Genomic DNA, 288,358 nt, shown 5'->3' on the forward strand with positions numbered 1-288,358 from the left:
TCTGAGAGTAAGGGTTCATTCTTTAAATAAGTAAATGAATATAATTTTTGAAAAATCCATTTATCAAACAACAACTTATTTTTACTATGTTGAAATTTACTATTCTCTTTAAAAAGTATTTTCCAAAATATTTGGATGAAAAAATATATATACTGTGTATTTATACATATATACACAAAATAGAACATAACAAACATCAAAATGAATTGATTACCTCAATGTTTAAAATAAGTAAAATGTTGTTCTAATTATCATTCTTATTATTAAAAATAGGTTCAATGAGACTGACATTCCTAAGATGGCAGAGTAAAAGTTTCCAATCCTCATGTACCCACAAAAATAGCAATTTTAACAAAGACCTGTGGACAAGAATACCTTTGTAGAAGGCTCAGATTCTGGCTAATAGGTTCCAGTAGCCCAGTAATACAAAATACCTGAAAGTGAACTCATTGCAGGGAGTGAGAATAGCAGTTTCACTTTTCCTGCATCACCCCTACCCCAAAGTAGCACAACTTGGTACCAAGAGAGGTCAGCTAGTCCCTCCACTCTGCCAGTCTACAATTTTCTCCCACAGAGGAAACTGAAAGCAAAGTCAATGCCCAAATTCCCGAACCTTTTAGGATGCTGCCCAGAGGGCCCACCTCTGTCTCACTCCACTCAGAACACTGATGGCACTGACATGACTGAATTATCTGGGGGTATCTTGTAGCAAGGAAAAGAAGTGAGAGCACATAGCCACTGGCTCTTGGTTATCAACAGCCAGCCATTGATCTGCTAATCAGCTCATGAACTCCACAAAGGAGCCTAACAATAAACCCCAACTTGTCTGCAGAATCCCTGCCAAGCAACATGCACCCCACACTTCCCTACTCATGGATGAGACTTTGCATGTCTCTGTGCATTGATGTCATGGACTCCCGCAGATAGCACATAAGCACAACAGCAGGTGTGGATTATAGCAGCAAGTTTGATTTTGCTAGTGTAGAAGAAAGCGCCCCTGGAGAAAACATATGGGAGATGTCAGCACAAGGACTTGTTTTCCATGATCTATAGAAAACACTCAATTCTGAGACATTCTGCATAAGAGGGAACAAAAGGAGGAGAGTATTAACATCCCTAAAAATGACTGGAAAAACCCTCGGTATCTTTAGCTAGTTTCACTGGGGAAAGTCTTCTTTCCCAAAGCTGCTTAGTAAAAATAGGAGAAATTGGCTCTTCTTCATAAGTGAAAACAGCATAACAAGGCATCAAAAACACACAGAGTCAAAGAAATATGATAATTCCAATGGAACAAAATAAAGCTCCCATGGCTTACCCCCTCAAAAATAGATATCTATGAGATGTCTGAAAAAAATCCAAAATAATCAAAGAATAATCAAGGAAACTCAATGAGCTATAAGAGCACACAGACAACTAAATAAAATAATAATAGTAAAAAAAACGTAGCCAGGAGTGGTGGTGCACACTTGTAGTCCCAGCTATTCGGGAGGCTGAGACAGGAGAATCACTTGAACCCACGAGGCAGAGGTTGCCAGAGGATTGCACCACTGTACTCCAGCCTGGGTGATAGCATGAGACTCCATCTCAAAAAAAAAAAAAAGATATAGAAACCATGAAAAATGAAGCAAAAATAAATCCTGGAGCTATTGAGTATGATGGGTGAAGTAAAGAAAAAAAATTACAATAGAGAGCTTTAATAGCAGACTTAATCAATGAGATAAAGAATCAGTAAACTTAGAGACAGATAATTTGATTGCCCATTTAGAGGAACAAAAGAAAAAATGTATAAAAAAAAAGAGAGGAAATACTTCAGGATGTATGGGACACTATCAAACAAGCCAATATACATATTATGGGAATCTCAGAAGGAACAGAGAGAGAGAGAGATAAAAGTATAAAGATCATTTGAAGAAGTAACACAAAACTTTCCAAAACCAAAGAAATGAACATACAGATCTATATAGCTCAAAAATCTCCAAATAGATTGAGGGCATGACGAAAAAATTATAGGTCAATATTCCTGTTGAACATAGTTGTGAAATCCTCAACAAAATACTAACAAACTGATTCAATAGCAAACTGAAAGGTTTATAAACCTTGATCAAGTGGGATTTATCCCTGAGATGCAAGGATGGTTTAACATAAACAAATCTATCAATGTAATACACCATATTAACAGAATGACTGAGAAAAATCATATAGTAAACACAATAATTGTAAAAATATATTTAACAAAATTCAATGCCTTTTTGTAATAAAAGCTGTCAACAAATTAGATATAAAAGGAATATATCTTACCATTATAAAGGTCATATGTAATAAGCCCACAACAAACATTATACAATAATGAAAACTTGTAAGGTTTTCCTCTATCATGAGGAGCAAGATAAGGATACCTACTCTCACCACTTCTATTCAACATAGTATTGGACGTCCTAGCCAGAATAATTAGAAAATAAAAAAAGAAATAAAAGGCATTCAAATTCAAGAAAGAAAATAAATTTTTATCCACCCTTGACATAATCTTATATATTGAAAACACTAAAGACTCTACCAAAATCTTAAAACTAATAAATACAGTAAAGTTGTAAGATACAAAATCGACCTACAAAAATTGGTAGCATCTTTCTACATGAAAACAAATTACCCTAAAAAGAAATCAAGAAAGCAATCCCACTTACAATAGCCTCAAAAAGAATAAAATACTTAGGTATATATTTGACCAAGGAGATGAAAAATATGTGCACTTAAAATTACAAAATATTGATTAAAAAATATACTAGACCCCCAAAGATGGAAAGATATCGATGTGGTGGAAGAATTGACAATAGCTAAATTGTACATTATAAAATATTGATTAAAATATTGATTTTAATTTTATAAAATATTGATTATTTTAAAATGATAAAATATTGATTAAAAAATATACTAGACCCCCAAAATGGAAAGATATCTGATGTGGTGGAAGAATTGATAATAGCTAAATTGTACATACTACTCAAAGTGACTTACAGATTCAATGCAATCTCCATCATAATTCAAATAGCATTTTTTACAGAAATAAAAAAATCATAAAATTAATTTGAAACCCTCTACTCTCTCTCAAACAAAAGCGAATAGTCAAAGCAATATTGAGCAAGAGCAAAGCTGGAGGTATCACACATCCTTATCTCAGGAATTTTAGGATTTTTAAAAAATTTCTGTGTTAAATACTGTTGGAATTACGATAGGGATTGCATTGAATCTGTAGATCACTTGGGTATTGTGGACATTTTAACAATTGTCAATTCTTCCAATACACTGGATAGCTTCCTATTTATTTGGGGCTTTTTTCTTTTGTTCCTCTGAATGGGTAATCAAAACAGTATAGTTCTGGCACAGAAGTATACACATAGACCAATGGAACAGAATAAAGTGATCAGAACTAAACCTACACATATATAGCCAACTATTTTTCAACAATGGTTTGACGCACACACAACTTGGAAAGGATAGCGTTTTCAATATGTGGTCCTGGGAAAACTGTATATCCACATGCAAAATGATAAAAATCAACCCTTATATTTAATCATGCACAAATAAACTCAAAATGGATTAAAGACATAAATATAGGTTTTAAATGATTAAAACTCATAGAAGAAAACATAGGGAAAATGCTCCTTTATATTTGTCTTTGCAGTAATATTTTGTAAATGACACCAAAAGCAAGCACAAACAACAAAAGCAAAAATAAACAAGTGGGATTACAGCAAACCAAAAACTTTCTTCCCAGCAAAGGAAACAATCAACATAGTAAAATGCAACAAGTGGAATGTGAAACAATATTTTCAAACATTTTATTCATTAAGGAGCATATGTCCAAAATATACACGGATTTTGTACAAGAAAATAGCAAAAATACAAATAACCTAATTTTTTAAATGGGCAAAAAAACTTGAATAAACGTTTATCAAAAGAAAACATAGAAAAGGCTACTTGATATACGAAAAGGTACTCTACATCACTAATCATCAGATAAATGCATATCAAAACCATAATGAATATTACCTCACATCTGTTAGGTTGGCTATTAAAAAACAGTTTTGGTGGCGATGATGTGAAGAAAAGGTAATCCTCTGACATACTGTGTGGGAAAGTAAATTGGTATAGCCATCATGGAAAACAGTATGGAGATTAATAGAACTACAATTTGATCCAGCAATCCCATTTTGGGTTATATATCCAAGGGAATTGAATCAGGATCTTGAAGAGATATGTGCACTTTTATGTTCATTGCAGCATTATTCACACAAGACATGGAAAAACACAAATGCTTATCAATTGAGAAATGAACAAAGAGGAGAAATGAACAAAGAATCTTATTTTCTTTCAGCCTTGAAAGAAAATAAGATTCTTCCATTTACAACAAGATGAATGGACCTGAAGGAGAGTATGCTAAGACACAAAAAGAGAAATACTATATAATCTCACTTATATGAAGAATCTAAAATAGTCAAACTCATAGAAGCAGAGAGTAGAATGGTAATTGTCAGGGTTTGTTGGAGAGGGTGGTGGACAGAAGAGTGATCATTAAATATATTATACAAATGTTCATGTATTCAAGATTAAGTAAATTTAGTAGATTTACTATACAATATAGTGCCTATAGCTAACGATGGGGTACTGTATACTTAACCTACACCTTAAAAAGAGGATAGATCTTACCTTAAAGGTTCTTACCACAAATAAGTTCTAAAATATAATAATGATACTAATAAAGGGGTTTGAGGAAATGTTGGGAGGTGATGGCCTTGATGGAAGTGATGGTTTCTTGGGCGTATGCTTATCTTGAAACTCATCATGATGTATATATTAAATATGTATATATTTTATATATGTCAACCATACCTCCAAATATGGGTTTAAAATATGGTTATTACTTCTCCATTCTTATTATTTTTAATATTTCTCCTCTAGTACTGAATCACAAGAATTTTTCTCAAGAATATTTTTCAGTTTCTATTAGTTAATTTTTTAATTTGCTTCAAAATATTACAGTTTACAGTTAACAAATTTGAAGTGCTTGACACTTTGAATTGCCTCTTCTTTTTGGAAAATAATATTTTGACTTGAAGCAATACTTTATCCTCAGATACTGTGGTTTTTGCTATACTCATAACCAAAATGCGAATATAGAATGTATTTATTCCATTTTATTTTCATTGTAGATATACACACGTATTATACACACACATATATGATTATATATGATTATATATGTATACACATATATAGTGGTAAATGCCTTCAACTACCACTATTATGTGAATTGGAATAAATTGTAGCATCCAGTTACAATATTATTTTGGCTTGGCTTACTGATAAGTTCTACTGATGAAACAGAAGCAGAAGGTTGTGTGTGTGTGTGTGTGTGTGTGGGGGGGTGGGTGTACATCTGTGTGTGTATGATTTCCAGTATTTCTTAAAAAGGGAGATGTCAAGATTCTTCATCCCTTTATTCTTCTCGTCTGTATTGTATTTTATTTTCAGTCAAGTATTGAAGTATCAGTTCAAAAGCTATATTTAACCATGAGGTGGCTTCCAGGCTAGCAGTTCATGATAGTAAAAAGAAATGTACTCATTGATATTGTTGAGCTATTATACCAACCCTTGATTGTCTATTACCTATGAGAAAGAAATGAAATTTTGTTTTGTTTATTTTGGAGTTTCCTAATACAAATAGTCAAACAATTTTCATTTACATATGGGTACACATTCACTCAATAAATACATAAATTTCTTTCTTAAATAAAATAATGTTAAATTAACAAAGCATGCATACACAAAGGAATAAAATGCTATCAAAGAGAAGGGAAGTAGATCTTTTGTTTCAAACTTTCATAAAAATTTTAATATTGGAAAGAACAGCAGTAGCAGAATGGAACAGAGACATTGATGTCAGATTGGCAAATAATAATCAGTCTTATTCCAATAGCTGGACATATTTGAAAAAGCCAAGTACAATCTCAGCTGCCAGATCTACCAGGTTCAGTCTACTGCACAGAATGGTAACTATAATAAATATATTTAAAATGAAGAAAAATAAATAAAAACAGGAAAAATTAAAATAAATCTATTTAAAAGTAAAAGAACAGTTTTACAGGAGCAAGAATGATAATTACAACAAATTTCTTACCTGAAAATATGCCAGCAAAAAGACAGTGGAGTAAAATGTTTAATGTTGAAGAAAAAATTACAATATGAATTTGTAATTCTATGTTCAATGAAATTATCCTTTAAAGTAAAAGAGAATAAACTTATTATCAGACTAAGACTAAAGGGAGTTATTGGTAGCTGACCTCATATGCCGAAATGTTAAAAGATTTTCTTCAGAAAAAAGGAAAGGAAAGTTATATAGGTCAAAACCTGTATCTACATAAAGAAAGGAAGCCTGTTAAAGAGACAAAATACTATCTTTTAATTTTCTTATTTTCTTTAACTGCTATAAAATGTAACTGTTTTCTTAAAGCGATAATTATAGTAACAATGTATTTGGTGCTTACAGCATATGGAGAAATGAAAAAGAAATGTCACAGAGATTGGAGAGAGGAATTATAAATCCTCTCTCTAAGTAGCCTCTCTCTGAAAGCTACCTACACTACGTGGGAAATAGAATACTATTAATGGTGGTGAACTTAGAGTAATTAAAAACGCATATTGTAAACTTAAGGCAATTACCAATAAAAAGAGAAGACAATAATTATGTTGATATAATAAGAAATAAAAATGAAATCATGTAAAATGCTCAAATAAAAATAGTGAATGCAGATAACGGAGCCTCTGACAAACATGCAAACGTGGGTGATATCAATTCAAATATTTCAATAATTATTTTATATATGAATGATCTAAATACACTAATTAAAAGACAGAAATTGACAAAGTGGATAAAAAACAAATTTCCACGTACTATCTACAACTCGACATATTGTCTACAGGAAACCCAATTACATATGAGGCCACTGAGAGGTTAAAGTTAAAAGGATAAAGACAAGTATGCTGCACTAACATTAATCAAAAGAAAGTTGTAGTAGCTATAATAATTCCAGACAAAGTGGATTTCAGAAGAAAAAATATTAGGACCAAAGAGGAGTACCATATCATGCTAAACGGAATAATTCCCCAAGAAGAAAGAATATTAAATGTCTATGTACCTTACTACAGAATGTCAAAACATATATGGCAAAAACTGATAGAACAAAAAGGAAACATTCGTGTGAACTCATGTGAGCTTAATATAGATACATATGTTACACATAGAAATATGTATAGCTATGTGGATACATACAGGTTATTGTATACACATAGATCTCCTTGCTCTGTAACTGAGAAGGCCTAGGAGGAACAAGCACACCCAACATATACACACACACACACAGAATTATTTTAATTTATAATGAATTCTCAGGTGGTAAATAGGCCGATTTTTACATGGATATATAGCATGATGCTAAGGTTTGGAATAGGCATCCTATCACCCAGGTAGTGAGCATAGTACCCAATAGGTACTTTTTAAACCATTTCCCTCTCCCTACCTTCCTTCTCTAGTAGTCCTTATTGTCTACTGTCCCCATCTTTATTTTCATTTGTACTCAAATGTTTAGCTCCCACTTACAAGTGAGAACAAGTGATGTTTGGTTTTCTCTTCCTGTGTTAATTTGCGAGGAATAATGGTCTCTAACTGCATCTATATTGCTGCAAAGGACATTATTTTCTTCTTTTTCATGGCTGCATAGCATTCCATGCTATATATATACCATGGTTTATTTATCCAGTCCACCATTGACGGGCAATTTGATTGATTCCCTGCCATTGCTATTGTGAATAGTATTGCAATGAACACAGACGTGCATGTGTCTTTTTGGTAAAACAATTTATTTTCCTTTGGGTATATACTGAGTAATGGGATTGCTGTGTTGAATGATAGCTCTGTTTTAATTATTTGAAAAACCCCAAAACTGCTTTGCATAGTGGTTGAAACAACTTACATTTCCAGCAGCAGTGCATAAGTGTTCTCTTTTTTTCCCCAAAGCCTCACCAGCATCTGTTATTAATTTATTTATTTTTACCTTCTACTATTAGCCATTTAACTGGTGTGAGATGTTATCTCATTGTGGTTTTGATTTGCATTTCTCTGATAATTAATTATTATGACCACTTTTTATATGTTTTTGGCCAATTGTATGTCTTTTTTGAAAAGTGTCTTTGCCCATTTTTTAAATGGGGTTATTTACTTTTTGCTTGTTAATTTAAGTTCCTTATAGATTCTGAATATCAGACCACTTTTGTATGCATAGATTGCAAATATTTTCTCCCATTCTGTAGATTGTCTGTTTACTTCTTCTTTGATAGTTTCTCTTGCTGTCAGAGGCTCTTTAATTTAATTAGGTCCTACTTATCAATTTTTGTAGTTGTTGCAATTGTTTTGGGGACTTGGCCAAAAATTCTTTGCCAAGGCCAGTATTGAAAATAATATTTCCTAGGTTTTTTCTAGGATTGTTACAATTTGAAGTATTACATTTACATCTTTAATCCATACTGAGTTAAATTTAATGTATGGTAAAAGATATAGGTCTAGTTTCATTCTTCTGCATATAGATAGTTAGTTATCCCAGCATCATTACTGAATAAGAAGTCATTTCCTCATTGCTTGTTTTTGTTGGCTTTGTCAAAGATCAGATGGCTGTAGGTGTTAGACATTATTTCTGGATTCTCTATTCTGGTATATTGGTTTAAGTATCTGTTTTTGTACCTGTACCATGCAGTTTTGCTTATTGTGGCCAAACAGTATAGTTTGAAATCAGGCAGTGTTATGCCTCCAGCTTTGTTCTTTTTGTTTAGGATGGCTTTGGCTATTCAAGCTGTTGTTTTGTTTCCTATAAATTTTAGAATAGTTTTTTTCTCATTCTGTGAAAAATGATATTGGTAGTTTAATAGGAATAGCATTGAATCTGTAAAGTGCTTTGGGCAGTATGGCCATTTTAAGGATATTAATTCTTCCAATTCAAGAGCCTGAAATTTTTTTTCATTTATTTGTATTATCTCTGATTTTTTAAGCAGTGTGTTTTAGTTCTTCTTGTAGAGATCTTTCACCTCCCTGGTTAGCTGTATTTCTAAAATATTTCATTTTTGTGGCTATTATAAATGGGATTGTGCTTTAATTTTGACTCAGTTTGAATGTTATTGCTATATAGAAATACTACTGATTTTTGTACATTATTTTGTATTCTTAATACTTTGCTTGGATGTTTGCATTTCAGTTTTGTTCAATTCTTTTCTAATTGTACTTATTTATATTTCTTTTCTTCTATTAGCCTTGCAGTGGTTTGTTTTCTTTTTCTAGTTTCTCTGGGTGCAATTTCTTAATTGGAGATCTTTCTAATTTCTTGATGAAGGTGTTTAACACTATACACTTTTCTTTTAATACTGCTTTACCTACAACCCAAAGATTTTGTTAAGTTGTGTTTGTATTTTCATTCATTTAAAACAGTTTTTGATTTTTGTCCTAATTTCAATGTTCAATCAGGATTTATTCAGAAGCCAGTTCTTTCATTTCCATGTATTCATGTAGTTTTGAGAGATTTTCTTGATATTGATTTATATTTTTAATTAGAGTTTGCCTGGTATGATTTCAATTCTTTTAATGTATTGAGATTTGCTTTGTAACTGGGCATGTGGTCAATCTTAGAATATGTTCCATGTACACATGAGAATATATATTCTGTGATTGTTGGGTATTCTGTAGATGTCTATTAGGTCCACTTAGTTAAGTGTTGAGTTTATGTCTAGCATTTCTTTGTTAGTGTTCTGCCTCAATAATCTGTCTAACACTGTCAGTGGGTATTGAAACCTCTCCCTAATATTGTGGAACTGTTTGTTTTTGTAAGCCATGAGGGACTTGTTTAATGAATATGAGTGCTCCAGTGTTGGGTGTATATTTATTCAGGATAGTTAAATCTTCTTGTTGAGTTGAACTCTTTTTCATTATGTAGTGCCCTTCTTTTTCCTTCTTAATTGTTGGTGGTTTAAAGTCTGTTTTATCTGATATAATATTGAACCCTCCTCTTTTTTTGTTTTTGTTTACATGGTAAATCTTTCCCCATCCATTAACTTTGATCCTGTGGGTCTCGTTAAATATGAGATGGGTCTCTTGAAAACAGAAGATGGTTGGGTCTTACTTGTTTTTTACTCAGTTTGCCACTCTATTCCTTTTAGGTGGGGTGTTTAGACCATTTACATTTAGGATTAGTATTAATAAGTGAGAATTTGATTTTGTTATCATGTTGTTAGCTGGTGGTTTAGTAGACCTAATTGTGTATTTTCATAGTATCTTTGGGTTATGTGTTTATGCTTTTGTGATAGCAGGTGTTGTTCTTTTGTTTCTATGTTTAGCACTCCCTTAAGGACCTCTTGTAAGGCTGGTCTAGTTGTAACAAATTTCCTCAGCATTTGCTTGTCCAAAAACGATTTTATTTCTTCTTTTCTTATGAAGCCTAATTTAACAGGATATGTAATTCTTAGTTAGATTTTCTTTTCTTTATAGACACTGAAAATACCTTCCCAGCCTCTTCTGGCTTGGAAGCTTTCTCCTGGGAGGTCCACTGCAATCCTGATGGCATTACCTTCTTAAGTGAGCTGACTTTTTCTCTAGCTGCTTTATGATTTGATTCTTTCACATTGACTTTAGTGAATCTGATAACTGCATAGTTATTCATCTCCTTGGGGAGATATAGTACATGTATGTATATATATGTGTGTGTGTATATATATATATAGCGTGTGTGTGTATATATATATATATAGTGTGTGTGTATATATATATAGTGTGTGTGTGTATATATATATACATGCGGTGTGTATATATATATATATACACGTGGTGTGTATATATATATTGTGTGTGTGTGTGTGTGTGTGTGTGTGTGTGTATATATATAGTATCTTGCCAGGGTTCCCTTTATTTCTTGAATTGCATGTTAACCTCTCTAGCAAGATTGGAGAATTTTTTATGGACTATATACTCAAATATGTTTCCAAGTTGCTTACTCTCTCCTCTCTCAGAAATGCCAGTGAGTCATACGTTTGGTCTCTTTACTTAATCCCATATTTAGCTGAAGTTTTGCTAATTTTATACAACTATTTTTTTCTTTATTTTTATCTGAGCTGATTTTTCTTTATTTTTGTCTGAGTTGATTTAAAGAACCCAATTTTTAAGCTTGAAGATTTTTTTCCTTAGCTTATCTATTCTGCTGTTAATACTTTCAATTGTATTATAAAATTATTGCAATGAATTTTTCAGTTCCAGAAGTTTAGTTTGATTATTTCTTAAAATGTGCATTTCATCTTTCAGCTCTTGGATCATTTTACTGAATTCCTTGGATATCTTGGACTGGATTTCAACATTTTTTGGAATCAATGAGCTTTCTTGCCATCCAGATTCTGACTTCTATATCTGTCATTTCAGTTTGGTTAAGATCCATTGCTGGAGAGTTAGTGGGCTTGTTTGGAGGTAATGGGTTGCAATGGCTTTTTGCATTGCCAGAGATCTTTCACAAATTCTTTCTCATTGGAGAGGATTAGCGTTCCTTTAACTGTGTTGTAACTTGACTATCATAATTTGGCTTCATTTTTTGGTTGCTTTTGGAGGGCCAAGGCTCTGTACAGAATCTTTATTTGTGGCAGGACAGCAGGATTCTTCCCAATGGTTTCATCAGGTTTTTTTGTTTTTGTTTGTTTGTTTGTTTTTTTGTTTTTTGTTTTTTTTTTTTTGGACAGAGTTTCACTCTTGTTGCCCAGGCTGTAGTGCAATGGCATGATCTTGGCTCACTGCAACTTCCGCCTCCCAGGTTCAAGCGATTCTCCTGCCTCAGCCTCCCAAGTAACTGGGATTACAGGTACCTGCCACCATGCCTGGGTAATTTTTTGTATTTTTTTTCGTAGTCATGGGGTTTCATCTTGTTGGCCAGGGTGGTCTCAAACTTCTGACCTCAGGTGATCCACCCACCTCGGCCTCCCAAAATGTTGAGATTACAGGCATGAGCCACGGCACCCAGCCTCATTGGTATTTAATTGGCAGAATGTTTTTGGTGTTGCAATTATCCACTGCAATCCAGTGGACAGTGCTTAAGAGTAATCGCTGACACATAGGTTTGTACTCAACCATGCTGTACTCAATCATTTTGTACTTCCACACATTCACAGCTGTAATCTGTGGGTGTGAATTAAGAGTTAGTCTCTCACTAGTTTGCTCCTGGGCCTTGGGGGAGCTTCTCTGATCACTGGCGCTATGACTGTATTTCTTTTTCATGTGTTCCTGGCTGCAGGGCCCCTTTGAGCACAGGACTTGGTTGGGAGATAGGTCACACTCTTCCCGGGCCAGCCCTGTGAAGGGAGGTATGCCACACTCCAACACCAGCCCACAAATTTATGCATCTCACCATTCTCAGTATTCTAAGAATGGAGGTTTCTCTTCAACTTGAGTGCCAGCTGAAGAACTCTGCTCAGTACTCCCAAGACACACATTGCAGCCCTGGGGTGCCAGGTCCAGCCTGCAGCTCTGTCCTCTGGAACCTCAGGACCACTCACTGGCTGTGCTAGAGGATCTGAAGTACTTCCAGGCCACTGAGAAAATATTCAGCTGGAGGTGATGGCAAAGTACCCAGGCTGGACAGCAGAGGCTGCACTATGTGCATGCTCCTATGGGGCAGCTAGGCAAGAGCCCTGGGAAGGGTTGGAGGGAAGGAAGACCTATAGAACAGACATATCCTAGTCCCAGGAGAAGCCAAACCTGCCCTCACTTGGCCCAGTGGCCAGCTGAGGCTAGAGATACTCAGAGAGAGATAGACAGCCTTGGAAGATGTGCACTTATGGCTACATTCCACCACAGCTGCCCTCTGTGCAAAGACCCTGGGTTTCATGCATGCTGGAACCTTATCTATGTCTACTCTCTGGACAGATCCCTCTGCCACTCCAAAGGTCTGAGGGAGTGTGGAATCTCTTGTTACTTGGATCCCAAAGGTCTGCAGTGAGAGTAGGCTGTCCCTCTGTCCCCTCATTCACTCTTTCCCTAGGAACCACTCCAGGCCTAGAACTAGCTCTAGTATTTGGCAATCCCATGCAGGTTTCCCAGCTTCTTCCCACTTCAGCTTCATTGTCTATGTCACCTATCAATTCTTGGTATTTTCTCACCAGAGAGCTGCTCAAAGTATGTTGGTCTCTCTTGGTGAGGGTGGCACTTCCTGGCTGTGTCTAGTCAGTCTTCTTGTCCCCTTCAGAACTTGGTTTTTAATACTGTCCTCTAAAAAAATCATGAAGGATTCTTACAGAAATGACAGATTCTAGGGCTAGAGCAGAAAATCTACAGGTAAGCTTGGAGCTTGTTGTAGTGTGAGAAAATAAGGTCTTAAAAAAATAAAAAAGCAATACCTTCACATCGATTAGGGTATGTTAAATGCACACCAGAGCCAACAGAAAGGGCTCCTGATGGCCACTGTCAGCAAGACAATACATTAAATTCTGTGGTATTTAAACCCAAAATATAAAATAAATGTCAATGAGTTTTGTACTAACATCATTAATTAAATGAATAAATATATAGGGAAGAACACACAAATCTCCTGTTCAGAATTCCAAATAATTTATGCACATATCCTTACTCCAAGGATATAGGATATACCTGTTCACTCCTTAAGTGTGGGCTATGCCTTGTGCCTTCCTTTCTAAGAGTACAGTATGGAAATGAGGGAAAAGGAGAAATATCTTTTCAGTAGAGAATCCTCTCCAGGCAAGGGATTTCAATTAATAGCAACAGAGATAAGTCATATTAACAGTACGTATCATTGAATTAATGTCAGGAGAATAGCACTTTATCTCTGTGGTCTAACTTCCAGGAACACATTAGCCCAATCAAATCATGAGGAAAATATCAGTCAACTCCCAATTGATGGACATTTTACAAAATACCTAATTTCTCAAAACCGTTCAAACAAGGAAATTGTATAAAACTATCTCAATAAAGAGGAACCTAAGGAGATATGACAACTAAATGTAATGTGGCATTCTTTATGGAATGCTGAATTAGAATATATATGCATATATGTGCACATATATAATAATTCCAATTTTAATGTGTATTATATATACATACGTACATATATGTACATATGTATATATACACGTACATACATACATACATAAATGAGGAAAACTGAAAATCTAAATAAAGTGTAGAGTTTAGTTAATAATGCCCCAATATTGGCTCACTAGTTGTGACAAACATGCCATATTAATATGTCATTAATAATAGTGAAAACTGGATGTACCAGAATGGTTAAAATTAGAAAGAATTACAAAGCCAACAGTTGGTGAGGATATATATCAAAAACCAACCAAACAAAAAATAAAAATAAAACTCTCATTCATTGCTGCATGTACAGTAAAGGGTTACATTCACTTATATTAAGGGCGAACACAAAGCAATTTTTACAGGACTAGGAAGCAGTACTATGTTTTCTTTAGCAAGAAGAGAGGATTGACTTATTAGAAGGTCATATGGTATGGATCTGTGTCTGCACCCAAGTTTCATGCCAAATTGTAATCCCCAATGTGGGAGGAGAAGCCTCGTGGGAGGTGATTGGATAATGAGGTTGGAGTTCTCATAAATGGTTTAGCGTCATCCCTACTGGGTAATGTTACTGGGTAATGTATAGTGAGTGAGTTCTCATGAGGTATGGTTGTTTAAAAACGTGTAGCATCTCTCCCCTCCCTTCCTCCTGCTCCTACCATGTAAGACGTTGCCTTCTGCTTTGCCTTCCGCCCTGAGTAAAAGCTCCCTGAGGTCTCCACAGAAGCAGATGCTGACATGTTTTCGTATATCCTGAAGAACTATGAATCAATTAAACCTTTTCTTTATAAATTACCCAGTCTCAGGTATTTCTTTATAGCAATGCGAGAACGAACAAATACAGGAGGACATACAAGGCCTACTTCTAGAGTGCTAGTAATTATGTTCTATTTCTTGACTTGGGTGGTAGTTGTATGGCTGTATTCATTTTGTAGTGATGTATAGAGATGTATAATTGTTATATTTTCTTGAATGCACAATGTATCACCACAGAAAAGTATACCAAGATATTTTCTTATCATCACTATATCCTTATTTACAAATATGTAGAATGACATTTCTTAACTTTGTATTTGGAAATAATTTTAGATTTGACAGAATCTTATAGATGATTATGAAATTATATAGACAATCCTTATATATAATTCTCTGAGCATTTGTAATGTGTGTGTGTTCAAGTGTGTGTATATATAACCATAATGCAGTTATTAAAACATACATTAATAAAATCAGTATTTTCACAATAGTATTAATTAAATTATAGCTTCTATTCACATTATACTAGGCTTTTCTACTTAGGCATTTTATGTTTTCAGAATTTATTTCCAGTTCCTACCTTGCATTTAATTGTCATTTCCTTTGTTTTCTATAATCTATGATGGATTCTCAATTTGTTCACTACCTTCACACTTTTAAATATTGCTCATCAAGTATTTTGTAGAATATGGGTTTTTCTGATTTCTTCACGGTTATGTTGAATATCATAGAAGTAATACGCCCTTCTAGTGCATCATATCCTGGAGTACCTAATCTCTGCATATCTTACTATTGCTGATGCACATGATAATCAATTAATTAAAGTGGTGATTGTTGGCTTTCTTTATGGCACGGTTGTCATTTTTATTTGTCTAATATGTATCTTGAAGGAGATACTATGAGCGTATGCAAGTACTATGTTTCTCTGGGAACTTTCACCCACTGATTTGAGCTTCTATTAATCAATCAATCTTGCCTGCAACAATTATTACCATAGTGTTTGTCTAATGGTGTTTTGAATTTCCCTTATTATGATAGGGCAAAGAATATATATTGGGGGAAGGACACATTTTTCAATAAATTATCCTGGAAAAAATGAATATCAATTGGCTGAGGAATGAAATTGGATCCCTCTCACCATATACAAAAATCAACTCAAGATGAACTAAAGACTTAAATATCAGATCTCAAACTATAAAACTAGTAGAAGAAAACATACAAAAACACTTTAGAACATTGGTCTACACAAAGATTTTATGACTAAGACCTCAAAAGCACAGAAAATAAAAACAAAAAAGGACAAATAGGACTTAGTCAAATTTAAAATCCTCTGCATAACAAAGGAAGCAATCAACAGATTGGATAGACAACCTTAAATGGAGAAAATATTTTCAAACTATTACTCCAATAAAGGAGTAATATTCAAAATATACAAGGAGCTCAACAACTCAACAGTAAAAAAAAAAAAAAAACTCATTAAAAAGTGGGCAAAGCACATGAGTACACATTTCTCAAATGAAGACATACAAATGGCCAATACATATGTAAGAAAAAATCCTCAACATCACTAGTCACCAGGGAAATGTAAATCAACATCACTAGTCACCAAGGAAATGTAAATCAAAACCAGTGACATCTCATCTTCCCTTAGTTAGAATGAATACTATTAAAAAGACAAAAAAAAAAAAAAAAACAGATGTTGGCAAGGATACAGAGAAGAGAGAATGTAAATTAATGCAGACACTATGGAAAACAATAGCAAAGATGTGGAATCAACCTGAGTGCCCATCAACAGGTGAATGAATAAAGAAAATAAGTACACACACACACACACACACACACACACACAATAGGATACTATTCAGCTATTAAAAAAATTATGTCATTTGCAGCAACATGAATGAAATTAAAGTTATTATGTTAAGACGCAGAAAGATAAATTTCCCATATTCTCACAACTCATTATATGGGAGCTTAAAAAGTTGATATCATGGAGGTAGAGAGTAGAATGATAAATACCAGTGTCTGAGTAATTTACATGGGTGGGAGGAAGGGAAGGATGAAGAGAAGCTGATTAATTAGTACAAACACGCAGTTAGATAGGAAGTATGAGTTCTAATGTTTCACAGCAGCATGCAGTGGCAATACTTAATAATCATGTATTGCGTATTTCAAAATAGCTGGAAGACCTGAAATGTTCCCAACACATAGAAACAATTAATATTCAAGGTGATGAACACTCCAAATACCCTGACTTGATCATTACATATTCTATGCATGCAACAAAATATTATACATACTCCACAGATATGTAAAACACTATATATCAATAAAAATAAATGAATAAAAATAAAAAAATATGGGTTAGTTTTTTCTTGAAAATATACAATTCATATAGTCCTGACTTTACTAACCTATGAATTCAGAATATAGTGTTTATTTTCAGACCTTCTGTCCTTTTTTATGCTATGGACTCTACTGGACTAATCATTGGAAACAAATTACCTCAAAGGGATTCATTAATATTTCACAGGATTCCAAGGCATGTTACTAAATGTGTGCCAAAGGACAAGCCATATATTCTTTGTTCTAGTGTCTATATCTTTATATCTTGCTACCCAGCTGTCTCAATTGATCATGAGCCTCATGAAGTTTTCTTTCATTTGAACACATCTGTTTTTAGATTTGGATGTCCACTGATAAATTCATTCCAGAATTGGACTACGCCTTCAAAAATATGGGAAAGGAATTTCAACTTCCATTAGATACTGAAATCAAAGAAAGTGAACAGACTGTCATGATTGTATCTTAAGTAGTTTTGTGGCCAAAGAGCCACAAAACGCCTAAATGCCTGTAAGATGCAAAGCAATTTATTTTGATTTTGAAACACCTTGGGATATAAAGAGATGAGATAATTTTTGTGGTAAGAAAATGCAGTAAAATGCTTGGTTTACTGTATGTTGGTCTTACTTGGTGGCAGGCTTTCCCCTTGAATATCTGTGGGGCTTTGTGGTGGGTCTTTAAAGGAGTGAGAAAAGAAAGTGAAAGGGTGAATAAAGGACTAACTCAAGGTTATTTCTGTTCTGAACCCTCTCAATTCTTATCAGCATGCAATATTTTCTAACAAGAGTTTCAATCTGTTGATAAATGTAAGACAATGGATAGAGGGCAGTGCAAACCTACTGTCATATAAATTCTAATGTATCTCTTAAAACTATAAGTAGATTCCTTGTTTTCAAATCCAATACAGGAACTTCTAGACTCAGTCGTTTTTAATAATAAGTTTATTTAAGTGGAATTTAAAGTATTTGTAAGAAATAAAAACTCCTATCATGCCTTAATCTTATATATATTTAGTCAGAGTAACAAATGATGTAAACATGTATGTGACTAAATTCTTCTTTAACAAAAGGAGAAACCTCAGGTGCTGAGGCCACTACTAGTTAGAATTTGCCCTGCTGGAAACCTCAGTCAGGCAGGGACTTAGGATATTACTAGTCCATGAGTTGCAAAGCAAAAAATAAAGATATAAAGAGGGCAATCATCCAAATTACATGTCAGTAAAAATAGCCTGAACAAGAATGCTCCTTGAGAGTAGAGAATAAAATAAAATAAAATAAATAAAATAAAATGAAATAAATGAAATAGTTAAAAACGTTTGCCTCTGAGGAACAAAACTGCATGAAGTGAATATAGAGACTGGTGTTTGTTAAGACTTTTTAGTGTATTTTGATATTTTTAACCTTGACTTTAAATATTTTGCTATTTTCACAATTAACTTGTTGAAAAAATATCAATATGTGTTTGTTCACATGGACACAAGTACTACTAACCAATAAAGACTTAAGTGTGGTATTTTATGTGAATTATCAGAAGAGAGTTCCCTCTTGGAATAAATAAATGAAATAGAATACAATAGTATGAGCTCTGAACTCAAAGGACTCAGGTTCAAGTTCAAATCCTGTCATTGACCACTCTAGATAAATATTTTTCTTCTAAAAATGGTGATAATAAAAGGCTGCTAACCAGTCACTGGAAAACATTATCGTTGTGTGGATCAAATGTGATATTGCAGATTTTCCTTTGGGAATTGTAAAATCTACTATGAATTATTATTCTTACCAAAACCATAAAAATTTAAGATATGCAAATGTTATATTATGATGGCAACCATTGTTGGATGTCATTACCTGGACTATATCTTGCTAAGCTCATACATGTTGTGTACATAATTGATTTCCAGATTGTCCTTTCTTTGAATAAGACTATTATTTCTATGCTACCTAATACTTAAGGCTCTTTTTGTCTCAGAATAATACCATACTATCTTGCAATATATTGTTTACCATCGGTTTTCTTCAGATATTTATGACTATATATATGCTAATACATTTTGGTCAGTCTCTTTTAATTTGCAAATGACTCCTGTTATCTTTGGTCTCTGGAAAACTTTTCTAAGATGGTGACCCAAAACAGTCTTTTTTTCATTACATGTTTAAAATTCCCATAAAGTACTTATAATGATGGGCTACAGTTTACCTTCCAAAAAATTCTCCTCTCTGTCTTTGAAGTGGTCCACTGCCTTCATAGAAAATGTGATTTGCTAATCCATGATTTGGTGTGCACATCCAGGTTTGCAGACTTAGCTCATATCCCTCACCTATCAAAACTTACATCAAAGTAGCATATTGATAAGTGTGAAATCTCAATCTTACACATTACTAACTATAGCTCACATAAAATTTTCACAGAGTGGAATAGCACACCCTGGATACTATGAAGAAAAATTAGCAGGAAATAAATTTCCATAAATATATGGTTCATTTACTGACTTTGTCATGATTTATAGGCATTTGACAAAAATAAGAGGAAGCTGCCCAATAACTCAGTAAGTTAAAAATCAACACACCGCAAGGCAGTATACTTTAAATGTTCTTAGTAACTCTAGTCCTGAATAGTTAAGTCAATGGGTCAAAACTATAATGAACATTCTTATGATTCTTTCTTTTTTCTAATTCCCATAGTTTTCTGGAAAAGGACAAGAAGGCAGTCCTTTGAAATGAGTCTTTGAAATGAGAAAGGAAAAGATAATTTATTGCAGAAAAGTATGACTGACCTGTCTTGAGAATTAAAAAACAAAGTAAAATAACCTTAAAGAACTAATCTTTCATATTTACATTGATAGCTATCTAGATCAATGCTACCAAATTCTGCTAACTTATATTTCCTTTGGATTTGAGAATATGCTTTAATTATCATCATATAAAATTTAAACCTTTGGTTAGACAGACCCTCCGGCACTAGAGTAAGTTATTATTTATAAGATAATAGCACAAGTATGTGGAGTTAATTAAAACCTATTAGTTGGGCTTTATATCTGCTCATAGCTAGTTGTATATTTTGCACAAATCAATTTACTTGCCATTTTCCTCCTGTCTAAAATAAGGAAGTTGGTCAGGCCCAGTCGGGCTTTATATCTGCTCATAACTAGTTGTATATCTTTGCACAAGTCAATTTGCTTGCCATTTTCAACCTGTCTAAAATGAGGAAGTTGGCCAGGCCCAGTGGCTCATGCTTATAATCCAGGCACTTTGAAAGGGCAAGGAAGGTGTATTGTTGAGCCCAGGAGTTTGAGACCAGGCTGGGCAACGTAGTGAGACCTCATCTCTACCAAAAACACAAAAATTAGCCAAACGTGGTGGCATGTGCCTGTAGTCTCAGCTACTTGGAGGGAAGATCGCTTGAGCCTAGGAGGCAGAAGTTGCAGTGAGCTGATATCGTGCTACTGCACTCCAGCCTTGGCAACAGAGCAAGACCCTGTCTCAAAATAAAATAAAATGAGGAAGTTGAATGAGATGGTGTTTAAGATAACTGCCAGCATCAATAGCTGCTGTAGCTTGGGCAAAAAATATGTTTAGTTTATTATGATTATGGCATAAGCAATAAATATCTTAACCTTACCCTACCAATCTTTGAAACTAAGTAGTATCTCCTTAGCAACTGAGAACGATAAAGGAAGTCACATGAAAGGCACATTGATTGACAAAATAGATGTCTCAAAAATTCTACTACAAACTACATGCTGTGGGCATATATATGAATAATTAAATTCAGAATTTATGTAACATGATAGAGACAATAATTTTAAGATTGATAATCTGCTTTGTATGTGAAAACCAGATGAAAAGAAACAATTGATCATGTAGAGAAAAAAACTAAAATAGGCAGGTGCATTCATTAAGCAGACAGAAGTAATAGCATGTAATGAAAGAAAAGGCAAGAAAAAACAAAAAGTAGACACAAGGAATCAGAACACAGTGAACACAGAGATATTCAGCATATTAAGAGAAAAAGGGCTTCACAAAAGACTGGAAAATAAAATAAGGGTATTAATTAAGTTCAAAGTACTCTAAGAAAACAGGAAAATGATTAATATCTGTTAGCAATTTTATACAAAGTGGTTGAACTTTTAAAATTTATGCTAACTGATTTGAAATCACAGAATTAAGTAGTTTCTAAATGTATAAAATGGATGCAGAATTTTCCACTATAATTATGAAGATACTTAGGCTGAAAAAGATTATATATATTTCCAAAGTTCACAGAAGCAGTAAGCAGAAGTAGGGTTTGTACTTGTTTCTCTCTCATTTTAAAATATGGGTATTCAGAAAAGTAACCAATCATGATTCAAAAAGCAGAGAACATGCAGATTATTTAAAAAAATTTGCAGAAAAAAAAACTCCCCTAAATTTTGACAGCTGAAATTACGTAAACATTTAAATATTTACAACAGTGTAATACTATAGAATGGAAAACTCATTAATATGTCTCTCCAAGTTTAAATATGAAATCATGCCTATGGTTTATGAATCTTACATGATCCCAGCCATTTTCTTATTATGGACTGAATTGTGCTGCTCTTTCCTCCTCAATTCCTATGCTGAAGTCCTAACCCCCAATGTAACTGTGTTTGGAATAGGGTCTTTAAGGTGGTAATTAAGGTTAAATGAGATCATAAATGTGGGGCCCTAATCATGTATTACTGGTGTTCTTATAAGAAGAGGAAAAGATCACAGATATCTCTCTCTCTCTCTCTCTGTCTCTCGCTCCCTCTCTTTCTCTCTCTCTTGCTCCACACACACAGACAAAAAGCCATGTGAAGACATAGCTAGAATGAGTCTTTCTGCAAGCCAGGAGGAGTGCCCTTACCAGAGACCAAACCTACTCGACCTTCATCTTGAACTTCAGTCATTTACAATTGCAAAAATAGAAATTTCTGTTGTTCAAGCCACCCACTCTGTGGTATTTTGTTGTGGAAGCCCAAACAGATGAATATATTCCCAATTTCAAGTTGTGTGATACTTCCCTTTGACCCTGGTGCACTAGCCACAGTGGGTTCCTTTCAATTCTTCAAAAACATTAAATTTTTCCCACTTCACTTGTGCATCCTTATTCCTCTACCTACCTGTAAAGCTATGACTCCCCCAGTCTTTAATTTATCCCTATCTTCCTTCATGTTTTATTTTAATGGCACTGTTTCAGAGACATTGTCCCTAACCCACAAATTAACTATAATTTTACATGTCCTCTTTCATAACACAAGTCTTTCCAAACCAGCATGTATCACAACTTGTAATTATGAACTTACACCTATACACTTCATTGTGTGTTTCTCTCCCCTCTTACATATTATAAGCTACACTAGAGCCAATTTGTTCCGCTCTGTCTTCCTGTATTCTCACATTATTTATTACAATGTTAGTGCTTAACAATATGTGTTGAATAAAACAATAAATGACAACAGATGTGAATAAATGATTGAATAAAATAGTCAGAAAATTAAGAATTGTAAATGTTTATTAGAGAAAAAAAAAGAAATCTAACACTAAAAAGCTCTTCGTAACAGAGAATCTTCCAGGTATATTCTGAGAGAAAAGAGTAACAGTTAAAATGCTTATTGAGGTTAGGGTCTGCCCAAAAGCTGAGAGAGAATGATGTCTGTTGGAAAATTCCCTCTCACATTTGTTGGGAGCTTTCACAGCTGAGCAGACAGAAACACAGGCTGAACCCTGGCCTTACAAATCAACACCACTCAGCTTACAAGGAGTTTGTTAGCATCTGACCAAGAAATTACAATTTTGAGTCAGAGTACAAGAACCTTATATTTGGTAAAGAATGGAGAGATGGCATATATTCAGTAATTTAAGATTTTTAAAGAATTTGAACATAGCAAGGAGTATGTCTTGGATATGGTTTAACATGGTTTCAATCTGTGTTCCCACACAAATTTCAAGTTGAATTATTATCCCCAGTGTTGGAGGTGGGGCCTGGTGGGAGGTGCCTGAATCATGAGTGGATTTCTTATGAATGGCTTAGCACCATTCCTCTTGGTACTGTCCTTGAGTGAGTTTTCATAAGATCTGGTCATTTAAAAGTGAGTAGCACCTTCTCACCTGCCCTCTTGCTCCTGCTCTTGCCATGTAAGACACCTGCTCCCCCTTTGACTTCCACCATGATTGGAAACTTCCTAAGGCTACCCCAGAAGCAGAAGCTGCTATGCTTCCTGTACAACCTGCAGAACCATGTGCCAATTAAACCTCTTTTCTCTATAAATTACACAGTTTCAGGTACTTACAGAAATGCAAAAATGGACTAATACATGGTTCTTACTCATCATCAGCCCCAATCAGGCTGCAGAGAGAGCTAGTCCTGCCCAATAGACTTTCCAAAAAATAGAGTAAAGGAAGGGAGTAAACCAGAAATAAATGGGACATGAGACATTTATTAAAATAAAAGTGCTGTAAAGAAAACGTGTGAGTATATTCAGACCAGTCACAGAGCAAAGTGCATAGTTAGTAGAGATCTTACAATAAATGACTTATTGAATTAAACTATCATTTTGTTCCACTTATCTCCCTATGTAATCTCAGTAATGCTTTTAACAGTCCTGTTATATAACTATCTTTTAGCTCTTTTCTTCAGAAAAATTATCAGGATAGAAAATTTTAATAATTTTCACAAAAATTACTCCTTGCTGGATTTTGATAAAATATTAATATATGTTTTAATCCAAAATTCATTCTTTTTCCTTAATAATCACTGATTATTAAAATGAAGCTATGCTCACACCAATAGAACAGTGATTCCTATGTCACAGATATGTGGCTTTCATGTATGTGCATTTCATATGTTTTCATGTAATAACATAAAAGCATGATTTGACATAATAAGATTTTAATATAGTATGAATTATGGACAATAGATTAGAGGACCATATGTGATGCCCTTTTACATATGATTAAGTTTATAACCCTCACACATAACTCTGTAGATTAAGTATTATTATCATCCTCATTCCACAAGTGAGGTAACTGAAGAACAGAGACATTAAGCAATTTGCATGAGGTCACACAGCTAGTAATTGGCAGAGACAGTATTCAAATACAGGCACAGCAGTTCCAGAGTCTCTGCTCTTAAGTACTAGGTGATACTGACTCATATGTAAGCAGCATGATATCAACCATGCATAATGTTAAGTAATATGTTTCCTCATACTTATTATTATGTAGGTTCCCTTTAGGTGTTAACCCTAAACCTTTATTGAGTGAACCATGTGGTACTGGATTAAAATGGAGGCATCATTATAACTTGTGTTTAGCTTAATAGATCCTGATGAAAATACATAGAAAATATACAGGTATAATTATTTGTGCAAATACATATTTCCTAGCTCTGCCTGCTGAGATATCATTCATTTAACATTGGGTACATCTAGCACACAGATCTTGGTTTCAGATAGGATTCTTCAATAAAGGAGCCAGGGCTCTTTAGAGAAATAGCTGATTCTAGGGTTGGGGAGAATAATATGCAAGATGAGACCAGAGTATCTTATAGTTCCAGAAAATAAAGAAGTGCTCAATATGATGGAGATATAACAAAGGGACACAGAAGCCAACTAAATGAACTCCAAATGGTCAACTATAGAATGTCTTGAGCAATAAAATAATGTAGCATTAAATGATAATTTATGGTATAAAATAAATATGCATCAGTCCATATTGATAGAAATGAATGATTGAATTAATAAATTAATTGAGGGTAGGATGAGACAAATCTTCCATGCATGCAGAAAAATTCCAAATAACTAATATAGATTCTGTTATCAGGGATGTGGGGCATAACTTTCAACCCTTTAAGTGTGAGCTATACATAATGACTTTCTTCCAAAATGTATGGTATGGAAAGGGAAAAAATAAGCAACTTTACAATAGAGAAAACTGACAAAAACTGCCTTTTACTAGGTGATTAAAGTTAACATCATTAGTGATAAGTCAAACTGATAAAGGGAACTTTTGCTTTGTTGGTCTGAAAATGGCACTGAACCTCCATGGTCATCTTTCTAGAAACACATAACCCCAGTGAAATTATGAGAAAAGCACTAGACAAATCTCAAATAATAAACATTCTACAAAATACCTAACAAGTTTTTTTCCACAATTGTCAAGGTTATCACAATCAAGAACATATCTGATAAATTATCAAAGTCAAAAATAACCTAAGGAGACATGATGACTAAAAAGTAATGTGGTATCCTGGAGCAAAAACAACAAAAAAGTTAGGAAAAAACTAAGAAAAACTGAATAAAGTATATGGTTTAGTTTATTATAACCTGCCAATATTACTTTACTAGTTGTGACAGAGGCACTATAGTGATGTAACATGATAACAAGAGTGGATACTAGGCATGGGGTAAATGTGAAACCACTGTACTATATTTTCAGATTGTCTAAAATTAAAAGTTTATAGAAAAATTATTCAGTAGCTTAGAGGGGCCACCCAAATGACACTGCTGGGAAAACAACCATCTTACAGCAAATTAACGTGTTTTCATCACAAATGGAAATATTCAGTTGAATATGTACAGCAAATAAAAATTAGTGCACATATGGGCAAAAATAAAAACACACAAAAAAACAAAAGCAAAAACTCAGTTTTCATGTATCTCTTGCTCTTACTCCTCAAACAGTTGCTTTTGTAGAAAACCCGATAAATGATTTTGGGGTTGCAAAACTTTACATTCTAATATAATTCGGGTTTAAAAACCAGATTTGGAACGTATATGAATTGCCAGACTATGCCAGCCTCAGGTTCAGTTATAATCTCAGTGGGTGAAGAAGTGTTAGTGAGGGAATTAAAAACAGTTCAGAGGCTGATGGTTTACCAGGGTCTACTCTCTATGAATCCCTAGGGATGGTGGTGAGAAGAAACCAATAATAGGTTTGGGGATCTGAGGGCAGAGGAGATGTGGGTCAGCACCGAATTACATAATAGATTGTGAAAAAGCCACATGATCCCAGAGTAGACAGGGCTATCTAGTGAACATTTTAGGGGGTATTTTTGGGAGTGTTGCAACAGATAATATTCATCAGTGGGAGACCCATCTTTGTCACCCAATCAGTGGAACTTAAGTGGCATTTAAGTAATTGGTGACAGGTAAGGAGCAGAAGCATTCAGGAGAAGTCTAAACCAACCAATTAGTGAAGGCAAGATATAACAAGAATGTCTCAGCCAATGACAATTTTTCTCTTCCTAAAACCCATCACACCTTCACCCTCACACTTCTACTCCTGTTCTACCCAGTATCACTGAGTAAGCCATTGTAACCTGTTTGTGATTCAGGAAATGAATAGAAAAGGTCAATTGACCAAGACTGAATTTTACATAACTCTTAGAATTGGGACTCATAACAAATAATAAAAATTACAAAAAATTAACACAAGATGGATTAAAGACTTAAATGTAAGAACTGAAACTATAGAAATCCTAGAAGAAAACCTAGGAAAAACTCTTCCGGACTTTGGCCTAGGCAAATCATTTACGACTAAGACCTCAACGGCAAATGCAACAAAACCAAAAATAGACAAATGTGACTTAATTAAACTAAAATGCTTCTGCATAACAAAAGAAATAATCAACAAATAGACAACCTAAAGAATGGGATAAAATATTTGCAAACTACACACCCAACAAAGGACTAATATCCAATATCTACAAGGAACTCAAACAACTCAGTAAGAAAAAAACAAGCAACTCCATCAAAAAGTGGGCAAAAGATATGAACATATACTTTTCAAAAGAAGACATACAAGTGGCCAAGAAACATAGGAAAAAAATGCTCAACATCACTAATCATCAGAGAAACACAGATTAAAACCACAATAAGATAGAATATCACACCAGTTAGAGCGGCTATTACATAAAAAAAATTAGAAAACAAGAGATGTTGGCAAGCATGTGAAGAAAATGAAGGCTTATACGCAGTGGGAATGTAAATTAGCACAACCCCTATCAAAAGCAATATGGAGATTTCTCAAAGAGCTAAAAATAGAACTACCATTTGATCCAGCAATCCCACTACTTGGTATCTACCAAAAGGAAAAGAAATCATTAAGAAAAAAAGACACCTGAGCTCATATGTTTATTGCAGCACTTTGCACAATAGCAATGTTATGAAATCAACCTAAGTGTCCATCAACAGATGACTGGATAAAGAAAATGTGATATATACATACCCAGAATACTACCCAGCCATAAAAAGAATGAAATTATGTCATTTTCCGCAATATGGATGCAACTGAAGGCCATTATCCTAAGTGAAATAAATCACAAACAGAAAGTCAAATACTACATGCTCTCACTTGCAAATGTGAGCTCAGCAATGGATACACATGAACATACATAATGGAATAATAGACATTAGAGATGTAAAGGTGGGAGGCTAGGAAGGGGGTAAGGGATGAAAATTACTCATTAGGTACAATGTTTAATTTTTTTATTATTATACTTTAAGTTCTAGGGTACATGTGCACAACATGCAAGTTTGTTACATATTTATACACGTGCCATGTTGGTTTGCTGCTCTCATTAATTCATCATTTACATTAGGTATTTCTCCTAATGCTATCCCTCCCCCATCCCCCTACCCCACAACAGGCCCTGGTGTGTAATGTTCCCTGCCCTGTGTCCAAGTTTTCTCATTGTTCAATTCCCACTTATGAGTGAGAACATGCAGTGTTTGGTTTTCTGTCCTTGCAATAGTTTGCTCAGAATGATGCTTTCCAGCTTCATCCATGTCCCTACAAAGGACATGAACTCATCCTTTTTTATGGCTGCATAGTGTTCCATGGTGTATATGTGCCACATTTTCTTAATCCAGTCTATCATTGGTGGACATTTGGGTTGGTTCCAAGTCTTTGCCATTGTGAATAATGCTGCAATAAACAGATGTGTGCATGTGTCTTTAGAGTAGCGTGATTTATACTCCCTTGGGTATATACCCAGTAATGGGATGGCTGGGTCAAATGGTATTTCTAGTTCTAGATCCTTGAGGAATTACCACACTGTCTTCCACAATTGTTGAACTAGTTTACAGTCCCACCAACAGTGTAAAAGCGTTCCTATTTCTCCACATCCTCTCTAGCACCTGTTGTTTCCTGACTTTTTAATGATTGCCATTCTAACTGGTGTGAGATGGTATCTCATTGTGGTTTTGATTCGCATTTCTCTGATGACCAGTGATGATGAGCATTTTTTCATGTGTCTATTGACTGCATAAACATCTTCTTTTGAAAAGTGTCTGTTAATATCCTTTGCTCATTTTTTGATGGGGTTGTTTGATTTTTTTCTTGTAAATTTGTTTAAGTTCTTTGTAGATTCTGAATATTAGTCCTTTGTCAGATGGGTAGATTGCAAAAATTTTCTCCTATTCTATAGGTTGCCTGTTCACTCTGATGGCAGTCTCTTTTGCTGTGTGCAAGCTCTTTAGTTTAATTGGATCCCATTCGTCTATTTTGGCTTTTGTTGCCATTGCTTTTGGTGTTTTAGTCATGAAGTCCTTGCACATGCTTATGTCCTGAATGGTATTGCCTAGGTTTTCTTGTAGGGTTTTTATGATTTTAGGTCTAACAATTAAGTCTTTAATCCATCTTGAATTAATTTTTGTGTAAGGTGTAAGGAAGGGATCCAGTTTCAGCTTTCTACATATGGCTAGCCACCACCATTTATTAAATAGGGAATCCTTTCTCCATTTCTTATTTTTATCAGGTTTGTCAAAGAACAGATGGTTGTAGATAAGTAGTGTTATTTCTGAGGGCTCTGTTCTGTTCCATTGGTCTATATCTCTGTTTTGGTACCAGTACCATGCTGTTTTGGTTACTGTAGCCTTGTAGTATAGTTTGAAGTCAGGCAGCATGATGCCTCCAGCTTTGTTCTTTTGGCTTAGGATTGTCGTGGCAATGTGGGCTCTTTTTTGGTCCCATATGAACTTTAAAGTAGTTTTTTCCAATTCTGTGAAGAAAGTCATTGGTAGCTTGATGGGGATGGCATTGGATCTATAAATTACCTTGGGCAGTATGGCCATTTTCATGATATTGATTCTTCCTATCCACGAGCATGGAATGTTCTTCCATTTGTTTGTGTCGTCTTTTATTTCATTGAGCTGTGGTTTGTAGTTCTCCCTGAAGAGGTCCTTCACATCCCTTGTCACTTGGATTCCTAGGTATTTTATTCCCTTTGTAGCAATTATGAATGGGAGTTCACTCATGATCTAGCTCTCTGTTTGTCTGTTATTGGTGTATAGGAATGCTTGTGATTTTTGCACATTGATTTTGTATCCTGAGACTTTGCTGAAGTTCCTTATCAGCTTAAGGATTTTTTGGGCTGAGACGATGGGGTTTTCTAAATATACAATCATGTCATCTGCAAACAGGGACAATTTGACTTCCTCTTTTCCTAATTGAATACCCTTTATTTCTTTTTCCTGCCTGATTGCCCTGGACAGAACTTCCAACACTATGTTGAATAGGAGTGGTGAGAGAGGGCATCCCTGTCTTGTGCCAGTTTTCAAAGGGAATGCTTCCAGTTTTTGCCATTCAGTATGATATTTTCTGTGGGTTTGTCATAAATAGCTCTTATTATTTTGAAATATGGTCCATCAATACCTAGTTTATTGAGAGTTTTTAGCATGAAGGGCTGTTCAATTTTGTTGAAGGCCTTTTCTGCATCTATTGAGATAATCATGTGGTTTTTGTCTTTGGTTCTGTTTATGTGATGGATTACCTTTATTGATTTGTGTATATTGAACCAGGCTTGCATCCCAGGGATGAAGCCAACTTGATCTTGATGGATAAGCTTTTTGATGTGCTGCTGGATTCGGTTTGCCAGTATTTTATTGAGGATTTTTGCATTGATGTTCATCAGGGAAATTGGTCTAAACTTCTCTTTTTTGGTTGTGTCTCTGCCAGGCTTTGGTATCAGGATGATGCTGGCCTCATAAAATGAGTTAGGGAGGATTCTCTCTTTTTCTACTGATTGGAATAGTTTCAGAAGGAATGGTACCAGCTCCTTTTTGTACCTCTGGTAGAATTCGGCTGTGAATCCATCTGGTCCCAGACTTTTTTGGTTGGTAGGCTCTTAATTATTGCCTCAAATTCAGAACCTCTTATTGGTCTATTCAGGGATTCAACTTCTTCCTGGTTTAGTCTTGGGAGGGTGTATGTGTCCAGGAATTTATCAATTTCTTCTAGATGTTCTAGTTTATTTGCGTAGAGGTGTTTATAGTATTCTCTGATGGTAGTTTGTATTTCTGTGGGATCGGTGGTGATATCCCTTTATCATTTTTTATTGCATCTATTTGATTCTTCTCTCTTTCCTTCTTTATTAGTCTTGCTAGTGGTCTATTTTGTTGATCTTTTCAAAAAACCAGCTCCTGGATTCACTGATTTTTTAAAACTTTTTTTGTGTTTCTATCTCCTTCAGTTCTGCTCTAATCTTAGTGATTTCTTGCCTTCTGCCAGCTTTTGAATTTGTTTGCTCTTGCTTCTCTAGTTCTTTTAATTGTGGTGTTAGGGTGTCCATTTTAGATCTTTCCTGCTTTCTCTTGTGAGTATTTATTGCTATAAATTTCCCTCTACATAACTGCTTTAAATGTGTCCCAGAGATTCTGGTACATTGTGTCTTTGTTCTCATTGGTTTCAAAGAACATCTTTATTTCCGCCTTCATTTTGTTATGTACCCAGTAGTCATTCAGGAGCAGGTTGTTCAGTTTCCATGTAGTTGTGTGGTTTTGAGTGAGTTTCTTAATCCTGAGTTCTTATTTGATTGCACTGTGGTTTGAGAGACTGTTGTGATTTCTGTTTTTTACATTTGCTGAGGAGTGCTTTACTTCCAACTATGTGGTCAGTTTTGGAATAAGTGCGATGTGGTGTTGAGAACTAATGTATATTCAGTGTTTACTATTTGGATGATGGGTATACTAAAAGCCCAGACTTGAGCACTGTGCAATATATCCATGTAACAAAACTGCACTCGTACCTCTAAATCTATAAGAATAAAACATAAATAAAATTTCAAAGGAATTTAAAAAATAAATACAATCAATTATAGAAAAAATGTAATCCTTGCACATCTGATTTCTGTACTGTGATTTTATCCAAAGTTGCTCCTAATATCTGCAATTTTAAAAATCTTAGGGCCATGTGTGAAGTGGAGATGATTGATTTTTTGCTTCTCTAAACCCTATATTCTTAACCTCAGACTTACAGTGTCAAAGAAGAAGTTACTCAAAACCTAGGAGGAATGACATCTAGTGCATTTGAAGAAAGTAAAACTGCATTTGGATTTGCCTCTTTCCCTAAGATGATCCTGTATTCTTAAACTCTGAAGAGACCTCCCATAGACTTTAAGATATATTTTACTTTATAGAAAGTATTATAGCTCCAATTAAGCAGCTATTTTGCCAAAAGCCGAACAGACTCAGTAGGAACTCATTGATGCACTAGCTAGTCATCAGATACTTATGTGTGCTGGGTCAAATTAGGTTGTATGATACTGTGGTCCCAATCCGAAAATTTGAGTTCTAGTCCCACATTTGCCACTAATGAGCTATGTGACCTTGAGAAATCAACTTAACCTTTGAGAACTTCAATTTCTTTTTCTGTAAAATTGAGACTGGATGGAGAGTAAAGCTCTTTTTATCTGTGAAAACACCCTGATTCTATTTTTTCCCCAAACACAACTACCATATTCAGTCAAAATCTGTTATAACACATTGATCTCCTAAAAAGGCTGGCTTCTTCTACTTATCTGGCTGGAACATCCTTACCTCAAGCACCAGCATTATAAAGGGATTTATATACAGTATTATTCCTGAGAAGTGTGTCTTTGGCAGAGGCAAATAGAAATTGCAAAGCAAAATTAGGTTTGTGCATATTTTGCTGGAGAAAAAAAAAATAAAAAAAAAACCTCTCTTCCTCTGTGGCCTAGCTTTTAACATTTCAATTTTTGCCTCCACTAGCCAAAAGAAACTGAACATTGTGCAGTTATTCAGTGAAAATGCAAGTGTTGAATAGAAAAATGTGGGCAGCTCCAAGATTTCATAAACTATGAAGGTTTTTTTTTCTCAAAGAAATATGGTTTTAAACTTAGGATGCTGTCTATAGTATTTCAACAGCAATAAAAGACAAACAGCTAAATTAAAGAGTCTATATATGGAGAGAGTCTACACACACACACACAATTCTCTGTAATATGTACCTGGATAAATCAAAAAGGGATAGGATTTAAACTGTTTTCAAGCACTTAACATTGAGTTGCTCAGAATACAATCATGTGCTTTTTTTCTTTTTCTCCTTCTTCTCAAGGGAATCTCTTTCATTCTAGAGATAAATAACCTTTTTAGCTGATGCTACTCTATTAACTTACATCTGAATAACAAAAATATGCATCAGTGCTTGACTATTTTAGATGATTCTGAGTTATCTCAAACTTAATTTAACTATAAAATGACTTCGATTTCCACTGCCTCTGCTTTAAGCGTTCCTACCATAGAAAACGAAGCCACCACATTACAAATACTCATACCTGAAATCTAGACGTCAATGCCAACTACATGCTTTTCCTCATTTCTACATCTCATCCATCAGCATATTTTATCAGTTCAGTTTGCAAATCAGGTCTCGAATGGGTCCTGCTCTCCACACCCATTCCACACTGTTCTATCATTATCCAGGCCAGTATTTTCTCACTCTTGAATACTCTCAGCCAGCGCCCATTGTAATCCATTTATAATTAAATAGTAAGAATTAGTTCCTTTAAAATCTAAAGGTAAGTCTGTTGCTTCCTATTTAAATATTTCAATGGTCAGCCAATGCATACAAATAAGCCTGGAACTTCACTCCTAAACCTTCAATAAGCCAGCTCTTTATTATATGACTCACTGTTTATTCACGTCTATGTTGCATAACTTCCATCTTTACTCATAGACTGTCACCTTTTTGATCTTATTTTTTTTTAGATTTTGAAGCATACTTAGCTCTTTGCAGCTCAGAGATTGTTGACCTGATGTTACTTCTGTTTGAAAGATTCCCCTCCTCCTCTCCCGTTTGCTTGTTTTATTTCTTAATGTTTTAGACTAAATGTTATGTTTAACAGAACTTTGGTGACACCCTTCCTAAAATAAATCTCGCCCACCTCATACTATTAACTTTTTCTACACCAGCACTTTGTTTTCTTCTTTATAATATTGTTATAACATTGTTATAAGTGATTATATAAGATATGTAAACACTATATCAATAGTTTATTCACTTGTCATTTATTTTTGCATCTAGAATGCAAACTCCATATGGTTAGATTATACCTGTACTAAACTCATTTCCTAGCTGGAAGTAGCTGCAAATAAGCATTTTCTTTTTTTGAATATTGAATAAAAGAATTATCTTGCAAAGAGTGTGGAGTTTTCATCCTGAAGTGAAGCAACTGTGATGTTTGTATCTGACTATGTGGGATTCAGTGTTGGATGTGTAACCTAAGGGCTGCTGTTTGCCACCCCAGAAGACAAGGGATAGATGGTAACTTAAAATACCATCAAGCTTTTTTCAGGCCCAGTGTCTATAGGCTACTTAAAACATAAACTTGGCCAGACACGGTGGCTCACGCCTATAATCCCAGCACTTTGGGAGGCCGAGGTGCGCAGATCACAAGGTCAAGAGATTGAGACCATCCTGGCCAACAAGGTGAAACCCTGTCTCTACTAAAAGTACAAAAATTAGCTGGGTGTGGTGGCATGCACATGTAATCCCAGCTACTCGGGAGGCTGAAGCAGAGGAATTGCTTGAACCCAGAAGGCGGAGGTTGCAGTGAGCTGAGATCACGCCACTGCACTCCAGCAGCCTGGGCGACAGAGTGAGATTATCTCAAAAAAAAAAAACAAAAACAACAACAACAACAATAACAAATTAGCCCTGTGCTCTGGCAGGCGCCTGTAATCCCAGCTACTCAGGGGGCTGAGGCAGGAGAATCGCTTGAACCTGGCGGGGGTGGAGGTTGCAGTGAGCCAAGATCGCACCACTGAACTCCAGCTTGAGGGACAAAGTGAGACTCCGTCAAAAGAAAAGAAAAGAAAAGAAAAAAACCATGAACTTGATCATTACACATACTACACATGTAACAAGTACTCATATGTACCACATATATATAAAATATTTTTTATTAATAAAGCAAGAAAAATAAACTGACTTCTCCTATAAAACATTCCAACAACCACTATTATTTTTCACACTGTGCTTTCAAAATTAGATGCCCGTAATAACAACAGAGGGAAGGAAATAACAAAACAGACACATCAGTTTCCTCATCAGAATAAACAGACTAAAATTATTTACTGTTTGTAGTGTCAGAACAAATTTCCTCATAAGTTTCCATTTGCACATTTCAACTGACAGCAGAACAATATCAACATTATTTCCACTAGGAGTGGAAAATGAAAGTGGATATTAGACACACAAGGCATTTGAAATTGAGAAAATAAACTGGTTTGTGGAATCGATGGCTATCAACAGTTCACATGCCCTTTGGAGAGGATTCAGTCTATGAAAAGAGGTTTATCTAGAATGCAGAATCTTTTATACTATTCCCAGGAAATGAAAGTGTTTGACCACTCCCTGTGTAGATCTTTACCTCTTTCTTCCAGACATTCTCAGTGCTCACCCCTGTGAATAAAAGAATGTCATGACATTTACAGAGTCTAGAACTGAGATGTTTTACATTTTGAGAGTGTCTACCATACAACCTACCTATACAGTGGATTGAGGGTTTTTAGTCTAGCTACAAACCAATTAGAATTTAGCTAATTTATCTCCACTCCTGATAAAGGCTGCACTTTTTCCCCTAGCTTGACTTGGAAAGCTGTAAATAGAAGCTCAGATTCCTGTGTGTATGTGTGGGCCTGTGTGTTTCAATATACAGAGGAGCTGTAAAAGAAAACAAAACTGATCAAGTACATTTTATATGCATTATTTCCCTTTTACCCATTAAGTGACCCTAAGAAGTAGGTATCATCTTTTTAGGAAATGAAGGATAAAGAAGGACGTTATATAACTCATTTACACAATAAAACATTTTTACTCTTACTTGACATTTTATATAGATTGTATATATGTTTTAAAGAAAGCAGTGTTCACTATAACCAACTTTTATTTCAAGTTTGACTGTTTCATCTTCTAGAACACCATGCATATTGGTTTCTTTAATTATGTAGGTGGGATTTAAGATATTTGCCAATCTCTTAAAATCAAAGTGATTTTTTACAATCTTCGCTCTGTAGGGGAAGAATGAATGACAATATTCATTTTTCCATGACCTAATAAACAATATCTCAGTTGATTCCATTTTGGAGCAATTATGAATAAAACTGCTATTAACTTTTGTACACAGGATTTTGTGTAGATGTAAGTTTTCACTTCCTCTGGGTAAATATCAAGCAATGTTATTATTGGATCATTTAGTCAGAAAAAATATGTTCAGGTTTTTAAGAAACTGACGAACTACCTTCCAATGTGACTGAGCCATTCAGCATTTCTACCAGCAATAAATAAGTATTGTCAGTGTTGAATTTCAGCAATTATAACAAGGGTGTAATGATCTCTCATTGCTGTTTTTATTTGAAATTTTTTAATGATATATGATGTTAAATATATTTACATATACTTATTTGCCATCTGTATTTTCTCTAGTGAAGTGTCTGTTAAGGTCTTCCGCCCCCTCACTTTTTTTTTTTTTTTTTTTTTTTTTTTTTTGACAGTCTCGCTCAGTTGCCGAGGCCAGAATGCAGTGGCTGGATCACAGTTTACTGCAGCCTCAAACTCCCAGGCTCAAGCGATCCTCCCACTTCAGCCTCCTGCGTTAGCTGTTTGGCCCATTTTTTAATTGGGTTGTTTTCTTAGCGTTGAATTTTAAGAGTACTTTTTATATTCTGAATACCAGTACTTTATCAGACATGTGTTTTGCAAATATTTTATGTGGTTTCCTTGTCCTCTCTTAATTGTGACTCTCACAGACGATGCATCTCTAATTATAATGAAGTTCAACTTAGCAATTTTTTTTCATGGCTTACATTCTTGATATATCTAAACACTTTCTGTCCAACCAAAGTTCAGTCAGATTTTCTCCTATTTTATCTTCTAGAAGTTTTATCTTTTTGTGTTTGGCACTTAGATCTGTGTTCTATCTTGAGTAAATTTTTGTAAAAGGCGTAAGTTCAGGGTACAGATTCACTTCCTTTGCATGTGAACGTTCATTTGCTCCAACACCATTTGTTGAGAAGACTATCTTTGCTGTATTGCACTGCTTTTGCTCCTTTGTCAAAGATCAATTGACTATATTTGTGTGAGCTATTTCTAGGCTATTTTGTTCTATTGATTTATTTGTCAAATCTTACACCGATATCACACTGGCATTATTACTGTAGCTTTACAGTAAGTCTTGAAATCGAATAGTATCAGTCTTGTGACCTTGTTCTGATTCTTCAATATTGTGTTGACAATCCTGGATCCTTTGCCTCTTCACATAAATTTTAAAATCCATTTGTTGATACCCACACAGTAATTTGCTGCATTTTTTAATTTAAACAATATGAATGTATAGATCAAGTTGAGAAAAACTGACGTTTTAAGAATATTATTTTCCTATCAATCAATATGAACTATCTCTTAATTGAATTAGTTATTTGATTCCTTTAACCATAGTTACAGTTTTTCTCATATAGATCTTATACATATTTTGTTATATTTTTATCTAAATATTTCGATTTTGAGAGTGTTAAGGTAAACAGAATGTATTTTTTCCTTTAATTTCAAATTTCAATTGTCCATTGTTGGCATATAGGAAAGTAATTGACTTTTGTATACCAACCGTATATCCTGCAATCTTGCAATTATTGCTTATTAATTTTAGGAGTATATATGTATGTGTGCGTGTATATACATATATATAGTCATATACTCAAGAGTTATCTAAAGATGTAGATACATTCTGAGAAACGTGTTGTTAGGTGATTTTGTTTGTTATGTGAACATCATAGTATGTACTTACACAAACTTTGATGGTATAGCCTACTACACACCTAGGTTATATAGAAATGTTCCGGGATTCAGGAGGATGAGAGAGACCTCAGATTGAAACAGGAGAATCTTTATTGAGCGCAGTCAGGCCCAGCTGACTTACGTCCAAAAAATTGGGCCCGGAATAAAGACAGCATCTGGCTTTTATACACACTTCACAAAAGTGGGTGGGCTAGCTTGAAGCAAGCTTACCGTGGCGTGAAAGCGGGGATGCAGAGGCAGGACAAAGGCAGGATTGCATATGACCATTGCCAAGCAACCCAGATGTTCGTTATCTAGGTTTGGATATGGGCTTATCCTATAACTTTCACTATGGTGCCCAGGCAGCTGTAGGTCAGGCTTCTCATGACCTTCGTTGTACTTCTTAGATGAAACAGAATATTTGAAGTCACTAGTTACAGAAAACAAGAATCTATAAACTCATTCCATAAAACAAAGGAAAATTTGTTTTTCTTCTCCCTATGTTGAGGGAGTGCTGGGAGAGTCTCCAGAGTACATTAGATAATATTATCAAGACTTTTCCTGGGTCTGGGCTGTGCCTGTTGCTGCCTCTGGGACAAGTCAGCCTAATACAGGAAAACTTATTTCTCTTTCTTTTTAATTTTATTTTTCTTTAATTTCCTGCCTCATTATGGCCTATGGCTTCTAGGCCACAAACCTGTACAGCTCGTTACCATGCTGAATAATGCAGGCAATTATAATACAATGATATGTGTTTGTGTACCTAAACATGACTAAACATAGAGAAGGTACAGTGAAAACATGGCATAAAAGATTAAAAAATGGAACACCTATTTAGGGCAGCTGCATTATAAACTTATGGGACCACTGTCATATAGGCAGGCCATCATTGACCTAAATGTCATTATGTGACACATGACTGTGTGTGTGTGTATGTGTATATATACATAAATACACATACATATACAAACATATATGTTTATTTATATATAAACATATATATGAATATATATTCCTTTGTATATAAAGGTATATTCACATATATAAACATATTATATATTCATATATAAACATATATATATTCCTTTGAATATTTTATATAGACAAAACAAGACAGTTTTATTTCTTCTTTTCTGTATGTACACCTTTTCTTTTCTTCCCTTATTTTATTGTTTTAGCTAGGATTTCTAGTACAATGTTGACTAGGAGTGGTGAGAAGACCAATTCCACCTTGCTCCCAACCTTGGGGGAAAATCATCTATTTTCTCACCATTAAGTATCATGGTAGCATGGACTTTTTTGTAGACCTTTTTTATAAATTTGAGGAAGTTCCCCTTTATTCCTATTTTACTGAGCATTTCTGTCATAAACATGTGTTGAACCTTGTTAAATGTTTCCTTCTGCATATACATATAAATGATTTTTCTTCTTGAGTCTGTTGATGTGATATTATTTTTTAAATAATGAAGAAGACTTGCATATCTGGAATAAATCCCACCTGGTCACAGAGTATAATGATTTTTAAGCCTTGTTGGATACAATTTACAAATATTTTGAAGATATTTGCATCCACCTTCATGAGAGATATTGGTCTGTACTTTTCATTTCTTTTAATGTTTTGCCTTTTTTAGGTATTAGATAACTTTAATGATTTAGAAAGGATTTCCTCTGCTTCTATGCTCTAGAAAATATTGCAGAAAATTAGTATTATATTTCTTAAATGTTTGGTAAAATTTACCTATGAAGTTATCTGAACCTGGTGCTTTTGTTTTTGAAGGTTATTATATATAGATTCATATTATATTTTCATATTTTAAAAACACAGTTTGATATCTCACTTTCTATAACTTTTCCAACATAAAAGCAATTATACTGAAGTTTCAAAATGTAAACAGAAACTGAAATAATCATTATTCATGAAGTTGTAAGGAAAAAATACATCCTTGCTACTGAAACAGAAATATCCTTTGCAAAAGGCAAATATTATGGACTCATACAAACACATACACATATCAATCACTACAGACTCTCTGTTTAAAACTTCTCAATGTTTTCTCCTTCCTTATAGGATAAGCACAAGATCCTTACTGTGGTCTATGAATTCCTACATGATTTGCTGCCTACTACCTTCTTAAATTGCATTATAGGTAGTCTTTTCCCTAAGCCTTAAGCACCATGCTAGTTATATCTTTCTCTCAAACCTGCCTAGACCCTTCCACAGGGCTTTTGAAAATACAAGTCTACAGGATGTTTGCACATGGAATGTATTCCCCCTATTCCTCTGTCTAGTATCCATTTCTTTCTTTGCTATTCTTTATTTTCCTTTGGTAAACTTTGTTATGCCATGTTCAGGCTCCATCATTAAATACTCCTATTAAACTGATTACTTTTCCTTCACAGAATTTTTACCACCTGTACATATATATTTCTGCAATTATTAGATAGTATTTGTTTAATTTATAAAAGAGTAAGACCAAGGAGAATAAGAATAATATTTTTCTTTATTGCTTATTATCTATATCCAGGATATTGTGTAGTGTCCAGCATATAGTATCCACTTAAGAGCTGTTAAGTAAACAAACAAATGAATAAACAAGGAGATATTCTATTAGGACATTCAGGTAGATCTGATGATAATCTAAATTAGTAATAACTATCATATGTGTATCATAATAATGACAGAGACAGGAGGCAGAGAAACTCTAGGCAGACAGAAGCGGGTTCCTGGTGAAGCCCCACCTTCAAGCCAAAAAGCCTGAAACCTGTGGCTGAAAGTGAGAACTTCTATCCCTGTGTGCCCACCCTCTCCTGATAGGTTCTTTCTAAATAATATCTTTTTACCCATCCAATGTTGCATTTTCCAAAACTACCTTCAGCCCACCATGCCCATAACCTCTACCTATAAAGACCCCGGACATAGCTGGCAGAGAGGAGAAGCTGCTGAACATTGGGAAGAAGGGCTGGATGTCAGGAAGAGGTGACTTTGACTTCAGAGACAGCAGCTGGATGAAACAACTTGACTTCAGAAGAGAGAGAGGCAGCTTGACTTCCAGGGAGAGCGACCTGCACTTCCTATCTTCTTTCCAGCTCCCCTCTCCACTGAGAGCCTCTTACATCAAGCAGTAAAATTCTCCACATTCACCATCTTTCAATTCATCCATGTGACCTCATTGCTCTTGGGCAATGGACAAGAATTCAAGAGGCACCAAGTACAGGTACCCTGAAAGGCTGTCACATTGGCCCTTTGCCCTGCTGGGAGAGGTCAACCACCCCACATGATGATGCAAAGGGCCCACTAAGCTGATAATACACTACTAACTGTGGATGGTGGGGCTAATAGAGTATTGTAAAACGCCCTCTTGGGCCTTGGGGTCGCAAGCACCACAATTGGATGCCGCGGCGGGGACTGCATGGACATTGCTCCTGCCAGTGTTGAAGTAGCTGGCCAGTTCGTGCACTTGTTCCACTTGCATGGTCCCTCCTACACGGGGTGGAGCCCTGCAGATCTGAGTGAAGGGGAGTTTGCTCCTGCCAGGCCACCTGCCAGTTCTTGCACTTGCTCGCTCCCTTCCCCTCCCTCACTGGTGTGCTCCCTCCCCCGAGGGGTTGAGCAGGGTGGGCTGAGCGAACAGGGCACCCCTGTCACGAGTCACTGGAAGAGGTCAAGAAAATATCCTACATCAATAATATCACCTTCTTAATACCATAATTTGCATAAAACAGTGAAGCTTTTAAACTCCATACTTTCTTTTTCTATAGAAAATGTAACACATAAATATGTTGAGAAGTAGGGCTTGTTAATAAAGCAAACAATTGTGTTTTGTTTTGTCTGAGGATACATCTAACCTCAGTTATTATTACCCTTTTAAAAATTTCCCACTGCTTCCTATGACGGTCTCAATTCTTTTGAGTGAATATTTTGAAACACTTGCAAGAAGAACAGAGCGAGAAAAATGCAGGTGTACCTGAAAGGGGTAAGAAATCAAAACCCCTTTTTGTTAAATGCCAATGAAATGAAATAAAACTTATGAGACATGCATTGGTAGAAAAGTATATTGTTATAGACACAAAGAATCCAATACTACCTCATTCAATATTAAGTTGTAGTGTTTTTCCCATTATGTCAAGGTTTAAGCATATACCACAGTGTATTAAACGTGATCCATAGGTATTTTTGGCAGAAGCCGGAATGAAACAGACAGTAAAAGCATTTTCAGAATTGCAATAATGTTTGTTAAGCATTCTCAGATCTATCATAAGGTATTTTTCTTTTCTAAATCATACAGTGCAGTTGGCTGAATCAGTAAATTTAAAATGAGAAATAGATACTGGTTTACTACAGTTGCTATCATCAACCTGATCTGTTCACTATGGGTGTAATATTAGTAGACTAGTTCAATAAGAAATATAACGGGGATGTGAATTTCTTAACGTTTATGCAAAAAATAGACAAACTAAAAAAAACTGTGAAAAGATAGGTGTGTCCTTATGTCATATGTGAAAAGACTGCATAACTTTCTAATCAATTAGGTGGTTTTTTTTTGGCCATGTTTTATCAGTCTTCTTTATTTTTATTTTTTGAGACGGAGTCTCTCTCTGTCACCCAGGCTGGAGTGCAGCGGTGTAGTCTCGGCTCACTCCAAGCTCCGCTTCCCAGGCTCACGCCATTCTCCTGCCTCAGCCTCCGGAGTAGCTGGGACTACAGGCGCCCGCCACCACACCCGGCTAAGTTTTTTGTATGTTTGTAGAGAGGGGATTTCACCGTGTTAGCCAGGATGGTCTCGATCTCCTGACTTCGTGATCCACCCGCCTCGGCCTCCCAAAGTGCTGGGATTACAGGCATGAGCCACCGTGCCCGGCCCCAGTTTTATCAGTCTTATGCTATCTGCATTATTTTAATGTAAAGGCTTTAGAAATCTTAGTGCCATACTGAGTGAATATTTTGAATAAACAGTCTTCTGTTTGTTGAAGAGGAAACTTTAACAAAAGCTAAATCAGACTGGATCTACAAAGTTACCTGGAGAATCTAACAAGCTGAAACACACACACACACACACACACACACACACACACAAACACATTGCACAGCTACAAGATACAACCTGCTAAATGATGTACAGCGCTGATACTGTCCTTTTTACTTCTTAGTATACCTTATTTGCTAAAATCACCAATTACTCATGTTGTAAATCCAGTAATTCACAGAAAGTCTTTTCACATTAAATAATGCTATTGGAAAGTTACAGTTCATTGGTTCTAAGGTGGAGCTGGTGGTGGTCCATCAAGTTTAAATAAGTCTTCCAAACTCTCACGACTAGTTAGGAACAGTCCTTTTAGTGAAAATCAGTTCCTCTATCTCCCAAAAAATAATATTTAATTTGTGATATAACACTACCTCCTCCCTAGATTTATGAGACATAATAAAGTTATTTGAAATCTTTCTCCTCCCGATGACAGTTTCACACTTTTGTTTTGAATCCTCATAATTTACTCAAATATTGTGGAGATAAAAGTTCAATTTATGAGTAAAACAGTACGTACTTGCAATAAAAATTCCAAAATGTAGGGATGTCTACATTCCTTAGCAAAAAGGTATTGATGAAATAATTCCATTCTAAAGAGTCAGAGATAAATTAATATAAATAGCCAATTTTATTGTTCCAAGTGTACAGAAGCTACTGTAGACAGTAGGTTGAAAACTAAAGTTTGAAAATTATTTTCTTTCAGTAACCAGTTTTATAGAATTAGATTTCTAACTACATGGGGCTATGTTAAAACTACATTAGAACAAAAGTTTTATAAATGCTTCCTTTGCAGAACAATGTATCTCCAAATCAATAAAGACTATGAGCAATCCCTGATGACTGTGGTTTTCCCACTTAACTTTTTTGTTTATTTTAGCTCTATCATCTCTTCTTGTTTATAAATTTAAAAAAATTTAAACAAAGTTCATAAAATGTTGTGTAGTTGTTTACGTTTTTCTATATCATGTTTCTCCCATTTGGTTTCTACAATTTTCCAAAATGCATAGAGACAGAGGAACCTGTGGCAGCATAGCATGATGGGAAGACCATGGCTTTGACATTGGATGGCCTGAGTTTAAACTCTGCTTTCATCACTTCACAGATGATCATTTGAAGCCAGTCATGAAATAGCTCCATTATGTTACTTTATATTTAAAAAAAAAGAGTGAGGTTGCCTAGTCATATATTGTGAGGATGATATGAATAGATATTTATTTATGGCACTTGACAGAGTGCTTTGCCCATAAAAGTATTCAGTAAATTATCTATGGTCAGCAAAAATTAGAGAAAGTTCTCCCACCTTCCATTTCCAAATTTACTAAGTCACATAATATATCTTCTGAAAAAAGGCCAGGATGCAGTAATACTGATGATTATGACAGTAATGACAACCACAACAAGGAGAATAAAAAGAAGAAAAGGAGTAAGATGGGGAAGAAAATATGGGTAAGGGAGGGAAGAGTTGAAATTTTTTTTTAACAGCTGACTCTCACAGAGTTAAGAATAATTACATTATCTCTTTTATGTGCATTGCCATTTTACAAATAAGGACATAAGAAGCTTAGAGAGTGTGGTGGTTTTAAAGTATGCCCCAAAATTTAGTGATACTCTTTCCTTCCACAGGTGAAATTTAATTTTCTTTCCCTTTAATTTGAGGTGGACTTAGTGATTCTTTTGTAATAAACAGAATATGGTGGAAGAGGTGTCATGCCACTTCCAAGACCAGGCTATAACAGAAATAGTGGCTACTTCCTTGCTCTCTTTAGGATCACTCACTGTGGGGAAGTCAACAGCCATATCATGAGGACACTCAAACAACCTTATGGACAGAAACATATGGCAAAGAATGGAGACCTCTGGCCAACAGAGACTGAGACTTCCTGCCATCTTGACTGCATTTTGTATGAATCCTTATGAGAGACTTGAGTGAAAACCTCCTTGCTAAGCCACTCTCAAATTTATGACAGACAGAAAAGGTAATAAGTATTTTAATCCATCAAATTTTTTGTTGTTGTTTCTGTGGATTGTTTTTTTTTTCTGTATTTGTCATTCAGCAATAGATAACTAATACAGAGTTTATAAAATTTGCCTGTTACTGAGCTACTGAGTTGTCAAAGAACGATTGTAAACCAGATACATTTGAAACCAAATCAGTAACTTTTCCAACACAATAGGAAGGCCTCTTGCAAAAAGTTTTGGTGAAAGGAAACTCCCTAGAGCTAGCCATCTCTGGGAGAGGCCACCCTGCACGTTGCTTTGAAAGATGGCATTCAAAATTTCAAAAGTTGGGTTACGGGACCCCCCCAATTAAAATCTGAATGTAGGTTATTTTTCATCCTCACCAACAAGAAAATAATTAAAAAGAAACTTCAATATATTTCCCCATTGTTTTTGTCATTTATTCCCAATCTTTTATATTATTATTATTATTGTTTGTTTTATTGTTATTTTGATTTACTTATTTTTTCCTGAGTAAAAAATATCTACACACTTCCTGTCTCCATGGGCCCCAGCCCATATAACTCTGTTATAAAGTATCTTTTTGCTCTCCCAGGCATACTTAATATATCTTCTCAATACATCTTCTGTTTTTCCATCATAGCTTGTTCATGATGTTGAGGTAGCCTATTGTCACCCTGTGTTGCAATTATTTCTGTTTCTGTCGGCTTCCTTCTTAAGAATTTGACATACTCATTCTTAGCTTCTTGTGATGTCTAGCCTGTAGCCTGACACAGAGCATTTTTTAAGATGAATAAACTCCCCTCCCAACTTGGCTCACTACATTATTTTGCCAATTGGCTTTCACACATTAAAGAAAACCCACTGTAAACACTGGCAATGATCCAGGCTTAAATTAACCTAAGGCCAAAGTAATAGATATTTTTCACAAGGCCAAAAGAAAAAAAATGATCTGTTAGAACATCATCTTTCTTAGTGTGTCATAAGATGGGTTAAATTGTGTTAGTGTTTAGGTAATATCACCCAGATCTAGAGAGTATCTGTGTGCAGGTGTGTGCGTGTGTGTGTGCGTGTGTCACAAAAGCTTCTTATGTGTTTTGAAATGGCAGGAGGCAATAAACAGGTCTCTGTAAGACAAATCATACGAACTACTGCAAATCTGGAAGAATGCATCTAGATTCAGCTGCAAGAATGAATGTTAGAGAAGATGGTTAGCAATTACAGTGCAGGGTTGTATTTGACCAACCTTTGAGCCAAATTGCCTCTGTACTTAGGAATAAAAGGGCCATGGCAAACAGAAAATACCTGGTTACAAGACTGAAATACAGTTGTGTAACCAGAACGAAAACATATTTATGCATCAAAGTTACTTGCATATACTATAGAAACTACCTCTGAAATGCAGAAAATATTGTTACCTTTACTGATAGTAATTTGGGCCCCATTTGACTGCTGACTCAACTCAAACTCAACCCTTTCTTCCCAGTCATCTTCATCTAGATATGGTCACTGGGACACCATGCTTGGAGGTGCAGCAGCAAAAGAGAAAATATGAAATCCACACAGCAGGAAGAAAAAGACAGAAAGATCCTGGATCACTATCCAGATTTTTGAGCCATGGCTCCAAACTGCCTATTTTTAGACTTCTTGTGATGTAGACCAAAAAAAAAAAAAAAAAAAAAAAAAAACCCTATTGTCCAAGGGTGCAGGGCCAAAGTTCTCTAAACCAGGGAGGTTCTGATTAATAACTGATTTTAGATAAGAACTTAGAAAAACATCACATGCACTCTGGGTTCTATGAAACTTTGCTGGATTCTATGAGACTTTGCTTTACTCTAGTCCCAAAGCACTTTTTTTTTTTTTGAGGTAAAAATGTACTTTCATCTCAGTAAGGGAATTCAGCAACCATGCAGAATGGAAAAGGTGGGTCAGATGGTTGCCTTTCATAAAGCAATATCACCTCCAAGGCTTCCAAATGTTTGCTTTATAAACTACCCTCAGCCTGTCACTTACAATTTCCATTTTCATTATAAATCAGCAGCAAAATGTGCCGACTGTCTGTGTTGCAATAAAACACAGCTGTTTCCATTTGCTCTCCTATCAGTTTCATTCTCACATCATTCTGCATTGGAATTGAATTGAATTATTCATCCCTAGTACAAGAAATGTTCTGCAGTTTAGTAGCAGGCAAATCTTACTCTTTAATTTCACTTTCTTTTGGGTTTCCCAATAGCCTAGAATTGGGACTTCAGTTTTCCACTCTGGCATTTGTAATATGGAATGTGTTAGTCTTTAGTACAAATAAAACAAACATCTGACTGCATCTTACTCTCACATGAAATTAAAAGAAGTTTTGCTAAGCCCTGTGTTTCAAAATGTAGTAAGCTTCTTCAATTCCAGGTAACTGCATAAAGAAATATGAGTTTCTAAGACAGGAAAAAATGTGGTTTGTATGTGTATTGTAAGAGGTAAGGGATAAAAGATTAAATGTGAATTATGATTATGTTACTTCCAATCAAAGAAAGCTTGCAATTTCTAGCCTGTAGCCTGACACAGAGCATTTTCTTAGATGAATAAACTCTCCCTCCCAACTTGGCTTACTACATTATTTTGGATATTATTTAATAACCATTTTGTTCATAGTGTTGTAGATTTTTCAGATATTGACAACATATTAGCTCAGATTTTTAAAATATATTCAAGTAGACAATTATTATCAACACCTACTTATACATAGTATGAATTAGAAAGAATATTAATATTAGCTCAACATCATATAATCCAGTGTCTGGAACATCAAAAATGCTTTTTTGAATGAATGAATAAAGATATCAATTAATTAGTTTTGGAGCTGGAATTCTAATTCATGCCAGTGCTGCTTTTCCAGAGTACAGTTTCTTACCCGTGTTTGCATCACTAGTTTTTGGAGTTAGGCTCTGCTTGATACAAAGCTGGTTATACTCTCATTTATGTCCTGTGTTATTTCTTTGCCTGCGATTTGTTCTCACGCTGAAAATGTGAAGTATTCTAGCATTCTCAGGTAAATTCCGACCCATAGGCATGGGGCCTGTCGCTTATTGTTCATGGATACCTTTTTTGTTTTGTTTTGAGACAGTCTCGCTCTGTCTCCCAGGCTGAAGTCCAGTGGCATTGCATCCACCACCTCCTGGGTTCAAGAGAGCATATCTGGCTAATTTTTATATTTTTAGTAGAGAAAGCGTTTCACCATGTTGGCCAGGTTGGTCTCAAACTCCTGACCTCAAGTGGTATGCCTGCCTCGGCCTCCCAAAGTGCTGGGATTACAGGTGTGAGCCACCACACCGGACCCTGTTCATGGATGCTTTTAATGTTATATTTGCCATGAGGATATTAAAGGATATAGTAGTCTCTCAAAGTTTGGCAGATAGTTACGGGTTAAGAATATGTGGCATGAGCCAGGCATCAAGTCCACTCCCAGAGGCCTAAAATTGTGTGACAGCTCTGAGCACAGTCAGCTTCCCTTGGAATACAAACTGAATAGATGGCTGGAGAGGACTTTGTTTTACTGCTTCTTGAAGTTAGTGCTTTTTACAGAAAATTTTATCATTCTAACTCAGCCCCAAATATTCTTTCTCAGAGATTCATTTTTTTTCTGTTCTCTCCACTTTTGTCTCCCCGTTCTGTCTTTGTTTCTTATCCACATTGTTCCTCGTTATGAAGATCAATTGCACTCCCCTCATTTTTTGTCAAAATAATACTTAAAAACACATCAACAAGAGGCCAATTGCTCATAAAAACCAGGGTAAAATAATAATCAACAGAAAGTTCTGAAACTCTTTTTGAGAATAAAAAACACAAAGCATTCCTTAACTTGGAAAGAAGAACAGTATTTTTGGTCTTTCTTAGAGAAAATCAAAATTTTTACTTTTCTACCAATAACTGGGCCTCTAATATAGCAAATTAAAATAAAAAGATTTTTTTAAAAATTTTTAACATTTTTATTTTACTATCCAGGATTATAAAAAATAGACTTTTTAAAAGAGCAGTTTTAAGATCACAGAAAAATTGAACAGAAAGTTCAGCATTCCTATATATCCCCTGGCCCCATACATACATAGCTTCTTCTGTTATCAACATCCTGCACTGGAGTGGTATATTCATTACAACTGATGGACCTACATTGAGACATCATTATCACTCAAAGTCCATTGTTCATATTAAGGGTCTCTCTTGGTGCTTTAGATTAAATGGATTCTGACAGTTGTACAATAACATGTATCCACCTGTGAATCATACAGGATAGTCTCACTGCCCTAATAATCCTCTGTATTCCTCTAATTCTTCCTTCCTCCCTTTCTTCTAACTACTGGCAACCACTGATCTTTTTACTGTCTTCATAGTTTTGCCCTTTCTAAAAATATTACATGGTTGGAATCATACAGTATGTAGCCTTTTCAAATTGGCTTCTTTCACTTAGTAGTGTACGTTTAAGTTTCATCCATGTGTTTTTATGGCTTGAATCCTCATTTCTTTTTATCACTGAATAGATTCCAGTGCCTGAATGTATCTCAGTTTATTTATCCATTCACCTACTGGAGGGCATCTTGGTTGCTTCCAAGTTTTGGCAATCATGACTAAATCTGCTATTAACATTCATGTGCAGGTTTTTGTGTGGACACAAAGCCTTTGTTTTTCAAGTCCTTTTCGGTAAATACCAAGGAACACAGTTGCTGAATAGTATGCCAAGAGTATGTTTACTTTTCTAATAAACTGCCAAACTGTCTTTCAAAGTGGCTGTACCATTTTACATTGCTTCTAACAATGAAAGAGAGTTCCTGTTGCTCCACATCCTTACCATCATTTGGTGTTATTGGTAGTCTTCATTCATTTTGTGCTGCTAAAACAAAATACCTGAGACTGTAATGTATAAAGAACAGAAATTATTGTCTCATAGTCTCGGAGCTGGAAAGTCCAAACTCAAGGTGCTGGCAGGTTCAGTTGTCTAGTGAGAGCTTCTCTCAGAAAGGATGGCTTTTTTGCTACATCCTTGGAAGAAGTGGAATGCTGTTTCCTCCTATTGTGATAGGCAGATGGGCAAGCTAATTGAATGCTTCATAAAGTCTCTTTTAAAACTGTCTTAATCTCATTCACAAGAAAGGAGCCCTTATGGCCTAATTAGCTCTTAAAGGCCCCACCTCTTAATACTATCATATTGGCAACACCTGAATTTTGAAGGTGACACATTTAAACCATAGCATCAGTATTTGGAATTTTGGCCATGTTAATAGGTGTACTGGGTATCACTGTTGTTTTAATTTGCAATTCTCTAATGATATATCATCTGGGGCATCTTTCCATATGTTTATTTTTCATCTGTATATCTTTTTTGGTGAACTTTTCAGATATTTTAACCACTTATTTTCTTATTGTTGGGTTTTAAGAATTCTTTGTATATTTTGGATAACAGTTCTTCATCAGACATGTCTTTTGCAAATATTTTTTCCAAGTCAGTTGCTTATCTTATTTTCTTGACAATGTCTTTTGCAGAGCAGAGATTTTTAATTTTAACGGAGCCAAGTTTAGCAATTATTTCTTTCACGAATCATAGTGTTGTACCAAAAAATTCATCATCATACTTAAAGTCATCTATATTTTCCCTTGTTGTCTTCTAGCAGTTTTATGGTTTTGTGCTTTACACCTTGATCTATTATCCATATTGAGATAGCTTTATAAAGGGTATAAGTTCAGTATCTTAGATGTCCAATTGTTTTAGTACCATTTGTTGAGGACTATCTCTCCTCTAGCATATTACATTTGCTCCTTCGTCACAGATCAGTTGACTGTGTGGGTCTATTTCTGGACCCTATTCTGTTTTATTTCACTGATCTTTTTCCAGGAATTTTTATGCTTATCTTGTGCAATGCTAACAGCAAATGGATAAGATAGCTATTATTACATTTATTTTGTAGATGAGAAAATTTAAGTCTTTAGGGGAAAATTACTTTGCCCAGTACCTGACCAAACTATGTTCAAATTCAGCTCTGTGTTGCTCCAAGGCTTTTCCTCATTCTACTAAACCAAATTCAACACTTATACAAGGAATTGGGGTGGAGTACACAATAAAACGATGATTAGAATGAGTTCAACATTATTTTATCCCACATGCAGTGGTTCCTTTCCTTTTTGTTATATCGTTCTTTATTCCACTCACATATTCTCAATCTTTAGCTGTGTTTGGATCAATGAAAAATGAGGTTAAGAATTATAATGGCTATCATAAGTGTCTGAATTATAAAAGTGGCAACATCTGAAATTGCTCCATATTTAGAGCAAATATAGTATGAATACCGTGACATATTTGCATATGGGCACATTATTCCACTTATTTCCTGAGCATAGGACCAAATAAGATACTAATTCTATTAAGAAATCTCAGCCGGGCACAGTGACTCACTCACACCTGTAATTCCAGCACTTTGGGAGGCCAAGGCAGGCAGATCACGAGGTCAGGAGTTCAAGACCAGCCTGGCCAATATGGTGAAACCCTTTCTCTACTAAAAATGCAAAAATTAACCGGGCATGGTGGCGTCTGCCTGTAATCACAGCTACTGAGGGGGCTGAGGCAGAGGAACCGTTTGAACCCGGGAAGCGGAGGTTGCAGTGAGCCAAGATCGTGCCACTGTACTCCAGCCTGGGCAGCAGAGTGAGACTCTGTCTCAAAAAAAAAAAAAAAGTAGCCTCAAAAAGAACAAGATCAATTACTTGCTTTTATAAAGTTCTTTATAATTCATAATATCATGGGAGGAAAAAAAGTTAGTTAAATGCGACCCAGTTTGCAAAAATAAGGTATCGCATGTGCTTTTACTGCTGGCCTATTTTTGTACACACCCTCATTGGGGATACTGCTTGACAGATGAATCTGTCACTGAGAAAAAAGATAATCATGTTATTAAAAAGTATCCTAAGAGAAACCAGAAAACTTATTGCAATAATGCAGATTTATCTGAAATAAGATCTACAAGAGACACATTAATATTTTTTGAGATAAAGTGCTTTATTTCCTTATCCTAAACTGTACACCAATAGAAGTTTAAAGAACATGTTATTTATTCGGAAATGGTATTTTCTCAATGTAAATGAAGTATTTTGAACAGGAACAAAACGGTGTTAATGGCTTAAAAAAAGTCAAATGGTAAGCCAGCTTTATTATTCATACTCTATATTATGTCAACTACAGACTATAATGATTTCAGGGAAATTAAAGCATTTAATAATCATTTAATTCCACATTTTTCGATTTTCTACTTCCAGCAGATATTGATGTTAGCTTTTTTTTTCTGTGTTATTTACTGGCCTATTTCAGCATATTCAGAAACATGAGAAGTGAATCAAGGACTAGATACATCAAAATAAAAGTGATTGTTGACTATTGAACTTGAATAGACTGTTAATGAATCTTAATTGAAGTACTTTCTCAAATTTTAGTCTGCATAAATGTGATTATAGTTTGAAAAGCGATTATAAAATTGTGTACTAGAATTTTGAAGTGATTTCTCAAGTGTTTCCCACATTATATTCACCCCTCTCTGAAGTAAATTGACACTTTTCCCTTATTCTCAGTTTTGAACATTACATTTGGACTTTAAAACCATTTTAATGAACTTCTTACAAAATATAGTTATTCTTTTTTTAAATGCTTATTTCTTTTCTTTCTCACTTTCTTCTTGTCAAATTAAAGAGGAAAATTCTCAATTCATTTTATCTGTCAAAATACAGTCAGTTTTCTTCATTAAAATATCCTAATTAAGCATAATAATAACAACAATTTTAGGGGTAATTATTTTGTTTTAGGAATTTTGCTAAGCCCCTTTATATGAATTATTTCCTCCATTGCTTAGTTCTACAATTTTCGAAGTCATCCTTTCAAGAATATATTAAAGACAGTGGCTATATAAGGAAATAATATTGACCAAATATTTGATAAGAATTCATCCTAATTAAATGCATACTTGATTTTTGAAAAAAAATGCACTTCTTTTAAACAGTCTTAAATAAATACAGGTAAAAATTGCATAAGGTTGATTAAACAGAGAATAATTGTAGGTAAATAATAAACTTCCAATAGGATATAATCCAGGCAACATGGAGCTAGCTTGGACTGGCTAATGCAGATGGCAACAACTGGCTGGAATCTGAATAATATTTTTATATAATGTCCATAGTAGTATTTAAAGGATGATGAGGCTACTAGATATCTAAAATAAAAAGACAAAGCTGATTTTATTGTTCACTATAACAAGAGAGAGCTATGCTTGTCTGTCATAGTCTCTGTGAGCAGAGCAGAGCAGAGCAGACTACTGATTTTATATAGGGATTCAGGGAAAAATGGAGTTCAGGGATTGGTAGATTTTCCTTCTAGAAGTTTCAGTAGATGACATCATTTGTAGAATTGCAGTCACTAGAATGAGACTGTTGTTGCCTGGTTGGTATTCAGAGGCACACTACTTAGAGCTAGTATGTTCACTGTTGACCGGGTGACTTTTTCAGAAGCAAGAGACTCACTCAGCTCTGCTGGATGGAAATGTGTTTATTTAACAGAGTTGCCACTGATTATTGAATAGGTTGTATTAGTCAAGCTCAAACACAGAAGCAGAATATGTGTAGGCATATATGCAAGTCCAGCGTCACATATAATAGGTAGTTAGAAAGGAAGAATCATGCGTGGGCTGGAATTTCATGAGTATGGGCCAAGCTATTGCCAAAGTGAGTCTCTTTCTCTCTCCCCAGGGAAGTAATAAGCCTTTTTCTATGGGGTCCCAACTGAGTAAGTAATGCCCACCCAGGATAATCTCTCTTAATTAATGACCATTTTTTACGGATTTTTGTTACATTATCTCTTCACTACAACAACCTATATTAGTGTATAATTGGATAAGGAAAAAAATGGATGTGCATGATACAAAATGGTTATTTCTCCCTTCCTTCTTCCAACTTTTGTAAGACAATAACTCTTGTAGTTCACCCCCCAAATAACATATGAGCAAGGAAATTCCAGAGAAGAAAGTTTAGTCTACCCAAGGTGAAAACACAAAATCATCACACATGTTTTCTATGGGCACAGAACAATCAATCTTTTTGTATGCTTGTAGAAACTTTTGAACTGATTTTTTCCACTCTTTCCTCCTTTCTCTAATTTTCCTTTTCTCTTTTTTCCTCATAGTTTTTGTCATCTTTCACTTACTACGTCAGGGAATGTATGTGCCATAACAGAATATGAGAGCAAAATACTTTGTTTTTGCCATTTTTTTTTTGGCCCAAAAGCAAAGGCCCTTGAAGAACCAAAAGCATTACAGCAGACATAAATAACTTCGAAGAAGATATCATGAGGAATATCAAGCCTTTATTATTCCCAATTTCTGTCTTTTAATTTGAAAATAAATATTTTGTGGAGAATAGGCATAGAAGGAAATATGGTCTAAATGGAAATCATGAGTGTATAAACAAAGCTGATTCTAGTATAGAAAAGAGGTAGAGCACTGGAGAGCTGGCATAACCCTATATAAGTTTATGGGATTCAAGATGAGACGGAAGTTTTATATTCAATTTAGGATAATGTTATACAGATGAATTGAGACATCTGGGATGGGAAAATCACTATATCACATATCTTGTTAGGTAAGTTGCTTAGATTAAAAGACATTTTCTATGCCCAGTCGAAAGAAAGTAGATGTCTCCTATGCTTCTGAATAGCACAGAAACAGCAGAGAACATTTCTGAGCCTCAAGGAATATTTAAGAGTATGGCCTGTGTGAACTTAGGACTGAGGGTCAGACGAGTTAAAGGCACCTTGTTGAAAGCTTGAGTGGATCTTTGGCTTTGATAAATACATCCAACCTCCACTCCCAAGTAAAGTTAAAAAGAATTAAAAACTCAGACATAATCTGATGGAAAGTGTGGGAATCACTTTCAAAATAATACCAAATTTGTGTCATTCTGCTGGGAAAATGACTTAAAATAGAAATTAGAACTTATAGCAATAAAATTCTATTTATTAAAATTCAAATACATAAAATTGTCATATACTTAACAATTATCAAATTCTAAATTGCAATACAACTTACCATCCTAATGTTTTAAATCATTTATATATAAATCACAAAAATGATTTTCATATATTGCTTATATATGTAAATTACATAAATGATTCATATATACATAGCTTATATACAAATGACATTAAAAATTGATATATTCCTACAATAATATAAATTATATATAACTGAATGGTGACTTTGGCCCTGATCTTTCACTTTTTTGCTCTAATATAGTTGGTAGTGTCTAAGAATGCTGCCTGAAATAAGATCCTTCCCATTTTTTTTTTAAGAATTTCACTCTTGTGAAGCATAAAAAGAATAGAAGAATATAAGATTTTAAATCCGTCCACATTCTGCTGGTCAAAGAATACGTACTATTGTATGTAATAATACCTAAGTCATTCTTCCACTCTGAACTCAGTCCAATTCTATTATTTGATTTTGGAAATGGATTTTGAACATGGGCCTGTTTGTCTAATCAGATTATTATTTTCCTATTCTTTTCTATTTAAATGCTGAGTGGCAGAGCTATATTTGGGAAGGCAATGATTTCATTACACCAATAGAGGGAACTGCCTTTCCAACAAAATAGCAAAAGCCAAGTTGGCTAAGCAAGAATATTTCCCATTAAACTGAAGAAGCCACAAGAGAAATGCTGACAAAATGTCACCTCAAACACAATGACAACAGGATTACAGAAATCTAATTAGCCATTTAATTAACTGAATCCTGTCTGTGGAGATGGCAAACAATGGCGACTCAGAAACATCCATTCATTAGAAATATATGGAACTGTCAAGAAGATTATTCCATAATTTGTTTCTTGTTATTTTTTTTTCAGATGGTGCAGATGGAGTTAGGGTGGCGGAGTGACTTATTAAAAGGTCATATTTCAGAAGGTTGTAAAAATTGAGGACACTTTCAGGGAGCTAAATTTACTATTGTAGATATATTGACAATGACACCTTTGAAATCTTATTTCTTTTTTTCATCCCACATAAGCTAATTAGGTACATTTATAGACACGATGTATAAGAGTCATATCTTGACAAAAATCATTAATAAGATGCTATTGAGGGAGGAGCCAAGATGGCCGAATAGGAACAGCTCCGGTCTACAGCTCCCAGTGTGAGTGACACAGAAGACGGGTGATTTCTACATTTCCATCTGAGGTACCGGGTCCATCTCACTAGGGAGTACCAGACAGTGGGCGCAGGAGAGTGGGTGCAGTGCACCGTGCGTGAGCTGAAGCAGGGCGAGGCATTGCCTCACTCGGGAAGCTCAAGGGGTCAGCGAGTTCCCTTTCCCAGTCAAAGAAAGGGGTGACAGATGGCACCTGGAAAATCGGGTCACTCCCACCCTAATACTGTGCTTTTCCAACAGGCTTAAAAAACGGCGCACCAGGAGATTATATCCCACAACTGGCTCGAAGGGTCCTACGCCCACGGAGTCTCACGGATTGCTAGCACAGCAGTCTGAGATCAAACTGCAAGGTGGCAGCAAGGCTGGGGGAGGGGCGCCCGCCATTGCCCAGGCTTGCTTAGGTAAACAAAGCAGCCAGGAAGCTCCAACTGGGTGGAGTCCACCACAGCTGAAGGAGGCCTGCCTGCCTATCTAGGCTCCACCTATGGGGGCAGGGCACAGACAAAACAAAAAGACAGCAGTAACCTCTGCAGACTTAAATGTCCCTGTCTGACAGCTTTGAAGAGAGCAGTGCTTCTCCCAGCATGCAGCTGGAGATCTGAGAAGGGGCAGACTGCCTCCTCAAGTGGGTCCCTGACCCCTGACCCCCAAGCAGCCTAACTGGGAGGCACTCCCCAGCAGTGGCAGACTGATACCTCACACGGCCGGGTACTCCTCTGAGACAAAACTTCCAGGGGAACGATGAGACAGCAGCATTCGCGGTTCACGAAAATCCGCTGTTCTGCAGCCACTGCTGCTGGTACCCAGGCAAACAGGGTCTGGATTGGACCTCTAGCAAACTCCAACAGACCTGCAGCTGAGGGTCCTGGCTGTTAGAAGGAAAACTAACAAACAGAAAGGACATCCACACCAAAAACCCATCTGTACATCACCATCATCAAAGACCAAAAGTAGATAAAACCACAAAGATGGGGGAAAAACAGAGCAGAAAAACTGGAAACTCTAAAAAGCAGAGTGCCTCTCCTCCTCCAAAGGAACGCAGCTCCTCACCAGCAACAGAACAAAGCTGGACGGAGAATGACTTTGACGAGTTGAGAGAAGAAGGCTTCAGACGATCAAACTACTCCGAGCTACAGGAGGAAATTCTAACCAAAGGCAAAGAAGCTGAAAACTTTGAAAAAAATTTAGACGAACGTATAACTAGAATAACCAATACAGAGAAGTGCTTAAAGGAGCTGATGGAGCTGAAAGCCAAGGCTCGAGAAGTACCTGAAGAATGCAGAAGCCTCAGGAGCTGATGCGATCAACTGGAAGAAAGGGTATCAGTGATGGAAGATGAAATGAATGAAATGAAGCAAGAAGGGCAGTTTAGAGAAAAAAGAATAAAAAGGAATGAACAAAGCCTCCATGAAATATGGGACTACGTGAAAAGACCAAATCTACGTCTGATTGGTGTACCTGAAAGTGATGGGGAGAATGGAACCAAGTTGGAAAACACTCTGCAGGATATTATCCAGGAGAACTTCCCCAGCCTAGCAAGGCAGGCCCACATTCAAATTCAGGAAATACAGAGAACGCCACAAAGATACTCTTCGAGAAGAGCAACTCCAAGACACATAATTGTCAGATTCACCAAAGTTGAAATGGAGGAAAAAATGTTAAGAGCAGCTGGAGAGAAAGGTTGGGTTACCCACAAAGGGAAGCCCATCAGACTAACAGCTGATCTCTCGGCAGAAACTCTACAAGCCAGAAGAGAGTGGGGGCCAATATTCAACATTCTTAAAGAAAAGAATTTTCAACCCAGAATTTCATATCCAGCCAAACTAAGCTTCATAAGTCAAGGAGAAATAAAATACTTTACAGACAAGCAAATGCTGAGAGATTTTGTCACCACCAGGCCTGCCCTAAAAGAGCTCCTGAAGGAAGCACTAAACATGGAAAGGAACAACCGGTACCAGCCACTGCAAAATCATGCCAAATTGTAAAGACCATCGAGGCTAGGAAGAAACTGCATCAACTAACGAGCAAAATAACCAGCTAACATCATAATGACAGGATCAAATTCACACATAACAATAATAACTTTAAATGTAAATGGACTAAATGCTCCAATTAAAAGACACAGACTGGCAAATTGCATAAAGAGTCAAGACCCATCAGTGTGCTGTATTCAGGAAACCCATCTCACGTGCAGAGACACACATAGGCTCAAAATAAAAGGATGGAGGAAGATCTACCAAGCAAATGGAAAACAAAAAAAGGCAGGGGTTGCAATCCTAGTCTCTGATAAAACAGACTTTAAACCAACAAAAATCAAAAGAGACAAGGCCATTACATAAGGGTAAAGGGATCAATTAACAAGAAGAGCTAACCCAATATATATATATCCTAACATATATGCACCCAATACAGGAGCACCCAGATTCCTAAAGCAAGTCCTGAGTGACCAAAAAGAGACTGAGACTCCTACACAATTATAATGGGAGACTTTAACACCCCACTGTCAACATTAGACAGATCAACGAGACAGAAAGTTAACAAGGATACCCAGGAATTGAACTCAGCTCTGCACCAAGCGGACCTAATAGACATCTACAGAACTCTCCACCCCAAATCAACAGAACATACTTTTTTTTCAGCACCACACCACACCTATTCCAAAATTGACCACATAGTTGGAAGTAAAGCTCTCCTCAGCAAATGTAAAAGAACAGAAATTATAACAAACTGTCTCTCAGACCACAGTGCAATCAAACTAGAACTCAGGATTAAGAAACTCACCCAAAACCACTCAACTACATGGAAACTGAACAACCTGCACCTGAATGACTACTAGGTACATAATGAAATGAAGGCAGAAATAAAGATGTTCTTTGAAACCAACGAGAACAAAGACACAACATACCAGAATCTCTGGGACACATTCAAAGCAGTGTGTAGAGGGAAATTTATAGCACTAAATGCCCACAAGAGAAAGCAGGAAAGATCCAAAATTGATACCGTAACATCACAATTAAAAGAACTAGAAAACAAGAGCAAACACATTCAAAAGCTAGCAGAAGGCAAGAAATAACTAAAATCAGAGCAGAACTGAAGGAAATAGAGACACGAAAAACCCTTCAAAAAATTAATGAATCCAGGAGCTGGTTTTTTGAAAGGATCAACAAAATTGATAGACCGCTAGCAAGAAAAATAAAGAAGAAAAGAGAGAAGAATCAAATAGAAACAATAAAAAATGATAAAGGGGATATCACCACCAATCCTACAGAAATACAAACTACCATCAGAGAATACTATAAACACCTCTACGCAAATAAACTAGAAAATCTAGAAGAAATGGATAAATTCCTCGATACATACACTCTCCCAAGACTAAACCAGGCAGAAGTTGAACCTCTGAATAGACCAATTACAGGCTCTGAAATTGTGGCAATAATCAACAGCTTACCAACCAAAAAGAATCCAGGACCAGATAGATTCACAGCCAAATTCTACCAGAGGTACAAGGAGGAACTGGTACCATTCCTTCTGAAACTATTCCAATCGATAGAAAAAGAGGGAATCCTCCCTAACTCATTTTATGAGGCCAGCATCATCTTGATACCAAAGCCGGGCAGACACAACCAAAAAAGAGAATTTTAGACCAATATCCTTGATGAACATTGATGCAAAAATCCTCAATAAAATACTGGCAAACCGAATCCAGCAGCACATCAAAAAGCTTATTCACCATGATCAAGTGGGCTTCATCCCTGGGATGCAAGGCTGGTTCAATATATGCAAATCAATAAATGTAATCCAGCATATAAACAGAACCAAAGACAAAAACCACATGATTATCTCAATAGATGCAGAAAAGGCCTTTGACAAAATTCAACAACTCTTCATGCTAAAAACTCTCAATAAATTAGGTATTGATGGGACATATCTCAATAAGAGCTATCTATGACAAACCCACAGCCAATATCATACTGAATGGGCAAAAACTGGAAGCATTCCCTCTGAAAACTGGCACAAGACAGGGATGCCCTCTCTCACCACTCCTATTCAACATAGTCTTGGAAGTTCTGGCCAGGGCAATTAGGCAGGAGAAGGAAATAAAGGGTATTCAATTAGGAAAAGAGGAAGTCAAATTATCCTTGTTTGCAGATGACATGATTGTATATCTAGAAAACCCCATCGTCTCAGCCCAAAATCTCCTTAAGCTGATAAGCAACTTCAGCAAAGTCTCAGGATACAAAATCAATGTACAAAAATCACAAGCATTCTTATACACCAATAACAGACAAACAGAGAGCCAAATCATGAGTGAACTCCCATTCACAATTGCTTCAAAGAGAATAAAATACCTAGGAATCCAAATTACAAGGGACGTGAAGGACCTCTTCAAGGAGAACTACAAACCACTGCTCAAGGAAATAAAAGAGGATACAAACAAATGGAAGAACATTCCATGCTCATGGGTAGGAAGAATCAATATCATGAAAATGGCCATACTGCCCAAGGTAATTTATAGATTCAAAGCCATCCCCATCAAGCTACCAGTGACTTTCTTCACAGAATGGGAAAAAACTACTTTAAAGTTCATATGGAACCAAAAAAGAGCCTGCATTGCCAAGTCAATCCTAAGCCAAAAGAACAAAGCTGGAGGCATCACGCTGCCTGACTTCAAACTATACTACAAGGCTACAGTAACCAAATCAGCATGGCACTGGTACCAAAACAGAGATATAGATCAATGGAACAGAACAAAGCCCTCAGAAATAACACCGCATATGTATAACTATCTGATCTTTGACAAACCTGAGAAAAACAAGCAATGGGGAAAGGATTCCCTATTTAATAAATGGTGCTGGGAAAACTGGCTACCCATATGTAGAAAGCTGAAACTGGATCCCTTCCTTACACCTTATACAAAAATCAATTCAAGATGGATTAAAGACTTAAACGTTACACCTAAAACCATAAAAACCCTAGAAGAAAACCTAGGCATTACCATTCAGGACATAGGCATGGGCAAGGACTTCATCTCTAAGACACCAAAAGCAATGGCAACAAAAGCCAAAATTGACAAACGGGATCTAATTAAATTAAAGAGCTTCTGCACAGCAAAAGAAACTACCATCAGAGTGAACAGGCATCCTACAAAATGGGAGAAAATTTTCACAACCTGCTCATCTGACAAAGGGCTAATATCCAGAATCTACAATGAACTCAAACAAATTTACAAGAAAAAAACAAACAACCCCATCAAAAAGTGGGCGAAGGACATGAACAGACACTTCTCAAAAGAAGACATTTATGCAGCCAAAAAACACATGAAAAAATGCTCACCATCACTGGCCATCAGAGAAATGCAAATCAAAACCACAATGAGATACCATCTCACACCAGTTAGAATGGCAATCATTAAAAAGACAGGAAACAACAGGTGCTGGAGAGGATGTGGAGAAATAGGAACACTTTTACACTGTTGGTGGGACTGTAAACTAGTTCAACCATTGTGGAAGTCAGTGTGGCGATTCTTCAGGGATCTAGAACTAGAAATACCATTTGATCCAGCCATCCCATTACTCGGTGTATACCCAAAGGACTATAAATCATGCTGTAAGACACATGCACACATATGTTTACTGCGGCACTATTCACAATAGCAAAGACTTGGGTTCAACCCAGATGTCCAACAATGATAGACTGGATTAAGAAAATGTGGCACATATACACCATGGAATACTATGCAGCCATAAAAAATGATGAGTTCATGTCCTTTGTAGGGACATGGATGAAATTGGAAATCATCATTCTCAGTAAACTATTGCAAGAACAAAAAACCAAACACCGCATGTTCTCACTCATAGGTGGGAATTGAACAATGAGAACACATGGACACAGGAAGGGGAACATCACACTTAGGGGACTGTTGTGGGGTGGGGAGAGCGGGGAGGGATAGCTTTAGGAGATAATACCTAATGCTAAGTGACGAGTTAATGGGTGCAGCACACCAGCATGGCACCTGTATACATATGTAACTAACCTGCACATTGTGCACATGTACCCTAAAACTTGAAGTATAATAATAATACAATAAAATAAAATAAAATTCAAATGTCGTTTCTTCTGAGAAAAAAAAAGATGCTATTTATCTCAATTGCAACTTTACATAGCACTTACACTGTCAATGGATTGTCTGATTAAATGTAAACTCTTTGAAGACAGGTGTCTCATTTTTCTTGTTTTTATAGCCACAAGTTTTAGTGTCTGAGAAATTTTTAAGGTAACAGATAAATGAATGAAACAATTTTTTTAAATAAACAGAAAAATTTAACCTCAAGAAGAACAAAGTGGTATGAATCCAAGGGAAGTGAAAAGAAATTGACGGCAGAATTACAATTTCTGATTGATTGAAAAATTCACCTGTTCATTAATGTAATTTCCTGGTAAAATATTAAGAATCATCACTGAATTTTGATGAAGATGTTATTGCAGATTAAAAGCATTGCAATAGATGGCAGTCAAGTTTCTGCAGGTTTTACCTTTTTATTTTGGACCTGGTCAGTGTATCTTCAATGGCTACTGTACATTATCAATGCACACAGTGTATTATCAAGCCAAATTCCTTGTGGAATTTGTGGCTGCTATTTTGTGACTTGGTTTCTCTCACTTGAAGGACAGGATTTTCCTCTGGGTCCGTGGTGAAATCTTAGCCCATCTGCCTGTAGGGTGTGGTTTTCAATGCCTCAATGAAGGGTATAGTTGTATTGTTTAACAGAAAGATGAACAGACAGAGGTGAAGGTACATTCTTTGTCCTCAAAAACAAACAACCTTCACCCCCTCAGCAAAAAACAGATTGTTATGTAAAAGTCTAAAAGACAGAGGTAAGAAAAGGCCTAGACAGACTTGAAAGATGTTAAGAATGGCCCTTCAGATAACCAAGACTATCAACTGAAAACACTTTTAAGCTATCTGGCTTTATTTACACAATTGAAGATATATTACTTTCAGCATAGTAAAGAAAAATTTGCTGACACTAAAGTTGTGGGGAGTTATTTGATTTTAGGGACACAGGTTCACAGGATTACCAGGATGCCGAATACACTTTCATTCAAGGGTGGCTCCATATACAAAGTATGGGAGCTGCTGCTGTGTATTGCCAAGACACAATTACAACCTGAGATGGTCAGATGAGCAGGTTGGCCGTTTTGGTAATAGGACTGATTAATTAGTTGATTGATTTAGGGGGTGGTAATTGTTTAGGCATCCTGAGGATAATGCAAAGGTTTTTCTCTTTAAGAACAAAACTTCAGCATCCCATCCTACATTGTATCACAGAATATACCACCAGACATAACAAAAAGCCAAAATTCTAACTAATTAAGGAACACATATCTCTATGAAGTAACACTTTCGAGAAGAAGAGGCTGTAATTCAACTCCATAAGCTTAAGATACTGAAAACTTTAAAAGTTTGCCCATAGAAAAATAAAATTCTGTGAGAACAACACAATGGTTATTCAGGACATTTAATTTTTTTCCACATATATTGAATTTGTTCAAAAACTAATTTTCTACCCAGACCAGAAGCCACAGCAAACAAACAAACCTAATAAAAGAATATTGGTTTAGAATACTAAACAATGAGATTAATGAAGTAATGTATTGCATTGGAGAAAACAACATTAAAATACTTTAAATAACAGAATTGGTTATTTTAAATATAAAACTAAAGAAAAATATTTTTTAAAAGTTTTCTTCTTTAGTGTTTACATATTGTCAGAAGAAAATGCCATTTTAAAGACTGAACTTGAGCTGGTATCTTTAAAAAGGGATTATCTATTAGTTACTTTATTGACTAGGATTAACAGTGACCTTCTTCAGTTAAATACAGTTACTTGTTTGTTTGAACTGAGGTCTCAGATATTCTCCTGTAATTGATGTTGATCAGTATGAGATTATGAGCTTAAAAATAAAAACATATTTCTCAGTGAAAATCGACCTAAGACAATATTTTTGTTAAATTCCAATTCCCATATGAGACTAAATCTTTTTAAACAAAACACGTCTTATGAAAAAAAGCCTATTATTATGTTAAAAAAATAAGAGTCTCAATTTATTAATCTATAAAATGGGGCTAATAATATACACCTTTTTAAAATGTTATACAAATGCTACAGAAAACTAATAAAAAGAATTTGGAAACAAAATTATATAATTTTCTATGTCACTAATTTAAATGACCGAGGTCTTTTTAATCAAACTATCCAGCTAGCTGGAAAAATAAGAGCTCCCCTCTGTGAAAAGAAACTGACTGGCCGGGCCCACTGGTTTAGGCCTGTAATCCCAGCACTTTGGGAGGCTGAGGCAGGCGGATTATCTGAGGTCAGGAGTTCGAGACCAGCCTGGTTAAAATGGCAAAACTCTGTCGCTACCAAAAATACAAAAATTAGCCAGGTGTGGTGGTGGGCATCTATAATCCCAGCTACTCAGGAGGCTGAGGCCGAAGAATCGCTTGAACCCAGGAGGTAGAGGTTACAGTGAGCCAAGATGGTGCCATTGCACTCCAGCCTGGGGGACGGGGGGAGACTCCATCTCAAAAAAAAAAAAAAAAAAAAGAAAGAAAGAAAGAAAAGAAACTGACTAATGCTTGTAGCATACTGCACACTCATGGCAAGTTATGCAAGGGCTACACTTTACTGCAATGCTTCTCAAATTGTAGTCCAGGAAGCTTTGGATACTCTTATTAATATATTATTAAAATGTATGCTTTTAGAGTATCTACAAGGTCAAACTATTGTTTTAGTAATGATAAAACATTAATTGACTTTGTTCATTCTGTTGAAATTTACACTGATTTTGCAAAAGCAAATGTGGTAAAATTGTTGGTGTCATAGAAAGTATCATAGCAGAGGAGACTTTCAGTTCCAAAATGGCAGCTGGCTTCCCTCCTACCCACAGAAAACCAAAAAAATATAAGGCACTGAGATTGTCACCGGCAATATTCCAGAACTCAAAGATGAGGATAAGTCATTTCCCAGGGCCACAGAAAGCTTAAAAACTCTGAGCAGACAGTAAGATAATTTAATTTCTTATATGCAACAACTATCCCCCCAATCTGTCTAGCACCAAGAGTGCAAAAAATTTCCCCCAACTTACCATTTCTACACTGGAAAAAGTGAGATCGAGGTGGACGATCAGCTTCTCCACCAACTTGAGTCCTTCATCAGGAGACCTTTTCATGCCTCAATTCATGAGAAGTATTGTGAGTACCTGAAGGGAGACAAATCTTTTTGTTTGTTTGTTTGTTTGTTTGTTTTGAGACGGAGTCTTGCTCTGTCGCCCAGGCTGGAGTACAGTGGCCCAGTCTCGGCTCACTGCAAGCTCCGCCTCCCAGGTTCACGTCATTCTCCTGCCTCAGCCTCCCGAGTAGCTGGGACTACAGGCTCCCGCCACCACGCCCAGCTAATTTTTTGTATTTTTAGTAGAGACGGGGTTTCACCTTGTTAGCCAGGATGGTCTCGATCTCCTGACCTCGTGATCTGCCCGCCTCGGCCCCCCAAAATGCTGGGATTACAGGCGTGAGCCACCACGCCCGGCCAGGGAGACAAATCTTTGAGGACAGCCAGAGAGAAAGGGGAAAGGTGGTAACATCATCCCCATCTCTGGAAACCCTGCTCTGTAACTTGGCCAAAGGAGATGACAAATCAGAATAGGATTTCTATTCATATTCAGCAGCATCATGCTGTAGGAGGTACATTCTGTAAGTGTCCTGGGCTCAAACCCCTAGCTGGCCTTTTTATGCTCCCAGGATATCCCATTTGTGACCTCCCCTATTCTTGCCAGGAAGCACTTATGATTTGCTAGAGCTGAGGCAATCCTGAGCTTTAGGTAACATCTGGTGCCAAACAGTAGGCAGTGACCTAGGAAAAAATTAAGAAATTTCACAGGTAAATTATAAAGAATCTCTAAGCAAATATAACCAACAAAAACCAAAACAAGCCAGATAGAGAATACTGGAATAAATAAATAAACCTTCAAAGCAAAGACGTTGATGTACAATACATTTAAAAGAAACAACAGCTATCAGGGAACTATGACCACCAGAAACAGACAAAGCAAGGTACCTGTAACTGACCTCAATGAGATGGCAATATGTGAGATCTCTGACCAATAATTCCAAATAAAAGTTTTAGGGAAAATCAGTGATCTCCAAGGATAACACAGAAAAACAATTCAGAAATTTATCAGAGAAATTTAACAAAATGATTAAAGAAAACAAAACCCCAGAAATTTAAAACTGAGAAATACATTTGCTACACTGAAAAATTCACTGGAAGTTTAAAACAGCAGATGGGCCAAGCAGAGAAAAATAAAAAATCAGTGAGTTCAGAGATAAGCTATTTGAAATTATACAATCAGAAGAGAAAAAAGGAAAAAAAGAATAAAAAGAAATGGAGATACCTAATAAAAATACCTCAAAAGACCAAATCTAAGAATTATTGATGTTAAAGGGGGAATTGAGCAAGAGCAAGGAGTAGAGAGCTTATTAAAAGAAATAATAACAGACTACTTTCCAAAACTCGAGAATAACATGAATGTCTAGGTACAAGAAGGTAAGAGAACGCCAAACAGGTTTGCTAAATATAGAACTTTAAGACATTTGGTAATCCAACTCTCAAAGGTCAAAGGCAAAGAGAGGATCCTAAAACAGCAAGATTAAAAAAAAAAAACGCAAATAACATATAAAGGAACTCCAACTCATCTGGTAACAGACTTCTCAATGGAAACCATACAGACCAGAAAGGAGTGGGACCAAATTTTCTAAATGCTGAAAAAAAAAAAAGAAACTGATATTTAAGAATACTTTATTCAACCAAGTTAGTCTTTTATTATGAATGAGAGGTAAAGTCTTCCTGAAAGAAACAAACCTAAGAGAACTTATAACCACCAGATCTGTCTTACCAAAAATGCTAAAGTGAATTATTCAATCAGAAAAGAAATCACTAATGTGCAGGGAAAAAAAATGAAGATATAAAACCCACTGGTAAAATTAAGTACAAAGACAACTCCAGAATATTCACGTATTGTAACTGTGGTGTACAATCCACTTAAACTCTACCATGAAGCCCAAACAAGTCTATCAATTATGACAATAGCTATAGCACTCTGTTAACAGACAGGCAACATAAAACATGTAAATTGAGACAAACAAACATCAAAATGGGGAGACTAAAGATAAAGTATAGACATTGTTTGTTTGTTTTTGTTTACTCTTCTTTCTGTGATCTAAGTTTTTATCTATTTAAAGTTAGCGTTATGTCTATGTTTTTTGTAAACCTTGTAGTAACCACAATTCAAAACCTGAAATAGATACACTAAAAATAAAAACCAACAAATTAAAGCATAGTACTAGAAAAAAATCACTTAACCACCAAGGATGACTAAAGAAAAAAAAAAAAAGAAGAATAGAGGGGATACAAAACAATGAGAAAGCCAGCAACAAAATGACAGTAATAACTCCTTACTTATCAATAATAATACTGAATGTAAATAAGCTAAATTCTCTAATTAAAAGACACAGAGTGGTTGAATGGATGCGGGGGGGGGGGGCGGGGGTGGGAGGCTGGGGGAGGGAAAGCATTAGGAGAAATACCTAATGTAAATGATGAGTTGGTGGGTGCAGCAAACCAACATGGCACATGTATACCTATGTCAAACCTGCATGTTGTTCACATGTACCCTAGAACTTAAAGTATAATAAAAAAAAAGACCCAACTATATGCTCCCTATGAAAATCCCATCTTACCTATAAAGATAGACATAGACTGAAAGTGAAGAGATGAAAAAATGTATTTCATACAAATGAAAACAGAAAAAAACAAGAGTAGCTACACATATATCAGATAAAATAGACTACTTGTCAGAGACTATAAAAAGAGACAAAGATCATTATATAATGCTAAAATGATTACATAGCAAAAGATGTAAGAATTATAAAAATCTATGCACTACACACTAGAGCACCCACATATATAAAACAAAATAATAAATCTAAAGGGAGAGATAGACTGAAACAATAATAGCAGGAGCGTTCATCACCTCACACTCAGGAATGGACAGATCGGGTAGACAAAAAAATCAAGAAAGAAACATTGAATTAAATTATACACTAGACCAAATAGGCCTAACTGACATCTACAGAATATTTAATCCAACCGATACACAAAACACATTGTTTTCATCAGCACATGAAACATTCTCCTGAATAGATCATATCTTAGGTCACGAGGCAAGCCTCAACAAATTCAAAGAGTAGAAATCATTTAAAATATTTTTCAGATCATAATGGAATAAAGCTAGAAACCAATAGCAAGAGAACCTTAGAAACGACACAAACACGTAGAAATTAACATACTTTTGAATGACAAATTGGTCAATGAATTAATTAAAAAGAAAATTTAAAAATTTCTTGAAACAAATGGAAATGAAAATAAAAGATACAAAAATCTATCAGATACAGAAAAGCAGTACTTGCAAGGAAGTTTAGAGCAATAAACACCTACATCAAAAAAGCTGAAAGATTTAAACACACAACCTAGTGATATACCTCAATGAACTAGAAAGACAAGAATAAATCAAACTCAAAGTTAGTGGAAGGAAAAAATAACAATAATCAGAGCAAAAATAAAAAATTTAGGACTAAAAAAGCAATATAAAAACTATCATCAGAGTGGACAGGCAACCTACAGAATGAGAGAAAATTTTGCAATATATCCATCTGACAAAGGGCTAATATCCAGAATCTACAAGGGACATTAACAAATGTACAAGAAAAAAAACCCATCAATAAGTGGGCTAAATATATGAACAGACACTTCTCAAAAGAAGACATTTATGTAGTCAACAAATGTATGAAAAAAAGCTCATCATCACTGGTCATTAGATAAATGCAAATCCAAACTACAATGAGGTACCATCTCATGTCAGTCAGGATGGCGATTATTAAAAAGTCAATAAACAATAGATGCTGGTGAGGCTGTGGAGAAATGGGAACACTTTTACATTGTTGGTAAGAATGTAAATGAGTTCAACCATTCCGTAAGTCTGTGTGGCAATTCCTCAAGGAACTAGAACAAGATATACCAGTTGACCCAGCAATCCCATTACTGGGTATATACCCAAAGGAATATAAATTGTTCTACTATAAAGATGCATGTACACATATGTTTATTGCAGCAGTATTTACAGTAGCAAAGACAGGGAACCAACCTAAATGCCCATCAATGATTGACTGGATAAAGAAAATGTGGTACCTATACACCATAAAACACTATGCTGCCAGAAAAAGGAATAAGATCATGTCATTTTCAGGGACATGGATGGAGCTGGAAGCCATCATCCTCAGCAAACTAACAGAGGAACAGAAAAGCAAACACCACATGTTCTCACACATAAGTGGGAGTTGAACAATGAGAACACATGGACACATAGAAGGTAATACACTCAGGGGCCAGTCGGGTTTGGGGGGCGAGGGGAGGGAGAGCAACCAACAAATTAAAGCATAGTACCAGAAAAAACTCACTTAACCACCAAGGATGACAAAAGGAAAAAAAAAAGAAGAATAGAAGGGACACAAAACAACAAGAAAGCCAGCAGCAAAATGATAGTAATAACTCCTTACTTATCAATAATAATACTGAATGTAAATAGGCTAAATTCTCTAATTAAAAGACACAGAGTGGTTGAATGGATGTGGGGGTTGGGAGGCTGGGGGAGGGATAGCATTAAGAGAAATACCTAATGTAAATGATGAGTTGATGGTTGCAGCAAGCCAACGTGGCACATGTATACCTATGTATCAAACCTGCATGCTGTGCACACGTACCCTAGAACTTAAAGTATAATAATAAAAAAAGACCTAACTATAGGACAAAAAGCTAATGTATCCGGGTTTAAAACCTAGATGATGGGTTGATAAGCGCAGCAAAACACCATGGCACATGTATAATACCTATATAACAAATCTGCACGTTGTGTACTTGTATACCAGAACTTAAAGTAAAATAAGAAAAATAAAAAATAAAAAAGATAATAAGTTTGTTTTTTGAAAAGATGAACAAAATCAAAAACTCTTTAGTTAGACTATGTAAGAAAAATAGAAAGAAGACAAAAATAAAATCAGAATCAGAAAAAAAACAAGACCACAGAAATGCCAAAAAAAAATCATTAGAGAATTTTATGAACAACTATATGCCAACGAATTGGACAAGCAAGAAGAAATGGGTAAATTCTTGGATTCTTGGACACATACAAGCTATGAGGGGGGAAAAAAACTGAAAACAAACAAAAAAACACCCAATAATGGATAATGAAGGCCAGGTGTGGTGGCTCATGCCTGTAATCCCAACACTTTGGGAAGCCAAGGCAGGCAGATCACTTGAGGTCAGGAGTTTTCAAGAACAGCCTGGCTAACATGGTGAAACTCTATCTCTACTAAAAATACAAAAATTAGCCAGCATGGTGGCATGTGCCTATAATCCCAGCTAATCAGGAAGCTGAGGTGGGAGAATTGCTTAAACCTGGGAGGTGGAGGTTGCAGTGAGCCGAGATCATGCCACTGCACTCCAGCCTGGGCAATAGAGCAAGAATCCATCTAAAAAAAAAAATGAGTAATGAAAAATAAGCCATAATAAGAAGTCTTTCATCAAGCAATAGCTCAGGGTCTAATGGCTTCACCGCTGAATTATAGCAAATATTTAAAGAACTAATACCAGTTCTACTCAAACTCCTCAAAAATAATTTTAAAAAGGAGTACTTCCAAACTCATTCAAGGCTAGCATTAGCCTGATGCCCAAACAAGACAAGGACACAACAAATAAAGAAAAGTATAAGCCAGTATCATGGACATGCTCTCAGATTCAACATTGAAACTAACCTTTAGTAACCTACTCCTTTGTGTGCTTCTTTATAGAATCATAAATAAATATCCAACGTTATATGAACAGGAATTTAAAATACCACTCCCATTTCCAACTATATATATGTATGTGACACTTTTAAAAATATATCTCAACTAAGTAGCACATCACAACAGATTGCATGCATCAGCAAATATAAAAATCCAGTCTTCTGTTATAACAAATACATTGTTAAAGAGATTTGTCAAAAAAAGTCTCTTTTCTCACTTGTTCTTTAGAAAAATATAGCTTTTACATAATATGTTACTTATGTTGACCATTAAATCGTTTATTATTTAAATAAATAAGTACCTTAAGTTTTTTAGTTTTAATTTCTAATAAGGATAAGTGGTAGATACAAACAAATGCAAAAAGATGTTTGGGATCTTCAGTAAGACTATGGACTGTAACCGGTCTTGAGACCACAATGTGTGAAAACTGGTTTAAGCTTGTTTATGTACGTTTGTTCCCTCCAAAAAGTATCTTTACTATTTTCTAAACCAGTTAATGTCAATTTTTCTCGTTATTATAATGAAGTAATTAATAAAACATAATTCATATTGTAGAATTAATGGAGAGAATGTTCATTTCTGAGTTTATATGAAAATTAAGTTAAAATTAAAGAGCATTTTAAAAAATTTATAAATTAGATATGAGTGAAATAAATGTAAATTACTAGAGGGAAATATTGCAAACATCTGAAAAAATCTGTCCTCATTTTTTAATATCTTTAAGTTCTTACTACCACTTGAAAAAAATTCAAACTAATTATCTCATGACACATTAAAATATATATCATGTGACAAAAGTGATGCAAAACTCTAATTAGCAGAACCACGTGCAGTGGAAATCAAAAAGACTTGCCTTCAATAAAAAAAGACTGGTTAATGACAGATTCTTTATAAATTTCAACTAAAAAGATATTTGAAGTATACATGTGAATTGTTTTTAACGATACTTAACTATTTCTTTTTGAAATTGATTGGCAAAACGCTAATCATGCTAGTACTAGTATTGAGATTTAAGTGTTAATACAGTTCACAGAATTCACAATCCTCCAGCATGGGTCTTGTAATTACTATACAACTATTTTTTTTACACAGAAGTGCTATGTTTCACTATTGAAATCAACTTAAGGGATTATCTACATAAAATAAAATGCACTCATTTTAAGTATATAGTTTAATACAGTTTTGATAATTATTACCAGAAGTAATCATCCCACGAATCAAGAAATAGAACGTAGCCATTGCCTCAGAATAAGCCTGCATGTGTAAATTCCCTTAGTCTCTACCAGATAGAAAACCAGTGTTTTAATTTCTATTGACGTAGATTCGTTTTGCCTTATACCACATTTCACACAAATACAATTATATTCTATTTGGGTCTCACTTCTCTTAAGCAAATTCTTGTCTGTATTATTAGTTTATTCTTTTTATTGACAAGTCGTATTTCTTTGTACAAATGTACAATGATTTGTTTATCCATTCTGTTTCTGATAATGATTAGGTATTTCCAGTTCAGATCTATTAAGAATAATGTCACTTCGAACATTTGTAAGCAAGTCCTTTTGTAGATATATTTTTTTCTTTTCTCTTGGGCATATACACAGGAGTAAAATTGCTGAATCCCATAATAAATATACATTACACTTAAATGAAACCAGTAAACTTTGAATCAACATGATTCTACAATTTTATATTCCCACTAGCATTGGATAAAAATTCTAGCTGCTCAACATTGTTGCCTAAAGTTAATATTGACAACTTTTTATCTTTAATTTTATGTTGGTCATCTTATTTCTTGGAGATTTAATTATCATTTACCTGATGATTAATGTAGAGCATCTTTTTATGACCTCTTAAAATATTAATATATTTTCAAATGCTATGACTTTTTATTGTTATTATTATTTAGTTATTTTTATATATTATAGATACATCTGTCATATGTTTATCGCATGGCATATGAATGTGATTTGAATTTTATAACAGCATTTTATTAATAACATTTTATTTTAATAACATTTTATTCATCACATCTTGTAAAGACCAGGGCTTTATTTTAATGAAGTACAAATTATTATTTCAATTATTTTTATGCTTGTTGTTTTATCTAAGCCAGTTTTGCCTATATCAAAGTTATAAATGGAGAAATAGTTTTGCTTTACCTTTTATGTTTAGATGTATGGTCCATTTTGTATTATTTCCCAAGTGTATAGTGACATAAAAGGGAACTTTTTTAAGTGTTGTCTTGGCACCATTTTTGAAAATATTATTTTTAGTTGAAATACTTTGGCATCATGATTCACTGTAATTTACCATGAGACATTTCAAGGCTATAATATTAATGATAGCCATAGGAGCCCCTCAGTAGTCTCCTAGGGCCTACACTTCAAATCGTTTAGCAGTATGATGCAATTTTGCCTGGAGATTTCCAACCCTGACCTGGGAATTTCTAGGAGAAAAGGCCACCTTAGTTTCTCATTCACTCTGTTAAATTACTTGCTAGAATTATTCGAACAACTTTTGTCTTACTAACTAAATTTGTATTAGATTTGCTGCTAGGAATGATTTCAGGAAATAAAAATGATTAAAGTCTGACATTAGTTTTATGATCAGTAGGTATATGTGATATTAGTAGTCAGTGATACCATAGATATGCAATAACTTATAACATACAGTTGTATAGAATGGTATAACTATTAAGCACCAAGGTTTGGGAGACCAAGATGTTGAAATGTGGCTAAATGATAGTAGCCTGAATGGTTGTCTTTAATTTCACTGAGATAGTAAAGATATAAAATAACAACAAATTCAAAGCTTAAAATCTTGATTCAATGTCCGTTAGAGAAACAACAAGCATAAAATACTGCTCTTAAAAAATCTTTTATATATTATGAAACAATGCTAATTTATCTGTAAACCAGAAACAAAGACTTCTTTTGATGTCAGAATTAAAATATAAGTTGAAATCACTACTTTATTAAGCATGACCTGTGGAATTTAGGGTATTAAATGGTAAGAGTGGAATCCAGGACATTGTAGTGAGGATATTTGAGTGAATGTAGTTAAATGAATAATTATAAATCACAAATTCTCTGAGACTCGCTTGCTAGCTTCTCAGCCTTTTCATATATCTTTGAGCTATATGTTTACTTTTTTTTTTTTTTTTTGAGATGGAATCTCTCACTCTGTCATCCAGGCTGGAGTGCAGTGGTGTGACGTTGGCTCACTGCAACTTCTGCCTCCCAGGTTCAAGCTATTCCCCTGCCTCAGCCTCCCAAGTAGCTGGGATTACAAGTGCCTGCCACCACACCCAGCTAACTTTTGTATTTTTAGTAGAGACAAGGTTTCACCTTGTTGGCCAGGCTGTTCTCAAACTCCTGACTTCAGGTGCTCTGCCTGCATTGACCTCCAAAGTCCTGGGATTACAGGCTTGAGCCACAGCACTCAGCCTAAGCTATATGTTTAAGGAGACCATAATGTTTTTATTAGAGCCAGAATGTTTTCAAGAGGCTACTGTTCTGTGGAAGATCCACTTACAACTCGAGACTCAGCTAGAGTCAGACATCAGCTTTCCTCATTGCCCTCAAGATGAAAATTTTGTTTATATATAGAAAGAAATGCACACACACATACAATTATTCTATGAGGAAGCACTGATCTTCTAACTAAACTCTACTAAATAAAATGAAGTTTGAGAATATTTACTTAAATATGTATGAAGGGAACTATTATGTGAATTAAAAATAAATTAGCATAAAAAAGACAGATATAGTGACTTATCAAACCTTATGTTTAGTTTTGTGTGGACAGGGTGAACACATCCAAGTACAAGACACAGCTACACATGGTTAGATGAAAGCATAATATTGTTCTTGTTGTGTTCAAAAGTTAACTGCGGCTATAAGGACCACTATAGATTATTATGGGAGGAGATAACTCTGCTCTTTTGTTCTCCATAAACCCTGGTTCCTTTTCTGCACTCATAAGAATCACAGTTGCTGGAAACATAGAAATTACATTTCTTAAACTCTTCTGTCAGCAGTAGATTCAAGTTTAGGTTATAGTAAAAAGAGGTACTCCCAGAATGAAAGAAAAATAGAAGAAAGATAAAAATGATTATTGCACAGGTGCATGCATGTCATGGGATGACTTAAAATTACATTTTAATAGAGACTTTGTGTGTGCTGTTTCTTATAGGTACCCCATGTGCTCACTTTGAGTGTTACAGAAAGTTAGTGGTGGCAAGTCTTCAACAATTGAGGTTTGTGATGGTTAAAAAAGGAAGATTCGGCCAGGCACAGTGGCTCAAGCCTGTAATCCCAGCACTTTAGGAGGCCGAGGTGAGCGGATCACGAGGTCAGGAGTTTGAGACCAGCCTGGCCAACATGGTGAAACCCTGTCTCTACTAAAAAAATACAAAATTAGCTGGGCGTGGTGGTGAGTGCCTGTAATCCCAGCTACTGGGGAGGCTGAGGCAGGAGAATGGCTTGAACCCACGAGTCAGAGGTTGCAGTGAGCTGAGATCGTACTACTGCACTCCAGCCTGGGTGACAGAGCAAGACTTCATCTCAAAAAAAAGAAAGAAAAGAAAAGAAAAGAAAAGAAAAGAAAAGAAAAGAAAGAAAGAAAGAAAGAAAGGGAAAGAGAAAGAGAGAAAGGAAAATTCAGGAATTGCAGAAATATCTAATAATTGGACAAAAAAAGTTTATTGTCTCAAATCAAAGACAAAAAATGATTTAAATAAAACTTCAAGAATAATATAAAAACAAAGACAAGAAGAAAAGAGGTGACTCATGTTTTGACAGGCATTGGTAGACAGATTTTGTTGCTACTATCCCAGCTTCTGTAGAGAGCAAAGACCACCAGACATTAGAAGCATGAGAAGAACACAACCACAATAAATTAGATGTAAACATAGAAAACCTGAAATTCTGGTAGAAGCCTTCTGAGTTTATTCCTAAATTCATATTGGAAACTCTTAGATATATGAGTTGGTAAAAATGATATGGTAAAATGATTGAAAGATCCAGAAAAATTAAGTGATATAAACAAGTGTTAAAGCTGTCAAAATCAAAATGGAGTCACTTGTGTTAGAGAAACACAAAAGCAAAACTCTGACAAATAAAGCTGGGGAAAGCTATAAAGAGAGGATTACTCATGCATTAATGTCTGACAATGAAAAGTATCACAAAAGATTCTCCAAAAACCACACTCTTGAAAAAGGCTATCACCACCTTACACAAAAACTATTTCTGCAAGGACATTTTTGCAATAGTTGCCTGCCCAGTGTCAGGCAACTGACACCCTTGTTACTGTTACCCTTGTTATTGATTCTTGTAATCAAGAATAATTATTTCAGAACAATTATGTAATCCTCCTCATTTTCTCTATAAAATCCTTTGTCTTTTATTACCTCCATGAATACTTAGTAAACTAATAGTTTACTAAGGCACACATATTTCAATGCAATGCCTTGTTCCCAAAGAAATACCATTTTCTTCTTGAGAGCCTTGCTGTGTTTTTTATTAAGGTTAACAGAAGAAAGAGAAAACACTCAGAACTTTGATCATTGAAAGTGGAAAAGCTCCTAAAATAAATGAACCTTACCGTGACTTCCATGTGATGAGTGATGAAAAATAGAGAAATGATCCTATACTTTGCTTTCTATAGGTATATGGATATCTTTTTAATTGGTATCAATGTGCAGCCAGCGTATGTTTGAGAAACAAAGAAAAGTCGTTTCAGATTGTACTTCCCTCAGAAGTAAAACTTGACAGTATCTATGGTAGATAATCTCAGACAATGGGGTAATCTGCATGCCCAAGATAGGAGAAGTAATTATAGATGGAAGAAAAGCATCCATGTCTGTGAAAATTACCTTGGATATTAACAGAGAGCAAACAAACAAAAAAGGATGCATAATGAGATTCTAGCAAATGTGCATTTCCTGATGTAGCTAATTTAATTCAAAAGGAAAAATACACACCCAGAAGAGTTGGATCTAAGTCAAACTTATACCAAGTTAGGAAGTTACACACTTTGCAGATAATGTGTGAAGGACTCCATTGATTTGAAATATCAGGCTGCATTATTGTTGCATTTGTCTTGTGAGACTCAGTTTCACTTAGTGCAAGGAATGTATGCAGAGCACTAGTTTTAAAACTGTTTCAAAATTAAAATATGTACCTTCATTCGCTATGGCTGATTATTGGTCCTTGCAAGGTGCTAGCTAGTGAAAATGCTCAAAAATGACTATCAAAACTTTGTAGAATCTTTTGGAATTATCTTCTGTTTTTGAACATATACGTAACTTATAATGCAATAATTTGACTTTTTATTATGTACCTGAGAGAAAAGCATAACTCAAAAGAGACTTGTAGAAGAATTTCAGAGGAAAATAGTATTTCTAAAGGACAAATATATATACATATTTTATATATATAGATAAAGAAAGCATAAATGTCCATGATACAATCATAAAAATGAATGAACCTTAGATATATGCAAAAACATGGAGTAATTTCATATTACATTATATTACTAAGCACAGGAAGTCAAGAATTACATATAATCATGTATATAGCTATTAAAAATGTAAGAATCTGGAAAAAATAAAAGAAAATAAATCAACATCTACAACATCAACAAAAAAAATCCTTTTTTATGAAGGTTTTTAAAAACTGGCAAATTAACCTTCACTGTTAAATTTTAGGGTATTGGGGGATTTTTTGGATAGAAAGCAAGAATAGTAATTGAGGGAAGACCAGGGGTGTCTGAGGCCCTCAAAATGTTTTATGCATTAACCTCTTTTGAGGTTTCACAACTGTGCATGTTTGGATAATTTATGAATACATATAGTTATGTGTTGTGTCCTTTTTATGTGTGAAAAAAAGAAAATTTACTTAAAGTGAAAAATTTGGCATTAATGTATAATGTCATAAAATGTCAAGAAATACATATAAGTAGTGATTAGTCTTTAAGTTGTCACTGTTACTTAGAGAATAATTGCAGAAATTCTCAAAAGCCAAATGGCCTGAATTCTAATAGACTCAAGTTTCTCTTAGTTTTGTGCTTAATATTTCACTCTAAGTTAAGAGCAAGAACATTGCTTAATATTTTTAAAAGTTATTCTACTTAATGCACAAAGCAGCTTTATAATGGATTCCCTCAGCAATTTATGCTAAACCAATCCCTAATTATTCTTAAGAAAGGAATTATTCTAATGTTTATCTGATGCATTTTCAAACAATTCGTTAATTTTATTAGTGTCTTTGCTAAAGATTCAAAAATCTATAAATACGTGGATTTTTCCCTATTGAGTATATATCTTGTATATTTATGTATTGCACTTACCCCTCCATATTCTCATTCATCTAGTACCTGACTGTAGAATGAGCTCCTACATGCCCAGAAGTAAGCCTAATTTGACTGTGTCGATCCAGTATCCAATATTTGTGACACACACATACACAAACCTTATATTTTGAAAGATTCAATGTTGAATGGTATCTAATTGGTTTGGACTCAGGTTGATAATAATATTTCTAATAAACTCAAATTTATTCTTTGATACTAAAGATTTTAAAACTCTGTCTACTACTTAAAAGCCAAAGCAAAAATATCCCATGTTTCAGAGTCACTTAGTAGTGCAGCTCACACCTAGCATAGAATGGAGCTATCATTTTCTTCTTTATTAAAAATGCATTCTAGAAGTGCCATTTGAAGAAAAGCAAGAAAACTAGCTTATATATAAGCCTGATGTTTAATGTCTACTTATGAAAAACAATAAGTAACATGAATTATTAATTGTCTTTGTAGTTAATATTTTTAGAGTATATTACAAACTGAAAGCTGTAAAAACTTTAATAAAGGACTTTTACATAAATTGTGGGTATACATTACACATGCATAAATACAAAAACACTATACATCATGGGGAACTTTCACATAATACATTATGACAAGTACTCCTCATTTCAACATAGCAAAGCATGTATTAGTCCCTCTCCAAAGATAATAAGTTTAAGACTCAGATGGGTAATATTTTTTTAATCAGGGGGAAGCCAGGGGGGAATGCTTACTTTGTGCCTGACCCTTCACCATGGGCTTTTATACAATTTTTTGTCTAAATATACATTCACTAACTTCACATACATTCACAGATCTATGAGTCTTACTACTATTCCAGTTTTGCTAGTAAGAGAAATGATACTATAAGACTGATTTATAATCAGACAGAGCAGGGTTCAAATTTCTATCTTCATTGCTATTACTAGATACTTAAGCTCTTATAAGTTTATTACTTTATAGATGTGATAATGTATTTGATCAGTTCATTAGATTCTTGTGATAATTAAAGGAAATAATGAAAAAATTGGGGTAGCAGGGTACATGACACATAGTGTTTAATAAATGCTATTTTGCAAATCATAATAATAATTTGTACTTTCCATTTGAACAAAACACTATTACTAAGGTATCTTTGAGATATAGATTTTTGGAGTACTTTTTAAAATTCAATTTGTGTAAACAAAACCCAATTAATTTTCTATTTTCCTTAGCTAAATTACACATACTAATGCAGGCTTACTTTTTAAAAATTTCTATACTGAAGACCAAGACACATTTTTAATTTATACTTTAAGCTCCATTAAAAAGAATATAACAATGGCTAATGTAGTTTTAATTCATTTATCTGGTCAAGAATTACTTATATTATAATTTTGAAAAAATTAATTGCACTAGCAAAAATCATAAAATCTTAAAAATATTAAGACAGATAATAAAAAAAAACAAAATACTCTCTGAGTAAGAGACTCAATTTTTTACTTAAATATGTTCACAATATACACATATATTTGTAGAGAACCAAGTTTTTGCTTAAATATCTTCACACTATATACATTAGAGTAAATGTTTACATTTAAAGGAGATTGTTTCTTCTTTCTTAAAATATTTCTGTTGGTATTTGTGAGAATTGTTATAGTGTTTTTAGTGGCCTGCAATTGTTTATTATCATTTATATTCCTTAACACTTCTAAAGCTACCTATGATTGTGACAGAGACAGTTTAAGAAATATATCTTCATTCCATCCCTGGTTTACCTGATACAGCAAAATATTTTTCATTTTTATGGAAAACCAACCATCAGAGCTTGGGTCAAAAATGGAAGAAATTATTATGGTGTGGATAGTTGTGTCTTGATTATTCCTGATACTACCAGATAATTCTGTGAAATTAACAGCTTTTAATCACTAATGAACTTTGGGCTTTAATAAAATTAGAAAGCTAGAATTAAGACACATTCTGACATTGTTTTGTTCCCTAAGTCAGCCAGATTCCTTCAAATACTTTTGAAAATGAATGTTCAAGCCTTTGGAAATGGTGATGTTGAGATATTAAGTCTCATTTCATTCCTTAAAAACGTAAAAAGGTTTAAAGTGTCTCTTTTCTCTAAAGACAAATAATCTCAAGATAAATTTTAGCCCTTTATCTCAAAGTATTTTCAGAATGAAAATGGAGGAAGTTAAAGATAAAAGTAGGGGTTTGGGAATTAATTTTTTGGCACATTTGTTTTTATTCATTAGTTAAATTATTTAAAGATCGTGAAAAAGTAAAAGCAACCTATAATTTTTTGAGCATCTACTAGCCAAAATTCGAACTCCATGTTCCACATATTACCTAATGTAATCTTAGGTATAGCTAACCTGTACTGAAAGCTTACTCTGTGTAAGGAACAAGACTAAGCACTTTACACACCTAATGGTACGTAATCCTTACAACAACCCTGTGGAATACTCTATTTTACTACTATTTTATATATGAGTAAAATAAGTCTTATAAATATCAAATAATTTCCTGAAGGTGTCAGATGTCTGAACTCTTGTGTATTTCACTACATTGCCTATTTGGGAAGTAGGTATTTGGTTCCTTTCTTTTAAAAGCACAGAAACTGAGTCTTTAGAAAAACAAGAACTAAAATCTAAGGTTATGTAGCCCTCTATAATGGTGCAGCCAAGGTAAAATTTATTTTCCATTTGATTCCCAAATCTCTCCATACCACCCTACTGTCAAAAAAACAATAACAATGAAATAGCCTGGGTAAGGAGATATTTTACTCACTCATTCATAGCATCTATGTTTCCAAAAGAAACAAGATGTGAGGCACATGGCATACTAAGGCACTTCGAAATTGTGTGTGATAAAAAAAATTGTCAGTTATATTCACAGACTTTACCAAGATAGATGATAAGCATATACATTTGAAGATTTTTATTAGCAGGGTTAAAATAAAACACATTTTAGGAAAAGGAAAAGTAAACTAAAAAAAATAATTTAGTAGATCTACCTTAATCAATATTCATCTATTCAGGTGATTTACATTCCTTTTCCCTGGATTTTTCATGAAATTGTCTGTCAGATTGATAGATGAATTCCAATTAGGACCAAGATTGCAGAAAAAGTATAGAAGACAAAAGAGAAGCTGACTTGTAATTCCACCACAGTCTCTCTCTCTCTTTTTTTTTTTTTTTTTTTTTTTTTTTTGAGATGGAGTCTTGCTTTATCACCCAGGCTGGAGTGCAGCAGTGCAATCTTGGCTCACTGCAACTTCCACCTCCCAGGTTTAAGCCATTCTCCTGCCTCAGCCTCCCAAATAGCTGGGATTACAGGTGCCTGCCACCATACCTGGCTAATTTTTTAATTTTTAGTAGGGACGTGGTTTCACTATATTGGCCAGGCTGGTCTCAAACTCCTGACCTCAAGTGATCCACATGCCTCAGCCTCCCAAAGTGCTGGGATTACAAGCTTGGGTCACTGTGCCTGGACCATAGTCTCATTTTTATTACACTTAAGTGATGGTGCTTGACTAGATATACTTAGTATTTGTTTAGGTTTTACCATTTCAGAATTGAAGTATTTAATTTAAGCAACAGAAAAGCAGAAAGAAAAAAAACAGTGTATGTGAAATGGATTTTGGCTGTGATGTTTATTTTTGTGTGTCAACTTGACTTAGCCATTTGGTGCCCAGATACTTGGTCAAATATTATTCTGGGTCTGTCTGTGAGGGTGTTTATGAATGAGATTAACACTTGAATTTGTAAACTGAGTAAGAGGTTGCCCTCCCGAATATGGATGGGCCTCAAATAATCAAGGAAAGGCCTGAATAGAACCACAAGGCTGACCTTCCCTTTCATAAGAGGAAACTCTTCCTCCTGACTCCCTTGAGCTGGGACATTAATTTATTTCTTTTTTTTGATTCAAACTGAAGCATCAGCTCACCAGTCCTCAGCTTGCTGTCTTTCAGACTGAAATGATACCATTGTCTTTCCTGGTTCTCAGGCTTTCAGGCTTGTTGTATCAGTCCTCCTTGGTCCCCAACTTGCTGACTGCAGATCTGACCCCTCAGCCTCCATAATCACTTGAGCCAGTTCTTATAAGTGAGCCAGTCATATGTAAATATGTATCTGCAAATATGTACATCCACACACATATATCCTATCAGTTCTTTTTCTCTGGAGAGCCCTGACTAACATGTGGCTATGTAAAAATTTCCTTTGTTTTTCCAATTATGTATGATAATCTTCTATGGTGCTTTATTAAACATATTCTCTCTTTAGATATACTTTATAAAAATGTACATGTTCTCTAGATAAATTATATGCTTATGTGTACATATGAGCAGGTGTTAATATATGTATTTATAAGGGTGTAAAACAGCCTCGTATAAAGTAGATAGTCAATTTTTTTTTAAGTATTCACTTATTTTTCTTTTCAAACCAACTTTAATCAGGCATAGTTTATATATAAATAAATACATTTATTTTAAGTGTACTTAATGAGCTTAAGCTATTGTATACCCTCATGCAACCACCACCACAGTCAGGTTCAAGAACATTCCCATTATTGCAGAAAGTTTCTTCCTATCCCTTTGGTCAGAATCAAACCACACAATTAAACACATTTATATTTCTACACTGATGTATATGGATATTGACATTAAATGGTATAAAAGAAAATTAATACCTATCTTAATATTGTATGCCATATTGGGCCAGATTTTTCTGCCATAAGCTTCCAGAAAACTTTTTAAAACATTTTGGATTTTGAAATTATTGATAAGAAAGTGTGGACCTGTTTTAAAACGAGTTATATGATAATGAAAAGGATATAAACATGATAATTATTCTTACATATACATGTTATTTGCTTGTATTAGAGACATCCTGGACTTACGACAAATGAACTTATGAACAAAGAACTTTTTGAATAATCTTTGAAAGCTAACTTATTTTAAGAAAATTTATGAACTATTGTATACTTTGTACCTAATAGTATACTTGGCACATAATAGGTACTCAGTAATACATTTTGTTTTGCTTTCTGATAATTCTTTCCAACTTACCCCTGTATACTCCTCTTTGTTAATTTAAGAAGCTCTAATTTTTTCTACTTGTTTAAAGTCTGGCCAATAATCTAGGACTGTGCTGTTCAATAAGGTAGTCATTAGTCACATATGATTATTTAAATTTAAATTAATGGCAATTAAAATGAAAAAGCCATTTCCTTAGCCACATTAGCCACACTGAGTTGCTTGATAGCCACATGTGGCTCATGGCTACTCTATCAGATGCGAATATTCTTATGTAAATCCTACACACAAACTTTTTCCTAAAATTATCATTGCTTATATCTGTTTGTTTTTAAAAAACAAAAAGAAAGAAAAAGAAAATGAACTTATTTTGGAAGTGATCTCAGCTAGTTCCCAGAGAATAGCTGGAAGGATCTAACTTCATTTTAGAGATAAAGAAAGAGATGATAATTAAATGTCTTGCCCAAGGTCACAAACCTACAGTGGGGTGGAGTTGAGATCAGTCTCCAGATGGCCTAAGGTAACTCCATACTCCCTTGGATTACACCATGCTGTCTCTCAATTTTTACAAGTTCAGGCTCTTAGAGGGTTTCTATTTGCTTGTTTGTTTTGTTTCTTTTTTAGTCACTTTGTAAGATTTTGGGCTATAGCAACACCTGCTACAGTGATGCTCCTTGCTTGCCAGTTCTCTGGGATGGCTGGCCACGTAAATGATAGTTGATTATCCTGTTGGCACAGTTTTGTGCTTCTAGCATCTCTGCCATATGGTCGTGTTTTCCCATTGGAAAATCTGACCAGTTTGTAAACTTCTTTCCTCAAGAGCAGAGACCATGACTCCTGCTTCTCTGACATTTATTTTGGGCTGAGGAGAGTGCACCCAAGAGCAAGAGCTTGATTAACATAATGGGGATTCAGGCCCCTCCACTCATCCTTCTGTCTAGCTAGCAATAATGTTCCTGTATTAGCTTCTACTGCTACTGTACCACAAATTTAGTAGCTTGGAACAATGCAAATACAGTATCTTCCAGTTCTGGAGGTCAGGAGTCTGAAATGGCTCTTACTGAGCTAAAAGCAAGGGGTCATCAGGCCTGCATTTTTTCTAGTGGCTCTGTGGAAGAATTTGTGTTCTTGCCTTTCCCATCTTTTGGGGGCACACCACAGTCCTTGCATTTCCATCTTCCAAGCCATAAATGGAAAAGTGAGTCTTTCTCACATCACATCACTCTGACACTCTGCTTCCTTCTGTCACCTTCTCTGACTCTGACTCATCCTCCTCTCTCAAACTACACAGTGATTACATTGAATTTACCAGATAACCCAGGACAATCTTATAATAAGATCTACTAATTAGAAACCTTAATTCCATCTATAGCCTTAATTCGCCCTTGCTATATAACATATTCACAGATCTGAGGATATGGGTGTGAACATGTTGGGGATCTATTCTGCTTACCACAGTTCCTTTTATCATTTTGTAGTTTTTTCCCTTATGTATATGTCTCCACCATCCAAGTGTGACCTTTTTGAGCATAATGTTGTATTCTATCTGTTTTATACACATCCATCCTCACATGGTTCCCACAACATAGAATATATAAAATAAATGTTTGATGTAAAAGTGGAAGCATAGGCCAGGCGCAGAGGCTCATGCCTATAATCCTAGCACTCTGGGAGGCTGAGATGGCAGATCACCTGAAGTCGAGTTTGAGACCAGCCTGACCAACAGGGAGAAACTCTTTCTCTACTAAAAATACAAAATTAGCTGGGTGTGGTGGTGCATGTCCGTAATCCCAGCTACTTGGGAGGTTGAGGCAGGAGAATCACTTAAACCCAGGAGGCAAAGGTTACAGTGAGCCAAGATTGCATCACTGCACTCCAGCCTGGCCAACAAGAGCAAAACTCTGTCTCAAAAAGAAAAAGAAAAAAAAAGTGAAAGCATAAAGAAATATGCTGCTTAAAATACATCTTATCTGGAAACAGAAATATACTTTAAATGTAAACATCATTTTATTTATTCAACAAATGTCTTGAGTTCTTACCATATACCAAGATCTGTTCTAGGCTTTTGGAGAAAACAACAGAAATCCTTGAATTTAGGTTCCAGTGGTTGGTGTCGGAAGTAAAGTTCAGAGTCACAAAGAAAAAGAGCACTTAAACAAAGAACTTCTCAGCAAGGCAAATTTACTTCTGCAGAAGGGTGCTTCTCACAGGTCTGGTTTCCCCAAGAGCACACCAAACATAAGAGGGAAGGGGTTTTTATTTCTAATGCAGCTTGTCCCTGCTACTGTGTCCTGCCTCCATTGGCTGGAATTGGACCGCACAAGTTAAGCTGAATCCAGTTGGCTAACTTGAAAAGTGCAGGAATGAGGTAACACTGGCGGGAAGGACAGTTTTGGCAGGAAGGGCCGTTGTGACAGGAGGGGTAATTTACAGAGTGAGTAATAGACTTGGGCTCTGTAGATAAGGACCAGTGGGAGAGTTGTTTACTGAAAGCAAGACAAGGGGGCACAGAGAGCAAGGAAGTTTGGCCTTGAAAGTAGAGAGCAAAGAACAAGGAAACTAAACAACTTAAACCTTTGAAGAGATACTTTTTCTTGTATCTAAAAATTCCCCCCTTTTTAATTTTTATAAGTATTCCTCTTCAAACCTTTTTAACATATCTTGACTTTGTTGTTTTGCTTGGCCTTTTAAAAGAAAAAGTCCATTTGAATAGGGAGGGGGGAATTGAGGGAGTTTTTGGTGAGAGCTGTTTCAATAAGCTTTTGTATTAATCCCCAGGCGCAGGGTATGATACAGCATCCTATGAGAATAAGTACAACTATGACAATTGCAAAAGAGGTTAGTGTTGAAGACATGAGCCCTTTCCATTTACTGAACCACCTTTTCATAAAACTTGTGAAGGGGTCATTTTTCCCAGAATTTTTGGCCAGTTTATTTGATAATGAGCTGAGATTTTGTTAAGTTTTGGTAATTGTTCCATCAGGGGCTGTGTTCTTGGGGATAAATGTACAACATTGGATTTTGGTCATAACACAGACTCCACCTTTTTTTTTGCTAGTATCATGTTTAACGCTATTTTATTTCCCCAAGCCATTTGACTGTTGGATTTTAATGTTTCAGCTATTCCTTTAATGGCATCCCTGGCATAATTAACAAATCATTGTTGATTATGACATATGTAATTTATCCAATCTACATTTTTATTTATTGTTGACCACCAGAACAACATGGACTTAAACCCTGTAGCTATTTGATTTTGAACTTTAAATTCATTTGGTACCTCTCGTGGGACTCCAAAAGCATTTGTGTAAACGTGAGGGTTAAAATATCTGGGTGGAGTGCTTCTTCTAACTCAGTCTTGATTTTTTTGCTTACTGTGTTGGAGGAATTCCAGGGTGAAAGGGATGGCCAATTGGACTACAGCGTAAGTGCTGCTCCAGTTATTTGACAGAGAACTCAATAGTAATTTCCCGTAATACCACCATACGTCTGTTTGGGAGTGAACAAGGACAGATTGACTGGTAAGCTCTCGGAAAGGCTTAGTTTCATTGAATCCTTTTAGGTCTCCAAGAGACGTCAATTTCTCCCCCTACCGTGAGAGACACGAGGTAAAATTAACATCTGAGGCCGGAGGCTGGATGGCTCTTGGGGGCTGACCCATAGAGCCTTTGACTTCAGGGAATAGTAGTAAGAGAGTCTTGCTCACCTTACTGCTCCAGGCTGTGAGGTTTTGAAAGAGACTTACCATGCAGCTGATGCCCAATCGGTCAGAGGACCATCCAAGTGGGAAAGGGGCTATTTGAGCTTCTGGCCTGCCTGCTGCACAAGTGTAACAGTAACTTTTATTTATATGTGCAAATAGAATATTTAATCCATTTCAACCAGGCATTTGTACCTTGGTATCCTGTTATCACTGTCAAAGTTTGTTCTAAATTTGTAATTTCTACAATGTTGACTATGGCTTTGTTATTGGAAAGAATACCAGTTTGATTGAGAGAAAGTTTTGGGGAAGAAGAAAGAGAAAGGGGTGGAGGATCAATGAAGCACACTTCAAAAGATCCTATTGGGTCTGTCGCTGAATGAAAATTAGCTGTTAGGCCATAGAAGCAACTTAGAGTGGGGTTAGTTTTGGTGGAGGTGGGGACAGAGATGGAGACTTGCAGAGGGTTACACCGCTGAAACTGACAACTAGAGGGAGTTACTCTTGGTAAACTGGATTTAGGGTTTTAGATCAATGCAGCCTCCTCTTGCAGAGGTCCAGCCCTGATATTTGGTGGTCCAGATTACGTCTCCCCAATCATAACAGAACCTCCACCCAGTGCTTCATGTACTTCTGATACAAGCGTCACTATTAAGGCAGTCCTATTTATTCTAGAGGGGCAGACATACTTGTCAACAGAGGCTAGCTTTCTTTGGTTTTGGATATCCCCATAGGGTAGAACGAGACAAGCATCAAAAGTGATAACTTGAGATAGGCTTGATCTAGTTACATTACATTAATAATAAAGTGACTAGCTGTAAAGCGAGGAAAGGTGACAGAATAATATACTAGATATAGGAAGGTTAGGTTTTGCTTAGCTTTAGTTTGGTGGGGCTTTCTCCTGGAAGGATGGCCCATGATTCTGGAGGTGGTGATGTTTTCTTGACTCAGGTATGATGAGTCCATCCTTTTTCTGCTGTTCGGACTGCGGTTTCAGTAGTCAGGAGCACTAGGCAAGGTCCTTCCCAATCCGGTTTGAGTTTTTCTTTTTTCTACCCTTTAATGAGGACATGATCTCCAGGGGTGGCGCCTATGCTAGGAGACCTTTGGTCTTGAGGGAAGAGAAAGTGGAAGATAATAGACCAAGTATATAGTTTTTGAGAAACTGATCTTTCGTTTCAAATGTAGAAATGTCAGTGGTGGAATGTAAATAAGGCAGCCCATATAGCATTTCATAAGGAGACAAGCCGACATCTTTCTGAGGGGTGGTTTTGATTCTTAACAAGGCAATGTGGAGACATTTAGTCCAGGGTAACTAGGTCTCTAGGACTAATTTGGTTAGGTGGCTTTTTAGAGTCTGTTTATTTTTTCTACTTTTCCTGAGGAAGATGGATGTCAAGGGATATGCTATTCCCATTTTATGTCTAGCACCTGGACTAAGTTTTTAATGACATGAGCCATGAAGTGGGTTTCATTTTCTGAATCAATGTTTTCTATTAGTCCAAACCTGGGTACGAAGCTTTTAATTAATGCCTTAATTACATTACTGGTGGTTGCGTTTGAGAAGGGGATAGCTTTTACCTAGTGAGTAAAGTGGTCTACTATTACCAATAAGTACTTCAGGCGACAGATTGGAGGCACTTTAGTGTAGTCAGTTTGAACACTTTGGAATTGCCTTAGGCCTGTATCCCTTTCCCCAAGGGGTGACTTTTTTTTAATTTGCTTACTAGTTTTCTTACATATCAATCAACTGTCGGTAACCTGTTTGGCTAGGGTATAAATTCCTATACACCTACAAACTCTGAGAACTGCATCACACATAGCTGGGGTCCCCAGTGGGCTTTTGATGTAGTTGAGACAAGACCTCCCTATTCTTCTTCAAAGGCCATAAGTGGAATGATTTCCTTCTTTTTCTCCCATTCAGGATATTCTCTCTTAAAATGACTTACTCATCCACTTGTGAAACATTTATTTTGTCCTTCCACCCTTCCTATGTTCAGGTTCCCTGACCCCACCTCCTTATGCTCTTTGTATGCCCTGGCAAGTGGGGGCTTAAATTTCTTATGAGTCCTGGGTCCTTGGATACTTTGTTTAGATGTGCATGGGCCTCTGGGTGACAGAGAGTGGTATCGGTGGACCCTATTTTCTGGGACCCCCTGTTGGAAAGTAGAGAGCATAATTTTTGCTTTTTTTTTTTTTTTTTTTTGCTTTTTCTCATCTCTTCTTATATATACTTTTTGGGCTTCCCTTAGAAGTTCTCCTGTGGGTTTATTTTTTTTAATTTTCTATCTTTGGCAATTTTTTTAGAGATGTCTGGCCAACTATTAGTAGTAAAATAGCTTTAACATTCTTTGCCCTACGGGATCTTCTAAATCTAGACCCGCATATTTTCTCATTTTTTTTTCAGTCTATCTAAGAATTGTATAGGTCCTTCATCTTTCCCTTTTTGTATATCAAATACTCGGGAAAGATTTTGGGTCTGAATCCCTTTAATTATCATTTCCCTAAGGTCTTTCATGTTTTTCTGGTGAGCTGCATTGTTATTGTCCCACTGGGGGTCTTGGGCTGGGAATTTTCAATCTGTTGCAGGAATGTTTTGACCAGGAGGATGTTCACATTTCCAGACTACCATAGTGGCCCTGCAGATCATGCTTCTTCCTTTCCCTGAAAAGAGGATGCCCAGGATGGACATCAACTCAGCCGAAGTATAGAGTTGTGGCACCAAAAATTGATTAATTTGATCTGCTACCCTATAAGTGTTATCTAATAATGGCTTGAGTTGCTTATTTAAATTTTGGACCTCTGAGCTGGTTGAAGGGGTATTTACAAAGCCAATGCCTCCTCCACTAAGGGGTACTTCCCTTAAGGGTAAGAGAGTTGGGGTTGATTCCTTAGAGGTGGAGGGGAAAGGGAAGTTTTGGATATCTTTTTTGCATTGTTCTATCTCACGCTGGAGCTTTTGTAGGGGAGGCACATGCTCAAGCGTGTGGCTAGGGAGAGCATGGGGCATTGATTCAGGATTATATGAGGAAGAAACTGAGTGAGGGAATTCCTGTGTGCCCACTTGGGCTGGGGGATTTGGAGGAGGCAGGTGGCCTAGTGGGTTCTAGATGTTAGTGGGATGTTTGGGGGTAGAGACCTCACTCCTTTCAGAGGAGTTGGTTTCTGGCTTGCCCCCTATAGCCTTTAGGGGGTAAAGGAGGACAAGTCCCTGCCACCAACACAGGGCATAATCTACTTCCTGCTAGAAGATGGGACTCTTGTCATTAACATATTCTATTAGAAGTTAACAAATTCAATTTTCATTTGACCCAAACTTTGGCCAGAAAACTGAGGGTGTGAGGATGGGTTCTTTGGTCCAAATGAAACAATATTTTATCATTTGCTGTTTTTTTTTTCTTGTGTTTAGGCCTTTCATTATCCCTCCAATATTTTAGCATGAGGCCTAGGGGACTGTCAGGGGGAATTTTACTACCCCTTTGGCCCTTTTGTCTCCTACTTTACCTGGGGTATTTCCTATTTTGAAGGCTGCTGAGGCTCAATCCCTCATATTAGGGATTTCTTGCCCTCTCCTCTCTAGAGACTGGCTGAGGGTCAATCCCTTGTATTAGGGATTTCTTGTTTTCCCTTCTCTTAAAGGGTTAACCCCCTCTACCAGAGGTCTCTTGATGTCCCACCCAAGGAATACTTTAACACCCCTGTGGCTTTTCTTGCCTTGGTATGTCCTACGGAATACTTCACCAACCCTGCAGCTTTTCTTACCTCAGTCCCAACCAAGAAATACTTCACTGCCCCCGTGCTTTTCTTACCTTGGTCTGTGCACAGAGTTACCTGGTCTCTGAAGTATCTATTTGTAGGCCTTTTATTCCGACATTGCTGAGAGTCCGGGTTTATTCATCATGCCGGATGGGTCTCAATCTCTTACCCCTGAGGCCACTGCAACAAGGCAGCAGGACACGTCTCCTCACAAGAGATGATCAGAGACCCCTCCCCAGAGGAGAATGGGATCCTGGGTGGGCCCCCAAAATTGTTGAAAGTAAAGCTCAGAGTGGCAAAGAAAATGAGCATTTAAACAAAGAATTTCTCAGCAAGGCAAATTTGCTTCTGCAGAAGGGTGCTTCTCACAGGTCTGGTCATCCCAAGAGCACACCAAACAAAAGAGGGAAGGGGTTTTTAATTTCTAACACAGCTTGTCCCTGCTACTGTGTACTGCCTACATTGGCTGGAGTTGGACCACACAATTTAAGCTGAACCCGAACCCAGTTGGCTAACTTGAAAAGTGCAGGAATGCGGTTACACTGGTGGGAAGGAAAGTTTCAGCAGGAAGGGTCGTTGCACCAGGAGGGTAATTTACAGAGTGAGTAACAGATTTGGGTTCTGTAGATAAGGACAGGCAGGAGAGTTGTTTACTGAAACCAAGACAGGGAGGCACAGGGAGAAAGGAAGTTTGGCCTTGAAAGTAGAGAACAAAGAACAAGGAAACTAAACAAGCTAAACTTTTGAAGAGAAACTTTTTCTTGTATCTGACAGTTGGTGAAAGGCAACAAGTAATTAGCAGAATAAATAGCATATTTATGGTTATGTAAGAAGGTGATATATGCTGTAAAAATGGGGTATAGAAAAAATGAGCACATGTCCACACAAAAACTTGCAAATGAAAGGTCATAGCTTTATTGTTCATAATGTCCAGAAAGTGGAAACAACCCAAATGTCCATCAACTAGTGAATGAGTAAACCAAATTGATGTATATCCATCTAATGCAATACTCTTCAGCAATAAAAGGAAAATAATACTGATACATTCTATAATGTGAATGAAAGACAAAAACATCATGCTAAGGAAAAGAAACCACACAAAATAATTGGCATTTTAACACTGGATTTATATTAAATGTCCCAAAAAGCAAATCTATACAGATGGAAAATAAATTTGTAATTGCCTAGAGATGGATTTCGGACAGGAAAATAACTGTAAAGGGGCATAAGATTTCTTTGTAATGTTATTTAAATGTTTTAAAATTAGTGTTCATGTTGTACAACTCTGTAAATATACTAAAAATCATTGAATTGGGCACTTAGATAAATTTTTGCCGTTTAATTATACTGCAAACACCTTGTTAACTAAAAACGTTTGAGGAAAGAAAATGTGGTAAGGGAAGGGTGATCGGGAGTGTTGCCTGGGTGCAGGTGTAACTTCATTAAGGTAGTCAGATTTAACCTCACTAAGAAGGAGATAGTGATCCAAGTGTTGCTATCTGAGGAGTATGGATTCCAGCTTGAAAAAAAAAAAAAAAACCCATGAAATGTTTCTGAGGCTGGAGGGTATGTGGGGAGTTGCAAGAATACCGAGAAAGCAAATGTGACCTAAGCAGATAAGTTGAGTAGATGAAGATCTGTTAGAGAGAGAAAGGATGGGGCACAGAGTGGGCAGGGCCTTGTAAGTCACTGTAAGGGATTTGACATCAATTTGAATGAAATGAGAAAATGCGAGATTTTGAGATTAGGAGTGATCTGGATTCACTTACACTTTTATGGTATCTTCGTGACTTCTCTGTTAATTAATCATTGGAGGAAAATAAGGGTGAACATAGGAGAAGCAAAGAGATAAGATATGAGTAATTCAGTAATCCTATAAGAGAATTTGGGGTTTGGAACCAGGGAAGTAGCAGTGCATATAGTTAGAGGTCATCTGAATTTCTGTTTGTGAGCATGTGCATTTTATTGCTAAGGAAGAATATTTTTAGCTTTATAGAAAGAACATGATGACATCAATATCTTTTCACCTAAGAAGTTGGAATTGATTTTGCCATCCTACTCTAGACCTTCAGACCATGAGTTGTCTGGCGCTGGGTGATTTCCTTACCTTGGAAATCACTTGGTTCTATAAAACAGCAATGATGCATACTTAGAAGCCATTGTAGTGATGAAAAATGAAATAGGTATAAAAACATGAAATACTTTCAACTTTGATCAAATGTAACATATTTTAGATAGTTGATTAATCTGTTAGGTTCATGGGACAATCTGAAGAAAAACAAAACAAGGCAAAACTTTCAGATTTTAAATAGTAATTACCTGAATTCTTATATAAGCATATATATTATAATTTAGTTTTCACTTAAAATAGCTGTACATATTTATATTCTAAAATTTTTGTAAATTTTAGGAAATGACATCTACTGCATAATTTCCTATCAAGAAAACCTTTAGAAAGGTTAATGAATGGTTTCATATTTAGGCAAAATTCAAATTGTTTTAGAATTATTTGAAAAATAAAATTGGTCCTGCTGAAATTTTTCAAACTTTAAATACCAATATTATGTTTAATTAAAAAATGCATTCTGGAAAGTGTGTAAAAATTTCCCATTTGAGACACCCTGCTGGTAATATCCTGATGCTATAATGTGAATGTTTGTGTCTTCACAAAATTCATATATTGAAATCTCAACTGTTAAAATTGTGATATTAGGAAGTGGGACCTTTTAGGAGGTGAGTAGGTAATGAGTTGTAAGACCTCATGAACAGAACTAGTGCCCTTCTAAAATAGGCCCAAGGGAGTTTATCCATTCATTCTGCCCTTTGAGGAAACTGCAAGAAGGTGCTGTTTTATGAGCCAGAAAAGAGGCTCTTCCCAGCGACCAAATCTGCTACTGTCTCGGTCTTAACTTCTCAGCCTCTAAAACTATGAGAAATACATTTTGTTTTTTATAAACTACTCAGTCTATGGTATTTTGTTATAGCAGCCTGAACAAACTAAGATGACTGAAAAAACATGAGGACTTTTTTCTTCCTTACATGAGAGATTTGCATGAGGATATGTATGTATACATGTACCACCAAATGGAACTATTCAAGCTTTATTATTTTGAACTAAATTCTGACACACACACACTACATTTTATATTTAACAATAGAAAATCATTGTTAAAGAGAACCAGGGTATATCAATTATTAATAATCTATATATTAATATTATCTTTGATCTCTTTACCATAGCCATTTGTTTGCTACGATTTATAGGTTATAAATACTCAACATTAAAGAGAATTAAAATTATATATATAATTAAAGCTGTAATCATGTATTTAAAGTTTGTTTTTTTGTATAAGAAATAAATCATGGTTGATAAAAGTACACTATAATAAAATATAATTTAATTTTTCTTTTAAAGTAAATTATATTTTAATTTAACTATTTAAAATTAATTATAAATAGTTAAATTTATTTTGAACATTTTTCATAAACCCTCTTGGCCAGGCATGGTGGCTGACACCTGTAATCTTAGGAGGCCACGGCAGGCAGATTGCTTGAGTCCAGAAGTTTGAGGCCAGTCTGGGTGACATGGCAAAACTCTGACTCTACAAATAATACAAAAATTAGCTGGGCATGGTGGTGCATGCCTGTAGTCCCAGCTACTCAGGAGGCTGAAGCGGGAGAATCACTTGAGCCCAGGAAGCAGAGGTGGCAGTGAGCTGAAATCTTGCCACTGCACTCCAGCCTGGGCAACAGAGTGAGACCTTGTTTTAAAAAAAAAAAAAAAAGACAAAACAAACAAAAAACACTTCATGATAAAAAAAAAATTTTTTTGTCAGAGTTTATTTGATTAACACATTTATTTTCAAATCTTACAGTACTATTTTAATGTAAGCATAATTATTTTGTGATGCCATTTTAAAATTTAGAGTTAAAATTAATCCAGTAGGTCTGTATGATACTTTCCAGTTTACATTGAGGATTTAAATCTGAAAAATATTTCAAGTAAAATTTCTAATTATACTGGAGCTTTTCAACATTGTATGTTACAAATATTACCTTTCATGGAAGTGACAGCTTTTGAGATGAATGTATTATAATGAATCTAGCCCATGTTAAAGAACATCATAAAAGAGTTTTAGTGGGTGAGTTAATAAAAAATATATATATTTTATCTTTCCTCTTATGACTGAATACACAGTATTAATTGTATAACCAGCTAAACTAGTAATATATTCAAAAATGAGTTAATATAAAATTGTAAAATGATTCATAAGTCCACTGCTCTTTCCCAATTAGTAGAGGATTCTTGGTTATGGTAGCAGGTGGTTTCAGTTGTCTGATTTTTCATTTCTAGCTTACTGTTAAGCAAAGTTATGAAAAACTCTGCAATGTTTTCCCCAATACATCATAAAACCAATGTACTCAGGAGTAGAAACAAGTTTAACAATCTGGTGTTAGAAAAACAATACAGGGATCTGAATTACTATCATAGAAAGCCAATTTATTTGGACGTGTTCCACATAAGACAGTAAGGCACTGTGCACTCAGAATAGAGTGAAATATGTCACTTAACTTTAGGTTCTTTTATTGAGCAGCTAGGTGGAAAAGTGCAACAAATGTGCCAAAATTTCAATGTTATAACCCAATAGAAAGTGCTTCTCACTTGCAGGACCAAACAATACGGTGTGCCTGTTCAGTTGGATCTCCTTGGAATTCCCACTTAAGTGATGACTCAGGAAGCCTAAATCTTCCTGTACCTTGGTTTTATTATTTCCTTAAATATTGGAGTCCTCTGCTAGATTATATGCATTTAGGCAGTTCATGAGAAGGAGAGAAAGTATGAAGCATTTCAGGAAAATTTTAATTGCCAAGTCTGAAAATAAAATACATCACTCTGCTCACAATTAATTTATGAGAACTCAGTTCACCAGAATTTTCTAATTGCAAGGAAGGCTAGAAAATTTGTTCTAACTCTGTGTCCAGTGTCAGAAACTGAGGAGCTTCTGGATGTCTCTGCTACAGGGTCTACAGTGTCTCTAGGATCATAATAATAATTTTAAAAAGAGGCTGCATACAAGATGTGAATACAGGAAAAAAGAGGAAAATAATGTTTGGGAATACTGTCATCTCAATAAATGACTCCCAAGTTCACTATGCTTACAATAGGGTTTAGTTTTTGTGTGCTGTTACTAGTTTTGCCTAACACAACGTCACTAAATTTTCCTACAAGGTTTTCTCCTACTCATTTTTATTTTAACTTTTACATTTAGATTGATAATTCATTTTAAACAATTAAAATATACCATTCACGACATAGACATGGACAAAGAGTTCATAACTAAAACACCAACAGCAATGGCAACAAAAGCCAAAACTGACAAATGGGAAGAGGTTCTGCACAGCAAAAGAAACTACCATCAGAGTGAAAAGGCAACCTACACAATGGGAGAAAATGTTTGCAATCTAGCCATCTGACAAAGGGCTAATATCCAGAATCTACAAAGAACATAAAAAATTTACAAGAAAATGCATGGCTGGTTCAATATATGCAAATCAATAAATGTAATCCAGCATATAAACAGAACCAAAGACAAAAACCACATGATTATCTCAATAGATGCAGAAAAGGCCTTTGACAAAATTCAACAACTCTTCATGCTAAAAACTCTCAATAAATTAGGTATTGATGGGACGTATTTCAAAATAATAAGAGCTATCTATGACAAACCTCAGTCAATATCATACTGAATGGGCAAAAACTGGAAGCATTCCCTCTGAAAACTGGCACAAGACAGAGATGTCTTCTCTCACCACTCCTATTCAACATAGTGTTGGAAGTTCTGGCCAGGGCAATTAGGCAGGAGAAGGAAATAAAGGGTATTCAATTAGGAAAAGAGGAAGTCAAATCGTCCCTGTTTGCAGACCACATGATTGTATATCTAGAAAACCCCAACGTCTCAGCCCAAAATCTCCTTAAGCTGATAAGCAACTTCAGCAAAGTCTCAGGATACAAAATCAATGTACAAAAATCACAAGCATTCTTATACATCAACAACAGAGAACAGAGAGCCAAATCATGAGTGAACTCCCATTCACAATTGCTTCAAAGAGAATAAAATACCTAGGAATCCAACTTACAAGGGATGTGAAGGACCTCTTCAAGGAGAACTACAAACCACTGCTCAAGGAAATAAAAGAGGATACAAACAAATGGAAGAACATTCCATGCTCATGGGTAGGAAGAATCAATGTCATGAAAATGGCCATACTGCCCAAGGTAATTTACAGATTCAATGCCATCCCCATCAAGCTACCAATGACTTTCTTCACAGAATTGGAAAAAACTACTTTAAAGTTCATATGGAACCAAAAAGAGCCCGCATTGCCAAGTCAATCCTAAGCCAAAAGAACAAAGCTGGAGGCATCACGCTACCTGACTTCAAACTATACTACAAGGCTACAGTAACCAAAACAGCATGGTACTGGTACCAAAACAGAGATATAGATCAATGGAACAGAACAGAGCCCTCAGAAATAACGCCGCATATCTACAACTATCTGATCTTTGACAAACCTGACAAAAACAAGCAATGGGGAAAGGATTCCCTATTTAATAAATGGTGCTGGGAAAACTGGCTAGCCATATGTAGAAAGCTGAAACTGGATCCCTTCCTTACACCTTATACAAAAATCAATTCAAGATGGATTAAAGACTTTAATGTTAGACCTAAAACCATAAAAACCCTAGAAGAAAACCTAGGCTTTACCATTCAGGACATAGGCATGGGCAAGGACTTCCTGTCTAAAACACCAAAAGCAATGGCAACAAAAGCCAACATTGACAAATGGGATCTAATTAAACTAAAGAGCTTCTGCACAGCAAAAGAAACTACCATCAGAGTGAACAGGCAACCTACAAAATGGGAGAAAATTTTTGCAACCTACTCATCTGACAAAGGGCTAATATCCAGAATCTACAATGAACTCAAACAAATTTACAAGAAAAAAACAAACAACCCCATCCAAAAGTGGGCAAAGGACATGAACAGACACTTCTCAAAAGAAGACATTTATGAAGCCAAAAAACACATGAAAATATGCTCACCATCACTGGCCGTCAGAGAAATGCAAATCAAAACCACAATGAGATACCATCTCACACCAGTTAGAATGGCAATCATTAAAAAGACAGGAAACAACAGGTGCTGGAGAGGATGTGGAGAAATAGGAACACTTTTACACTGTTGGTGGGACTGTAAACTAGTTCAACCATTGTGGAAGTCAGTGTGGCAATTCCTCAGGGATCTAGAACTAGAAATACCATTTGACCCAGCCATCCCATTACTGGGTATATACCCAAAGGACTATAAATCATGCTTCTATAAAGACACAGGCACACGCATGTTTATTGCGGCATTATTCACAACAGCAAAGACTTGGAACCAACCCAAATGTCCAACAATGATAGACTGGATTAAGAAAATGTGGCACATATACACCATGGAATGCTATGCAGCCATAAAAAATGATGAGTTCATGTCCTTTGTAGGGACATGGATGAAATTGGAAATCATCATTCTCAGTAAACTATCACAAGAACAAAAAACCAAACACCGCATGTTCTCACTCATAGGTGGGAATTGAACAATGAGAACACATGGACACAGGAAGGGGAACATCACACTTTGGGGCCTGTTGTGGGGTGGGGGAAGGGGGGAGGGATAGCATTGGGAGATATACTTAATGTTAGATGAAGAGTTAGTGGGTGCAGCACACCAGCATGGCACAGGTATACATATGTAACTAACCTGCACATTGTGCACATGTACCCTAAAACTTAAAGTATAATAATAAAAAAAAATAAAAAATAAAAAATAAATGTCAGAGCCAAAAAAAAGAAAGAAAGAAAAAAAACTTTACAAGGAAAAATCAAACAACCCCATCAAAAAGTGGGCAAAGAATATGAACAGACACTTCTCAAAAGAAGACATTTATGCAGCCAAGAAACATATGAAAAAAAGCTCATCATCACTGGTCATTAGAGAAATGCAAATCAAAACCACAATGAGATACTATCTCATGCCAGTTATAATGATGATCATTAAAAAGTCAGGAAACAGATGCTGGAGAGAATGTGGAGAAATAGGAACACTTTACACTGTTGGTGGGAGTGTAAATTAGTTCAACCATTGTGGAAGACAGCGTGGCAATTCCTCAAGGATCTAGAACCAGAAATACCATTTGACCCAGCAATCCCATTACTAGGTATATACCCAAAGGATTATAAATCATTCTACTATAAAGACACATGCACATGTATGTTTATTGCAGCACTGTTCACAATAGCAAAGACATGGAACCAACTCAAATGCCCATCAGTGATAGACTGGATAAAGAAAATGTGGCACATATACACTATGGAATACTATGCAGCCTCAATAAGTGACGAGTTCAGCCAGGTGCGGTGGCTCACACCTGTAATCCCAGCACTTTGGGAGGCTGAGGCAGGTGGATCACCTGAGGACAGGAGTTTGAGACCAGCCTGGCCAACATGGTGAAACCTCGCCTCTACTAAAAATACAAAAATTAGCTGTGTGTGGTGGCACACACCTGTAATTCCAGCTACTCCAGAGCCTGAGGCAGGAGAATCACTTGAACTTGGGAGGCGGAGGTTGCAGTGAGCTGAGATGGCACTATTGCACTCCAGCCTGGGCAACAGAGCAAGACTCCATCTCAAAAAAAAAAAAAAGGATGATTTCATGTCTTTTGCAGGGACATGGATGAAGCTGGAAACCATCATTCTCAGCAAACTAACACAAGAACAGAAAACCAAACACCGCATATTCTCACCCATAAGTGGGAGTTGAACAATAAGAACACATGGACACAGGGAGGGGAATATCACACACTGGGGCCTGTCGGGGAGTGGGAGGATAGGGGAAGGATAGCATTAGGAGAAATACCTAATATTGATGACAGGTTGATGAGTGCAGCAAACCAGCAAGGCATGTGTATACCTATGTAACAAACCTGCATGCTCTGCACATGTATCCCAGAACTTAAAGTATAATAATTTTAAAAAAATTATTAAAACAAATTTTTCTTTTTTTTCTGTGAGGTTGATATGGCTTGGCTGTGTGTCTCCACCCAAATCTCATGTTGAATTGTAACTCCCAATGTTGGTGGAAGGACCTGGTTGGGGGAGATAGGATCATGGGCACAGATTTTCCCCTGCCTGTTCTTGTGATAGTGAGTGAGTTCTCATGAGGTCTAATAGTTTAAAAGTGTATGGCACTTCCCCCTTCACTCTCTCTCTCTCCTGTCACCATGTGGAGATGTGCTTGCTTCCCCTTCACCTTCTGCCATAATTGTAAGTTTCCTCCTGAGGCCTCCCCAGCTATGCTTCCTGTGAGTAAATTAAACTTCTTTGAACAATGAGAATACTTGGACACAGGGTGGAGAACATCACACACCGCGGACTGTTGTGGGCTGGGGGGAGTGGGGAGCGATAGCATTAGGAGATAAACCTAATGTAAATGACGAGTTAATGGGTGCAGCACACCAACGTGGCACATGTATACATATGTAACAAACCTGCACGTTGTGCACATGTACCCTAGAACTTAAAGTATAATAAAAAAAATAAATAAACTTCTTTTGTGTATAAACTACCCAGTCTCAAGCAGTTCTTTATAGCAATGTGAGAATGGACTAACACAGAGATAGATAGACCACTGCCCATGCAACATTATTTGCAAAGACTATTTGCACTTGCTAAGTAAGTTATCTTAAAGATGTGTGTATATAATCATGTGTACCTTTTTATGGACTCCCTTGTCTTCCATTAATGTGCTTGTCTATCTTCACATCAATACCATAAGTATTTTATGAATTTAATGCCATTGAAGATGGTGTTTGATGCTATTGTAAATAGCATCATCTCTTTTTTTCTCTATTTCTGCTTCTTCATGATACTTCTTACCGTCTAGAAAAAACTGTTTTTTAAAGAAGTATGGGACTTATATTTTGAAGCCTTGTTAAGTACATATTTTAGTTCTGATAGGAGTTTTATAGTTACCTTAATATTTTCTGCATAAACAATTCTGTCATCTACAAACTTTCGGAAAATGTTTACTTTTTCTCCAATCTCTGTATGCATTTTACTTATTTTTGCAATGGCTGGAACATCTAGTAAAATTTTGAAGAGATGTGGTTGATAGTGGTGTACAAGTACTCTATATTCTTCCTCTATTTGTCATAGCAATTAATAAAAACACTTATTAAATTTAAAATTATTTTGTCAAATTTTTATTTTAAGTTCAAGGGTATATGTGCAGGTTTGAAACATAGGTAAACTTGTGTCATGGGGGTTTGTTGTACAGATTATTTCATCACTCAGTTATTAAGCTTAGTACTCATTAGTTAGTTTTCCTGATCTTCTCCTTCCTCACCCCTCCACTATCTGATAGGCCCCAGTGTCTGTTGTTTCCCTCTATGTGTCCACGTGTTCTCACAATTTAACGCCCACTTATAAGTGAGAATATATGTGGTATTTGGTTTTCTGTTCCTGTGTTAGTTTTCAAAGGACAATGGCATTCATTTCCCTCCATGTTCCATTCCATGTTCCTGCAAAGAACATGACTTTGTTCTTTTTATGGCTGTATAGTATTCTGTGGTGTATATGTACTACATTTTCTTTACTGAGTCTGCAATTGATGATCATTTAGGTTGATTACATGTCTTTGCTATTTTGAGTAGTGCTGCAATGAACATATGTGTACATGTGTCTTTATGATAGAATTATCTATATTTTGGGGGTATATATCCAGTAATGAGATTGCTGGGTTGAATGGTAGTTTTTTTCTAGTTCTTTGAAAAATCACAACACTATCTTCCAAAATGGCTGAACTAATTTACCCTCCACAAACAGTGTATAAGCATTCCTTTTCTTCTGCAACCTCCCCAGTAACTGTTATTTTCTGATTTTTAATAATAGCTATTCTGACTGGTGTGAGATGGTATCTTACTGTGGTTTTTAATTGCATTTCTCGAATAATCAGTGACACTGAGCTTTTTAAAAAAATATGTTTGTTGGCTGCATGTATGTTTTCTTTTAAAAAGTTTCTGTTCATATTATTTGCTCACTTTTTAATGGGATTTTTTAAATTGTAAATTTGTTTAAGTCCTCTATAGATGCTGGATATTAGACCTTTGTCAGATGCATGGTTTGCAAAAAATTTCCTCCCGTTCCATAGGTTATCTGTTAGTCTGTACATAGTTTCTTTTGCTGTGCAGAAGCTCTTTCGTTTAATTAAATCCCATTGGTCAATTTTTGCTTTTGTTGCATTTGCTTTTGATGGTTTCATCATAAGATCTTTGCCTTTTCCTCTTTCCAGAATGGTATTGCCTAGGTGGTCTTCCAGAGTTGTTATAGTTTTGGGTTTAACATTTAAGTATTTAATGCATTTTGAGTTGATTTTTGTATATGGTGTAAGGAAGGGGTCCTGTGTTAATCTTCTGCATATGGTTAGCCAGCACCATTTATTGAACATGGAGTTCTTTCTCCATTGCTGGTTTTTGTCGGCTTCATTGAAGATCATAGAGTTATAGTTGTGAAGCCTTATTTCTGGGCTTTCTATTCTGTTCCATTGGTCTATGTGTCTGTTTTTGTACAGTATCATGCTGTTTTGCTTACTGTAGCCCTGTAGTATAGTTTGAAGTTTGGTAAGGTGATGCTTCTAGCTTTGTTCTTTTTGCTAAGAATTGTCTTGGCTATTCAGGCTTTTTTTGTTTCATATCAATTTAAAAATAGATTTTTCTAGTTCTGTGAAGAATTTCATTGGTGGGTTAATAGAAATAACATTGAACCTATCAATTGCTTTGAGAATAATGACCATTTTAGCAATATTAATTCTTTCTATCCATGAGCATGGAATGTTTTTCCATTTGTTTGTGTCATCTCTGATTTCTTTGTGTCATCTCTGATTTCTTTGAGCAGTGTTTCGTAGCTCTCCTTGTAGGAATCTTTTACTTCCCTGGTTAGCTGTATTCCCAGGTATTTTATTCTTTTTATAAGTATTGTGAATAAGACTGCATTCTTGATTTGGCTCTCAGCTTTGCTATTGCTGGTTTATAGGAAAGCCAGTGATTTTTGTACATTCCTTTTGTATCTTAAGCCTTTGCTGAACTTGTTTACCAGCTGAAGGAGCTTTTGGGCTGAGAGTAAGGTTATGTTGTCTGCTAACAGGGATAGTTTGAGTTCCTATATTCCTATTTGGATGCCCTTTATTTCTTCTGCCTGATTGGTCTGGCCAGGACTTCCAATACTATGTTGAATAGGAGTGGTGAGAGACGGCATCCTTGTCTTGTGCCAGTTCTCAAGGGGAATGTTTCCAGCTTTTGCCCATTCAGTATGATGTTGGCAGTGGGTTTGTCATAGATGTCTCTTGTCATTTTGAGGTATGTACCTTCAATATCTGGTTTGTTGAGAGTGTTTAACCTGAAGAGATGTTAAATTGCATTGAAAGCCTTTTCTGCATCTATTGAGAAAATAATGTGGCTTTTGTCTTTAGTTCTGTTTAAGTGATGAATCACATTTATTGATTTGCATATGTTGAACCAACCTTGCATCCCAGGGATAAAGCCTCCTTGACTGTGGTAGATAAATTTTTGATGTGCTCCTAGATTTGGTTTGCCATATTTCGTTGATGATTTTTGCATCAATATTCATCAAGGATATTGGCCTGCAGTTCTCTTTCTTTCTTTTCTTTTCTTTTTTCTTTTTTTTTTTTTTTTTGTTGCATCTGCCAGGTTTTAGTATCAGGATTATGCTGACCCTATAGAATGAGTTAGGGAAAAGTCACTCCTCTTTGATTTTTTGGAAAAATTTCAGTAGGAATGGTACATGCTCTTCTTTGTACATCTGGTAGAATTGAGCTGTGAATCTGTGTGGTTCTGGGCTTTGTGGAGTTGGTAGGCTGTTCATTACTGATTCCATTTTGGACCTCATTATTGGTCTGTTCCCGGACTCAATTTTTTCCTGGTTCAGTATTGGGAGAGTGTGTGTATCCACTAATTTCTTCATTTCTTCTAGATGTCCTATTTCATGTGTGTAGAGGTGCTCATATTCTCTGATAATTATTAGTATTTCTATCTGGTCAGTGGTATTATTCCCTTTGTCATTTCTAATTGTGTTTATTTGTATCTTCTCTCCTTTCTCCTTTATTAATCTAGTTAGCAGTCTATCTATTTTATTAGTTAAAAAATCCTGCATTTGTTAATGTTTTGAATGGTTTTTCATGCTGCACTCTATTTCAGTATACCTCTGATTTTCATTATTTCTTCTCTTTTGCTAGCTTTTTTTTTTTCAGATGTGATGTTCCATTGTCAAATTGAGATCTTTCCAACTTTTTGATGCAGGTACTTAGTGCTATCAATTTTCCTTTTAACACTGTCTTAGCTGTTTCCCAGAGATTCTGGTACGTTTTATCTTTGTTCTCATTTGTTTCAAAGAACTTCTTGATTTCTGCCTTAATTTCATTATTTGTCCAAAAGTTATGGGGGAGCAGATTTTTAAATTTCCATGTCATTGTATGGTTTAGAGCAAATTTCTTAGCCTTGATTTCTAATTTGACTGTTCTGTGGTCTGAGTTGTTGTTATTATTTCAGTTGACTGCATTTGCTAAGGAGTGTTTTATGTTCAACATTGTGATTGATTTTAGAGTATGTGCCACTGGCAATGACAGAAATGTGTATTCTGTTTTGGGGGGGTGGAGAGTTCTGAAGATGACTATCAGGTCCATTTGATCAAGTGCTGAGAACCAGTCTTGAATATCTTTGTTAATTTTTTGTCTTGATGATCTGTTTAATACTATCAGTGGGATGTTTAAGTCTCCCACTATTATTGTGTGGGAATCTAAGTCTGTTTGAAAGTCTCTAAGGACTTGCTTTATAAATTTGGATGTTCCTGTGTTAGTTGTATATATATATTATATATATTATATAATATATATAATATATATAATATATAATATATATATAATATATAATATATAATATATATATATTGCATAGTTAGGTCTTCTTCTTGATGTAAACCCTTTACCATTATGTAATGCTGTTCTTCTTTTTTTTTTTTTTTAGTCTTCTTTTGTTTAATCTTTTTTTGTTGCAATCCCTGATTTCTGTTTTGCATTTGTGTGGTAGATTTTTCTTCATCTCTTTATCTTGAGCCTTTGGTTGTCATTGCATATGACATAGGTCTCTTCAATATAGCATACCAATGGGTCCTGGTTTTTTATCCAGCTTGCCACTCTGTGCCTTTTAACTGGGGCTTTTAGCCCGTTTACATTCATGGTTAGTAGTAACATGAAAGGATTTGATGCAGTCATCATGATGTTAGCTAGTTATTATGCAGACTTGTTTATGTAGTTGCTTTATAGTGCCAATGGCCTGTGTACTTCAGTGTGTTTTGTAGTGGCTGGTAGTGGTCTTTCCTTTACATATTTAGTGCTTCCTTCAGGAGCTCTTTTAAGGTATGTCTACTGGTAATTAATTCTTTAGCATTTGCTTGTGTGACAAGAATCTTACTTCTACTTTGCTTATGAAGCTAGTTTGGTGATACAAAATTCTGGGTTGGAATTTCTTTTCTTTAAGAATGCTGAATATTGACCCCCAATCTCTTTTAGCTTGTAAGGTTCTGCTGGAAATCCCAAAATATTACCAAAGGTTTTTCTCATTTCTCTCTTTAGTTTCCTCTTTATTTTTTTGTATCTTGAATTTCCTTTATTAGATACATACATACTTATTTTTCTAATGTGCTTTGATGAACTTATTTTTTCTATCATTAGGAAATGTTCATTATTCTGAAGTCTATTTCAATATTACAGCCCAGGTTTTTAGAAAATTAATGTTCAAATGGCTTTTCTACTAACTTTACTTTTATTTTTCTCAGTATTTTCCTTAAATGTTTCTTGTAGATAGCATATTGGTGGGTCTTGCTTTCCTCTCAATATGCTTGTATTTAAATTTACCTCCTTTTTATTTGATTATATATGTATACTATATGCTGTTTCTTTTTTTCATTCCTTTCTTTGTTTTAAACATTGTTTTACATTTTTATTTCTTCCCCATTATTTTATCTGTTTTTCCTTCTAATTTCTTCTGCAACTCTAATGATGTATATATGTAGCCTCATTGATATTGGCTCACAAAGTTCAGGGTTTTCAGCCATTTTTTTGTATTGTATTTTAGGTCATTTCTTTTGCTATGTGGTCAAGTTCACCAATCTTTTCTGCTATGTCTAATCAGCTGTTAATTTCAGTAGACTTTTTAAAATTTTAGATATTATATTTTTTATCTCTAGATATTCTAATTCTATTTACATAAATTACTTTTTGAATTAGTCAATTTTCATGGCAATAAAGACATACCTGAGACTGGGTAATTTAAAAGACAGGGGGTGTAATTGACTCAAAGTTCTGCATGGCTGGGGAAACCTCTGGAAACTTACAATCATGGAGGAAGAGGAAGAGGCACAACTTACATAATGGCAGGTGAGAGAGAGTGAGCAAGAACAGGAAAACCTGATTTATAAAACCATCAGATCTTGTGAGAACTCACTCACTAAAATGAGAACCGCATGTAGGAATCTGCCCCCATGATTCAATCACCTCCTACCAGGCTCCTCCCTCAACACATGGGGATATGGTAATTACAGTTCAATATAAGGCTTGGGTGAAGACACAGCCAAACCTTATTATTCCACTTCTACCACCTTCCAAATCTTATCTCCTCACACTTCAAAACACAGTCATGCCTTCCCAAAGGTCCTTCAAAATTTCAACTCATTTCAGCATTAACCCTAAAGTCCAAGTCCAAAGTCTCATCTGAGACAACACAATTCCCTTCTGCCAACGAGCCTGTAAAATCAAAAGCAAGTTATTTACTTTCACGATACAATGGGGGTACAGGCATTGGATAAACGCTACAATTCTAAATGGAATAAATTGGCCACAACAAAGGGGCTACAGGGCTCATGCAAGTCCAAAATCCAGCAGGGGAGACATCAAAATTAAAACTCCAAAGTAATCTCTTTTAACCCCATGTCTCACATCCAGGACATGCTGATGCAAGAGGAGAACTTTAGTTGTTTTCAGCTATTCACATCTGTAGCCATTGGCTACTGCAACATAATCTAGCCTGCCCTAACTGGTACATTCAGATTTATCCATGACAAATTTAAAATACTGTCTATGCATACCTTACACAAATCTATAACATAAAATATAATTTGACAATTTAGTTCATGCATGGATTCAAGAACAATTGTTAATTGTGGACACTAAAGAAATATGAATACAACTTAAGCCATATTTAGTTCTTCATTTTAGAATTTTAATCTATGCTGTTAAACTTATCAGCTTATAAGTTTTATTTTAAAAGATCTTGCAACTTAATAAACTATAATTTCTACCTAGTAGGCACTTTAAATTTTTAAAGTAACTATTTTCTTCTAAAAATCCTTCCTTCAAATACCTATCATTATTCAACTATAAAATGTACAGAATGATAACATATTCATTGTACACTTTTTGTTTACTTACCTTATTTATATAAATTTTCTGTGTCTCTTCAAAAACTATAAATTCTATTTTAAAAAAGATTGTTCCATTCACTGATGTTTTGCTCTCTAGCTACAGAGATTTGACAATCTTACATTGCAAAATAAATTCATATTTAGTTATTCTCTTAAAAGATATAAAATTTAATTCACTTTAGCCCTTCAGCACATTTTGTAACTTACAACAAAATATTTTGTCTGTTTTTTAAGAAAATACTTTTAATATACATTTAATTTCAATCTCTCTTTTGATAGACAAGGATGGTTCTTCTAGCTGTTACTTTATTCCAGAAGTCACATAGGCTAGCTATAACGAACAGACCTCCTAAAAAAATGTTAAACACTAACCTGGCTGCCTGAGAAGACAGATTAGTGCAAAGTGGTGGTAAGGCATTTATTTTTGTCTTCTCAGTTTCTTATTTCTATCTCCATCATCTTTTATCATGTATTAATTAGTTCCTGACTCATTCTTGTATCTATCTTAAAGAGATAAAAGAGATTTCTTCTATATTCAAATCTACTGATTATTTAAGTATTCTTTTGTGTTCTATCTAATTATACTGTTTTTATAAAAGGAGCTTGTGTTGGAATTGTGCTATGGACACACCATACAAAAGCATTAGGAGATATACCTAATGTAAATGATGAGTTAATGGGTGCAGCACACAAACATGGCACATGTATACATATGTAACAAACCTGCACGTTGTGCACATGTGCCCTAGAACTTAAAGTATAATAAAAAAATTAAAAAAATAAAAATAAAAAACATCTAATTTCAAAAAAAATTTTTTTCCTAAAAACTATGTTCTTCGGATAATATCTTATACAAGCAGTTTAGATATACTTACTATAAGATATTTTAGAGTACAGTAAATGTTCTACGTCCAAATGTGACTTTTTACTTGGGGGTACAGTGTCCAATGTTTTCTGCAATCATTTGAACTTAGGGTCTTTCATTTATAGAAATCTTGCATAATGTTCACTCTTTAGATCTTCTTTAACAAATAGAATTAAATTAATGGCATTGTATTTCTAAAAGGAGAAAGTACTTTTTTATCATTGAATAAATTATTTGTCACCCAGAAGGAACATCCTCTTTAACACAAATAGCTCCCTCAGGAGTGAGGTGTGACTGTACCTCCTACTTGAAGGATTGGTAAGATTTATATATCAGTCTGAACTCTAAAACCACTGAAAACTATATTGTAACAGCTTGCCCTAAAATAAAACTAATTATTTTATCCACACTTGTTATGCAATGTAATGAGAATTGTTCCCACTAACTTCAAAAATTATTTACCTCCAATAGTCAGGTTTATTTAATTTCACAGAAAATAGTAGTTCTTTTAAAAATTTTTGTTTTAAAATCCTGCCACTATCCATCTTGTTAACAGACAATTGTAGTTTGCTGTCTCTATGCAAACTGGCATCTAGTATTTTCCTTTTATTATTCACATCAGATAAACAAAAATCCCATGAGTTTATAACTTCTGCCTAAAATATCTCTGGCTTATCAAACAATTGAGATAAATGAGTTTCGTTTTCTTTATTCTGAGCTGGGTGGGTAGACATTTATAATACTGTTCCTCTTTTCAGGCACAATTCATTAAGGAGACATACCCAACTCAGAACACCAAAAAAAAAAAATACCCAAGTTTTTCTGACTATATTTTTATATCTTTTCCTTGGCTTATGTTATAAGCCAGTGTAATATGGGTTTTGACTTTGATAATTGAAGGTGTTTGATATATAATATTTATTTGTTCTCTTTTCTGCCTCAACAAAGCCAATAAGTATTGTGAGCGCAACATCAAAGTTCATCTGCATTTCCCTAATTTATTTTTGTTCTGGCCACTGTTATTCATTTCGTAGATTTCCTTCCACCAACCACAAATGCAATTTTCTTTTTGTAGTTACATCATTTTCTTCTCCACAATTCCCAAAATGTTGTGATTTGGAGTCTTTATCACGTCAAAAAATATTAGCAAGGGAAAGATAATGAACTTCCATAGGAAGTGGAAATCTAAAGGTCTGGCTGTATTAGATAATATTATCTTGACCACTTGCCATCAACATTAATCCTTTCTGTACTTTTCTGTACATTAAGAAAGAAAAAGGAAAATCTAGAAGAAACTGATCCTGGTTTAAACTAGGCATAAGCTAGTAAAAGTGAGAATTTGGGGAATGAATATGGAGCAGTTGTTCTTCCCTTAGTTCATGGTTTAATGGGTACAATATTGTCTGTTCTAGAATTATTCAAAAAAATCCAAGATAAGCATTTCATTTTAAATATGTTTTTTTATTTCTTTCCTTCTGGAAATTTCTTTGCATCATGCAATAGAATATTTATTTCAGAAAATACCTTTTCTGTTATATTTCAAGCATGGAGCCAGTGCTTCTATCCCATCATTGATATTCTTAGCGTGCAATTTTACAGAATGGCAATTAGGACTGAGAAAGGTCATATAATTTTTCCAACCTCACCAAATAAATCAGTATCAGAATTTTCACACTGAAGATTGTGTTTTTCCACTTAGTATTGATATTCCAACCCTAGTTCTTTATGAGTAATCTGCTAAGGAAAGGACTATATCTGCATTGAAAATTATTCTTATCATCTAAAATTGCTGGGCTATATATATGGCCCATTTGACTGTTCTCCTGAGACTGCTAATCATTTGATTCCTTGTGTGTAAAACCCAACCTAAATGAAGACTGAAATATTTAATCTGTGAAAGAAACACTATAAGAAAGCAGTGCAATATCATGGATCTGGAAACTGGAATAATATCCCAAATCATTGGGTTATATTTTTGTTTTGATGTAGCTTTATTAAATCTTATAAAGAACAGTTGAAGGAATCAGAAAAATAAGAAAGATATCAGAAAATAATAAAGGCTAAGGCAGGCTACATATATCATATAGTCTAACCTTTTATTTTACACACAAGGAAACTACTTCAGAGAGATTGTGCAACTGTCACAAGGTTTAAAAGAGAGTTTGGAAACTTTTGATTTACAACTCAAAGGTATTTAGCAGATATGTAATATGTTGTTTGTTTCATTGTCTTGGGCATTTTTCTGGTGAGTCAAAGAGTCAAACAATAATTTTAAGTATCTAATATGAATCTAGCACTGTTCTAGATGTCATAGATCAAGTTTATATAAATATATAGAGATCTTTAAACAATATACATATATATTTATATCTATATATCACTATAGATAAGGATATAAATCAGACATGGATCAGTCACAAATACAATACCTATTCCAAATATTTCAAACAGAAAATTATTTATTATAAGAATTCACTTGTTTTCAGGACAGTGAAAGACAGAAGACATAAATGTAAAAACTGCTATTACATCTCTGATTTACAGGTACATTTTAGGGGATGATAAGTGATGATCTCAGCAGATTCAATCACTAAGTCAGGTAATTTACAAAAATAAATTGTTTATGCAAAATCTCACATCTGCTGAAACCCATTCATTTGCTTTCAGTAGCCAGAATACAAATATGGGTTTTGCTTCCCATCTTCTTTCCAAATTTTTTAAGCCCAGAGAGCAAACATTAGGTGGTTGAGAAAAGACATCGACTGATGCCAACTAAATTAGTCATACATATCTGCTAGATAACTGAGTTTCCTCTGCAGTGGGTCCCTTTACATTTTGTCAATTCCAAGGGATACATCCATATTCTTTAGGAAGATTTACTTGTCAACAATTCACCAGTCCTAGTCTCGGTGAATGTTTTCCTATTTAGATTTTACTACCTTTCTTGTACTTTACCTTATCCTCTTCTATATAAATGTCTGTGTGTGTGTGTGTGTGAGTACCTTACCCTCTACTATATATATGTGTGTGGCTATGTGTATACACAAACACGTATGTGTATGTATACACATATACATTTTGCTAATGTATAATTACATGTTGCTAATTCCAAGAGATATATCTGTATTTCTTAGGCAGATTTACTTGTCAACCATTCTCCAGTCCTAGTCTAGGTATATATTTCCTGTTTAGATTTTATTACCTTTCTCTTGCTTTAACTACCATATGTATGTATATGTGTATATATACACATTCATGTATGTATATGTGTATTGTGTATGCATACACACATATATATATGGGTACATGTAGATATATCTGTATGTATGTATATATATATATACACACACACACACGTAAATATAGATAGATATATACACACACATATATCTATACGCACACACAGAGAGAGAGAAGGAGAGACAGATTTATTTGTAGGAATAGGTTTATGTGATTGTAGGGTTTGGCAAGTTCAAAATCTGCAGAGTAGGCTGGCATGCTGGAGATATATGGAAAAGCTGATTTTTGCAGATTGAGTCTGAAGACTGACTTCACATAGAATTCCTTCTTTCTAGAGAAACTTCAGTTTGTATGTGTGAGTGCTTTCATTAAGGCCTTTAACAGATTGGATGAGGCTTACCCACCACCCACATTATAGAGGGTAATCTACTTAGAGTCTACCAGTTGAAATGTCAATCTTCTTTTAAATAATAATCACAGCAGTGTCTTGACTAGTGTTTGGCAAAATATCGTGATATCAAGGCCTGGACAGTTAACACATAACTAACCATCACAGTTCCACTAAGTCAAGAAAAAGGCAAAGAGTTGACTGTTTACTGCAATTGAATACTGCATTGTATATTAGCTAGTGTGATTATTAAGAAGAAAAACTTGAGGCATAATAATTGGAAAATGGATAAAACTATCTCTACTTGCATTCCATATTATGTGCATCTGAAAAACACAAAAAATGCTAACACACAAAATACAGACATTAAATAACATAGAAGGAAACAAAATTATTTTACAAAGATAAATATTTTTATTTTTACAAACAATAGTTGTACAATGTTGTAGAAGAAAAAAATTAAAATAGTAAAAAGTATAAAAATATTTAGTGATAATCTCAATATAAAACATGCAAAAGCTATAGGATAAACTTGAAAATGCAGCATAACGTAGGCTTATCCTTACCAAATGAGACCCAGAATAGTACACAGTAGAAAATATGTCAGTAATGTTATTTATACCTTAATTTAAGAAAAATTATCTGAGTAAAAAATCAAACAGACTTTTGGCAAAATAAGTAAAGTACCTATACTAATCATATTATGTTTCATCTAATTGAGAAAGTTTTGACAATAATATTGCATGTTATTCATAATTATGATGAACATCAGTCATAAAGCAGGCTACATGGTGGCTTGCCTTTCAGGGATTAAAAAATCTGACTAGTCTCAGACATCCTCACAGTGCTGAAACATGAGAAAGATGAACAACAAAGACTGTGTGAGCCAGGGAAATTAAACAAAATTAACCTTCAAACAAAATTAGCCTTCAAGTGATAAAGCTACTGACAAACCACTTTTAAAATAGAAGAGCTTGAACAATATAATTCTCATGAGTTATTGTTAAAAAAACTTATTAGAGACCAAACTGTAATTAATCAAAGTATGACAAGAAAAACTTTGGTAAAATACTGGTAATAAGCAATGGGTGTATTTAAATGTAGATCTAAAAGTAAGAAAAACAACAATAGTAACCATAAGATTGGTAGGATAGAACAAAAATATTACATAGTCTTAAATAGATGAATAATGTAACTTACAAAGTATGAAAGAGGGAGAGATGATATTAAGTACAATAGCTCACAAATTGCCCGATGTATAATGGCTAAAAATAAAAGATATTTTAAGTTGAAAGAAAAAAAACTACTGGGAAATTTTTTGAATATTGAATTAGCACAAAGGTAAAAACTAAGATAAATAATAACATTTTAAAAGATTGGGTGATGGAGGAAATGGAGAGGAAAAGGAGAAAATATAAGAGTAATAATATTTATGTTCATGGTAAGGAAAATATAGAATGTCTAAAGAGAGGAAACTGAAGAAAGCAGAACATTTTAATATAATAAGTGTAAAATTACACAACTTTGGTAAAGCAGAAAGTATCGAAGAAAATATAGGTCTGTTTGTTACTTGAAGACTTCTTCACTTTAAGAGGTGAAGAGTAAGCAACAATCATAGTGAGCAGAGAAGGCAGAGTGCCATAAAAGCTTGAAGATTCTCTGGGGATGCAGGCTAGGGAACAGTAGTACTTGGCACCTGCAAAGTCATTTCTGAGGACAAGAGAGACTTCCTCTAGGGCCCTCAGATATTTTGGGGAAAGAGAACTATAGTCATGTAGTAATGCAGATGAAGGCTTCTAAGCCATTCAAAATTGGATATTTTTCCAAATGTGTTGTTATTTGTGTCAATGAGTTTAATAATGATAGCTTAAGAGACCTAGGAGAATTTGAGTTAAAGTAAAATCCTGTGACATTAATACCCTCATATACATGTATGTGATGAAAACCACCACACTTCCACAAGATCCTCAGGGTGTCACTTTTCCAGCTGGAAACCTCTGTGGCCAGTGAAGCCTTTGCTCGAGTTTTGCTCAGGCCCACTGGGCTTGTTCCATCCACTCAGCCTAGTAGGCTGTGCTTGGCTTGCACTACTGGCTTGGATCCCATGCCTGCCAAGGGCAAGACAGGTGTGGAGCAGTGAGGGGTGTGTGAGCAAATGAGCACGGGGTCTGGCCACTGTGGACAACCAGGCACACTGGCTGCTGTGGAGGGGCAGGCAGCTCCAGGCACTGGCACAGGTGCCAGCTCCATGCAAGCCTGCAGCTGGATCAGATGCACCACAAGTGGCTTCTGCTATGGGCACCTGCATCAGGGTGAAGGGAACGCGGTGGTACCCAGAAGCTTTGAGATGGCAGAAACTGCAGACCCCTAAAGAGGGTTTCATAGTCTTAGCTCAGAGACTCTCTAAATCTGGGCTCCCCAAAGGGCCACAGCTCTTCTCTTCTTCTTGTCGCCCACAGCGCGGCAAGTGGGGGTGGGGGTAGCATGTTTCAGCCCTGTTTGTGTTACAACTCTACCAGTCCCCCATTTGGCAGGTCCTGAGTTCCTGTCCCATGTCTAGAAATAATCAGGTATGTGGACAACTGGAGGATGAGCAAGGCAGAGAGGAGCTTTATTGACAGAACAGCTCTCCAGAGACTCAAATTGAGTAGCTCCTTTCTGCAGACAGGTTGTGCCGATAAGTGTCCAACTTTTGGTAGAGAGGAGACCCATAGTGGGTAGCTCCTTTCTGCAGGCAGGTCATCCTGACATGTCCAGGAGACCCAAAGTGGGAAGCTCTTTCCCACAACTGTTAGTCCCAATGTCTGCGTGAATCTGGCTGTGTCTGGGGTTTTTATGGGCTCAGAAGGGAGGACGTGTGCTGATTGATTCATGGGCAGCCATGCGCAGGCCAGGAAGAAGTACCATAAATTCTCACTCTGGGCTGCAGACTCCACCCAGAACTGGCAGCCTGTCCCCTAGACTTCAGGTCATACTTACCTTGAAGATGGGGCTTCACTGGGCACCCTCTCTTTTCCACCCAGGAACCTGTCTGTCTCCCGTCACCATCAACATGCTGTACACAGCACCCAGGCTATTCATGCCAAGGAGCGCCTGCAGGCCCATGCCAAGCCACCCTCAGCACCCTGAGCATCCCTCCCATGATTGTCAGCACCCAAAGTCTGGAGAGGGTCAAGTCAGCAGGGGTCTAGCATGTCAGTGATACTCCAAGTGTGCACACACCTGGCTGGGTCATGACAGTGCCTGGGCTCAGCTTCCACTTTGCTCCAAAATCATAGCAGGTGCCAGGAGCAGGGAGAGGCCAGAGAGCAGGAGCAGAGCCCCTTCTCAGTGGCCCAGGAAGCCTGCCTTTCCCCACTTCTGAGCCTGCAGGAGCTTCCTGAGCCCCTAAGAGTGCAGGGATGCCCAAGTCTGGAACTGCAGCTAGCTGGCTTCAGCTGTACCCGGGAGCATGGGGCTCCCATCCCACCAACTCAATAGGCGGCAGGGTTCCCACATGTTTCCAGACCCTGACTGCTCCATGGAGCACTCAGTCCTGGCTACACCTTCCTGCTGCATCTGGTGTCTTCATTACTGCTGCTCCAACTTGCTGCCACTGCCATCATTAATTTACAAATGCATATACACATTTAAGTTATACATATCTATGTAAATGGCCTTCATCCGTTTGTGCTGCTATTACAAAATACTTAATATGAGACTTGGTTATTTATAAAAAACAGGCATTTACATCTCACTGTTCTGGGGGCTGGGAAGTCCAAGATCAATGTGCCTGCAGGAGATTTGCTTATCTTGTAAAGGCTGCATTATTCTGAGGGGAGAAATGCTGTGCCTTCAAGAGGCAGGTGGAAGAACAAACTAAACTGAATGCTGCATGAAGCCTCATTTATAAGGGCTTTAATCTCATTCGCAATGTAGGAGTGCTGTTGGCCTAATCATGTCTTAAAAGCCCCACCTCAGCTGGGCGCAGGGCTCACACACTTTGGAAGGCCGAGGCAGGTGGATCACAAGGCCAAGAGATCGAGACCATCCTGGCCAACATGGTGAAATCCCATCTACTAAAAATACAACAACAAAAAAAAATTATCTGGGCATGGTGGCATGCACCTGTAGTCCCAGCTACTTGGGAGGCTGAGGCAGGAAAATCACTTGAACCTGGGAGGCAGAGGTTGCAGTGAGCTGAGATCGAGCCACTGCACTCCAGCCTGGTGACAGAAGTGAGACTCTGTCTCAAAAAAAAAAAAAAAAAAAAAAAACAAAAAGCCCCATCTCTTAATACTATCAATTTGGCACCACCTGAATTTTGAAGGGGACACATTCATATAATTAATATAATTATACATACATACATATGGGAAAAGTTCAAGGACAGCCACATACCAAAATGTGGAACAGCTTCGGTCTACATCTACAGAGTTGTATTTCTATATATTTTTATTAGTGATACACAATAAAATTGTTATTGGTTTCTAATTTAAAAGCTACTGATCCAAGACGCAATCCTGAACTTACATCATCTGTGTGACTGTGGTGACTATGCACTTTAGGGCCTCAGTTTCTTTCCTTGCACATAGACACTAATAATAGTGATAAGAGTAATTACCCAATTGTGTAGATTGAATTAAGACACACACAGAAAACCTCTGGGCAAAAATGCTGGACACATGGGCGTTCAGTATTTTGTCATTGAATTAAAGTAATTACAATTTAATGTTAATGAAACTAAGGATAAAGAGTTACTTTAATATTATTTCAGCTGCTTTTACCTAGAACTGTGCTCATTTCCCTGATCCGTATTCTGCAACCTAAAGCTTCCTGTAATATACTGGCAACTAACCAAATGTGAAGTATAATTCATGAGAAAAATAACTGTCCTCTGCAAATTCAACCCTATCTTGTAGTTAAAATGTCACATTATGTCTTCTTTTTTGCACACTTTCTATCAAAAGCATTGCTTCCATTTTACTGTGTTTAACCAGGTGTGGAAATATGAGTAACTATTTTAGCAGCTTTGGTCTTGCTTCATCACTCTGTCACTTTTTTGTTCCAATCATATGACCTAATGGCAGCTATCAGGTTAGAAGTGCTGAATGATTTCCCACCATAAAATGCCTTCTTAGAATCCCAAGCTGAAATGCTGTCAGCTGGGCTGATTATGAAAATTTTACAATTTTGACAAGATAAAAACTACATGATTTTTCCAACACAAATATATGAATGAAATAACTGGTTTGGCCAATCAGTTTTTACTATCTCAGAAAACCTACTAGCCAAATGACAATCCATAGAAAATGAAGGCTAGTGCAGCCTCACGTTATTAATAATAAAATAAATAAAATTGAACATCAAACCAATTTTTATATACAATGATAATTTAATCTACCATCTCTGAAAAGAGTAATGTAATGACAATATTTAATGTAATGAGCATGTGGTGAAACTGTCATTATGCCGCTATTGAATAATGTAAATTCATAAATTCTTGCTACAAAAAAATTTAGCAACATTTAATGATAGGAATATATACATAGAGAGAGAGAGAGAAGAGAGAGAGAGAGAAAGAATAAACTTCACAACTTATTATAAGGAGTTGTTTCACACAATTATGGGGGTTGAGAATTTCTGCTATCTATCATCTGCAAATTGGAGTCCCAGGAAAGCCAGTGGTTTAAATTCCAGTCTGAGTCTGAATGCTTGTGAAGCAGGATCACTGATAGTGTAAGTCTTAGTCCAAGGGCAGAAGGAGACTGATGTCTCAGGTTATGCATTCCAGCAGAGAGACAGAATTCTGCCTTCTTCCACTTTTTTGTTCTATCCCTGGCCTTCAAAAGATTAAAAGATGCCCACTTACCTTAGGGAGGGCAATCTATTTTACTTACTCCATCAATTAAAATGTTGATATCTCCTAAAAACACCCTCACAGGCACATTCAGAAATAATATTTAAAACAGATATCTGGGCATCTGTAGCCCAATGAAGATGGGCTTAACCATCACATTCCCCTATAAAATGGGCCAACATTTTCCTATAAGATTTATTTATATCAGTTAAATGCAATAAATTAATATTCCATAATTTGGTAGAAATTAAATACATTCGTCCCCAACCTTGTAGTTTCCAAAAGAACCTTACATCAGATTTACCCTTCTGCCTCTAACAAGTATAAACTTTGGAAAAGAATCAAATGCACTAACAACTCTTTGAAGACACTGGGAAGCAAAGAAAGCAGGCAGAAACTGGAGGTGAAATGGCTCTTGAAACCAGGGGAACACAGAAATATACATTTATCTTACTTTTCCCTTAAAGGAACTCCACAGTCCACAAAGCTAATGGAGGGTAAGAGCTCAAGTAGGAGGACGCTAATTTAATGGGCTGAGGACTAAGAGGTCAGAGTTTCCACATGGTGGAAAATGTCAGGAGAATAATGAAAACTGTCAAAAAAATGTATAAAATTAAAATTCTAAACCTGAAAATATGCAATACCTGAAACCAACATTTTAATGAATGGGTTTAATAGGAAATTAGACAATAGTAAAATATTACTATTAGACATAGTAAAATATCTGTGTACTGAAAGACAAGGCAATAGAAATTATGCAAATGGATTTACAAATAGATTGAAAATGTGAAAGCAAGCTTTAACAGCATGTGGGAAAGGATTGAGCCATTTGACATATATCTAAATCAAATACTAGATGAACAGCAGAAAATGTCTGAGACAGGACAATATTTAAGAAATACTGGCTAATAATTTTGTAAATTCATGAAAGTATTAAATCCATGAAGCCAAGAACCTCAGCAAACACCAACAGAATTAATACAGAGATAACTGCAGATAGACACTTGATAGCCAAAATGCTGAAATACAAAGATAAAGATAAAATCTTACAATCAGTCATAGTAAAATGACACTCTTCATGTAAGAGAAAAATGAAAAAATGTTAACAAAATTTTAATCAGAAAATTAATAAAAATAGTATTTGTAGATTATGAAATTGCATATATTGTAAAAATGCAAATGAATTATTTCTTTCTTTATATATCCCATTTAATAATTCCCTCGTATACTGAGTGCCTTATTATTTGCCTTGACCAAGTTTGTATAAGCAAATGTCACACATACAGAAGCTTGTAAAAGCACTTGCACATAGGGACTTAAATTCTTGCTATTCTTGGAACACGGCTGCCATGTGTCAAAGCTCAGTGTAGTCTACTGGATGATGTGCTATACGTATGAAGAGATAGATGGCCCAATTGCCCTTGTCATTGCAAGTGAAAAAATATCAACCACCAGATGTGAATAATGCCATCACAGACTATGGAGCCACTAGCTTACCTGTCACAGATCCAAAGATCTAATCAGTCAATATATAGAATCATAAGCCAAATATAGAACATATAGAATCATAAGCTAAATATAGAACATACAGGAATCATAAGCTAAATTGGGACTGATCAGCATGGAGTGTCTGTAAAAGCAATGAAAAATACTGTTGCCAAAGACTGGAAAAAAGGCAAGCACAGCATTAGCAGAGGGTGGAAAACTCAGAAAGAAACTGATACAGTATGCTGGAAACGTAACCTGTGTCATATAATAGTGTAAATATATTGGCAAAATTCTTGCCTTCATGAATTTTGAAGACAGAATATGTATTTAATGTACTTATATATCTTGCTAAGATGATTTTCAGGTAGAATGTTGAAAGTGCCAGAGACAGTACTTGCTAGGTTAGAAAATAAAATGGTTTCTTTTCCCAGGTCTTCCCAATGAGACTGCTTCCTGCCTTAGAAATTTGGAAGCCCAATAGCATTTTGAAAATTTAAAAAGTCTCAGGTTCTTTGCATCAACTGCTAGTGGTGCTCTGCTGATATGTCCCCCTTAAAATACAGGGCTTCTATTTATAAAAAAATAGTTAAGTCCATTTGACAAAAGTTTACCCTATGATTCTCTTTGAGACAAGTATCTCTATGTTAGTCAACATGACAGGCTATTGTGAGAATGCTCTTAATATTCTTAGATGTGTTTTTTGGGTCACTGAGTTTCTACCATGCATAGCCTTAAATATTTAGAGTTCTTAAGAAAGAATCTTATCTCTACATCCTTCATGTGATCTTTGGGATTAGATTTCTTTCCATTTTGAAATTCTTAAATACCAGTGTTCATTTTCAACACTTGTTAATTTAGGACCTTTTATTGCTTGGAAGCTTTGTTCCTTTGGAGGAGGAGGGTATTCAGAAACCAGTACCTACATGCTGTATATGCTCATTGCAGCTAGTGTGTCATTTCTTCAGAGCTTTTTCAGTAGTAGAACAATTCAATTTGTATTTCAGAAACATTACACTAGCAGTACCGTCCTGGGCATACAGAATGCACAGAGTATGTCAATTACATAAAAATAATTATGACCAAAAGTCTTCTTGTACTAAGTTCCACATATCTGCCATGTGTACCTGTGAATTGGACATAGTTTATACATATTTAAATTTCCTCAGTATGAATAAATGTTTAAAAATAATATGGTATTGAAGTAGGTGGAGGATAATGATAGAAAAATAGAAATAAAAGTAAGGCAGAATGACCCTGGGGTCTACTCAAATGTCTTTACAGAAATCAAATTATCAAGGAGGAAATTCTACAAAAGCAGCTGTAGGATTTAAACGACTAATTGAAAATAAAGGGGCCATTTCAACAGCAAAACTGTAACCAAAAGTGTTTGTGCTATCTTTGAAAATAGAGGCATCATGTAAATCACACACACACACACACACACACACACACACACACAGAAACACACACACACTCTACTTTTTATGAATTGGAGGAGTTATGAATAGCTCTACATGCAAAACAACAAGGTGGATAGCTAGGTCAAAGCTGATAATCCCCTGTGGAATGCTAAGAAAATAGTTTTCAGGTAACATTCTGCCTATTGAGTTGGTTGCTAATGCAAATTTGCCCTGCAGAATCAGTTGTTGAATGTCAAAAAACTAACATGGTAAAACACAGCTGCTTTTTTTACCTTTTGTAATTGAGATTGTTTGTAGACTTCCCTAAATTATATGGCAGACAATAAAAATTGATTCTAAGTAAAGTCATTATCCTTTTAAATGAGATACATAGCTCAGACATTAAGATATTTGCGAGACAAAGTGATTTCCAAAAAGTATTGATTTTTAACTAAATAAAGCTAAAGGAGAATCAGCATATAACTTCAAAATTGCAATATGCTAACATCTCTGTAGAAATGAGTAAGTTCAAAATGTATATAAAATTTTCTTCTTTATAATTATTTTTGCTAATTATTGAGCACTTTAAAAAATTGCCATAATATAAAATAACGTATAGTTACTAATCCATGCTAAGAAATGTAACCATGTAACGTATTTACCTACAGATAAAGTCATCTTGATTTGTGTATATATTATACATAAATAATAAATGTTATACAAATGAGCACAACTAGACTTTCAAGGAACACGTAATTCCATTGACGCATATGCTATTTCTTAGTGGGTTGCCTCCTTTCTAATCCCTTTGTTGAGCTGCAAACAAACCTTCCCACCACCTGTGCAAACTTTTCCATGGAGAGAAGATAGATAATAGAAAGATAGACAAACAGATAGTTAGATAGATAGATGATAGGTAGATGATTGATTAGATAGATAGATAGATAGATAGATAGACAGACAGACAGACAGACAGACAGACAGACAGACAGATAGATAGATAGATAGATGATAGGTAGGATTGATTGACCTCTGCTTCAGAGACACTATTTTCATCTTCCAAGGCAAATATCCTTGCAAAGATAGTCCAGAACAAACAACTGTCAGTACCTCTGATTGCTAGAAATACAGAAATGAAAGCTATCCATGAGAATTGCCTCCCAACATGTTAGGAAGGACTTTCAAAGTGGTGATGACTGGTTTCACTATAATATCAAACAAGAGGTTCTTTTACAGAAATTCTCTTCATCTAAAATAAAAAATTTGCTCAAATATTATTTTTCCTTTCTAGAATTATTTTTTAATGTTGAGGCCATTAATCTTATTTGAAATATAGCCTAATGCTATATCAGATTAATACAAAATTAAATTAACTTAAAAATAATACAATTTTTTCTGAGAATTCTTCTTAAAATTATTTCTGTATTTATTTTAAATAATGCATAATTGTACATATTTATAGCATACAGTGTGATGTTTCAATATATGGATACATTGTGTAATAATCAAATCAGGATGTTTAGTATATCCATCACCTCAAACATTTATTATTTCTTTGTGGTGAGAACACTCAAATTCTCTCTCCTGGCTACTTTGAAATATATAATATAATATTGTTAACTATAGTCACCCCACTGTGTAGTAGAACACTAAAATATATTCCTCCTAATTTTAATTTTGTACCCGTTGACCAATCTCTCCCTATGTGTGCCTCTTTTCTTCCCTTTCCAGGCTCTGCTAATCACTATTCTAACTCTACTCTATGAGATTAATTTCTTTAGATTCCACAGAAGAATGAGATCATGCGTTTTTGGTTTTGCTGTGCCTGGCTTATTTATTTAACATAACATCCTCCAGGTTCATTCATGTTGCAAATATGACGAGATTTCATTTTTTATGGCTAAACAGTACTCCCTTGTGTATATTCACCATATTTTTGTTATCCATTTATCTGTTGATGGACACTTAGGTTTAGTCCATATCTTGGCTATTGCAAATACAACCGCAAGAAACATGGGGTGGAAGACATCTCTTTTACATACTAATTGTATTTCCTTTGGATATATACCCAGTAATGGAATTGCTAGATCATATGTTAGTTCTATTATTAGTTTTTTGAGCAACTACTGTTTTTCAAAATGATGGTAGTAACTTACAGTCCTGCCAAGAGTATTGTAGTGTTCCTCTTTCTCCACATTCATGCCAGCATTTGTTTTTGTGTATATTTTTCTATCCTTTTAACAATAGTTATTCTAATTAGGGTGAGGTGCTATCACACTGTGGTTTTAATTAGCATTTTCCCAATGACTAGTGATGTCAAGCATTTTTTCATGTACCTGTTTGTTGGCCATTTGTATTTCTTCTTTTGAGAAATGTCTATTCAGTTCTTTGGAACATTTTTAAATTGGATTCTTTGTTTTTGCTATTGAGTTATTTCAGTTCCTTATATATTTGGGGTTAATAAGCATAGCTTGCAAATATTTTCTTCTATTCTACAGTTTGTATCTTCATTCTACTGACTGTTTCCTTTGCTGTACAGAAGCTTTCTTAGTTTGATGTAATCTCATTTGTCTAATTTTGTTTTTGTTGTCTGTGGTTTTGAAATCTTATCTGAAAAAGTCATTGCACAGAGCAATGCCATTAAGCATTTCCCCTATGATTTCTTCAAGAGGTTTTATTATTTTGGATCTTACATTTAAGTCTTTAATCTGCTTTGAGTTTTATTTTTGTATATGGCTAGAGATGGGGTCTAGCTTAATCACACAGCATGTGAATATACAGTTCTTCTAGCATCCTTTAATGAAGAGACTGACAATTTCCCAATGTGTATTATTAACACCTTTGTTGAGAATCAGGTGACTTTAAGTGTATGGATTTATTTCTGTGACACAATGTTTCATTGGCCCATGTGTCTGTATGCCAGTATCATGCTCTTTGGTTACTATGGCTTTGTAGTATATTTTGAAGTCAGTTAGAGTGACACCACCAGTTCTGTTCTTTCTGCTCAAAATGTATTTGGCTATTTGGAGTCTTTTGTGGAGCCACACAAATTTTAAGGTGTTTTTTTTTCCTATATCTTTGAAGAATATCCCTGATATTTTGGTAGGGATTACATTGAATTTGTAGCCTTATTGGGTAGTATGAACATTTTAATAATGATAATTCTTCCAATCAATGAACATGAGCTATCTTTCCATTTATTTGTGTTTTCTTCAATGTCTTTCACTATGTTTTATAGGTTTCATTGTAGACATCTCTTACTCTCTTGGTTAAATTTATTCTTAGGCATCTTACCTTTTTTTCTATTGTAAATAAGATTGCTTTCTTGATTTCTTTTTCTGATAGTTTGTTTTTGGTATGTAGAAATGCTACTGATTTTTGTATGTTAGTTTCATACCCCATAAGTTTACTAGATATACTCAGTTATAGAAGTTACTTTGTGGAGTTTTTAATGTTTTCAGATATAAGATTATGTCATCTAAAATAGAGATAACTTGACTTCCTCCTTTTAAATTTAGATGGCATTTATTTACTTTTTTGCCTAATTTTTCTGGCTAGGATTTCCAGTACTATCTTGAATTAAAGTGGTAGAAGTGGACATTCTTGTCTTGTTCCAGACCTTAAAAAAAATGTTTTTAACTTTTCCCCATTCAGCGCTGGGTTTGTCATATATGGCTTTCCATGTATTGAGGTTCATTCCTTCTATACCTTGTTTGATGAAAGTTTTTATCATGAATGGATGCTGAAATTTATTAATTGATTTTTCTGTATCTATTGATTATATGATTTTTGCCCTTAATTAGATTAATGTGATGTGTTACATGTATTGATTTGCATATATGAACTATTCTTATATCCCTGGGATGAATTTCACATAATCATGGTAAATGATCTTTTTAATGTGCTATTGAATGTGGTTTGCTAGTGTACTGTGGAGGATTTCGGCAAATAATTCATTGGAAATATTGAGCTGAAGTTTTGTTGTTGTTGTTGTTGTTGTTGTTGTGGTCTTCTCTGGTTTTGATATCAAGATAATTTTGGCTCCATAAATGAGTTTGGAAGAATTCTCTTCTCTTCAATTTTTTATAACAGTTTGATAAATACAGATATTCATTATTCTCTAAGTGTCTGGTACAATTCAGAAGTAAAGCCCTCAGGTCCTGAGCTTTTCTTTGGTGAAAGACTTTTTATTATTGATTTAATTTAATTACTTATTACTGGTCTGTTCAGCATTTCTAATTCTTCATGATTCAATTTAGTGGGTTGTATACGTCTGGGAATTTATCCATTTCTTCTAGGTTCTCAATTTGTTGGCATATAGTTGTTCATAATAGTGTCCTACAATCCTTTGTAATTCTGTGATACCAGATGTAATATAACCGTTTTCATTCTTATTTTTTAAATTTTTTTAGATGGAGTTTCGCTCTTGTTGCCCAGGGTGGAGTGCAATGGCACAATATTGGTTCACTACAACTTCCGCCTCCCAGCTTCAAGCGATTCTCCTCCCTCAGCCTCCCAAGTAGCTGGGAATACAGGCCACCACATGTGCCGCCATGCCCGGCTAATTTTGTATTTTTAGTAGAAACTGGGTTTCTCCATGTTGGTCAGGCTGGTATTGAACTCCCGATCTGAAGTGATCTGCCTGCCTTGGCATCCCAAAGTGCTAGAATTACAGGCGTGAGCCACCGTGTCCAGCCTTCATTCTGATTTTATTTGTGTCTTCTTTTTTTCCAGTAGTCTAGTTAAAGGTTTGTCAATTTTATCTTTTCAAAAAGTAGCTCTTTGTTTTGTTGATTTCTTAGTTTTGTTTCTTTAGTTTATGTTTTTTTATGCTCTGGTATTATTTCTTCTGTTTGTGTTTAGTTTGTTCTTTTTTGTTAGTTCCTTGAGGTGCAATATTAGGTATTTTATTTGAGATCCTTCTTCTTTTGTAGACATTTATTGCTTGATATTATTTGGATCTTTGTCCCTTCCAAAATTTGATCCCCAATGTTGAAGATGGGACCCAGCAAGAGATGATGTGTCTTGGGGACAGGTCTCTCATGAAAAGGTTGGTGCTATTCTCCTAAGATTGAGTGAGTGTTTACTCTTAGTTCCCTTGAGATTTAGCTGTTAAAAAGGGTCTGGCACTTTCATATTCTCTCTCTTCCTGCCTTGCCATGTGATATGCAGCTCCTTATGCATTTCCTTTTCATTTTTCACCATTAGTGGAAGTGCCCTGAATTCCTCACCATAAGCAGATGCTGATGCCATGGTTTTTGTACATCCCACAGAACAATGAGTTAAATGAATCTTTTTTCTTTATAAATAATTCACCCTACAGTATTCCTTTATAGCAAAGCAAATGGACTAAGGCATTGCCGTAAACTTTCCTCTAAGAACTGCTTTTGCTGTATCTCATAGGTTTTGTTGTGTTGTATTACCATTTTTATTTGTCTCAAAAAACTGTATTTTTATGCCCATTAATCATTGCCTCTTCCCCTTTTTATCACCTACCTCCCCACTACCCTTTCTAATCATTATTCTACTTTCTAACTTCATGAGTTAAATTTTTTTGTTTGCACATATGAGTGAGAATATGTGATACTTGTCTTTCAGTGCCTGGCTTATTTCACTTAAATAATGTCCTCTAATTCCATCTATTCTGTTGCAAATGACAGGATCTCATTGTTTTTTATAGCAGTATAATATTTTATTAGGTATATGTACCACATTTTCTTAATTCATTTATTCATTAACATACACTTAAGTTGATTCCATATCTTGTTAATGGCGCTGAAATAAACATGAGTACTGATATCTCTTTGATATATTGATTTCCTTTCTTTTGGATATATACCCAGCATTGATATTTCTAGATCATATGGTAGTTTGATTTTTTTGTTTTTGAAAACCTACATGCCCTTCTCCATAGTGGCTGTACTAGTTTACATTCCTACCTACAGTGTATGAGGGGTCCCTTTTCTTCGCATCCTCATCAGCCTCTGTTATTCCCTGTCTTTTGGACAAAAGCCATTTTAATTTGGACAAGATGATATCTCACTGTGGTTTTAATTTTCATTTCTCTAATAATTAGTGATGTTGAGCATTTGTATATATCTGTTTGCTATTTGCATGTTTTCTTTTGAAAAATGTGTTTTTAGAGCTTTTGTCCATTTTTAATTAACTTATTTTTTCTATTGAGTTGTTCAAACTTCTTATATATTGTGGTTCTTAATCCCTTTTCAGATAGGTAGTTTGGAAATATTTTCTCTCATTTGGAGGTTTGTCTCTTCTCCTTATTGATTGTGTCCTTTGCTGTGCATTTTTCTAGCTTGATATGATCCCATTTGTTCATTTTTGCTTTGGTTGCATGTGTTTTTGAGTTCTTATTAAATAAATCTTTGCCCAGACCAATGTCCTGGAATGTTTCTCAAACTCCATGTCTTTTAATTGGAGAATTTAATCCAATTATATTTAGGGTAATTATTAGTAGGTAAGGACTTACTACTGCCATTTTGTTTATTCTTTTCTAGTTGTTTTACAGATTCTTTCTTCTTTACTTTGCTCTTACTATCTACCTTTGAGATTAAATGATTTTCTCTAGTAGTATGCTTTAATTTGTTTCTTTTCAAGTGCATCTTTTATAGCCTTTTTTTGGTGGGTTACCATAAGGTTTTCAAAAAGTAAGTTACAGTTATAGCAGGTTATTTTAACTGACAAGAACTTAACTTTGATTACAAAAAATAAGAAAAAAATGATTGGGAAAAAAGTCTACTCTATCTTTTCTTCCTGTCTACATTTTGCATTTTTAATGTCACAATTTATATCTTTTTATATTGTATATTTCCTAACAAATTATTGTAATTATTTTAATGGTTTTGTATTTTAAACTGAAAAGTCTTCATTTCTCCATTTCTGAAGAACAGATTTGCTGGATATAGTAATATTCTTTATTGGTAGTTTTGTGCTTTTTTATTTTCTAGACTGAATATGTTTTCCTACTCTCTCCTTATCTGTAGAATTTCTGCTGAGAATTCTGATGTTAGATGTATTGGTACCATCTTATATGTTATTTGTTTGTTTTCTCTTGCTGTTTTCAGGATTGACTTTTCATCTTTCATCTTTAACAGTTTAATTATAATACATCAAGGGGAAGTTTTATTTGATTGGAATCTAATTAGAGACATAGGCTTCCTGTATCTGGATATTTATATCTTCCTCTAGGTTTGGGAATTTTTTCCTTTATTATTTCTTGAAATAAATTTTCTATCCTTTTTCCTTTTTCAAAACACTCTTGAACATCAATTACTTATTCATTTGCACTTTTGACTTTGTCTCATAAATCTCGTAAGTTTTTTTCATTACTTTGTATTCATTTTTCTTTTTTCTCCTTTGAGTGTATATTTTCAATTAACCTACCTTCAAGTTCACAGATTGTTTCCTCTACTTGATCAATTCTGTTGTTTATGCTCTCTTTTGAAATTTATTTTATTGTATTTTTTAGTTCCAGGATTTGTTTAATTTTTTTTTTAAATATGTCAATCTTTCTGTTAAATTTATCTGATAAATATCTCAAATATTTCCTTGTATTTTGAATGAAATTTGCTGGGCCTCCTTAAAGCTGCTATTTTGAATTATTCATCAAGGTGCTCTCTCATTGCCCATTCAGGGTCAGTCACTGACAACTTCTTTTGTCTACTTAGTGACATCATGTTTTTAAAATTAATCTGGATCATTGTGGCAGTGTGTCAATGTCTGCACATTGACATAGGTACCTAATCCAGTCTTCCTACTCTGGCTTTGTTGGGATCTTTCTTCAGCAGTAAACCTGTTCAGACATTTCATGCAAGTTGGTTGATTAGGCATTCAAGCCTGCAAATTGCTTCAGCCATTGCAGCAGTAGGGGATGTCCTAAGCTGAGGACTACTGCGCTGGAATCCTTTGGCCACTGAGGCTGACAAAGCACTGGGTTAGACACAAAGTTTATGACTACAGAGAACAACGTAGCACTGTGGCACACCTAAGGCCTGCAGCTGCTGCAGCCTGTTCTCTACCATGGCTTATGCAAGGCTTTAGGTTGCTGTAGTTAACCAGCAGTGATGTGTGATAGATCTCCAGTCCATCTAGCCAGGGCCATGGATTCCTGTTTGGTATTAGGCCAGGTCAAGATCCCCCAAATGTGGATACCTTCTGGTGTCAGGGGCCATGGAATCTGCTCATTGCTGGGTTTCAGTGGGGTGGGTACAGTACTTAGTTGCAAGGCAAAGTCCTATACTTACTTTATTTTGCTTCCTTTAAGCAAATGGTATCTTCCTTTGTGCTATGCTGCCTATGGTTGTGGAAGAAGTGATATGGTTAATGTAAAACTCTTCTTTAGACCCTCTTTAATGAATCTTTTCTTATTATGCTAACTCCAGGAAATGGGATCTCTCACTGGGTTTTTTGGAGCTCTTGTGAAGGTATTTTATGAATGGTTATTCAAATTGATGTTATTTGTTTGTTTTATCTTGTTGTTTTCAGGACTGACTTTTTGTTTTGATCTTTAACAGTTTATTTATAATATATCAAGAGGTAGTTTTATTTGGTTTGAACCTAGGCCTTCTTTGGGGGAGCAATCTTTGGAGTGTTCTCCTCTAACATATTGCCCCTCCTCTTCATCTTCTTCTTTTTTTTTAAGTATGTACTTTTGCTGGCAAATAAGCAATTTAACCCAAAGCATGGCTTAACTCTGAAGACCTCTGAGCATAATCTAGAAATGAAAGAATTAAGGGACTAGAGGCACACACTGGGTAAGAAGATATGGAGACTAATGCCAAACTGCAAAGATGCATGACAACAACCTTACTTTATTCAGATAAAATTATGAAATGTTTAGCCTAAGTTGCTATACATATTATTTTCCATCAGGTTGTTAAGGAGCATTAGGCAAAGTTACCTATGTCAAATTTAGCTTGGTTAAAACAGCCTTAGCCATTCAATTCAAATGCTCAGAGTTGGAGCCAAAATAAAATCAGACAATTTCTTCTTGACCTAAGTTTTAATTATATAAAACTATAAAAAAAAAAAAAATTTAAGCCTAGTTCAAGTAGAAAATAACAAAATACTTAATAGGAGCAGACATCAATAAAATTGAATTCAAAAAAAATCATAAAGAACATTAACAAAACCTAAAATGGTTATTGAAAAAGATGAATAAAATTGGTATATCTATACAGAAATTAATCAATTTGACAAAAAGAAGAGAGAAGAAACAAATTGTCTACATCAAAACAAAGAAGGGACATCACTATTGATCCTGTGGACTTTAAAAGGTTAAGAAAGGAATGATTTCCACAAATATATGCCCATATATTTGTAATGTAGATGAAATAAAAATTCTTGAAGGACACAAACTATAAAAACTCACACAAGGAAACATCAATAACCAGGAAGATCTATATGTATTATAGCAATTGAATGAATAATTATAACTTTCCAATAAATAAAACAACAACTCCAAATTTCAGTGGTAAATTCTACAAAATATTTAAATAAGAAATGATACCTATTCTCCAAATTAACTCCCAAAACACACAAGCAGAAATAGCACTTTCTACTTATTCTTATAAGGCCAGCATTATCCTATCCAAAACTAGATAAAGGTATTACAAAAGAGGAAATCTATAGAGCAATGGCTCTAATAAATATATATGCAAAAATGTTCATCCAATATTAACATATCAATCATAATATATCATATCAAAAAATCTATAGAAAATTTGTATACCACAAACAAGTTGGATTTATTTCATTTATGTAAGGTAGGTTTCATATTCAAAAATTAATTGATGTAGCCTACCATTTCAAAGGGATAAAGAAAAAAAATTATATGATTATATAAATTCATGCAGAAAAAGCACTTAAAAATATCATCCATAGTTGATTAAAACCCTCGGCAAATTAGGGATAGAAACAAGCTTTTTCTACTTGATAAAGAACCTCTTAAGAAAAAAAAGCAAGAAGCCAACAGCTAACATAATAATTAATTTTGAGACATTGTATGCTTTTCTCCTATTCAATATCATACTTGAAGTCCTAGATCAGCAGTCCTTAACCTTTTGGCACCAAGGACTGATCTTGTGGAAGACAGTTTTTCCACAGACAGTGCTGGGGGAAATGCTTTGGGGATGAAACTGTTCCACCTCAGATCATCAGGTGTTAGATTCTCATAAGGAGTGCAAAACCTCATGATATGGTTTAGCACTGTGTTGCCACCCAAATCTCAATTCAAATTGTAATCCCCACATGTTAAGGGAGAGACCTGGTAGGAGGTGATTGGATCATGGGGGTAGATTTCCTCATGCTATTCTCCTAATAGTGAGGGAGTTCTCACAAGATCTCATGGTTTAAAAGTAGCAGTTTCCCCTGCATCCTCTCTCTCTCCTGCTGCCTTGTAAGACGTGCCTTGCTTCTGCTTTGCCTTTTGCCATGATTGTAAATTTCCTGAGGCCTCCCCAGCAATGCAGAACTGTGAATTACTTAAACCTTTTTGTTTATAAACTACCCAGTCTCAGGTAGTATCTTTATAACAGTGTGAGAGCGGACTAAAACAGCTCACATGTGCAGTTCACAATAGGGTTTGTGCTTCTGTGAGAATCTAATGCCACCACTGATCTGACAGGAGGCAGAGATCAAGCAGTAATGCTCGCTCACCCACAACTCACCTCCTGCTGTGTGGTCATGTTCCTAACAGGCCACAGATCATTACCATCTTGGGAACCCCTGTCCTTGATTATGCAAGAAGACCAAAAAAGCAAATATATGCATATTGGGATGGAAGAAATAAAACAATCTTTGTTCACAGATGACATGACTGTCTATGAAGGGAATGCAAAATGTTACTGCCATTTTAGAAGAAAGTTTTGCAGTTTCTTACAAAGCTAAACACAGTCCTACCATACAATCCAGCAGTACTATAGGCATTACCCAATTTATTTGAAAACTTATGTTCATGCAAAAACCTACATATGAATATATACCAGCTTTATTCATAGTTGCACCAAACTGGAAGCAACTATATGTCCTTCAATAGGTTAATAAATCAATAAATACCCTTTTAAAACCCTGGTAGCTCTATAGCATGGCAAGTCCTGAATGTAGAATTATTTTCTCATAAATCATTGTCTCCTCAGTTTACTTTTTCATTGAGAGATCTATAAAAGAACAATATATAACCCACCAGAGTATGTTGAAATTTAATATGACATACAAAGGTCTCTGTTTTGTTTATATGCATGCCTATATAGATTATCTCTCTAGAAAGGATATATCTCTGGTTTCTCATACCTGGAGATCCCCCCTGACACACACACACGTATACATTTATGACAAGGCTCACTGAACAGAACAAAAACAGAAATCTCAGCAAGCATTGGAGCCATGGTATTTCTTATGTTTTCACTTAGTGTTTCTCTCTTTTTATTTATTTAATTTAATTTAATTTAATTTATCTCTTTGAGATGGAGTCTTGCTCTGTCACCCAGGCTGGAGTGCAGTGGCGCTACCTTGGCTCACTGCAAGCTCCGCCTCCCAGGTTCACACCAGTCTCCTGCCTCAGCCTCCTGAGTAGCTGGGACTACAGATGCCCACCACCACACCCAGCTATTTTTTTGTGTGTGTATTTTTAGTGGAGACGGGGTTTCACCGTGTGTTAGCCAAGATGGTCTCAATCTGACCTTGTGATCCACCCACCTTGGCCTCCCAAAGTGCTGGGATTACAGGCCTCTCTTTTTATTTTTGAAACTAATATAACAAGATAGCTTGCAACAGAGAGAATTCAGAAGCCCAATACCATCTCAATAGGATTCTGAAAAATAGCTCAAAAACCTTGAATACTTATGTTAAATTCATTTTACATCTAAATCATAAGAAGACTGAAACAGATCACATCTAAGTACCAGTCTTTTATATGTCACTGGTTCCAATAAATATTTAGTGTAGACAGCCCAAAAAGAAAAGAAACGGCTTTTCCAAAACAACAATATTTTCTATTATTGTTTCTTAAATTGCATGACGCATTAGTTTATAAATGACTCCAATTTGAAGGCATTACTGAGTATGTAACAGTTTGGAGTATTGTATTGTGAGGTAAGTTATCAGTGGTCCACAGAGATTCCAGGGTAACATGGAAAGCAAAGTCCTCTTCATATTTATTTAGATTATGGGACATCCCCTTTTCTTCAGGCATAGAAGAGCAGAAACATTTGCTGTCTAATTGCATTAGTTCATTCTCACACACTAAAAAGAACTGAGACTGGCTAATTTTGAAGAAAAGAGGTTTAATTGACTCACAGTTCCATAGGCTGTACAGGAAGCATGGCTGGACAGACCTCAGGAAATTTAGGATTAAGGTAGAAGGTGAAGTGAGAGCAAGTACATCTTATCATGGTGAAGTAGGAGACAGAGAGAAAAAGGGAAAGTGCGACACACTTGTAAAGGATCAGATATCATGAGAACTCACTCACTATAATGAGAACAGCAAGGGGAAAATCTTCCCCCATGATCCAATCACCTCCCACCATGCCCTTCCTCCAACTCTGATGATCATAGTTCAACATGAGATTTGGCTGGGGCCACAGAGCCAAACAATACCACTCTGCCACTGACCCCTTCCAAATCTCACATCCTTTGCAAATTTCAAAACACAATCATGTCTTTCCAACAATCCCCCAAACTCTTATCTCATTCCAGCATTAGCTCAAAAGTCCAAATCTACAGTCTCATCTGAGACAAGGCTAGTTGCTTCCGCCTATGAGCCTGTAAAATCAAAAAACAAGTTAGTTACTTCCAAGATACAATGGGGGTACAGGCATTGGATAAATGCTCCTATTCCAAAACGGAGAAAATGGCCAAAACAAAGGGGATATAGGCCTCATGTAAGTCTGAAATCCAGCAGGGCAGTCATTAAATCTTAAAGCTCCAAAATGATTTCTTTTGACTCCATGTTTTACATCCAGGGCACACTGATGCAAGGGGTGGGCACCTAAGACCTTAGGCAGATCTGCCTCTATGGCTTTGCAGGTTACAGCCCCCATGGCTGCACTCATGGGCTGGCATTGAGTGCCGGGGACTTTTCCAGGGACATGGTACAAACCGCTGGTGGATTTACTATTCTGGGATCTGGAGGATGGTGGCCCTGATCTCAATGCTCCACTAGGCCGTGCCCCAGTGGGGACTCTGTGGGGCTCCAACCCCACATTTCTACTCTGCACTGCCCTAGTAGATGTTCTCAATGTGGGCTCCACTCCTGCAGCAGAGTTTTGCTTAGACATCCAGGGATTTCCTGCATCCTCTGAATTGTAGGTGGAGGCTCCCAGACCTCAACGTTTGCCTTCTATGTACCTTCAGGCCAAACACCATGTGGAAGCCACCAAGGCTTGGGGCTTGTACCCTCTGAAGCAATGGCCAGAGCTGGGCCTTGGCCACTTACACGTGGCTTAAGCTGGAGTGGCTGGGATGCAGGGTACCATGTCCCAAGGCTGCACAGAGCAGCAGGGCCCTGGGCCTAGCCCAGAGAATGATTTTTTTCTCCTAGCTCTCCAGGCCTGTCATGGGAGGGACTGCCACAGCGAAGGTCTCAGAAATGCCCTGGAGGCAGTTTTTTCTATTATCATGGCTATTAATATTTGGCTCTTTTTTACTGGAGTGTTGAATTCCTCCCCAGAATTTTTTTTTCTTTTCTACCTCATGGTCAGACTGCAAATTTACCAGACTTTAATGTTTTGCTTCACTTTACACATAAATTCTGGTTTCAGGTCATTTATTTCTTTATGCAAGTGAACATAGGCTTTTAGAAGCAGCCAGGCAACCTCTCAAATGCTTTGCTGCTTAGAAATTTTTTCTGCCAGATACTCTAAATCATCTATCTCAAGTTCAAATTCCACAGATCTCTACAGCTGAGGCATATGCTTCCAGTCTCTTTGCTAAAGCATAACAAGAGTGACCTTTACTCCTGATCCCAATAAGTTTCTCATCTCCATCTGAGGCCACCTCAGCCTGGACTTCACTGTCAATATGATTATCAGCATTTTCATCAGAACCATTCGACAAGTCTCTAAGCAGTTCCAAACTTTCCCACATCTTCCTGTCGTCTTCTGATCCCTCCAAACTGTTTTAACCTCTGCCCATTATCAAGTTTAAAAGTAGTTTTAAGGTATTCTTGCAGCAATGCCCCCACTTCTGTGGTGCCAATTTTATCTATTAGTCTGTTCTCATACTGCTATAAAGAACTACCTGAGACTGGGTAATTTATGAAGAAACACGGCTTAGTTGATTCACAGTTCCACAAGCTGCACAGGAAGCATGGCTGGGAGGCCTCAGGAAACTTACAATCATGGTGGAAGGTGAAGGGGGAGCAAGCATGTCTTAGCATGATGTAGTAGGAGAGAGAGAGCAAAGAGGAAAGTGCCACAAACTTTTCAACCATCAGATCTTCTGAGAATTTATTCACTATCATGAGAACAGCAAGGGGAAAATCCACTCCCATGATTCAATCACCTCTCACAGTGTCCCTCCTCCAACACTGAAGATCATAGTTCAACATGAGATTTGGATGGGGACACAGAGCCAATCCATATCACCATGTTTTTCTGACATGTAATATTCTTTGTGACATGCTTAGTGTCCATTCTAGTGCTGCTATAAAGAACTATCTAAGCCTAGGTAATTTATAAAGAAAAGAGGTTTAATTGACTCACATTTCCACATAGCTTGGGAGGCCTCAGGAAACTTACAATCATGGTGTAAGGGGAAGCAAACACATCCTTCTTCACATGGCATCAGGAGAGAGAAGGAGTGCCACCAGGGGAAATGCCAGATACTTATAAAACCATCAGAATTCATGAGAACTAATTTACTATCAGAGAACCGCATGGGGGAAACTGCCCCCATGATTCAATTACCTCCACCTAGTCCTTCCCTTGACACATGGAAATTCTTACAATTCAAGGTGAGATTTGGGTGGGAAAACAGAGCCAAAAAATATCATTTAGCAAGAAGAACTTGAGGTTCTGACTATCTTAAGCTTTCCGAAGCTCAAATCAACAACTTACAATTGATGGTCTCAGATTGCCTAAAATTATACTATCAGAAGGAAATTTAGACCAGTATTAATTTTATAAAAGATCAAGCATGAGAGATATGAGTAATAAATACAAGTAACTAAGATAAGAATTTAATTTAGTTAGAAGGAAACATGTAAATTCTATAGGCAGGTACATGTAATGAGACACAACATACTCCTCAGGTAATACTTAGGTCACTAGTTGTAAATGTTAAAAGTGTGTTAAAATATTTTATTGTTTGCACTTAGTTTAGTGTTTGATCATCTCTTATCATTATGTATCAATATACCTTACTGCTTGGAACAAACAGAATCATAGAATATACATGGTTTTAGGATATAGATTGTGAAACTTGCCGAAAGTAATGTAGAAGACCCACAAATGGAATTAACGTGACCTTATATACACTGAAGCCCAACAATCAAAACCTTTTCTCTTTACAATATCTCTGGATATCCACTCTTTCCCAAAATATTTCTCAAGGGTGGGTATTCTTTAAAACTCCTTGAAATTATTTGAGTCTTTCCCCCTAAATTCTCTTAAGGCAGAGAGAAAACCAAGGTCTAATTTATAAATCTGAAGACCAGGACCTAATTTATATCCTGAAGTTAAGTGGAAATTTTAAGATACAGCAGTCTCAGGTCACTGGTGACTGAATGAAAGTTCCTCCCTTATATTTTAGAAACAAACATTATATTACAGTCATATTTAGCCCAGCTGGGGAAGCCTAATGTAGCTTGAAATAAGTTTTGTTATGATGAAGTAGTGATTTTGAGTTGAAATGCCTGATCTTGTGGGCCATGGCTGTTTATAGAGCCTAGCACCATCATGGGAAAAGAAATTTGAAATAAAGGCATGCGTTGTAAGGGATTATAAATACTGCTTCAGCTGCAACCACAAGGTTTTGGTTTAATTTGTTTCGGGCTCTGTTCTTGTCCAGCACTTTCTCTTTCTCCTTTACTACTAACTTGAGCCTCCTTGGTTTCCATAGTGATGTGCCCAGGGACACTCTCTCTGACTTTTCTATTTGGCTTACTATTGTTGATTTCTGGTCTTACGGTGCATCATAAACCCATTTTCTGCTGCATATCACTGAAAGGTATTAGAGAATCAATTGGAAGAATCAGTTTGTCAGTCTTCTCTATTTCCCAAACCGGATAAGGCTTGAGCTTCTAAAATATACCAATTCTTCTAAAAGCATCAGGATAAATCCTTAAGAGCAGGCTGTTTCACATATTTTCCAATAAATGCTAAAAAAAAAAGACATTTATTTATCCAGACATTGTTCAAATACCTCAAAAGCAAAACCAATCAATCTGTAGTGATTAGCTAAACTTTTTGATTAGTGATTACTGAGCCCACTATATAATTTAAAATACTAATTTTCTTTCATTAAATAATAGAATTAATACATTTTAGAGGAAAAAAGACATCACAAAAACCATCGTGTTAGGCACTGTGGGGAATGGCATGGGGTGGAATGCAAGTTTAACAGTCACGGCTCTAGTCCCCTGATTTAGTCAGAAGTGATGTGATCTAGGGCAAATTACTTAATCCCTTTGAGTAAATACATTCGCAAAACCATTTAAATGAGTGTTCTAAGTACATTGCAAGCATTAAACAGATATCATTTTCCCTATTTTTAAATAAGGAAGCTGAGTCACAGAGTCTAAGTGACATATCCAGGATCAGACAATTGATGGAAAGCTTAATTCTAATAATGAAATGAGCTTTTAAACAAGTTCAACCTCACAGTCACCCTCTTAACCATTACAGTATATGTTATTTGAATGGAATAACCAAGGCGTATAGAAAAGAGACTGAGTTTAAATAAGTAACTCTGAGGGACACATAGTAGTTGGTAATTTTTTTTTTTTTTTTTTGACAGAGTCTCGCTCTGTCCCCCAGGCTGGAATGCAGGGACGCAATCTCGGCTCACTGCAAGCTCCGCCTCCCGGGTTCACACAATTCTCCTGCCTCAGCCTCCGGAGTAGGAGTAGCTAGGACTAAAGGCACCCACCACCAGGCCCGGCTAATTTTTCGTGTTTTTGGTAGACACAGGGTTTCACCGTGTTAGCTGGGGTTTCACCGTGTTAGCCAGGATGGTCTAGATCTCCTGACCTCGTGATCCACCCACCTAGGCCTCCCAAAGTGCTAGGATTACAGGCATGAGCCACAGCGCCCGGCCAGTAGTTGGTGATATTTTTCAGATCTATACCTTGTATTAATTTCTCAAATACACAGTACTATAAGAATATTTACATTTTAATATTCAATTATACTTTGTTCTTTAAGAAAGTGAAAAGAGAAACTTCACAATTAAATTCTTACAAAAAATTGATGCAAATTTTGTAAATGTACACAAGATTTTTTTCTAACAACTTAAAAGTATTTAAAGAGGAAATTTAATCTTATTCTCAGGGATTATTTTCAAGAATGTATGATTGTTCATTTAGGGTAAAGACTTTTTTTAAAATAAATTTTACTTGAAAGAGTTGGCGTGAATTACTAAGTGGTAATTTACATATTTATGGGATGTGTCACATAGTTCTTGCTCACTCCGTGCCAATTTCACAGCTTGTCTTTTACTTTGTTTATTTTTGTTGTAGCTAGTTTCACCCAGCTGTGACCTAGCATCTTGGTTTGGCTGAACCTCCTTTATCTGCCCCAGGTTATTTCTGATGCTTCACTTTGGGTAGGCTAGACATCTGCTGGAAACTGCCAACATTCACAAAGTCATGATGTTTGGAAAGGAGGTACTGGACCAGTGGGGAAACACTGCTCAGCGTTGCTGGAAATTACTTTACCAAATAAGTTACATGCATGCAATCTCTTGACTTCATCTCTGGTTTCTATAGAAACCCAAGCAAACCTGAGGTTAGAAGGTTCCAATATTATATTTTTGTATTCATTCTTATTTCTTCCTATGTCAAGAAGGTACATAGTCTATATTTTCAAAATGTATACAGACATTTTTATCCTTGAATGGGTTAATTATGAAGTTCTTTTCAAGTAATCATCTGAAAGGTACTATTAATCAAAATCTTCATAATTTTTTGATGCTATGCTTTGGACAAATTTTTTTATTTATATAGAAATATTCTCCAAAATATAATTTTAAATTTTAAAATGAATGTATCTGTGTACATATTATATATAGTATATAACACATTATATATATATAGTATATACTGTAATACATTATATACATGGTAAATAATGTTTTAGTGTTTGTCAAACCTGAACTTTTTGGATTATATTAAATCTGAAATTAAAAGACACCATGAAATAAACAGTAGTCAATAGATTTCAAAAATACTTCTACCTTATTCAATACAGGGTCTAGCAGTATCTGGTCTATGGTATTTTGTTATGGTAGCCCAAAAAGACTCAGACAGGCATACAGTTTGATCTTTTTGCACTTTGTTTTTTTCATATTTAACATGTTGGTAATATCCCTAACTCACAGTGTGTGAGCACTCATAAGAAATTCAACATTGGGAACACGTACAGTATTTAACACAGGGATAATAGCTATATAAATACATATCTATATCTATGTATACACAAAGACATAGTCCATTTACACATTTACATATAATTTAATTGCTTCAATTACTGATGTAGTTAGGTTAACATACACGATATTATTATTCATTTTGTATAGATACATATTTTACATTTCTTTGATTTTGATTTCTTGCCTTCCTTTAAACATTTTTACTTTCTTCTATTTGTTATAGATTGTTTTATTATCTCTTTAATAGCAACTCTAACAATTAGCATATGCACTGCTGATTTAGTACTGTCTGATACAAAATTTTCTTCGGCACATCCATGTCATTATTTAAATTTTTCCATTTTGTATTGCATGGCTGCTGACAATAAAACCCCTCAGTCTTTGTCTATCCAAAAACATATTTATTTATCCCTTTTTGAAGGATACAGGCTTTAGTTTTTCAATGCTGGGTTAGCAGTTACATTCTTTCAGAAATTTAAAGATGTTAATACACTGCCTTCCATCTTTCCTTATTTCTGTTGAAATTCCAGCTGTCAATTCTATTTTTGCTTCATTAAAAGTAGTGCCTTGTTTTCTACTGGGGCTTTTTGTCTTTCTTCCCCCAGTCTTAGGTCTTCAGCATTTACTATATGTGCTTTAAAAAGTTATTTTCGAATCTATCCTGCTTGCGGTATTCTATGTTCGCTGAGTCTGTGGATTGATACTTTCTTTTCTTCTGTACGCAAGATACACGTTTATTTAACTCTGACCTAGTCTTGCCTTTTCATTTCTATTCTCTCTCTCTTTCCTTTTCCTATCTTATGTTTCCTTTTGTGTTATTCCATTATCTTGTTTTTGTGTTTAGTTTCATTAATTCAGCATTCTTCTGTGTCCAAACTGCTGTTAAATGTACACATTATGATATTAATTTCAGGTATTGCATTTTTTCAATTCTAGAAAGCCCATTTTAATAGTTTAAAAAGTTTAAACTTTCTAGTAGCATTTTCTATATTTCCATCTATTTTTCTTCTGTTTCTATATCATATTTAAAACGTTCATTGTAAAATCCTTTTCTCTAATATATGAATTTTTTATTGTTCACTTTTTCTATTGATTCTAAATCTCTGTCTCTACTCTTTACCTGTATGTTTTATTGTATATTTGACATTGGGTACAAAAGAGCTGTAGAGTCACAAAACAAGGTTATCTTCTATTTTAGATAAATCGGAAGATTTTAATAACTCTAATTTAGCAGAAGCTGAATTAAAATAGCATTAAATTGGAAACTTATAATTCTCCTCTGACATAAGGTAATACGTTATCTAGGGTTTTGGTTGTGAATTTAATTAGTCATAAATGTTTTAGCCCTGAAAATTTTTTTAAAACCCAGGCCAGAGTTTCCTGCCCATACTGTTATTACAAAGAGCTTAAAGATCTGAAAATTTTTTTCAGTGGGTATCCATTTTGTGGTTGACGTGGCTTACTGGAAATTACTGCTAAAACCATATGTTATTTTTAACGGGAAACATACTGTCTGTGCTATTAATGCAGGACATTTTAAGCACTGATTAGATTTTGCCAACAGGCTAATATTTTCAATGCTACTTCCTTTCACATGGAAATATGTAAATATTTCAGCCCAAATGTTTTCATGGATACTGAATTTTGCCTTCATGTAAAATTCCTTTTACATAGATTTTCATAAGACAAAACTCATCAAATAAGTACTATTTATGACTTTCAATATTCTACCAAACTTTATTACTGCAAAATTAGTTTCCCAACTCTATATAATTCTGGGGGAAAAACCCTAAATCAGTTTAATTTTAAATAGTAGCTCCATTAAAAGATTATTCCTACAAGTATTTATATTTTAAATTTTCAAAATAAAAAGTATACTCATTTGATTTTTCTATATTTTTCACATCCTACATTCATTTAGTAAGTATAAATTTTAATGACATATTTTTAAATTCTCTTTAATTAAATCTTCAAAGCCAAAATTTTTGGTACTCTTTTTGTTGAATATTTGAGCTTAAGATTTCCAACAATTTTTAAATTAAAAGGCGAAGAAATTTAGAGCGTTCTTTATAAGCAAGACCTCTTTCAAAGCTATCACAATAGGAGAGAAAGGCCACAGTGAGTCCAAACTGAACAATACTAAAACAAAGTGCTGGAGAGATTTTACAACCTTAAGTAAGGAAAATCATAGGCCATCTATGTTTGTTACTTGCCCTTAACCAAAGGAAACAAATATTTCATATTATAATTTCATGACCGAAGGTGGTTATACAACTTGGAGTAGGGAACATACATAAGTTAGTTCTTCTTTCCTACAGACACTGAGAGAAAGAGAGGCATTACTTTCTTTGACAATTATATTTCAAAAGGATGTTTCCTTATTCCTTGAGAAATATGGCAAGGGCTTTTAAAAAGATTTATATCTCAAAGTTTCAGAGAAGGAATTTGCAATTAGAACTGTCCTAAAGTGAACGCTTTGCTTTAAAAGTAACAAAGTGAAATCAGGGCTCAGAGGCAGAAAGACGTCTGTCTAAAATTTGGTCAAGCGGAGAAAAATATGGTTTTCTAGGTTATTATCCTTGGCAACCTGGGATATCAGATCATTGTAGCCAAAAATAATTTTCTATGTTTCTTCACAGTATTTATAATTGGTATTGCTAATGTGTCCAGAATTGGTGGGTTCTTGGGCTCACTGACTTCAAGAATGAAGCCGCAGACCCTCACTGTTAGTGTTACAGTTCTTAAAGATGGTGTGTCCGGAGTTTTTTCCTTCTGATGTTTGGACATGTTTGGAGTTTCTTCCTTCTGGTGGGTTCATGGTCTCGCTGGCTTCAGGAGTGAAGCTGCAGACCTTTGCGATGAGTGTTACAGCTCTTAAGGCAGCACATCTGGAGTTCGTTCGTTCCTCCCCTCTGGAGTTGTTCATTCCTCCTGGTGGGTTCGTGGTCTGGCTGGCCTCAGGAGTGAAGCTGCAAACCTTTGCAGTGAGTGTTGCAGCTCATAAAGGCAGTGCAGACCCAAAAACTGAGCAGCAGCAACATTTATTGCAAAGAGCAAAACAACAAAGCTGCCACAGTGTTGAAGGAGACCCAAGCAGGTAGCCACTGTTGGCAAGGGCAGCCTGCTTTTATTCCCTTATCTGGCCCCCACCCACATCCTGCTGATTGGTCCATTTTACAGAGAACTGATTGGCCCATTTTACAGAGAGCTGATTGGCCCATTTTACAGAGAGCTGATGGGTCCGTTTTGATAGGGTGCTGATTGGTGTGTTTACAAACCTTGGGCTAGACACAGAGCACTGATTGATGCATTTACAATCCTTTAGCTAGACATAAAAGTTCTCCAAGTCCCCACCAGATTAGCTAGATACAGAGTGCTGATTGGTACATATATAATCCTTCAGCTAGACATAAAAGCTCTCCAAGTCCCCAATCAACTCAAGAGCACAGCTGGCTTCCCCTAGTGGATCCGGTGCTAGGGCCACGGGTGGAGCTGCCCGCCAGTCCCCCGCCATGCGCCCGCACTCCTCAGCCATTGGGCGGTAGATGGGACTGGGTGCTGCAGAGCAAGGGGCAGCGCTGTCTGGGAGGCTCCGGCCAGGCCGGAGCCCACTGGTAGTGGGGGGCTCGGGCATGACGGGCTGCATGTCCTGAGCCCTGCCCCGTGGGGAAGCAGCTGAGGCCTGGGGAGCATTGGAGCGTGGTGAGGGTGGGCCGGCAGTGCTAAGGGATCCGGCGCACCCTCCGCAGCTGCTGGCCCGGGTGCTAAGCCCCTCACTGCCCAGGGCCAGTGGCGCCGGCCGGCTGCTACAAGTGCGGGGCCTGCCGAGCCCGCGCCCACCCAGAGCTCGCGCTGGTCCGCGAGCACTGCGCGCAGCCCCCGGCGCCCGCCCATGCTTCTCCCTCCACACCTCTCCATGAGCAGAGGGAGCTGGCTCAGGCCTCGGCCAGCACAGAGAGGGTCTGCCACAGTGCAGCAGCAGGCTGAAGGGCTCCTCAAGCGCGGCTAGAGTGGACACCGAGGCCTGAGGAGGCGCCTAGAGTGAGCGAGGATTGCTAGCACGTTGTCACCTCTCACTAGTAAAGATTTTTCTATTATATATTTGTAGCATTCTTTGTTTAATATTTCTTTATTGCCAGATTACTTGTTTCTATTACTTTGTTGTTTAAATATGGCCTAAATGTGCATTGAACTTTCTATGTTGCTCACACGCACTTCTTAGAGAATGCACCTCTATAAATTAGTGCTTGTGTTTGATGTACACCTCCATAACTGAATCCATACAAAATGATTCTACATCTTAATTTATGCTCAATGGGATAGAGTGGAATCAAGTTGAAAAAAATTTCATCCAGAGCCTGTCAGAAAACTATTATTCCTTAATCCAGAATAAAGTGATTAACTGTTACATATGAATTCCTCTCGAGTTAGAACTTGTGCAATAAAAGAATATTGACAATTAATTGCGGTAAACCTTCCTAGACTCAAAAGTTAAGCAAACCATTTTAAACTCTATGATAAATTTTAAAAGATTTATTAAGAGCAAAATAAAATGGGAGAAATACCAGAAGAATTAAAAACACACACACACAGAAAGCAGAAAAGAATAGTTTGTTAATTTGCAATTCTTCCTGAAGCTCATTGGGTTGTTTTTATATGTTTGTTTGATTTTATTTGTTTTATTTTACTGCTGGCACATTCTATTCAATGAAACAACCTATTTCTCAGCCCCTCATTATGGCATAACTTAAGTACTATTCTGCCTTCTACAAACGTTAAGGGTCATATTTAGAATATCATGTAAAACAGCTCATTTCCTCTATGTTTTGCATTATTTGAACATAAAAAAATATACTTAGAAGTGTGTTTCAAATAGAAGGAGGTATTTTCCTACAAAAATATTTCCTAGTTTTATTTAGAGAGAGGATTAAAACTAATGGATGGACTGTTTGACTAAAAGTGATTTGCAGTTTCCCTTTATTATTTTAGTAATATATAAATAAAACTTCTCACTGTCCACAATTTATATTTAGTGAGAGACCTGCTTAAATGTGAAAGTATATTTTAAGTTTGCTATTTAAAAAAATAATAAATTTTCTTTACATACTTATATAGCTGCAAATCTTAATAATTAGATTTGACCTAGAGCAGAAAAGTATATTCAATTTGACATAACTTTGGAGTGCATCAAATGGTGATGAATATCTCATGTTATCTAATTCTATTTGACTTGTGAAAATTTCATTTATGTAAGAAGTTGAAAGCAACATCTAAACTTATTGGAAAAATAGAAACAGCCCATTTCTAGGTTGATCAGCAAGAAGGTAATGTAAAATATATGCTCCCAGGGATATAAGCCCATATGTAGTTCTCAGATGCTTTTATTGCAATTGAAAATAAAACATCGAGGTGTTCGTAGTAGTTTCTGATGGTTATTTTTATTTCTGTGGGGTCAGTAATAACATTTTCTTCATCATTTCTAATTGTGTTTATTTATGTCTTCTCTCTTTTCTTCTTTATTAGTCTAGCTAGCCAACCTATCTTATTAATTTTTTAAAAAAATGAATTCATAGATTTTAGTGATCTTTTGAATGTTTCTTTGTGTGTGTGTCTAGATTTCCTTCAGTTCATCCCTGATTTTGGTTATATATTAACTTCTGCTAGCTTTGGGGTTGACTTGCTCTAGCAAGTCTTGCTCTTTCAGTTATGATGTTAGGTTGTTAATTTGTGATCTTTCTAAGTTTTTGACGTGAGCATTTAGTGTTGTAAGTTTCCCTGTTAACAGTGCCTTAGCTGTTTCCAGAGATACTGCTTTTATTTTTGTTCTCATGGGTTCCAAAACACTTCTTGATTTCTGCTTTAACTTCTAGACTTTTCAAAAGAAGACATACATGTGGCCAACAAATATATGAAAAAAAGTTCAATATCACTGATAATTAGAGAAATACAAATCAGAATCATAATGTGATAGCATCTCACACCAGTAAGAGCTATTATTAAAAAGTAAAAACAAACAAAAAAACAAATAAAAACAAACAAGAAACAACAACAACAAAAACAGATGGGCCGGGTGCGGTGGCTCAAGCCTGTAATCCCAGCACTTTGGGAGGCTGGGGCCGGCGGATCATGAGGTCAGGAGATTGAGACCATCCTGGCCAACATGGTGAAATCCCGTCTTTACTAAAAATACAGAAATTAGCCAGGCGTGGTGGCACGCGGTTGTAACCCCAGCTACTCGGGAGGCTGAGGCAGGAGAATCTCTTGAACCAGGAGGCGGAGTTTGCAGTGAGCAGAGATGGCACCACTGCACTCCAGTATGGGCGACAGAGTGAGACTCCGTCTCAAAAAAAAAAAAAAAAAAAAAAAAAAACAGACAAGGTTGCAGAGGAACGGGAACACTTACACACTGTTGGAGGCAGTGTATATTAGTTCAACCATTATGGAAAGCAGTAATGCTAATTTCTCAAATCTCAAAGAGCTGAAAGCAGAACTACCATGCAACCCAGCAATCCCATTACTAGGTGTATACCCAGAAGAATATAAACCACTGTACCATAAAGACGTGAACACTAAGGTTAATTGCAGCACCATTAACAACAGCACAGACATGGAATAAACCTAAGTATCTATAAATGGTGGTCTAGATAAAGAAAATATGGTGTATCTATACCATGGGATACCATACAGCCATAAAAAAGAACAAAATTATGTCTTCTGTGGGAACATGAATGGAGCTGGGGGCTATTATCCTTAGCAAACTAACCCAAGAACAGAAAACCAAATACCACATATTTTCACTAAAGGATGAGAACTGATGCACACAAAGAAGGGAGCAATAGGCACTGGAATCTACTTGAGGGTGGAGGCTTTCAGAGGAGGGAGAGAACAGAATAGATAACCATTGCATACTGGGCTTAATATCTGGGTGATTAAATAATCTGTACAACAAACCCACATGACACGAATTCACCTATGTAATGAACCTTCACATGTACCTCCGAGCCTAAAATAAAAGTTAAAAAAAACCCATATTATTCATAAAGTTAAATGGTCCGTAACTCTTATCCTTGAAGATAACGGTTTCTCTTTGTTCTTTTGTTTGGGGAATAAGAATATCCCTCTTAAAAGTTCTTTGTCAAATTCACAGTGATGGACTCTGGCAGCGGTCGTGTTTAGTTGTACTTCACTACTCTACTTCCGCTAAATTAATGGTAGGTTTGAAGTAAAGTACACTTTCAAATTGGCAGCTGTCAGGCGGGTCCCAATAACTCCTATTAGCTGCAGACCGCTTGAGCTGGTCACCAGGTGTTGTAATCAGCATCCCATGATTTTCCCATGTGTATTCGACTATAGTTGGGAGATGGGGCTAATCATAACTTAACATTGCAAATTTGGGCGTCTCATTTTAAAACACTTAATTTAAAGGGGTCTGGAAGATCATAGCCACAAATATGCTCTTGCTGATAATTTCCTCACAATATACTCATTAGTGTTTTAGGAATACAAATTCTATCAGATCATGTTTGCTTTGCCACCAAATACTGGAAATGACAGTCGATATCTGTTTAGAAAATCACATTTGGATTACAAAAGCTGTGTGAACTATTGACAGTTTCACCATCAATATCACATATGAATATATGAGAAATATATTTAAAAAATCAAGGACAGTTTCACTATCAATATCCCATATAAATATATGAGAAGTATATTTTAAAAATCAAGGTCAGAACTGAAGTCAAGTACACGAGACAGGTTATTTATCTTAAAGAGTTTTCTAGTTTTTCTACTGAATTTTTGTGTGACATAGCAATTAATACAAATGCACCAAATGAACAAATTTGGCATTTTGCCAAATGCCTTTATTTATTTTTTATAATAAATTTTCTTTATTGAAATCTCTAGAGTATCGATTTGTTAGCAATAGAAACAAGGCTGATTTTGTTTGTTTGCTTGTATTTGTGTGTGTACACCAGAAGTTATTTCCATGTCTGAAAAAAAGCCAATTTTTACATCATTTTATTTATTCCTCTCCTACTGAATAATAATAATTAGAATTTTTGGCCTTTTTTTTTTTTGGAGATGGAGTCTTGCTCTGTTGCCCATGCTGGAGTGCAATGACACGATCTCGGCTCACTGAAACCTCTGCCACCTGGATTCAAACGATTCTCCTGCCTCAGCCTCCTGAGTAGCTGGGATTACAGGCATGTGCCACCGCACTCAGCTAATTTTTGTATTTTTAGTAGAGACGGGGTTTCACCATGTTGGCAAGGCTGGCCTCAAACTCCTGACCATGATCCACCCGACTTGGCCTCCCAAAGTGCTGGGATTACAGGCGTGAGCCACCACGCCCTATTTTTAAACAAACTAAAACATTGTTATTAGAAATAGATCTTGTTTCAAGTGTCTTTACTGAGGTAAAATGTTAAACTCAAGGCTGTAAAGGATCAAAATTGATATAAATTATTAAGTCTCTGCTATATGGTTGCAAATGTACTAAAAGTTTATATACATAATCTAATTATATAATTATAATATATATGAGTATTAATTATCAACATATAGATAGAAAAGTATTATTAGAAATATAAAATAATTTGTCAAAGCCATAAAATTGATAAAAGCTATAATTTCATTCTAATCTGTATTTATTTAACTTCAAAACTCAGAATCTTAATCATTGTTTTATACTATGTGTGTCCAGGTATAATGAGAAATTAAACAGATATATTAGAATGATGGCCAATACTGGTATTGGATTTTAAAAAAACTTTGGAATAATTAAATAGCATATTCTCCCATTTCCAATTCTCTCTTAAATATAACATTATTTTTATATATAAAATTTAATACTGTTTTATTTTATATTTAAAATATTTTTATATTTTTATAATTAATTAAATATATTTTATATTTAAAATAAAACAGTATTAAATTTTATATTTAAAATAAAGCAGTATTGAATTTTAAATATAACATTGTCCTTAGGTATCAATCATAGCAAATGCCCTTTCACAAGTAAGGTAATAATGTGAGAGTTGTGACCAATATTACATTTCAAGTTATGTTACTTAAATCATAACTAGATACGTGGAAAATTTTTGCTTAGAATTAAGATATGAGAAAGCCAATTTTTTCAATACTAATTGGCTAGGTTTCCTTAGGGAGGTGAGGTGGGATTATATCTACCAGCAAATATAAACGTAGCCTTGTATGGGGAAACAGGACCTAAAAAAATAAATTATTAAAGTTTTAAAAAGTGGTATCTACTCTTGAATCAGCTATCCCACATTAACTAACTCTAAGTTTGGATGGAACACATCAAAAAGCTTTTTTCTGATATTGGAAATAGAATGTCAATTAATTTAACAAAAAAATGAGGGGGAGAAAAAGCAATAGGGCACATTAACTCAAGACAGACCATAGATTCTTATAAACTAAAATTAAGTTGACTTAAACAAAGAGTATTAGAATATCTTTGTCACTTTATGGTAGTCACAGATTTCTGAGAGCACAGAAAGGCTAAAACTTAAACATAAAAGAACAAAGTGAAAATAATCTCAGAAGTTCTTCCCTATAGAATACACTGAAAACACAAAATATGGACCTGTAACTAATATTCCAGAAGTAGATATACAATACATAAAATAGTATATAATACACAATTAATTTAAAGATAGTAGAATGAAGAAACAAAAAAGCAATGGGGCACATTAACTGAAGATCATAGATTGAGTTAGACCATAGATTCTAACATGGAAACTAAAATTACAAGTTGTCTTAAAGAAAGAGTAGGATAATATCTTCATTACTTTAAGGTAGTCACAGATTTCTAAATGTGCATAAAAGCCAAAACTTAAAAGAAACATAAAAGGAAAAATTGATAAATTTGACTTCAAATTGTAAAAAAAAAAAAAAAAAAAAAAAAAAATTCTCGAAAGTACTGAAAAACAGGATGACATTAGTAGAAATGGTAAAGGAGAAAATTCCGAAAGTCCATCTTTCCACAAAAGCAATGAACAGACGTAAAAACTGTCAGAATCACCTTTTTTTAGAAATCTGGAGTCTAATCAAAAGCTTACAATAATGAGAAAAACTCTAAATCAAGGAAAATAGCTGACTGTTGATAAGAGAGGTTTGTGGTGATTTGACTTACTCTTGTATCATTCTCCACTTCCAGTTTTGTGGCAGCTTGAGGACAGCCTTCATTTCTGATATGTACCTAACACATGAGAGATCAGGTGATTTAGTTTGACCTGGCCAATGGCTCCCTGAAGGACCAGATAAAGCGCTTGCCTTTATTTCATCTGACTTGGAACTTATCAGTTATTACCATAGGTTAAGCCACAAAATATGTCTCAATCACTTTTAATAGATTAAAATCATAGCATATACCTTCTTCAACCAAAAGAAATGAATCTTAAAATCAATAACAGAAAGAAATCTGGAAAATACACAAGTATGTGGAAATTAAAGAACACTTAATTTAAACAAATAATAGATCAAAGAAGAAATCACAAGGGAAATTTAAATTATATTGAGGTTAATGAAAGCACAGCATACTAAAACGTAATGCAATGCAGTGAAAATCGTGTTCTTAGTGAAATTTACAGCTGTTAATGCCTCCAAAGAGCAGAAGGATTACAAATCAATAATCTAAACAAATACTTTATGAAGATAGAAAACGAAGAGGAAACTAAACCTAAATCAAAAGAAAAAAAGAAGTAAAAGATATGAGATAATACATAAATGAGACAGAACATACACAACAAACAACAGAATCAATGAAACCAAAAGTTGGGCCTTTGAAGAGATCAAAAAAATTGACAAATCTTTAGCTAGACTGACCAAGAAAAGTAGAGCGAGGACTCAAATTATTAAAAACAGGAATACAATTTGGGATATTACTATCAACCCTTAAAAATAATGAAAGTGTTATAAGACAATATTATAAGCAATTGTGTGCCACTAAATTAAATAACCTAGAAAAATAGACAAATTTCTAGAAACACACAAGCTGACACAAGTGAAGATAGTCGATATCTGAATTAACTTTACAGGAAGTAAAATGACTGAATCAGGAATCAAAAACAAAACAAAACAATTCAACAAAGAAAAGTACAGTGCAAGTTTGTTTCACAGGTAAATTCTATGAAATGTTTAAAGAGAATTAGTAAAGTCTTTCTAATACTGTTTCAAAATAAAATAAAACAAAAAGGAAGAAAGAAAATAAAGGAAAGGATTAGGGAGCTCTCTACTTTATTCTAGCATTACTTTAATACCAAAATGAAACAAAGATGCCACAAGAAAACAAACACTGTAGACCAATATCTTTTATAAATGTAGGTGCAAACATCATCAAAAATGCTATAAACAAATCCAGCAATATATTAAAAAGCGTATACATCACGACAAAGTAAAATTTATTTCAGGAAAAAAAATTGGTTCAACATATGGAAACCCATCAATTTAGTATACCATATACAGAGTATAAAGGGGATAAAACATGTGTTCTCAGTGGATGTAAAACAAAAGCATTTCATATAATCCAGTTCCCTTTCTTAATTTAAAAAATGAAAACTTTTTTTGAAAGAAGGGAATTTTCTTAACTTGTTAAAGGTCATCCATGGTAAAAGACCAAAATATTTTGTCCAAATATCAGGAATAAGACAAGATTTCCATTCTCTCCCTAAGACCAAGACAAAATGTTTATTCTTGGCATTTCTATTTAACATTATCCTGGAATTCTAATCAGAACAATTAGATAAGGAAAAAAAAGCATCCAAATTAAAAAAAGAGCAATAAAACAATCTCTATTCACAGATAACATCATCGTATATACTGAAAATCCTAAATAATCTACACACACACACACACACAACAATTTTATTTTTAAATTCATCAGTATGAAAATTTAGCCAATGAACTGTTAAGACTTGTACGCTAAAAGCTATCAGACACTGTTAAAATAAATCAAAGAGCATCTAAACAACTTGAAAGACATCCCATGCTCATGGATTAAAAGACTTAATATTGTTAAGATGACAATACTACTCAGATTATCTATACATTCAATGCAACCACTATTAAATTCCTAACTGCCTTTTTTTTTGTTTTGCAGATAAGTAAAGCTGTTTTTCAAGTTGATTATGAAATTATGAGGTTCCCCAAATGGCCAAAACCATCTTGAAATGCAAGAACAATTTTGGAAGACTCACACTTTACAATTTCAAACATACCACAAAGTTGCAGTAATTAAAAAGTATGCTACTTGCATAAGGGCATAGATACAGATGAAAAGAATCCTGAAATAAACCCATACTTCAATAGTAAGTTGATTTTCAACCATGGTGTTAGACCCAATTAATGGGAAAAAATAGTGTATTTCACAAATGCATGCCACATGCCACAATATGAATTTGGAACTCTATCTACCCCATGTGCAAACAATTAATTGAAAATGAATAAAAATACCTAAATATAGGGGCTAAATTATAAAACTGTTAACATGAAGGGTACAAATTTTTACGATCTTGAATTGGGCAACAGTTTTTGAAGTGGAACACCAAAAGCACAAGAAACAAAATTTTAAAAAGATTTTGATTAAGTAGACTTCACCTAAATTAAAAACTTTTTAAGGAGTCTGTCAAGAAAGTGAAAAGGCAATAAAATGGGAGAAAATATTTGCAAATTATATACCCGATAATTATCTAGTATTAAGATATAAAATACTCTTACAACTCAATAACAGAAAGACCAACAACCTCATTTAAAACTGGGCAAATGACTTGAATAGACATTTCTTTCAAGAAGATATAGATATTTCTAACAGGCATATGAACAAATGCCTGTATCATTTGTCTTGAGAGAAACACAAACCAAAATCTCAATGAGATACACCTTCACACCCATGAGGATAAATACTCAAAGAAACTGAGAATAACAGGTGTTAACTAGAATACAAAAATTAATAATCCTCATCTAATACTAGTGGGGATGTAAAATGGTATAGCCACTATGGAAAACAGAAGTATATCAAAGAGAAATAAAAATAGTTGTTAAAAAAAATAAAGAAAAATATAACTAGTGCATTGGTGTTAGTTCATTCATTGCAATATTGTTAGTAGTAGCTTACACTGAAAACACTCCAAAAGCCCATCAACTGATGTACTGATAAACAAAATGTAGTATACACATATCAAAATATTATTGATCATAAAAAAGAATAAATTTCTTATTTGCTACAACATAGATGAACCAAATTTCTGAAACAGACACTTCATAGGGTCAATAAGCATATAAACGTACTCAAAATTGTCTTCAGCCTAAGTAAGTCATCACATTATTCTGAACAATGTAAATTTTGCCATATTTGTTCTGTTTTGTTCTTTTCATTATACACTCAGAGGCAATCATATGTTTCTAATAATGTTTCTTAGATCTTGGGGCAATTTTGTGGCCAACAAATATATACCTGTATCTCTCTTTTCTTTTCCTGTTTTTTTTTTTTTTTTCTCTTTCACTAAACTTCACCTTTTAAAAGTTGTTAACATCATTTACAAAAAATAAATAGTTTACTCTTTTCGGGTGTATTTGCTCTAACAGTATAACCTCTTAGGGCATACTTAACTTTGTAATTCACTTAATATCTTTACTTATAAAAATATATAAACACAGATAACATATGATGACAGTTACTACAAATACATTCAAGACAGATACTATTCAAAGCTTTCAATTTTTGTGTCGGGGGCGTGGGGCTGTAGAGACAGGCCATAAATTACCGTAATTCACCAAATGAGGTTAATGGACCCATCATGTGGCATGTGAGACACTCTGTGAGTGAAAATACCCATTATATTTGTTTCTTAAACATGTTATTTTCTTCCTTTCCTTTCTTAAATGCTTTACTTTAAACAAATCTTGTCCAACCCGTGCCCCGTGGGCCGCAAGTGCCCCAGAATGGCTTTAAATGTAGCCCAACACAAATTTGTAAACTTTCTTAAAACATTATGTTTTTTTTTGTGATTTTTTTAGCTCATCAGCTATCGTTAGTGTATTTTAGGTGTGGTCCAAGACAATTCCTCTTCCAATGTGGCCCAGGGAAGCCAAAAGATTGGATAGCCCTGCAAACTATTAGAATAGCTGGTATAAGACATGAAATAATGGTCCAGGTACCCTGATTCTTATATTAAATTATTTTAATTGTATAATGATTAATTAAATTGTTATTTATTTCTTCTCATACTAAGAATACCATATCATACTTTTTGGTGATGAGATTGAGCAGTTAGTTGTATTATAGAAAAATCCACATAATAATATTTGATCGAATACACCTTAGATTTAATTAAATATTTGTACATGGAAATAGCTCAGTTTTTTTCACCAAAAATTAGTTTGGAAAGAAAACATGCTCTATTAAAAAGTAATTCAGTTGTGTGACTCATAAAATATTTTTAAAAACACAAAGAAGAATTGGTTAAATATTCTCAAAACTCCTTTACAGTTGACTAAAGAAGACAAAATATTCTTATGAGAAATTTTGCTACCAGTTTCTAATAACATTAACACTCACTGCATCATGAGCCTAAAATTCATGATTCTGCCTATAAACTAGAGCCAATACTTTGCTTATCTTCTTTTATTTTTCTGTGTAAACACTGTCCTGATTTCCTTCATATATTTAATCAATGCTTAAGCACTCCAGGTTTCTGTAGCACTTTTCATACAACTACATTAGCTTTTCTTATTGTGATAATTATTTAAATATGTGTCATCATTTTGTTGCCTGGCATAGTGCTTTCTACATAGCTTGCTAACACCCAATTGCATTTGGACAGAATCAATCGTATATTTGATGATTCTAAGAACACAGGATAGAAGAATCCTGAATTAAGGAGACAATATGGAATGGACTTTAAGGAAGCTACATGCAGGGTATAAGTGTAGTTTTAGCGCCTCATTTGTAGCTCCCCTCTTCTTCACTCTAAATTGTCCCATTCATGCACAAGATTTTGTTAATAACCAGTCCCCCTGTCTCTTTTCTAGATACTAAAATATTCTTTGTAATGCAGCCATAGCAGCCTTTTGAATTTCAAATCTTAGTAAGTGACATTCCCACCTTCATTTGAAAATCTTTAATAGCTTCCATTTGGCTCTTCATGAAGATAAAGATAGTAATAATTATTGTAATAGTCTCACATAATCTATCTCTTAAGCTACATTTAATTTCACTCCCTATCCCCTGCCTTGTCAACACTTTCTATCCTGTTGCCATACTATGTCTTTTATCATGTAAGTCTTTGTAATTTTCCTTGATACAATGTATCACAGTTGATATTTTTAAAAAGGATAGGAATTTAGTTTAAAAAATCTTCTTTTGGATAGGAGATTACAATTGTACGTATGGTGATATGCATGCAATTTGTATCTTCCAGAAAGAAATAAATTACACAATGTTTTTAAGGAAAATATTTTAGGAAATTCAAAATGGATTAAAATGACCAACGTAACTCTAAAATATTGTGCCTTTGACTGAAACTCAGTTTGAAGCTTAAAGAAAAACTCTAGTGCTTTTCTTACTTTCTTTCCAATCTGCTCAATACCATGCCATGATGTGAACCAGATATTATGATGCAAAAGCTGAAAAAGGTTCCTTTCTCTCCTCTCCTCCTGGAAGCAATGACTCCCTCTTCCTGACCCTTCCCACCAAGTGCATCTCACTTTTAAGCTGCTCAGAAACCCACTGCTTTTTTCTTAATTAAATTATTCTTCAACCGGAACATTTTTGAGGAACACATGAGGTCTCTATGTGAGTCACAGGAGGGCTTTTAATTGGCTTTCAAGAATGCCGATAAACAGCCTTTAATATATTTTAAATACCAAGGGAGAATGCTAAAGAGTTTTAGTAAGAGCTTTGAATTTACAGTCAGACTTGAATTTCTTACTAAATGAAATCACTCATAAGCGTCGTTACAAATAAAGTACCCACATGATCTAGATATAAAACACTGCCTTTTCTTTCCAGATGTAGTTGGGCAATTCTTAAGTAATGCTATGAAAGCAAAACCTAGCATAGACAGTAAGTGATTAATTTATGTTTGAATAAATATAACACAGACATTCTTACTTCCATTTTTCTTGCACTTTTTCCATTCATGGACAACTGATGTTTTACTTGATTTTAACATTTCAAACATATTGGATTCACAAGGAGGATGCTATTGTTTCCCCCTAGGCACAAATGTCCTTAAAAATGGCACTGCTAATGCTCCCAACAGACAGAAATCCTCTTCAGATTTTAAATGACACAATGTCCTTGTATTAGTCCGTTCTCATGCTACTATAAAGAACTTCCAAGACTGGGTGATTTATAAAGAAGAGAGGTTTAATTGATTCACAGTTCCACATGGCTGTGGAGGCCTCAGGAAACTTACAATCATGGTGGAAAGAGAAGCAAACACATCCTTCTTCATATGATGGCAGGAAGGAGAAGTGCCAAGAAAAGAAGGAAAAAACCCTTACAAAATCATTAGATCTTGTGAGAACTTGCTCACTATCATGAAAACAGCAGCATGGGGGTAGCTTCCCCCATGATTCAATTGCCTCCCACCAGGTCCCTCCCACGACACGTGGGAATTATGGGAACTACAATACAAGATAAGATTTGGGTTGGGACATAGCCAAACCACATCAGTTCTTATTGTTCCTTTCCCCCGATCCCAGGAGTAAAACTTATTCTTAGATGTTTTGTATACTGCAGTCTGTGTGTGTGTGTATGTGTATACAACCAGCTTATTACATTACTACTTTAGATGCACTAATTGTACAACATGAATACTTGAGCAGTTCCCTCTAGTCTTAAAAGGGCTGATTTTTATAAACTCATTGTGGAGGCCTACAAGTCAATGTCCCTGCTGCTTACTTATCAGAAAACTCCAACACCCTTTCCAGCTTTGGTGATTTTCACGTAAACTTCTCCCCATTCTCTAAACATGGCCTATCTTTCCAGAACTTTATCAGACCTTCTTAAAACTAAATGTAGAAACCTCTGTCTTCATTCAGGTTGCAATTTTTATCTCCTGACTAGGAACATGACAACAACTTGACAGGCAATGGGAGGGCTATAAAGATATTCTTTCTTTAGCCTAAGGATTGGAAAACTATGGCCTTTCAGCCAAATCTAATCTTCATGTTTTTGTACAGCTATGAACTTAGATAATTTGTTCTTTTCAAATTATTTTAAATAATCAAAGAATATTTTGTAAAATGTAAAATTATATAAAATTCAAATTTCCGCATCCAAAAATACATTAGAAAATAGTCATGCATATTTACATATTGTCTGTAGTACAAAATATAAAGCTGAATAGTTACAACAAAGATTATATCCCTGTGAAACTAAAATACTATCTGACCCTATAAAACAAAGGTTGCTGATACCTTCTTTAAAAAATAAAATTGACTCTTACAGATAAAGGTGAAGATAACCTTAAGTGATAAGGAGAAATACCATTTTATAGTGTTCCAGTATTAAAATTATCAAAAGAAAAACAAAGGGACTTTTGGTTTACGATACTTACAGCCAGGGTAACAGAGTGCTGAAAGATCAGGGACTCCAACGAGAAAAGATGCGACCAGAGGTACTATTAAGCAACAAGAGCAATATGCATGGTATTACTTAGGTAGCTACTGGACAAAATGTCTAAAGACCATTCAGATAGCAAATGTAGATACCTTTATCTTGTGTTTGGAAAAGCCCCTTAATGGCTTGAATTTAAAAACAAATATGATATTGGAGGGAGAAAACATTAAATCTGTAGCATCAGAATATGCTCATTATTTGTCTTGACTTTGTAAGCATAGAATCAGTGTCAACCTGAGAAGTGGAAGATTTTTCATAGGAAGAAAAAGCAAAAACTACGTTGCATTTACCTTTCTGTCATGTCTGGAGGGACAGATGAAATCTTATTTCATTTTCAAAATCAAAGGAAATCCTCAAAACATTCATTAAAGATCAAAAACAAAAAATCATGTATGAATTATGTGTTACTATGGCTCAATATATCATCTTAATGAGAAAAGTGATAAATCCAGGCTATCACTAGTTTTGTAGCACCTGGAAGCATCAGCATTGCACATGTTAAAATGTATTGTTTTGGATCTAAGACCAGTAAGTAAAAGAAGAGTGGTATGATGAAATTAACACTATCTTGATAACAGACAAGCTTGAAAAAACTCACTGAGCTTTGAAACATTGCATATTATAGATGGAGAGAGGGGGACAAATTGCTTCAACTGCAAACAATGAAGAGTAAATTTTCTGCAGAAAATATAGGAACAGTAATAAAAGCCATAACAGTTAGACTGCTTTTTATTATCTCCAAGTACCAATACATCTTTAAAAAGTCATTGATAAAATACTTCTCCAAAAATATCTTTCCTGGTACTACGTTTTAATCATTTGCTCTTGTTACGGTTAAAATTATATAGAGAGATGTGCTTCAAATTAGCATATCTTATTACTATCCTCTAGTAAACATTTTATTCTAAATAGAAGTTAATATAGGCAAGTTCCACTTATACCGACAACACCTAACCCAATATCTGGACTCATGTACGTGAATTCACTTTACGAGTGAATTAGCTGGCTAGAGACAGTTTGTGACTCTAACCTCTGTAGCCTTATATACTTCTGCTTATATGTATATACATACAGTATACATGTGTATACATAAACAGTATGCATAACAATAGGCTACAGTGCAAAGTAAGTAATGTTAATGGTTGTAAAGACAAGAAATATAACTAGAATTATTCAATTTACTCAGTGTGACCACTTAGAAATTTGCTTTTAAAATTTGAACCAGAGAAACGTAGTGAGAACTACCCATGAGATATTATGAATTTGTAATCACTACGTACACATTTGAGCTTACATATTAAATGCTTCGGTGAATTTGAATATCTTTAAAATTAAAATTGTTTCTACTTTTTATTTGTTTTTGGCAATTATGCTAAATGATATAAAGCACTTCCAGGATGGCAAAGTGAGAGCCTTTTTAAACCCATTCCTCTATTAAAGTAACAAGAACACTGTCAAAAATTATCAAAATCAACTTTTACTAAACTCTAGAAGTTATACAAAGGCTTGGTAAATTCTGAGAGGTGTTTACTAAAGAAAGATTGCATGGCCACTAAGTACAGATAACTTCATGGCCTTTTAACTTGACTTAGTCACATCTTCCTCTCCCCATCTCCATACAAACCTTGAAAAGAAGCAACCTCACAATCATAGTGGCTGTGAAAACCAGACTTGCAGCAATTGACAGGGAAGATTGGTTTGGAGTTCTTCAAAGATTTTTATCCACAGAGCATGACATGATTTCATCTTTCTTATAACTGCTTAGAACATCCTCATTTATAGAACATTGCCATTATTTGACTTGACGCAAAGTTCCCTCCAATATCGGGAAAGCCCTATCTCCAGGAAGTTTGTTGAGAATAATCAGTGGAAGTTGTCTAATATTACCGCTTCCTGAAGCTGTAAAACCACTTGGAGCAAACTAGATTCTGAAAAAAACAAAACTTAAGTAAAATATTTGGCAAATAAGATGTCTATATGAGAATTTAAAAAATTATATAATACTCCTGAAGACATTGAAGGTGGTTCACATGCCCAGGAAAGATCTTAGAGGGGCCCAGTCTTCCAACTCTGGCTTAGCCTGAGGTCCTGAAAAGAAGTGTAGGGTAAGGCAGAGATGCATATTGCCTGATTGGTGAATGTGTCCCAACATACATGGAGGTCTCGGCAAATAATTAAATAATTATCGATTCAAGATATTCAAGGATATCCCTCATTGATCATTAGCTACTGTTAACCCAACAACGTGGAGTTGTCAGTAGCTGCACACTACAAGAAATGCAAAGTTCAGGAAGGTTAGGAAACAAAGACAAACAAAAAGGATAACAAACCAAGTCCTGCAGAGAGAGAGCAGAGAATCCTGCTTTCCAGAGTTTCCACATTATATTATCTAAATTGTTTTATTTTCAACCAAAAATTACAAGCCAAGTAAAGAAACAGGAAAAATTGGCCAATATAGAAACAAAGTAGTCAATAGAAAACTGTCCCTCAGGTGGTCTAGATATTTGACTTACTAGACAAGAAGACTTTAAATCAGCTATTTTACACATTTTCAAATCCCTAAGTAAACCATGTCTAAAAATTGAATAAAAGTATAGAAACAATGCCTAACTAGTAAATAGTATCAATATAGGCATAGACATTATAAAATATAACAAAATATAAATTTTGGAGTTGAAAAGAACAATACCTGAAATGAAAAAATTACTAAAGGATCTTAATAGCAAGAGTTGTACTGGCAAAAGACAGAATCAGTGAACTTAAATACAGGTCAATTGAGATTATCCAGTATTGTGTCCGGAATTGGTGGGTTCTTGGTCTTGCTGACTTCAAGAATGAAGCCGCAGACCTTCACGATGAGTGTTACAGTTCTTAAAGATGGTGTGTCCGGAGTTTGTTCCTTCAGATATTCAGATGTGTCTGGAGTTTCTTCCTTCTGGTGGGTTCGTGGTCTCTCTGGCTTCAGGAGTGAAGCTGCAGACCTTCGCGGTGAGTGTTACAGCTCTTAAAGGTAGCGCGTCTGGAGTTGTTCGTTCATTCCGGTGGGTTCGTGGTCTCGCTGGCTTCAGGAGTGAAGCTGCAGACCTTTACGGTGAGTGTTACAGCTCATAAAGGCAGTGCAGACCCAAAGAGTGAGCAGCAGCAAGATTTATTGCAAAGAGCGAAAGAACAAAGATTCCACAGTGTGGAAGGGGACCCCAGCAGGTTGCCTCTGCTGGCTCAGGCATCCTGCTTTTAGTCCCTTATCCGACCCTACCTACATCCTGCTGATTGGCCCATTTTACAGAGAGCTGATTGGTCCGTTTTACAGAGAGCTGATTGGTCCATTTTGACAGGGTGCTGATTGGTGCATTTACAATCCCTGAGCTAGACACAGAGTGCTAATTGGTGTATATACAATCCTCTGGCTAGACCTAAAAGTTCTCCAAGTCCCCACCAGACTCAGGACCCCAGGTGGCTTCCCTAGTGGATCCCTCACGTGCTGCGTGCCTGCACTCCTCAGCCCTTGGGTGATCGATGGGACTAGGCACCTCGGAACATGGGCAGCGCCTGTGGTCAGGGGAGGCTCGGGCAGCGTGGGAGGCCACAGGAGGGGGGACGCGTGGGGGAGGGGGCGTGGGGGGGATGGGCATGGGGTGGTGGGGGAGGCTCGGTATGGCGGGCTGCAGGTCCCAAGCCCTGCCCAGCAGGGAGGCGGCTGAGGCCCGGGGAGAATTCAAGCTCGGTGCGGGCAGGCTGGCAGTGCTGGGGGACCCAGCTGCACCCTCCGCAGCTGCTGGCCTGGTTGCTAAGCCCCTCACTGCCCTGGGCCTGTGGCTCTGGCCAGCCACTCCCAGTGCAGGGCGCTCTGAGTCCATGCCCACCCGGAACTCGCGCTGGCCTGTGAGCGCCTGCGAGTGCCGCACGCCGCCCCAGTTCCTGCCTGCGCCTCTCCCTCCACACCTCCCCGCAAGCAGAGGGAGCTGGCCGATGAGGCACCCCGAGCGAGGGCTGCCAGCACGCTGTCACCTCTCAGTATGAAAAACAAAAGGAAGAAAAACAATGAGGAAAATTGAACGGGTCCTTAGAGACCTGAGGGACATCATCAAGTGTACCAACATCTATAGGACTGAAGTTCTGGAAGGAAGAGAGAGAGAGAGAGCCAGTGCAAAATTATTATTTGAAGATATAATGGCCTAAAACATTCCACATTTGATTTTAAAAATTAATGTGCCCTTCCAAGTTGCTCAATAAACTCTACATGGAATAAACCCAAAGAGATGATACTAGATACATCACAATCAAACTACTAAAAGAAAAAGACAATAAAACATCATGAAAAGTACAAGAGAAATATGATTTATTACATAAAGGTATCCTCAAAAAGATTAATAGCTGATATTTCATTAGAAATCAAGAAGACTTTAAGTCAGTGAAATGACATAGTCAAAGCATTGAAAGGAAAAGACTGTTAACCTAGAGTTTGACATTCAGCAAAACTATCTTTTAAAAGTGAAGAAACTTCAGTCTACCGAGATATAATAATACCATTTCTCCCACGTTTTTCTCTTTACAATTAAAAATGCCCTGGACATAACACAGTAAATAAACATTAAATGTCAGAAGTCTGCCTAAGTACCTAATTATTACCTGAGTACTCACTGCAAGAAACAAAATTACAGTGAGTTTCCTGTTTTGTTTTATTTCTTCCCATACATCCTTGAGAGGGCACTGCAGAAGACACCAACACAGAAGTGGTAACAGGAATTGGGAAATAAACAGCAGCAGCAATAACAACAACGAAACTACAAGAAAAACTCATTCCCTTTGTGAAAAACATGACCTAACAACAGAACACATATTTTTGACAATACTCATTTATATCTTTAGCCAAATCCTGGTTGAAAACAAATTTCATAACCTACTCTACACAGTCTCACTAGGCCTAACAACAAATTGATCTTCCACCCCACACCCTTCACTTCCTATGGAAGCAAGTAGTGCAATCAATTCCTCTGCTGGATGGTGTTTGTAAGGTTAAAAGGGAGCTAATCATTCATCCCCTGGTGGGAGGAAGCAAACAGTCCTCCTCTCCCCCCACTTGAGCAGTATTAGCACTTTGAGCAGGGAGCTGCACCACCTGGGTGAAGCAGGCAGTGCTCTGATTCCTTTAGCAGGTAGTGTCAGTGTGGTCCATTGACAAACTGAGACCCACTCCCACACACTAGCAGTAAGACTTAATGAGGTAATGAGAGATGGAACTAGTCACCATTAGGCTTCACTCCCACTCCATGTCAATGAGGTTCAGTGAGACAGTGGAAGTTTCCCTTCCAAACCTCTCTGTCATCAACAAGGCTGAAAAAAGAGGAGCAAGACACGACTAAAAATCACTTCACATTCCCCTTATCCCTAGTGTTATCAAGGCCCAGTGGGAGAAATAAAGACCCACATCAAATTGGTGGCAATGAGACTGAAACAGGACTAATTGGACCCCCTATTTTCCCTTCCCCTGTTAGCAGGGCCAGTGGGGAGTACTGGCTCCACTTCCGCCTGACATCAGTGAATAAAAATAGAGTGGTGTGATTAGCATTCTTCTCTTCCTCCCTCTGCTATCAGCAATGTTCAGTAGGAACTTGAGACTTCACACTCACCTAGCACCAATAAGGAAAAATGAGATGGTGGTGAGAGGCAGGGTATGGGATAGTACAAGGTACATTTTTTCGCACATTTGTAATATATGTGGCTTCTTTTGCCACAGTCCACATTTTTTTTCCTGAAAAATACCTGATGATATATAGAAGTGTGTGTATTTTGCACATATATTTATATATACACACATGCACATTCATTGAGGTCATTCTACGCTGTAAGATGTAAAGGTCTATGGGTTTTGATAAGTGAATATTGTCATGTATCTACCATGAATTACCATATAGCATAGTTCCACCTCTCTGCTCTGTGCTTTACCCATTAAAGCCCATCCCTTGCTCCATTAACAACTCATTTGTTTACTGTCTTTAGGTTTGTCTTTCCCAGAATTTTATATAGAGAGTTATACAGCATGTAGCCTTTCAGATTGAGTTCTTTCATTTAGCAATATGCATTTAAGGTTTATTCATGCTTTTGAGTGACTTCAACAGTTATTATTTTTTATCACTGGATACTATTTCATTGTATGGATGCACCACATATTTTAATCCATTCACACATTGAGGAATATCTCAGTTGTTTACAGTCTTTGGTTATTATGAATTAAATTCTTATAAACCTGTACATATATATTTTTGTGCAGATCTAAGTTTTTCTACTCAATTGTGTAAATACCTAGGAGTGCAAGTGCTGGATTATATGGTAAAAGTAAGTTTAATTTTGTACAAAACTTCCAAACTGTATTCATGGTGGCTGTACCATTTTGCATTCCCACCAAAAGTGAATAAGAGGTTCGGTTGTTGGCCGGGTGTGGTGGCTCATGCCTGTAATCCCAGCACTTTGGAAGGTCGAGGCAGGCAGATCACGAGGTCAGGAGATTGAGACCATCCTGGCCAACATGGTGAAACCCTGTCTCTACTAAAAATACAAAAAAATTAGCCAGGCATGGTGGCGGGCGCCTGGAGTCCCAGCTACTCGGGAGGCTGAGGCAGGATAATGGCTGAACCCGGGAGGCAGAGCTTGCAGTGAGCTAAGATCGCACCACTGCACTCCAGCCTGGGCGATAGAGACTCCATCTCAACAACAACAACAAAAAAAAAAAAAAAAAAAAAGAGGTTCGGTTGTTCTGTTTTCTCCCAAGCAATTAGAATTGCCAGGTTGTTTTGTGTGTCTGTGTTGATTTTTGTTTTGTGTTATGGCTGTGTGTTTGGCCATTCTAATAGGTGTTTAGAGGTATCTCATTATTGTTTTAATTTGCATCGCCCTATGACATGATATTGAGCATATTTTCATATTATGATTGAAATTTGTGTATCTTATTTGTTGTGGTGTCTGTTCAGATCTCTTTCCAATTTTTTAATTTGGTTGTTTGCTTTCTTGGTTGGGTCTCACAGTTATTTGAATTTTTTAATGCAAGCTCATTATCATAAAAGTGTTTTACAATTATTTTATCCCTGTTCATGTCTTATTTTACTTTTTTATAGTATCTTTCACAGAGCAGACATTTTTACTTTAAAGAACATCCAACTTATCTATTTTTTTAATATAATGGATCACACTTTTGATGTTGTATTTTAAAATCATCATCAAACCCAAGGTCACCTGGATTTTCCCCTTTGTTTTCTTCTAGATGTTTCACAGTTTTGCATATTACATTTAGGTCTATGATCCATGTTGAGTTGAATTTGTAAAAGGTCTAAAGTCTATGTCTAGGTCCTTTTTTTTGCATATTGATATCAAATTCTAGCACCATTTGCTGAAAATATTTTTTCTGTTGTACTATCTTAGTGACTGTGAATAATAAGCTGACTGTATTTCTGCAGGTCTATTTCTGTGCTCTCTATTTGGTTTTATTAATATTTATGTCTTTGTTTTGACAATATAACACTGACTAGATTCATATGCCTTTATACCACATCTTCAAATTGCTAGTGTGTGTACTCTAACATTGTACTTCTTTGTTATTGTGTTATTTTAGGTTCTTTCCTTTTCAAATAAAGTTTGAAATGAGCTTATAAATATCAACAAAACATCTTGTTGATATTTTGAATTAGATTTTATTAAAACTGTAGATCAATTTTGGAAGCATGGGCATTTTGACAATATTGAGTCTTCCAATACATGACCTCAAATATCTCTTTTCTAATTTAGATCTTTAATGATATACATCCATGTTTTATAGTTTTCTGCATACAAACTCCACACATATTTTGTTAGATTTATACCCCAAAATTTCAATATTTGTTGTTGCAAATTGTATTGTTGGACAATTAAATTGCTTCTACATAGACAGTAATGTTATCCGTAAAGAAATACTTTTTTTCTCATGTTACCAATGTATATACCTTTTATTTTCTTCTCTTTCAGACAAAATAGATCTTCCAATACAATGCTGAATAAGAGTGGTGAGAGAAGATATTTTTAGAATTGAAGGAGCGCCAAATATCCAGTCTGCTACCAGTGTTATGTAAGCTGTTTTTTTAATAACCTTGAGGAATTTATCTTTGTTCCTAGTTGTTTTACCTTGAATTGAAATTGTCAGTTCTTTTCTGCATTAATCAATATGATCATGTGATTTTTTTTTCTTTTTAGGCCTTTGCTATGGTGAATTACATAATTAATTTTCAAATATTGAGCCAGATTTGCATACCTGGAATAAATTAATTTATTTTAAAGAACTGAAAACTAACTGCACATTCTCATATTCATACCTATTAAGATTAATCTTACTGAAAGCCTAAGTCTTTAAAATATTATTATTATTCATATATTTCTTATTATCCAGTGCATGTCATGTTTTATACAGCTTCAGCTTCATGCGTATGCCTTCTATATTCTTTTAAGTTATATTGAGTACGATAGAGGCTAAGGAAATCTTGAATTAACAGAATTCTTTTTTTGGTGCATTTTCTGTCACTTATCATGTGTATGAAATTAGAGAAGAATGTTATTCCACTAAACTTCAATATATGGAAAAATGTATTTGGTAAATATGAAGGATTCTATTAATTGTAACTGCTAGTCCTAATTATTTTTATAAATCACTTTTTAATTTTCTAATAATGCCTGAACATAACCTCCTACCTCATTTTTATCACCTTATTAACAATGATATCTGAATAAGACTTTACAATGCTTTGAAGTCACAATGCACTTGCTATGCAATTCCTTTGATCTCTCAATGAAGGATATAAAATGAATTTTACAAGATATATTCCTTATGAATTCTTACAAACCTTCGATCTCTCGTTTTCTGGTTAATGTTTTGGATTGTTGTTGTTGTTGTTGTCACAAACCATCTCTTTAGCAATTTATGCCTACAATTAAAGTTAATAACTCATCCACCTAAAAAGTTCAACATTTTCTTTTATAGTGGGAAGTTTTATATATTTATAATATCTTTTGAGTTCTCCTGCATTGCTTGTTTACATTTTGCTGAATCTGTTATAATGAATCAAGGATACAATTTCTGTAAAGATATTTTTGTTGTCAATGACATAGTAGTATATAAGAAGAGCTTTGTCAGAAGCTGAGCCAGAAATTTGTAGAATATTTCTCTCTTTCGAATGTTTCAATCCTTCTTCCAGAAGTTTCATTGTTTTTTTCACTAACATAATTTCCAAGTGATCATTAAAATTACCTGACAAGGGTACTAGGGTTTCTCACATTTTGCCTTTATTACTTTTCCAATTTTCTGTCCCTTGAGAAATCATATTAAGTAGTTTAATCAGTGCTGTTTTACTACTGGTTATAATCACCACAATAAAATTGCTCTTTATTTCAGATTCACTCCAAAAACTAACTAGATTTTTATTTTCCTTACTTCTTATTTTTACATCTTATAGAGGATGCTAGGTCTTTTGTTTCAATGCATGTAATTATTTATATCAAGAAACTTATTCAGATAACAATGGACTAGAACGGAATATGCTATTATCCCCACATATTACCGTTTAAGATATTTTGAAGAAAATATGCACACTCTCACAGACATTTACATTATCCATTGAAAGAGAGAGAGAGAGAGATTCTACCTTCTTATTCATTCCCTGCTGAAAGAATATCACTATTTTGATTTACTTTTTTGAGAGAAGAAACGTAATACTCTACGAATAGGAAAAAAAAGTGTTTCTACCTCCAGTATGATTTCACTGTTACTAGGTTTTTCTAGAGACGTACTGTGTGAAATATTTAAGATTTGAAGTTTAAAATTTTATTTATTCTGTGACTGTTTTAAGCATAGACAAAGGATTGAAGCCATTTGAATGAAATTGTCTGTGTCTAATGCACTATATCTTTACTATAAAAGTCCCATTTTTGTTCACTTAATATGCCTAGCCTGTCACTAGGATGCACTTGGTATCTGTGAAATGCCATTTCTTGTCAATTTTGGCTTCACTGCCAGAGGAGAAATTACTATTTTCTTGTCTACAAGCCAGATGCTGTTTTGACATATTTTTAATGCAAATGCCCTTTATCTACTCCTATATATTTAAAAATAAGAATTTACAAAAAGAAATGTTCTCCATACATCCCACTCCATCAAACTTCCATTCCTAAGCTACCTAGTGTTCTCTCCTCTGCCAAAAGTTAGCCTTTAAAACTGAATTCCTGTTTCAACCAACCCACTCATACTGCATTCTCTCATTGTATGTTTGGCTTATTAATTCTTGTAAATTGGTGAAACCTGAAATTGTACCATAATTGCTCCACACTTTTTTCAATCCACTCCACTAACCTTTTCCTTATCTTACTTATCCTATCTGTCATCCTGGAGATAAACTCAGCACTTGAACATTTTCAGAATTTTCCCAGTCTCTTCTCCCTATTTTTCTCTGAAGGATGGCTACAACCTCTGAATTTCACCAGTAACTATAAGCTCATATGTCTAAAGTCTCATGTTCAGATCTTAGATTACCTCTCTCTTTGTAAATTGTAGGGAAGAGTGCTGAGAGATTTGGGATAGTTGAGCATACTGAAATCCATTTTCATGGTCAGGAATATGAAGAGGTAAGAGAAGACTGGAAAACAACTAATATGGCCACATGTCTAGACAAATGGTAGGGATAAGGAGACTCTTATAAGACCCATAAAATTTTCTGTAGTGTCATTCTTCAACATTTTAAATTTCTTTATGTGTAAATTATACTAATCACAATCCTTTATTTTGACATAGTCCCATCAGTTTCTTCTTGGGCATGTTTTATTGTTGATTTTTATCCTTTCCTTTATTGTTTTTTGACATCGTGTTGAGAGTGCCCAGGACCATCCCCATGTTTGATGATTTATTAGGAAGGTTCACAGGACTTAGCATACAGAGGTCCTCTTGAATAGGATTTGTAAAAGGATGAAAAACACAATCAGCAAAGAAGAAAGTCACATGGAGCAAACTCCAGAAGAAACCAATTGCAAGCTTCCAAGGGTTGTCTCCTGTGGCGTCGTGTAGGACATGCTTCATTCATCCAAATTCCAATTGTGACAATATGTGTGAAGTGTTGTCTACCACAGAAGCTCTATTTAGAGACTCAGTGCCTGGGGAACTTTTTGGGGGCTTGTCAAGTAGGCACCCTCCACCTCACAGGTTTCAAAATCCAGATTCCCAGATGGAAGGCAGGTGTTCAGCAAAAACCACATTGAGGAGTCTAGACATAGTGTGCCACTCTCATCGCTTAGGGAAAGTATTATATCCGTGTTGGAAATTATTTAGAATTCATGTTCCCAAAATTCGGCAGAGGAAATTTTATGAGATTTTTTTGCCTGTTTGTTTTTCCAAACAAACAAAAATCTACCAAAGTTTATTTCAGAAAAGGAGAGTATGTTATTTTGAAACAAGCAAGGGCTTTGATGTCAGAATGACTTGATCTTGACTCCAAGGTTCTTCACTCCTTGTTTTGTGAAAATGAACAAGTTATTTCACTACCTTAACCCTGCTTTGAGCCCCAGTTTCATCATGTAAAATATATAATAAAATTCACACGTTATTATTTTGTGCAAGCATTAAATAAAAATAAATGCGAGCAGTACAAAAGGAAAAGTTAAGTTTCCCTTTCTTTAATCTTCTACTTTGTTTCACTTCATTGTACTATTCTGGACGTTTTTGTACCTAATTCTATTTCATAGTGAGAAAATGGGAAATAAAGAAAATCAAACAGAAAATTAAAAGAAACAGAATCAAATATCATTACCTTATAAAATGAATAATAGTAAAGCATATTTTAAAGACAGTATCTGATATGCAATTTTACAGAATATTAAAAATCATTATCACATTTACCCTGTCAGGACTGACACATCAGAAATAAAACCTTTGCCATTTATATCATTATTGAAGAATTTCAAGATAGTAATTAAACTTGAATTTCTAAATTTCTTAAAAAATAGTAAAGCCAGCTATTTAATACAATCACAATTTATTGAATACTTCACCAAAGAATATGTTTGGAGATCAGGAAATGAATAGAAAGATATTATAGGAAAACCTCAATAGTTAATAATTCACTCTTGCTCATTTTAAAGGCAACAAATCATGTGTTATTATGATAGCACTATTATAATTAAATCTAGAATTTTTATTTTATTTGAACAGGCCAAGTCCACTGTAGCTTTACTTTTCAGATGGTTGCTGTACATGAACTAAAGAGAAGCAAAACATGCAAAATTGCCATTGCCAAAAGGCAGTCCTTTGAGGGACCCATTTTGTTATTTAAGTCTTGCTTAGTTTGCATCAATCTGATGAATTCACAGCCTGAGATATTTGGCTGGAGGCCACGTTAGATAATATTTCAAAATTCTTCCGTCCAAGTTCTTTCTTTAACCTATTTAGCAGCAAGAAACCCAAAATTGTCTGCCCTACATATAATTAGAGGTTTGATCTCTGCATGAGCTTTCTATTTTAATTTTTCTTCTATTGTAGATGTTTTATTTGATAAGTTTGTTTGAAAATTGCCATTATGTGGGTACCTGGAATCTTTATTAAATTTGGAGAATTCATGAGGTTGCTGGGACTGTGCTTAATATTCTAGGGCAAATCAGCCCATAAATAAATCAAAAGAGAACTAATTATTAAGAATGTATATTACAAGAATGTATATTACTTCTGCTGGGTATGAAAAGAAGAAAAATAATTCAAAAACAAATGTGTGTGTGTGTGTGTGTGTGTGTGTGTCCTGACCTTGGCCCTGCTCGTCTGTAATTTCCTTTCCTTATAAGTGAGTTATTGGGAATGATGTCGTAGTAGTCAGTTGCTAGGATAGCGCCCAATGGTCTCTCCTTCCTGGTATTCATACCTTCTGTATTCGCCTTCCGCATTGCGCTGACAAAATAAGCCTGAGTTAGGCCATCATTTACAAGATTAGCGCAATCTTAAGGTGCAGTTTTCATTACAAGCACGTGCTCACTTTCTCTCTCTTTTGGTCTTGCTATGGAATCACTTGCTCTGTGAGAGATTCATGTGGGAGGAATTGAAACCTCCTGCCAAAACCACATGCATGAACTTGGAAAAAGAACTTCAGGCCCCCCGTCATGTCTTTAAAGACTACTGTCCCTGTCAACAGCTTTTCTACAACCTAATGAAAAACGCTAAGCTAAAAAAACAGCTAAGCTGTCCCTAGGTACCAGAAAAATGTGGAAAACAAAAAAAAAAGAAAAAAAGAAAAAAAAAACAAAGAAAGCTGATAATGAAACGCTCAAGGGTTTCTATTATGTATTTTTTACACAAGTGATCACAATGACAGATATGCATAAACATGTATTCTTGAGAGCCTGAGTGGTAGAAATATGTCCCCTGACACAAATAGGGAATTCTCTTTGGTTGTATATTTTACTCTTTATAGCACATGGGAAACTTTTATTGAACTTAATGATCTATAATGATTGGATTTAACAAATGCGAATTATTTTGTCGTTAAATTACATGCTTTTTCTCCTTCCAAAATATAATTTAAATGTACATTTCCGAAGCTAGAACAAATGTTTATCCTTTTGCTTAGAACTGATGGATGCTGTACCTCAGATAGAAATTTTATGGTATAAAAGATTATAAGATGAAATATTTGCCAGTATCCTAATACCCAAGATTCACATTTCTGATCATTGCAGAGTATTCATTCTGACTCACAGCAACTCTGTAAAACTTTGTTTCCCCTTCAGTGTAATTCAAAAAAATATGGCCTTATAGCTCTTTCTTTCTTTCTTTCCCTTTCTTTCCCTTCCTTCCTTCCTCTCTCTCTTTTTTCTTCTTTCTTTCTTTCTCTCTTTTTTTCTCTTTCGCACATACATATACATTCCCAAGTGTCAATGTTACATATTAAATATTTTTTACAAGCTTAAAATGTTACCATTATAAATACAGAACAATGATTTTATTGATGGCAATTAAAAAAAACCTAGCTAAGAAAATGACAGCTGAGGATTTTCTTAGGACTTTGTCTGTCCTGCTCAGAATTACTAATAAAACTTATTGTAGCACAAAGAAAGACTTATCAGGCCTCAAAAATAGCAATTTGTGTTTAATGGGACCTTTAGAATTCTAATACCAGGATTAGATTAAATTAATAGGGAAAGCTGTTCCAGGCACTTCAGTGACTATTAAATAGTTGGCAAATTTTGTTATGGATACCTTCAGGGAAACAGACAGGAATTTAAGGCCTGATTATAGAAAACATGCACAATCAAACAACTCTTGAATATTTGCTTGTAGCTCAAGAAAGACAATGGGCGATAATCAATCAAAGTAGCTCTGTCTTCGTAGTTCAAGATGAGGGCATTAAAACTAATATAAATGCAACCCAGGCTGCAATAAACCTCTTGAGGGTTATCATAATCATCAACTGGGTGTCTTTTAGGCCCGTCATAGATCCAGCAAAGGCACCAAACCTTAGAGATCAGTAAGGTATAGCCTGGTAGTTTTATGACCAGAATTCTGCTTTCTGGCAATAAAGTGCTAATATAAAACTGTCTTCCAGATGTGCAGATTAAACCCTACCAGAGAGTATTACAAATTAATGTTACTAAACATAATATTGTGAATATACCATATATACAGCTATAATTGGCAGTGATACCTGTGGATAATGGTGTTGGGGTGAGGAATTCCCCTCACAACAATGGCCAGAGAATCAAAATTCCAAAGTACTAGTTACCTTGAATAATTACTCTTTCCTAAATTAAACTGACACTGATTATATACTTTAACACACTTTTAGGATTCCATCAACTCATAAAACACATGAACTGTTTGTTTGGCTGATTAAGTCATGTATTACACAATCAATCAGTGTAACAACTGACACTATCCTGTCCTGTTGCAATACAGACATAAAGCCTTTGCTATTAAAATACTTTCCAAAATGGATAGAACTTTTTCTTTCCAGTGTATTTTTCAGTATGTTTTGCTAATTGATTTCATTGCTCTACATCTGAATTTCTTACTTCCTTCTTCTGCTATGTTTCCTTCTGTGTCAGTGAATATTCTAGTAATGGTTTCAGAGGAGATTGTTAAGTTAATAATTTTCTTGGGCCTTACACAATTGAAAAAATCAATTTTTTTAGTTTCTCACATGTAGTTTATGATTTTACATAATTCTCTTGTTGAAACCATATGGAAAATGAACATATCATAAAAATACAATGCTATACATTTTTGTATAGAACCACTATACAGATAAAGAAAAAGAATATTTTCAGCATCCTATACCTGCCTCATGCTTCCTTTGAGTTACAACAATACCTTGGGCAATCATTTTCTTGATATGTAATATAATACCATATGTTAGTTTTTAAAGTTTATACAAATAAAATGACAAATGGACTATTTTGTGTTTGGCTTTTCTAATTCAGTGGTATTGTTTCAGAAGTACCTGTAATTTTTCATTCTCAATGGTGAATAACATTTTATTATGTGAATATATTACAATTACTTTATCCATTCTGATCTTGATGGATATTTGGTTACATTGCCATTTTGAAGCTTTCACAGTACTATAAGCATTTTTATAGATATTTTATGTACACATTTTATTGAGAATATAGCTGGGAATAAAATTGTTCATGATGGTATGTGCATTTTTTCAGCTTTAGTAGACATTAGTAAACAGATTTCCAAGGCAAGTGTATCATTTTATGTTTCTATTTTTAACAAAAGGAAGTTCTCATTGCACCACATGTTTATCAGACTTGGGATAGTTGGTATTTTTTTAAATATATATTTTCATCTTAGATTTGAGGGGTACATGCGCTTGTTTGTTGGGTATTATATACATAATGATGGGGATTGGGCTTCTAGGGTATCCATCACCCAAATATTGGACTTCGCACCCAGAATGTAATTTTTTTTCAACCCTACCCCTAGGGTAGTCAGTCTTCTTAAATGTAGCTATTCTTCTGGATGTGAGGTGGTATTGCATTATGGCATTGATTTGCCTTTATTGATAACAAATACTATTGAAAACCTTTTCATATGTTTATTGGCTATCTTGATAAACTCTATTGTGAAGTGTCTTTTAAATAATTTTGTCCTTTGAAAATAGGTTGTATGTCTTTTTCTTTTTTATTTGTAGGAATTCTTTATATTCTAAAAATCCTACAATATTCTAAATATTCTAAATTTTGACCTTCATTATATTCTAAATATCAGTCCTTTGTTGCTTATGTGTAATACAGATATCAGCTCCCACTGTGCGGTTTCCCTTTACACTATTTTAATGGTGTTTATTCTTAACTATAAATAAGTTTAATTTATCAAGGTTTCATTGGTCCTAATCAAGAAGGCTTTGACTACATTATCATGAAGACAATTTTCTTCTGTAAATTTTACTGTTTTACTTTACCTTATTATTTAGATCTGCTATACATCTATAATTGTTTTTAGCATGATGATAAGTATTAATATTATACATGTAGCTATAGATATAGCTCTTATATATCGCATCATGTATATTATATATAACTATATATGTACATGTGTGCATGCATAGATACATAGATGGCCAGCAAACCCAGTACTTTTTATTAAATAAACCATCCTTTCAATTGTACAATAATAAAACTTTTGCCCTACATTAGGTAATCATACATTTTTGTGTCTCTCTCCTAACTATTCTCATCTATTGGTCTACTTGTCCCCCCATGTGCCATTACCATATATTTATATTCATAGAGGAGGTATGCGATGCTGGCAGCTAATCTGATAGTCATATTTTTACTTTCTACTAAGGTGTTTCAGGACCTTCTGGGGCCTTCTCCACCCGAGGTAATAAATAGGACAGTATAAGTGCAATCTGGGCAATTATAACCTCTCTTCCAGAGAAAATGACCAAGGGACTCTAACATGTTTTAGTCACCATAGAAACCTTTCTTCTGAAGTTCCTGTTATAAGAGATAAAATATCTTATTGTTTAAGGCTTTTAAAGTCATGTATTTAGTTATTTATAGATTTAAATATTTTAATTGATACTTATTATAAAAATAATTCATGTCTAATTCTCTCAGGATTTTGCAGAAATTGCTTTATTTTCTTCTTTAATTTGGTGAGGTAAATTTAAAAAATATCAAGTCAATTTAATGCTTATTTATTTTAAGAAATGCTGTTTTAGTGTGGGTGTGAGTGTGGGTATAGGTCTCTTTTCTACTTCTGAATGGTTTGAATACTTCTTCTTATCTTTGATGTTGTAAAACTTAGCACTTAAGGGTCCATCTGATTTGGAAACTCCTAGCAGTTTTTCATTCTGGACAGTGTTCCTCCATTGTGGTCCCTTGTTAATAATTCTACTGTACCTCACATAGTAATAGCAAGCTTGGTAAACTTAGGTTGTATAGACAGCTGAATAATGGCCACCCAAAGACAACGCGGCCTACCTCCCGGAACCTGCAAATGTTACCTTACAAGGCCAAAAGGTCTTTGCAGATGCGACTAAATTAAGACTCTTGATAGAGCACTATTATTCTGAATGATCTGGTGGGCTCTAAGTGCAATCACATGTAAGGGAGAGGCAGGGAAAGATTTGCTATCGACAGAAATAAAGAAGACAGATACTCAGAGGAGAAAAGTGATGTGAGGGTGGAGCAGAAAGAGATTTCAAAATGCAGGTCTTGATCACAAGCCAAGGATGTTGGCAGTCACCAGAAGCTAGAAGAGGCAAAAAACAATTTTTTCATTTTCCTAGAGCCTCAGAAGAGCGTGGCCTGACAACACCGTGATTTGGGCCTAGCAATGCTGATTTCAGACTTCTGCGCCCCAGAACAGTGAAATCATAAATATCTGTTGCCTTAAACAATGAAGTTTGTAGCAAGTTGTTATAGCAGCCACTGGACACTAATATATGTTCCTATTTGCTTTTTGAATCTACACCTTGAGCTATTAAGCACTTTTGTGCTTTTACTTTCCTGGTCTGTAACTTCTTCTGAAATACAATTCTGATTCTTGCCTTTTAGAGATTTTATGTGGTTTCGAATCAACCAAGTTTTCTTTCTCTGTCTTCTACCATTCTTACATTTTTATGCCTTTTAATGAATGTAATATGAGAGAGGGGATTTAGAAGGAGTGTAATATCATTGTCTATTTTCTTTTTCTACTATTTTTCTTCTAGTGTTTACATAGATGCACGAACAAAAGATATTCCCGGCTGGGCACAGTGGCTCACGCCTGTAATCCCAGCACTTTGGGAGGCTGAGGCAGGCGTGGAGGTCAGGAGATCGAGACCATCCTGGCCAACATGGTGAAACCCTGTCTCTACTAAAAATACAAAAATTAGCTGGGCATGGTGGCACGTGCCTGTAATCCTAGCTACTGGGGAGGTTGAGGCAGGAGAATCGCTTGAACCAAGGAGTTGGTGGTTGCAGTGAGCCAAGATCATGCCATTGCACTCCAGCCTGTGCGACAGAGCAAGACTCCATTTCAACAAAAAAAAGATATTCCCCATGGTATTAAGTTATTTTCTTTCTATTATTTTGACTGTCAAGTTTATGAGATATACATGTGTTTGCATGTGCATGGATGGGGTACATGTGCATATATGTGTATGATATTAACCTAAATATCATAAAGATTATTTGATACAATTATATTTTATTTCCCATTTTTACCCCAAAAGAAGCTACAAAACTATTCTTGATCCCTGAACAGTAAGGCGAAAAGTATAGTGTCATTGGCCTGGTAACAAAGGAAATGTGAAAAGAAGATTCGGTTCAAGAACATTATTATTATTATAACAAAAGTTACAACTGCAGCAACAGCAAAGTGTTTAAGTTTTATTTTGGTCAGACTATAGTATATGTGTGACACTATATTCTGCTTCACACATTGGTAACGTGGGTACTATTTGCCTATTTATAGATTATTAAACTGAGATTCAGAATCCTACCCAAGCTAACAAAATGGTGAAATATAAAAATTTAGGTTCATTCCTTTACATTTTATTTCCTCTCTTACTTTAGCATTTATTTAGAACCAAGAAGAACACACCCATAAAAACAAGGAAGACTTTCTAATTCCCTCCTTTCTATACATTTCTTTGGTTTAATATCTTAGGTTCACCTTCAGTTTTGATATTTTCTCTTTTTTAGATATAAATCACATTAAACAAGTCATATCCCTGTGATTTACTTTGAGTATAAATTGGTAAAATGTAGATTTTTCACTTCTGGTTTCCTGAATTTTTTTATTTAATAGCTAAGATTATTTTGGTTTAATAACTCTTGTTCTTACTAGGATCTAGCATTGTCCAAATATATTACAATTTCCTATTTATTAAAGAGAAGTGGGTAAATTTGTCTCTACATTCCCTCTTATTTTTCTGTACAAAATTCATTGAGACAAAGGTTGTTAATTAAAATACTGTCTCCAACAGCTGTTACCTTCTGGGAGTTATACGCTAAATGTATTATTTTAGGAAAATTATGCATAATTGAAATATAGACTAACAACAGCAATTTTAAAATCAAATATGAAATATAGCTTTATTCACAGCTTGTACACACATGTCACTTGGAAGTTAAACAGAATTTCATCAGTTCTTTCTTGTTTTTATCACTCTCATCTACTTTTAATGGTCCTAGATAATGAGAAGTTTCAAGCCTGAAGCATAAATGAGCCCCTATTTTATAAGGAGAGTAAGAATAAAAATAAGTTTTCTTCCCATATACTGTTTCAATATCTTATCCAAATTAATGGACAAGAATATCTAGATAAAGAATTTATTTTTTACTTTTCTCTACCATCAGTCTACCAACCATCTACGACCAATTATAGATGTAGATGATTATCAGGGAAGAAGAAACTTACAAAAAAGTTCTCATTTCCCAGGTCATAACATCCAGCACAGTCCTGTGTTCACTGTGAACCTGTGTAGTCCAATTATCTTAAGCAAGAGAATTGGTACAACTCTACATTAGCAATCCCATTGTAAGTACCATATACTTATCTTCATAGAGGAGGTATGCAATGATGGCAGCCAATAGTACTTCTACCATATAAGAAACAAGAATATTACTTCTAGCAAACAAGAAACAACTATAATTTTAAATAGAAAGCAAAACGTGTGTGTGTGTGTGTGTGTGTGTGTGTGTATTTGTGTCTGTAAAATCAAACATCAGGAGGTGTCTGAGACATATTTTATTTACAGAATAAGCCCTACAGGTCCAAGGAATCATGAAAAGAACTATATAATATAAAACACCTAATAACAAATAGGTTTTATGCTTTATAAAACCTATAAGTAGGTTTTATATTAGAGCCTTTGGTGTAGATGAAGGAATTCGCCCCAAACCACAATGTTCTACTCCTGTTCCTATCCATCAGTTTCCTACTCTGTAAAACGAGTATACAAATATCACTTTACTCATAGAGTTTGTGGCTCATTTATCCATGCAAAATGCTTAGAAGAATGCTTGGAATCTATTATCATTTAATAATTATTATTGCTGTTATAATTATAGAGTTATTTCTTAAGAAGTAGATATTGATGCTTTAATTTTATTGATGAGACTCAGAGGTCTTCAGTGACTTACACAATGCCCCACAATGAAAAGATAGGAAAACGGTAATATACACTATTTTCCAGTCTGATATTAAATTTCCATTAATGTACTATAGTGTTTCCTATGATATTAGGAAAGGGGTATACATATGCTATCGGCATGTATCCATGGAACTCCAATATTCATTACTCCACATATGTTGGGCTATCTGCAAATCAGTTTTCTCCTGTGTAAAATGATGAATTGGAAAAATAAGTGACTTTTTTTTTCTCTATGGCATGGAATAGTACTTTTCATTTATTCAAACAATTCTAACTAGTCTGTCAAAGTTCATTTTATATACACACTTTTAAGCAGCTTAAAACTTCCTTTATAAACCTCAGCAGTGAAAGTATTTTTTGCTAAAGGTCTTCACTTGATTAGTCTTTATACTGCCTTGAAACATTCTGTAGTAGTATGGAGAAAACAGAATATAGCTTCTCTGGGAATCCCTGAAGCAACTATAATTGATGTTCAAATTAGGTAATTTTTACTCATTCTATGTAAAGAAAGAAAAAAGTTAAGGAGAATTGTTGGTACTTGGAGTTATTTCTTTCTTGAGCTGAAAGAAGGGAGAAAAGATCCACATTCTAATTTTTTATAGAGAACTCAAATTAGGCTTAAAAAGAAAAGTGCTGCTTTTCTCTGTTGGCAGCTCCTTGATTTTGTTAAGTTGGCACTTGTTCTCTTTTTCCTATTAAGTCATTCATCAGTTGGTAAACTGGGGCTTACTACAGACATATCAAGTGAGAGCAAAAACCTGAAGACATTATCCAGGAACCTGAACATAGCAATGGATCAAGCAACTTTGCAGAAACATATTCCCATGAGGCACAGAGGGGTCAACTAAATACCACCCCAGGTGGCCTTACAGTTCTGAATTTATTTTTCCTCTTTGACTCTTTTAAGTAATATTTAGGTACCTCAAAACACTCTGAGGTTGGGAACATACTTTTTTATTATCCCATTTTTAATTATGGAGAAAGAGAAAGATCAAACTTAACATTCACATAAAAATGGGAGCTGCGGTGGCTCACGCCTGTAATCCCAGAACTTTGGGAGGCCAAGGTGGGCAGATCACAAGGTCAGGAGTTCGAGACCAGCCTGACCAACATGGTGAAACCCCATCTGTACTAAAAATACAAAAATTAGCCAGGTGTGGTGGCACACGCCTGTAATCCCAGCTACTCCGGACGCTGAGGCAGGAGAATCGCTTGAACTCAGGAGGTGGAGGTTGCAGTGAGCCAAGACTGTGCCACTGCACTCCAGCTTGGGCAACAGAGCAAGACTCCATCTTTAAAAAAAAAAAAGGATCTACGGCAAAGAGGCATGGTTAGGTACATCCCTATAATATAAGTAAAGGTACTTCTCATAAAGGGGACTGGACAGCAGTCCTTATGTTTCACTAAAGCAAACTGCTATTAAGTTAACCCATTTTCAAACTGTTAAATACAAATATAAAAGGTACAGTTCTAGTGGGCCATGAGAAGGGCTAGGGATGATACACAGAAAGCTTGAGAATACAGGTTCTAAAAAAAAAGAAATTCTTTCATCCCTGGACAAAGAGGCAGAGCAAGATAGGTAAATAGAAGCCTCCAGTGATCATCCCTCCCCAGAGTAACACCAAATTGAACAAAAGTCCACAAAAACATACCTTTATGAGAAGGAAAAATCAGGTGAGGACTGAGGAGAGTAGGCACTGAAGAGAGTAGGAAAGACAGTTTTTAATCACCTATACTATCCCTCTCCCACACCCCAGCAGTGGTCACATGGCATGGAGATAAAATCTGTATGTATGAGGTAGAGACAGCACAGTGATTATGAAATCTTGCATTGCAACTCAGTGCTGCCATGTCACAGTGGAAAGCAACACAGGGCAGAACTCAGCCTATACTCCCGGAGGGAGCATTTAGACCAGCCCTAGCCAGAGGTGAGTCATGTATCTCAGTGGTCACAACCTGAGTTTCAGTAAACCCAGCACTATGGGCTAAAGTGCTCTGGGATTCTAAATGAATTTGAAAGGCTGTCTAGGCCACAAGGATTGCAAGTCCAGGGCAAGTCCTGGTGCTGTACTGGGCTCAAAGCCAGTAAACTTAGGATTCACACAACCTAGTGAGACACCAGCTGGGGCAGTCAAGGAAGTGCTTGTGCCATTCCTCTTCAAACTCCATGCAGCATAGCTAGCAGCTCCAGTAGAGACTCCTTCTCTCTTCTTGAGCAGAGGAGAAGGAAGAGTAGAGAAAACTGTGTCTTACAACTTGAGTATCAGCTCAGTCACAGAAAAATAGGGTGCCAGGCAGAGTCCTGAGGTCCCCATTCTAGGCCCCAGTTCCCAGATGACATTTCTAGAGATATATTGGGCTAAAGAAAGTGCTCTTCCTTGAAGGGAAGGACTCAGTCCTGGAAGGATTTACTACCTGCTGACTAAAGAGCCCTTGGACCTGAATAATCAGCAGTGGTAGCCAGGTAGTACTTGCCACAGAATGGGGTGAGAATCAGTATTATGCTGGCTTCAGGTGTAACCCCACACATGCCAGCTATGGTGGCTACAGGGAGAGACTCCTCCTGTTTGAGGAAAGTAGATCTAAGAGTAAAAGGGACTTTGCTTTGCAGCTTCAGTACCAGTTCAGCTACAGTGGGGAAGAAAACCAAGTGGGATCCTGGAGTCCCCAGTCTGGGAATTGGGTCTGAATGTCTGGATGCCATTTCTAGACCTGCCCTGGGTCAGAGGCGAATCCACTTCCTGTAAGGAGAGACTCAGGACTGGCAGCATTCACCACATGCAGGCTGAGGTACTCTTAGACCATGTGTGAACATCAGCAGTAACCAGGTAATACTTGCCAATAACCCAGGGTGGTGGTAGCCATGCTTAGAAACTCCTCTGCTTGAGGAAAGGGGAGGGAAGAGAGGAAAGAACTTTTACAGCTTGGTTGCCAGCTCAGCCACAGTAGAGTAGAGCACTAGGTAGATTTCTAAGGACGTGGCTCTAGGTTTTGGTTCCCAGATGGCATCTATGGACCTGCCCATTGCCACGGGGATTCACTTCCTTTAAAGGAAGGACACAAGTCTGGCTTCATTCACCACCTGTTGACTGTAGAGCCCTCAGGCCTTGAGTAAACATAGGCAGTAGCCAGGCAGTGGTCATGGTGGGCCTTTGATGAGACCCAGTACTGTGCTGGCTTCAGGTCTGACTGAGAACAGTCCCAGTGGTGGTGACCACAGGGGTGCCTGTATTACCCCTCACCCAGCTCCAAGCAATTCAGCACAGAGAGATAAACTCTGTTTGGGGGAAGGTAAGGAAAAAGAACAAGAGTTCCTGCCTGGAAATCCAGGGAATTCTCCCAGATCTTACCCAAGACCACCAAGGTGGTACCTCTTCAAGTCTGCAAAAGCCACAGCGTTACTGAGATTGGGGTGCCTCCTAATGCAGATACAACTGCAGCAGTGAAAAACTCAGATCACAAAACCCAAGTCCCTTTGTGTACTTGGAAAGCCTTCCTCTGAAGAATGGGCACAAACAAGCCCAAAGTGTAAAGGCTAAAATAAATACCTTAATCTTCAGTGCTCAGACACCAATAAACATACACAAGCATCAAAACCATTTAGGAAAACATGACCACATCATGAACTAAATAAGGTACAAGGAACCATTCCTGGAGAAAGAGGTATGTGACCTTTCAGACAGAGAATTCTAAACAGCTGTGTTGAGAAAGCCTCAATGAAATTCAAGATAACAGAAAAGGAATTCAAAATCCTATCAGATAAGTTTAACAAAGAAATTGAAATAATTAAAAATAACCAAGCAGAAATTTTGGAGTTAAAAAATGCAATTAAAATACTAAACAATGCATCAGAGTCTCTTAACAGCAGAATTGATCAAGGAGAAGAAAATTAGCATGAAGACAGGCTATTTGAAAATACATAGTCAAGGGATTAAAAAAAAGAATAAGAAAGAAAAAGCATGCCTATAAGATCTGGAAAACAGGCTCAAAAGGGCAAATCTAAGAGTAATTGGCCTTAACGAGGAGCTAGAGAAAGAGATTAGGGTGGAAGGTTTATTCAAAGTTCGTTATATTAAGAGAGAACTTCCCAAATATTGAGAAAGATATCAATATCCAAGTATAAGAAGGCTATAGAACACCAAGTAGACTCAACCCAAATAAGATGACCTCAAGCCATTTGATAAGCAACTCCCAAAGTTCAAGGATAAAGAAATGATCCTAAAAGAAGCAAGAGAAAAGAAAAAAATAACATAAAGGAGTACTAATATGTCCGGCAGCAGACTTCTCATTTGAAACCTTATAGGCCAGGGGAGAGTGGCATGAAATATTTAAAGTGTTGAGGGAAAAAAAAACCTTATACAATAGTATAATATAAAATAGTATACAATATACAATAGTATATCTGCAAAAATATTATTTTAACATAAAAGAGAAAAGAAGACTCCCAGACAAACGAAAGCTGAGATATTTCAATGCCAGACCTGTCCTACAAGAAATGTTAAAGGGAGTTCTTCAATCTGAAAGAAAATAATGTTAACGAACAATAATGAAACATCTGAAGGTGCAAAACTCACTGGTAATAATAAATACACAGAAAAACAGAGAATATCAAAACACTGTAATTGTGGCATGTAAATTGCTCATATTTTGAGTAGAAAGTCTAATAGAGGAACCTACCAAAAATAACAGCTATAACAACTTTTTAAGATATAAACAGTAAAATAAGATATAAATAGAAACAACAAAAAGTTAAAAAGCAGGGGATGAAATTAAAGATTAGAGTTTGTATTAGTTTTCTCTTTGTTTATGCAATCAGTTTTAAGTTGTCATTGGTTTAAAATAAGTTTATAAGATATTATTTGCAAGCCTCAACCTCAAATCAAAAACAGATACATGGAATAGTTTTAAAACGTTAAAACATACCACTAGAAAAAATCACCTTTACTATAATGAAGACAGAAAGGAATGAAAGAATGAAGAGAAAACCACCAAACCACCAGAAAACATAACAAAGTGGCAGGAGTAAGTCCTTACTTATTAATACGACATTGAATGTAAATGGACTAAACTCTCTTATCAAAAGACACAGAGTGGCTGAATGGATAAAATAAATAAGACCCAATAATCTGTTGCCTATAAGAAACAGGTTTCATTCGTAGATATAACGTAGACTGAGAATAAAGGGATAAATAAAGATATTCTGTGCAAATGGAAACCAAAAAAGAGCAAGAATGGGTATACTTATATCAGAAAAATACTTTTCAAGCAAAAGAAAAAACTATAAAAAGAGACAAAAATTGTGATTATGTATTGAATGCCAAAGGGGTCAATTCTGCAAGAAAAATAATAATTGAAAATATATGCACCCCACATTGAGCACCCAGATATATAAAGCCAATATTTGTGGAGCTAAAGAGAGAGACAGACCACAGTGTAATAATACCTGGGAATTTTGTCACCCCACTTTCAGCACTGGAAAAATCATCAAGACAGAAAATAAATAATGAAACACCAGATTTAATCTGCAATATAGACCAAATGGACCTGATTGATATTTACAAAACAATTTATTCAATGGAAGCAGAATACACATTTTTTTCCTCAGTACATTAAACATTCTCAAAGGTAAACCATACATTAGGCCATATAATTTCTTTAAAAAAATTTTTAAAAATGAAATTATATCAAGTATCATCTCTGATCACTATGGAATAAAACTAGGAATCAATAGCAAGAAGAATTTTGCAAATTATCAACCACATAGAAAATTAAACAATATTCTCTTTCTTAATGGCCAGTAGGTCAATGAAAAAGTTAAGAAGTAAATTTTCAAATTTCTTAAAACAAATGAAAATGGAAATAACATAACAAAGCCTACAAGATAAAGTGAACACAGTACTAACAGGGACATTTATAATTAGCAATAACTGCCTAAATCAAAAAAGTATAAAAACTTTAAACAAACAACCTAATGATGCATCTTGAATAACCAGAAAAGCAATAGCACACCAAACCCCAAATTAATAGAAGAAAAAAATTATAAATATCTAAAGAAAAATAAAAAGAGAAGGTCCAAATAAGTAAAATCAGAGATGAAGAAGGAGACATTACAACCAATAACACAGAAATTCAAACAATCATTAGAGGCTACTATGAGCAACTAAATGACAATAAATTGGAAAACCTTGAATAAATGAAAAATTCCTGGATGCATACAACCTGACAAGAATTGAACCATGAAGAAATCCAACACCTGACTAGCCCAATAACAAGTAATGAGATCAAAGCCACAATAAAAGTTTTCTAGCAAAGAAAAGCCAAGCACCCAATGGCTTCACTGTTGAATTTTACAAAATATTTCGATAAGAAATAATACCTCATACTCAAACTATAAAAAAATAGAGGAGGGAATACCTCCAAACTCATTCTGTAAAGCCAGCATTACCCTGATAACATAACCAGACAAGGAAACATCAAAACAACAACAACAAAACTAGAGGCCATTATCCATGATGAACATTGATGAAAACATTCTCAACAAAACAGAAGCAAACTGAATTCAACAACACATTAAAAAGATCATTAATCATGACCAAGTGAGACTTATGCCAGGCATGCAAGAATTGTTCAACATAGGCAAATCAATCAATATGATACATCATATCAACAGAGAGAAAGACAAAAACCATATGATCATTTCAATAGATGCTAAAAAACATTTGATAAAATTCGACATTCCTTCATGATAAAAAAAAAACCCTCAAAACACTAGGTATACAAGGAACCTACATCAACACAGTAAGAGCCATATACAACTTCCCCACAGCTAGTATGATGGCAAATGGGGACAAATTGAAAGCCTTTCCTCTAAGATCTGGAACGTGGAAAGGAGCCCACTTTTACCACTAGTATTCAACATTATACTGAAAGTCCTAGCTAGAACAGTCAGATAAGAGAAAGAAATTAAAGCACATTCAAATTGGAAAGGAATAAGTCAAATTATCCTTGTTTGCTGATGATATAATCTTAAATTTGGAAAAACCTGAAGATTCCACCAAATTATTAGAACAGATAAAAATTCAGTAAAGTTGCCGGATACAAAATTAACATACAAAAATGGGTAGGACTTCTATATGCCAAAAGCAAACAATCTGAAAAAGAATTCAAAAAAGTAATCCCATTTACAACAGCAACCAATAAAATTAAATGCCTGGGAATAACCTTAACCAAATGAGTAAAAAAAATCTCTACAGTAAAACTGTAAAATGTTAAAGCAAAAAATTGAAGAGGACACAAAAATATGGAAAGATATTCTATGTTAGTAGATTGGAAGAATCAATATGGTTAAAATGTCCTTACTATGCAAAGCAATCAACAGACTGACTATAATCCCTGTCAAAATACCATGACTTTCTTCACAGAAATAGAAAAAATAATCCAAAAATTTATATGGAACCAAATGAGGCCCAGAGTAGCAAAAGCTATCCTTAGCAAATAACAAAACTGAGGAATCATGCTACCTGACTTCAAATTATGCTAGAGAACTATAGTAATCAAAACAGGATGACACTGGCATTAAAAACAGACACACAGAGCAATGGAACACAACTAAGAACACAGAAATAAATTTATATATCCACAGTGAACTCATTTTTAACAAAGGTGCTAAAAACATACCCTGGATAAAGAAAAGTCTCTTCAATAAATGATGCAGGGACCACCAGATATCTACATGAATAAAGAAATTATTCCCCTATCTCTCACAGTATCCAAAACCAAATCAAAATGGATTAAAGACTTAAATCTAAGACCTCAACTTTAATCTTTTAGTCAAAGGACTAAAAGAAAACATTGGAGAAACTCTCCAGGACATTAGTCTGAGACAAGATTTATTGAGTAATACCCCACAATCACAAGTAACCAAAGCTACTTTAGACAAATGGAATCACATCAAGTTAAAAAGCTTCTTCACAGCAAAGGAAGCAATCAATAAAGTGAAGAGACAACCCACAGAATGGGAAAAAATATTTGCAAACTATTCATCTGACATGAGATTAACAATCAGAATATATAAAGAGCTCAAACAACTCTATAGAAAAAAAATCTAATAATCTGAATAAAAAGTGGGCAAAAGATCTGAATGGACATTTCTCAAAATAAGACATACAAATGGCAAACACATATAAAAAGGTGCTCACCATCATTCATCATCAGAGAAATGCAAATAAAAACTACAATGAGATATTATCATACTCTAGTTCAAGTGGCTTTTATCCAAAAGACAGGCAATAATGAATGCTGGTAAGGATATGGAGAAAAGGGAAACCTTGCACAGTGTTCGCTGAAATGGAAATTAACATGACCATTATAGAGAACAGTTTGGAGGTTCCTCAAAAAACAAACAAAAAATAGAACTACCATATGATCCAGCAATTCCACTGCTAGGTATATACCCCAAATAAAGGAAATCAGCATATGAAAGAGATACCTGCACTCTCATGTTTATTGCAGAACTATTCACAACAGCCAAGCTTTGGAAGCAACTTAAGTGTTCTTCAGCAGATGAATGGATAAAGAAAATGTGGTACATATACACAATGGGGTACTATTCAACCATAAAAAGACTGAGATCTTATCATTTGCAACAACATGGATGAAACTGTAGGTCATTATGTTAAGCACAATAAGCCAGGCACAGAAAGACAAACTGCATGCTCTCACTTATTTGTAGGGGCAAACACTGAAACAGTTGAACTCAAGGAGATAAAGAGTAGAATGATAATTATCAGAGGCAGGGAAGGGTAGTTGAGCTGGGGGCAGTGGGGATGGTTAATGGGTACAAAACAGATGAAATGAATAAGGTCTAGTAGTTAATAATACAACAAGATGACTACAGTCAGTCAAATATAATTTATTGAAAATTTTAATATAACTAAATTTATAATTATATCTTTGGAACACAAAGGATAAATGCTTGAGGTGATGGATACCCCTTTACCGTGATGTGATTATTATGCATCTTATGCCTGCATCAAAACATCTCATATACCCTATAAATATATACACCTACTATGTACCCATCGAAATTAAAAATAAAAAAGGGAGAAATTCTTTTTATGGAAGTAGTAAATGTCAAATCCCTTTATCTCAGCATAAATTAGTACAAAAGCCATACCATCCTTATTTATCACTACCTCTCACAAAATACTTTTTTCTTTTTCCTGAGGCAAAAACAAACAAAATGTCTTGTATATTAATGGATAGCTTGTGATATTTGGAAAGAAAAATATCAAAAAGCGATCTATACTTTGATTCTGGGCCTTACCTCATAAAACCATCACATGCCATATTCATTTGTTAAATAATTATTTTTGAACACCTAAATGCCAGGCAATGTTCTAGGGCCTACACATACATTATCAAACAAAACAAAACAAAACAACAGTCATACTAGAACTTACATATAGAGAGAGACAGACAATAAATAATGAACAAAATTCCATAGTATATTTATATGGGAAAATCCCCATAGAAAAAGTAGAATGGTGTGTGTGTGTGTGCGTGTGTGTGTGTGTGTGTGGTGGGAGGTGGTCAAGGTGGAAGCTGGAAAACTAGCTAAGAAGTTAGTGATAAAACATCAAAATAACAATTTCTTTTGAAAGATGAGCCACCATGTGTTTTTTATACATTTGACATGGTATGGAAGAGAAAGATAACAAGAATAAGCTCAAGCTTTTTGATGGAAGCAAATAAAAGATTGAGTTCCCATTGGATAAACTGAGAAGGTTGAGGGTAGAGCAGGATTTAAGAGGAAATTTAAGAGTTAAATTTTAAATGAGTTATGTTTGAAATGTGTGTTAGATACCTAAGTGCAAAATCAAGTATGCAATTTAGTATATGACTTTGACATTTAAGAGGAGCTGAGATATATACTGAAGAGGTTTTCAAGATACTAATGGTATTTTATTATAGAATAGTCAATTAGCTCAATAGAAAAGTGAAGATAATATGGACAAGATAGCAGACACTAAGCTCTGGGTTTCTACAGCTTGAAGTGTTAGGGAGAAATTTGGGAACCAACTAAGGATACTGACCATAAGCTGTGAACAGGAGAAAAAACAAAAAGGCTGGTGACTTGCATGCCAGAGAAAGAATATCAAGGCCGAGAGAATGATCAATTATGTCAGATGATACTGATAGGTCATATAAACATCTAGAAAACTCTTCTGTGCAGGTTCAAAACAAACAAATAAAAATTGACCACCAAATGCTTCAACCAAAAGTACATATGGAAAATAAATACAGAAAAATAAAACTAATTGATTTCACAATATATGGATTATTTTTTCTTACTTTTCTTATTAAATGTTCTTCATTATCATTGTAACATTTTTGATAAAAAGAATGTGTTTACATTCTCCAATGGGCTCCAAGTTTAAATGCCTATAATTATAGATGTACTTCTGTTCACAGTTTTAGAAAATTGCTTTCATACTTTCTTGCTTCAGTGGCTCTGTTTTCAAGATATTTTTGTAAATACTTTAACATCATCATCTCCTGGAAGCCCCCTTCATAGATCCAAAACCATAGAAACCTTTTTTTCTCCAGGTATCATCCCAGGTGGCAGTGGCAGCATTTCTTCCCACAGTCTTAAAAGGATTTTTTTTTTTTTCCCCAGCAAACTCAACCATCTGTAAGGTACATGGATGTGCTTTGGTTAAGGAACAGGCTGAGTCAGACATCTAGTCAAGAGTGACTCAGCAAGTTTAGGGTGCAGGCACATACCTCCACTTGTTATATAACCTGTTTGTGTAAACTCATACTTGCCTTGGAGCCACTATTGTTTAAAAAGGTATAACTGCCCTGCTGATGCTGTTCACAGGGCTCAACATGTCTCAGGTGCCCCTGGTGCCCAAAGAGAGAATAATGCTACTGATTCCTGTAAGGGATAGCTGGTTGCCTTGGAGGTGGTCAGGGGGTAGCCAGAAACCAGCTTGCACCCAGAGGGAAAGAGTTAAGCTGCTGACCCTGTAGCTGGCCTTGCAGGCCAGGGAGTGCAGCTGCACCCATGGGGTGGCAGAAGCCGCAGAGCCAATTGCTGAGAGGAGCCTCAGAGCCTGAGCAGATAGCCAAGATAAAGGAAGACAGTGTAAGAAAGCTGCTGATGAGACAGCTGCTGAATAAAACCACATTTCACCTGCCTACAGTCCCCATGAGTGTTCTTTCAGCTATCTGCCACACACCTGCTCTGCTCGAACCTCAGCATGACCTCGAACCTGACCCTGAGCATGATATTTGGCATAGTCATGGACCTAACACCATGCTTATAAGGGAAAATACCTTCTTTGTCTCTAGATGACCCTAATGCAGTGGCTACTTTTAATGAAATTAGAGTAATTTACTTTTCTGAAATAAATTACACAGGTGATTCTAGTGGGAGTTTCTATCTAAGGAAGATGAAGAGAAAAAAACTACCATCCCTACCTGCAATATAGATTAAACCACAGGAGTGCCTCCCCTCTACCAGTGCCTTACATTCTACTCATTTCATGTAGTCTCCATACTGTGACAAACAGGATATATTTTTCTTATTTATACCCGCATCTTGAGAGATGAGCAATCTGCCTTGAACATAGAAGGAGCTCAATATCTGTTGAGTGGGGACTGAATCCATAAACATATTACATCTACAATGCTTTGAAGCCCATTCATTTGAAAGAGGCTTGTAGACATACCCAATTTCACACGTAGATCATAGAACTCACCTTGGGGATCTTGTCCAGGCCAGGGAAGAGGACTGCTGTCTCTGATGGTGAAGTTCTGGCATCAGAAATACTTTGGTGTGCCACTCTGGACTGCCCTTAAGTGAAAATGAACATTGCAAGTAAGCAGGTTTGGACTGTGCTGGCAGCGCTATGCAGGAAAAAATTACACAGCCTATTACTAACCAATTCCAGGTGCTTGATGAAGTTGTTTCAGTCTCTTTATTTCCTCAGCATCAGCACACAATAAACCCAGTATTACCGAACTTCAGAAATTCAGAGAATCAGTGTATGTTGCCTCTCAAATGCCTTTGAGAAAATTAGCAGTATTTTTTTCTCATCTACATGTAGGTATACCATTATTTGGAATGTATATGTAGATAGTCTGAGAACCTAGGCTTTGAGAATAAACATTCATTTGTAAGTGATAATTTTTTTCACTGATACAAATGTATATTATTTCAAGATTATAATGAAATCTGTACATGAAGCTATGGCTATTTAAGAAAAAAATTGTTAAAGCATTAAAATCTAAAAATTTATATTCAATGTGTAATTTACATAAAACAGAAAGAGGATACAAATTATATATATTGAATCATCATCATTTTTATTTGTTAGAAAAAATTATCTACATTTAGAAAATAATGCTAACAGTAAATACAATAAAATAGATAAAGGTAAATACAATAAAATGTATATAAATAAAAATAAATACAATAACATATATAGACAAAATAACTATGGTTCTACAACTATTACTCAAGGTCATACATATGACCATATAAATATATATGAAATAATATGCATTTGAGCTCACTCAAGGCAGAGTACTCATCTCTTAAGATGAAAATATAAACAAAATATATATATCCTGTTTGTCACAGTATGGAGGCTGCATGACATGAGTAGAATGGGAGGCACTGGTAGAGGGGAGGCACTGCTATGGTTCAAGGTTATACATATGACCTTGAGTAATAGTTGTAGAACTGTAGTTATTTTGTCCATTTGTATTTATTTCATAATTATTCTGTAATGAAAGTGAATTACCTTCAAAGTTACTACAAAATTGTCCTGAATTAAACATTTGAGGAATTTTCACTTTGAATTGTTGGAAATGTTACAAAGGTTTTATTAAGAATTTAGAATCTCTCTCCTTTTTTCTTCTAGCAGTAATTTTTAAAGAAAGTAATTATATAGAAATAAAGAAAGCAATTATATGGATAAAAGAGACATCTTGTTTTCCCTTCTATCTCTGTAGAGTAGTTAAGCCTGAATAACAAAATGGCTTTATGAGTTAAGATGAAATTGCAAGAAACTTCAGAAATGCCTTTTCTCATTATCTCCCTCAGACATCTGTCAATATTTATCTGTTAATAGACTAAGCAATCAGCCTCAGTAAACAAAATATCAGATCCAAATATATATGTATATCATTTAAGCAATTAGAAGGATGAGTGGGGATAGCATATTAGCATGACAATTACATCAAATACCCTTATTTATATGGATCTTTCCTTCACAAAAGTTAATAGATGGTGAAACTAGCAGAACAGTAATGACATTCCTCAGGTTTTCTCCCCATTGTCAACCACTTCCCTGATATTCATGAGAAGCCTAACTGGAAGCAAATTCAGAAATAAACAGACTCCAGTCTATAAAAGTAGGGCAAAAATCAAGGTCACTTGGGTAATCAACTAAAACACAACTAGTACTCACATTGAAGCCACATGCTTTCTGTGACTTTGGTAAAGTCTGACTTTTCTTTGTTGACAGTAAAGTGGGATACAACTGCATACCGGCCTTCGACTTACTAGTTGTATAAACTTGAGGAGGTTACTTAAACGCTTTGAAGCATATGCAAAACATTTTCAGAATGAGATTATGAAATAAATTTCATATAACTTGATGATATGGTTTGGCTGTGTCACCACCCAAATCTCATTGTGAATTGTAGCTCCCATAATTCCCACATATTGTGTTAGGGACCTGTTGGGAGATAGTTGAATCATGGGGGCCATTTCCCCCATACTGTTCTGGTAATAGTGAATAAGTCTCATGAGAGCTGATGATTTTATAAGGGGTTTCCCCTTTTGCTTGACTCTCATTCTTTCTTGCCTGCCACAATGTAAGACATGCCTTTAGCATTCTGCCATGATTGTGAGGCCTCCCCAGCCACGTGGAACTGTGAGTCCATTAAACCTCATTTTCTTTATAAATTACTCAATCTCAGGCATGTCTTTATCAGCAGCATGAAAACAGACTAATACACTTGGTGTGATAATTTTGAGAAAAAATGTGTAAATTACTCAGTACAATGTCTAACATTAAATAGGTTTTCAAGGCATATTACTTAGATCACTTAAGAATATTAAGAGAAACTTATATAAAATGCAAACGAAATATACTTAGTAAATGATCAGTTCCTTAAAAGCAATAGTCCTTCATCTATTCTGTAAGACGATGATGATAATTTAATGAAAATCTGAAATAGTCTCAGCATTTTAAACAAACCTATAGTTACATGCAGCTGTGCATTTGAATATGTTCATATTAGCCCTGGCTCTACTTTTGAAAGATGCAGTTTCTGAGATGTTTTTCCTTCTCTAGGCACATGGTAAAATGGTGGTTGAAAATGCAAAGTACAAAATGCAGGAAAATACAGAAAATAGAGGATGATTTCACAGTAAAAAATTGTTATAAAATTCTACTCATCAGCTTTGCTACTTTGAATATCCACACATTATCTTAAAATTGGTGATAATTATAACAACTTCACATGGTTTTTGACAATATTTAGTGAGTTAATACATAGGACAGGTACCTGTCACACAGTAGGTTATTAATAACTCAGCTCCCTACTAATACTCTACCTACCTTTTGCACACACACAAAAAAACAAAACTTCAAATTAAAATTGTCTTCAGCAACTAGCTCTAGCCCAGGTTAATGCAATATTATAGATGAGAAAAACAGTTGATCATACATGGTAATTTGTGTGTGAAAATTTAATAAACCCCATCTGAAAAATGTCTGAAGTGCAACATGGAAGAAAGATTTGGTAGAGTATTTATTATTTCTGGTAATTTAAATGTATATTATTATAAGCTAAGGATTTTAGGGCAATGCAAACAAAACGTAACAAATCGTGAAGTATTGATAAACTATTAAATATTTTATGTTTTAATGACTTTACATCAACCAGTCATTGCTTATATCATGCAACATATAAGTATAGAATACTTCAGTAAATGTGAATTATATTATACTAAATTCAAGACCATTTTGTTGGAAAACTGGTATAAAGTTTTTCCTGTAAAGTAAAATATCAGTTCTATCTATATAATTCTTTTTACAAGCTACAGCAAAAACTTTTTAGATTTTTAAAGATGAAGCTTCTTTCTAAAATACTAGAAAATAAAATGGTTAATACAGGCAAAAACGACTAAATTCAGTATCATCATAAACAAAACAAAAATGCTTGGAATTTGTGCTTGTTGCTTTGGTATCATTAATTGCATGAAAAATGACAGCTTCTTTCAATGTAAATGAAAGTATAGAGGTGGCTATCCTTAGAGTACATATATGATTATGAACTTGCATTCTAAGATCTGAGATCAAATTTTAACCCCTATGTTATTTCTGCATCTGATTTCTTTGTGCTGTCTCAAATATAAAATGAAGCTCTTTTCCAGATCTCATTATTCTGAATCCTCACAGGAGTCAGGGATTAGCAGTCACATAAAACCAAATTTCTGATAGTTACTCTCATGTATAAAACTACAGCACAGATTTGAATTGTAAATTCTTCATGGACATGTCATAAAATTGTGGTAAAATTGTATAATGTAGTTTTGTTACATGTACAAGTTATCATGATATATATCAGATTGTTTAATGTATTATAGACTAAGAAAAATAAGAAAGTTAGCATCTAATCAGTAGTAGAATTTAATTACAAAATCAAATTAACATCACATTCATGAATCACATTTAATCACTGAATTTTGATATCAAATTATAAGTATTGATTAATATGCATTTTAATAACTTGGGAATCTTTGTAAGACACAGATTTTCATTCAGTAGTTCTGGGATCCACAACCTAGCAGAAACCTAGGTAACGCCTAAGTTGTTGGCCTGAGTACACACTTTAAATCTGATGATTCTAACCTACTGCTATCAATAGCAGTCTCTGCCATGATGAAACTATTCTATATCTGTACTGTTCAGTAGGATGCCAGTAGCCACATATGGCTATTAAGCTTTTGAAAATGTCTAGTGTAAATGAATGACTGAATTTTAATTTAATTCATTTTAAATTTAAATTTAAATAGCCTAGCCATGTGAGACCAGTGGTTACTGGTTATTGGATAAGACAGGTCTGGAGGACATAAACAATTTATCTTGATGATATGGGAAGATACTTAAGGCAAAAAAAAAAACTTCCCAAAAAGAAACTCATAGTAATAAATATTGACTTATTTCATGTTAATAAGTATTTATCAATTCCTTCAAATGCATCACAGTTACACTAACCATAACTGTATGACATTATAAATCCACATAGAATAATAATAATTAGCATCAATGGTTTCAAATCACCGCTGTGCCACTTACTAGCTGTGATATCTTGAGTAAGAATTTGCCCACTTTGTGCTCCAGCTTCCTCATGTTTAAAAGGGGATAATAATAGTAATATTATTGTAAGAGTTAAATTAGTTGCTATTTGTAAAGCATTGCCACAGTGTCTAACACAAGCCTACATATCATTTTTAATAAATTTTAGCCAACATTTTGCACGCAAAAATTACTTTGAATGATTACTCTGAATTTCAAGAACTAATTTGGCATAATTCACACATAGTAAAATTCATAGATCTTAAGTGAATTGTTAGGTAAGTTTTAACAGATACATCACTGCAGAAAGTTCCTTAATCCCTTTCCTCAGATTAAACCACCCAGCAAACACAGCCTTTTTATTACCAGAGATTAGTTTTGTCTGTTCCAGAACTACATATAAATGCAGTCATACATATTCATTCTTTCTTCTTTCCTTCCAAAGAATATTTTTAAGTTTCATCTATTGCTCTGTACTCTATTGTATAACTCTATTCTACTGTAAACTTTTTTATCCATTCTCCTTTTGAGCCGTTTTGGTTAACAATAAATAAAGCTGCTGTAACCATTTTGGTACAAGCATTTTGTAAACATCTATTTTTATTTCTTTTGGATAAATACCTAGGAGGAGAATCACTGGGTTACAGGAAAGGTATATGTTTAACTTTTTAAGATAAGTTCAAAAAGTTTTATCAATTTGTTGGGAGAATATTTGTCAGAGGCCTGTCACATTTTGGGATGTTTGGGAGCAGAGGTACTGACTGCTTTTGTCCTGGACTATCTTTTTAATGTATATTGAAAAACCTTGGGAATTAGAGATAGTGTACCTCAGGAGCAAAGGGCAGATTTGCTTCCTGTCCATATAATAAAAAAAAAATGTTTCCTTCCAGGGCAAACCAACTGTTCATTATTTAAAATTCAGTTTCCCTAACCTCAAAGTTCTTGTCTTCTAATGGATTCCACTGCCTGTACAAGGATCTGCTGACCATATTTTCACCACCCTGTGGAAAGTGTGGCTCAGCGGTTCTGCACAACTGCTGGCCTCTCATGGCTGCTGATCTTGCTGTGAATAATCACTTGTCCTTTGTCTCTGACCCAGGAATCTTTTGCTTTCTTTCTAGAATCTGTAAAACTATGGCAGGCTTGGTTGTTACTTTGCAAGTCGAGTAAAATATCAAATCTTTCACAGTTTTTGATAGTTTTGTAACAAGGATAGATGTTAACAGACACACAGAATGCTAGAAAAGGAAAGATGAAGGCCTAGATTCTTTTATGTGATTTCAGAGAAGTGCACCAGAATACCAGTAACATGTTGATCAAATCGTATGGTTAAAAATGTGCTTACAAGGAGACACTAGTGAGGTGCTTGCAGCTGAGTACCAGAAAGGAGGTCTGAAGACAATTGTCTAAATGGTGCCCTGACTGTGCTAACTCTACTTTGGGCAGGGAGATTTCCTCACTGATCTGGTAATCATCCTTGGGTTTATCTCATTATTATAATTAGTACAAAGATTTGATTAGATTGGCAGATACTTCTACATCCCCCACCACATTTTAGACCATATTTACAAAAACACACAGCTACATTGTGACAGCATTTTTCACAATTGCTATGAACATAAATTGGGCCCCAATTGTTAATTTTTTGTCAGGTTGCTTGAAGATGAAGAGATGGAAGTATATGATGCTTGATAAGAAAGAATAGTAAGAACTCAGCCTCTTTTGCAATCTATCATGCCAACCTGAGATGCATTTGGACAAGAAACTAAAAGGTTGCAGTGTTACGTTTTTGTTTTTCTGTTATTGTGCTTTGTTTTTGCAGTGGGTCCTAGGTGCCATAAGGAAGTTTTGACCCACTCAAAGAGAATTGTCTCCCTGAGAGAAAAGAAAAAAAAAAGCATTTTGAGAAAACAATAAATCTAGTATGCAAGCTTATACTGCCCTAGATTGCTAGGTTTATAAAGCCGATAAGGTGACCAACTAGCAAATGCGCCAGTTTTATGTTATCTGTGATTCCACTTCTCATATACTATTTATGTCGATGTTTTGCGTGATTGTACTATGAATGCTGAAATGGTTTGGCTGTGTCCCCACCCAAATCTCACCTTGAATTGTCATAATCCCCATGTGTCAAGGGCTGGGCAAGGTAGAAATAATTGAATCATGGGGGTGGTTTCCTGCATACTGTTCTCGTGGTAGTGAAAAAGTCTCAGGAGATCTGATGGTTTTATAAGGGGCTTTTCCCCGTTTTCTTGAGGCCTCCCCAGCCATGCAGAACTGTGAATCAATCAAACCTCTTTTCTTTATAAATTACCCAGTCTTGGGCAGTCCTTTATAGCAGCATGAAAACAGACTAATACAAATGCTTATGGGTAAAAGAGCGATTTGTTTACTCAGTGACCATGGCATGTAGAGAACTGCTGATAAAACACGTAAGTCACTCCTCAACCTGTCTCACTGTCCTCATGGAGGAGGTCCAATAGAAACAACATAGTATCTTAAGAAGAGAATGGGAAATCATAGCCTTGCTTAGGAACTTAACCACATCACAGAGAGTATGAAATGCAATATCTCAATACAACCATATATGGTCAGTTGTGAAGATGAAGGGAGCTGGAGTTTCACAGTACAAAACTAATTGAATTCAGTTTTTGCACCCATAGTACTAGTTGTTGCAAATATTGAGACTGTGAAGATACTGCAATATAACTGAATTTGTTGCACAAACTGGTAGCATTTTGTATGCTGTTTCAGACACTGTCAGCTCTTTCTTTTCTATCCCAAAGGCACCTAAGAACCAAGACCAATTTGCATTCATTTGACAAAGCCTCTAATATACATTTGAAATATTCTCACAGAGGTATCTAAACTCATGCCATTTGCCACCTGTGTCTGGGTCAGGATTTGGCATGAATGTCTACAGTTATGATGCCCAAAATTTTCAACTACACAGTATAAATGATGTCCTGTTGGTTGACAAGTTGACAGTCTCATTCTCAAAGGTCCCGACTGTGGTGATATATTTCCTCCATCAGTAGGAGTGGTTAATAAACCCTGACAACTTTCAGGAGTCTACTCACCAAGTAAATTTTCTTGGGACCATGTGGATGGCTTCAAAACTGTTAGTTCCTCTGGCATTCAAAGAAAATTGCTCTATCCTGTTCCCACAACACTACCAAAAGGAGACCCAGCACTCTGTTAACACTTTTAGGTTTTGGAGACAGTTTGTGACTCACTTGGGCATTCTATAATATTTGGTCTCTCATATTGGCTAAACTGCAAATTAGCATCCTTTGATTGGAGACCAAATCACAGGTTACATTGTAAACTGCTTAATGAACTGCAGCATGCTTTTTACCTTTGGATCCCCACAACCCCAATTACTACTTCAAGTAATATGTTTTCATGACTGATGTGGAGCCTCAGGCAATGGATGTCAGCTTCTATCCTGCCTTGCCTCCACCGTGAGCTTTTGACTCATCCCCTTCATGACATGGCTACAAGGTACATCCCCAGAAAACAGTTATTAGATAGTTACTATGCTCTTGTTAGAAGGAATGTCTGTCCCAAGAGGGCCCGTGCCTCTGGCCTGATATTCCCATTTTGGGGTGGCTCAACTCAGACTTATTGACTATCAAAATGGGAAGGGCCCATCGAAATGCACTTGTATACTGAAAATGGCATATTTGAGAGCATAGCTGGCCAGGTTTTCCTAAATGCCTAGTCCTGTTTTACTGATGGTTTATCTAAACTGAAATGCAATGGTATCCACTAGGCTGTTGCATCTGTTCAAACCCAGCACCAGCTATGCAGAATTGAAAATAATGGACATTGTTGCTCTGCTCATTGGGCAGAACTCTTAAGTTGTTCTTATGGCACTGGCCAACACTCCCCTTGATGAATTTTACTATATCTTTACTGAATCTTGGAGTACTGCCAATTGCCTAGCTGTTCAGTTTGCTACTTGGAAAACTACATTAACAAAATTAAAGTCACCATTGTTTATGTGTCCTCATCTTTTCTAATTATTATAATATTTAATCATGATAATTTTATCATTATTGTTTTGACATTTTTTCCTTTGGTTAATGCTCTTTGTGGTTTCTTTAAGACATTTTTGCTTACCCTAAAATTGTAGTGCTATTATACTGTTTGCTGCTAGAAGCCACATAGCTTTAGCTTTTATGTTTATGTCCATAATGAATCTCAAAATAACTCTCTTAAAATGTAAGATAGGAAAATAGGGGTTCATTTTTTATAATATTGCATTGTGTCAATTATATTCATTGAAAATACTTTCCTTCCCCCATGAATTGCATATATGACCCTATTAAAAACCAATACTGTATATGAGGAATGGCTAATTTTTTTAAAAATATATTTTTATGTTTTTGTAAATAGGATTTCTTGATCAAGGCAGGAAAAAAAAGCTAAACACAAGAAGAAAATATTGGCATAGTTTTAAAAACAAACTTTAAAACTTCAATTAATCAAAAGTGCATTAAAGAAAAACCAAGGTATACATGCAACAAATAGCACAATGAATGGAATCATACCTCACATCTCACTACTAATATTGAATGTAAATTGCCTAAATGCAAACGGTCACAAAAAGCAAGCAGTAGTAGCTATTCTTATGTCAGACAAAACAAACTTTAAAGCAATAGCAGTTAAAAGAGACAAAGAGGGACATATAAATAATGTCCCTCTTTATATAAAAAAATTTATTTATTTAATGTCCCTCTTTATATATAAAAGGCCTTGTCCAACAGGAAAATATCACAATCCTAAACATATATGCACCTAACACCGGTGCTCCCAAATTTATAAAACAATTACTAATAGACCTAAGAAATGAGATAGACAGCAACACAATAATAGTCGGGGACATCAATACTCCACTGACAGCACTAGACAACTCATCAAGACAGAAAGTCGAAAAGACAATGAATTTAAACTATACCTTCAAACAAATGGACTTAATAGATATATAGAGAACATCTCATTCAACAACTGCAGAATACACATTCTACTCAACAGTGCATGGAACTTTCTCCAAGATAGACCATATGATAGGCCATCAAGCAAGCAAATCACATAAGAGTACATAAATATTTTTAAAGCAGATCCAAGAAATATATGTGTGTGGTAAAAATACATTAACCAGTAAGAGAATGATAAATAAATAAGGAACTCATGTTACCACTTGGTGGAGGAAGGCAGATAAGAAAATGGAGATATACATGTCTAGATGCAAGTTATTTATAATGGGTTAGTTTGAGGAATAATAATTTCAACACTACTCATTATAATATTTAAAATAATTATTTGAATATATATTTAATACATAAACATTTGAAAATCTAAACATAAAAATAAAAAGATAAATGCAAAATTTATTTATGATACTGCATTATTACCAAAGGATAACTGAGTTCTGTGTATCTGATCCCCTGTCAAAAAGAAACAACAGGCAAAAAAAAAAAACACAATAAAAGTATGTTTTGATCACCAAGGTTGAAGCTACTGTGAAAGCAAAAGTCTAAACCTTGTATTAGTTTTTCTACTCTTCGTTGTTGAAATACTTAAGGCAATAATAAATGACTTGCATGTTGAACATCAGTAAAAACATGGCAGCTAAGTTTCCGCAACTAATATTTAAAGCAGCACAAATGGCCAAGGCTTTGTGTTTGCACTTCTGTGCAGGTCATCTCTTCTATGAGCATACTCTGCAGAATGGCCAAGATTAAGAGTGAATTATTGTTTTGGCTTTTAATTTTCACTTTTTATTTATTTTACAAGAGTGAATTACACAATTTGACAACTTGTATTTTTATTTTTTTAATTTTTTAATTAACACATAATCATACATATTTATGGGGTACATATGTTATTCTGATAGCTGCATACAATGTGTAATGATCAAACTAGAGTATTTTGATATGTATTGTCTCAAATACCTATCATTTCTTTGTAAGGGAACATTTCAAATCTTTTCTTCTAACTATTATGAAATATACAATATATTGTTAACTATAATCAGTCTACTCTGCTATCGAAAGCTATGACTTATTCTTTCTTTGTAAATATATGTTTGTACCCATTAACTAACCTCTCTTTATCCCCTCTCCAACCTTCCCAGGCACTGGTAACTACAATTCTATTATCTACCTCCATGAGATCAACTTTTTCTGCTCACCCATATGAAAAAAAATATGCAAAATATGTTTATTAGTCAGAGTGTGCTCTCTTTAATCCTGGCTGTCTGAACACCATGCATCTCCACGCATTCTGCACAAATAATTTTAGACACTGGTAAGTCATAATTATACTCTTAGATCTCAAGCTTGTTGAGGATGTCATTGCTTTTGACATGTAAAAAGAGTAATGGCACCAGGGAAGATTATAGAAACATAGAAGTAGATGCTTTGTGTTGCTTCTATCTGTTTGTGACAAATCCTGGCTAGTAAATAACATGAAAAAAGATGAATTTCCAAATAGATAATGACAACTTGATCAAAGGAAGAAAAAAAATGAGTCATACACAACAGGTTTAATCAGGTTAATTAGAATCTGGGTTGCATTTTGGACCTGGGAATACCTATCAACAGGCTGTCATTGGAAGGATTATCTTCATTTAGTCTAAGGAGCATGGCAGGTGTGTAGCATTTGGATATAATGTCTCACACTAGCTCTCTGGGAAGAAGCTCTCTCACAGAGTTGCAATTTAGCAGGCTGCCTCAACATAAACTGAACAATTCCTGGTGCTCTCGCTGTTATAATGTCTGGAAGCATCATTGACTGGTGGAAATGTTCATGGGGTTACAAAGGAAGGAAGAGAGGAGGGGATAGAAAAACAAAGAGAAAGCGGGAAAAATAATGGTAAGGAGGACATGTAGAGGAGGAGAATGAGAGAGCAAAGGAGGGGAGTTAGAAGAGGAACGAGAAGTGGCCAAAAGAAGACAAGAAAGATATTGTGGAAGAACTTCAAGCATCCAGAATCACAATAAATTTATAAATACACAGCAAATGACTTTCAAATAAAACACTAACCTCACTTTGGGGAATGCAATCTGGTAAGACAGTTTTCTCTTGATTTATCTTTTATTTAAAATGGTCCCTCGGTTTCTTTTTCTTTCTTCGTCCTCCTCTTCCTTTACTCAGTTCTCCAATCCTCCTCCTTCTTCATCTTAATACATGCACTATTAGAAATGGCAGGCCGGGCGCCGTGGCTCAACGCCTGTAATCCCAGCACTTCGGGAGGCCGAGGCGGGCGGGTCACGAGGTCAGGAGATAGAGATCATCCTGGCTAACATGGTGAAACCCCGTGTCCACTAAAAATACAAAAAATTAGCCGGGCGTGGCAGCGGGCGCCTGTAGTCCCAGCTACAGCTACTCGGGAGGCTGAGGCAGGAGAATGGCGTCAACCCGGAAGGCGGAGCTTGCAGTGAGCGGAAATCGCGCCAATGCACTCCAGCCTGGGAGACAGGGAGACTCCGTCTCAAAAAAAAAAAAAAAAAAGTCAGTGAATCCAAAACACTTCCTTAAGCTGCAAGAAGTACACGTTTTAACTCAGCCATAAACAAATGACAGGGAAATTGAATGACATGATATTACTAATTTCTTTGCAAATATCATACATTCCTTGAAGGATAGAAGCTGGTTCAATGGCTTGTATCTGCCTCACCTGAGGAGGCATTAGTGGTTGTAAGGATAACAAGGGAGGCATGTGACATGTAATTAGAAAAAAGTAACCAAAAAATTTCAGTTGCATTGAGCACAAAGGAAGAAACAAAAAACTGTTTTTGCCTTCATAGGCACTAAAGGTATTTTTTAATTGCTGTGTATTTATGATATAGTTTGTTCATTTCTATTTTTTATTTGGTTAGACATTTAAATGCGCATCCTATTCCACTAATACAAAACACACTCAACATACACACATGCATATATGCAATCCTGCTAGATAAGAGGGTACATGGAGAAAAGTTTTCTTTCTTACTTATCTTCTAGTTTTCTATTTACTAGAACATAATAGATTATGTGCACATATTAGATTCCAAAAATTAGACGTATAAACCTTAAAAACCTGTGTACCTCCAAAATAACTTAGTTTACTGTAAAATTAATATTTTGAACTAAAATGTAAAATCTTACACAATAATATTGTCTGAAAGAGACAATAGATGCCTCCTTTTAATTAAAAGTCAATTTTTCAGCAATCTCATTACTGGGTATATACCCAAACGAATATAAATCGTTCTATTACAAAGCTACTTGCACACATATGTTCACTGCAGCACTATTCACAATAGCAAAGACATGGAATCAACCCAAATGCCCATCAATGGTAAACTGTATAAAGAAAATGTGGTATATATACACCATGGAATATTATGCAGCCATAAAAAGGAATGAGATCATGTCCCTTGCAGGGACATGGGCGAAGCTGGAAGCCATTATTCGCAGCAAACTAATGCAGGAACAGAAAAGCAGACACCACATGCTTTCACTTAGAAGTAGGAGCTGAAGGATGAGAACACATGGACACAGGGAGGGGAACAACACACACTGGGACCTGTCGGGGAGGGCAGGGTGGGGAAGAACATTGGGGAAAAGAGCTAATGCATGCCGGTCTTAATACCTAGTTGATGGGTTGATAGATGCAGCAAACCATCATGGCACATGTTTACTTACGTAACAATCCTGCACATCCTGCACATGTATCCTGGAACATTAAAAAAAAGTCAATTGCTATAAAATAATACAAATTGTTGTATTAATATTCATATAGCACTGCAAGTCTTTTGACAAAACTTCAAGCACCTTTCCTTCCTTTCCAGTTCTCTGATTTATGAAGACATCATCTCTCAATAATTAAAAAAAGTTTTAAGTATTATTTTCTGATATTGATAATTTTATTTCAAATATGATACTTAAAATATATTTATTGATTTTAAAAAATTATATATTTTTACTTTATTTACTAACTTTTTATAATTTAGTTCTTCTATTAATACTTTCATATTTATATCTATACTCTCAATCATTCCCATATGCTAATATTACACATTAATATTTTGGTACAAAATTCAGTAATTTTTTAAATTATAGAATGTATTAAATATTGTGTTAGATTTATTAAAGCAAGCATTTACAAGTGAGCTACATAATACATTCTGAGTATGTCATTTGCTTAAGTCTCCACTTATTTAATATTTTACTTTTGTTATTCTCACATGTTTTTTTAGATCTCGTCAGCAAATTGTCTCTAAACTCTTCACTACATCTCTAAACAGTTTCATATTGTTGATCATAACATTTAATAGATTGCTTCCTATTTATTTCATTGATGCCATTCCTCGTACAGCTGACAATCCTCCTGCTTCAATCTCAACATGCAGCCAAGGAGATAAGAAAAGGTATGACACAGAAAAAATGGGAACATAATTTTAGAATAAAAGGAATCATCAGAGGATACAAAGCACCTCATTCAAGACAGAAACGAAGTACTCAGTAGAAAAGTTGGAAGTTAGGTAAGTTATCCTAAAAGATAAAGAGAAACACTAAATGAAAAATAGTAAGTAAAAGATGAACACCTTCCTTAGTTAATGTATTAAACAACTTGCTGGTTTACCACTGCAAGCAGGCACCCAGAAACCAACAGAATGGATTCAAAGAAGCCCTCATTGTAATAAAATATAGCTTGAAATATGTCACGCCTTCAGACATCTGATGATTTTCTTTTTACATATAGAACCAAAGTTCTCATTGAGTTTGCAATTTACTTTGGAAAATAGACAAGTTATCAAACTGTGTGAAGTGCTATGATAGGTAAGTAAACAGAGTGCTTTCAAGGGGTAAATTGTTTTTTTTAAAAAAGAGCTATCCTCAGCCCGAGAGTGTGGGTGGACATGGATAGAGAAATCGAGTGAAGCTTCCTGATTGGGCTGACCCCCAGTGTTAAAATCTGAAAGAATGAACAGGAGTTCGTCTGATGGAACAAAGTGGGAGAAAGCTTTTCTAGGTATCAATGTTTCCATCATGACTCCTGCACGTCTCGCTGAGTTGCAGTTGTGGATTAAGGGCATTGGATGCATTGTGGAAACATGCTGAAAAATCAGTGGGGCTCATGACAAGTTTGGACAATATAAACTGTCACATAATTGATGAAAATCGTTCATTTGATGAATTTGACCAGATCAAGCAACGTGTGACTAATGTGATGCCAGAAGTGTGCAGGAAAATAAGACATCCACTCTGGGAAAGGGGAGGAAAATGACTTTCCGTCATTTTCGGAAATATGACATGCCTTCTCAAGTCACTGAATTCTCATTATCCACCTGACAATCTTCCAGCACTAATGCACCTGTTGGAATAATGTGGATGGGGACTTGTTCTAAGCACAAAAGAGACTGTCACTTTTCAGAGAGAGCTAAACAAATGGTCTGAAGCTATTAGAGAATGTTCTGCCTTTCTATATAAATACTTTCTGGAGAGATAATACAGTTTCACAAAATGACGACACAACAGAGGGTCTTAAATGTTTTATTTACAATAATATGAGGCAAATACCGTTATTTTAGAAAGTTTCACGGAGACAGCAATATCTTAATTCTTTGCCTAAATGTTTGAGACTTTGTAAAATTAGAAATAATGGCATAGAAAGCCAAATCGTAAACTGGAAAGTCTTTCATGATTGTTCCATCCGTTCCCTACATGTTTGCACCTAAACATTGAATTTGCAAGAATCTCAGATATGACATTTAATGAATGACTCAAAATTGGACTAAGAAGTGGAAAAATTATGTTAATTACCATAGCTGATCAAGTCTAACTTTGAAGAGATGAATATACCTGATAAAACAAAAAGATGCAGTTTCTGATATGCAGAGAGGTTAAGACATGTGATCAAAAATAAACAAAAGGAATTCCTATGTTAAAAATATTCAGTTTCAATACAAAGAGTGCACATAGGAAAGCATTGCAACTAGGAACAAAATGCAAAGCTATTAAAGTAACAGGTTGAAAAATAAATACAAGGTATGCACCCAAACCTGCCATTATCAGAAGCAACATAAGCAGTCAGATAGCTAGAAGCAAAAAGGTAAGAAAATTACATATCCATAAAATGAGATTTCAAGTGCATTTTGAAATCACAATGGAGTACCCTCAATCAATAATAATATCAAATTTTAAGAAAGGCCCCAAATGAGCAATTTTATAATTATAGCATAAGTAATATCATTATTTCAATAGTCTTTGCCAAATCAGAACAGGTAACATTTCCTTATAGCAGAACCTAGGGCACATAAAAAAGTTTTAAAGTATATAATTTGCAACAAGATACAAATACTATGGACAGTTGAAATAATATTCCATGTTGCAAGACTTAGGAAATAGTAAAAGAACAGCACCCTCAGGATTTGAATGCTAATTTTAACCAAACAGTAAGAAAATGAAATATATAAGAATACAAACTTACAAATACTATCCTAGCATAGCTTTCTTCTTCTTTTTCAAAAAAAAGGAACTTCTCTTAAAGGTACTCTTGGATACCTTTGAATAGCAGATTACTTAATATATTTTTATTTATTTCTAGATATTTTATGATTGGTAGAAAGAATTGAGAATGAATTAATATTTCGAGTGTCTTTCACATGCCAGTAATTTTTTTTCTTTTTTTTTTATTATACTTTAAGTTTTAGGGTACATGTGCATAACATGCAGGTTTGTTACATATATACACATGTGCCATGTTGGTGTGCTGCACCCATTAACTGGTCATTTAACATTAGGTATATCTCCTAATGCTATCCCTCCCCGCTCCCCCAACCCCACAATAGGCCCCCGTGTGTGATGTTCCCCTTTCTGTGTCCATGTGTTCTCATTGTTCAATTCCCACCTATGAATGAGAACGTGTGGTGTTTGGTTTTTTGTCTTTGTGATAATTTGCCGAGAATGATGGTTTCCAGCTTCATCCATGTCCCTACAAAGTACATGAACTCATCCTTTTTTATGGCTGTATAGTATTCCATGGTGCATATGTGCCACATTTTCTTATGTTTATTGCAGCACTATTCACAATAGCAAAGACTTGGAACCAACCCAAATGTCCAACAATGATAGACTAGATTAAGAAAATGTGGCACATATACACATGCCAGTAATTTTTATGCACATTATATTATTTATTCCATATAATATTTGAGGAGGTAATCATCATTGTCTTCATTGTTTATGTAAGAATCTGAGACACAGATTGCTTAATGAATAAAGGTCAGTGATAAAAAGGGTGCTGTAGATTTAAAAGGCCTGTGTTTTATTTTGACTCTGCCACTTTCTAGCTGCTTAACTTTGTTCAAATTACTTAATGTTTTTCTGTGACCAAGTCTTTTTCAGAAACAATAGCACCTACCTTTTAATGTTGTTAGGGTAAATTTAGTTTCTATAAACTACCTGGGACAATGCGAGGCAGCAGTTCTCAATAAACACTGCCTAGTTCTTAACTTTCCATAATGTTTCACATCTTGTGAATACCAAGCTGAAAGTCAAACCCAAAATCTATCTAACACTGAAGTCTGTTTTCTTTCTTTGTTGTCATGCTCCTGCCCTCTGCAGGGAAGCAAACAGGAGGTGAAGTTAGGAGGTCATCAAAGGAGCGCGAATACCAACAGAATCATAAACATTATTGTGTATTTGTGTGGTGGATGGGTAAGCCCAGAAAAGAAATAAAAATAACTGAATATCTGTGAAATTACATTCAATTCAAAATTCGTGGAATAAACCTGTTTTACTTCCTAAAATTTGAATGTGGGACAGACATTTTAGCTCAGCCCTTTAAAGATGGGTTCATTATTGTCTTTCAAAGATACACTAAACCATATCAATTTCCTGTGCCATTTCAGGTAACAGGCTGAAAAATGTGTGAGCTTCTCAGCTGTCCTTGAGTAGGCCTTGTAAATTTCCCAGTGTTCAGAATGCCAGGATTAAGGTTCCTGCCCTTACATGTCTATAGAATCTCACCGTAACTCTACTATACCCTTGCTGAATTGAAGTCTCGTATAAAACTGAACTTTAGCTTAGTTTCCTTGCTGTATTTCACTGCCTACTCTGGGGGTTGGGGGGGGAGAATTCTACCCAAATTTCATTTTAGTGGGGTAAAGAGGGTGAGTATGAGGGCTGAAATCTTCATATCATGCTAAGCCTTCTCCTGAAATGTCACCTGCAGTTCCACCCAAACCCCTTAGCTTACTTAGAGTACAAAGTGAATAGGCAGGTAGTTGGCTAATTTTCCATATTCCTCCGCAATCCAGATTTTCACTCCTCTGTCTCATCTGTCATATTAAACCTCCCTAGTACAGACTTTGTCCTATTTATTTTTTTATATATTTATTTTATTTTTGACAGAGTCTCACCCTGTCACCAGGCTGGAGTGCAATAGTGTGATCTCGGCTCACCGCAACCTCCACCTCCCGGGTTCAAGTGATTCTCCTGCCTAAGCCTCCTGAGTAGCTGGGATTACAGGCATGTACCACCATGCCCAGCTAATTTTTGTTTTTTGTTTTTTTTTTTTCAGTAGAGACAGGGTTTCACCATGTTGGCCAGGCTGGTCTTGAACTCCTGACCTTGTGATCCACCCACCTCTTCCTCCCAATGTGCTGGGATTACAGGTGTGAGCCACCACGCCTGACCAACTTCATCCAATTTCTTATGTCCGTTTTGATAATCAAGTAATGGAATGTCCATATGCCAGCTGAGATCCTTTCTCTACACTCTCATCCATTTTTACTGTCTTTGTAGTGTCCTGTCCCCATAAGATGAGTTCTAGTCATAAGATCTCAAAGTTATGACTAAATTATCTTTTTTTTTAGAGACCCAAGTAGAGCTTGAAGAAATACTTTTTTAAAGTATTTAATTATTTCGAGGCTGGGCGCAGTGGCTCACACCTGTAATCCCACCACTTTAGGAGGCTGAGGCAGGTTGGTCTCTTGAGGTCAGGAGTTCCAGACCAGCCTGACCAACATGGGGAAACCCCGTATCTATTTAAAATACAAAAAATTAGCTGGGGATGGTGGCGGGCACCTGTAATCTCAGCTACGTGGGAGACTGAGGCAGGAGAATAGTTTGAACCTGGGCGGCAGAGGTTGCAGTGAGCTGAGATCATGCCACTGCCCTCTAGCCTGGCTGACAGAGTGAGACTCTGTCTCAAAATAAATACATAAATAAATAATTTAGTTATTTTGAGTTCATATTTATACAAAATTGCCATTACCATTAACTACAAATGTATCCATATATATTTTAATAAGGGATATAAAATATCATTTTATAATTATTATGCTAGTTATTTGTTTTATGCATGGGTGTATGTATCTTTAATTTCAGCACCCTTTCCCATTATATCACTAGTATTAAAAGCTCTAATCAAAAAGCATAGGGTGCAATTTGAACAGAAAAGTTAATACTATATGTAAGCTGTATCCATGTAATCCATTTTATCAGCTGTCTCTGTGTTTCCTAATCTCTTTTGCTTCTTTTTATGACAAAATATTGTTATCACTGCAGACCTAAAAATTCACAGCAGACTGAGCAGAATCCTAGCCTGCCTCATACATTATCTAAATTATCAGTAAATGTTAAATTTTTCTGATTTTTTATAGGTAGCAGGAGGTGAAAATATGAAAGTTTTTGTTTATTTTTTCCCAGATTCCAAACTGAGGTTTTCAACATTGAGAAAACTGAAAAATAGCCATCTATTTCTAGTGTACTTGTCATCTACATAAATTGAACATAAGAGTCAATGAGAGAAAATTAATTTATGATCTATGAAATTTATCATATCTTAGTCTCTGACTTTAATAAAGTCCCTGACATTTTAAAGACATTTCTTGAAAAAGGAAACTTATACAGATTTTGTTTAGAAAAAAAATGGGTACTGTTAAATGTGGTTACTAGGAGATGTAAGTTTTAATTATTGGACTCTTTTTCTTGAGTGTCATTTAAGGAATAATACTAATAATCCCTGCATCCAGATTAATTGTGGATATGGTCACAATAAAACCAATATTTTTCTCACATACTCTCCTGTGACAATGAAGAGTCTTATTATTTTAAACAACATTTAGAGGCACATAGTATTTTTAAGAAATATCTTGCCCTTAAAAAATAAAGTAAAAGGTACATTACTTTCTCAGCTATGAATTGGAAACAAGAAAGTGTGAATGTTTCTAAAAATGCTGATTTACCATGACATTGAAGGCCTCCCACATACTATTTTCTCCAGTCTATGTATCCATCTTTATCCCCCCTGCTTTCCCTGATAAAGTTATTTCTCTTAAAATGTTCTGTTTATTAACCACTAAATGTGTATCTTGTTCTTCTAACTTTTTTTACTCTTGTTTCCCGGAATGCCTTGCTCCTTCCTCATTTCCAACTCTGATACTATTAATTAGCCTGATTTATCTACTCTGCTCCAAAAACAACCTTTGGAAAATATCAGGGATCCTTTTGTCCTGGAGCTATGGTCATCGCTTTCCTTAATGTCCACGAGATTCTTCTCCTGAACTTTTTTAGTGCACTTTTAATGCTTTCCACAAACTGCCTCTCATAGCTTGTCATTGGAATTCATGTTATGGCTTCATAGTCTTAGAGTTTGCAGCCTCTTGCTCAATCTCATTAGATCAGAGGAAAATGAGGCCTGAAGAGGTCAACTTACCTGTTTACTTTCACATAGCTAGTTTGTGAGAAAGCTGAAAATGAAATCCTTCCATATGATTCATAGTCCATTTCTACTCTGAAAGATGCGATTTTGCTTTATCTATCTTGTGATGTCAGTTCAAATAAGTTATAATCTACCCTTTTTTCTTTCAGGTTCTCCACTGGGCCTTGCTCATTTATTGCACTTGTGCTAATTATTGATTCACTGAAATCTGTATATAGAATTTGTGTTGCAGCTATAAAGTCAACAGATATCCTAATTTTGAATATTGGTTTGGTATACTTACTGTATAACTAAGGTGACATATTCTAGGCCTACAAGGTACAAAGAAATGAGATTGCTTCACAATTCTATTTATATTTTGACCGGGTGTTCCCCTAAGACAATTGGGAGCTTTAAAATAAATTGGACAGGTATAGACATAATATGTTAAGTGAGTCTCTGGTTTCCTAAAACCTAGGGGATATTGTAGCACAAACTGTTCTATTTTCTAATATAAAAATATGAAATTCTGAAAGGAGAATGTGTGAGCTTCTTATATTTTTGCTCATATCTAATTGCATTACAAAATGAGCATCTAGCTATTGAAAGTAGGGTCTGCATACATATAGCCAGACGCTTTTTTCCACTTGGACTTTTCCATAATCACCTGATAATACATTATCCCTCTTTGCATGATCTGTGTCAGCGAGAATGAACCAAACAACAAAATCTCCATATGATATATCTGTCTCTTTTTATGCTTTGAAAAATGCTACTTTTTACAACTTTAGGCAGTAAATATTATTTTAGAGATATCAATGACTCATGCATGAAATGCTCTGTGCATGTACTAGTGGGCATGTGTATGGTAAAATACTATTAACTCTCTTAAATAAAATAATTTTACTAAAGTTACTTACACATAATTTAAGTATGTCAGCTAATGTGTCATCTATTAATCAATGTAAACATCAATCAAAAATTATTATTATTATTATTTTTTGAGACAGAGTACCGCTCTGTCGCCCAGGCTGGGGTGCAGTGGCGCAATCTCTAGATCTCGGCTCACTGCAAACTCTGCCTCCTGGGTTCAAGCTATTCTCCTGCCTCAGCCACCTGAGTAGCTGGGATTACAGGTGCGGACACCATGCCCAGCTAATTTTTGTATTTTGAGTAGAGACAGCATTTCACCGTGATGGTCAGGCTGGTCCCGAACTCATGACCTCGTGATCCACCCACCTTGGCCTCTCAAAGTGCTGGGATTACAGGCGTAAGCCACCACACTCAGCCAAAAATAAAATGTTAAGTGGGATAAACAGAAAAACTTTTTTTTAATGATCTATACTTCTCATTGTATAAACTTCTGTTAGTCAGCTAGCAAAAGGATTAAAAAATACCAAGCTTCACAAAACATATAATTATCAGGTTATTCTCTGGAATTACACAATTAACTGGGGGTATGGTGCTAGAAGTGAAAACATTTCTTTGAAAGTTTCATAAAGCTAAGAATTTGAGAAAATGTAGGCAAATTGAGATGAACATTCATTTGACTAATATCTGTAGTCAATACCTTAGAACTTTCTACTGTGTTCTACTTTTATAATCTATGTAACTGTTTATATTTTAACAATGTTACAAGGTCAATGTGAAAAGTTTTTTTATTTATTTTAGTTTTTAAAATTGTATTTTTCTCAGGAATTTTTCAATTATATGAAATAGTTACTTAATATGACAATCTGGCACTATTTGAAAATAATTAATTTGAATAATTTATCATTGCCTACTTTCACAGAATTTCACCTTATAGGAAATACAGTGTGTGTATGTGTTTTTTGGTGTATGTATATATATATATATATATATATAGTAGTTGATATATACATATTTCTATATAATAATTGATATAGATATATAGATATATGGTGAATTCCCAATCTAGGGGAAGCTTTGGATGCAACATCTATCATAAAAGACACTGCAGTGGGATTATTTTTTTCACTAAAAACAAAAATAAGTCAGATCGATATCCAATATTTGTTTAATTATGTACATATTAGGACTGGATATGGCTGCAATTAACAAAGTATCTGATATCTGAGGAACCATAGTATGTCAATATGAAGTATTCCTTATCTAATCCTACAAAAAATTTAAAATAGAAGATTGCTTGTTCAGTCTCTCTCTGAACATTTCAACTTTGATCTTATATTTGCTCTAGTGGCCACTGGATGTCTAGACATCACACATACTTCACTGTATGCAATGGCAGAAAGTAGTGGGAAATTCAGGGAAAAGGGGAAGAGAGTAAGTGGAGGGATATAGAGATAGAGAATGAGAAAGTGAAAGAAAGAGCAAGAGAGATGTATTCTCTTTACATATTCTTTATTTTTTACACCCCCTCCCCACATTTTATAGATTTTCCCTCACATCTCATTGGCCATACGTGTACAATAGACACTCTAGGTACTAGAAGCAAGCTTTGATTTTACTTGCTTTTATTTTGTGAGGTGGTGAGAAACAAAAATTTGGGGAATGCTATTGCATACAAACCAAGGGTTTCTGCCAAATAGTTTCAGAAGAGAGATATCTCAAATCATGTAACAATCTTGTGAAAGCTTTGCCTATTAGATAGTTCTTTCTTGTAATATCAATGTCTATGAATTTAGATATGCCCACCTACATCATATTCAGATATTTTTAACATGCAATAATGTTTTAAAGAAGCTTTCATAATTCAGTGTGAAAGTAAATATTTTTACCTGATTTCAAATTTTAGGTTTCATGAACTTATATTTTTCTTCTTCATTAAAACATTAATTAAATTGACAAGTAACAACTGTGTATATTTATGATATATAACATGATGTTTTTATATATATATGCATTATAGAATAGCTAAATCAAGTGATTTAGCATATACATCACTTCACATACTTATTATTTTGTGAGGAATACACTTGAAATCTACTCTCTTGGCTAAATTCAAGTATATGGTTTATTATTATTAACTATATTCACCATGCTGTGTAATAGATTTTTAGAAATTATGCTCCTTAACTAAAAGTTTGTTCTTATTGATGAACATATTTCCATTTCCCCCAATGCTTAGTCCCTGAAATCACAATTCTACTCTCCGCTTCCATGAGTTAGACATTTTTCTATTCTGCATATGTATTAGGCCATACTTGCACTGCTACAAAGAAATACCTGAGGCTGGGTAATTTTTTTTTTTTTGAGATGGAGTTTTGCTCGTCTTGTCCAGGCTGCAGTGCAATGGCACGATCTCAGCTCACTGCAACCTCTGCCTCCCGGGTTCAAGTGATTCTCCTGCCTCAGCCTCCCAAGTAGCTGGGATTACATGCATGCACCACCACGCCTGGCTAATTTTGTACTTTTAGTAAAGATGGGGTTTCTCCATGTTGGTCAGGCTGGCCTTGAACTCCTGACTTAAGGTGATCTGCCTGCTTGCCTTCCCAAAGTGCTGGGATTACAGGCATGAATCACCATGCCTGGTGAGGCTGGGAAAGTTATTAAAAAAAGAAAAAAGAAGTTTAATTGTCCCACAGTTCTCTAGGCTGTACAGGGAGCATGGTGCCAGGCATCCACTTGGCTTCTGATGAGGTCTCAGGAAGCTTACAATTATGGCAAAAGGAGAAGGGGGAGCCACCACTTCACATTGGTATAGCAGGAGGGAGAGAGTAGGCTGGGAGGTGCTACACACTTTTAAACAACCAGGTATCACAAGAACTCATTCATTATCATGAGGACTGTACCAAGAGGGAAGGTGCTAAACCATTTAGGAGAAAGCTGCCCTCATGATCCAATCACCTCCCACCAGGCCCCACCTCCAACACTGGGGATTACAGTTAGATATGAGATTCAGGTGGGGACATATATCCAAACCATATCATATATGCTTTTAAAGAACCAGACCTCTGGGAATTTATTTTCATTATTACAAGGACAGCATCAAGGGGATGGTGTTAAACCATTCAAGAGAAACCACCCCCATGATCATCTCCCACTAGGCTCCAGCTCCAACACTAGGGATTACAATTCAACATGAAATTTGGGCAGGGACACAGAGCCAAACCATATCATTCTGCCCCTGGTCCTTCCCTTCCAGATCTCAGGTTCTTCTCACATTGCAAAATAAAATTATGACTTCCCAACCATCCCCAAAGTCATAACTCATTCCAGCATTAACTCAAAAGTTCAAAGTCCGAAGTCTTATCTGAGGTAAAGCTAGTCTCTTTCACGTAGGAGCCTGTAAAATAAAAAAAATCAGTTACCTCCAGGATACAACGGGGTTATGGGCATTGGGTAAATAGTCTCATTCCAAAATGACAAAAAAGGGGGTCTACAATTCCTTGCAAGTCTGAATCCCAGCAAGGTGGTCATTAAATCTTAAAGCCCCTAAATAATTTCCTTTGACTGACTCCGTGTTCTATATTCAAGATACACTGGTGCGAAAGGTAGGCTCCCAAGGCCTTGGGTAGCTCTGCCCTTGTGGCTTTGCAATGGTTAGCCCCTGGAGCTGTTTTTATGGGGTAGCATCGAGTGTGTGCAGCTTTTCCAGGTGCAGGGTGCAAGCTGTTGATGGATCTACTATTCTGGTATCTGAAGAATGATGGCACTCTTCTCGCAGCTCCACTAGGCAGTGCCCCAGTGGGGACTCTGAGTAGGGGCTCTAACTTCACATTTTCCATTCACTCTTCCCTAGTAGATGTTCTCCATGAGGATTCTGCCTCTGCAGCAGGCTTTACCTGAGCAACCAGGCTTTTCCATACATCCTCTGAAATCTAGGCAGAGGATCCCAAGCCTCAACTCTTTTACTCTGTGCACCTGCAGGCTTAACACCATGTAAAAGCCACCTAGGCTTATGGCTTGCACCTTTTGAAGCAGCGTTCCAAGCTGTACCTGGGCTCCTTTGACCACAGCTGGAGCTGCAGTATCTGGTATACAGAGAACAATATCATTAGGCTGTGCAGGGCAAAAACCATTCAGCCTATAAAACCATTCATTCTCCCTAGCCCTCCAGGCCTGTGATAGGAGGAGCTGTTGCTAAGGTCTCTGAAATGACTTTGAGACCTTTTCCCCATTGTCTTGGTGATTAACATTTGGTTCCTTTTTACTTATGTAAATTTCTCTAGCAAGTGATTACTCAGCATCTTACTTGAGTTCTTCTGAAAATGGGCTTTTCTTTTCTACCACATGAACAGGCTGCAAATTTTTCAAACTTTTATATTCTGCTTCCTTTTTAAATATAAGTTCCAACTATAGATCAATTGTTTGTGCATGCTTATGAACATAGGCTGTTAGAAGCAGCCAGGTTACATCTTGAACCTTTTGCTGCTTAGAAATTTTTTCTGCCAAGTACCCTAAATCATTACTCTAAAATTAAAAATTCCACAGAGCCCTAAGGCAGAGACAAAACGTGCCGAGTTATTTGCTATAGCATCACAAAAGTGCCCTTTGTTCTAGTTCCCAATAAGTTTCTCAGTTGCATCTGAGACCTCAACATTCTGGCCTTCACTGTCCATAACACTGTCAGCATTTCAGTCACAACCATTCAACCAGTCTCTAGGAAGTTTTGAACTTTCCCTCATCTTTCTGCCTTCTTCTGAGCCCTCCAAACTCTTCCAACCTCTGCCTGTTATTCAATTCCAAAGTTGTTTCCACATTTTCAGGTATCGTTACAGCAATACCTCATTCTTAGTACCAATTTTCTGCATTAGGCCATTCTTGCATTGCTACGAAGAAGTACCTGAGAAGGGGTACTTTATAAAGAAAATAGGTTTAATTGGCTCACAGTTCTACAGGCTATACAGGATGCATGGCACTAGGTATCTGCTTGTCTTCCGATGAAATCTCAGGAAGCTTACAATCATGATAGAAGGCAAAGGGGGAGCCAGCACATCACATGGCAAAAGCAACAGCATAGAGGGGAGGTGCTACACAGTTTTAAACAACCAAATCTCATGAGAACTCACTCATTATCAGGAGAAAATCATCAAGGGAATGATGCTAAACCATTCATGAGAAACCACCCTTATGATTCAATCACCTTCCACCAGGTCTCACCTTCAACATTGGGGATTACAATTGAACATGAGATTTGTGTCAGGACACAGATCCTAATCACATCAACATATAAGTGAGCATTTGTCTTTCTGTCTATTCTGTACCTGGCTTATTTCACTTAGTATAACAACCTCCAGATTCAGTCATGTTGCCGCAAGTGATAGACTGTCCTTTCTTGTTAAGGCACAACAGTGTTCCATTAGGTAGATATACCATATTTTCTTTATCCATTCCCCTTTTAGTGAACCCTTAAATTGTTTCTGTGTCTTGGCTATTGCGAATAATGCTGCAATGAACATAGAGGTGCAGAAATCTCTTTCACATACTGATTTCATTTGCTTTGAATGTACATATGCTCTATGACTTATGACAAAATTATATCTTAACACATCCATAGTAAATTGAAAATATCACAATTTAAAAATAAATTTAATACCCCGATAAGCCAAACATAAAGTAAACAAAAATCATAAATTAAATCATTTTAAGTGGGAAGCCATCCATAGATCCAAAATTGAAATTGCTGGATTATATGGTAGTTCTATTTTAAATTACTTAAAAAGCTTCCATATTGTTTTTCATAATGGTTGTGCTGATTTGTCTTTATACCCACAGTGTACAAGTGTTCCCTTTTCTTTGCATCCTAGCAAACTGTTGTCTTCTGTCTTTTTCATAAAAGCCATCTAAACAGGTGTGAGATTACATCATATTCTGGTTTTAACTTCCATTTCTCTGATGATTAGTGATGTTGAGCATTTTTTTACATCCCTGTTGGCTATTTTTTCTCTCAACTTTTGGGAATGTCTTTTCAGTTCTATGGGATGTTTTTAAATAGAGTTAGTTATTTTCTTGCTCTTGAATTGTTTCAGTTCCTTATATTTTATGGATATTAACTCTTTATTAGATGTGTAGTCTGTAAATATTTTCTACGATTCCGTATATTGTCTTTTCATTCTGGTGATTGTTTTCTTTGTGGTGCAGAGCTTTGTAGTTTTATATAATTCTATTTGGCTAATTTTGCTATTATGCTTGTGCTTTTGGAGCCACAAAAAATTTGATAAGGCAATTATCAAGAATAGTTTACTCTAGGTTTTCTTTGAGTAGTTTTATAGTTTCCATTCTTACAATTACGTATTTTATCCATTTTGGGTTGCTTTTTATACGGTGAGAGATAAAAGTCCAATTTCATTTTTCTGTATGTGTATATCCAATTTCCCCAACACCATTTATCTAAGAGGCTTTTCTTTCCCCAGAATATGTTTTTGGCACCTTTGTCACACATCAGTTGACCTTAGATATATGTATTTATTTCTGTACCCTCTACTCTGTTCCATTAGTGGATGTTTTTATGCCAATACATTTATTGTATTGATTATTATAGCTTTGTAATATACTTTGAAATCAGGTAGTGTGATGCTTTCAGCTTTGTTATTTTTAATCAATATTGCCTTGGTGTTCAGAGTGTTTTTATCATTTCATAAACATTTTAGAATTGCTTTTTCTATTTCTGTGACAAATATTTGAATTTTGATGGGGTCTAATCTGTAGATTACTTTTAGTTGTCTGAATATTTTAATAATACATATTATTGCAATCTATTAACATAAGTGTGATAGTTAATATTGAGTTTCAACTTGATTGGAATGAAGGATGCAAAGCATTGTTTCTGGGTGTGTTTGTGAGGATGTTGCTAAAGGAGATTAACATTTGAGTCAGTGAACTGGAAGAGGCAGATCCACCCATAATCTGTGTGGGCACCATTCCCTTGGATGACATTGTGGCTAGAAAAAGCAGGCAGAAGGTGGAATGAGCAGACTTGCTGAGTCTTCTGGCCTTTATCTTCCTCCCATACTGGATGCTTCCTGCCCTTGAACGTCAGACTCCAAGTTCAGCTTTTGGACTCTTGGACTTAACCAATGGTTTGTGAGGGGCTCTCAAGACCTTCAGCCACAGACTGAAGGCTGCACTGTCAGTTTTCCTACCTTTGAGGTTTTGGGACTTGTACTGGCTTCCTTGCTCCTCAGCTTGCAGACAGCCTATTGTAGGACTTTACCTTGTAATCATGTGAGTCAATACGCCTTAATAAATTACCTCTCATGTATACATATATCCTATAAGTTCTGTCCCTCTAGAGAGCCCTAATACAATAAGAAATATTTCAATGTATTTGTTTCTTCTTCAGTTTGATTCATCAATGTTTTAAGGATTTTAGTGTACACATTTTTCACCTTGGTTGAATTTACTTCTAAGTATTTTTATATGCTTTATGGGATTATTTTCTTATTTCTTGACAGTTCATTGTTTATGTATAGAAATGCTACCAATCTCTGCATGTTGATTTTCTATTCTGCAACTGTACAGAATTTATTTACTGGTTCTAACAGGTTTTTAGGGAGTCCTTGGGATTTTCTCTAAATAAAGTCATGTCATTTGCAAACAGAGACAATCCACTATCAGCAGATTTTTCAGAATAAACTTCACAGACCAGGATAGAGTGAGATGATATATTTACAATGTTAAAAAAAAAGACAAAACTGCCAACCAAGAATACTTGCCAAGTGAATCTGTCCTTCAGAAATGAAAGAGAGATAAAGACTTTCTCAGACAAACAAGAGCTCAAGCAGTTTATTACCACTAAACTTGTCTTATCAGAAATTGTATAGGGAAGTCTTTAAGCTGGCAAAAATATAATAAATAATATTAAAACACATGGAAATATAAAAACTTACTGGTAAAAGTAAGTACTTAGTGAAATTCAGAATACTAGTACTGTAATGGTGCTGTGCAAATAACATTTTTAGGATAAGTGTTAAAATACAAAACTGTTAAAATAATTATCATTAAAATGAGTTTTAAGGGATACAATACATTTAAAAAATCTATAAATTGTGGCCTCAAGAACAGCAGAAGGGTAGAGATTTTGTATGTCATTGAGCTTAAGTGTTATCAGATTAAAATAGGCTATTACAAATATGTGATGTAAGCCTCATGCTAACCACATGTCAAAACACTATATTAGTTACACAAAAGATAAGGAAAAAGGAATCAAAACTTATAACTATAGAAACAAATCAAATCATTAAGGAAGACAGCAAGAGAAGAAGAAAGAAACAAGGGAACTATAAAACACTCAGAAAATAACAAAATGACAATAAGTTCTTACCTATTAATAATTATTTGTATGCAAAAGTATTAAATACTAAAATCAAAAGACATACAGAGGCTGAAGGGATAATAAAAACCCAGATGTAAGAATTTACACTAAGAATATACATAGACTAAAATTGAAAGCATGAATAAATATATTCCATGCAAACATTAACCAAAAGGGAACCAGGCTATCTATACTTCTATTGGAAAAAAATACATATATACTTTAAATAAAAAACTGGGAAAAAGAGGCAAAGATTATTTTATAATAATAAGAGGATCAATTTATCAAGTACTTATATATACACACACTATATATAGTATATAGTATAGTATAGAGTATATGTATATACACACACATACACTACATATTGTTATATATTATATAGTATAGTACATGGTATATATATTATATAGTATAGTATTATATATACATATATAGCTTATGTGTGTGTTTTTATATATATATATATATGCACTTAATATTGTAGGACCTAAGTATATAAAATAAATCAATATATATGAAGGGACAGATAGCAATGCAATAATAGTAGGAAACTTTAATATCCTACTTTTAACAATGGATAAAACATTTGGAAACAATATCAATAAGGAAATAATGGACTGAACAATGCTGTAGACAAAGTGACTCTAACAGTCACAAACACAGCATTCCACCCAACAGCAACAGAATGCATATTCTTCTCAAGTGCACACAGAACATGTTACAGTACAGATCTCATGATAGGCCGCAAAATGAGTCTTAACAAATTTATGAAGATTGAAATCTTCATAAAAATTGATTTATGAAGATTAGAATCATGTCATTTATGTTTTCTGGATACAATAGTAAAAAAGTAAAAATCAATAACTGGAGGAACTTTGGAAAATTCACAAATACATGGCAAGTATGGCTCCTGAAAAACCAATGAGGCAAAAAAGAAATTGAAAGTAATTTTTAAAGAAAAAACTCTGAAATAAAAATAAAAATACAACCATCAGAACTGATGGAATATAGCACGAGCACAGCTAAGAGAGAAGTTTACAGCAGTATGTACCTATATGGAAAAAGAAGAAAGATCTGAAGCAAGTAACAATGTTGTATCTCAAGAAATTAAAAAAAGAAAAGAAAGCTAATACTTAGCAGAAAGTAGAAAATAACAAAGATCAAAGGAGAAATAGAGATGAGAAAAACAATAGAAAAGATCAATGAAATTTAAAGTTTTTCCTTTATGTTAAAAAATATACAAACATTTATCAAACCTAACAAAGAAAAAAGAGAGAAGATTGAAATAAAATCAGAAATGAAAGAGGAGCCATTACAAATGATACCAGAGAAATACAAAGGACCATAAGAGATTATAAAAAATTATACCCCCTAAAATTAGATAACCTGGAAGAAGTGAATAAATTCCTGAACACACACAAATTACCAAAGCTGAATCATGAAGAAACTAGAAAATCTGAATAGATAAATAATAAGTAAGAGGATTGAGTCAGCAATAAAAAACTTTTCAACAAAGAAAATGTCAGGACTGGATAGCTCCATTCCTGAATTCTACCAAACATTCAAAGAAGAACTAACCCATATTTTTCTAAAATTTTTTCAAAATATTGAAAAGGAGTGTACACTTGAAAACTATTTTCACGTGCCCAGTGTTATCCTGATATTAAAGCTGGACTAGGACACTACAAGAAAGTGACAAATTTCAATAATACAAAACTATGCCATACAATATTAGCAAACTGAAATCCACCGCACATTAAAATTATTATTCACTAGGATTATGTGAGATTTATCCTTGGAATGCAAGGATGGTTCAACACGTGCAAACCAATAAACATAATATACCATGTTAACAAAATAAAGGAAAAAAAACATACATTCTTCTCAATAGATTGAGAAAAAACATTTGGCAAAAATTGACATCCTTTTATGATAAAAACTATCAATAAATTGGGTATTGAAGAAACACACTTCAACACAGTAAAGGCCATATATGACAAGCCCACGGTTAGCCTTGTATTTAATGTTGAAAAGTTTACTTTTCTCTAAGATTAGGAACAAGACAAAAACCTACTCTCATCATTTCTATTTAATATAGTACTGGAAATCCTAGCTAGAATCAGTAGGTGAAAATTAATAAATAAACAAACAAATAAAAGGCATGAAAATAGAAAAGGAATAATTTAAATCATCTCTTTTTGCAGATGATATGAAGCTTATAATTTAAAATATGTGACTTAAAAATACATTTTTCTCAAATTTGACTATCAATTTTATTAAGAAAAAATAAAATTTTTTCATAATTAACAGATTAGCATACAATCAAAAATTGTCTAAGATTAAATAGCATCAATTCATACTAAATATTTAATAATTGTTAATAATTCTTAGCAATTGGCATTTCTTACTAAAATTGACGGAAATTCTTTGCTGATGACTTAAAAACAACTTAAGAATGGCTTCATTAAAACATATTAAATTGTAGTGTGTTATTTATTCAACATTATTTAAGGAAGCACATTTTACTTTGACTTGATTTATCAGTAATTCAAAGTATACCATTTAATACAACAAATATGCCTATTAAAATTGTGAGATTAACTTGTTTATTTAAAATCCTAAAGTCATTTTCCTAAAGTTCAAATTTTAATTCATTTATTAATTCCAACTTTCTGCTCATCCCCAAATTATTTTTTATTACTCTCTTCCACAAAACTTATTCTTACTAAACTAAGAAATATACAATTGTGTTCTGTTTTCCAGCAACAGACTATCTTCTTCCTGTCCACTCATTTTGGATACAAAATCTAAGATGATATCTCCTCATTTTGTTCAATCTAATTGTTACGAAATTTGGAATTATAGGTGCAAATAACCTAGCTCTTTCATGTTTAATTAAGTTTAATAAATTATTTTGAATAGTTTTAAAATCACATCAAATAAATAAAATGGGACCTAAGTCCTTGACAAAAATTTTGAAAAAATCTGTAGTCTAAAACACAATGATAAAAATAAACAATAATAAGAAAATTTCTGCAAATATTTACTTTTAATAAACAATATACTTTCACTGCAATGGTTTCTGGAAAATATATTTTAACCAGAACACCCCAAAAAATCAAAGGGACTATTATTTTTTTCAATTTATCAATGATCTATTTTGATTTATTATTCTATTTTTTGAATTTGATATATCTATTTACATTTTTACATTTAACAATAATGACTAGACTATGCAGTTACAAAAGCTGTAAATGGGCCAGGTTCAGTGACTCACACCTGTAATCCCAGCTCTGTGGGAGACCAAGGAGGTAGGGTTGCTTGAGACCAAGAGATCAAGACCACCTGGGCAACATAGATCCCATCTCTACAAAATGAAACATAAAAAAATTAGTTGTGCATGTTGACATGTGCCTGTAGCCCTAACTACTTGGGAGGTTGAGATGGGAGGAACCCTTGATCTCAGGGTTTCAAAGCTACAGAGAGCTGCGGTCATGCCACTGCACTCTGGCCTGGGCAAAAGACTCAGACCCTGTCTCTAAAACAAAACAAAACAAAGCAAAACAAAAACAAAAATGCATAAAGACGATATAAGTTGGATTTTTTGGTAGTTTTTATCCTATTTGCATTGGGTGAAGACTGTTAAGGAAAATCTTTTCTTTATAATTACACAATGGTTTTGTTTTACTGTCAGCGGGAATTCTTCCTGCAAGTAAAATATTTCAATAATTGAAATGTTCGAGAAGAAAAGTCAATGTGACTTTGAAACAATAAAAGTTTGAGTGTCTCTTTAACTGACAAGGGTGTATAAATGTCAACATGCCTTTCAGATAAATCAGTTCCAGTTCAAAGATCTTGACAATACTTTGGAAATGTAATAGAGATTCTATGAAGCTGCTACTGTGATTCTGGAGAGGCAATGTGAGAGAGGTAATGAGAGGATTGTATGTGCATAGCAAAGATATTCTAGTATGCTTCAATTTAAAAACTAAAACTTCTTTTCAGGACTCTGCTCTGGTTTTATATTGTAATAAATAGTGTCTCTGCTAGAGGTGACATTTATAGCTCCTTAGAGGTCTGCCAGTATGAAAGAATGCTATCGTTTCTTAAATGGCTGTTGTACCAACTATATTTCATTTTCCATAGTTTCTTCATTGTGGCTTTTAGATACATTTTTCTGACTGAAAAAATCATGGAAAGAAGTCATTAAAATATCTGTTGGAGAACAGTATATGTTGCTATCACAACAGTTCAAAAAATTCCCTTCCATACTTGCATCCTCATCAAATCTAGAGTGAACTCAAGCCTCAGTTAAGAAAAATATTCCAAATTGTAAAACATTAAAAATTTGATCATGATGCAACTTTCAATGATAGCTAATAAATTACTGTATCTGAAGTAAATTCTAGGCACTCTATAATTCAGATTAATTCTGATTACTGATGTTTAGTTTGAGGAGAAAGAAAAAAGCATTTACATTTGTAGCATTTTCCTCAAAAAATTTCTTTGAACTTAAAAATTCTTACTTATAACTAGGATATTGACATCTTCTCCTGTTTTCTATCATTTGTCTTGGCTTTCCCCTGAAGTAGCAAACTCAATCAGACATGTCTCTCATGATCTCTTGCACTAGCCCTTGATGTGTGTCCAGTCCCAGATAATAATACGACTACAGAAATAGATTGCTAAATAAATAGTAATAAAAGTTTCTGGGTAGAGGCAAGGCAAAGAGGTTGTTCTATCAATAAATATCCAATGCATAATATTTTTGTCATTTTAAAGCAAAGATCAAGTTCTTCAATAGAAATAATTTCTTGGATGGCTTTCACACATTATTCTTGATTTTAAAAGTACTAAATATGATTCTTTACTGGATTCCTTAACTTGACATTTCTCCAAACAAAAGTTTTCTGAAATATAGGCTTGAAGACTATAATGTACAGTGGGAGAGAAATATTCTTAACACCTTTCTCAGATATAGGCTAAGCATTTCACCTCCTAGCAACATAATACTTTCAAGAAATTATGTTATCACACCAGTCTTTTAAAACTTATGGGATGACATTTTTGACAAAAAAGAGTAAGTCTCTTTTATTTAAGATGTTTTATTCATCATATAAATTATGTTATTTACCATTTAATTGCATGGCAAGAGATGAAGTTTATTTCCAAACAAATTTGATATATGCAATAATGACATTTTATTTACTTTAGATTACTTTAGCAAATTCTGAAATTGCTCATACTATGAGCTTTTAAAAATGGCATTCAATATTATGTATTAAGGTAATCTATCTTAATAAAAATATTTTTATCAAATTATTTCTACCTCTATATAGGCAACATATAAAACTTTTTATTTTCAAATTTCTGTATATTCTTAAAATATACATTCCAAAATAACAGCAAATAATATTTTTCTGTAAGTTTCTTACTTTTAAGAAACTGTAATAGTCCATGAGCAACAGAAATTAATTCAGTGCTTTTTGCTGGAGCTGCCAATATTTGTACCTTCCCCTTCTCTTATGATGACTTTCTTGGCAGAAAAAAAAAAAAGAAAAAGTACTGTTAAGTAAGACCCAGGAGTCAGAAAGGAAAAACTTGGTCTTCAAAATAAAAATCAGAAGTGGCAGATATAATAACCCTTATGTACATGACATGCATAATAAAATTTGGCTGACAGACTCCAGCAGTGATTCCTTTTATTCCATAAAACCTTTTAACCACTGTTACCAACTGAACTTTGTTTCACCAAAATTCATATGTTAAAGTTCCTAATACTTGATATAAGTGGATTTGGAGAATGGATCTTTAAAGAGGTAATTAAGGTTAAATGAAGTCATAGTAATGGAGCCCTAATTGGATAAGATTGGTGTCCTTACAAAGAAAAGGAAGAGACAAAAAGGATTTGGGATGTGCGCACACGGAGTAAAGACTGTGTGAAAGGGCATGAGAAGGTGGCTACCTGCAAGCCAAGCCCAGGCTTCAGGGGAAACCAATCCTGCTGGCACCTTGATCCTGAAATTCCAGCCTCTAGAACTATGAGAAAATACATTTCTATTAATTTTGCTAGACATTCTGTGGTATTTTTTTATGACAGCCCAAGCAAACTAATGCAATCAAAACTGATAAATCCAGTGAGAGGGAGGGAGGGAAACCTTAACAATGGGATAGTTGAAATAACAAATAATTTTAAAAATTTTGTAAGTAAATGGGAAGGACAGGAGGGGGTTGTTTTTCAGGCAAAGCTGAGATTGGGAGTCATTAACTTTCTATACTACTATATTATATTGGAATAATTTCAAATTGAAATTATAAATTTGCTGAAATTAATTTGTTAGCTCTGGCAAAGAAGTGATCAATATAATATATGATTTTGTTGATGTTGAAAATAAAAAATTTAAAGAGTGCTAAAAATTGAGAAAAAAAAATCAGAGTCAGAAAGGGCAGATACATTAACCAACAACTCAAGGCTAACTTGTTAACAATATCACAGAGAAGAGTGATTGATAATAAGCATTAAAACCACACACTAGTTGGCCATTTATTATAATTTACTATGCTTTTCACTACATATTTTAATAGAAAGTAGATGAATGATTCTGTTTAATCTTAGGACTATAATTTTCATGGCTATAGTTTGAGTGCCTTTTTATTAACATGTGGGCACAATGAAGATGAAATCCAAGTCTGTGAGAAAAATAGTGAGTCTGATTCTGGGATGGCATTCATGCATTCAAATGTCTACTGCTCTTCATGTTAGGTAAAAGAAAAACAGTCCTGTTACTGTGTTTATGTCACTGTGATGGTTGATATTCAGTGTCAACTTGATTGTATTGAAGGATGAAAAGTATTGTTTCTGGGTGTATCTGGGTGTTTCTGGGTGCTGCCAGAAGAGATTAACATTTGAGTCAGTGGACTAAACAGGAAGACCTACCCTCAGGAAGACCCACACACATTATGGGTGGGCACCATCCAGTTGGCTTCCAGCTAGCTAGAAAAATCAGGCAGAAGGTGAAAGAAGCCAACCCGCTGAGTCTTCCAGCCTTCATCTTTCTCCCATGCTGAGTGCTTCCTACCCTTGAACATCAGACTCCAAATTCTTCAGTTTTTGGACTCTTATACTTAACACCAGTGGTTTGTCAGGGGCTCTCAGGCCTTTGGCCACAGACTGAAGGTGGCATTGTCAGCTTCTCGACTTTTGAGGTTTGGGGACTCAAACTGGCTTCCTTGGTTCTCAGCTTGCCCACAGTTTATAGTGGGACTTCACCTTGTGATCATGTGAGTCAATACTCGATAAACTCCCTTTCACATATACATCTATCCTATTAGTTCTGTCCCTCTGCAGAGCCGTGACTAATACAGTCACTGTAACTTAGAATGTTTATATTATTAGATGAACACTATTCCTAACTCATACACCCTCTCGCGCTCCTGAAGGCAAGCTTCTTTTTCTTTAACATGTCACATATTATAGATCCAGGAGGTAGAACTGGTGCACCCTTTCAATCATATTGCCAATTCTAGACCATTACTATCATTCTATGCAGCTCATGTGAGAATCACAGCATCTAGATACATCTTCTTCTTCTTGGTGAATTTTACACACCTCCTGGTCACAGTGCCTTTTTCATTCATAACTATTTGTTCTACTAACATTCTTTATTTTCTCCCACCTGTCACAAAGATGAAACACTAACAGTCTAATCTCTAAGTTATATCATGTGCTCATTTTCATTGACTTTTATCTGTAATATTTAAGTTGTGGTAAAATATACATAACATAAATTTTACCACCTTTACAATTTTAAGAGTACAGGTCAGCGTCATGAAATATATTCACAAAATTGTGCAACCATCACCACCATTCATCTCCATTACTTTTTTATATTCCCAAACTGAAACATTGTTCCCATTAAGCACTACATCTCCATATCCCCCCTCCCAACTCCCTAGCAACCATTATTCCATTTTCTATCTCCATAAATCTGACTACATTGAATACCTTATATAAGTGGAATCATACAGCATTTGTCCTCTTATAACTGTCTGATTTTACTTAGTATAATGTTGCTTAGGTTCATTCATGTCATAGCATGTGTCAGAATTTCTTTTGTTTTTAAAACTGGATAAAATCTAATTGTATGTGGATATCACATCTTGTTTATCCATTCATGTATTTGTAGACACTTGAGTTGCTTCCACTTTTTGGCTATTGTGAATAATGCTACAATGGTCATGGGTGTCAGTGTTAGAAATCTACTGCCTTAAGCCACAATCTCATTTTGTTATCATTGGACCACTTCTAATAACTTGATTTAAAAATTTATTTTAAGACATGGGTTTCTATTATTTCAGTTCTTGTCTTAAAGTTCTACAATTCCAAACTCACTGAGATCTTTATAACTATATACTATGTCTCAGATAGTTCCTCTGTGAACCTGTCTTTTTTTTCTTATGGTGCTTCATCATTCATCAAAGCCCTTCCTCTTAGTTTATGTGCCTAGCAAACCTAAAAGTTGCCCAACTGTTCCTTAACATTTCTTCTTGAAATAAAATCTTAAAATAGGATCATATGCTACATGCCACATGTGTCTAGAGCTCAACTCAATAAATACTTGTTGAGTAAATGAATTGGTAAGCTTTGAATAAAGTCACTAAGGTGGTGTACACAGCTTAGGGATTCAAAATTCTCTCTATAAGGTAAAAAATAAAACTCATTGCTATTCTCTGAGAAAATAGTATTCAAATGATGATAAAAAGTATTTGCCATGGCAAATCTCTATGTGCTACCCATCAAAAGAGAAGCACATATTAAGAAAAATAAAAAGGCTACCTAATTCTCAAAATAATAGAAGTTTTTATTATTTTGTTTAGTTTTTGCATATTTCTTGGAGAGAAAGGATTTAAAAAGAAAAAAGTAGAGAGCAAGTCATACATTCAATACTAAGATTTTTGTATGCTACTTGACTTATTTTTCTTTCTCTTTAAACACAATGAACTATAAATGTATTCTCTGCAAGTCTTGTTTTAGAGACAGAGGAATTCCATCAAGTTTAGGTTCAGGAGGATCATCCTACAAAAATAACAGAAGTTGAATTTGAACAACAACAACAAAAAAAAAAAAACCAGAAAGAAGATTATCTGGAGAGTGCTAAACAAAAAGGCAAGTGAATCAATGAAGTCTCTGACCAAGTCATCTAGAAGCAGATTCAATTTATGTGTCACCAATAAAATAAAAATTTCCATTGTTGTTAATAGTGGTTTCTGAACTCTGTAGCTTCTTATGGCAACACCAAGTACATCAGAAAGACAACAGGAGTCTTCACTAACAGCCAATTTCTACAAAATTCAAATATAGAGTCATGCCATCTAAATAAACACAGTAAATATTTATCATAAACCTTTAGAGGTAAAAGTGCAGGAATATATCTTCCACATTCAATCAATTGAAAGTGACCTTTGTTTTTTTTTTCCAAAATGCTATTTTTTACTAATTTCCTGTAATTTAGTGCCAATTCCAAACCAATTTATTACTGCTTATCTGAACTATTATAAGATTTTTCAAGCATTTCATATCTCTAAAATCACTCTTTTGCAATTTAAGTAGGAAAATAGTTGGAGAATAATTTTTAAAAAATAATTATCTAATCATGGCATTACTATATTCAAAGCCCTTACAGGGCTCTATTATTTTTATTCAGCATTGTGTTAACAAGTTGTTGTTGTTGTTGTTGTTGTTTTTATTTTTATTTTTTTCTTTTTGAGACAGATTCTCGCTCTTGTAGCCCAGGCTGAAGTGTAATGGCTCAATCTCGTCTCACTGTAACCTCCCTCTCTTGGGTTCAAGCAATTCTCCTACCTTAGCCTCCCAAGTAGCTGGGATTACAGTGACCGCCACAACACCTGGCTAATTTTTTGTATATTTAGTAGAGACGGGGTTTCACCATGTTGGCCAGGGGAGTCTTGAACTCCTGACCTCAGGTGATCCATCTGCCTCGGCCTCCCAAAGTCCTGGGATTACAGGCATGAGCCACTGTCCCCAGCTGTTTTAACAAGTATTTTTAAGGTGTACTAAATGCTAAGCACTGCACTAGGTGTACAAAAATAACTGTGGAAAAAAAAAACAGAGCTAAGAATACTTGGAATTTTATTTCACGGTATAATTTTTTATATCCCAATTTTCTCATAAAGTACTCTCTACTCAACCTCTACTCGGTGATTATTATCCCATGACTGCATCTAGAACAGAGGTTGGTAAACTTTTCCTGTAAAGGGCTGGTTATTACATGTTTACGCTCTGTGGGCCATTAATTATAGATCACAACTATCCAACTTGTCATTGTAGTATGAACACAGCCATACAGAATACATAAATAAATAGACGTGGCTGTGTTCCAAAGAAAATGTATTTGCAAAAATTGGTAGAGAGGTGAATTTGGTCCCTGGGGCCATAGTTTGTTGACCTATGGTCTAACTTATTCTATAATATCAGCCTCATTAGTCAACATTTTTGAGTTCCAAATGAAGTGTTATGGCTCTATGAACATGGTAAAACCACACTTCACACTCCTAGCAATGTAGAGTAACATGACTCTTATATTTTCCATTAAAAAGGCCACATGTTTACATCCTAGTTCTAATATATATTAATATAGCATGAACTCATTGCTCTTTATCACTGGTCCTCAATTTCCTCACATGTAACAGAAACATAACAATACCTATTTTGACATTTATGTGATGACACAAAGGTTTAATTGTGTAAGTTACCTAAACCTGTTAAGGCTAATTGCACAACTGCCCAGATCTGCTGAAGAGCGCTTTCCTGATCTGGTTCTTATTAAAGCTGACAGACTTCTTGGTAACTTGGCAAATGGATAGAGCACAATTAACATTATGAAATACGCTACTTCTGAAACCCAGATGGGCCTACTAGAAGTGGTGCTTCCTTCTTAGTGATGAGAGACGCAAAATGCAATAATGTGTATGTTACTTTAATGGACTATTTTAGCATGCCTCACACAACTGGAAATCTAAAATTTCACTGAGGTAAACACAGAAACTATGCTGTGTTTACCCACACTTTCTGAGCTCATACAGTCTGAATAACATGAGATTATTGGCCAAGGGGGTCAATGTACTATTTCATGGAATATCCAGACAACCCAAGCCCTGCCTGGCTAGCTCTTGCAACGTTTTCATATGCAACGTCCTTCCTTCCTTTAGCAGGCCCAGTACTTTGTCTGCTGAGTTACAATATGACTTGGCTCTAGTTTAAATCTGTTGGACCAGAGAGGAGTCAGAGCCAGATCCTGAATGAAACCTGTGTTGTTCTGTGAGAGATAAGACTTTGCTTCATCTGAAAGCAAGAGGTACATCTTTGCTTTAATAGGGAGGAGTGAGAAACTTCTGTAATCTCAGAAGGTTTGAGCAAAACTGAGATTTTACCATTTTCAAGTGCATCAATCCATACGCTTCATCTTAAACCTTAGGTATCCACCCTTTCTCAATCGGAGTCCTCATCTTGGTATACCAGAACTGCCAGAATTAACAATTCAACATTTCTTGGAGATCTCTAGTCTTATAATTAAGGTTTGGTCCAGATTCTCAGTCTCTTTCTGTCCCTGGTTTTTTATATGCTACTAAGAAGTCCTCTGGCATTCTCAATCTGCTTTATATTAATCACCCTTATACTTTTTTTTCTTTTCTCCTGTCATCATCACTGGCCCTTAGAAACAGCTATGCAATTCAATAGACTTCATTGTTATTACTTCCAAACTTATCTTGAGATACTGCACTTACCAGTGCATTCTTTAGCACAGGTATTAATCCTAGCTCATTACTATGGAAAGTTTTAGCAAATGCTCTTAAATCACGTATCAAGATCTTTTAGCTCTTCACCTACTGCAGGTGATGAAGTCTTCGTTGCCAACTAGAAGGTAAGTAATCCAGGTTTAAGTCGACTTCCTAGGACATCTAGTAATGCAGTCGTTGATTAGTTTCCATAGAAAACAGACTCTGAAACTCTTGAATTTATATTCGCGACTTTTATTGGGGATTGATTTGGAAACAGTATCTGTGAGCAGTAAAAGAAATAATATTGGGAAGAAAGATAAATTGAACTGGGGTACAATTGGAACAGATGCCTCACCAGTCTTAAAGGGAGCAGAATACTCCAACTGAGGCAAAAATAAGCCTGGTCTTTAACTTACATAAAACAGTCATTAGACATGGGCTGACTCCAGGGACTGCACACAATCTTAGTTGAGGTGGTTTCCTCCACTGAAGGAAAATTCCTGAAAAGGGCTTCAGGAATGAGCAAATTGACTACCATCAACTGGGGAATGAGTGCTTTAGTCTTGGAGGGATATCTACCGTACTCAATTCAGTGCTAAATAAATCTTAGCTAAATCTAAAATGTTTTGTGTGCTGAATTCAGTATACTTTACTGACAACCACCTTGTTTCTAAGGCTCTATAAAAAATGAATGCCCTTTTATGTTGATAATTATTTTTGATGGAATTAGAGAAGATACTCTAGTAAATACAGACATTTTAATCTCCTATAAAAGCTAACCTGTGGTTAATATGCCATTTGTAAAAAAACAAAACAAACAAACAAAACACACCTTTTTGCAGAGAAAATGGTAGGTTTGTACAATTACTTTGGAGAGCAGTGACAGCTCCACCTTTACATAACAGGTTGTGAAGGATCAAGGGAGCATTACCAGAACCTGAGATTCACCTAGCTGTGGATTTTTAGTCAGGCATTTTCTAGTATTATCTAGAGATTCTTTAGGCATTTAATCCTGGAATTTTCAAAGTTACTTGTAAATGATTAAAAGGGAAATGCCAATTCACAACTCTCCTGGAACATAAAATGGGTAGTTTGCACTATTAAGGTATCTTCCTTGAAATCCCTTGCTTTCTTGAACATTCTGCTTACTAAACCGTGGCAAGTTACTTTTCTCCCTAATTGATGCTTGTACTCGTGAAGTGTATCATCATCATTAACAAGATCAATTAAGTACCTACATGAGCATGGCCTTCCTCCTGGGTCCTGGTTAATTTGCACAAGATCTTCTTGTGCCTTTCTGTTAGGAATTCAGCTCTATTAACAGCACCACTCTTCCGAAAATATTCCATTTGCAAAGTTAAACTTTCAGTTGATGAGAAGAAACTTAAGGAAGCAAATAATTATTATGTAGATTGAAGATGTCATTAAAGGAGCACATTTAATCAAGGCACTATTTGCCCTTCATGGGTAAAAAAAATAAAGCCATTGTAAACACTAATGTATTCAATAATGTTAACTTGGTAATGTGCAGGTTAGTTTTTATTCCATTTAGATAAACTCTTCTCAGTGACACCTTTGGCTCTGATCATGTAACTTCTGGGACTAAGAGTGAAAGCAGTTTTACCCAGCATGGGGATAACTTTGTTTTAAGGCCTTAGACTTAAGAAAGGTATGCATATGGAGAGGAGCCTTATTTCAGTTGAGTAAAATCCAAGCAATTGAAATGACCCAAGAAGCACAATCTGAGGCTTTGGATTCTAACACAAGATTTTTGATTCTCATTACCAATCTTCACAATATTTATGAAGTAGGATAGTCCTAATAAATGGCAGTGGTTGTCTCTGAGTTACAGAATTAATTACCTTCTCTCTAGAGGTATAGTATGATATCAATATTTGAGAAGTTTATAGAGTGTATCCAACAATTTTATGTATATTAATAAAATTTCTAGTGTATTTGACATAGCAGACAACAGTTAAAATCTTTAATGATCAAAAATATGAATATATTTATATTAATTACTCTAAATTGATATACTATATAATAAACATAACATTTTATATAATACTTAGAATATTAAATCCTATATTAGTCATACCACTGCAGTGAGCTATCTAAAATAATTAAAGTATTAATAAAAATAGTTATGGCAATTGAATGATTATTGAATCATCGCTATGTGGTAGACACATTTGTAAGTGCTTAACATGCGTAAACCACTTAATCTTTATTACCTTGAGAAGGGCAATATTCAGCTATTCATATTACATGAAGGAACTAAGTCAATGAGAGTTCAAGTTACTTGCTGTAAATCTCATTGCAAGGAAGAATCCTGGGCTTGAGCCCTACCAGCTGATCCCAGAGCCTATGTAAAATAATTTAGTTAAAATATAATAATTAAATATACAAATACATTTTCAGACACTTTTGAAATGATCATGAGATGAACTTATTGGATAACTTGAAAACCCAAAGGAAACATTGGAGAGATTCATTTTTCGTTCTCTCATGCACATTCACTCCTCTGGGATCTCTTTGAGATCAAAAGTAAGGGACCCCTGAAAAAGAATTCATAAGAGTGGAGGAAAGCAACAGCCTGAGAAGACGACATGCTTTTCTTGTCTTTTTTTAGTGTTGTAGGTTAGGAGTATGGAACGTGTAACTGGCAGAGCATAATAAGTGGAATATGCTCTGGGTCAAGCTCTTGTGTGTTGCAAACTGTCCAGAGACCAATGGTCAAATCCATGATATTAATTAAACATGATTACCAGCCTTCATTTTGTATAGATCTTATAGCTTTCAATAACTCAATACTTTCTTCTTTGGTGATCAAAATAATTGGAATATTATTATAATAGTTAAAAAGTAAACATTTGAATACTCTTACTCAGATGTTATTAAGCATATATATATATACCTACATAGGATTGTTTTTTCCTCACTCTAAATATCACAATAAGAACTAGTTATATAGACCATAAGTATCCAATACAATTTTCTTCAATAATCTCTGCTGTTCAATATAGTTACAATTAGACTCATATGGCTACTGAACATTAAAACTAAAATGTTGCTAGTTTGACTAAGAAACTCAATTTTAAATTTATTTTAGTTAATGAAAATTAAAATTAAATTAAATATTAAAATTAAATACAGGAAGGCAGTGGCTACTTATTGAAGAGCACACATATAGAATTTATTTTTTCTAAGACAGTACTATTAGAGCACGTTTAAAAACAAGATATAATTTTCTACAATTGTAAGTCATATGAACCCAGCATGAACCCAGCAATCTCACTTCAATATATTTACCCAAGAAAAATAAAAGCCTTTCTTTACAAAAAGACTAATTCACAAATGCTTTTAGCAGCTTTTATGCAAAACAGCCCCAAACTAAAAACAATCCAAATATATATCAACAGATAAATGGATTAACACATTATATTATTTGTATAATAGAATACTCAATGGTAAAAAGAAACAATCTGCTAATACAGAAATACAGTATAGACTAATCTCAAAATGAATCTTACAGAAAGTTTACATATGTATGTGAAACTGTAGAAAAGAAAACTCACTAACCTTTAGTGACAGAAATTAGATCAGTTGGTTTCATGAGGTCTGGGAATGAGGTGGATTTGGATTCACTGAAGGAAACATGAGGGAAGTTTTTGAGGTTCTGAAAATGTACTATATCTTGATTTTAACTTTATATGTTTGTTAAAATAATAAACCTTTATATTTAAAATGTGTAGATGGAAGTGTATATAGATATTTTAATAAAATTGATTAAAATCAATAAGAATATAAAAGACAGATCAAAATATCAATCAACTTGACATAATTGAAATGTGGAAAACACTTCCAACAACAGAAAGAGGGTGCATTGTTTTATTCAAGAGCATATTGAACAGTTGCCAAAATACATTATAGTTATGAAATAAGCCTCCTTAAATTTCAGTCATACAGAATATGTTCTCTGACCAAAGCAACAATAAGGAAGGAATGAACATCAGCAAGATAGTCCAAATTATTTCAAAATTAGTAACACATCTAAATTTCCCATAGGACAAATAACGTCTCTACATTAATGTGTAATTGTTCTGAATAAAAAAATAAACAACACCAAATATAACAATTTGTAATATGAAGCTAATATATGCTCATAAGGTAACTATAAGATTAAAATGCTTACATTTAAAAGAAGACAGGTTTAAAGTCAATGATCTGGGCTTCTACCTTAGAAAACTAGAAAAGAGGAGCAAAATAAAACCAAGTTCAAAAACAAAAAGAAATAATAAATATAATGGAATAAATAAAGTACTTTTGCCATAGAAATAAACATTAGTCTACTAATACCATTTATATGACAACAAATTGGATGAACTATAGAAATAGATTCATAGAAACGTACAACTTACCAGGACTGAATCATGAAGAGATAGAATATCTGAACAGACCAATAAGAGTAATAAGACAATTCCATCATTAACCAAATGCATCCTAACAAAAAAAATTCCAGGATTTGACTGATCTCACTGGTGAATTCTACCAACCATTTAAACAATAATATGTGGCCACCCTTCACAAGAGATTCCAAAAAAATGAAGAATAGGCAAGACTACCAAACTCATTTTTTGTGCCGTGGCTTAAGATGGTATCATCACTTAAGATGATGATCACTTTAGCATGCTAAAGACACTACAAGCAACAAAATTACAAACCAATAACCATTATGGCACAGATATAAATATCCTTAAAAGACACTAGCAAACTGAATTCAAAGCATATTAAAAGGTTCATTCACCATGACCATGTGAGTTTTTTCCTGGAATGCAGAGTTCAAAATATGCAAATCAAAAAATGTGATACACTACATTAGTGGAATGTAAAATAAAAACCATAGGATCATCTCAATAGGTCCAGAAAAGGCATTTCACAAAACTCAACATGTTCACAATAAAAACTCTCAACAAATTAGGTATAGAAAGAATGTACCTCAACATAATACAAGTCAAAGATGATAAGCTCAAAGTTAACGACATACTCAACGGTGACAAGCTGAAAGCTATTCCTCTAAGTTCGGGAATGAGACAAGGATGTCCACTCTCACTACTTCTATTCAGTGTAGTACTGGAGGTCCTACCAGAGCAATTAGGTGAAGAGTAAATAAATAAAAGAGTCTATTCAGAACGGAGGAAATGAAACTATTTTTGTGTGCAGATGATATAATCTTAGATGTAGAAAAACCTGAAGACTACGTCAAAAACATTTTAGTACTAGTATAAAATTCAGTAAAGTTGGAGGATATGAAATAAACATACGACTAGCTGTGTTTTCATATACTAACAGCAAATTATCAAAAATGAAAATTAAATAAACAATTCCAGTTACACTAACATCAAAAAGGATAAAATGCTTAGGAATAAATTTCAACCAAGAAGATTAAACACCTGCACACTGAAAACTACAAAACACATTTGAAATAAGTTAAAGACACAAAGAAATGGAAACATCTTATTTGTTTACACATTACAAGAAATAATATTCTTAAAATGTTCATAATACCAAAGCAATCTACAAATCAGTGCTATCTTGCAAAACTCCTGTGGCATTTTTCACAGAAAGAGATGAGAACAATCCTGTAATTCATGTGGAACCAAAAAAAAAAAGTCCAAAATAAACAAAATTACCTTGAGAAATATAAAAACAAACCTAGAAGGATGACACTTTTGAAGTTAACCTATGTAACAAGGCTATAGGAATTAAGGCAGTATGATACTAGCATAAAAACAGTAGACAAATTGAACAGAATGGAGAGTCCAGAAATAAACCTACCCATTTACAGTCAACTGATCTTCAACAAGAATGTCAACAATACAATATGGGGAAATTAAGATCTCTTCATGAACTAGTATTGAGAAAACTGGGTATCCACAGGCAACAAAATGAAATTGGACATCTATATTACACCATGCACAAAATCAATCAAAGTGGATTAAAGATTTAAATGTAAATCCTAAAACTGTAAAACTAGTAGAAAAAATCACGTGGAAAAACCTTCTTGACATTGTCTTGGCAATTTCTTTTTTATATGACACCAAACACAGGCAACAAAAGCAAAAATAGATAAATGGGACTGTATAAAACACACAAAAAAACACTTTTTATAGCAAACGAGATAACACCATGAACAAGTAACATACAGAATCGGAGAAAAATATTTGCAAATCACATATCTGAAAAGTGGTTAATATTCAATATGTATAAGAAACGATTACAACTGAACAGAAAATAAAAGCTTCAAAAATGGGCAAAGTACCTCAATAGACATTACTTCAAAGAAGACATATAAATGGCCACTAGACATAAGAAAAGATACTCAACACCAATAATCATGAGGGAAATTCAAATAAAACTTACAACGAGATATTAACTCATATCGATTATGGCAGCTATTATTAAAACACACATATGGCCGGGCGCGGTGGCTCACACCTGTAATCCCAGCACTTTGGGAGGCCGAGGTGGGCCGATCACAAAGTCAGGAGATCGAGACCATCCTGGCTAAAACGGTGAAACCCCGTATCTACTAAAAAAAAAAATACAAAAAAATTAGCATGGAGCAGTGGCGGGGGCCTGTAGTCCCAGCTACTGGGGAGGCTGTGGCTGGAGAATGACGTGAACCTGGGAGGCGGAGCTTGCAGTGAGCGGAGATAGTGCCACTGCACTCCAGCCTGGGCGACAGAGAGAGACTCGGTCTCAAAACAAAAACAAAAACAAAACAAAACCAAAAAACACATATATACACAAAAGTAAGTGTCAGCAATTATGTGGAGAAATTGGAATATTTGTACACTGTTGGTAGGAATGAAAAATAGTGATGCCGCTATAGAGAATGGCAAAGGAGACTCCTCAAAAAATCAAAACTACAACTGTTAATGGATCCCACAGTCCCACTTCTGGGTATATTTACAAAATATACCAAATAATTGAAATCAGGATCTTGAAGAGATATTTCCCCTCTTATGTTCATTGCGACATTGTTAAAAATAGCCAAGATATGGAAACGGTCTATATGTCCATAGACAGAAAAATGGATAAAGGAAACATGGCAAATACATACAATGGAGGACTATTCCACTTTAAAAAGTAACAAATTCTACCGTCTGTGACAACATGGATAAATCTTGAGATTATGTTTAATGAACTAAGCCAGCAACAGTGGGATGAATACTGCGTGATTCTTCTTATATGAGGTATCTAAAATAGTAAAACTTGTAGAAGCAGATAATAGAATGGTGGTTGCTCGGGTCCAGGAACAGAAGAAAATGGAGAGCAAAATTTTACTCAATGAGTATATGCAAGATGAACAAATTATTTTAGAAGTGTGCTGTACAACATAGTTAGCAATACATAATTGTGGACTTCAGAATTTGTTAAGAAGTTCACCCAACTGTAGTTTAACCCAGCTATAGGCTAATGTGTTTTGAACATATGTAAGGTAGGCTATGATAAAATACCATGTTCAGTAAGTTAGATGTATTAAATGCATTTTCAACTTACTGTATTTTAAATTATGATGGGTTTATTGGGACACAACCCCATAGATAATTAGAAGAACTACTGTATATTAAATGTACAGTTTTTAAATATCAATTGTACCTCAACAAAACTGTTAAAGATGCTATACTTAGAAATATATTCAACACAGAGGATAATAGACATTTTCATCTTCACTAAAACTGTAGATTATATTATAGGAAGATTAAATGATATTTTAATAAGTAGAATGAGAAACCATGTCCATGCACACAAACTCAATATCTTATTTTTATTTATGTTTTATTCTAGATTCTGGGGTACACATGCAGACGTTACAAGGATATATTGCATAATGGTGAGATTTGGACTTCTAGTGAACCCATCACCCAAATAGTGAATATTGCACCCAAGAGGTAATTTTTAGACCCTCATTCCCTCCCACTCTCCCTTTTGGAATCCCCAGTGTCTATTATTTCCATTCATATGTCTATAAGTACCCATTATTTGGTTCCCACTTATAAGTGAGAATATGCGGTATTTAATTTTCTGCTTCTGAGTTATTTCACTTAAGATAATAACCTCCAGCTCCATCCATGTTTCTTCAACAGACATGATTTCATTCTTTTTTAATGACTGCATAGTAATCCATGGTGTATATTTCCCATTTTCTTTATCCAATCCACCAATGATGGACACTTAGGTTAGGTTGATCCCATAACTTTACCATGGTTAATAGCACTGAAATAAAAATACAAGTGAGGGTATCTTTGTGACATAACAATTTATTTTCCTTTGGGTAAGTAATCAGTAGTGGTATTGCTGGGTCAAATGTTAGTTCTATTTTTATTTCTTTGAGAAATTTCCAAATTGCTTCCCACAGTGGCTAAAAAGTTTTGTATTCCCACTAACAGTGTATAATCATTCTCTTTTCTCCATGGCCTTGCCAACATCTGTTATTTTTCAACTTTTTAATAATAGCCATTCTGACTGGTATGAGATGGTATCACGTTGATACCAGAAGACAATAGACATCTTCACATAATTTGCATTTTAATTTGCATTTCTCTGATGATTATTGATGGTGAGCATTTTTTCATATGTTTGTTGGTGGCTTTCATATGTTTGTTGGAATCTCCATCCATGTTGCTTCAAAGGATATGATTTCATTCTTTTTTAATTGACCGCATGGTGTATATATATTAAATTTTCTTTATCCAATCCACCAGTGATGGACACTTAGGTTGATTCCATGACTTGATTGATTCCAATCAGCCAGGTCATGGTCGATTCCATGACAACATGGATGGAGCTTCCAAAAAGAAGACATACAATGTTATGTTTTTTTCTTGTTGATTTCAGTTCTGTACAGATTCTCGCTATTCATCCTCTATCAGATGCAGAGTCTGCAAATATGTTCTCCCATTCTGTAGGATGCTTGTTTGCTGACTTTTTAATTTTATTTTATTTTCTGTGCAGAAGCTCTTTCGTTTAATCCTTTGTCTATTTTTGTTTTTGATGCATTTGCTTTTCAGGTCACAGTCATAAATTCTTTGTCTAGGCCAATATCCAGAAGAGTTTTTCCTAGGCTTTCTTCTAGGATTTTTATAGTTTCAGGTCTTACATTTAAGTCTTTACTCCATCTTGAGTTAATATTTGTATATGGTAAGAGATAAAGGTCCATTTTCATTCTTATGCTTATGGATAGCCAAATTTCCCAGTGCCATTTAATAAGGTATCCTTTTCTCATTGTTTATTTTTGTCAACTTTGTTTAAAGTCAGTTGGTTATAGGTATGCAGTGTTTTTTTCTAGGATTTCTATTCTGTTCCATTTCATCTATGTGTCTATTTTTGTACCAGAACCATGCTGTTTTGGTTACTGAGGCTTTGTAGTATAGTTTGAAGTCAGGTAATATGATGCTTCCAGCTCAGTTCTTTCTGCTTAGGATTGCTTTGTCTGTTTGGGCTCTTTTTTGTTTCATATGCTGGCTTTTTCTAATTTTGTAAAAAATGATGATAATTTGGTAGAAATTGCATTGAATCTGTAGATTTCTTTGAGCAGGATGGTCATGCCAATGATATTGATTCTTCTATTCCATGAGCATGAGATATTTTTCCATTTGTTTATGCCATCTATAATTTATTTCACCCATGTTTTGTAGTTCTTCTTGTAGAAGTCTTTCATCTCCTTGGTTAAATGCATTCCTAGGCGGGGGTGTATGTATATGTATATGTGTGTGTGTGTGTGTGTGTGTGTGTGTGTGTGTCTATTGTAAAAGGGATTGAGTTTTCAATTTGGTTCTCAGCTTGAGTGTTGTCAGTGTATAGGCATACAACTGATTTTTGTTCATTAATTTTCTATCCTAAAACTATATTGAAATTGTTTATCAAGTCCAGAAGTCTGTTGGAGGAGGCTTCAGGGTTTTCTAAGTATAAGATTATGTAATTAGTGAATATAAATAATATGACTTTCTGTTTTCCAATTTAGATGACTTTTATTTATTTCTCTGCCTGATTGCTCTGGCTAGCACTTTCAGTACTATGTTGAATGGTACTGGTGACAGTGAACATCATTGTCTTGTTCTAGTTCATAGTGGGGCTTCTTTCAACTTTTCCCAATTCGGGAATGATGTTTGCTGTGACTTTGTTTCAAAATTCAGTATTTTAATATATGACTTTTCTCCAAATTTATCTTTATATTTAACACTGTCTGAATCAAAATTATGTCCATATTTTTGTATAAATTCATATTTTTTCCTAAAATATACTTAAAATTTCAAAAGACCTGGAAAAATTCTTGAAACAAAAAAAAGTTTGGAGAAACAAGAGAACTAAGTCAATAGAATGGCATGCTTGCAAATAAACTACATTAATATAGAGAATTAACTTTTACAAAAATGCCATAGCACTTGAAAAAGGAAAAGAAAGTATTTTCAATGAATAATGCAGAAACACTTTGATAACTAGTCTTTTAATAATTATTCTACCTTATACCCCACACATATTATTTTTTATAGGAAAAAATAACTAAAAATAAAAGGCTAAATTTATAAAGCCTTAAAGATATCTACTGGAGGATATTTGGGTTTGCAAAAATTTCTTAGAGAGGACACAAAAATTACTAATAAAAAAGTGGCTAATTTTCTTCAAAAAATCCTGCTCACTTAATAACATTTTAAAACGTACTATAAGAAAGGAATATTGTGTATATCTGACATTTACATCTACAATATAAACAAATCAAAATCACCCAATATGAAATTAACAAAAGACCTGTGCAAGTCTTCACAGGTTCATACACACAAAAATAAAGATACAAAAATAGCACATGAAATGATGCTCAACATCCTTAGACAGTAGGGAAATACAATTTAAATCAGCATACAATACCAACACATTAGAATGGCTACAATTAACTAAGACTGATATTAAGTGTTGGTAACGTTGTGGATCAACTGAAGCTGTCACTTGACTTGCTGGTAGGAATTAAAATGGATACAACTACCTTGGAAAAGATTTTGAAAATATCTTCTAAATTTAAATTCATTTATCATATGACTCGGCCATTTCACTTCTTGTTATTTACTAAACATAAGCAAAAATATTTATCCACATTTTTTTACAAGGATGTTTCTAGCAACTTTATTCAAAATATACAAACAGTGGGAAAAAAAATCTAAGAGCTTATTTCCAGGTAAATAGATGAAAACAATGTTATTTATACAATAAATGGAATACTAACCTGCAGCAAATAGACACAAACTACTGTTGCATTCAATAACATGAGAAAAATCCAAAAAAAATGTTGTGTGAAAGAAGGCATACAAAAGAGTGCATGCTATATTATTTCATTAATATGAAGCTCTAGAACAGGTTAAAATAATCAAAACAAATGATAGAAATTAGAATGATGCTTACCTGGAAGATGTCATGGGATAAAAATAATCTAAATATTGACCAATGTGCTTGTTATATATATACATACATTTATTAAAACTCATCAAAGTGTACCCTTAAAAATCTGTACATTTTATTTTATGTAAATTATACTTCAATAAAAAATTAAAAGGTTTGATTCTGACAGTTAATTTAATATGACTATTAGCTGTTCTATTGAAGGTGTTAAATAAACAGATCTATGAGTCTGTTGTTCTTTGAGAGTTCCATGTTATTGAAAACATTTAAGAATTATTCACAGAGATAGAAGGAATAGATATTATCCTCTCTTTCTGAACTCCTTTCTTGTCTATAGCTATGAAGGCCATGTAAGATCCAAGCATTCTTCATAAACTTATTGCAAACCCTCCTCTACCATGGATATTCTTTTCAGACAATAACCACTTCCAATTATACCGGTGAATTATTCTAGTACACTTTTGTGTTTGAAGGAAATAAGTGGTAATTTGGAACTTTACCCTTTTTTCTAATGAGATCCTGCTTTCTCGGAACACAGTTTCTGATTACCTCTTGGCCCTTTCCTGCCATTTTATTTTTCCTTTTTTCTTAGTTTTGATCTGCCTTTGACTAGTAGGAAGGTGGATTTAAAATTGTAAAACTTACTTAATATTTACAGTAAGTCATATTAACCAGCATCAACTTTATCAGAATAATGACAAATATAATTATGTATATATATATATATATATAAATACCTATTAACCCTAATTTAGAAACTTTCAATGGATTATAAGCTTGAGAGGTCAAATACAGCATCACTCATTAGCCACTAAAACTTCAACAGAGCTACCATATCCAAATTCCGATTCTCTGTATTTTACCAATTCTAAATATTAGTTAGTTTGCATATTTGAAGTACTTTACGACTCAATGAAACATTGAGAATTTGGAAGTAATCTGTGAAAAAGCCCTTTATTCAAGACTAGCATTAAATCTCCGAGGTGAGTGATACTGTTTAGAAAGACAATTGACAAAACTTTCTATGGAGGACTGTATGTCACTGTATATCAATTCTTCCATGTGCTATTCATTAATTTTCAAAAAATATATTAACATTTGTTACATTATTGCTAAAGAAATACTATAAAATGTTGGGGCCTATACTCTGTGACCACAAGGCTATTAGGACATAGATTGTTTAGAAGTAGGCAGAAGACAGAAAAAATAAATATGAAATATGGAATTATTTTGGTTTGTTAAGGTAATATTGATGACACTGCCAATGATTTCTTCTCTTATTGAAGGTGGTGAGTCAGGAAGGCATAAGATTTTTTTAATATTTAAACATATAACACAACTTTATGATGAATATGAGCATAAAACTGCAGTTTAAAATATCCCTTATGTATTAAAAAATACAAAGCCAAGTCTCAATGTAACTATTTAGCAATGTAGTATAATTGGAAAATTTATAACAATTCTCAGCACAAGACAAACAGTGTTGTGATTGTGTTCCTAACTACTGATAATTGTTTCTTCTAATAATTATCCATCTCTTTCCCCTGACTGTTCCTTTTAAATGATTTGTATATTTTATAAAGCTTCTTGATTCTGTGTGCTGATTTCTTAGTAAGGGTTGCTTTGAACGTGCGAACTAATATTTTGAGTAGAAGTTTTCTTTCACATGTTTATGAATAAAAATCTATATGTTTCCTTGAATTTTTGAATACTATTGTTTTCCAACTCAAAAGTATAGAAAAGACACCGTGGGATGTTAATAGTGGTATAGGTTGTGTATATGTGGGGATGGGGGTTATGTGGGAACTCTGCACTTTAGGTTCTATTTTGCTTGAACCTAAAACTGATGTAAAGTGCAAAGTTTATTAATTTAAATACATATGAAAATATATTTAAAGCTCTTTTAATATTTATTGATGTAGAAAATTGGCAACAATAAAGTAGTTGTAAGATTTTTCTATTGAGAAAATAGCATCACACAATAACATTTTGTGAACTAAATGTATTTACATTTACCAAAATTTATTTTGTGTTAACCCAAAGAAATCTAAGTGAACTAAAAACACTTATTATTTTTAATTAAAAATAAATTAGAACATTATAACACTGAAGAAATATGCAGACATTTTCTAGTCGTAAGATGACAATTCTTTGAAGAATAAATACCTTCATTGTTATTTTGATAAGCTATTATTTGATAAGCTGTATCTTTTTATGGTATGTAAATAAATGTTCCAGATTCAATTATATTTATGCAATCTATAGGTATATACAGAAGTTTTATCATAACTAAGACTTTGAAGGAAAATTGGAATGAATTTGAGGGGAAGGAGGAGCAATTCTACGTCTATTAGCTTCTATGTTATTTTTTTAAGTCACTTCACATCTCTGGTTCTGTTTTTTATTTTTGATGTAAATATATGACATTCTTAATCTTGGTATACATGGACGGGTGGTAGAAGATTTATACAATCATGCAATTAAGTGCAAAATTCAAAGAGAATGTACATTTTACAGAAGAGTCTCTATACTTATATTCAATGGCAGCTATAGAATTTCTATATAACAGGAGAGAAAATGTATTTAATTAGATTGAATGTTTAACTGATATGGCTTTGGAAGTATGACAATAGCAAGTGTTTGGGGATCAAAGCCTTATACTGCAAGCAGCCCTGGACAGTATCATTGCCTTTAATGATTTTACAAGTGATTATTGAGGAGAGAATAGTTTAAAAGCATTAGTCTAGATAGGTCTAAAGCCTTTGAGAAAGAAAGTATGAATGAATGAACATTTTTGTACATAATCAACATCAGAAAATATATAATAAAATTTCCAGTTTTTAAATGAATGGGCCTGCCACATTCCAAGCAGAATGGAAGGAAAGCCATACAGACAGTCAGAAGGCCAACATGGGAGTCCCATCTCTGCTACAAACCTCAAGTTGCTTCGGTCTCTGAAATTCAGTTTGCTTATCTAAAGAACAAATATTCAGGTTGACCCAGTCATATATAGTTTACTTCATTAATCTTTTTTTTTTTTTTGAGTAGCTACCACTTGGCAGTACTGCATGAAATGTAAGAGGTATAAATATAAACAGAAACAACTGCTGCCTTCAGGAAGCTGTTGCCCTTTGAATGTTTTCTCTCAAAGCAGATCCATCTAGCTTAGGGAAAGTGGACTTCTTTCTTTTTCTTGTTCTTACAGCTAGGGATATTCTTTATCTTTCCTTAAAATTCCCTCATGCTTTCAACCTACTTGTCTACATACCCTTAGCTCATTTCTTTGTGGCTGTAACTGTCCCACTTTTGGGGCTAATTTCCAGAATTAGAAAGAAGTTTTCATCATTGAAAATTAGAAAATTTTAGAGGTATCATGACAAACAATATAAAATAAAGAAACTTTTAGCAAATTTACAAAGAGTAGATGCTTTTTTCCTCCCAATATCTGCTTCCAATCCCCTTCACACTCCCCATCAGTCTTATCATCTCTTATTAACAAGACTAACAACTAAAACATGTATAAGAATATCAAGAGTGGGGGAAAGTCATTTTTAGTGTGTCCCCTCCTGGCTCACATTTTACTTCATATTTTATATTATAATCTTTGTATATTTTGATTGACAAAGTCACAATTAGCACAATAAAATAATAAGATAATTTTCTCTATTCTGTGCACTTCAGTAATAACATGAATAAATCTCACATAAGAAAACAGGGATAAGGTAAGGAATGTGTATTATTCTATATAAGCATAGATGATTAAGTTTAACTAGGCTCAACCAAAGAAAAATAAAAACTGCTTCAGGTCTGAAACACCAAAACTCTATTTGTAGAGAAATCAGGGTATTAAATAATTATAAAATTGATAAAAGAAAAGAAAGATTTAGCCAAGACTACTCTATTTAGATTTCTGTCTTTAAAAACTTGTACCCAAGTTTATCAATTCCAGTTTTTAATTCTCAATTCTACCCAATTCCAAAGTTTAAAACACTACAAATTTTAAAATAAAACTCAAAATTAGCCAAAGTTTGTTATAAAAATATAGCTATGATTTTGTCTCAGATTCTTTGTGGGTTTTTAGGTAAAGGGCAAAAATATAAATGAAAAGAGGTAACAAAAATCGTGCGAATTTAAGACAGCTTATTTTTCTGACATTCTGGTAATTTTAAATCAAGATAGAGAATTGTTAGCAGAAGTGCCAGGAACATAAGATCTGCTAAATAAAATGATGCTACATTTAAAGTGAAGATAAAAGACATAAATTACAGTAGACAGAAGGATCCCTTTTGGGAATTAACTTAGAAATTGTATCAGACTTTGAAATAAGAACAAAATAAGAGTGAAAGAAAAAGGATGATGATTTTAACTTCTAAAGCTTATTATAAAATGTTTGAAAAATGTCATAATTGTAAAGATATTTAAATAAAAATATTTAAATATATAATTAAGATAGATATAATAGATAAACAGATGGACAGGGATGGATAGATAGATGGATAGATATGTAGATACTTGGATGGATATATCATAAATGACACTCTTGAACTGAAATAACTTTGTTGTTTTTTTCAAAGTCAGTTATTTTATATGGATCTTTGGGTCCATCTCTCACAGCAACTGTCTACTTGAGGACAACGACATCTTTTTTTTTTTTTTTTTTTTTGCTCTAAAAGATATATCTTAGTGATTCTGCAAGGAATTGTCCTTCAAAAATTAAATGGTAAAGAAACGAAAAAGAAAAAAGGAACTATGGTGGGCCTATTTTTTTTCTATTTGTATAGCTAGATAAAAATCATGTTTACATTGGGACATAGGAACTATTCCATTTTCTTTGAACGCTAAAAAATGTCTTGGCATGAGGAGAATGATAAATGAAATAGCAGACCCAGCATGATATACCCAAGTGAAGCTCTCTCCACATGCCCTTTTACTCCTCCATCAGGGCATAAAGAATGACGTTATAAAAGTTGGGTTATCTTGACCTTCTGCTTACTGTGAAACACATAGTTGATCTTTTCTTCTATTCATCAGACTCTTCCCAAGTATGGCTATTGGATTTTTTTGAATTAGCACTTAACAATGCTCTTCACAGTAAATGATAGTTAGAGCTTGTTTACTTGAAAGTTACCAAACTCAATTCAAGTTGACTAAAACAAACAACCAAATGAATTGTTTTCTCATTAAGTCAAACTCAATTCAAGTTGACTTAAACAAACCACCAAAGAAATTGTTCCCTCATTAAGTAGTAATTTATTTATTTTGCTTTGTTTTGGTCCATGTGGACAGAGGATATCTTGCTCAATATTTTTCAGCACTTCTCACTGTGTGTTGACTTCAGTTTTAGAAAGTCTCTCTCTTTTGAACCTCTAGATGACAGACAGCAGCTCTAGTGACCACATTTACCCCAAGTCACCCACAACAAACAGTAAGTAATTTTAGTCTAGAATTCCCAGTGAATAGTACTGGCATATATGCTGATAGATTTAATTTATACTGCTCTCTTAACCAACCAATGAATATAAGTCATACAGTGTGTTGCTTGGCTTAGGCCTAAATTATGTGCTCTGCTCATAGAAGCAGTAGTGATCACAGAAATATAAATTATCCCAGGGTGCCAATTTTGCCAACTGAGTTAGAAAGTAATATAACAACTGCTAATACCTACTCCTCCAGATAGCTATCTGATGTTGATTCATACATTAAACTGGATCAAAGTAGTTGTAATAGGTACAGTACTTCTGGACAACAATCTAACTCAAAAATATAAAGAAAAACAAGACAAACAAAATGCTTTATTTCTACCCAGCATTTGAATAACTGGGTATTTGTTTTAAAAATTAAACATAAAATTTTAAAAAAAATAATAAATTATGCAGGGTTTGCCTATTTAAACAGATGAATTTAAAACAACAAAATTTTGGAAGTCAATATCCATGAGAAAAAATTGTAGTGCATCCTCACACTCATTGGTAGGGGAGTGATTTTAAAAATACTCCCCATTATAAAACTGTGCATCAAAACAAACTGTGAGGCTATATTCTCCTAGTTTTATACCACCTTTTATCTCTATACCTCATCTGCGATCCTGAAAAATTGCAGCCGTAATGAATCCCTATGATGCTGGCAGTATGTCACAGCTGTCACTTCTATGAGCCATGTTATTATAGGAAAATATTTGTAAGGAGCTCTATAAATAATATATTACAATTACATGGCAATTCTGAAATCTAATAAATGAGAACTATTTTATAGTGTAATGTTAAATTAAAGAAAAAGTGGGCTAGTCCATTGAATACATACCTCAATGGCAATCATAAATGCTGAGCTATGGATGCTAATTTAACTTGGGCTAAAGAAATGAAAAGAGAGTTTCCTCTCTTTTATTTATTTTCTATTATTTAATATGGACCTAATAATATATCAGCATTATTCTTTTATATATTTATTTCTATTATATACACAGGGCAGAAATGATAATTATAATTTTCTTTTCTACATAGGTATCCACATATATAAGAGAAAACTAATTTAATAAACAACCAAATTGTATACTGCCTTATTCATATATTAATAAATTACATTTGAAAGTCACACAGAAAAGCCAATTCCACAATGATATCATGATACTCAATAAAACCAGCTACTTAAAATTCCTTAAAATTTAGTAAATTTTTTAAATCTAGACCTATTAACACTAGGGTATTTTATCATGTTCAATCACTAAAGAAGAGTCTAATCCTGTAAAGTAAGATTTCCAAAATGAAAGCAGGAAATTAGAATGACTACTTTGCTGGTAAAATGCCTGCTGGCTCGTAATGCACAATATCCGAAAGGTGATCAGGCCACACAATCACTCAATCTTGATTGTCTGCTTTTATATAAAGTTATTGCTGCTAGGAGACTGCTCTCTCGTAATTGTGCCTTGAATTTCCTTGAAGATGGACAATTCCTGGAACCTGCCAACTTGGTGAGGGCATTGGGAAAACAGAGTGTGCATTTAAGGAGAATTTATTTTTTTCAAATTTTTACTGCATTCTTTACCCAAGAAATATAAACAATACCGTAACATTTGAAGTTCAGAAGGTGTAAGAACTGTCTTGATGAGGCCTTATATTTTGGTTTTAGTGTACACAGAGAGATGTGTAACATTGATGTATATGTTGGGTAGCTGTGAAGCAATAAATTCTTAGAGTTCTTTACCCCTCAGGGGAAAAATCTGGATAAGCAATTGTTGCCATTGTACAGACCACAGGGCCATTTTCAGTGGCCCAAGACTGTAAAATGGGCACAATATCCAATGCTAAAATGATTTTTTGAAGTTTTGGGAACCAGGCCAATCCTTGGGTCTCTTCCTTTATCAGTTATCCTGATCTAGTTAAAGGGTAAAAATTGGCAGCCTTCCATTCAGCATCATCATGTGTGATGGTGGCACTACCATCTGTAAAGTGTATGAACTACCTTTGCTATTCACTCGTGATCTCAAAAGGCTCCACAGGTGACCAAAGGGTCTTGGAAATGGATGACATCATTTGGCATCATTGTATCTGGAAAAGAACTGAGGAGAGATTAGGTCACCCCTTTATACAGGTGGCATACACCAGAGTGCCTAGGTTGGGCTCTAACCTACAGTGAACACTTCCATTTGAACAGGAGGTTATGATGGTTATACAAGCTTATGGCCTAATATTTCCAAATACAGGCATGAATAATGAAGAGCCTGCAAGAGTCTCCATCTCCAGAAGAGCCCAATATGTGGCTGGCTTTCACTCTATGTTGTATAATGTGGGACTGAAGAGGGTAGTTTTATTGTATAGGAACCCTGAGCAATTTGTAGCCATTGTAGGTGATCTAGAGACTTCAGTAAGCATAAAGAGAGTTTGTTGAAACTTGTTTATTGAGAGTTTGTTGAAGCAGTCTCTGGTGGTCACTAATGAAAGTTCCCATTATATTGCAATGGAGTGCCTACTACATTGTAATGTGCACAGATTCTAGAACCCATTGTTTGAGGGGTTGTCTATTTAAAGTGGGCTGATTTGAAGTAATAGAATAATAGAATTATATAAAATTTGCATACGGGAAAGGCAATACCTCCAGAATCCAAAATGTTTCCAAAGATATTGAATTTATAATTAAAATGTGATTTCTGAGCAGGTCAATAACTCTTTCTTGACATTTTCTAAGATGGAGTAGCCCTTGAGAACCAAATGATGCCAAGAATTTAGTGAAAGTCATATGCTCTTCTACACTGGGGAAAATCATATCCCATCCATTTTTGTGAGATCATTTGTGAGTATTAGTATGTACTGAATGAGTTTATCAAATGAATCTCCCTGGGGAGGACAACATGAATGTAATGCCCATATCTGTTTTCTTCAAGAATGCAGGATGAGGTTAAGATGCTGCTTGCAAAGATTGAGTGTGATAGCAGGGCTGTTGAGATTCCTCAGGGGTATCCTAGGGAAAGAAAACTGTACCTGAGAGGCATTGAAAAATGCAGGGAAAAAAACATTTTAGACAAATCTGTAATAACATAACAATTACCAGCTGATGATTCAATGGAGTCACTAGCTTCAATAAGATTTAACATGAAAAATTCAGTGGTTGAAACAATGGCAATAAAGTTCCAGCAATTCACCATGAGACTCCATTTATTCTCTCTATGTGTAAGAACAGGCCAAAAGGTGCTATTAAACAGAGAAGCAATGGAGATAATCATCCCTTTTCTAAGCAGGTCTTGTTAGAATTCTTGAAGGTCCTGTTTTAATTTCAGCCGTGTGTTGGTATTCTACAGCAGCTGTAATAACCACAAACTTAGTTACATAAAACAATATACATTTATTATCTTATAGTGCTGTAGAGTTCCATTTCCCAAACTGGGCCTCACTGGGCTAAAATCAAGGTTTTGAGAGGGCCAAAATCCCTTCTGAAAAGTCTAGGGGATAATCTTTTCTTTTGGTTTTTCCAGAATCTAGAGGTTGCCCACATTCCTTTAGTCATGGCCCTCTTCCTCAGTATTCAAAGCCAGCAGCTGTGGGTCAAGTTCTTCACACATTACCTTAACCTTCCCTTTTGTCTCAGCTTCTACATTTAAGAACCCTTGAGATTATGTTGACCCACACAGATAATCCAGGATAACCCTATTTTAACATCAGCTGATTAGCAGCCTTAATTTCATCTGCTGCTTGAATTCTCCTAGTAATATAGTATAATAATTAATATAAAATAATGTATAGGTTCTAGGGTTAGAAAATGACATCTATGAAGGACCATTATTTTCCTTATTTTAACCAGAAGGGAAGGCCATGGAATTCCATTTTATACACATGGTTTTGAGTGTCACATTTATAGAAGTGTACATTTAAGTGTATATTTAATTTTATTTAATGTATTATAATACTTGTTATGTCAGAATGTTATTATTACTGAATATATTATTTGCTCTGTCAGAACCCATGTCCTTATTATGGGGACAATGAGCTCCATGAATATAGAAAATTTAGGCAAAGCAGTAGTTCTGATGGTTAATTGCAGCCATTCCTGTTTGCTATTTTGTTTGTTAACTCCTCTGTGAGGAGAGGGGATACATCACATTCTCAGATTTTTCCAAATGTAACTGTCATTCATGTTCTGGTGTTGATAAAGACACAGAAGTTTTGCTAATTGGTGTATTTCAGCAGATGTTAAAGTAAATACGGAACCCGTGTTTTGAAGTGCGAAAGCCATTCAATGCCCTTTTACGTTTTTGCTGTGTTAATTATTTTTAGCATATTCTGGATTTCCAGTTTGGGAAAAATCATTGATGTTTTTTACAAAGATTTTTTTCTTCCATTTTAGTCAGTTTAAAAAAAATGTATCTATTGCTTATTCATTTTTACTATGTGGTTACTGGACCTACCTCAAAGGGCAAGTCCTCTCTATCCTGCTAATATTTGTAAGTTTTTTCCTCTGAGGAAACTCATCATGGTTAGAGGTCTTCTCCATGGCAATGGTTGCTTTACTGGGCTTAGGGATCCCAGACTTAATTCAGGTTTAATTAACCTCTTGGCTGCGCCATGTGGGTGCCATGTGCATTTTCCTTTATAAGCCTGAGTATTAGGAATATCAAAGGCATTTTGAAGGGTGATTACAGCCATCTCCTTTTAGAAATGTGGACCTCAGAGTGCCATATGGTGACTATGTTTCCTACTGACCACATGACTGGCCTGTGTGTGGCATAGGTTTTCAGTCTCTCCCTTAAGCACTGTACAGAATGAAAGCCAATGCCTTGTTAAGACAAAAAAACAAACAAACACAGTCACAGGCTAAAGTTGCTCCCCTAAGCCAATCATCAGTCATGGCTTATGCCAGAATGAAGACACATGATTCTATCTAAGACAGAGATAGGACTGGGCCAAGACACACAACTAGGGCCATATTCATGATGGCCCCAATGTCATACTCTAGCCCTTAAATGCCAACTCTAGAAAGTTCCAATCCAGGATAATTAAGTTAAATCTATAACAGAGCCTTGTCAGGACTCAGCAAATGAACACAGCCCAAATCACAAGCTCTGAAGTAGGCAGCAGCACAGCTCAGAAAGCATACTAGCACCCCAAAGTCCATTCTCCCCTGCTGGCCACAGAGTCTGTTAGCAAACAAAAACAATAGAAGAAAGGTCCTTGGTTGTGGTGACCATCACTTGTGTGTCCTGCTCACCTTGCCAAATGTTTACACTACCCCACAGTAAATATAATCGATTCTGTACCCAAAATTTTGTTTGGGTGTGAGGACTGATGATGTCCCTTGCTCAGTGTATGAGCCTACTCAGGCTGCTGTAACAAAGCATCATAGACTGGGTGGTATAAACAACAGAAATTTATTTCTTAAAATTCTAGAGCTAGAAAGTCCCAGATTAAAGTATCAGCAAGGTAGGTTTCATAATGGGGTCTTATCTCTTGGATTTTAGGTGTCAACATCTCCCCTATGCTCAAATGTTTTCCTTGTTCATGTGTGGAGGGAGAAAGAGAGTAAGCTCTCTGGTGTCTCTTCTTAGAAAAACACTTATTCTATCAGAACACAGCCCATCTTTATGACCTTATTTCTTCTTAATTACTTCTTTAGAGGCTCCATCTCCAAATACAGCCACACTGGGCTTTAGGGCTTCAAAATAATAATTTTTGGAAGGACACAAACTTTCAGTCTTTAACATTCATTGAGAACATATCAAAAGATTTATTACTCACAAAATGAGACTTTCTGGGGACATTAGGTTGAAAGGCCATGTGGATCTCTTTTCCCAGAAATCCTAGTTGAGGGCATTATAAACTTACATACCAAACCAACTCACCTCAGATGTACAAGTGAGCTCAACCAAGATTAGCCAGTCAAGATTTGGACTAGAACAACTATGCAACTGCTCTCATTTCAAATTGCTAATCGGCAAAGTTGTGAATTTAAAAACTTGATTTAAACCATTCAGTTTTAATTTCATTAAGTATTCTTCATTGAATTTTTCCCTACTTATAAACTAATGCATATTATTGTTGTCTACTTATGTCAAAGATTGAGATTTGTAAGTATGCATAAACTCATATTCTCAAATTACTTGTACTCTATCTCTTTTCTATGTTGAATTCATTATTAAAAATGTAATGTACTATTATATTACTTCCTCTAGACAATCTCCACTTTAATTACTGGTTTTGATTTACATACCATGAAATTTGCAGCCAGATTTCTACCATTACGTTATTATTTTCACCAACATCCTGTTTTGCAACTACATTTACAACACTGCTAAATTAAATTTCCACATCGTGCTATTTTTCAAAACTTCATAATGATCACTTCATGCCAGCCTAAAAAAGTTACTCCAATTTACCTCTTAATACACTCTGATATATGTCTTCAACATTTTTATCATGAAGATTATTTAAGAAGTAATTCATCTAAACTATTTTATGTCTTATGCTGTTTATTCTCATAAACAATAAAATAATTTAAAATTATTATTTTTCAGGAACTCTGTATATACAGTTCCATTTCATTCTGATACCATTGTTTTGTAAGTAAATTCTGAAGATGGGGAGATGTTCATTCATTTAGTAAATTTACTCTTTTTTGTGAAGATTCAATGTTAGTTACTCTTTCCAGATATATTTTTATGTATACTCCTTATTTTATATATTGTTCTTTTATATATTTTCTGCTGTCTATAGACACCGTCTTCTTTCTCATCTTCTTTATTGTTTTGCCAGCCTTAAAAAGCAGAAATGTTAAAATTTGTTACTTCATCATCTCCAAATGTTTGATGAAGTTTCATTCTGAATTTGTCTACTATTAGTTCAATATTAACTATGTATGTGCGTATACAATATGGAATATATAGAAAAGCATATATGTAAAGTAACTTCTTTATATATTTAAAACTCAAACACATTACCAGATTATATCTAATGTGGTATAGTGTATGACTCACAAACATTCACTCTCTTTTATTAACCCTAAGAGGGGATAATCCTATAACAAACTGTTAGTTGGATGTGACCATATGATTTATTTTCATCAGTGAAATGTGAAAGGATATTATATATGACATAGCTGAGCAAAAAGATTTTACTGTTATTAAGAAATTTGGTTCAGCTTCTTGCTCTCATATTTTTTGTGTTCACCACCAAGAAACCGTCTGTTTCTTAGCCAGAAATAAGAGTCAGAGAGCTAATATGAACCCATCCTACACCCCAGAAAAGTTATAGCAGCTGATCTACAAAAAACATAACATTTTAGGAAGATATATATTGTTGTAATGCACTGAGACTTTGAAATTATTTGTTATGAAGCACAACTTAACAAAGGGTAATTCACTGATAAAAGATTTGTTCTTTTACATGACTTGATATGGAGGGAAATCTTTTTTTTTTTTTTTTTTTTTTGAGACGGAGTCTTGCTGTGTCACCCAGGCTGGATGCAGTGGCACTATCACGGCTCACTGCAAGCTCTGCCTCCCAGGTTCATGCCATTCTCCTGCCTCAGCCTCCCGAGTAGCTGGGACCACAGGCGCCCGCCACCACACCTGGCTAATTTTTTGTATTTTTAGTAGAGACCGGGTTTCACCCTGTTAGCCAGGATGGTCTCAATCTCCTGGTCTCATGATCTGCCCGCCTCGGCCTCCCAAAGTGCTGGGATTACAGGCGTGAGCCACCGTGCCTGGCCTATCAAGGGAAATCTTAAATCATCAGAATAGACTTTTAATAAGACTGACTGACAAGGATTTCTTCAAATATTCCTTTATTTTTTTTTTTTTTGCACAAGCATTTTACTTTATTAAACTTCTCAGCGATAGAAATGTTGGATTTTTATTATCTGCTCTCTGGAGACACCATCTTCTTTCTCATCTTTTTTATTGTTTCTCCAGCTTTAATAAGCAGAGATATTAAAATTTTTTCCTTCATTATCCCCAAATATTTGATGAAGTTTCATTCTGAATTTGTCTACTATTGGTTCAATAGTAACTATACATTTCTTTAATGTTGATAAAATATTATAGATGGTTTTTATATTTCATTTTATTCCCTATTAATTTCTCCTTGTAAATTCTATCTTAATTTTTCTTCCTAGAACTCAGGCTTTCCTGAACTACATTTAAAAAGGGTTAAGTTCTAAAATGTACTGTATAATCTAAATATGACCAATTTTATTTCTTGAATGGTACATTTTCTAGACTTTACACTAAAAAGTCTAACATGGAATCAGATTTTTTTTTGAAATACACTAGAATTTAAGTCCATGTTAATGTTTACCCATATTGAAAGCATATGCATATTGTTGTCACTTAACTAGTTACCTATTTGCTTTTACAAGCAACTCTTTAAATCTTAAGCCTGAAGGGCTGCTTGTCATTGGTCCTCATCAACTTGATGATATTTTTAAACCATTTATTTTCTGCTATTTATATGGAGCCTGAGAAGAGATGACCTTGCCCATGTTCAAAATGAAGTAATATTGGGATTATCCAAGCAGTCTATATGTCTTCTGTTACTATTAACGCTGTTAAATCTACTCCAGTATAAATGCTGCCTCGAACATTCTATCAAACTTGCTAGCCTAAAGCCAGTGACTTCTGTGTTGAAAAGTTCAATGGACATTTCAACTACAGGGATACCTGAGCTCTCTGCCATCCTTGCAACAATTAGCCACTCTCTTAATCTTAACCCAATACAGTTTTTTGATACCTGTGGTATCATAACTTTCTCTTGATTTACACTTATTTCTCTGGCTGCTCATTTTTACTTTCTTCTTCTATCCTTCTATAAATACCAAGTTTTTCAGCACTTAGGCTGTAATTGTTTTACTCCGTTGGTATTTTCTTCTTAGGCTTCTAGTGCTAACTAAACATAAGGACTCAAATTTACATAGTACTTGTCTTCCAACTTAACTGAAATTTGACCTGCCCCAAATTGCATTGTATTTCCACCACACACTGAGTCACCTGTAAAATGTGTATTGAAGTTGACATTTCCAATATATTCAGTAACTAATACTAGAGTGATGGGAGTTTTTAAAAACTATTTTCTGTACTTTCCTCTCAAGTCAATTTTATCTGAAAATAACTCCCCTTACCCTTGTGGCTATATAATTGTCATCTTTCCTAAAGTTGAAATTTAAATATTACTTTCTCTGGCTCTAAACTATATAGTATAAGAAAGCATCACATATAATGAATGGCTCATCATTGATGTTTAACTCATGTTTGAGTTTATCTATAATTCTTAGTAAAATAAAAATATAAAGAGTAAAACTCATAAAGAGGTCATGGTTTCAGTAAAAACTTAATATTTCATATGTGAAATGAATTAGTCTTATCATTAAATGGTCTCAATTTTGGAAAAGAATGGAATTATGGTCACATTCATGTAATTACTAAAGATAAATTTAGAATGCAAAATGTAGGCTACTTGTCCTGGTTCTTGTGTTCTTTGTTCTCTGTATGCAATTGTCATCCTGCAGTCACGTTACTTTAGTATATCTTACAGAATGAATATGCGCCCTCCTATGAAGGAAATAATTCCTAGAGAAGAACTAACATTAGTTAAATGCCTCCTTTATATTTATTAGCTACATTGTAAATAAACCAACCCTTCCATTTATATTGGGAAATTTGTTTCAGAGTTATTAATTAACATTCTCAAATATAAATTTCATTAACCATGGATTTAAGATATAAATCAAAACACATTTAATCACAAAGGCCATGATCTTCATATTATATCAGTCTATATCTAATTATTAATTATTTTAACTTCTAGGGTTAGTGAATTCTGATGAACATAGGTATGTGTGTGGTATACAGAATGAGGCAGTGTTTCCTGCAAACTGCATTCAATAAGCAAAGACTTCAGTATATTCCATGTGTTTATACGTATTTTCAAAATCTTATTTGAGTCCTTTCCTTCCCTTACTTGATTTAACCAACAGAATATTTCATAAGTTAGATCTGGGGACAGCATTTTAAATACATGCCAACCAAACAGAATACCAATTACAATTTTAAACAGTTGAATTAAGGAGAACTAAATGCAACATAAATAATTCAATGTTCATTTTTAGAACATTTTCTATAACAATGAACAGGGAAAACACTTAAAAATGCAAGGAATATAATGGATTATAGAAAAATCAATGTTATAGTTTGTTAATGGATTTGGTAACTTGCACTTCTAGGGAACAGAGAAAATTGAAGTGGAACTAAGATTTCATTATGACATATTTCAAACTCTCTTAGGCTCTTAAGATTTTCCATTTCATTGGCTGCTTTGAATTTCATATGCTAATTTCAGAACTGTTACAAATCAGAATTTAATATTTGAAAAGTGTATTACAATTAGTAATAATTCAGTGTGTTAATTCAGTGTTATTGTACTAGATTTTTAAAAAATGAGTAAAATGTAGGGACAATTCATCACAATAACTAATAGGATATGCCAAAGTAGGTGTCTCTACCTACTCAACTTAAATGTTTATTAACTCAATTTATTCTGTCAAATTTAATAATACAATATGAAAATAACTATCAAGGTATTTAGCAACAATTAGATAATTGACACACTTCAAAGAAATGGAAGTCGTGAATGATTTGTCTTACTTTTCAAATAGCTGTATTAGTGCTGAATACACTTTGAAAAAGTTATTTTTTTTTAAACATGGGCATCTCACCTGTGAAAAGTTAAGATTTTGGGGGGAGGTTGTTGCTTTTTAAACAGTTTTAGTAAGATATAGTTTACATATCATACAATTCACTCATTTAAAATGTACACCCCCGTGTATTTTAGCATGTTAACAGAGTTGTGTAACAATAACCACAAATGTAGAACATTTTCATCACCACCCTAAAAAGAAACTCCATAACGATTCATAGTCATGATTGATTTCTCTTCCTGTCCCCATCTATGCTCTCCTTTCTACCCCCAGGCCCTGGCAACGACTTTCCTACTTTCTATCTCTATAAAATTTTGCCCCATCTGGATATTTAAAAATATTCCATTTAAAATATTCCTTTTTCCTAATTGTAATTATCCCCTACTCCTTCACTCCTTTAACCAATATCCCCTACTCCTTCACTCCCCACTAAGCAGCTCAGCCTCTGTTAACCATTATTCTGTTCACTACTTCCATGAGATCAACTTTTTTAGAAAGCACATATATGTGAGATCACATGGTGTTTGTCTTCCTACATCAGGCTTATTTCATTTAACATAATGTCTGTTAGCGTCTTCCATGTTGTTACAAATGACAGGATTTTGTTCTTTCTTAGGGATGAATAGTATCCCATTGTGTATATTTTACATATTTTCTTTATTCATTCATTTACTGATGGGCATTTAGGTGGATTCCATTGTTGTTAATGTTTTTCAGGAAGTGGAAGTCTTCCTGAAAAATTAAATACAAGTGTGACCTTAAACATGTTGCTTTCTTTCTATCAGCCATAGCTCCCTCGTATTCAAATAAAATGGTTTGACCAAACCAGCATTCCCCAATGTGATTTGTGCATATTAGTCATGGAGAATACTCTGATACAAAAATAATTTCCAGCCCAAATTTGTTTTTAAAGGTCTTTGTATTAATTTCCCTTTTGAAGTGTCACAAAGAACTTTTAAAATTTTATGCATCCTGGCCGGGCACGGTGGCTCATGCCTGTAATCCCAGCACTTTGGGAGGCCGAGGCGGGCAGATCACGAGGTCAGGAAATCGAGACGATCCTGGCTAACACGGTGAAACCCTGTCTCTACTAAAAGTATAAACAATTAGCTGGGCGTGGTGGCAGGCGCCTGTAGTCCCAGCTACTCTGGAGGCTGAGGCAGGAGAATGGAGTGAACCCGGGAGGCGGAGCTTGCAGTGAGCCGCGATAGTGCCACTGCACTCCAGCCTGGGCAAAAGTGCAAGATGCTGTCTCAAAAAAAAAAAAAATTTATGTATCTTGCATTTCATTCAATAAATATTGCATGTTATTTGTTAGGTAGTACAGGTTACATATTTTTATAATAGCTCTGAGAAATACTAAAGCATAAAACAAAATATGATGAAATTAATTTTAAACCATACTTCATTTGGCATTCTTTGAAAGTAATGATCACGGAAATATTTTTAGTCATGGAAAAGTCCTCCTTTCATCCCTCTATCCCTCCATGGAACATATAGTGGAAAATACTAGGTAATCTTTAAACTCCATCCAAGTTCAAAATAGTATGTTTGGCAATCTCAAAAACCACTTCTATATTGTATTTGTAACATATGATATGAAGATCGAATATATATAGCTGTTTTCTTTTACCTTTTCCTTCAGAAAAAGGGGGCCATACAAATCACAGAGTTTCAAATATTTGTAATATAAGTAACAGATTTAGGGTTCCCTGATAACTTATTACATTCTAACTTACCTAACTGTCTTTGCCTTGTCATCAAATTCTATAACACCAGTCATAGACTCATATCACTGTTTATAAGGATATAGAGTCATAGAGTACATATGTGGTTTGAGTTCTTAAGTTTTCACTTCTTCTGCATGGTTTATGATTTATCCTATTTGTTGCTTTTTTATTCATTATCGATATTCTAATTTTTCTTTTATACCCTGTTCATCATAAGATCTTAAATGAATTTAAGCCACAATAGCAGTTTTCTGAGCCCCAGTAGACTCACCCATCATTTTTGATAGTAAAAACAGGTAATATATGTCATCACTACACTAAAAAGTTTATTAACCCATTTAACCTTCATAACAATTCCAAGAGTCAGATTTTCTACCGAAATTACCCTCTTACTTAGGAGAATTGTTATAAAAAATTTTAAGGAAAAATGTGCATAATCTGTATGAAATTCTTTCCACACAGTAGGTATCTAAATGGTAATTATAATGATGATGATGATTTGGATTTTGAATCACTTACTATAAACCACTGTTACCTGGACTGTGTTGATTGTACAAAGGCAATTAGCTTCAAATAATCAAATAGATCTTGTTCAGACCTATTGCAAGGGCACCTTGGCAGGTGACTTTATTGCTTTAGTTCTGAAGTAAACAGAGTATAACTGCTTATTTTCACTGCTACTTTCAGAGTACTTAAAGGGATTTATATTTTAAAAAAGTGATTGACTTCAGGACCAATATTTAGTTAGCATTAATTACTCAGTAACATCTTATTTGATACAATATGTAGATCCCTAGGCATTTTTACAAATCTCTATGTTTTTGTCAAAAAGTTGTAGATTCAGAATCTGGTTGGAGAAAAAACTCATTGACCCTAGGGGATAAATTGAGCACATTATACTATTAAAACATTTATTGACTTAGTCTTCCATGTATATGTCTCTTCAGCCAGAGCCAGCTTCCTAAAACTGAATAAGCTATATCTAGTATTGACTACTGGATCAGTTTCAAAAAGGAAAAAAGAAAAAAAAAATTTGAATGCCACATGAAAAAATGGTAAACTAAATATTCAATTTAAAAAGATTATGAAGGATGATTCTAATAAAGGTAACAAAAGGATGACCACACTCTCCTTGGAGATTACTTTGAATGCACTGCATTATTTTCTCCTGAGCTCTATAACATACACAATGGCACATGTCCTTTAATTTTATTAACATGGTTTAAAGGGCATTATGATATATGCTGCACAGTTCGCCAAAAAAATCTAAAGAGATCCTGAGGACTTGAACACGTTTTTTTTCTATGCTAACCTCTTATCAGTGACTTTTTTCAGGGATTTTCCCAGGCAATTAGTTATATGGGTTTTTGCAGGTTACATACTATTTACCATGTGAAAATATCGGAAAATAGGACAACTACAAGCCTATAGAATGAAGCTGGATTAACATAAATTACAAACTCTTACTACAAATGTGAAACTGGACTTTGAGAATTCCTGGGACTATTCCCCCATAATATTTAACATTCTGGTGAGAGCCCCTTCATTTTCTTTTCCTTTTTAAAAAATGTTAAGTTCAGGGCACATGTACAGGATGTGCAGGTTTGTTATATAGGTGATATGGCTTGGCTGTGTCCCCACCAAAATCTTATCTTGAATTGTAGCTCCCTTAATTCCCATGTGTTGTGGGAGGGACCTAGTGGGAAGTAATTGAACCATGGGGGCAGGTCTTTCCCATGCCGATCTTGGGATAGTGAATAAACCTCACGAGATCTGATGGTTTCATAAAGGAGACTTCCGTGACACAAATTCTTGCCTGCTGCCATGTAAGACATGACTTTGCTCTTCATTCTGCTTCTACCATGATTGTGAGGCCTCCCCAGCTGTGTGGAATTGTGAGTCAATTAAACCTCTTTCTTTTATAAATTACGCACTCTCAGATATGTCTTTATTAGCAGTGTGAATGCAGACTGATACAGTAAATTGGTACCAGGTAGTGGGGTGCTGCTGTAAAGATACATGAAAATGCGGAAGTGACTTGGGAATGGGGTAACAGGCAGAGGTTGAAGCAGTTTGGAAGGCCTAGAAGAAGATAGGAAAATGTGGGAAAGTTTGGACTTCCTATAGACTTGGAGGGCTCTGAAGACAGGAAGATGTGAGAAAGTTTGGCTCTTTCTAGAGACGTGTTGAATGGCTTTGACTAAAATGCTCATAGTGATATGGACAATAAAGTCCAGGCTGCAGTGGCCTCAGATGGAGATGAAGAACTTGTTGGGAACTGAAGCGAAGGTGACTCTTGCTATGTTTTAGCAAAGAGGCTGATGGCATTTTGCCCTGTCCTAGAGTTTTGTGGAACTTTGAACTTTAAAGATATGATTTAGGGCATCTGGTAGAATAAATTTCTAAGTAGCAAAGCATTCAAGAGATGACCTGGTTACTGTTAAAAGCATTCAGTTTTATGTTTCACAAATATATTGTTTGTAATTGTAACTTACACTTAAAAGGGAAGCAGAGCATAAAAGTTCAGAAAATTTGCAGCCTGACAATGTTTTCCAGGAGAAAAACACTAAGATTTTTGAAGACTTGAATGTTGAAAATAATCACCCAAACTTTACGAAGTAAAAATGACCTCATTACGAGTATTGTAGGAATAAAGGCAAATTCAGAAAATAGTGGTGGGCCATCAGAAAGATTCACACTTCCCAGTATTATTGACTGTGATGGTGGCCTTTAAATAAAATTAGTCTTACCTATTATTGAACCTCTTTACTCAGATTGCATCAGAAATCCACATATGAGTACAACCGAAATAAAATTGTGTGTATGGGTGTGTGTGTACGTGTGTGTGTACGCTATTACACATCACTCCAATAGGCATTCTTATCATTTCAAGCAGCAGAATCCTAACATCACCTATCTTTCTCAAATTTTGGTACATGCAACTCTTGAGGCTCTAAAAGTGTGGCAGAAGCTTAAAAAACCAACTACTGATGATAGTTTTTATCATAATGGATAACATAATCTCCATTTTTACATGTGAGAAAACCAAGGCAGAGAGGTGAAAGCAATTTGCCCCAAGTCACAGAGCTAGTACAGAATGGCGATGACATTTCAGCTCAGCAGTCTCATGGCAGAATCTGTAGTCATAACCGCTCTACTATACTGAATCAAAACATTGTAAATGTTCTTGGAGCATCAATTTTATTTGAGGATTTGAGAAAAACACATTACTTTTATATTAAAATAAGCAAAAATATATTATAGAGCAGAATGCAAGAAGTATGTGAATTTTTAAAATGAAAAAAGCGACTTCATAGAGTGTTCTTATATCTGGTTTGCTTCAGGCAAAGGCACTTGATCTCGGTGGGGGGGTATGCATTCATTGTCCTGTGCCAGTAGGAATATTTCAGGGAAAAACATAAAAATTTATTACATTACACAAAGTCTCTCCTTGCTGGGTGTTGAGCCTGTTTATTTATAACTTTCTTTTAGGTATGTGGTTAGACTAAACTCTTCATAACTTATAAAAAATTATATATATATATGGAAGGAACACACAAATATATAAAGACAGTTGCATAAGAAGGTTTTCCATTATCCAAGTTCATAATTTTACTTTCTCTATCAGATTCTTAGTAACTTTGCAGGTTTCACTGGGCCTAAAATTTCACTACCCACTAGGAGGATGACAGGAATCCAGACTTGTCTATTGGTAATTCCTTCTGCTGAAGCCATAGACTTATTTTAAACAACAAAGTTGTCTTTTTAAATCCTAAATGTTTTTGATCTGCTTCTTGTACCACTAGGAAGCCTGGTTACTATAAGGAAAAGGAGATACCTGATTACGAACAGCTAATTAGAATTCTTGGAGATATCTCCAAAATACCATTAACCAATTGTGATGGTGAATATTGAGTGTCAACTTGATTGGATAGAAGTATGCAAAGTACTTTTTCTGGGTGTGTTAGTGAGGGTGTTGCCAAAGGAGATTAACATTAGATTCAGTGGTCTGAGAAAGGCAGACCCACCGTCAACCTGAATGGGTACAATCTAATCGGCTGCCAGCACAGACAGAATAAACACAGGCAGAAGAAAGTGAAAAGAATAGACTGGCTTAGCCTCCCAGCCTTCATCTTTCTCTCATGCAGGATGCTTCCTGCCTTTGAACATTGGACTTTGAACAAGTTCTTCAGCTTTGGGGCTGGGATTGGCTTCCTTGCTCCTCAGCTTACAGATGGTCTGTTGTGGGACCTTACCTTCTGCTCATGTGAGTCAGTATTCCTTAATAAACTACTCCCTATATAGGCATCTATCCTTTTAGATCTAGCCCTCTAAAAAACCAATACACCAATGATATATATTACATGTGTATAAGTGTGTGTGTGTGTGTGTTCCCACATAGAGAATATTTGTATACTCAGAGGGGTCACTGGGAAGACATCTTAACCTTTGACTTTCAATTTTCTTATTTGAAAAATGGGCATATTACACAGATGTAAAATTTTAACTTAGAATTTATATAGTAAAACTTAAAAGGTAGTATTTGCTTGCTGTATAAATTCATTAGGTAAGTTTGATTTATTTGCACATTTATATGTAATTCAGCTTATAAAAATGAAATGTTCCACATGACTATTGAAAGATTTATAAAGGTTTGAATAATTATCATTAGGAAGTAGCTATGGCACTTAGTTCAACAGCACGTTGGTTACTATATGCCATAAACGCTGCCAAAACATTAGCATTTTATCTCTCACACATCCCAACCAGTCAGCCATGTCTGTATCATCTCACTTTTACAAATTATAATAATAAAATATAGGGAATTTGAAAATTACTGAAGGTCACAGAGATTGTAACTCTCAGAGGATGGCTTTAAATCTGTGATAGCCTGATTCCAAAATATTTTTTCCTTCTAATAAATCTTCAAAAACTTGAGACACAAGAAGTGTTTCCCTAGACTTCCTGAAAATCCACCATAAAGTTTTCTCATTGGCCCTTATATGGGTTAATACACCTATGACAATGCTATACATATCCTGGAAATGTACGTGTAGCTTCAGTGAATTCCATGTTACGGTATCATAGCTGACAAATATACCATTTCCATTTTCCAGATTTGTATGTTAGAGCAGTCAACCTAACATTTTCACAACTTGTTTTCTGAAGTGTGTGAGTAACATTATGTCTGCTTCAGATAGAAAATAAGGGTCTGAAGGATGGCTTAAATATTCTAACTGACCTTTGGGGAAGTCATCTTAATAGTACTTTTAATATTGATGATAATAAGAATGAGCTCTGTAGAAAATCTTTATATTCTAGAAAATATGCTGAAAAAACTACTCATTTCCTCTTTGTAACACTCTCTGAGACAGGTGGGGAAAGTTTATCATTCTCATTTTAAAAATGAAGAAGCTGAGACTCATAATGATGAGGTAATGTGCTCATTAGCATAGGATCCTGGCATGGAAAAGCCTATTTCAATCCATTCTTTCAGTTTTATCCATCACACTATAAAAAAGTAAATGTAAGGACTAATTTGAGCCATATAAGATTTATATTCTGGTTCAAACAATAAATATATATTAATGTAGCTTTTATATCACTGGACTATTATGTACATTTTAGGTCATTTTAACCATTTATTGCTTGTGTATTTGAGAGGAAAGAGACCCTAGGGATGTTTTAATGTACAGAGTGTCAATCTGAGTTGCTCAAGTTAAATCTGCATAGAAATATACAATGTGCTAAGTGACCTTTATATCAGACAATGTCATCTAAGTCTTACAACAGAAATAACTGATTATAAGAGAACATTCTTATGTATTATTATGAGTATTATTATTAGTTTTGAGATAAGTTCTCACTCTCTTGCCCAGGCTGGAGTGCAGTGGCATGCTCACAGCTCAATACAGCCTCTACCTCCCAAGCTCAAGCAATCCTCCCACCTCAGCCTCCCTAGTAGCTGGGACTACGAGAGCTCACCACCACATTCAGCTAATTTTTGTACTTTTCTAGAGATAGTGTTTAGCCATGTTGTCCAGGCTCATCTCGAACTCCTGGGTTCAAGCCTGCCTCAGCTTCCCAAAGTGCTGGGATTAGAAGCGTGAGCCATCGTGCCAAGCCAGAGACCATTATTCTTTAAGCCACGGATTCCCAGCTCTGGCTTTTTAGCTCCTCAAGTTTCCTTCAGATGTTTCAAGGGTAAAGAAATGCTTCAAAGCAGATAATTATTCACATTTTAGATTTTTATGTTGTCATAATTGTCTTCGTGTGGGGTAAGAGAAGAAATGGAAATTCTTGCATTTAATGTTAGTGTGAACAGTTCTGCAAGTGGAGTTTTTCTGGTCTCATGGAGTTATAGCACATATTAGCAAATCCTCCAAAATGCAAAATAAAGTTGGTAGTGGAAAATATTGCTACATGACGTTTCTAATCCAAAAGTCATTGTACAAAAGAGAAAATGTTTCTGCTGACTTCAACATTATGTCTCAGATGATTTCCTGCTTTATATATTCACAGCTACTGCCAAATTTAAGCTGTGTTTTGTTTTACTTTTAATCTCTTAATTGGCTACTTCAGCGTTCCCTGATTTTCCCTCCCTCCCTTCTTTCCTTCCTTCCTTCCTCCCATCCTTCCTTTCTTCCTCCCTTCCTTCCTTCTTCCTTCCTTCTTTCCTTCCATTCCTCATCCTCTTCCTCATTCTCCTCTTCTCAACATCTTCTGTATGAGATGTAAAATTTCGTTTTTTTAACAGCTTATTGAGGTAAATTAATGCACAAAGAATTGCAGTTATATATGTGTACGATTTGATGTCTGAACATATACAAATACCCGTGAATCTATTGCCACAATAAGGTAATAGACATATTTGCCACTCTCAAAATTTCCTCAGGACTTTGTTTTGTTTTTCTTTGTTTATTTTGTGGTAAGAACACTTACATGAGATCTACTCTCAAAACTAATTTTGAATGTGCAATACCATATCGTTAAATACAGATGCAGTGTTTTCATGAATGTATTCATCTGGCATAACTGACACTTTGTACTTATTTTACAAATCTCCAATTATTCCACCTCCTACCTCTGTATCTGCTGGCAGCAACTATTATATTTTCTGCTTCTATGAATTTGACTATCATAGCTACCTCATATAAATAAAACCGTAGAGTATTGGCCTATGACTGGACTTTTTTTTCACTTAGTATATTGTCCTCCAACTTCATCAATATTGTCTCAAATGCCAGGATTTCCTTCTTTTGTAAGCTGAATAATATACAAGTGCATGTGTGCCTGTGTGTGTGTGTTTGTGTGTGTGTAATATTTTCTTCATTCATTCATTGATGGACACTTAGGTTGATTTATATCTTGGCTATTGTGACTAATGATACAATAAACGTGGAGTGCCAATATCTTCAGGAGGGGATGATTTCAATTCTTTTAGGATATGTAATCAAAATGAAAATGCTGAATCATATGGTAGTTCTATTTTTAATTTTTAAGGATATTTCATAATGTTTTTCATAGATGCAATACCATTTTACATCCCACCAACAGGATACAAGAGTTCCAATTTCTCCACATTATGGCCAACACTGCTATTTTCCATTTTCTTGATAATAGCCATCCTAACTGGTGTAAAGTCATATCTCATCAGAGTTTTGATTTGCATTTCCTGATAATTAGAAATGTTGAGCATCTTTTCAAATACCTGGTGCCCATTTGTATGTCTTTTTTGGAAAAATACCTGTCCAAGTCCTTTGTCCATTTTTAAATAGGGTTATAATTATTATTATTATCATTAATTTTGATACTGAGTTGTAGGAGTTTCTTATACATTTTAGATAGAACTGCTTATCAGATATATGGTTTATAAATATTTTATCTGATTTCATAAGTTGCCTTTTAATTTTGTTGACTACTTTCTTTGTGGTACAAAAGCTTTTTAACTTGATATAGTACCACTTAGCAATTTTTGCTATTGAGGCCTGTGCTTTTGGCATCTTATTCAAGAAATCACTCCCATAATCTAATCAATGTCAAAAAGATTTCCCCTATCTTTGGTCTTGCTTTGTTTTCTTTAGAAGCTTTAGATTTTCAGGGCATATGTTTACATTTCTAGTCCATTTTCAGTTAATTTTTGTGTTAGGTGTAAGGTAGGTATTCAATTTCTTTCTCTCTTTTTCTGCATGTCAATATCCAGTTTTCCCAACATCATTTGTTGAAGAAGCTATTCTTTTCTCATTGTGTATATCTGGCAACCTTGTCAAAGATCAGTTGACCATGTGTATCTGTTTATTGGCTATTTATTCTGTTCCATTGGTCTGTATATCTGTTTTTATGCTGGTATCATACTGTTTTTATTCCCATAGCTTTGTAATATATTTTAAAATGAGGAAGTGTGATGACTTTAGTTTTGTTCTTTGTGCTACTGATTGCATTAAGTATTAGGGTAATTTGTAGTTTCATACAAATTTTTGGGTTTTTTTCTATTTATGTATAAAATGCAATTGGCATTTTGATGAGAATTGCATTGAATATATAGATCGCTTAGGGTAATATGGAAATTTTAATATATATTAAATCTCCAAATCCATGAACCCCAAGATGTTTTTCATTTTTTCTGTGTTTATTTAATTTCTTTCATTAATGTTTTATAATTTTCAATGTACAAGATTTCCCTTTCTTTGTTTCCCTTTCTTTATTTTTATTTTTGATGAAATTATAAAGTAAATTAAATAGCTGTTTGAAGGGTATATTATTAATGTATGGGAATGAAACTAATTTTTATATGTTGATTTTGTACTGTGCAACTTTACTGAATTTGTTTAATTAGTTTTAACAGTTTTTGTGAGGAGCCTTTAGGGTTTTTACATATGGAATAATGTGATCTGTATGAGAGATAAGAGATAACTTTACTTCTCCTTTTAGAATTTGAATTCCTTTTATTTATTTTGCTTGCTTAGTTGCTCTGGGTAGAATTTTCAGTATGACGTGGAACAGAGGTCGTAACAATGGGCAGTGTCTTGTTACTGACCTGTGTTTATTATGTTTAGGTGCATTCTTTTTAGACCTAGCTTGTCAAGTGGTTTTTAGTCTTGAAAGGATTTGGATTCTGTCAAATGTTTATCTGTATCTACTGAGGTAATCTGAAATCACATCTTCAAGATATAATAGTGCCCCATTATCATAGATAAAGATGAAAAAAAGGTAGTGTGAAATTACAGCCTCTTGTAAATCAGGGTATTCCTCACAACACCTCTTTAGCTCCAGTGAGCTAGAGATTCATATTTATCTTGTTTTGATTTCCCTCAAAAGTGGATCTTGAAATAAAGAATCAAACATAATTAAATTATTTGGGTGTTCACACAACACATGTTGTGTTCACCGTTTTTGCCTTGCCCTAAAGAAATACCTAAGACTGGGTAATATATAAAGAAAATATGTTTAGCCATCTCATGGTCTTGCAGGCTATACAGGAAGTGTGGTACTGGCATCTGCTTCTAGTGAGGGACTCAGGAGGCTTACAGTCATGGCAGAAGGTGAAGGAGAAACTGGTGTGTCACATGGAGACAGCAGGAGCAAGAGAGAAGGAGGAAATCCCACAATCTTTTATACAATTAAACCTCAAGTGAACTAAGAATTCACTCATCACCAAGGGGTGATGTTACACCATTCATGAAGGGTACAACACCAGGATCCAATCACCTCCTACCAGGCTCCACCTCCAACACTGGGAATCACAATTCAACATGAGATTTGGAGGGGATGCATATCCAAACCATATTACATATATAGAAGAATGAGGTAGTAACACATTAAAGAAAAGGAAGCTAGTAAATTTTGAACTTTCAAAATGGTTATCACTGTGGGTAGCTGAAATTCAGCACCTTTGGAGATCTCTCTCTAAAACCATTGGAGAAAACATACAATTTTTATTGAAGTTATCTCATCTATGGTTGAGGAAGCTAGGGTTCCCACTACATCATTAGCTGATGATTGCTTCCAGCATTAAATCTCCAGTAGTTCCATTACTCTAGTGTCACAGTAAATATCCTTCACTATGTAGAAGTGCATGAAGGGATATGTCTGGGCTTTTGCAGTACTTGCTATAGCATTTTACAGACTATTACCATTCTCTGATTCTGTGTTTTCAATCCTTGCAGCCTTCATTAGTGTTTAGAATGCCTTTCCATACAGGACAATTTTAGAAAAATCTACCCGCATCAAAGAATTGGTTCTTTTCAGAGTTTGCTCTTCCTACTCATGCTTACAAGGCTGTAGAAACCTACAACCTGGAGCAAGCAACAAACATGCACACACACACACAAATAGCTTCAGGAAAATCCTAATCCCTCCAGCGAAAAGATCAGGAAAAAACAACCTAAAACATAAAAACAACAAAATGTCTTTGGCACTATATTTTCTACTCCAACCAAACCCCAAATAAACAGCTATATTTACTCACACAATTTTATTAGGCCATAAGAGAAGTAGATCTTTACCAAATCCTCTCCCTCTTTCCATCTTATGGACGCAGGCATTGTGCTCCAATTCTCCTGCCAGGTAATATCAACAAGCTAAGTGAGGATCTTACCTTCTATCATCTCCTGCCTGGTATATTCAGATGGCAGTCTGATTTCCTTCCAGGATAGTGCATGTTTCATGGTTCGTGGGACTACAGAGCAGGAAGTGAAGTTAACCTTCCATTCCCTACCTGATGGAAGCCGGAGTGCTTTGATTCTCTGACCAAGGTAGTATCAGCTGTGTGCCATTGTGAGATATGCCTCCACCTGACCCATGCAGCAGCAACGAGATTGAAGAAGGCATAGCAACCTGGGTCTAGTAAGCACTCTTATTTTCCCCACTCCTGGTTTCAGCAAGACCAAGGGGACAGCTGAGGCTCCACAGATTTAAAAACCTATGTGAACTACAAAGAGAGTAAGTCCCAAAAAATCCATTCCAAATAATCTTATAAACTTTTAAAAACCAAAGACAAACAAAAAGTCTAGAAAGCAGCCAGAGAAAAGTAATATTTATCTATAGAAACATACAATTAAAATGACAGTAAATTCCTCATGTGAAACCATGGAGTCCAGAAGAAAGTGGCAAAATATTATTCAAGAGCTGAAAGAAAAATACTGTCAACTGCATATTCTATATCTGGCAAAAATATCCATCAGAAATCCAAGGGGAAATCAAGACATTCTTATATAAAAGAAAACTAAGAGAATTTTTTTACTAGCAACCTGAAAGAATGGCTAAAGGAAGTTTTTCTAAGAAGTACATCCACCTTCCTGTTCAATTTGGATAATTTCATGTATCACTAATATATTCTGTGCAGTGTCATATTTCATTTTCATTATCCTGTCTCACCTAATAGTACTTAGCATCTGAAGCATAAAAACTCTGTTTTAAACTATAGCCACAAAATGCTAAGCACTGCCTTTCTGTGGTAGTTACTAGAGTTATTTGCCAAAGCTCTCTTGCTCTTCATCCTCTGGGCACAATGTATTATTCATATACTGGCTCATTTCTAGGTGAGTTTAACCATGTATCATTTTGTTATTGCTATGAAACCAACTGTCTCCAAATTAATGGCTTAATACAATTTGTTTATTTCATGATTATATAAATTAACATTTTAGGCTGGACTCAGATGGTTGGTCCTTTTTGTCTCTGATTTATATCTCTGTGCTCAGCCTCACGTTGGCTTTGCTGTTATTTGCTTGGTTCCATCACATGTCTTGTATTTTGCCTGGGAAAATTGGACTGAATTACCTTTGTTCTATATAGATTCTTATCATCTGTCAGATTACCCTGAGCTCATTCATGTAATTTTTCTCAGGACACAATGTTTAATTACCAATGGAAGTTCCTCTTGTTCTCTCTTTTGCCTTACCAGGATGAATTACAATGTTTGAGATGATGGATATTCCAATAGCCTGACTTCAGAGGAAGAGCACTGTAAAGATATCTTCCAGCATAATTGAGAAATGTACTTTTGTCATTTAAGCTGCTATTTTGTATTATTTTGTTATAATATTCTAGCCTAATCTGACTCATCTTTCCTTATAATAGATTCTAGATAAATGTTTATTGAATGAATGAATATTTATTTTTCTTATTAATTTTCTGAAGGGGGTTCTTAGAAACCCAACTCATTGACAATATGTAGATGCTTAATAGAAAACCCTATGAACCAAAGATGTGAACAACCATGGATACTACTAAATTTATACCATCAAAAAAAAATCAAGGATGGACAATCAGGAGTTTGATGGCATTTACCTCAAGAAGAAAAAAAGAAATATACCCAATTTTTTGAAGGGAGACAGGTTTTAGACCTGGAAATTCATAAAAGAATAATAGGTGGGTCCACTGAAGGCCGGATGCTATAATATCTCAGTGAGTATATAAAACTATCATCTATACATTTCTACACCGGACAGACATATTGCCATTTACTCAGGTAACTGAGCACTGATAAAAATAAATATTTTAAGGACTATCAAACTCAGAGATCAAGTTGATATTGACATAAAAACCAGCATTAATTGTAGCACCAAGATTATTCTGAAATTTCTGAACTGACTCCTGACTAGCGCCCCACTATTGTTCTTATCCCCATGTAGTCCATCCTTCTGACATAAGATATTTTTTAAAACATTAATCCTACTGTGTCATTCTGCTTAAAACCCTTCAATGCCCTTACCTTTCCTCACAGCCATTTCCCAATGCTCTTAATTCTTTCCTAAACATCTGATTTCCAACTGGTATAATTTTTCTTCAAGCTGAATAAATTTGCTTTAGCATTTCATTTAGTGCGGAATTGCTGTGACAAATTCTCTCAGCTTTGTTTTATCTAAAATAATATACTGATTTCACATTTATTCTTAAAGGATGTTTTGACAAATATAAAATTTTGTGTTGATTTTTTTTTTCTTATTTATTTATTTTTATTTATTTATTTATTTATTTTTGAGACGGAGTCTCGCTTTGCTGCCCAGACTGCAGTGCAGTGGCATGATCTCGCCTCACTGCAACCTCTGCCTCCCGGGTTCACGCCATTCTCCTGCCTCAGCATCCTGAGTAGCTGGGACTACAGGCGCCTGCCACCACACCTGGCTAATTTTTTTTTTGCATTTTTTTTTGTGCAGACCAGGTTTCAGCGTGTTAGCCAGGATGGTCTCCATCTCCTGATCTCGTGATCCGCCCGCCTCGGCCTCCCAAAGTGCTGGGATTACAGGCGTGAGCCACCGCACCCGGCCTTTTTTTTTTTTTCTTTTTCTTTTTTTTGAGACAGAGTTTTGCTCTTGTTGCCAAGGCTGGAATGCGATGGTGTGATCTTGGCTCAACACAGCCTCCGCCTCCCGAGTTCAAGCGATTCTCCTGCCTCAGCCTCCTGAATAGCTGGGATTACAGGCGTGTGCCACCAGGCCTGGCTAGTTTTGTATTTTCAGTAGAGACAGGGTTTCTCCATGCTGGTCAGGCTGGTCTCGAGCTCCTGACCTCAGATGATCCACCCGCCTCAGCCTCCTAAAGTGCTGGGATTACAGGCGTGAGCCACCATGCCTGGCTGTTGATTATTTTTTCTTTCAATATTTTAAAGATACTGGTCTGTTATCTTCTGGACCCCATAGTTTCTACTGAAAAGTTAGCAATCATTTGAATTAGTGCAGTACACTTCCATTATGTGATTTCTCATTTCATCCTCACAGCTTTCAGAATTTTCCATTTGTCTTGACTTTTCAGCTGTTTCAACATGATGTTTCCACATGTGTTTTTCTTATTTATTCTGCATGAAGTTAACTAATGATTTTGAGTGTGAAAATGTACATCGTTTTTTTAAAAAATTGGATAAGTTTTTGATTATTTTCTTATTTATATATTTTGTCAGCTCAATATCTTTCTCCTTTCCATATAGAAGATATTGGACCTCTTGATATTGTCCCAAATTTCTCTAATATTCTGTTGATTTTCTTCCTCCCCTCTCCTTTTCAGAACAGATAATTTCTTTTTATTTTCAAATTTGCTGAAACTTCCTTGCTATCTCCATTTGGCAGTTAAGTTTAGCAAATTTTAAATGTCAAATATTGAAGTTGACAGTTCTAAATTTTTGTTTGCTGTCTCAATAGATCTTATTTCTCTGCTGAGATTATATACATATCTATATACATCTACATATGATATGTATATATACATATCTATATATGCATATATACATATATAAATTTATTATTAGCATATTTTTATGAGTATATTATAATAGATGTTTAATGCTCTTTTCTGCTTAATTGAACATTTTGGTCAAATTATAGTTACTCTATATTTAGTTCCTTTTTTCTTGAAAATAGATCATATTTCCTAGTTCTTCACCTGTCAAGTAATTTTTAATTGTATCCCAGGTATTTTATATATTTTATTCCAAGTCTCTGGATTCTTTTTTATTCTTTTAAAGAACATTGTTTTTTGTTTCTGTATTTTCAAGCTTTATTGGACTTAAATTGTTGTCTGTCTCTTGGATAAAAACTGAAATTTCAGCTCAGTTATTTTATACTTCATTGGGATGCTTGGCCTCTGAGTCGTGCACGTGCAGTTTAGGGGTCAGTCTGATATTTAGGCTTAGTTTATTCACAACATTTGTGATTAAATTCTTTCCATTCTTCTTGACTCTCTACTTTCTGAATGAAGTGCCTCCTTAGATTTCAATTACTATGGTTGCTTCAAACTCTATCTTCTGATTTTCTAAGGCCAGGGAGATGGTGAGGTTTCAGCTGAAGTTTTAGCTGCTTTATATGTGCTGAATGTGTCTTGCCCTCAGGTCAGAAGCTGTAAAAAGGAAAACCCACCCTGTAACCATAAAGTATTCTAAGAATACTTTAACATCCCTCTAGAATCTTCTTGCATTTGTTCACAATACAATAGTCAGGTAGTTACCCCTTTCCCCTATAGCCTATCTTCAAGAGCATCAATTCAATTTGACCTTATTTCACCATAGAAGTTGAAGTCTCAGCTACTGAAACTCAATTAAAATTCAAATTCTGTATATTGACTTATAAGAATTAACATAATTTGGGCCCCTATGTACTTCCCTTGTCAAACCTTGTTTCACCCTACCATTTGCTTATTACTTATCAATTCTAGTGGTCTTCTTTACATATTCCAAGCCAGTTCCATTTTGGAGATGTTTTACTTGCTTTTTTCTTCCTGGGATCTCTGATACTAACTTTTTGTTAGTCTAGGCAGATAGTTAGACATGAGCAGTAAAGGGATCCCCTGGAGGAGGAAGCTCTGGAAAATCTCACACCTCAGAGACCACCTGAAACATGCATGCCAAATATGAGCAGAGGAGAAGGAAAATACCCATGCAGGAAGAAACACCTCAAAATGCCTATTAAGAGGCCCAGTAATCACTATCTCTGCAGTAAACTGTCAAAATGCAGCGAGCTGATAAGAAGGGAAGAAGGCCAAAGGGGAAATTCCTAAGAGATATGTAGGCACAGTAAGTATAGATTTGACCACTATACACTGGAGTGGCAGTAATGAGCAATGCTGCCATTAGGTAGAATTTGTATTGATCACTGGGCCCCACGGGTGCACATTAACTCACAGTAAGGGAGAATCCTACAAACCTGAGTGGGAAACAGGTGGAAACAAATGTGGATTCCTAAGACAGAAGCAGAAAACTAGACAAAGATAGAGGCAGAGACTTGAGACAGTGGCAGGAAATGTCCGACATAATAAAAACTGCAATACAGAATATTCAGGGCTGTTCCCATCTGGGTCAACCCACTCTTCTCTTGGAGTGTACTCTTATGTCCTTAATAAACCTTTTTTCTTGCTTTATTAATTGGTCTCTTGGCTGAAATCTTTCCTCTGAAAAGACAAGAACGGAAGACTCCTGTGCGTTCCAGTAACATGTTGTGGAGCCGTGACTCAGATAGCCTCATCCATGAACTTTTGTTTGTGGTAAATGCCACAGTGGTCCCAGACTACCTGGTCAACTACCTCTGCTTCTTTCTGTGCTGCTGTACTACAGTTTAGAGGAAAATCTCCTACTCCCAATGCTGTTCTTGCTACTTTAAGGTGAGTGTTTGCACTTGCTCTCTCATTCGCCTACAAATCTCCAGAACAATTCCCTTCAGTGACTGACTCTACTCCCTCCAGGTGATTTCTCACTTCCTGCTGATGGGTGACAAACGGAGATGGGAAGACTTCAAAGTCCACACTGGGTAGATCTAAGTCGCTGTCACCCTCCCTGAGAGGAGGTTTATGAAGGTGGCCGGACTTAAGCTCAGACTGCACAATGACTAGGGATCTTTTTATTTCTGAACCCAAAATGATTATCTTCCAATAAGTCTGCTGTTATACTTGCCTTTCATTGAATTTCTCCCCTCTTCTCCTCCTCTGGACACAAACAACCCCAAGATGGAAGCACGTTTCCGTGAACTATTAATCTGGCAGATCAGTTCACTTAGCCAGGGCTCTAGAGAATTACCATGGCTTTTTAAGCATCTTTTCTGCAGAATCCCTAAGGAATCTCTTCAAAACAGGGGAAGGTTTCAAACCTTTGCCCACACCTCTAACCATCTACATCTTTTATCTAAATGCCATTATGCACTCAAAGAACCCTTTGTGGAAGTCCCTTATCTGCAAGCTTTGGTGGGGGTACAACTATTGGGCTTCTTAAAAGGCCAGAGTCATTGAGAGTATAAAAGGCAGCAAAATTACCCCTGTGCCAAATACTCTTCCAGCCGCTAACAAAAGGGTAACTGGGGAGATATTTCTGAGGCAAAGAGAGAAAGAAGAGACCAAAAGAATCAAGCCCATGAAAAGGATCAACTAAATCTGGAGCTCCCTATGGGCAAGGCAAGTGCTGTCTTGCCTTCCCAAGTCAGGTGAGGGATGCCTCACCTTCATACATCATTGTAGAAATGGACAGTGGACACCTCCTTCATCTTACAATTCTCCTGTCTTTTCTTTTAGCTGGGTAACCAGATGTCCATACCCCAAGATTCCCCCAGTCTCAGAGGCATCCTTTAAAAAAACTGGGATAAATTTGACCCTCAAACTTTAAAGCAAAAAACTAATTTTCCTTTACAAAACCAGAGGAAATCTGGCCAGAGAACAGAAGTACAAATTTTAGTATGATCCTTCAGCTGGAACTTTTCTGCTGCCATCAGGGCATATAGTCAGAGGTCCCCTATTTACAAACCTTCATGGCCTTGAGGGAAGACCTTAAACTTGGTAAAGCTTAGAAGGCAGACCCTGCCATCCGAGCTATAGTTAGCCACCATAAACTAGGGTCCAAATTAAAATTCTATAGCCTTTCTCAAAAGAATACAGGAAACCCTTATTAAGCATATCAACTTAAACTTGGAATCCCCAGAGGGACAACTAGTCCTAAAGATCATCTCTTTACCCAAACCACCCCAGGCATTGGGAGAAAATTATAAAAGTCAGCCTTAGGACCCAGTGATCCTATGCCAGAAATCCTCAAATTAGACTTCTTAGTCTTTTGTCACCAAGATCAGGATGAGAAAGACAGGGCTAAGGAAAAGGAGAAATGCAGGGACAAGAGGTAGGCCCAGCTATTGGTTGTTTTATAAGTCCTCCAGCCACCTTCAGGTTGCCCTAAGGATATTCATTCAAGTAACTGCAATTGGTGGTGAAGACTAGACCACTGCCCAAATGAGCCAAATGGGAAAGCCCCATGTGGCCTGCCTCTCCCTCTGCCAGAAGCTCAGTCACTGGAAGAGGGACTGCCCTATGAGCCAAAAGGTGACCAGTTGGGCCCCCATCCAATGATGGCCTTGAGCTGAAGGGGCCCCATGCTCCAGCTAGCTGCCAGATCAGACATTGTCAATAAAAGAGGGCAACTTTGGAAGTGGAAAGTAGGACTATACATTTTCTTTTGCATTCAAAAGCTAACTATTTTGTGCTAACCTCCTTCTCCAGGCAACTTTTCTCCAAATCTTGTTGAATGATGGGGGAGAAAAGCACCCCTGCTCCCTCAAAAGATTCCTTTATATTACATATGGGACCAATTACAACTCTCCCACCAGTCCCTGGCAATGTCTAAATGCCCCACACCCCTTTTGAGTAAGAATGTACTTTTCAAGATGTTTGGCTATTTAATATTTACCCAATCTCCAAATTTATCTTTTCCTCTAATGGCCTTATTTCTCCTAGAAAAGCCTACTAAACCTTTAACCAATTATGTCAACCTGGACAGTCCTACCTCAGGGTTTTAAAGACAGCTCACACTTATTTAGATAAACCCTAGCAAGAAATCTAACCAAGCCATATCTTGAGGGGGGATAATTACCACAATATATAGATAATCCACTCCTCTGCTCCCTCTCCACAAAGCTTGCAAAACATGCAATACAAACCTTAAACTTCCTAGCAAAAGGGGGTTCTAAGTATCCAAAGCCAAGATAGAGAATTTGATACCTAGAACTAATCAAATATATACACAGGGAGTATTGATGGCTGGAGACCCTTCTAACAACCAACGCTTGTACCTACCGAAAACTCAGGTCCTTATTAAAACCTGAACACATTTATCTCCTAGATATCTACTAATTCATCTTATGGAAAGGCCCTTTTACTGCTTTGCCTTCTACCTCAACAGCCATTAAAGTTTCTGGAATTTCTAGTAGGATCCATCATTTCCAAATAGAATCCTGGGAAGATTCTGAGGAAACAAGAATGAAACCAACACCCAACTATGCTTGTGAGCCACAGGAGGACTAAAAGTTCCTATTCAAATGAAAAGATAAGTAATGTTCCCCCTCCTTTTACCTCAAAGTAGGGTAGTCCCAATATTGGGAATCTTATTTGTGGGAGCCCTGATTATTCCTCTTATTTTAACCCTAACTTATACACCACCAGGAATTCCAGTAACAGCTTGCTTTGTCACTAACTATTCACCATAAACTAATAGAGTCTTTCCTAATTTTATAATAATTCTTATTTCAATAAAGCCTAAAGGGATTAGGCTATAACAAAAAAATACATCTTTCCACTCTTCTCTCTCACTTATCCCTTTGCCATATGGGCTCAATGAGGCAATGATTTCCTTGTCAATTTCTCCAAAATAATTGCCTCAAGAAATAACCTTTCCAACCATTGGATTTGACATAACCACACTACCAAATCTTTGTCTTTGCAATGCATCCCAGTTGACAGTTTTACTTTAAATCTAACACTAGCTTCAGGGAGCCCTATGGACCATCTTATGTCTAACCGATTCCAGATCTCACTTACTTCTTACTGTCCTCAAACAACCAGCGACACAATCTCTAATTTCAACACCTCGCTAACTTCTCTTGCTAATGAAATCATAGACAACAGACTAGCTTTAGATCACCTCCTTACAAAACAAGGCAGAATCTACCCTGTAATTAATAAATTCTAGTATACTTATGTCAACAATAGTAGGCAAATAAAGGAAACTATAATGAAAATCTACAACCATGCTAAGTAGCTTCATAAACTTTGAAAAGAAAGTCTCTCAGCAAATTCCATCTGGAACTCTGTAAAATCTGTTTTCCCAACTCACATGGTTTCTCCTCTTACTGGGACCAGCCACCTCCATACTTCTACCCCTCTTTTTTTAACACCAGCTTTTTAAACTTACTTGTTAAATTTGTCTCCTCAGGCATACAACAATTTCAGACCAAGCTTCTATAATATACAGGTATGAACCAATCACCCCTGGAGACCCCATCATCTATACACACACACCTTGCCTCTAAATGCCAGGAGGCAAAGGTTCCAGAAAGTAGTGAAGGGGTTGCATCCCTAACAGAGAGCAAGAGAATGAGACCCTGAATTATTCATCCCATAACAGCAGGAAGCAGTTACAGAAGCCCAAGGATCCCCTAAACCTGATGATTTTAAAAGTCTCAATCTCTTGAGGGGGGAATGTTAGAGTAGGCAGATAGTTAGACATTAGCAGGAGGGGAGACTCCTGGGGGAAGAAGCTCTTGAATATCTCATGCCTCAGAGAACATCCAACACATGCATGTTAAATATGAGTGGAGGAGGGGGCAAATACCTACACAGGAAATAACACCATGAAATGCCTCTTAAGATGCCCATCAATCACTCATTCTACGGTTAAGCTGTCAGAACATAGCTAGCTACATGCTGGTAAGAGGAGAAAAGGTCAAATGATAAGTTTCTAAGAGATATACAGGTGCAATAAGTACAGATTTGACCACTATACTATCTTTCTGGAGTGGCAGTAATAAACAATGCTGCCAAGAGGTAGGATTCGTATTGATCACCAGACCCAGGCATGCGCATCAACAGACAGTAGGGAGAATCCCACAAACCTGGATGGGAAGTACGTGGGAACGAATGCAGAGACTTAAGAAAGAAGCAGGAAACTAGACAAAAACAAAGGCAGAAACTTGAGACAGAAGTGGGAACTTAAAAAAAAAATATCCAGTGTAATACAAACTGCAACAGAGAGCACTTGGAGCTGTTCCCAGCTGTGTCAGCTTACTCTTCTCTGGGAAACTCTTATGTCCTTAATAAACCTTGTATTTTTTGCTTTACTGATTGGTCTATTAACAGAATTATTTCCTTCAAGAAGACAAAAAACAAGGAACGCCCACACTTCCCAGTAACATTTTCACCTAAATGACTGCTCTTTTTCATCAAATTATCATCATCTTATATAGCACTTCTCTAAGAAGACTTACATGATTATCCAATCTCAAAATGTGCTTTTTTTAGTTTTTTTTGTTTGTTTGTTTTTTTGAGACGGAGTCTCACTCTGTCACCCAGGCTGGAGTGCAGTGCGCGATCTGGGCTCACTGCAAGCTCCGACTCCTGGGTTCACGCCATTCTCCTGCTTCAAACTCCCGAGTAGCTGGGACTACAGGCTCCCGCCACCACGCCCGGCTGATTTTTTTTTTTTTTTTTTTTTTTTTAGTAAAGATGGGGTTTCACCATGTTAGCCAGGCTGGTCTCGATCTCTGACCTCGTGATCCACCCTCCCCCGCCTCCCAAAGTGCTGGGATTACAGGTGTGAGCCACCGCGCCCAGCAAAAAAGTGCTTTTTTGCAGTCACTTTGTTTCTTATCACAGTTTAATTTCTCTCATATCATATATCACTTTCTGAAATCATTTAATAAGTTCATTAAATTTAGACATTTTCACGTTACTTTTTTTTATTATAATTTAAGTTCTGCGATACATATGCAGAACTTGCAGGTTTGTTGCACAGGTATACATGTGCCATGGTGGTTTGCTGCACCCATCAGCCCATCATCTACATTAGGTATTTCTCCTAATGCTATCCCTCCCCTTACTCCTAACCCCTCAACAGGCCCCAGTGTGTAATGCTCCCCTCCCTGTGCCCATATGTTCTCATTGCTCAACTCCTACTTATGAGTGAGAACATGCAGTGTTTGGTTTTCTGTTCCTGTGTTAGTTTGCTGAGAATTACGGTTTCCAGTTTCATCCATGTCCCTGCAAAGGATATGAACTCATTCTTTTTTATGGCTGCATAGTATTCCATGGTGTGTATGTGCCACATTTTCTTTATCCAGTCTATCATTGATGGACCTTTGGGTTGGTTCCAAGTCTTTGCTATTGTGAGTAGTGCTGCAGTAAATATACATGTGCATGGGTCTTTATAACAGAATGATTTATAATCCTTTGGGTAATGAATATGAAATGAAATAAATCCCAGTAATGGAATTGCTGGGTCAAATGGTATTTCTGGTTCTAGATCCTTGAGAAATCACCACATTGTCTTCCACAATGGTTCAACTAATTTACATTCCTACCAACAATGTAAAAGCATTCCTATTTCTCTACATCCTCTCCAGCATCTGTGTTTCCTGACTTTTTAATGATCACCATTCTAACCGGCATGAGATGGTATCTCATTGTGGTTTTGATTTGCATTTCTCTAATGACCAGTGATGATGAGCTTTTTTTCATATGTTTGTTGACCATATAAATGTTGTCTTTTGAGAATTGGCTGTTCATATCCTTCATCCACTTTTTGATGGGGTTGTGTTTTTTTGTAAATTGGTTTAAGTTTCTTGTAGAGTCTAGATATGAGCCTTTCGTCAGATGGATAGATTGCAAAAATTTTCTCCCATCCTGTAGGTTGCCTGTTCACTCTGAGGATAGTTTCTTTTGCTGTGTAGAAGCTCTATAGTTTAATTAGATCCCATTTGTCAATTTTGGCTTTTGTTGCAATTGCTTTTGGTGTTTTAGTCACGAAGTCCTTGCCCATGCCGATATCCTGGTATTGCCCAGGTTTCCTTCTAGGGTTTTTATGGTTTTAGGTCTTACATTTAAGTTTTTAATCCATCTTGAGTTACTTTTTGTATAAGGTGTAAGGAAAGGGTCCAGTTTCAATTTTCTGCATATGGCTATTCAGTTTTCCCAACATCTTTTATTAAATAGGGAATCCTTTCCCCATTGTTTGTTTTTGCCAGGTTTGTCAAAGAGCACATGGTTGTAGATGTGTAGTGTTATTTCTGAGGCTTCTGTTCTGTTCCATTGGTCTATATATCTGTTGTGGTACCAGTACCATGCTGTTTTGGTTACTGTAGTATAGTTTGAAGTCAGGTAGCGTGATGTCTCTAGCTTTGTTATTTTTACTTAGGATTGTCTTGACTATATGGGTTCTTTCTTGGTTCCATATGAAATTTAAAGTATGGTTTTCTAATTCTGTGAAGAAAGTCAATGGTAGCTTGATGGGAATAGCAGTGATTCTATAAACTACTTTGTGCGGTATGGCCATTTTCATGATATTGATTCTTCCTTTCTTTCTCCTGTGTAGCTTAAGATCGTAGATCAGCATTCCAACTATGTTGTTTACTATATTCCCAAAACAGATAACAAAGCTTTGACACATAGAATATATTTAATAAATAATTTATAAATTAATTTTGGGCAACGTCTAATAAATAAAAGCATTTGTTGAAAGATAATATAAAGGTATTATGTCTACTAAAAGATTTATTATGTATAAATGTGTACAAATTACTTATTTAAATTTTATTTATATATGTTCAAGTGGAACTACTCAATGTCTTTCATTAAAGAAAAATGTAGATATTCTTTTTCTTTCCTCAAGATATCTATTGTTAAATGTCAAGTGTCATTCCTATTAATTAAATGAAGAAACAAAGAAAAGCCAAAGGATTTCTTTTAGTGTCAAAGACTGGTTGGAGTGAATTTAATCAAATTGGAGTAAATGATACTCCTATACCCCAAATGAGCACTGGGATCACACATAATGAAGTCACTAGTATGGACCTCATTAGAAAGAACATTCTGGATAATATAGTCTAAAGGATGATTTATAAATGTTTAATTGCATGATAGTTTTGCCTCTTTGGGCCTGGACAGATAGCTAAAATATTTTGTATTTGTTTCTTATATGACACGTGATTATTTTGAACAGGACATTTACTGATTTAGCGCTTTGAAATCTAGCAGTGGGTGACAAAGCTCATTTCATTTCTTTCCTTTCCTTCCATCCTATTTACTAGTTTACATATAAATAGTCTTGTGTCTGACAAGTTCTTATTTGAATCTGAATTGTGCTGATACCAGAAATATTTGCACATATTTCTTGACATGTCATCAAGAATCTTGTCAATTTGTACCTTCCAAATTTATATACATACAGACATTACAAATGCTGTCCTTGGCTCAAGCAAAACAGCAAATTTACTCTATAAAAGGGGCTTGTCAACAATATCTACATTAAGACCTAGTACTGTGTAAAACCCAGCAAGGATTTTCTCTATTTTAACATTTTCATTGCATTATACAGTAATTTTATATAAACATTACTTTTAAAGAAATTATAATTACATCAAAAATAAATTGTTATGTCTCTATTTCCTTCAGTTCTGCTCTGATTTTAGTTATTTCTTGCCTTCTGCTAGCTTTTGAATGTGTTTGCTCTTGCTTTTCTAGTTCTTTTAATTGTGATGTTAGGGTGTCAATTTTGGATCTTTCCTGCTTTCTCTTGTGGGCATTTAGTGCTATAAATTTCCCTCTACACACTGCTTTGAATGCGTCCCAGAGATTCTGGTATGTTGTGTCTTTGTTCTCGTTGGTTTCAAAGAACATCTTTATTTCTGCCTTCATTTCATTATGTACCCAGTAGTCATTCAGGAGCAGGTTGTTCAGTTTCCATGTAGTTGAGCGGCTTTGAGTGAGATTCTTAATCCTGAGTTCTAGTTTGATTGCACTGTGGTCTGAGAGATAGTTTGTTATAATTTCTGTTCTTTTACAAATGTCCAACAATGATAGACTGGATTAAGAAAATGTGGCACATATACACTGTGGAATACTATGCAGCCATAAAAAATGATGAGTTCATGTCCTTTGTAGTGACATGGATGAAATTGGAAATCATCATTCTCAGTAAACTATCGCAAGAACAAAAAACCAAACACCGCATATTCTCACTCATAGGTGGGAATTGAACAATGAGATCACATGGACACAGGAAGGGGAACATCACACTCTGGGGACTGTTGTGGGGTGGGGGGAGGGGGGAGGGATAGCTCTGGGAGATATACCCAATGCTAGATGACAAGTTAGTGGGTGCAGCGCACCAGCATGGCACATGTATACATATGTAACTAACCTGCACAATGTGCACATGTACCCTAAAACTTAAAGTATAATAATAAAAAAAAAATTGTTGATCTTTCATTAAGATATGAGGAAATCTTCCTTATTTAGAGGTGATATTTTCCTTGACACTTTACATAGATCAACAAACTACTGAAAACCCAGGTAAATAATTTCTTACCTTTTTTTTAAAAAACTAGAATTGCACATTATTAAAGTCATCGCATAGTTTGGTATACTATGTAAAAAACTTTCTATCTATCTTTCAAAGAGATTCTATTTGAATGTCTAATTGCTAATTTCTGCCTTTGCCTGCTCAATGATATAGCTGTAGTTACATATAAAAATCATAATTTCATGGTTGCAGAAAATAACGAAATACACTTTTCAAAATTGGTTATTAGCAGTGTTACTTCCTTAAGCAATCAAATAAGATTTCAGTTTTACAAAAGATATATGTTGAGGAACAGAGAGAGAGAGAGAACTTTTCTTTCTTTCTTTCTTTCTTTTTTTCTTTCTCTCTCTCTGTTTTGTTCTCTTTCTCTTTTTTCCTCCCTCCCTCTCTCTCTCTCTCTTTCTTTCTTTCTTTCCTTTCCTTTTCTTTTCTTTTTCTTTCTTTTCTCTCTGGACTCTGAGTTGCCTCACAAAAGAAACAAGCAACACAATGGGAGTGAACTGCTCACCATGATGCTTCCCTAGAATGTGGTAGGCTACAAGGTACCTGGAGCTCCTTAGTGTCTTAGGTTGATTCCACTTGTGGTAGCTGGGGTGAAGAGTTGGAAAGCTTACAGATGGATATAAAATCAACTTAAGCCTATGAAATTCTTTTCCCGCCTTCAGGAAAATTGTCTTAACAAGCTCCAGTCTGGCTAGCCCCAGGGACAAGAGGGGCCCTGGAAAAATACCAGTAAAGTATCCTGAAGTGTTAGTTGCCCCATGGTGTGGGGCTTGGATCAGGGACCCCAGTTGCCCAGTTATAAGGGCAATATTGCAATCATCTCCAACAATGCTCTTCAATTTAAACATGGTTACACAAACATCTATGTATACTAACTTCAGGTGTTTAACTGACAATAATTTTTAAAAACAGTGTTGTTAAAGAAGCCTGTTGAACTCTTACAGTGTTGGATAAATGTCACAGATGCCACCTATGGCCTGGAAATCTTGAGACTACGTGGAAGGAAGCAAGCATGTGAAATCCCGTAAAGAACATGTATAATAAGAGCATAGATTTTCATAGGGAAAAACTGAGTTAACTGTGGCCTACAAAGAACTTGACAAAATCAGAGAACAATTACCAAGGTAACTTATTTTATAAATGGTAATTATAAAAGTGGACAAAGTTATTTCTTAGGGACCAGAATAGGTTACAGGAAGGGATTTTGTTTTTAAGCAAAGCCTTAGAACTGGCCTCTATAAAGCAGGAGGGAGAGATATATTTAGGTATGGATCCTAGATAAGGTGCTGGAAAAAGAGAGAATATCAGAATAAAGCCTGAGGTACTATTGTCTCTCTATTCTAACACAAAGGCTTCTCTTATTTTTCCTTTTGTGGAGAGTTCCTTAGAAACTCTCATAGGAGCTCTCCCGACTTACTCAAAGTAATAACTAGTATTCCCACTAAGGGTCACATTTGTTAGAGAAGTAGCCTCGTGTAATTGCAAGAGAAAGCTGTGCCAGCTCCTCATACTGACAATCAAGTTCATGTGTTATAAATAGGAACACCTAATGAAAGCTCATCTTAAATTTGAAGAAAAAATAAGTTGAACAAAATGAATTAATATAGAATGAAAAACAAAATATAAAAAATAAGCAGGTAAAATAATAACAGAATGATGAACAACGAGATAATTTAAAAAAACAAAGATATGCTTTAATAAAATTCTAGCCTCGACTTGGTGGTTTATGCCTGTAATCCTGGCACTTTGGGAGGCTGAGGTGGGCACATCAGTTGAGCTCAGGAATTTGAGACCAGCCTGGGCAACATGGCAAAACCCATTTCTACAAAAAGTACAAACAATTAGCTGGGCATGGCGGTGCATGCCTGTAGTCCTAGCTACTGGAGAGGCTGAGGTGAGAGGATCACTTGAGCCCTGGAGATTGAGGCTGCAGTGAGCTGAGATTGTACAACTGCACTCCGGCCTGGTCAAGAGAGTAAGACAGGGTTATTTTCTAAATAAATAAATACAATTTGAATTATTAACTTCAGATTCAAGAATGGTACTTCAGACGTTAAAAACAAATCTTCTTTTAAAGAAGTACAAACAGCTAAAAGATTTTTGGATTAAAAACAAAACAAAACAAAACGAAACAAAAATCTTTGTGTTTAAAATAACCAGCATTTGGGTTACTTAGTAATTCAGTGAGAGACTGGCTTAAAGTTTTGTCAGTGTCTCTAAGGTGTTTTTATCTTGTGTCAACTTTAAGCTACAGCTGTATTTTCTAGAAATCACTTTACTGAATGGAAGGTGTCCAAAAGAGAAATTTGCATGGGCTTAATTAAGAAGGTGGAAGTGGAATAGCAGTTTACTATCTAGGTGGTCCTGAAAGACAGAGATGCCATTGAATTTTAGCATGTCCTCACTGTCCCTCCCTGCGTTCAGCTCTTCTTTCTGTTTGCAGCAGCTTCTATAGACTTCTCCAGCTCTCCTTCCTGGTCTCACTTTGCAAGCTAGTTGTGTTTGATTTCCCTCAATTCCTTGAAAGCTCTGACTTGTCACCTACTTGACAACTTCAAGAGAGCTGGTGGTTGTTGACTTTTCTCTGATATTCCAACTCTCACTTTGGGCTCTTCACTTCCCTATATTTTCCCCCGGCTGAGTAGGTCTCATTTATTTAAGTCCCTAACTGTATGATACTCAATGTAATTCTGCTTTTCAGATTGACCTCTATTTGAGGCATAGTTTCTCTCTAAGTAAAATGCAGGTAGCAATTAAAGCAGATATTTTCATACTATAGTCTATGTGGTTTAAGAAGATTGCAATGAGCAACTCAGTGACTCCCACTCTTAGGTGGGAATAAATAGCCAAAAGGTCATACACGCATGCTCTGCTTTTAAGAGAGTCACTATTATTTTACCTATTTTATATGCTTGATTTCTCTTATGGTTTCAAGAGAATCAAGGGATCTATGCCACCTACTCCCATATTTGAAACTACTATACTAGACAATCTGTAATGTCATTTAACTCAAAATTCTTTTGAATTTGGTCCCATTAACTTTAAAATAATGTTTGCAAGTTCCTCTCTCTGTCATGATGGTTTCCAGAGATTTATTCTCTTTACTTTTCTTCATCAAAATATTCTTTCTGGAAAAGCCTGCCTACTTACCCTATGATTTTACCATCTACCTGCTCATTGGTGGCTCTCCAATCTACATTTATAGCTTAAATAGCTCTCCTAAGTTATATATTTTTATTAAAATACCTACTGGTGACCCATACATATCACATAAACAGCTTAAACTTAGCATGAAAATCACAGAACTAATCATATATTACCATGTTACTCCCAAACATAAATATTATTCCTGTAGATTCTTTTTCAGTAATTGAAATTACCATCACTCAGTACCTATATAAACAATAAGCAGCATATTTTCCTGGTCTTTTCCTTCTTCCTTACCTTCGCTCTCCCACATCCAAGTAATCCACTTGGCCCAAAAGTCCTTTATATCCCATCCGTCAACTTTCTCACCCCTCTCCTCTTCATTCTTAATGCTATTACCTTTCTTTCAGATCTAATTTCTTTTACTTTATTTATAAACAGTGCTATTGAGATATAATTCATAGAACATACAAAGCACCCATTTAAATTACACAACTCAGTTTTTTAATCCTTTTTAAAAAATCTAATTACTATCATCCAGATAGCTGGTCTCAGTAATGACATCTACTAGGACAAGGATCTAGGTCATGCTCCTTTAACTTCCTTTAGCATTTTGTGCTCAATTCTAGTAGATAATTTATTGTGTTTGATTTTAATTTCTGGTTCCTGTAATATGTTTTTAAAATAAACTGAAAAGTTATTGAAGTCAGTGACTGTTAATGGTTAATGGTAAATTAATGGTTAATATTAAGTGTCAACTTAATTGGATTGAAGTTTTGTTTCTGGGTGTGTCTGTGAGGATGTTGCCAGAGGAGATTAACATTTGAGTCAGTGGACTGGGAGAGGACCACTCAGTATGGGTGGGCACCATCCAATGGGCTTCC

General features: G+C 35.2%; 1 long non-coding RNA gene across 1 annotated transcript; it reads right to left on the reverse strand.

Moving 5' to 3' along the window:
- Positions 1-64,684: 64,684 nt before the first annotated feature.
- Positions 64,685-200,840, reverse strand: LOC129136416 (uncharacterized). The gene is made up of 3 exons (XR_008538023.2): positions 200,464-200,840; positions 188,794-188,888; positions 64,685-64,798 (listed from the first exon to the last, which is right to left on the reverse strand). It is a non-coding gene; the product is annotated as an uncharacterized LOC129136416 (long non-coding RNA).
- Between the last annotated feature and the right edge of the window lie 87,518 nt (positions 200,841-288,358).

This window comes from Pan troglodytes, chromosome 9 (genome assembly GCF_028858775.2).
Source record: "Pan troglodytes isolate AG18354 chromosome 9, NHGRI_mPanTro3-v2.0_pri, whole genome shotgun sequence".
Taxonomy (NCBI): domain Eukaryota; kingdom Metazoa; phylum Chordata; class Mammalia; order Primates; family Hominidae; genus Pan; species Pan troglodytes.